This window comes from Saccopteryx bilineata, chromosome 1 (assembly GCF_036850765.1).
Source record: "Saccopteryx bilineata isolate mSacBil1 chromosome 1, mSacBil1_pri_phased_curated, whole genome shotgun sequence".
Lineage (NCBI taxonomy): Eukaryota > Metazoa > Chordata > Mammalia > Chiroptera > Emballonuridae > Saccopteryx > Saccopteryx bilineata.
Window position 1 is genome coordinate 358,524,383 of NC_089490.1, and position 243,793 is coordinate 358,768,175.

The following is a 243,793-nucleotide window of genomic DNA, read 5'->3' on the forward strand; positions in this document are numbered from 1 at the left end:
AACATCTCCCAGCTGCCAGCAATAAAGACCTGTCCTCAGCTTACAGGAGGCAGGCTTGGCTCACGTGGCCATCAGGGCTGCAATGCTTCCACTGCACAGGCCTGTCTCTGGAGATCCCCTGAGTGATGGGGCCTCCCTAAGTGAGCACAGAATCAGAAGCCAGCTCTAATTCCCACAAAAGTCATTCCCTCTGCCTGACAGGCTTCTGATCAGGTCCCTGGTTCCCCCTTCAGTTCCCCACCTGAAATGGAGCCCAAATAATGAGGGCTCTTCCGGTCTTCTTGCTCCTCTCTGCCCTTGCTCACAGCCCTGCATCCTCTAGCTCCGCCCTGCCTTACCCCCAGCATCTCCATCACCGATAGTCATTGTGAGAGTCTTGAGATGCCACTGCCTTCTCACTTCTTTTTTTATTGTCTGGACTGGATCAGAATTCACTGCATCCTCTAGAATCAGGGATGTGGACAATTGACCACTCTGACTGCTATCATAGTTGCCATACCTCCTTCTACCAGTCAGCCTGTGTTCCCCTTTCTCCTCCAGTGTCTTGGCCTCCCCTCACATTTCATTCATTTAACAAATATGTATTATATGTTATGCACATTTTCTATCAAATTGAAAAATTCCTGAAATAAATTACATGTGCATCAAGCTCTGTATTTCTATTGTAATATGGATGGCAAGTTACTGAAATTTTATGACTATATTACCGTAGACTAGCTAGTTCAGTCTTTTTGCTGGAAGAGGTGCACTCCTAGATAATTACCATCACAGTACTCTATCCCGTCCCATTGATATTGTATAAGAACAGCCAACATGTGTTAGGTACTCAGCAAGTATTGATTTAATGTGTGCATGTGTTAATAATGCTCACCAAAACAATCCTACAAGGTAAGTACTATTGTCATCCCTAGTTTATCAGTGAGGATTTGAGGCTAAATAATTTACCTAAGTTCACCTAAGCTGTAATTAACAGAGCCACTATCCAAATCTAGGTATCTGCTACCAGAGCCTCCACTCATAACCACTATGGCATTCTGCCCCTCCATTGCAGTTTTCTGCATCAGATCCTTGGGCAGAAGCCAAAAAAATTCATCAATGGCAGGTTCAGGAAAGCCTGAAAGATGAAGGGTCCAGGACCTAACATGAGAGTAACAGCTCTGGGTTCTGGCCAATGGAGCCTTTAGTAGGCTCAATGATCTACAGCTGTGGGCAGCCTTTGTCTAGAATGTTCCAGTGATATGATGAGAGAGATAGTAAGAGGTCAGTGCAAAGGACACAGAGCTCTCAGTTCTGTCCTGCTGCCACGAGTCCTACTGATGAGAGGTGGCCATTTAGATTTATTCTTCTTCCAACCCCAGTCATCTCCAAGCTTATCTTCATAGTGGTTAAGAGCTCACTGTGAGAATTGCAGGCAAGGACTCTGCATCAGAATCTATGTCCATCCAATCCTTGGTTCCACTGCATCATAGATGGGTGACTGTGGGAATAAGTTACTAAATGTATCTGTGTCTCAATTTCCTAGTGCATAATATGGCAGAAATAGTAGTATCTTTCCCAGAGAGTTGTGTGAATTTATGTAAGGGAGTTCATATAAAGTATTTTTAAAGTACCAATAAATGTGAACTATTTTAATATCATCTGAAAGGCTGGCTGACCATTTGGGAGCAGCTGAAGCAGTGAACATAAACCACAACCAAAAGATTTGTTCTTGTACAGGTGCGGTACAAGCTGCACTCAGAGTGGGGAGAGATAGGAGTATCTATCAGGACTTCCCTAGTCTCTGAGCCCACCTCGGGAGCTCCTCTGCATGAAAGGGGATTAGTTTTGTTCACATACAAATCCATGGGGACTCCAGAAAACCATAGCCTAGGGGAGCAGGAAGAAACCTCAGCTGTCTGCAGTCAGCCAGTCCATCCCCTGCTGCACAGATGAAGAATGAGTTACTGGCCCTGGCCAGCTGGCTCAGCGGTAGAGCGTCGGCCTGGCGTGCGGGGGACCCGGGTTCGATTCCCAGCCAGGGCACACAGGAGAGGCGCCCATTTACTTCTCCACCCCACCCCTCTCCTTCCTCTCTGTCTCTCTCTTCCCCTCCCGGAGCCAAGGTTTCATTGGAGCAAATATGGCCCTGGTGCTGGGGATGGCTCCTTGGCCTCTGCCCCAGGCGCTAGAGTGGCTCTGGTTGTGGCAGAGCGACACCCCGGAGGGGCAGAGCATCGCCCCCTGGTGGGCAGAGCGTCGCCCCTGGTGGGCGTGCCGGGTGGATCCCGGTCAGGCGCATGCGGGAGTCTGTCTGACTGTCTCTCCCCGTTTCCAGCTTCAGAAAAGAAAAAAAAAAAAAAAGAATGAGTTACTTGCACAGGGTCACACACAAAGAGTAGTCTTAAAACTGCTCTGTACCCAACACTGCCTCTGCTGGAAGAAATTAAGAATTCTGCTGCTTGATCTAACTTATTTAGCAAATTGTTTAACAGATTTAAACCATTTATACAAAATCATGAGATAAATCTCTTTTCAGCAAACACAATCTGACACAGTATGAAATAGCCACGGGTAGGTCTGTCTTGCAAACATCTTGCAACCTTAATTACCAAATAGCTCAAATGATGGCTAGCCCCTCACATTTATCACAAAAAGAAACTTCTCAGATAACTTATCTGTGAACAATAAGAAATAAGGGAAAGGTAAATCTGCTCTTGTCACAGGAATTGCTGTATTAAAAAAAAAAGAAAGAAAAAGACATCAAATTTCCCCACCAATTCTGCAGACTGTGAACCTAGTGTCCCTCCATAGTTGCACCGACCTCTTCAGCACCAGCTCTGGGGCACAACCAGTTGGCCAGTATCTGGGGCAAATGTCCTCTACAAAGATGGCTTTCTCTGTCCCAGAATACGGTCCAAGTTTCTCAAGAACATTAATCAGACAAAATGTTCACAGAATTGAGACAGCAACATGACGGCAAGGCTGTTGATGACGGGTGTGATTCCACGAAAAGAGTCAAAGGTCTAGTAGTTAATTCCAGACCCAGCGGTACTTCTTAGAAACAGTACAACCTCAGAAAAATTCCTATAGCTTTCTAAAACTCAATCTCCTCCTCTTTAAAATGGGAGAGATAGCTGCCTACATCACAGGGTGAGGATTAAACAAGAAGTATTGAGGAAATTCACAGCACAATGGCCGGCACATAGTAAAACCTTAAATACTCTTTTTTTTTTTTTTGTATTTTTCTGAAGCTGGAAACGGGGAGAGACAGTCAGACAGACTCCCGCATGTGCCCCACCGGGATCCACCCGGCACGCCCACCAGGGGGCGACGCTCTGCCCACCAGGGGGCAATGCTCTGCCCCTCCGGGGCGTCGCTCTGTTGCCACCAGAGCCACTCTAGCGCCTGGGGCAGAGGCCAAGGAGCCATCCCCAGCACCCGAGCCATCTTTGCTCCAATGGAGCCTGGGCTGCGGCTGCGGAAGGGGAAGAGAGAGACAGAGAGGAAGGAGAGGGGGAGGGGTGGAGAAGCAGATGGGCGCTTCTCCTGTGTGCCCTGGCCAGGAATCGAACCCAGCACTCCTGCACGCCAGGCCGACGCTCTACCACTGAGCCAACCAGCCAGGGCCAAAACCTTAAATACTTTTTAAGTTGAAAGTGTATGGCAAATAATTTCCTTCCTTCTGAAACTGATCTGGAGTAATCTGCTCCTTTTCTCATTCATACACAAATAAGGAAGAAATTCAGCTTCTCCTAGGCTCAACAGGGCCAATCTTTGTTCTAATGCTGCCACCTGCTGCTGGACAGCCAACATCCCAGGCTGCTATTTCAAGGGGATACACTGAAGGAAATGGGGGCGACTACCTGGGGTCTATCAAAACAAATCCCTCCCCAGTACACTTCCCTTTGACTCCATCCTTCAGGTCTGTACCAAGCACACACCTGACTGATCTGATCTTGGGATACAGACAAATTTCCTTGGCAAGAGGACAAGACAGAAGACAACATTTTCCTTCTAGGTCACATTTTCCAGCATTGGGAACATAAGGACAGCCAGGGGTTGAACTGCACGAGGTCAAAAAGTAGTATGCATCCTGCAGACATGTTTTGCTGAAACTACATGATATTGGCCCATACCATGTTTCATTAAAATTCAATTACCTACCAATGCTTAAATATCAGATTTCACCTTGACAAATGCAGGTTTTAAAATTGTTGAAAAGTAGAACGTCGGCCTAGCGTGCGGAGTACCCGGGTTCGATTCCCGGCCAGGGCACACAGGAGAAGCGCCATTTGCTTCTCCACCCCTCCGCCGCGCTTTCCTCTCTGTCTCTCTCTTCCCCTCCCGCAGCCGAGGCTCCATTGGAGCAAAGATGGCCCGGGTGCTGGGCATGGCTCTGTGGCCTCTGCCCCAGGCGCTAGAGTGGCTCTGGTCGCAACATGGCGACGCCCAGGATGGGCAGAACATCGCCCCCTGGTGGGCAGAGCGTCGCCCCCTGGTGGGCGTGCCGGGTGGATCCCGGTCGGGCGCATGCGGGAGTCTGTCTGACTGTCTCTCCCTGTTTCCAGCTTCAGAAAAATGAAAAAAAAAAAAAAGAAAAAGAAAAGAAAATTGTTGAAAAAACTAAAGATACGGCAACATACGACCCACATTCCTTTGTGACAGCAATTAGCTAGAGCTGAGTAGAAGTCCCGTTAGCCTGGGCAGACCCGCTCCAGTCTGACACCACTAATCCCTACTGGATATTCCACTTGGCCTGCCTCCCTTAGTAAGGTTACCTTGCTAACCCCTGACTCCGGCTCTATACAAACTGTTGTCTCACTAAATCCCAACCACAGAGTCTTACACAGGGTAGGATGGCCAAATAGAGTATTAACACCTTCCAGCAATAATATTAATTAGTAATTACCTCTCACTCAGTCGGTGCCAAGCCTACATAAGAACATTTTGTCCCTAACTTCTGACCTCAAGGGTATTTTCATCTTATTGTGCATTTAGATCTTACATCATAGCTTTATGCATTTGTTGTCCTCTGGGCCAAAAACCATAAAATCAGTAAAATATCTAATTCATAACAAATATTACTTGTAGAAATAATCTGTACAAAGTAAAATTTGCAATGGCAAAAGCTTCAAATAGTAAAATTTATTTTAAAATAACATAAAAACACATCTTCTAGGTAATATTGAATATAGCAAAATTTGAACTCAAAATTTTATATAAAACAATAGAATCTACACAAAATTTTGATCTGATAGCTTGACCCAAAAGAATTGTACTTGCTAAAAATAATTGCCAAAGGGAAAACTCACAAAAGCAAAAGTTGTGGTCAGTAAAACTTGACAGGAGAAAATTTTTAATTAGTTGAGTCTGTCAAAAATTGCATATGGAAAAACTGACCTTAATAAAAAAAAATTAGTGAAATAAAAATTTTGGGGGGAAAAAGAGGGAAATGTTATTAAAGTTATTAAAGAAACTATATTGAGTTTTACTAACTGCACTTCTCTCAATACCACAAAAAAACCATATTGATAACCCAGCATGTATGCTTCCATATATTTGTCTGTATTTACATAAGCACACATACCTACACTCACATGGGCAGAGGCTTCTCCTTGTCTTATAAAAATTGAGCCATATTACATACAGTTCCAGGCATCTTGTTTTTCTCACCTAAGGATATCTTACAGAAATCCTTTCAAATCAGAATGGGTTCATTTGTCTAAAAGAAAGTCTATGCGAAGGATTGCTAGTTTGAAGGAAAAATGTTTTTTATTTTTAAAAGAAGTTGTCAGGTCCCCATCTAGAGAACTGAAATAATTCACATTTCCTTTGGCAAAAGATGCAAATAACCTGTTTCTTTGTATCCCCCCAGCAGCTGGCTTTACTCCTTCTCTCACCAAACTGGTAGAGGTCATGATTAAGTATTACTTTAATTCACATTTATCTAACTCACGATAAATTTGAGTACCTTTTGCTGGCAATTAAATTTGCTTTTCCACAAAATGCCTGTTTATACAACTTGGCCATTTTTGATTGGGTAGTTTGCCTTTATTTGTCATGTGTAAAGAATTCTTGGTATATTTTCTTCACAAATCTTGTCACCTGAATTACCATTATTTTTTCCAAATCAGTCCCTTATTTACTGACTTTGCCTATGATATCCCTGCCATACAATAATGTAAATTTTTATATAGTTAAATATGAATATGCTAAACGGGTCTCTCCCCATCATTTCCAATTCTTAGAAAATCTAGGAATATAGTCTTTCAATGTATCTTACAGTTTTTAAACCTATCTTTAATTTATTTTAAATACACATAAGACAAAGACCCTTGTTTTTCTTCCAAATGAATATCCAGTTTTGCCAGAACCATTCATTATAAATACATCCTTTTCCCTCTAAACTACCAACTTTAATATAGAAGGTACTTCTATATTGCAGGATCTATTTCCAGAGTCTTTATTCTATTCTACTAATCCAGTTACCTAAGCAATATAATATTTAATTTACAGTATGTTCTGACATGTTGTAAACCTTCTCTCACTAGTCTTTCTATCATATTTTTCTAGGTCATTTTAGGCATTTATTTTTCTATATAAACTTTGACATCATGTTATAAACCCCCCCAAAAAAAACCCACTGGTATCCTAATAAAAATTAAATTAAATTTATATACTAATTTAGAGAGTTAGAAATTTTAATATTAAGTCTTCCCATCCAAACATATGGTATTTCTATTTGTTTGTATCTTGTTTTATGTTCTTCTATATGACACATGACTTCTAATGAATTATTTGCTTCACATAAATATTCTCTGCCTTTCTTGTTAAATTTCTTCTTGTTTTATAACTTTGTTATTCTTTTGGGGTGTTTTGGGTTTTTGTTTTTTTTTGACAGAGACAGAGAGAGTCAGGGAGAGGGACAGATAAGGACAGAAGACAGACAGGAAGGAAGAGAGATGAGAAACATCAACCCCCCATTGCGGCACCTTAGTTGTTCATTAATTGTGTTCTCATATGTGCCTTGATCTGGGGGCTACAGCAGAGCGAGTGACCCCTTGCTGAAGCCAGGAATTTTGGGCTCACGCCAGAGATCTTGGGCTCAAGCCAGGGACCTTGGGCTTCAAGCCAACGACCTTTGGGCCCAAGCCAGACACCATGGGGTCATGTCTCTGATCCCATGCTCAAGCCAATAAGCCTGCTCTCAGGCCGGCTACCTCAGGGTTTCGAACCAGGTCCTCCACGTCCCAGTTCAATGCTCTATACACTACACCACTGCCTGGTCAGGCTAACTTTGTTATTAATTACATCTTGTTAATATTTCCATCTGTCCCTATTTATTTTTATAATAGATTAAAACTGCTAACTTTTATATATTTATGTTACAACTAAATATCTAGCCAAATTATTTTATTAACTCTAAGAAGGTTTTTACTATAGCTTCTTGGATTTATGTACATAATCATATGATCAGAAAAAGAGATTATTTTTCTTCTTTTTCAAAGTATTTTTTACTAATTATTTAACTTATTCATTATATTTACACAATGCTCCAAGAAAATGTTAAATATTAACAGTGAGTAGGCATTTTTGATGAAATTAAGCATTCTTATCCAGTTCTGGGTTTGATTTAAATAGTTTTACTATTTTATCATTTAGGATAATATTTGCGGTTTATTTTTGAAAATAATATTTATTTTATTGAGAGGTTTTATTAGGAATAGTTGCTAAATTTAATCAAATGTTTTTAAATTGATACATCAATTTCTTTTCCTTTAATTTATTAATGAATTATGTTGATCAATTTCCACTTACTGTACTTTTTGTTCTTGGAATAAACTGTATTTGTTTTACTACTCTTAGATATATTACTAGAATCTATGTGCTGATATTATAGAAATTTTGCATCTATATTAATTACTATGTGTTGATTGTCCATGATCTAGACTAGTTTATAAAATATTTGAACTATCTATTCAATTTTTTTTAATTTTTTAGGTGAGAGGAGGGGAGAAAGTGAGGCAGACTCACGCATGTGCCCAACCGGGATCTACTCCACAACCCTGTCTGGGGCCAGTGCTCCAGTACTGAGGTATTTATTTTTAGCGCCGGAGGCTGATGCGTTCAGCACCGAGGCCCATGGTGGAACCAAACTGAGCCACTGGCTTTTGGAGGGAAGGAATGGGGAGAGGAAAGGGGACAGAAGCAGATAGTCGCTTCTTCTGTGTGCCCTGACCAGAATCGAAACTGGGACATCCATACACCAGGTCAGTGCTCTGTCCACTGAGCCACCGGCCAGAGCTCTATTCTTTAAAAATGAGATGAAAACTCAGTTATTAATCTGTCTAATCATGTTGTCTTCTTCAATCATAGCTTTCTTTTATTTTATTTTATTTAGAAAATTAACAGGGTGACATTAATCAATAAGTGTACATAGGTTTCAGGTGAACATTTCTATAGCATTTGAAATGTTGATTATGTTGTATACCCATCATCCAAAGTCAAATCATTTTCCATCACCTTATACGTATTTGTCCCTCTTCACACCCTTCCCCCCACTATCTGCCTCCTCTCCATTTACTTAAGTCCCCTTCCCACTCCCCCACATGCCCTTAAGCCTCCCCCACATTCCCTTACCCTGGTAACCACTTCACTTTTATCTATGTCCATAAGTCCCAGTTTAATCATCTTTTCAACATCTTGAATGGAAACTGGTACATTCATATTTTCCACTTCAGCCTATTTCTTTTGGGGATTTATATTTTTCTGGGAAATTAACTATTACTTCTGTTGTCAAATGTATTGCCATAGAGGTGCATGTAGTACTCCTTACAATTATTTTAATCCACACTGGCCAGTTGGCTCAGCAGTAGAGCATTGGCTTGGCATGTTTAAATCCCAGATTCAATTCCTGGTCAGGGCACACATGACAAGTGACCATCTACTTCTCCACCACCCCCTCCTCCCCTCCTACAGCCATGCCTGGAATGAGCAAGTTGACCCCAGGTGCTGAGGATGGCTCCATGGCGTCGCCTCAGGCACTAAGAATGGCTCAGTTGCCGAGAAACAAAGCATAGCCCTATAAAGGACTTGCCAAGTGGATCCCGGTCAGAGCACATGCAGGAGTCTGTCTCTGCTTCCCCACCTCTCAATTAAAAAAAAAAAATTAATCCCTACCATTTCCATTTTTATATACTTTTTGCTCTACCTCTTGAACCAGGAACTTGAAACCTAGTCTTTCTATCTCCAGCCCCAGTCCTCATGTCATTGTCCCATAATACACTTCAAGGTTAATTAAAGCTAAATCTGTAAATGCAAATCATTGCAGCTGATTAGATTGAAAAGATTAGTCAATTACAGAAATTAGGTTTTTACAAAGTTTTAATCATTCTCATTTTTGCTTCAAATAACTATCATGGCATAAGCAGAATTAGCAATAATGTATTCATGCTTAGTAAAATCTTGGGGAATTTGAATTGTCTTCATTTGACAAGCAGATTCATTGTTTCCTTCATCCTAAAACTGGTTTTGACCAGTACCAATAATTTCCATGAAAGAAAAAAAACCTCTTTATCTGAGACTATGAATACTATTCAATTCTTGAAAATGGTATTCAAACTAACATGAGATTCCATTCAGTTTAATAAAATACTACCTAATTAGGAATAAGCTTCATATCTCTAGAGACATACTAATATCATTAAAAAGAACATATGGCTGAGAAAGTTGTATGTACATTTATAATTATGCTCCCTTCTGAATATGAAAGACTAATTAAAATTATTACTATCTTTAAAGCTTTTTCTCAAAGGAAATGTTCTTCATTCTAAGCTACGTATACTCTTTAGAAAAAAATATATTTTAAAAGAAATCCTGAAATTCTACAAATTGTATCCAAAGGAGGACTCCTGTCTTCCTTATTATATTTCTGTAACATAACATCAATCAGTGTGGCTTGCATGTGCTTGCTTACTTTTTCTCTGTGATAATTTTTTAACAAATTTTTTTTATGATCCAATTGAAGAGATAAACCAATTCTTTATATACATCAGGCAAAAAAAAGGGAGGGGGAGGACAATCTTGGGCCTGGCGGGAAGGTGCAGAAAACTCCATCCTCTGGGCTTAGCTTAGACACAAATTATCACTCATCTATCCATTTCTCTTTGTCATCAATATCAGCATCTTTTCTGCCCTCATGGTCAATATACTGTACTTCAATTTGTCCCATGCTCTTTTGTTTCCCTTCCAACTCAGAGTTCCACTATCTTACTTCTCTTGCTCTGAGCATAATCTGATCTCTGCTGAAACTGTTCCTTCAAAAGCCACCTTTCTTGTTATAAGTTGAACTGTGTCCCTATCACATTCCTGTCTTGGTCCTAAACCCCCATACCTCAGCAGATGATCTGATTTAGAAATAAAGTTGTTGCCTGATCTATGGTGGCGCAGTGGATAAAGTGTTGACCTGGCAATGCTGAGGTCGCCGGTTCGAAACCCTGGGCTTGCCTGGTCAAGGCACATATGGGAGTTGATGCTTCCAGCTCCTCCCCCCCTTCTCTCTGTCTGTCTTTCCTCTCTCTCACTCTGTCTCTCCCTCTCCTCTCTAAAAAATGAATAAATTAAAAAAAATAGAAATAAAGTTGTTGCGAATATAATTAGTTAAAATGAAGTCATACTGGGGTAGGATGGGCCCCTAATCCAATATGATTTGTGACCTCATAAAAAGAGAAAACTTGGACATGCACACAGGAAGAACACCATGTGATGACAAAGACAGAGATTGGGCTGCTGTGGCTACAAGCCAAAGACTGCCAAGACTGCCAGAAAACCACCAGAAGCCAGGAAGGAGGCACAAAACAGATTCTTCCTCGTATCTTCAGAAGGAATCAACCCTGCCACCTCAGTAGTCTAGGCCCCAGAATTGTGAAATTACACATTTCTATTGCTTAAGCCACCTACTTTGTAGTACTCTGCTATGGAAGCCCTAACAAACTAATATATTCCCCTTCCAAATTTAATGGTATTTTCCTTATACTCATCTCCACTAACTTCTTACTTTGACTGGTAACAGTAGCCACCAGCCCTTGCTGGATATCACCCCCTCCTCTGAACTCCTTTTACATTTAATTTATATTAGTCTTGAATCATCACTTTCCACTCTATTTCAGTCCCTTCCAGGACCATGAGTTCCCAGAGGGCAGGAACCATGATTCATCTTAGAACTTGTCGCATCACTTAATGCAGTATCTAGCATATGGTAGGTATTCAGGGGGTTGGCTTAATTTTTCAAGTCTCTAAGCAAATTACTGTGTTAGCCAAACTGCTTGTTAGACTATTTGAAATTCACAGAGCTCAGAGCAGCTAAACTTTGAAAGTAGATTCAAATCACCAAAACCACCAGGAGACCTGGTTCACTTGGGTCTCATTCTCATCCAGTAAAGGTGGTCATTATGCATAGCAACCCTGCCTTTTGTTCCTGTGGAGCGCTCCAGGCTAGACTACTTCACTTACGCCAAAAGCTCTTTCTCAACATTCCCACCCCACCCTGAAAGGTCAGAACATGTCATCACCCTTCTTTGTGTCTCAGTTTATTAGATGCTAGGTAGATGACTAAACCCTTTGCAGTGATAACAAAATAACTGGGGCCAAAGTACTTTGAACTTGACGAGATTCTTTCACCCCAGTGTTATAACTATTCCCATGTCCAAAAGCCACCACTAGGAGGCTCCGGTATGTCTCTGAAACCAGGCTCTTTAGATTGGAGAAAAAATTCCAAAGGGAAAGATTGGAGAAAAACTTCAAATTCTTGATTTCTAATCCCAAAGCAGAAAAATGCAGAGCAATAGCTGACTATTCACCTGTGTGTACAGCCAGGGGGGCATCCTAAAGCCTGATGAAAAATAAATCTTTATCTTGTCCCTGCATATTTGAGATTCCTGGTGTGGCAGTTATGTGGATACTGAGGTTTCCAAGCAAGACAGAGAATGAGCTAAATGAAAGGATCAGAGAATTGAAGCTGATAGTTTGAATTTTGAACCAGATCTGGTTACTCTCCCCCAAAGCAAGCAGGTCTAGAAACTACCAGAAGTTCTATACTAGCTCCATGATAGTATTATTTATCGTTGCTGTTAATACTAACATTGCCAATAAAAATAGGTACGATTTGTTGAACACATGCTATATATACCGGGCATTGTACTAGATTTTCTGTATATGATATCATTTAACCCTCATGCTGCTTCTATGAAGAATTATGACTATTAGGAAACTAAGGTTCAGAAGAATAAATAATGTCCCAAGGTCATACAGCTTCTAAGTGCTAGGCATTCCAAAGCATAGTAGAAAAAAGAGCAAATACATGAAGATGAGGAAAGGCAGGGTACTCACAGGGACCCACAAGCAGTTGGGTATGAACAGAGCATGGAGAACGAGCACAGAAGGGAGAGTTGCCCTTAGATGCCAAGTTAGGCAAATGATTTTACTTTCCAGATTATTTGGAAGCATAATGACCACCTTTACTGGTTGAGAATGAGACTCAAGTGAACCAGGTCTCCTAGTGGTTTTGGTGATTTGAATCTACTTTCAAAGTTTAGCTGCTCTGAGCTCTGTGAATTTCAAATAGTCTAACAAGCAGTTTGCTTAGAGACTTGAAAAATTAAGCCAACCCACTGAATACCTACTATATGCTAGATACTTTTTTTAAGCAAGAAACTAAGGTGGAGAATGGAATGGGAGGGAAAGGATAAAAGGCAGACAGACCAGCTGTAACACTAGTAATAATACTGGAAAAACATGATGACACCTTTGCCTGCTCCATCTCTTTGATGATGGAGGAAAAGTGTTGGGCTAGAGAAATATACTTAGAAGATAAAATCAACAGATCTAGGGGAAATATTGCATAAGGTTTTAGCTGACGTCTCCAACCTCTTCTACTGTGCCTCAGGCTCACATATCTAATAGCCCATGAGTATTATGTCAAATGATGCAGGGGAAACAGGAGAATAAACAAAACAATATTGTTTAGTTTCCGTAGTGTAGTGGTTATCACGTTCGCCTAACAAAACAATATTTCTGATCACCTTCTAGTTGGGATAGACCAGTGGTTGGCAAACTCATTAGCCAAATATCAACAGTACAACGATTGAAATTTCTTTTGAGAGCCAAATTTTTTAAACTTAAACTATATAGGTAAGTACATTGTTATTAACTTAATTAGGGTACTCCTAAGCTGGCCAAAGAGCTGCACTCAAGGGCTCAAAGGGCCAAAGAGCCGCATGTGGCTTGAGAGCCGTGGTTTGCTGACCACTGGGATAGACCATAGCCAATAAACAAGAAAAATGCCCAGTACATATATGTTATGCAGACAGATTAAGGTGATATGATAGAGTTTGGCCTCCATTAGAATGAGTGGTCAAGAAAACCTCTTGGAGGGCATGCCATTTAGGCTCCCAAGTCCATGTGAAAATCAAGAGAAAGAACTGTCTTATTGGGTTTGGAGACTCCAAAGCAGGCCAGTGCAGATGGAACAGAATGGGCAGAGGAGGAAAGGGAACAAAGTAAGATCAGAGAGTTAGACAGTGACCAGATTGCACAGGTCTTTGTAAGGTTAAAGAAACTTAAATTTTATTTGAAGTATAATGGGAAGATGATGGAAGGTTGTACTCAAGGGAGTATGAATTTAAGTAGCTAAATGATCACTCTGGCTTCTATACAGAAAATGTAGGCAGGACAAAGGTGAAAGTAGGGAAACTTTTGTCAAGAAAGGGGAATGGATTGAGGATTTGTTGTGTTAGATTAAATGTGGAAGGTGAGAAAGAAAGACTCAGGGATGACTATTTTTTGGCTTCGAAAAAAATGATGGGAAGGACTGTGGAGGCAGTTTGGCAGGGAAAAATCAAGAGCTTAGTTTTGGACATGTTGAGTTTGAGATGCTTATTAGAGACCCAAGAGAGTGACGTCACGGAAATGGCGCCGTGAGCAGTGCGTCCGACAGATCTCCCCAAAATCTCAACAAATTTATCAACTAGAAACAGAAAAATTTATCCTTGGAGCATTCCGGAGTTCCACACACACACTGAAAGCAAAAGGACTGTTGCTGAGGAGAGAGTACACCTGTGGTGAGTCAAACCACACGTGCAGCTGCCCGCCCACACTCGGGGACGGCAGCCTGGGCACTGGCGGCCGCCCCAGCATACCCTGAGAAACCGCGCGCGCGCCCGTGCCACGGTCCCCGTCCACTGGCGTGCTGAGAAACCGCGCTTGCGCCCCGTGCCGCGGTCCCGGACACCGGAGTGCGGAGAAACCCCGCGCGCGCCCCGTGCCATGGTCCCCGGCCACTGGCGTGCGGAGAAACCCCGCGCGCCCCGTGCCGCGGTCCCCGTCCACTGGCGTGCTGAGAAACCGCGCGCGCGCCCCGTGCCGCGGTCCCCGGCCACTGGCGTGCGGAGAAAACGGGCACACGCATGCACGCGCCCCCAGCCGCGGTCCAGGAGGGGCGCCAAGGCTGTCTTTCCTAGTTAGGAGATTCTCTCCGTGGGCGGGGCACCTCACCCAGCCATTCAAGCTAACAATCGAGCGCTGGGGGGAGGGGCGCACAGGCAGCCTGAAATACTTTCTGGAGCACAGCTGCGGATCCAATCACTGAAATTAGCTTAACCCACGAAATCTACGCACCCACGGGGCTCTAATTGATAAGATCTCTCCCAGTTCAGCGATCCAAGACAAGAGGTGTGATATCTTTCAGTGCCTTTCGCTAAAGGGGCGGGGGCAACTTCTGATTGACAGAGCCTCCATATTCAGGGATATACCTAACAAGAGGGACTTGGCAGATATTAAGATCTATAAAGCAAACAGCGACTAGTGCTTCTTCTTCCCAGCCAAAACAGGCTACCAAGTGTGGAAAGCCTGGGTTGAGTGGTCCAACTGAATTATAGGCGCTGAACAGTCACCTTGACAACAATTGACTCCCAGCCCCACCTGATTACGCTGGAGGCTCTGACTGCCAGAGCCTTACCCAGAGCCTTGCGCTGAGTGAGGATAGAGTGGGGATTTCCCAGCTCTTTGAGCCTCTTACTCCCCAGACAGAAGCAGTGGCAGCCTCATAGCTGGATCACCAGGCTGCTAATTCAGGAAGGGGAGACTAGGAAAGAGACTCCAGGAAAGCAAACTCTCTCATTGTTGGACTTTGCAAATGCCAACAAGCCTTGACTACCAGTAAGACTAAAGCCAATTATATGACATTGCCATAGAATCCCATCAACTGCAAATTCCTACCTAAGAGTGACACAGGGGCAGAACCTGGGGTACAGAGTCACCGACCAGGAAGAGGGGGAGAAAAGAAAAAAGGAAGAAGTTAACCTCTCAAAATCAAGAAAAATCCAGACTTTATAACTTGTTCCACTAATTCTTTGTTGTTGTTGTTTCTTTCTTCTATCTTATTGCCTTTATTACTATTTCTATTTCTTCCACCTCGGTCCTTTTACTCTCTGCCCATCTTATGCTACCCTTTTCTTGAACTACACTACCCATGAGTGTTACATTTTATTTCTTTTCTTCATCCTAACTCTCCTTTAGGGTTACACTCCAAAACCTTTAACTCTCACTCTCTCCCCTTTTTTTTTTTCCTTTCCTTTTTTTCTTCCTTCGTTTCTCTCTTACTCTTATTTTTTCCTTTCTATTCATTTCTTCTTTTCTCCTTTTATTTTTCCTCCCATTGGGACTCAAGTTTTTGTGGGTTTTTTGTTGTTGTTCCTTTTTTTTCTTCTTCTGCTTTTGTTCTTGGTTTTCCTCTATTTGTTTGTTTTTGTGGCATTTTGGGCACTTTTTACATTGCTTTTTAACTCACTAGCATTCCTCCCAACCCAAAGTCTCGTTTGTATTTAGTCTTCGCTCCACTTAATACAACAGATTTTTACTTATTATTTTTATTTTTATTTTTTAATTATTGTTTTTTCTCTCCTTTTTTCTGTTTCCCTCTCATCCCTCTCATTAAATCTCTTAGTCGACCATCACTTACAAGCAAATCATTTTATGCTTGTCTAAGATTTTCTCCCCCCCCCCTTTTTTTTTTTTTGTATTTAGTAGGTCCCTACTCCCTTTTTTGCCCCTTGAACTCTTCACCCCAAATCAGGCCCTCCATTATAGGCAGTTTTTGTTCCATTTAGCATAATATAATTCACAGGTCATCACGATATTTCCCTAAGGAGGTGAGAGGAGGGGAAGAGAAGAAAGAAAAAAGGGGAAAATAATAAATTATTACTTTTTTTGTGGAGTGTTTTCCCTTTTTCTTTTTTTTTCTTTTTCTTTTTTATTAATTCCAATTAACACTATCATCAAGACCACCTTCAGATGCCAATAAGAAAAAGGAAATGGAACACTATGGATACAAAAGACAGAGAGGTAACACAAATAGATGTGGAAAAATCTATGGAGAAAAGATTTAACATATTGGAAGCCTTGGAGCCAAATGACAGAGAATTTAAAATAGAAATCTTAAAAATACTCAGAGATATACAAGAAAACACAGAAAGGCAATTTAGGGAAATCAGAAAACAACTCAACGATCACAAAGAATATATTACCAAAGAAATTGAAACTATAAAAACAAATCAAACAGAAATGAAAAACTCAATTCAAGAGCTGAAAAACGAGGTAACAAGCTTAGCTAATAGAACAGGCCAGATAGAAGACAGGATCAGTGAAATAGAAGACAAGCAACTTGAGGCACAACAGAGAGAAGAAGAAAGAGACTCAAAAATAATAAAAAACGAGAAAGCCCTACAGGAATTGTCTGACTCCATCAGAAAGAATAACATAAGAATAATAGGTATATCAGAGGGAGAAGAGAAAGAAAATGGAATGGAGAATATACTCAAACAAATAATAGATGAGAACTTCCCAAGCCTGTGGAAAGAAAGCCTCAAATTCAAGAAGCAAACAGAACACCAAGTTTTCTTAACCACAACAAACCCACTCCAAGGCACATCATAATGAAGATGACACAAACCAATGACAAAGAAAAAATTCTCAAGGCAGCCAGGGAAAAGAAGAATACAACATATGAAGGAAGGCCTATTAGATTATCATCAGATTTCTCAGCAGAAACTCTACAAGCTAGAAGAGAGTGGACCCCAATATTTAAAGCCCTGAAAGAGAGGAACTTTCAGCCAAGAATACTATACCCATCAAAGCTATCCTTCAAGTACGAAGGAGATATAAAAATATTCACAAATACAGAGAAGATGAGAGAATTTATCATCAGAAAGCCCCCACTCCAGGAAATACTAAAGGGAGTTTTCCAACCAGATTCAAAGAACAAAAGAAAACATAACCACAAGTAACAGCTCCACCAAGAAAACAATAAAACCAAACTTAAACTGTGACAACAAAAGAAAAAAAAAAGGGGAGAAAGGATGAAGATTAACAGTAGCAAAGGACGATAAAGCGCAGAAATACTCACAAGAAAGGGTACTACAATGAATATGGTAGGTACCCTTTTCATTACTTAATGGTAACCACCCTTGAAAAAACCACCACAAAAACACTTGACTTAAAAAAGGTAGCAACAGAGGAAAGAAGTATGGAATACAAACAAACAAAAACAAATGATAGAAAAACAAAAGAGAAGAATCAAACAAGATACAAAACTAACAAAAAGCAATTTATAAAATGGCAATAGGGAACCCACAAGTGTCAATAATTACACTAAATGTAAATGGATTAAACTTACCAATAAAAAGACACAGAGTAGCAGAATGGATTAAAAAAGAAAATCCAACTATATGCTGCCTACCAGAAACTCATCTAAGCAACAAGGATAAAAACAAATTCAAAGTGAAAGGCTGGAAAACAATACTCCAAGCAAACAACACCCAAAAAAAAGCAGGTGTAGCAATACTCATATCTAATAATGCTGACTACAAGACAGAAAAAGTACTCAGAGACAAAAATGGTCATTTCATAATGATTAAGGGGACACTGAATCAAGAAGACATAACAATCCTTAATATATATGCACCAAACCAAGGAGCACCAAAATATATAAGACAGCTACTTATTGACCTTAAAACAAAAACTGACAAAAATACAATCATACTTGGAGACCTCAATACACCGCTGACGGCTCTAGATCGGTCATCCAAACAGAGAATCAATAAAGATATAGTGGCCTTAAATGAAATACTAGAACAACTGGATATGATAGACATCTACAGGACACTTCATCCCAAAGCGACAGAGTATACATTTTTCTCTAGTGTACATGGAACATTCTCAAGAATTGACCATATGTTGGGCCACAAAGACAATATCAGCAAATTTAAAAAAATTGAAATTGTGCCAAGCATATTCTCTGATCATAAAGCCTTGAAACTAGAATTCAACTGTAAAAAAAAGGGGAAAACCCCACAAAATTGTGGAAACTAAACAACATACTTCTAAAAAATGAATGGGTCAAAGAAGAAATAAGCGCAGAGATCAAAAGATATATACAGACAAATGAAAATGAAAATACGACATATCAGAATCTCTGGGATGCAGCAAAAGCAGTAATAAGAGGAAAGTTCATATCACTTCAGGCCTATATGAACAAGCAAGAGAGAGCCGAAGTAAACCACTTAACTTCACACCTTAAGGAACTAGAAAAAGAAGAACAAAGACAACCCAAAACCAGCCGAAGAAAGGAGATAATAAAAATCAGAGCAGAAATAAACGAAATAGAGAACAGAAAAACTATAGAAAAAATCAATAAAACAAGGAGCTGGTTCTTTGAAAAGATCAACAAAATCGACAAACCCTTGGCAAGACTCACCAAGGAAAAAAGACACAGGACTCAAATAAAAAAAATCCATAATGAAAGAGGAGAGATCACCACAGACATCATAGATATACAAAGAATTATTGTAGAATACTATGAAAAACTATATGCCACCAAATACAACAATCTAGAAGAAATGGATAAATTCCTAGAACAATACAACCTTCCTAGACTGAGTCATGAAGAAGCAGAAAGCCTAAACAGACCAATCAGCAGGGAGGAAATAGAAAAAACTATTAAAAACCTCCCCAAAAATAAAAGTCCAGGCCCAGACGGTTATACTAGTGAATTCTATCAAACATTCAAAGAAGACTTGGTTCCTGTTCTACTCAAAGTCTTCCAAAAAATTGAAGAAGAAGCAATACTTCCAAACACATTTTATGAGGCCAACATAACCCTCATACCAAAACCTGGCAAGGATGGCACAAAGAAAGAAAACTACAGACCAATATCTCTAATGAATACAGATGCTAAAATACTAAACAAAATACTGGCAAATCAAATACAACAACATATTAAAAAAATAATACATCATGATCAAGTGGGATTCATCCCAGAATCTCAAGGATGGTTCAACATACGTAAAACAGTTAACGTAATACACCATATCAACAAAACAAAGAACAAAAACCACATGATCTTATCAATAGATGCAGAAAAGGCTTTCGATAAAATACAACACAATTTTATGTTTAAGACTCTCAACAAAATGGGTATAGAAGGAAAATATCTCAACATAATAAAGGCCATATATGATAAACCATCAGCCAACATCATATTAAATGGCGTAAAACTGAGGACTTTCCACCTTAAATCAGGAACACGACAGGGGTGTCCACTCTCTCCACTCTTATTTAACGTGGTGCTAGAAGTTCTGGCCAGAGCAATCAGACAAGACAAAGAAATAAAAGGCATCCATATCGGAAAAGAAGAAGTAAAGGTATCACTTTTTGCTGATGATATGATCCTATACATCGAAAACCCAAAGGACTCCACAAAAAGATTACTAGAAACAATAAACCAATACAGTAAGGTCGCAGGATACAAAATTAACATACAGAAGTCCATAGCCTTTCTATATGCCAACAATGAAATATTAGAAAATGAACTCAAAAAAATAATCCCCTTCACGATTGCAACAAAAAATATAAAATACCTAGGAATAAACATAACAAAGAATGTAAAGGACCTATATAAAGAAAACTACAAGGCATTGCTAAGAGAAATAGAAAAAGACACAATGAGATGGAAAAATATTCCTTGTTCTTGGATAGGAAGAATAAATATAATTAAAATGGCCATATTACCCAAAGTAATATATAAATTTAATGCAATTCCCATCAAAATTCCTATGACATTTTTTAAAGAAATGGAACAAAAAATCATCAGATTTATATGGAACTATAAAAAACCCCGAATAGCCAAAGCAATCCTAAGGAAAAAGAATGAAGCTGGGGGCATTACAATACCTGACTTTAAACTATATTATAGGGCCACAATAATCAAAACTGCATGGTATTGGCAGAAAAATAGACACTCAGACCAATGGAACAGAATAGAAAGCCCAGAAATAAAACCACATATATATGGTCAAATAATCTTTGATAAAGGGGCCAACAACACAAAATGGAGAAAAGAAAGCCTCTTCAACAAATGGTGTTGGGAAAACTGGAAAGCCACATGCAAAAGAATGAAACTCGACTACAGCCTGTCCCCGTGTACTAAAATTAATTCAAAATGGATCAAAGACCTAAATATAAGATCTGAAACAATAAAGTACATAGAAGAAGACGTAGGTACTAAACTCATGGATCTGGGTTTTAAAGAACATTTTATGAACTTGACTCCAATGGCAAGAGAAGTGAAGGCAAAGATAAATGAATGGGACTACATCAGAATTAAAAGTTTTTGCTCAGCAAGAGAAACTGATATCAAAATAAACAGACAGTCAACTAAATGGGAACTGATATTTTCAAACGACAGCTCAGATAAGGGCCTAATATCCAAAATTTACAAAGAACTCATAAAACTCAACAACAAACAAACAAACAATCCAATAAAAAAATGGGAAGAGGACATGAACAGACACTTCTCCCAGGAAGAAATACAAATGGCCAACAGATATATGAAAAGATGCTCAGCTTCATTAGCTATTAGAGAAATGCAGATCAAGACTACAATGAGATACCACCTCACCCCTGTTAGATTAGCTATTATCAACAAGACGGGTAATAACAAATGTTGGAGAGGCTGTGGAGAAAAAGGAACCCTCATACACTGTTGGTGGGAATGTAAAGTAGTACAACCACTATGGAGGAAAGTATGGTGGTTCCTCAAAAAACTGCAAATAGAACTACCTTATGACCCAGCAATCCCTCTACTGGGTATATACCCCAAAACCTCAGAATCATTGATACGTAAAGACACATGTAGCCCCATGTTCATAGCAGCACTGTTCACAGTGGCCAAGACATGGAAACAACCAAAAAGCCCTTCAATAGAAGACTGGATAAAGAAGATGTGGCACATATACACTATGGAATACTACTCAGCCATAAGAAATGATGACATTAGATCATTTATAGCAAAATGGTGGGATCTTGATAACATTATACGGAGTGAAATAAGTAAATCAGAAAAAAACAAGAACTACATGATTCCATACATTGGTGGAACATAAAAACGAGACTAAGAGACATGGACAAGAGTGTGGTGGTTACCAGGGGTGGGGGGAGGGAGGACGCAGGAGGGAGGGAGGGAGAGATTTAGGGGGAGGGGGAAGGGCACAGAGAAAACTAGATAGAGGGTGACAGAGGACAATCTGACTCTGGGCGAGGGGTATGCAACATAATTTGGTGAGAAGATGACCTAGACATGTTTTCTTTGAATATATGTACCCTGAATTATTAATGTCATCCCATTAACATTAATAAAAATTTATTTAAAAAAAAAAAAAGAACAATAAATGTTTAAGAAATGACAAAGGAAAAAAAAAAAAGAAAAAAAAAAAGAGACCCAAGGGAATGTGCCAGCTTGACAGTTGGAAAATACAAGTCTGAAATTCAGGAGAGAGTCTGAAGACAGAATGCACACTTCAGAATGATCAGCCTATAGATGGTATTCAAAGCTATAGAACTGTCTTAGTGAAAAAGAAAGAGCAGAGAAGAGGCCAAGGTCTAAGCTCAGAGACACTCAAATACTTAGAAGTCAGAAGAAAGCAGAAGTGTTGGGGAAGGAGATTGAGATGGAGCAGCCAAAAGTGAGAAAAAGCCAAAAAGAGTATGGCATCCCCAAAACTAATAGAAGCAAGTAGTCAAGAAAGGATAAGGAAAAAAATAAATAAATAAAAATAAAAAAGAAAGGATAAGGGACCAATTGTGTCAGTGCTGCTAACAGTTCAAGTTATAAGAGTACAGAGACCTACTCTTTGGATTTTACAAGATGTATGCTACTGATGCATTTGACAAGAGATCTAAGGGTCTCAGGAGAACAGGAAGCACAAATATCAATTGGGTCAAATGAAAGGAAGAAATGGAGTAAGCAAATGGCCTCAATATCCTCAGGAAAAAAATCACATGGTTGCTATTTTCACCAAGGCTCTTTAGGAATATTAGTATCATGCTCACTTTTTTTCTTTTTTTTTCTTTTTTTCTTTTTTTTTACAGAGACAGAGAGAGAGTCAGACAGAGGGATAGATAGGGACAGACAGACAGGAATGGAGAGATATGAGAAGCATCAATCATTAGTTTTTTTGTTGCGACACCTTAGTTGTTTATTGATTGCTTTCTCATATGTGCCTTGACTGGGGGGCTACAGCAGACCAAGTAACCCCTTGCTTGAGCCAGCAACCTTGGGTCCAAGCTGGTGAGTTTTGCTCAAACCAGATGAGCCTGCACTCAAGCTGACGACCTTGGGGTCTTGAACCTGGGTCCTCCACATCCCAGTCCGATGCTCTATCTTCTGCGCCACCACCTGGTCAGGCTCATGCTCACTTTTTAAGGTGAATATTTTTATCTGAATGTATTTTATCTCATCTTTTTTTTTCAACTTGATGCAAACACATTTTCCCTCCAGCTATAATTGCTAAGTACTATAGTTATAATACCTGAGACCTCATTTTTTTTTCCTGAGACTTCATTATTGTCTTCCATAAGACTCACAGTCTCCAGACATTTTTTAGCATCAAATGAACTCCATCACTAGCATCCAGCATGTTACAAAATATACTCCCAGACCCTTTTACATTTTTTTAATTTTCTTTTCTTTTTTTGTGTGACAGAAACAGACAGAGACAGAGAGAGGGACGAACAGGAAGGAAGGAGGAGAGATGAGAAGCTTAATTTTTTGTTGCAGCTCTTTAGTTGTTTATTGATTGCTTTCTCTTGCATGACTTGACCAGGGGACTACAGCAGACTGAGTGACTCCTTGCTCAAGCCAGCAACCTTGGGCTTCAAGCCAGAGGCCATGAGGTCATGCCTATGATCCCATGCTCAAGCCAGCAACCCTGCCCTCAAGCTGGTGAGCCTGCGCTCAAGCTGGATGAGCCTGCGCTGAAGCCAGCGACCTCGAGGTTTCAAACATGGGTCCTCCACATCCCAGTCCAATGCTCTATCCACTGCACCACTGCCTGGTCAGGCCTTCCAGATCCTTTTAGCCATAACATGCTTCTTCTCATCAAATTCAAATCAGAGGCTATTCATCCAAATGTACTATTTCTCTTTCTGAAGAGCAAGTAGGTAGCCATGGCTGAAGAACAAAAAAAATCTGAGTAGCCTTCTCTTATGTCCACATGGCTCCCAATTCTCTTAGAAATTTTATTTTATTTTATCTTATTTTCTCTCTCTTAGAGGATTTTAAGTTGCTCTGACTGAAGCAGCTGTACTTGTGAACTGTTTCTCCACTTAAAGATCTCTGCCCGGTTTCTGCAGAATTATAAAATGGCGATGCCTTTCCCCACTCCCATCCCTGACATGCTCAGGAGTTGCTGAAGAAAAATATCTACAGTGACTGCTGTGTCTCCTGGGAACAAGTCCCAATTTTTTTTTTTATGTCATTTGAGTTGGAAAACTCTTAACTGTGATCAAAACTGCTGCCTATTTTTTGAGGGTTTGAGAAGCCCTCTTATCTTTCAGGACCTCCGCCCAAAATTCATCCTCTGAGTTCCATGTTTCCAATTCCAGCACAGATGGGCTGGCTGACAAAGGAAGCTCTATGCTATGAGGACAGCTGTTTATTTCAGAGACGGCAACTCCTAATACAAGGCCAACAATGATTTTCTTGTGGGCCTTTTTCTGCTTTCAGAACCTGCTAGAAGCCTATCATGAAAACAGTCCGAGGCAGTTTTAAGATCTTCACTGCAATGATCTCCAGAAGTACTAGCTACCTGATGTTCACTGTCTTCGTCTTTGATAGACAAACATATATAAACATTTGCACAGCTTTTTGGCCTTGTCTTTGTTTCAATCTTCTGGGGGAGAGATGAGGTTTCTGTAAAACCTATTAGAACTTATATCTGACAATGAGACCTGGCTAAGACCTTCTTTTTTTTTTTTTTTTTTTTTTGTATTTTTCTTAAGTGAGAAGCAGGGAGGCGAGAGACAGACTTCTGCATGCACCCAACTAGGATCCACCTGGTAAGCCCACTAGGAGGCAATAATCTGCCCATCTGGGGCTTTGCTCCGTTGCAACTGGAGCCATTCTAGCATCTAAAGCGGAGGCCATGGAGCCATCCTCAGTGCCAGGGCCAACTTTGCTCCAGTGGAGCCTTGGCTGTGGGAGAGGAAGAGAGAAATAGAGAAAAACGAGAGGGGTAAGGGTGGAGAAGCAAAAAGGCACTTCTCCTGTGTGCCCTGGCCAGGAATCGAACCTGGGACTTCCACATGCTGGGCCGACATTCTAACACTGAGCCAACCAGCCAGGGCTTGACTAAGGCTTTTTAAATATATTTTCTCTTCTTTCCTTTTTCAATAATTGCTAAGAATTAAAATGAAAAATATTTGATACTGATAAATATCAACTTTGGTGGGTTGGATAAGTGCCTAGATCCTTTTTTGTCATGTTTAAAATGTTTGTTTTAAGCATCTTTTTTTTTCTTTTTATAAGACAAAGTATTGGAAATGTTTGAGATTTTTTAAATTCACATTTTCTGAATATAATATCATATCTTCATTTTCTGTTTTCTTTTTATTTTTTGAGAGAGACAGGAAGGGTGAGAAGCATCAACTCATATTTGCTTTCACTTTAGTTGTGCACTAATTGTTTCATATACATGCCTTGACCAAGCATGAGCCAATGTCCCCAGCTAGCAGCCTTGGGCTTTTCATGCCAGTGACCTTTGGGCTCAAGATTGAGAGCTTTGTGATCATGTGTATGATTCCCTACTCAAGCCAAAGACCTCGTGCTAATGAGCCCATGCTCAGAGCCAGCAACCTCGGAGTTTCAAACCGCGACCTCAGGATTCCAGGTCGACACTTTACCCAGTGTGCCACTATCATTTTCTTTGCAGCTGAAACATGTTAATAATCCATAGGAACCTTCTATTTCTTATTTGATTTTCTGGCTTATCTTTTTTTTTTTTATGATAACTTATTTGGAATTTTTTGTTATAGCCAACAGCATTTTCATACTGGTGCTCATCTGGTTACAACGGATGATAATTAAAATATGACAAACAAGAGTAAGCTCTATTCATCCATATAATAAACATTTATATGGTTTTCATATGCACACACCTCCACACTACCTGTTACCCAAGAGGTTTGTTGGAAAAAGGCAGATACAGGTCTTTGAAAAGAGATAAATCAAGCTAATATATGAGCAAGTACATCATAGGTAGTTGGCCTGAAGATGGTTATATCTAAAAGTAAATCTGTAATATTAACACATAGTACACATTGCAATAATTTGATTGCAAATAAGTATTATTTGATATGTCTAGCAGCACTGTAAGATGATTCAGCTGCAGCCAGTCATGACTTGATGTACTTTGGGTAGAAATGGTTATTTTCCTAAGCATTTGCTCCCCAAAGTGCAGATTGTGATTTTAATTTTTAAGCAGAAAATAAGTTTCTGTTGCCAAGTTGCCAACTTTATGAAGTATGAAGTTTAGAGAAGAAAGTGTTTCTACTATTTGATAAAGTGTATCAAAGTGGTACATGATGTTTTGAGTAAGAAAGTTAAGGATCCATGCCCTAGCTGGCTGACTCAGCAGTAAAGCATTGGCCCGGCGTGTATAAGTCCCAGGTTCGATTCCCAGCCCGGGCACACAGAAGAAGCGCCTATCTGCTTCTCCACCCTCCCCCCTCTCCTTTTTCTCTGTCTCTCTCTTCCTCTCCCACAGCAAGGTTTCATTGGACCAAAGTTGGCCCAGGCGCTGAGGATGGCTCCATGGCCTCTGCCTCAGGAGGTAGAATGGATCCAGTTGCAATGGAGCAATGAATGGCCCAGATGGGCAGAGCATCGCCCCCTAGTGGGCATGCAGGGTGGATCCCGGTCGGGCGCATGCAGGAGTCTGTCTCTCTGCCTCCCCACTTCTCACTTCAGAAAAAAAAAATTTTAATAGTTTAAAAAAATAAAAGAAAGTTAGGATCCATGATGAAACTTCATCTGAGACCATGCATCTAGGAGAAACGCTATTTTAAAATTACAGACACATCAAGTCACAAAATAGGTGCCGATTTACACTAACAGCTTTAGCCACCTAATAGCAGTATCATAAAACCAATAAGCCATGTTCGGCTGGTAAGGTACTAGTAAATATCTACAGAAACTTTCCCCTAAGAATTGCATATTATCCATAATAGTCGTTTACACTGTGTAGTATGTTTCTACTTTAAAAATGTTTTTACATCTCATACCAGTAAATGAAAAAGGAAGTTACAGGGCGTGCCAGATGCAGCTATAGTGTAAAATGAGAGGGGAAATGTGTGGACCATTAGGCTGCGGCTACACGCCGGGCAGCTTTGTCTTTGGGACACTGTATTATGTGAAGATAAACCCCAGATTATGAAGCTGGGCTGCAATAAAAACATTATCAAATAAGGCTGGCAAAACTCACTAAAAGTCAAGGCAAGAGAAGCAAGAGAAGTACATTGGATATATGAATCAAACCTCTATGCACTGACCTGCACAATAACAGGGAAGGATTAAAAATAGAACACAAATCTAGATGCCACTGGTTAATTAAAAATGCTTGTCATTTCATCTTTAAGTCTGCCACTCCAACTCCCCAGAGTTGACAACAGGCAAATAGAGAGTGGCTTCCAGAGAGGACATAGTAGGAAGGAGGGAGAAAAAGCAATGCCCAGCATGCGCACTAAGCCACACGGCATCCCTCCATACAAAGGTACACAGAACTGATCCCAGAAAGGAATAAACAAACAAAAACCTGGGCAGTGGGCTGAGGCAGCCTTCCTTTCAGAGTGTCCTCTTTCTTGGACTCTTTCTCACCTTGACTACTACCCTCCTCTTTACAGTTCTTTAGTCACCCCACCTGAACCCCAACCAAACTCCCTATCCCCAACCCCACTCCCAGAGTTTGGAAATAGGAAAAGATCTTCAGTGATTCAGTTGAGGTTAGATAGTCTTAACAGAATCAGTTGTCTAGAAGTAACCTTACAAGTCTTTTTTCCCTAATTCTCATCCTTTGCCTCAATTCTAAAATAATCCCACACACAGCATCCAGCCTCTGAGTCAGTACCTCCCCTGATTGTAAATCAAGGCCTCCTGGGGCAGCTCATTCTATTTCTGAACTGTTCTAATCATTAAAAGGTTTTCAGTCATATTAGCCAAAATTAGCCCCCTACAATTTCTCCGTACTTACAAAACATAAAGTAAGGCCTTTTCCTCTTGGCAGCCTTTTACATTGTTTGAAGGCAGCTGTCACCTTCCTACTGAGTACTATATCCCTGCAGTTCATATATGCTTAACTGCTCCTTATATGACATGATTTATAGGCTTCTAACAATCTTGCTCACCCACTCTTGAACATGTTGCAGCTCAATAAAATCCGTCTTCAAAAGCATCGCCCAGAATGGAACACAATATTGCAAGAATAGCCCAAATACAGAATGAAAGCCATTGTCTACCATTAAAAGAATTGCAAGCAACAAGGATCATATGAACAAGGGAAGGGTTTCTAGTGTTGTTATCAGAGGGTTTTTGTTTCTTTTCCTTGCGGGGGTGAGGGTGGGAGGGAGAGTCACGTCTTGACTCACTCATGCTTTTCATTCTGTGGTTCTAGAATTAAATTAAAAAACACAAATGAGAATCAGCTGTATGCAAGGCTCTCTGCTAGGGAAAAACATATGAGTAAGATACAGCCTTGAAGAGTCCACATACTCTTGTTCATCCCTTGCCCGGTCCCCTTCATGGGAATCATAATTACACAGGGTCTTTGATAAAGTAGGTTTGTATTAGTCATCTGTGTTAGAACACTTGGTAGGGCATTGGGGACCCTCAGGAAGATGTGCTTGACCCGGCCCCAGAACAGCTGGCTGTTCAAGTCTGTGTCCTCATGTGTTTACATCAGGGTCCACTGACAGCAGCACCACACCAGCCTGGCTCTTATACAGTCTGCATCCTCTTGCCAATCTGAGAGCCTCCTCCGCCTTCCTCCTCCCAGATCCCGGGATACTACATACACATTGAGTATTCATTCTCCCAAATGACAAAGACTCTGAAAGGAAAGGTGGGCTTCACAGTAACTGCTAACTGATGATAGCTTTTGAATACAGGGCTTCTCTATCTACCACGTGTCCAGAGCTCCTTGCATTCTCTTGGCAGTAATTGTTGGCTGCAGAAGGTATGGGAGGTTGCAGCTGCCACCTGTGACTACGGATACACAAGCTGAGGCTATTCGGTTACCCCCAACTGTCTTTTATAGAATATAGAACTGAGAAGTCATGGAGATCAGTCTACAGTGGACAAAATGAGGTAAACCCAGAAAGTTAACTGACTCATCTGAAGTAACAGAGGGACACTAGTGATAGAGCGTGGACTAGCCTTTTTTTTATTATTATTACAGTTTGCATGGACTATCTTGATTCCCAGCTGAGCGCCCCTTTTTCTAAAGCAGTGGTCCCCAACCCCAGGCCATGGACCGGTATCAGTCTGTGGACCATTTGGTAGTGGTCCGCAGAGAAAGAATAAATAACTTACGTTATTTACGTTTTATTTATATTTAAGTCTGAACGATGTTTTTTTTTTTTTTAAATGACCAGATTCCCTCTGTTACATCCGTCTAAGACTCACTCTGGACGCTTGTCTCGGTCACGTGATACATTTATCCGTCCCACCCTAAAGGCCAGTGGGTGAAAATATTTTCTGACATTAAACCGGTCCGTGGCCCAAAAAAGGTTGGGGACCACTGCTCTAAAGGACATCTTTAACAGCCAAATATTTTCTGTGTATTTGAAGAAGGGGCCTGGGAGTGAAAGTGACTCTATCTCTTCCTCTCAGTATTTCAATAAAGAAGTTTCCTGCAAACTAAACTCCTGCCACATTTAGTATACAAGCTATGCCCCTTCATTGCTAACTGAGCATCAAAGCTGTGCCGGTGCTGGGCTCCCACACCTTCCCCCAGCAGAGAGCGAGGAACCGCAGCGCAGAACCTGCCCGTCTGGGATTGCCGGCTCTCCCGGGCCGGGCTCGCCAGTCCCAGGACAGAGGGAAGGGCACAGCGGTAGGGCTGGGTCGGCCACCGGCGGCGGGGCCCTGTCCTGCTTATTCCGCTGCTTTCCGGGAAGAAAGGAGAGCACAACGTTCCGATGACCCCTCGGGACTCTGATTCCACTGCGGGCGCGACCGCAGGGAACTGGCCTCAGAGCCGGGCCTTCGCTCCGCGGAGGAAGGAGACCCAGGCAGCGGCCGCGCCGCTTGACTGCTGGGGCCAAAGGACCACGCGCCACGCCCTGTCTCCGCCCCGCTTAGCTCGGTTGCGTTGCGAGGCCTCGCATTCCCTTATTCACCCTGCCGTCTGCACTTCCACCGCCTGCTCCGCTTTCACCCCTTCCTCTTACTCCGCAGTCCGCAGCTCTCCGGTGCTGACCTGACCCCTCCCTCGCAGGCACACCGCAGGCACCTCCCTCGCCTCCCTCTTTCTGGCCCAGGGAAGACCCACTCAGAGAGCCCCCACCATTCGTGAGTAATGACTTACAGGAAGTCAAATTCTGCCCTGAAAGGTCTTGTTGTGAGCCCCTCAGGTTAAGATATGTGCTCCCCAGGAGTGAACTATTAAACATAATAACAGAGCTAACGGGAACCTAATAGCTGCCAGTCTTTGTTCTAAGTTACCAGTAGTATACTCATTTTACAAACTAGGAGACTGAGGCATCAGGTGGTTACAAAGACCTATGGGTAAAACAGCGATGGTATGTCCATACAATGGAATACTACTGAGCAGTATAAAGGAACAAACTACTGATACGCTCAGTAACATGGACGAATCTTGAAAACATCATGCTAAGGGAAAGAAGCCAGACACAAAAGAGTATGCTCAATGATTTCATTAATATGAAACTCTGAAAGAGGCAAACTAATAGCAACAAAAAGCAGATCAGTGGTTGCCTGTGGCCAGAAATGAGCAGGAAGGACAGTATAGGGGTGATGGAAATGTTCCAAAACTTTATTGTGACGGTGGTTGCACAACTCTGTACATCTACCCAAATTCATCAAGCTGTACAATTAAATGAGTGGTTTTTGTTGTATGTTAAGTGTACCTCAAAAACTGCCAAAAGGGAGGGGGAGAAAATTAAGCAGGCCAAGAGAACCTTGGATAATAGAAGGATGAGGATACAGGGAAGGTGGGGAGGAGTCGAGACGTGTGAGAACTAAGAAAGAAAGACGGGCGGCACAGAAGCCAGTGGAGAAACGAGTGCCTGGTGTGTTGTAGGTGCCAAATAAGTTCTTGTTGACTGAATGAACAGCAGTGTCCAGAGAGAGGAAGTGGACAACATTTCACAGAAAGGTTGTGGAGGACAAAAGCTCTGAAGAGGCTGCTGAGAGTTGAGATGAAATTAGGGGCCGCAGCCTCCATAGAAAAAGTCACTTTTTCTCAGCTTCAGTGTTCTGAGACCTTCCAAGGAGTGAGATGTTTGAGCTTGCTGTGCTCTCAACAGATAATCTGCTCTAGAGTTGTCAACCATAACACGTACAACTGTAAGTAAAAACAATGGGATATTAGGTTTGTTTGTGACTGTCCCGTTTACAAAAACCAGCCTAGTTTTTAAGTTATTAAAAAATGCTTATTTAATAATGTTCTATTATAGTATAATATTTTGAAATATTTTTTTTTCTTTATTTTTTATTTATTCATTTTAGACAGGAGAGGGAGAGACAGAGAGAGAGGAGAGACAGAGAGAGAGAAGGGGGGAGGAGCTGGAAGCATCAACTCCCATATGTGCCTTGACCAGGCAAGCCCAGGGTTTCGAACCAGCAACCTCAGCATTTCCAGGTCGATGCTTTACCCACTGTGCCACCACAGGTCAGGCTATTTTGAAATATTTTTAATAGTGCTTGACCAATAGCTTGAAAAGAAAACTAATGATTATCTGTTTCATATTCTAATCTTTCAAGATATAGCCTCAAGGTCTTAGAAGAGTGACAAGCATTGAAGATATGTCCTCTGCGGTGTGAAGTTTCTGACACTAGTTTACATGGATATGATTAGCAGTGTGCTGTGGTATTCAGCGAAGCCAGCCCACAGGGTAGGCTTTCCAAACCCCACGCTCTGGTTTGCAGGACCTGAGTCATGATGACTGATGGAAGAAGGTGTTGCCCATAAGCTAAGGGCTGGTGGGCTGATTAACGGTTTCAGCATGAAGCTCTGGGCCTCTAACCCTGACAGATCATTAGCTCCCAGAAAATGTACAGCCTTTGGAGGCCGTGATTATTATTACAAACTAATAAATACATGAAATCATAAAACAGAGCAAATGGTTTTTTTTATGTGCTGGGGATATTTAAAAACTAAGCTACATATTTCCTTGAATACAGAGTCCTGTTTGTAGCATAAATTCTGCCTTAGCTTCACAAAGCAGGAGCAGGGACCATTAGAAGAGTCATACTTCACTGTTAATGTTGCATTAAATTTTAACCACTGCAGTCATGGTTAAGGAGATATTTTTATTATAGTCTGGTATTGTCAGGACCTTGCAACTTAACTTGTTCAACACTCAAATTAATTATACTCATATTGATTTTTTTACTTGAAGGATATGAATGTCTTAAGGTTGATAAAACTTAATCCTAAAGGTTATTTAAATGTTAGAAAAAATAAAATCCTCAGACACAGAGTAATACATAGTATATGGGAAAAATAATAAGCCCTCATTGGAAGAAAGCATTATTCAGCCACTGTTTCTTTGTTGTTAAGTAGAATATGTTCCAGTGAAAAATATAGTACCACTACAAACTGATAGTATGTAAAAATGGAAACCAAAAACCTGTGCCTACTGAAATCATTGTCGATTTCTTTAATTTTTACTTTATATCATTTAATTCAGGGGTCTCAAACTCGCGGCCCGCCCACCAATTTTGTGCGGCCCACATGGATTAGTCTGCGGGCCAGTCTGTGGGCCGCACAAAATTGGTGGGCAGGCCGCGAGTTTGAGACCCCTGATTTAATTCATATAAAATATGAATTGGCTAATAAAAAGAGACAAATACAGTAATGGGGAAAAAACAAGGAAAAAAGGGCAAACTGCAACTATTCAAATAATAGGGGCCACTTTAATTACTGGGATGGGACCAGGGCTCTGGGCTCCTGGTAACAAGGCCCAAAGGGAAATTTGATAACCTGACATAATTGCCATCAGAAAGTACAAATGTACAAGAGGTCCTCCAAGAAAACTATTAAAATTTAGAAACCTGTTAAACTTGAATTATGTCCCACTCTCGTTGGCCATTAGACTGTGGCTCCTTAGTGACATTCTGCTATAAACTGAATTGTGTAACCCCTCCCCCCAAGTTAATATTTTGAAGCCCTAATTTCCAATGTGATTATATCTGGATATAGCCTGTAGTAAGTAATTAAGGTTAAATAAGATCATAAGACTAGGATCTAATTTCAAGGCACTGTGGTCTTATAAAAAGAGGAAAAGATTGATTTTTTTAAGTAAATTCAAAATTACCTTTGGATATCTTCTTTGGAGAACGGTCTCTTATTAGCAAATTTACTGTGCCTTTTATTAGTTTTTGAAGATTCCAATTGTGTTTAAAGTTTCATTTGATTGATGGTACTGTCATGCTTAAATATATAGAGTTAAACATGACTAAATCAAAACAGCCAAATATTAATATTTCTATTTTAATGAGACCTGAAAGCTCTAATTTAGCTTAATACCTTCAAAAGACAAAGTTAAGATGAAGGTTATGCTGATTGGAGATATTCATCTCCTATAAATATCAATACTGTCTAGTGTTTCAAGATGAAAATTAGATAGTATTCTTTAAAAAAAAAAAGGAGAGCAGCTTGACCTGCGGTGGTGCAATGGGTAAAGCATCCACCTGGAACACTGGGGTCACCAGTTCAAATCCCTGGGCTTGCCTGGTCAAAGCATACACAGGAAGCAACTACTATACTATGAGTAGATGCTTCCTGCTTCTCTCCCCTCTCTCTCTCTCTCTTGCTCTCTCACTCTCTCTCCCCCTCTCCAAAAATCAGTTATAAAAAAAGAAAAAAAATCAATAAATAAAAAAAGCATTCCACCTCCCACTGAACTGAATCTTGATCACTAAGAATGAGTGAATAACAAAGGCCTCTTACCATTTATTCATTCATTTAGTCAGTTGACATTTACTATAACTTACAAGGAAGTGATTTAAGATGGTCTTCAAAGTCATATCTGCTTGGATTTAAATCTTCACTACATCACTGACTAGACTTCTAATCCTGTGTATTAGTCAACATGAACCATAATCGAGTCCATTTGGGCTTTTATAATAAAATACCATAGACTGAGTGACTTATAAAAAACAAACATTTATTTCTTACAGTTCTGGAGACTGAGAAGTCTAACATCAAGGCACCAGCAGATTGAGTGTCTGGGAGAGCCTGATTCATAGACAACTGGCTGTCTTATTGCATTATGTTCACATGGCAGAAGGGGTCTCTTTCATAAGGGCACCAATGCCATTCATGTGTGCTCCACTCTCATGACCTGATCACCTTCCAAGAGCCCCACTTCCAAATGCATCACATTGGGGATTAGGTTTCAACAAATGAATTTTGAGGGAGATATAGATATTCATTCTATAGTATATAGTAACAAATCAAAAGTAAAATCTTGAAGCATCAGGTTTATTTCTCACTCATGCTACATTTCTGTCCTCAGGGAGAAAAAGTTGTTCTCATATAAACACTTAGAAGTCCAGGGTGACGGAGATTGCAGCATCTTGTAGCTGTGCATGCATTTCAGCTTTCTGAGCACTGGAGGGTCTCATATCAGCAATTAAATGCTTGAGTGAGAAGCAACCTATAGCCCAGAAGTGACATACATCAATTCTACTTCTAGCTTATTGACCATTACCAGTCACAAGGCTATGTATCTACAAGACGGTGAGGAAAATGATCCTTTCACATATTTAGAAAGAGGGAGATCTAGGAGGGGTGAGCACTAAAAGCCTCTATGACATCTTGGGCAAATTACTTAACCTTTTTGTGTCTCCATTTCTTCATTTGGTAGAATAAAGATAATAAAAGTGTTCTTATAAAGTTATGGTGAGGATTAAGCTAATATACATAATGTACTTTGAACTGTGCTTAACACTGAATATTCAATGGATGCTATTATTATTTTGTACCAGTTATTATTCTAAGCAGTTGGGACAAAATGAGGAATTAAATAGCTCTCTTCACCCTAGGAGTTCACACATTAGTAGCAAATAGAAATATATAAGTAAATATTCTGCAGGAAATCTGATTAATATCACTCAAAAATTAAGTAATGACTCAGGAAGCAGAAAGGCAGAGCAATATGAGAAGATGGAACACAGGCTATGAAATCAGGCCCTTGGCTCTGCAGTTTACTGGCTGTGACTTAGACAAGTGATTTAATCTCTCTAAGCCTCAGTATCCTTCTCTGTAAAATAAGAATTTAAAAACATTCACAGTGGTTATGAGGTTTAAATATGAAGCAGCATAATGTGCAACATGTAGTTCGATGAATAGAAGTTATTATTTTGAAGACATTCTTAAACATTGTACACAAAAACTGTTTCTGCTGTTCTAGTCATCTCAAACAATAAACAAGAACGAGCGCCTATGTACTACCCATATTCACTGGGGAATATAAATTTAGCTAGCTTATCTTTTTCAGGTCACATCACTTTAAAGTAATAAAAAAAAAAGTAAAAGTAAACAAAACAAACAAAAACCTACATGGTCCCAAGCAATATATTTCTTGATCTAGCCTGCCAGCTCTTCTGCCCCTACTCTAGCCAAAATCCCGCCCCACCCAGATTCTTCCCAGTCATTTCATAAGTCCCCAAAGGGCAACCTTGTGGTTTATCTAAGAACTAGTCCTCTTTTTTTCCTCTCCATTCATCTTCCTGCATTGAGCAACCAGAGAGGGCTCTCCACCATCCACCAGCTCCACTGCCCACTCACAGAAATGCGTAAGGTGCGTGGGGTGCGGGAAGTGTCACGGTAGATAGCAGTCTAAGAAGTTGAAACAACATGGGCAAAAATCCTAGGGAAGAAAAAAGCTGACTCCTCTCAGAAACTGAAAGAATATGTCTGAAATGCAAAGATCTAGGACAGTGCCCAAGAGGAAGCTGGTGAGTAGGCAGGGGTCAGATCAGCAGGGGCCTTGTTGGCTTTGTTGAAGACTCTGGTCTTTAGCTCATGAGCTATGGGAAATATGAAAAGATTGTAACCCAAAAAGTTACATGATTCTTTGTTTAAAGATTATTCTGACTGTTGTGTGTGAAAAGGATTGAAGGGAGGAAGTAGAATTAAGAACATATTTTATTAGTCTTAATTGAGAGACAATAGTTGTTGGCCTAGCTTGTGACAGTAAAGATGGAGAAAACTGGGCAGTTTTGAAATACTTTCAGGAGGTAGAATTGACAAACAACTAAGGCCTGAAAATTCAAACAACTATTACATATGAATTTAAGTTTAAATAGGGGAAAACAACATAGTAAGGTTCAGAAAGTTCTTATTTAGAAAGGGTTATAGAGGTTACTTTGAGATAGTAAATTTATGCAGAGACAAAAGGGTATGACAAGGTCAGATTTTATGCCTAAAACTTAAAATTCTGGGTTGTTGGATATATAATGTATATGTATATAATTTTGTTTTATATGAAATGTAATAGTTTACATCTGACATATTAGTTACACATATATTTATAAATATATGTGTATTATGAATATATGTGTATTCAAAATGTAACCTTAAGAACAATGATGAACACTGAGATGTTCAGGTCATATTCCTGTGGAACATTGAGCTACACATATTAGGCTACTGGCCTGGTTAATTTGCTTGGGGAATAATGGAAATAGAGAATGTATTTATGTTACATAATTGAAATTGTACCTACATATTTAATGCTACTCTGTTTCTTCTTCCTCATTCCTGAGAGAAAAAGGACATTTAACAACCATTGGAAACCACTGGTTTCCAGAAAAGCCAGACACAAACAGAGCAGCTGGAGAGAAAAGTTTCTAGCTGTCCTCATTTCTGTCAACCTTCTGGAATCAGATTCTTTCCTGGCTCTTGAGAAGGTCTGAATAGTGAAAGATGAGTTGTGGCCATCTGGTACTTCTGGGGAGGTGCCACTGGATCATGAAGAAAACACTGGGCTAGGAGTTACGAAGTAGGGGTTCTAACTTCAGTTATAGACCTGGCGTCTTGGACTGCCTTGAGGAGATTACTCAAACAATCTGGACCTTGGTTTTTCAGCAGTGGAATTTGGACTAAATTTGGTCTGCTATCACCATAATATACTATGATTCAAAGAGAGACTATGAAGCTTCCAACTAACATTTCACAGACAGTTTCTCTAAAAATTTAATTCATCTGACAAATGAGAACCCACTGTGTGTCAAATATTATCATAGGCATAGGCACACAACAGTGAAAAAAATAAAAAACAGACCAACATCCTCATGGTGATTATATTGTAATGGCTGTAGTGGCTCTATACAAGTTGTGGGTCATTAGGAATAGTATCTTTGTTTGTTAGGGTTTTTGTAGCATTAATGATGGAAAGTTTGTTCTTTCAATATTTATCACAGGCACTAGCTCCAAGAAGCCGTTCCTCTGAAAACTCAAATAGGGCTAAGTTTTTCTTTAAATGTAAATTATACAAATGGCCAACAGATATATGAAAAGATGCTCATCTTCTTTAGCTATTAGAGAAATGCAAATCAAAACGGCAATGAGATACCACCTCACACCTGTTCGATTAGCTATTATTAGCAAGACAGGTAATAGCAAATGTTGGAGAGGCTGTGGAGAAAAAGGAAACCTCATCCACTGTTGGTGGGAATGTAAAGTAGTACAACCATTATGGAAGAAAGTATGGTGGTTCCTCAAAAAACTGAAAATAGAACTACCTTATGACCCAGCAATCCCTCTACTGGGTATATACCCCCAAAACTCAGAAACATTGATACGTAAAGACACATGCAGCCCCATGTTCATTGCAGCATTGTTCACAGTGGCCAGGACATGGAAACAACCAAAAAGCCCGTCAATAGATGACTGGATAAAGAAGATGTGGCACATATACACTATGGAATACTACTCAGCCATAAGAAATGATGACATCGGAACATTTACAGCAAAATGGTGGGATCTTGATAACATGATACGAAGTGAAATAAGTAAATCAGAAAAAACCAGGAACTGCATTATTCCATACGTAGGTGGGACATAAAAGTGAAACTGAGAGACATTGATAAGAGTGTGGTGGTTACGGGGGGGAGGGGGAAATGGGAGAGGGAAAGGGGGAGGGGGAGGGGCACAGAGAGAACAAGATAGAGGGTGATGGAGGACAATCTGACTTTGGGTGATGGGTATGCAACATGATTGAACGACAAGATACCCTGGACTTGTTATCTTTGAATATATGTATCCTGATTTATTGATGTCACCCCATTAAAAAAATAAAATTATTTTAAAAATAAATAAATAAAATAAATGTAAATTATAGCACTTTGTGCCATGTGGTTTATTCATGAAGTGTATGTATATGTAAATTAATATTAAGTGAATTTAAGTAGTTGATTCATATTGAAATTCTATGTTGTTGTTAGACATCGCAATCAGACCATAAACTCCTGTGGAAGTGACCACTTCCCTGCAGGCCCCCAGCACAGTTCTGGGCCCCAGGAGGTGCTCAGTGCATCCCAGCTCACAGCTGGGCTGCGGGAAAAGCTGGATCTGAAACCCCACCACCCAGGAAGAGCTTTCGGAGCAGGATTGCCTACAGCTAAAATTCCATTCCTGGGCTCTTGCCAGTTTTCCTTTTCTCTGCCTGTCCTTTCCTGCCCCTGCATTTGTTTCCCAGCCCAAGGCTTCACCTTGCTCACATCCTTCTTCCACAGCTGTCAGCTCCCCAAGGCCAGGGATCCAGTCTCAGCCATGCGCAGGCGCCTCTGGAGTGGGTGGGCACCTCCCAGGAAATACCCTAGAAATCCACTGAGGTGTGAGAAGAACTACTAGAATACACACACACACACACACACACACACACATTTGCTTTTTATTTTAAAAAAAGATATTAAGATTAGTAACATTTTATATGTGGATTAACATCAGCATCAGCATTCCCATTCATGGTGCGTGTCTGATGGTTTCTTGGCCAGTACTTTACCCAAATTACTAGAAGGGAAGGGAGGAAGGGGAACTCCCACAGTAAAGAGAGGGTCACTGAGGGTTAAGCGAGGTAGATTTACAGATTATGTTATCTGGTTTTAACTAACTTACCCTCACAAAATAGAAAAGTGGCTTTAAAAGATTCCTACAATAAAACTACAGTCGTAATGCCGACAATATTAAACACTTACATAGCATGTACTGTATACCAGGCACTGTCCTAAGTGCTTCGTGTCCAGGAATTTATTTAAGCTTCACAAAAACCTTGTGAGGATGGTGCTGTCTTTATTCTCATTTTAAACATGAGGAAACTGGAGCATGGAGAGTTTAAGTAGTAAGTTGCTAGTCAATGACAGAGCCTCAGTTCACCTCAGACAGTGCTCTTAAATTAACCACAATAAACCATTATAAGAACTAAGAAACAAGAAAATGGCAGGACCCCACCCGGGTAGCTCAGTGGGTTGGATCATTGTTCTCATACACGAAGGTTGTGGGTTTGGTCCCTGGTCAGGACACATCCAAGAATCAACCATTGAATACATAAGTAAGTGGAACAACAAATTGATCTTTCTCCCTTCCTCTCTCCCTAAAACCTATAATTTTTCTTTTAAAGAACAGAAAATGCACGGAGACAAGATGGTGCTGGAGTAGGTAGACGTACCAACATCTACCTCCCAGAACCAAAGTGGAATACAAACTAATTTTTAGAACTATCATCTGGAAAAACCAACTTTGGACTAAACTAAGAGGACTCTTCAACCAAGGAACACTGAAGTAGCCACACCGAGACTGGTAGGAAAGCGGAAATGCGGAGAGGACTGCCCAGCTCCCCAGAGTGAACGGCAGCAGGGAGAGACTTGCGTGGCGGGAAGTGAGTTTAGCAGAGGGGGAAGGGTCCTGAGCCCCAGGAACAAAGCCCCAGCCTGCAGCCCCAGAGCCCAGAAGAGGTGTAAGGACAGTATTTAGCTGGAAATAAGTCAGGATACTGTTTGTGAGAAAGAGTCTGATTTCTCAAACCCAGGATCCTTCTTAAAGGAACTGCACAGAACATCTCTCTCACAAACCCTCAACCACGGCTCCTGGGGACGGAGGGAGAGAGGAGAGGACCAGAGTAACAGGAAGAGAGTGTAATCTAGGAGGCACAGGGAGAAACATTTTGGGAGATAGCCACCCTAACCACTGGGATGAGTCACTCCCCAAAGCTGAAGTGAATATTTCCCCTGGAAACAGCAATACCAGCAAAGGGAAGCAGGAGAGCAGCCAAACAAGCTCCCCCACAGCACTCAGAGCAGAGTTGCATAGAAGGAGGGAGCTTTTGGGTCTACAGCAGTGAGTCTTAGGGTCCGAGCTGCAATGCCCCCACCCACGTGGCTGAGGGCTCACCGGAGGGCCGGTGGCAGCGGGAGACAAAAGCGCGGTTCTGCTGGCAGGGGCGGAAGCCAGCTGGCCACCACTGGGCTCAGGTGTGAGCTCAATCTTGCCTGGCTGGGGGAAGGGGGCGTGCAAAAGTGGTCAAACTCAGCTGCTGGCAGCCTGTAATCCAGCCTGTGGGAGAAGGGCAGGAAGCCCAGAAAGGGTGGAGAAAAGCCCCGGGGCAAGGGCAGAGGAGCACAGCCTTGCCCCGCCCATGCAACCCAGGCTTGTGCTCTGACTTGGTAGCCGGCTCCTCCTGCAGGGGTGGAGCCAAAAGCCCAGAAGAGGCGGAGTTCCGCTACTGAGCTGAACTTGGGCACGCATTCCTGCGCGGTGGTAGAGCGCGTGATCACAGCCACTCCCGTGAAGAGAAAATGAGGAGGCAGAGAAATACAACACAAATAAACCAAGAGAAATCCCCAGAAAAGGACCTAAGTGAATCAGATATAACCAAATTACTAGATGCAGAGTTTAAAATAACGATTGTTAGGATGCTCAAAGATATTAGAACAACCATAGATGGCCATTATTAAAACCTAAATAAAGAGATAACAAATATAAAAAAGGACATTGAAATAATAAAAAAAAAATCAGTCAGAAATGACAAATACAATATCTGAAATAAAGAATACAATGGAAGGAATTAAAAGCAGGATGGATGAAGCAGAGAATCGAATCAGCGAGTTAGAGAACACGATAAATAAAGGCATGGAAGCAGAGCAGAAAAAAGAAAAGAGACTCAAAAAGTCTGAGGAAACTCTAAGAGAGCTCTGTGACAACATGAAGAGAAACAACATCCACATCATAGGGGTTCCTGAAGAAGAAGAGAAAGAACAAGGAATAGAGAATTTGTTCAAACAAATCATAGCAGAAAACTTCCCCCAATTAAGGCAGGAAAACATTTCACATGTTCAGGGAGCACAGAGAACTCCATTAAGGAGAAACCCAAAGAAACCAACACCAAGACACATCATAATTAAAATACCAAAGCTAAGTGATAAAGAGAAAATATTAAAAGCTGCTAGAGAAAAAAAGACTATCACCTACAACGGAGCCCCCATAAGGATAACTTCTGACTTCTCAACAGAAACACTTGAGGCCAGAAGGGAATGGCAAGAAATATTCAAAGTAATGCAGAACAAGAACCTACAACCAAGACTACTTTATCCAGCAAGGCTATCATTTAAAATTGAAGGAGAAATAAAAAGCTTTACAGACAAAAAAAACCTCAAGGAATTCACTGCAACCAAACCAAGGCTGCAAGAAATGCTAAGGGACCTGTTGTAAACAGATCAAAGGAAAAAAAGAATACAACAAAAGAGGAATACAGTTTTAAAGAAAAAAAAATGGCAATAAACAATTACATATCAGTAATAATCTTAAATGTTAATGGATTAAATGATCCTATCAAGAGACATAGGGTACCTGCGTGGATAAGAAAACAGGACCCATACATATGCTGTCTACAAGAGACACACCTTAAATCAAAAGATGCACACAGACTGAAGATAAAAGGATGGAAAAAAATATTTCATGCAAATGGAAATGAAAAAAAAGCTGGGGTAGCAATACTTATATCAGACAAAATGGACTTTAAAACAAAGACCATAGTTAGAGATAAAGAAGGTCACTACATAATGATAAAGGGAGCAATCCAAAAGAAAGATATAACCATTATAAATATCTACGCATGTAATATAGGAGAACCTAAATATATAAAGCAGACTTTGATGGACTTAAAGGGCGAGATCAACAGCAATACTATAATAGTAGGGGATTTCAATACCCCATTAACATCATTAGATAGATCCTCAAGAAAGAAAATTAACAAAGAAAGAGCAGATTTCAAGGACATCTTAGATCAACTCGATTTAATAGATATCTTCAGAACCTTTCACCCTAAAACAGCAGAATGTACATTCTTTTCAAGCGCTCATGGTACATTCTCTAGAATAGACCACATGTTAGGGCTCAAAAGCGGTCTCAACAAATTTAAGAAGATTGAAATCATATCGAGCACTTTCTCTGATCACAATGGCATTATAGAAATCAACCACAATAGAAAAACTGAAAAACATTCAAACACTTGGAAACTAAATAGCATGTTATTAAATAACGAATGGGTTAACATTGAGATCAAAGAAGAAATTTAAAAATTCCTAGAAACAAACAATAATGAGCATACATCAACTCAAAATTTATGGGACACAGCTAAAGCAGTCCTGAGAGGGAAGTTTATAGCATTACAGACATACCTCAAGAAGCTAGAAAAAGCTCAAATAAACAACTTAACCCTGCATCTAAAAGAACTAGAAAAAGAACAGCAAGTAAAGCCCAGAGCTAGTAGAAGGAAGGAAATAATAAAGATCAGAGCAGAAATAAATGACATAGAGGCTAAAGAAACAATACAGAGGATCAATGAAACCAGGAGCTGGTTCTTTGAAAAAGTAAACAAGATCGATGAACCTTTAATGAGACTCATCAAGAAAAAAAGAGAGAGGACTCAAATAAATAAAATTAGAAACAAGAGTGGAGAAATAACAAGTGACACAACAGAAATACAAAATATTGTAAGAAAATACTATGAAGAACTGTACGCCAAAAAACTAGACAACCTAGATGAAATGGACAAATTCCTTGAATCATATAATCTTCCAAAAATCAATCTGGAAGAATCAGAAAACCTAAACAGACCAATTACAACAAATGAGATTGAAACAGCTATCAAAAAACTCCCAAAAAAAGAAAAGTCCTGGGCCTGATGGCTTCACAAGTGAATTCTACCAAATATTCAAAAAAAAACTAACTCCTATCCTTCTCAAGCTATTTCAAAAAATTCAAGAGGAAGGAAGACTTCCCAAACTCCTTTTATGAGGCGAGCATAATTCTGATTCCAAAACCAGGCAAAGACAACACAAAAAAAGAAAATTATAGGCCAATATCCCTGATGAACTTAGATGCAAAAATCCTCAACAAAATATTAGCAAACCAGATCCAGCAATATATGAAAAAAATCATACACCATGATCAAGTGGGATTTATTCTGGGGAGGCAAGGCTGGTAAGGTATTCGCAAATCAATCAATGTGATTCATCACATAAACAAAAGAAAGGAGAAAAACCACATGATAATTTCAATAGATGCAGAAAAAGCATTTGATAAAATCCAGCACCCATTCATGATCAAAACTCTCAGCAAAGTGGGAATACAGGGATCATACCTCAACATGATAAAAGGCCATCTATGAGAAACCCACAGCCAACATCATACTCAATGGGCAAAAATTAAAAGCAATCCCCTTAAGATTAGGAACAAGGCAGGGGTGCCCCCTTTCACCACTCTTATTCAACATAGTTCTGGAAGTCCTAGCCATAGCAATCAGACAAGAAAAAGAAATAAAAGGCATCCAAATTGGAAAAGAAGAAGTAAAACTATCATTACTTGCAGATGATATGATATTGTACATAGAAAACCCTAAAGTCTCAGTCAAAAACTACTAGACTTGATAAATTAATTCAGCAATGTGGCAGGATATAAAATCAATACTCAGAAATCAGAGGCATTTTTATACACTAATAATGAACTGTCAGAAAGAGAAATCAAGGAATCAATCCCCTTTACCATTGCAACCAAAAAAATAAAGTACCTAGGAATAAATTTAACCAAGGAGATTAAAGACTTGTACTCAGAAAATTATAAAACATTGATAAAAGAAATCAGGGAAGATACGAATAAGTGGAGGCATATACCGTGCTCATGGTTAGGAAGAATAAACATCATCAAAATGTCTATATTACACAAAGCAATTTATAAATTCAATGCAATACCAATTAAAATACCAATGACTTACTTCAAAGATATAGAACACATATTCCAAAAATTTATATGGAACCAAAAGAGAATACGAATAGCCTCAGCAATCTTGAAAAGGAAGAATAAAGCAGGAGGGATCACACTTCCAGATATCAAGTTATATTATAAGGCCATTGTACTCAAAACAGCATGGTACTGGCATAAGAACAGGCACATAGATCAATGGAACAGAACAGAGAACCCAGAAATAAACCCACAGCTCTATGGACAACTGATATTTGACAAAGGAGGTAAGGAAATACAATGGAGTAAAGATAGCCTCTTCAACAAATGGTGTTGGGAAAATTGGACAACTACCTGCAAAAAACTGAAACTAGACCACCAACTTATACCACTCACAAAAATAAACTCAAAATGGATAAAAGACTTAAATGTAAGCCATGAAACCATAAGCATCTTAGAAGAAAACATAGGCAGTAATCTCTCTGACATCTCTCGCAGCAATATATTTGCTGATTTGTCTCCACAGGCAAGTGAAATAAAAGACAGGATAAACAAATGGGACTTTATCAAACTAAAAAGCTTCTGCACAGCTAAAGACAATAAGAACAGAATAAAAAGACAAACTACACAATGGGAGAATATATTTGACATTGCATCTGATAAAGGGTTAATAACCAAAATTTATAAAGAACTTGTAAAACTTAATACCAGAAAGACAAACAATCCAATCCAAAAATGGGCAAAAGAAATGAATAAACACTTCTCCAAAGAGGACACACAGATGGCCAAAAGGCATATGAAAAAATGTTCATCACTAATGGTTAGAGAAATGCAAATTAAAACCACAATGAGATATCATCTTACACCAGTCAGAATGGCACTCATCAATAAAATAACACAGAATAAGTGCTGGCGAGGATGTGGAGAAAAGGGAACCCTCCTACACTGCTGGTGGGAATGCAGACTGGTGCAGCCACTGTGGAAAACAGTATGGAGATTCCTCAAGAAATTAAAAATTGAACTGCCTTTTGACCCAGCTATACCGCTGTTAGGAATATACCCCAAGAACACCATAGCACTGTTTGAAAAGAAGAAATGCACCCCCATGTTGATGGTAGCATTGTTCACAATAGCAAAGATCTGGAAACAGCCCAAGTGTCCATCAGAGGACGAATGGATTAAAAAGCTTTGGTATATATATACTATGGAATACTACTCAGCCATAAGAAATGATGACATAGGATCTTTTACAACAACATGGATGGGCCTTGATAACATACTGAGCAAAAGAAGTAAATCAGAAAAAACTAAGAACTATATGATTCCATACATAGGTGGGACATAAAGATGAGACTCAAAGACATGGACAACAGGGTTGGGGTTACAGGGTGGGGGGAGGAGAGGGAGGGGGTTGGGGGAGGGGAGGGGGACAAAGATCATGGCTTTTCGGCATTGGCCATATTCCCCCTTTAATCTATAGGCAGACAGCAAATATTTACTTATGGTGTTTCCACTATAAAGACTGCTGTCCTAGGGAAAAATGCTGATGAACTATTTCAGCAGTTCCTGCTTCTTCAAAGACTTATATGTCAACATAAAGCTCCATGTTTCATAGGACATACTCAAGCTCACTCCATGCTCCCTGGAGCTTTAACACAAAGGAATATCCTTTTTTTTTTTACTCTTGTCTTTTCTTTTTTTTTGTTTGTTTTTTTGTAGTATTTTTTCTTTTATTTATTTATTTTTTGTATTTTTCTGAAGATGGAAATGGGGAGGCAGTCAGACAGACTCCCACATGCGCCTGACCGGGATCCACCTGGCATGCTTACCAGGGGGGAATGCTCTGCCCATCTGGGGTGTTGCTCTGTTGCAACCAGAGCCATTCTAACAACTGAGGCAGAGGCCATGGGGCCATCCTTAGTGCCCGGGGTGGCTTTGCTCTGGTGGAGCCTTGGCTGTGGGAGGGGAGGAGAGAGACGGAGAGGAGAGAGAGGGGGAGGGGTGGAGAAGTAGATGGGCGCTTCTCCTGTGTGCTCTGGCCCAGGAATCCTGCACACCAGGCCAATGCTCTACCACTGAGCCAACCGGCCAGGGCTTAGGAATGCCCTTGTTGATCAAGCTACCCAAAAGAAAATTATATGGAGCAACCATGACAGACTGAGCAAGTCAGTCTCATACTATTCGTCACCAGAACACTGCAGCCCGGTGTAAACAGTCTCAACTTTCTCAGGAAGCAGCACGGCAGATTGGGAAATCCTGTCCAAGGGGTCCTATACTGCCCCCTCATTTGGAGTTAACCCTCAAGGACCCCTACCAGGACAACTTTGGCAGATGGATGTTACTCATATACCTTCATTTGGCAAACAGTCGTATGTCCACATTACAGTGGCTTCATATTCCGAATCTATAGTAACCTCTGTCAGAACAGGAGAGGCTGCTAAGCATGCTATAGCTCATGGTCTGTATGCATTGTTCTATTATTGAATTTCCTAAACTGGCTTAACTGAAAATGCTCCTGCATATGGAGCAAAAGCATTTACTGTATTTTGTCATGCTTACAATCTTTAAAGTTAAGGTATTATTAAAGTGTACTCAGCAAACATTTTAAGGTCAATTTAAAAAAAAAAACAATTTAAAAGGGGCTAGTCATATCCTGGAACTCCTACGGGTCTACCATATCATGCTCCAGATATATGGAAAAGATTTATATAGGCGGATGGGGATCCTCAAACCCCTCAGCGAGATCTTCTGAGCATGGCTTTTAAGATACCTAGAGGCAGAAAAAGCCCAGTGGAGATCAGGGGAACTACCAGCTTTTAGGATATGCCCTTAAAGGCTCCAACGCCCCAAAGGGGTCTCCTAGGATGCCATCTGGGTCCTGCTTCAATAGTGGAAAGGAAGGTCATTGAGCTAAAGCCTGCCAGGCTTACATGCCTCTACTGTGAGGAAACAGGGACACTGGAAGGTAGGCTTCCCCCTCACTCCTCTAAGGGAGGGTTCAGTCTCTTCCAGTTCTGCTCCAGCCACCTATGACCTAACCCTGCCCAGAAAGCTGGGGTTTGCCACTGAAGGCTGAAGGTGCCCAGGGCCATCGGCCCCATCTACAACACTGTGGACGAGCCCAGGGTATTTCTTCCAAGAAACAGGTAAACTGATCTCATTTGCACAAGGGCCACTTAACTATGTTTTGCCTGAATAGTCAGGTTTTTTATTCTTCCCTCAAAGATCTCTGTTGTGGGTGTTGATAGGCCTATGTTCTGCTGCTTTGCTTAATATATAGTGTTTCCTTTATCCCTCCTATCTCAATGCCCCACTCATATTTCAGGCTGGGACCTACTCCTAATTTAGAGCTCTCTTTCCCCCTTTTGCCAACTTCTATTATGAATCTACCTTTGTCACCCAGCTTAGTGTATCCCAAGGTTCTCTTTACCATGCCACAGTCACAGAGCTCCAGGGAAAAGCTACCTGGTCTCATCTCTCCAGGCAGAGGAGAACAGAAGCTCCATATTCACGCATGCTGCAAATGGCTTTTCCAGTCTACCTGAATCATTACCAGCTAGAAGCAGCGGTCACTAGGACTTGGACATGAGCTGCAAAGTATAGAATGGTGACAACAATTCCAGTGCCATGCGGACTTTTCCTGGATGTGGACTTTTCCTGGACTCCTGCTCCCTGTGACAGATCCTAACAGACTGAACTGTGGTTGAGTTGCATTTTTCAGGGATTTGACATGGTGATGGGGCCAACTTGGACTTGGTGAACATGTTAAGGACACTACTCTTTTATGGATTCTTGCTGTATGGGCCAAGAGTTTGCTTAAAGGCTTTTAATCACTGTAAAAAAAAATAGAAGGCTGGATAAAGAAGATGGGGCACATATACACCATGGTATACTAGTCAGCTAGAAGAAAGGATGACATCGGATCACTTACAGCAGATTGGTGGAATCTTGATACCATTATGCAGAGTGAAATAAGCGAATCAGAAAAAAACAAGAACTGCAGGATTCCATACATTGGGGGGACATAAAAGTGAGACTAAGAGACATGGATAGGAGTTACAGGGGGTGGGGGGAGGGACGGAAGGAGTGGGGAGGGGGAGGGGTACAAAGAGAACTGGATAGAGGGTGACAGAGGATGATCTCTCTTTGGGTGATGGGTATGCAACAGAACTAAATGACAAAATAACCTGGAAATGTTTTCTTTGAATATATGTACCCTGATTTATTGATGTCACCCCATTTAAATAAAAATTTATTTATAAAAAAAATAAAACAAAAAAGAACAGAAAATGGCAGAGTGAACACTTTTCCTCCTCTTAGTACAACACTTGAATCAGATATCTTAAGAGGCTAAAAATCTGATCAGTGTGACAGTAAAATAGAATTTTATGAAGCTATAACAAAGATATTTGAAATATGGCTTTCATTCACTATCTTTTTTTTTTTTTACAGAGATAGAGAGAGTCAGAGAGAGGAATAGACAGGGACAGACAGACAGGAATGGAGAGAGATGAGAAGCATCAATCATTAGTTTTTGTTGCAACACCTTAGTTGTTCATTGATCCCCCTCTCATATGTGCCTTGACCGTGGGACTACAGCAGACCGAGTAACCCCTTGCTCAATCCAGCGACCTTGGGTCCAACCTAGTGAACTTGGCTCAAACCAGATGAGCCTGTGCTCAAGCTGACGACCTTGGGGTCTCAAACCTGGGTCCTCCGCATCCCAGTCCGACACTCTATCCACTGCGCCACCGCCTGGTCAGGCTCATTCACTATCTTTAATGGTGAACTTTGCCTTAAATTGTTTAATTATGTCTTGGAATATTAGCCAAAATTAGTAGGACATATATTGAATTTATAAATAAATGAATCAGCATATGTATATTAGTGCTTTAGTAAATAAACATCAGGTTAAAAAAAAAAGACTGGAGACTACTACCTTAGAGATTAACAGACAGCTAAACAACTTTCTATGAGTGTTTACAGACTTACACTCCAAATTGTTTATAGTGGTTATTTCCTGGGAGATGAGATTGTGCACACAAAACAGTTTGCATAAAATATCCACTTATTACCTATAGATTTGAATAATGTTGGAATTTACCAAACTGCCATGAAACACTTTATAAGGAAAAAATTTTTTTTTCTTAAGTGAGAAGTTGGGAGGCAGAGAGACAGACTTCTGCATGCGCCCTAACTGGGATCTTCCTAACAAGCTCACTATGAGCCAATGCTCTATCTGGGGCCATTGCTCCATTGCTCAACAACCAAACTATAGTATTTAGTGCCTGAGGTGAGGTCATAGAGCCATCCTCAGCGCCTGGGGCCAACTTGCTCCAATGAGCCATGGCTGTGGGAGGAGAATAGAAAAATAGAGAAAGAGAGAGAGAGAGAGAGAGAGAAGGGAGAGGGGGAGGGGTGGAGAAGCAGATGGTCGCTTCTCCTCTGTGCCTTGACCCAGAATCAAACTGGGACATCCACACACTGGGCCAATGCTCTACCACTGAGCCAACTGGCCAAGGACATTATAAGGAAAATTTAAAGAACAAAATTTATTTCTATATCTCTACTAACACTCCCAAAGTGACTGACTTCTTAGCATGGCATTTAGGGTCTTCCATGATGTTTGTAATCCTCTTCTCCATCTCTCAAAACCATCTCTCAAAATGTACCCTATTGTTTTGCCTTTCAGAAATGTCTTCTCACTGGTGTTTCTATTGGACTGTCCCACTCAGTTCAGTCTTTGGCCATTACATCAGGCATGTGACTCAAACTGAGCCAATCATAAAGAGGTTTCTTTTTCTCACTGTAACACATCCTACCAATCATCTGAGGCTCAAATGTTTTGTCCTGACAGACCCCATTTCTCTACACACTCAGGACTTTAGATATATCTACTATATCTTTTTAACATATTTTAGTTATGGATAGGGCTGCCACATGTGATTGCCAAGTTGTGCAATGCACACAGATGCCTAGCTAAGAGTGAGTGGAGGCTCAAGTCCAGCCCAAACACTGCTCACTTAAGCTATAAACCCTGGAGTATTTTTCCCAATTCACACATTGGATAGCACAGTCTTAACTATATCGTAAGCTCCCTAAGAGTAGAGAACATACTTGTTCATCATCAGGCACAGTTCCTGGCAACATGCCTTGTTAGAAGACTCTCAATAAATTTCTGTTGAATTGAATTTCAGAGTACATTTTTCAGACAAAAAATTCTTACATGCTTCATCATTTAAATCTTATTTCAGTTACCAGGAAATCAATGATCACACTGACTTTATACTCTCTTAAACATCATTCACAATGTCAAACACCTTAGGGCAGTGGTTCTCAAAGTGTGTACCAGGGCACACTGGTGTGCCCTATAAGATTTCCAGGTGCACCCTATGGTATTCCAGAGAAATATGTGCTTGTTGGGGACCAAAAAACCAACAGGGTTTTTGGAGTTTAGATTTTGGGGGACAGAGGTGTGGGGAATTGGCTCTAAACTGACAGTCTGCCCAACCCCCCACTTCACTTGTCTGATTAGGTTGCAAAAGGCTGTTAAACTGTGGTGCTGGATTGTTTACACTACACTACCCCTCCCCCCCTCCGTGTTCCCTGGAAAGACTGGAGGCAAGTTTCTTCTATTGTTTGGAGTAAAGTTAAGATGATATGTATGGTGGGGGTTTTGGGTTGATAATTAAACATAAGGAATTGTCTCTTGAAGCCTTTTGGATTTCTATAAAAGAAGAATATGTGGCAATATCTAAAAAAGCTTTAAACATTTTACTACAATTTTCAACATCCTATTTATGTGAATTAGGATTTTCTACCCTCAACACAATTAAGAATAAAAAGAGAAGAATTCTTCAATGTATTGATGAGGATATGAGAGTTTGCCTTTCAAAGATATGCTCCAACATTGAAGAAATCGCTAGGCTCATGTTTCTCATAAACACAAGAATGAAAAAACTTAACACATTCATGCTGGGACCTGCCAAATTTACTAAATCTTACTAAGAATGTATCTATATATAAAAAGATAACTATGTTTTCATTTTTATTTACAAATTCCAAAAAGCATAACTCAAAAAATGTAACATAAAAATATTTTTTAATGTCAGAATAAACAATTTTGTCATATTTATTTCATTTAATTATCATAAAAGCATGCTTGGACTTTATATATCTTTTCTTTAATATTTGACTTAATTATTATAACATATTTCTCAGAAATTTGTATATAGTGTGCCTACAATTATTTGCAGGATTTTAAATGCACCTCGACTTCAAAAAGTTTGAAAACCTTAGGGGTATTTAGTGGAGATTAATTTATTATGATAAATGACCCTTGCTCATTTTCTATTCTTTCCACCATATCTATTTCTTATCTATCTTATGATCTACTTTCTAAGTTTTATTTGTTATATTTTAGCTTCCAAAGAACCTTGTAAAACTGTAGGACTCACACACCATACATTTTAAAATTTTTTGTAGTTAAATTAATAAGACATTAAATCTGGCTAGGAATTTATGATTCCTCATAAACAACTGTGCCAAATACACAGCAGGAATCCAATAAATGTTGATTACTGACAAAAATTGTGATGAGGATTGGGGTTCAACAGATATATTCTGACTACAATGAGTAAATGAGATAATAATGGAAGCTTCTGCATTTTTTGTAAAGCAAGAAAAAAGGATCTAATTATCTGTGCATGTAGAAAATTCTATCAACAACTAACATGTCAATTTGATTTATTTGATTTTTTTCTTCTAGAGGACTGATGTAAACTAATGAGAAAATAGCCTGACCAGGCAGTGGCGCAGTGGATAGAGCGTCAAACTGGGATGCAGAGGACCCAGGTTCGAGACCCCGAGGTGCCAGCTTGAACGTGGGCTCATCTGGTTTGAGCAAAAGCTCACCAACTTGGACCTAAGGTTGCTGGCTCGAGCAAGGGGTTACTCGGTCTGCTGAAGGCCCACGGTCAAGGCACATATGAGAAAGCAATCAATGAACAACTATGTGTCACAATGAGCAACGAAAAACTAATGATTGATGCTTCTCATCTCTCCATTCCTGTCTGTCTGTCTCTGTCTATCCCTCTCTTTGATTCTCTCTCTGTCTCTGTTAAAAAAAAAAAACTAATGAGAAAATATTCCTTTACTCACTTGTCCTAGTCTAGAAAAGGTTTTAATAAACAAATTTTGATGATAATATGCTAAAGAAACTTCTTGCTGTATACAGAGAAAAGACAATGAAGAGGAAGAGAGAAATAACAACTACTATTTATCTTTTCAAAGAAATGTTCACTTTTAGGATACAGATTGTTATTCTTCCAGAAAAGAACAACTATAAGGATTAAATAACTAAATATCTAAAAAGTGATAAAGAAGTGGGATGTTTAGTCTAGTGAAAATCATCAAATAATTTAAAGACTATTTGGAATGCTTAAAATGTAAGGAATCAAGCAGCAAGTCATGTGCGGAAATTTTAAAAGAAAGGCCCAGAGACTTTGAATCACCCAGCTTTGTTAAAAATTAAAAGTGATTAGTCACTGCTTTCTTCCACTGAAAAAAAATTATACTTATCACATAAGAATCAAGGAAACTAAAATATATTTTATGGAAATTTATTCTCTATATAAAATATATTCTACAGCATTTATATTATATATGATTTACCTATGATGAAAGACTTTGGAGTCATAGTGCTTGGGTTTGAATCCTAGCTCCACCATTTATTAGCTTTGTGATCCTGGTAAGTTACTTCTTTATTCCTGCTTCTTTTTCTATAAAATGTGGATAACGATTATATCCAAGTCAGAATGTTGTTGTGAGAAGTAATAAGATACTATACGTAAAGTATTTAACACAGGACCTGGACCTGGAATACTCAATAAAAATTTGTAATTGTTATTAGAGATATAATAGAGAACTTATGAATCAAAGCAGAAAATAAAAGACTATAAAGGTTTTCAAATATTGAACATCTACAATGTGTCAGTCATTGCGTTAATTGATGTTCATATCTTATTTTTTAAATTAGTTGATTTAAAATTAGTATATGAGACACACATGCCCTCTGGTAAAAGAATCAAAAGAATACAGCATAGTTTAAGGTCTAAGTGAAAAATAAAAGATAAAAAAAAGAAAAGATCAAAAGAAAAATAAAAGATCCCAGCTAACATTAACACTGACACTGACAACCTCTATGCTGGGGTCTCTAAGGAGATGACCACCATAAACTCTCTTTTTTGGTGGTATAAGATCATATGCTGCTGGAGATTTCTATGTCCATAATAGAATTTACACATAGAACTCTCATCCTTTAGTACACAAATGCTATTTACCCTGCACTGGCTTCTTTTCATTTATTATGTCTTGGTTTTCTTTCTATATCACTTTTTCATTTTGGAACATTTTGGACTTTCAGAAAGTTGTAATAAGAAGTTACCTGAAATGTGTAATATAAACATATTATATCACCAAAGTACATTTGTCAAAATAAGTAATTAATGTTGGCACAATAATATTAACTAAACTCTGAACTTTATTCATGTTTCACTAGTTTTTCAGCTAGTGTCTTTTTTCTGTTCCTTCCAGAATCCAAGCCAGCATTCCATACTGCATTTAGTCCATGTCAGTTTTTATGTTTCCACTTCACTCTACTTTAACAACTGCATAGTATTAGATAGTATGGGTATACGACAATTTACATAATTGTACTGATGTATTTTCATGTTGTTTCTGGTTTTTGGTTATTACAAACAATCCTGTAATGAACATTATTACATGTATTATCTTTATTTGTGCTTGTAGGATAACCTTAGAACTATTAGGTCAAAAGACGTGTACATTTTATATATACTATTGATATACATATTGCCATATTGTGAGTTTATACTAACTCACAAAATTTAAATGAGTTATTTCCCCATAAGCCTTACTAATCTGAGAGTGAAAATCGCATTTTGCTGTTTTGATTTGCCGTTCTGTGATGAAAAATAACATAGAGCATCTTTTCATGTATTTGTTGACAATTCATATTACATATTTTTATGAAGCACCAATTTATCTCCTTTAAGCTTTCTTCTATTGGTTGTTCATCTCTTTCTTATTGATTTATAAGAGCTCTTTTATATTCAGGAAATTAGCCATTTGTCATATTTGTTGCAAACATCCTGCTAACTGGTATTTTGTCTTTTGAGTCTGTTTATATTAATATTTTGCTACACACAAGTTAAAATTTTTGTTACAATCTTTTTCTCTGTACTCTGGTTTTGGTTCTTGTTCCATGACAATATTATTGCAAAATAGTCACCTTCGTATACATTATTTTTCATCCCCACAATTCTATAAAGTAATTAGTACAATGAACACTTGATATTCTCAAGAAATATTGAGATGTCCTCAAATGCCAAATTTATAAATACTACTCTATTGCAATGATCTTACGAAATCATTTAAAAACATTAACACTGTGACTCCAACTTTGTTTTATTGGATTGTTCCTTATTTTGGACCTTGAAATTTGAGTGTTTGCAGAACCCTAGAGAAAGCTAAGATAAATCATGGTCAATTTGTCTTTGGTTGTCCTACGGTCTGATATTTGTGTTTCCCCCTTCTATATGTTTGCCAAAGCAGTCTCTGTTGATGTGAGCTTCTTTTTATGCTATTGAACACAATCTATAAACCCTTTCTTTTATGAACTCCTTCAGCTCAGAAAGAGGCAAGCATACCTATAGTAATGAATTGTTTTTTCTTTTTTGTTTATGTCAATAGAAAAATGCTATGCCAGGTCCTTGAACCAATCTTTCTTTGTGGTCTTAACCCCTAAATTTGGATCCTACCTCTGTTATTATTAACTGTATGGCCTTCCTTGTATCAATCTCTTAAATTCATTAAGCTTCAGTTTTCTTATCTGTAAAATGAAGGTAATAGTGGGTTAAGAATTCCACTAATGTGCTCACTCTATTGCTTCATAAAAATATTTGTACATGTTCCTAAGTTTCTCCTGGATTACATTTTCTTGAGTATCATGTTTCCCATTTTTATATCTTTTAAATGTTTACTAGGTTTTCTCCTAAATTTATGACTTTTTTTGTAGTGGTGGAAGCCCTCGCTGAAATAGTTTCCCAAATTGATTTTTCTTCTTTTCTTATTGATGGTGTCATTACAAATATAAGCCATTGACTAATTTTACATTCTATTCTAACTTAAGAGCCTTGCTTGTGGCTAAGATCCATCACTTTATTAACTTCTTCAATCTCATTGCTAAGAGTTGAATTTCTTTTCAGCGTCATTTTCAAAAAAGAAAATATTTTTCAAGGAGATAATATGTAAGTGGAGAAGAGGAGGTACCAAAGAAACTCTATCAAAGTATAGCTGCTGGGTGATTAACAAGATTTATTCATTAGCTAAATGATTAGGGTTTTTTAAACAAATTTATTTAACAAATATTTTTTAAAACCTCCTATATGCCAGGAATTGTTAGGGCTGCATAGTGGAGCTCAGTCTAGTGCTAGGATAATTGTTGCCAGTATATATTGATTGTTTAGTGTATGCTAGGCAGTGTGCTACAGGCTTCAAAGGTTCTATATCAATTCCTCACGTGTAAGAAAGGGGTATTAATAGCAGCTAGGCATAGAGTTCTTGAAAGAATTGAATGAAATAACTGCAACTATTAAACTTCCAGGTTTTGTTTGGTGACATATGTGTGTGTGTATTTCTATTTATTTAACCATTCTTAACTGTTAAAGTTTGTGATTATTATTTTCTTTAATATTTAATATAAACTTATAAAGTGGATCTATTACCTTCATTTTACAGATAAGAAAACTGAAGCTTAATGAATTTAAGAGATTGATACAAGGAAGGCCATACAGTTAATAATAACAGAGGTAGGATCCAAATTTAGGTAACCAATTTTCAGCTTATTCTTTCAGCCACTCAGCTATACAGTCTCCTATATTCTGGCTAATGCATAAAATTTAAACTTACTCTTTAGCACAATTATAGAGGGCTACATACACATCATGGACTTTTCTGGTCAAAACTTCAAATGTTAAGTTGGTAAATGCCAAAGGTCTACTTTAAAACCCCCATTTTTTTTTTTTTTTTTTTTTGTATTTTTCTGAAGTTGGAAATGGGGAGGCAGTCAGACTTCCGCATGCGCCCAGCCAGGATCCAGCCGGCATGCCCACCAGGGGGCGATGCTCTGCCCATCCAGGGCATTGCTCTGTTGCAACCAGAGCCATTCTAGTGCCTGAGGCAGAGGCCATAGAGCCATCCCCAGCACCCAGGCCAGCTTTGCTCCAATGGAGCCTTGGCTGCAGGAGGGGAAGAGAGAGACAGAGAGGAAGGAGAGGGGGAGGGGTGGAGAAGCAGATGGGCACGCCTCCAGTGTGCCCCAGCCAGGAATCGAACCTGGGACTCCTGCACACCAGGCCGACACTCTACCACTGAGCCAACTGGCCAGGGCCATGACCCCCCATTTTTTAGTTGAGAAAAAAACAGGTTCAGTGAAGTTTTATATGGAAAAATGTCAGAGCTTGAATCTCAAAACAGGTTAGTCAGAGTCCAAAGCCACATCACACCTTATTAAAATATAGTCATGGTCAAAATTTCTATTCATATTAATGAAATACACTCAACATTATTACTAATAGTTACAGTTTTGGTGGTGAACACTATCCCTAGCTCTTTAAACTGTACACTATGACTTCGACTACATGGCTTTTTAAAAATAGTTGAAAATGTAGAAATATTTCAAAAGGGTCTTGATATATAAAATAAAAGAAAGTGCTTTTATTACCATGAATATTTTTAAATATACATTTTATTTTAGGTACTTTTTAGATTTGCAGAAAAGTTGCTAAGATAGAACAGAGTCTGCATTTACCCCTCCCAGGTTTCCCTATGTCGGCATCTTTGATGACCATTATTCAGTTGACAAAACTAAGAAGCTGACATTGAAATATTATTGGTAAGCAAATTATAGATTTTATTTGGATTTTTAGCAGTTTTTCCATTAATGTTCAATTTTTATTCCAGGATCCAATTTAGGGCACAACATAGCATTTAATCATCATGTTTCTCTAGTCTCCTCTGGTCTGTGACACTGTGACAATTTCTCTCTTTCATTGTTTTTCTTGAGCTTAACTATCTTGAGGGATAGTAGCCAGAATCCTATAGAACAGTGTTTCCCAACCTTTTTTGTGCCATGCCCCACCTTAACCTCTCTAAAATTTTTATGTCCCCCCCCTATGTAACATACATAATTTTTAACATTAAAAAATTGATTTGTTCACTTAATTAACATAAATGATAGGTTCTAGGAAGAAATCACTATGAAATTGTTAACAAAACACAGTAAGTAAAATTTCAAAACATATAATGAAAAACAGAAATTTAAATTCCAAATAATTTTAATACAGAATTTTCTATATTAATTTATTATTTTAATTTAGTGTGATCCTTGCGCTTGATGCTTGCTGCACAGAGATTTTATATTAGGTTCCAATTTGGTTAGCTTTAGTCTCAAGTCTCCATGTTGTGTTATATCCAGCCGATTTCTTTTTTTTTACCAGTAAATCATTTACAGCACTAAATCCACATTCAGCTAAAAATGAAGATGGAAACGGTAGCAATAGTTTTCTTGCACATTTGGTTGAATTTGGGTATTTGATTTCTGTTTCCTCACAAAGCCATGCCATCGCTCCTTTGATATTAAATAAAGCTTTAACTGACTCATCATTTTGCAATTCTGCGAGTTCTTCTTAATACTGCATATTTGATATATCAGACAAATCCACTAACATTGGCTGCATCATCCATGTTGGGAAATCAATTTGTTTTAAATCAGAAAATCTTTCTTTTAAATCAGCCAATAGAATATTCAAATGATTGACAATAACAAGTAAAGCGGTATCAGTTACTTCACATTTTTGGAGCCAATGAAACTGTTTAAAGTTTTTGTTGTTAATATGTTTCTGTCATAACTCAATATTGGTAATGAAACCAAATATCTTTGCTTTTGCATCGACAAGAGTTTTATTTGTTCCTTGAAGTTGCTTATTTAATATATTTAGTTTTTCAAAGATATCGGCTAAATAACTCACAAATGCTTTATCATTTATTGTTAACAGATACTTCATTTCAGGTTTGTCGCTTAAAAAATCACTAAGAGTATCGAACAGTTCCATAAATCTTTTCAAACAGTTTCCTTTAGATAGCCATCTTACTTCAGTATGAAGTAAAAGTCTCACATGGTCTTCATTTTGTTCTTCACAAAATAGCTTGAAAAGACACTCACATTTGGCACTAGCTTTAATAGCATTAACACACTTTATTACTGTATGTAATACTTCATTCAGAACAGACGAGATGTTTTTAGCTACCAAGTTTTCCCTATGAATAACACAATGCACAAGAATCATTTCTGGATTTGCATCTTTCATCAATTTTAAGCAGCCATTTTTCTTGCCCATCATATTGGGAGCACCATCTGCAGCACAAGATGTTATATTTTTCATTGGTATATCATTGACATCTAAGTAGTTTTTTAGCTTATTATATATATCTTTGGAGGTAGTGGTGCTTTCTAATCTTTTACAGAACAACATTTCTTCAGCAAAATGTCCTTTATCAATATATCTTATGTAAGTTATCAATACTGCCTCACTGTCTCTCAAAATTGATTCATCCATTTGCAAGGAGAATTTTCTTGTTTTCAGCTTTTCAATAAGTTGTTTTTCAATATCCTCACTCATTTCGTCTATTCTTCTGCTAACAGAATTGTTACTGAGTGGCATAGCTTTTACATCTTTGTCATCTTTTTCAAGAACCGTTTTAAGAAATGCTGATATTGACGGTTTTATTAAATTCTCTCCTATAGTGTGATTTTCTCCAGTTTTAGCAATGAATAAAGAAATTTGATAACTAGCCTCAAGAACATGATTATTAGTTGAAGTGTGAGCAGTAAATAGAGACTTTAATGTTGTTCTTTTTTCAAAATTTTTCTTTAAAGTTTTAAAGTAACTCAAATCTGAATTAATATGAGCACTATGTTTCACCTTCAAATGCGCCTCAAGATGACCTCGTTTCATTGATTCGTTGGTCAAGCATCGCTGGCATAAAAGACAAAAAGGAATCCGCTCATCATGAACAGCAGGTATGAACCCAAATTTTAAATATTCCTCCGAATATTGACGAGTTTTTTTCTTGCTTTCACCACTCATTTTACTATGGGCTATAATAAAAATAAGATCAATTAAAAACTAATATTAAAATATGTGTTAAAATATATTCAATGTGATATAGAGTAAACGTATACTAAAAATTCTGCTCCGTGGTGAACCCAGGACGAAGTTTACTTGACGATGCCAATCACCCTGTTGATATTTTGGTCTTGTCAAACAAAATTATACTTAATAATTATTACCCGCAAATATTTAAGAATTGCATTTTTTGTTAAATTTGGCACCGATATCTAGCATTGCATTTAAATGGCCCGGGGCGAAAGAGTTAAAGTTGTATCAAGTCCATTTTCAAATTGCCCCCCTTAACTATCGAATTGCCCCCCTGTGGGGCATGGGCCCCATGTTGGGAAACACTACTATAGAATGTCCCCCAATCTGGTTTTGTGTGATATCTCTTTCATGTTGTGACTGGAATTATGTTATGAACATTTTAAAGTGAAGAGAAAAAGAAAAATGATCCAAAAAAGTTATAAGGAAAAGCAACAAGCCTCTGACTTAGACCTGTGCTGGCATATTAAAAATGTGAATCTCATCTTATGTTCAACAAAAATTTATTAAGCACCTACTATAATATGTGCCAGGCACTGTTCTAGGCACTGAGGGTGCACATTAAGAACAACCAGTCTAGATTGAATGGTCATGAAAGTCCTTTTTGAAGCAATAACATTTGAGAGGCACAAATGACAAGATATAAATAGATAAGAGCAAAGATTTGGGGGAAGAACATTCAGGGAAAGGGAATTTTGCAAAGGCTTTGTAGCAGATATAAACTTGATGTATTTAAAAATCGTCAATTAAGACAGAGTGGCTGGGTCATTGTTGTAAGAGTGGTGGATGATGGCCCTGGCTGGTTGGCTCAGTGGTAGAGCATTGGCCTGGCGTGCAGGAGTCCTGGGTTTGATTCCCGGCCAGGGAGAAGCACCCATCTGCTTCTCCACCCCTCTCCCTCTCCTTCCTCTGTCTCTCTCATCCCCTCCCGCAACCAAGGCTCCATTGGAGCAAAGTTGGCCCGGGCACTGAGGATGGCTCTGTGGCCTCTGCCTCAGGTGCTAGAATGGCTCTGGTTGCAACAGAGCAACGCCCCAAATGGGCAGAGCATCGCCCCCTGGTGGGCATGCCGGGTGGATCCCGGTCGGGCGCATGCGGGAGTCTGTCTGACTGCCTCCCCGTTTCCAGCTTCAGAAAGATAGAAAAAAAAAAAAGAGTGGTGGATGAGATCAGCAAGGCAGAGGGGCTAGATTACATTGGATTTTACAGGCCATAGCTAGAAACATGGGCTTTAAGCTGAGTGGGATGGGAACTCTCCAAAAAGGGTCTTGATATATAAAATGAAAAAGTGTTTTTATCACCATGAATATTTTTAAATATACATTTTATTTTAGGTACATTTTATATTTTCAGAAAAGTTGCTAAGATAGAACAGAGTCCACATTTACCCCTCCCAGGTTTCCCTATGGTCGGCATCTTTTATGACCATTTACAGTTGACAAAACTAAGAAGCGAACATTGAAACATTATTAGTAAGCAAATTACAGATTTTATTTGGATTTTACCAGTTTTTCCATTAGGTTTGAACCAGAGAAGCATATAATCTGATATATACTGCTCACAAAAATTAGGGGGGTATATTTTATCGCTTCATATTCATTTGGAAATATCTCCTAATTTTTGTGAGCAGTATATTTTTAAAAGATGCCGTGTGGAGTATGTGTTGTTGGCAGATACTAGTGGAAGCCAGGAATCCAGTTAACAGACAATTACAATAGTCCAGGCAAGAACTGATGGTGATTGGAATGGGATGGGCAGCAATGGACATAAAGAGAAGTGGTTGGACTGGGATATATTTCAGAGGAGGAAGTAACAGCACTTACTGACAAACTGAATATAAGATGAAGATTCTCAACTTTTTGGCTTGATAAACTGAATTGACAGTGCAATCTATTGAGGTGGGGAGAACTGACAGCATATGTTGCAGGAGGAGGGTGGGGGAGGCTTAGAAATCAGATGTTTTGCACAGGTCAGTTTAAAATTGAGACATTTAAAGTCATCAAAAAGGTAGATGAATGTATGAGTTTGGAGCTCATGGAGGAGATCAAGGCTGGAGTCAAAATCCATCTATAAAATAAACACACATATATGTAATTTCAGTAACTTCATTTACTAGGAAGAGTAGCCGTACACCTCTATTTGTTCATTTATTTATTAGTCAATTAATGCATTTATATTCTTATTCCAGAAATATTTATTGTATACCCATCAACCCATCAGGCCCTTGTATAGTCATGCCAATGGCCTCTAAAGAGAAGAGTGTGTAACCAAAGAAGGCAAGTCATGGGAAGAAAATATTAGACAAAAAAAATTAAGTCTTACAAATATTTAATATATAGATTTACACTGGCATCTCACTTTTAATAAATTAAAAGTGTGAGTTATGCAATTTGGAGAATAATTCAAGGATTTATTTTTTTTTTCAATATTTTGTGATTTATTCTAGTTTATGTGTTCTGTGCTAAGTAGATTTACCAGGTACATTATTATTTCATTGAATTAACACCCACTAAAAATGAAAATGGCTAGAAAAGATTTCTGGAAAGAAAACGTAAGTTGAAATCAATAATACTAACATATGCACAAAGACAAAAGTAGAGATGACATGTTTACTTTTAGCATGAGCTCAGTAGAAGTCATCTTATTAAATAGTAGGGAAAACATTTTGAAATCAGAGATTTGGAAAGATTTCCATTACATTTTCATGCAAAAAATAAATGTATGTATGTTACCTAAGGGTAGTATTACTGTGAGGGAAGTGAGGCATTCACTTTGGTTGCACAATATAAGGAAGTCCTTAAAACAGTAATTAAGATATTTATCTTAATGGAACATTTTAAAAAGCCAAAATTAATGCAAAAAATCTGTGATGAACAAAATATCAAAATTTTAAATAAAGACAAGGTTAGTACCTTTAAAAAAACTTACATATGTACATTAACACCTGAAGACAAAATTTTCTAACCTACTTAAAAATCCTCCAAGAAATGATTCCAGAGAATTTTGAACCTTTTTGTTAAAAATACCAAAAATGCAACATCTTCTGGCTGACTACAGGGAAAATAGAAAGTTACTAGTTGAACTTTGTAAAGCCAGGAGCCAAGGCCACCATCAGAGCTGCCTGGCCCATGAAGGTTCACATTAGATTCGGACAGACAGTAATAAAACAACGGAGCCAAGAACTGGTGGGCCATCATCTTTAATTCAGGCTTGCACCCGCTGGGCAAGAAATAATGTTGGTCAAATAAGTTTTTAATATGATGTATATGTTTGCTCGCTTATACTTTGCATTGGGTGTGGGAGACAGGCTGTAAGCAGGCAGGGTGGTTATAGCCTAAGGCTTAGTTTTAAGACTAAGCTTTCCCCCACACCCTTGACTGTTGCATGATGTGGGGTGGTGCACTCTCATGAGGAATCCCATTACGCCTCAGATAAGTGACTTTGTATCAGAGACCTCCTTGTTTGTATATTGGATTAAAGGTTTTGGTTTCTACACTGTAAAGTGGGGCAGACCGGGAGCTTGCTCTCTCTGTTCCTGAGATTAGCATTAGAGAGGATAGCAGAAAAATGCCACATGGAGGAGACCAGGAGAAGCAGCCAAGATGGTGGAGTGCTGAAGGAGAAGCCAGTCTGTGCAGAGTTTGTGCAGGGAGAAGGATATGGGGAACAGAGGTGAATAAGTCTGGTGAGCTAGAAACATTTGATTCTAGGAAACTCGGATAACTCAGTAGCTTTGTGAGAAAGAGTGGGTTTTGGAGCTCAGTGTGTGTTTTTACTTGCCCGCCGGGTGCAAGCTAGGATTAAAGATAATGGCCCACCAGTTCTTGGCTCCGTTGTTTCATTACCGTCTGTCCGAATCAGATACGAACCTGCCCGTGCCATGCGGCTGTGATGGTGGCTGTGGCTACTGGCTTTACAAATACATACAATGGGAAAACATTTCCTTTTCCATTCAGGGCTCCCAAAACCACTGACTTATCTGAGTTTCCTAAGATCAAAGGATTCTAGCTCACCAGACTTATTCACCTCTGTTCCCCATCTCCTTCCTTCTCCCTGCACAAACTCTGCACAAACTGGCTTCTTCCTCAGCACTCCACCATCTTGGCTGCTTCTCCTGGCCTCCTCCATGTGGCCTTTCTCTACTCTCCTCTCTAATGCTAATCTCAGGAACTGAGAGAGAGCAAGCTCCCAGTCTGCCCCACTTTATAGTGTAGAAACCAAAACCTTTAATCCAATATACAAACAAGAAAGTCTCTGATACAAAGTCACTTATCTGAGGCATAATGGGATTCCTCATGAGAATGCACCACCCACATCAAAAAGGGTGGGAAAGGCTTAGTCCCAATATAATCACGCCCGTCCCAAGCAAGAAGGGCAACCAATACCATTACCTGGGTGATGGGCTTCCACGTGGGCAGCGCCATCTTTAACAAAGTGAGCATAATATGTTTTACCTGCCCAACAAATTTCAACAAAGATTTTTCAAGGTTGGTGGATGGAAGTGATAAATATACAAACATATTAGTAAAAGCAGCCAAAGATATACTTCTTCCATAGGATCTGCATATCTTTGCGAGTTATCTTTTTTAGCCTATGACGGCCATTAAAACAAAGTACAGAAATAACCTGAAGGTTGCCCTGGCCGGTTGGCTCAGCGGTAAAGCGTCGGCCTGGTGTGTGGGGGACCCGGGTTGATTCCCGGACAGGGCACATAGGAGAGGCGCCCATTTGCTTCTCCACCCCCCACCCCCTCCTTCCTCTCTGTCTCTCTCTTCCCCTCCCGCAGCCAAGGCTCCATTGGAGCAAAGATGGCCCGGGCGCTGGGGATGGCTCCTTGGCCTCTGCCCCAGGCGCTAGAGTGGCTCTGGTCGCGGCAGAGCGACGCCCCGGAGGGGCAGAGCATCGCCCCCTGGTAGGCAGAGCGTTGCCCCTGGTGGGCGTGCCGGGTGGATCCCGGTCGGGCGCATGCGGGAGTCTGTCTGACTGTCTCCCCGTTTCCAGCTTCAGAAAGAAAAAAAAAAAAGAAATAACCTGAAGGTTGAATCAGAAATTTTAATAACCGTAAGGTATTCTTCCCCGCCGAGAAAGAAGGAAGGGGCTGGAGCCACGATGTGTGGAATAATAAAAGGCTTTATTGAGTACAGCGTGCATCCCGCCCGGCGAGGTTCCCTGGCCCCGAGAAAAGATGGAGGCCAGGGAAGTTGCAAGGTGTGACCCGTGTGATAGATATTTAAAGGGTCCCTGGGATGGTTGAGCTAATATGACGTGGCGAAATTTCACTGGCTGATGGAGGTGTTGCTCTTTTTCAAAGGGCTCTTGGGAAGTTTCTTTTGGCGCACTTGGTTGTGGGCAGTCCTAGCCAAAGTTTCCAGGAGGGCCTGAGTTTCCCATTATCCGCCAACCTTACATTCTGACCTTTCGTGTTAAATAGAATAGGGCGCCGTTTATTCGTCTGGTTACTTCCTGCTGATTAGGGGTTTCATGGGGAGGGGGAGATTGGCCGGTGGTGGCTTTGAGGGGTGTCAGGAGGAACATATGTTTGGCCATGACTGGAGAAACTTCGCGGATGCGGTCCTGTAAGGATTAAAAAAAAAAAAAAAGAGTAATAGGAGGATTTGCAGGGCTTAGCCTTTTGGTGAGCCAGAGATGGGTAGAGTCCAGTGGTTTCGACTGTCAGTGGTCCTGTATGGAGGCAAGCTTGAGGCAAAACTGCATGTTAGGAGTGGCGTAAAAGGGGAATGGAAGGGGTTACATCCATTCCCATAACTGAGACCTTCCTGTGAGGGAATTAGAGGTCCAGAGTGTGATGGCAAAACAGAGAAGGTAGCCCCCATGTCCACAAGAAATAAAATGGACTTACTCACTAGTTGCAGCATACCCTGGGTTCTCCGAGTCCAGGCCATGTCCTAGGAGTTTCAGTGATGCACCCACCTGGCTGGATTGGCCTTCCCATTCGGGCGGCTTGTCCTCCACGTAGAGGCTCTGAGGGAAAGCCTGTTGCCCAAAGGGGCAATTGCTCCACCAGTGACCAGGCTGCTTGCAGTCAGGCAATGCTCAGTGGGCAGCTGCGGGCAGGGGCCCTGCCGGGACCAGTGATCCTGCTGCCACACTTAAAGCAAGCTGCTGGTGGGGTTTCTCTTTGTGGCTTGGATTTGGGTCGGGCACCTCCTGTGCCTCGCCTCTGTTGCTGTGCCGGCCTCAGAGCTGCCACAAGAGCCTGGGTTTGGAGTGTTACCTTCTGCTGCATACGGGCCTAGCGAACAGTCTTGGCCTGTTTCTACTAGTTGGGACCATTAAAAACTTTAAATGCCATGTTCACAGGTCCCGGATAGGGGATTGGGGGTTGAGAATAAGAGGACGGGGGCTCGTGGGGAGCTCGGCACCCAGATCCAACTGGAAACGCTGGAGCCAAAGGCAGGACAGGGCCAGAACTTCCTGCAAGAAAATTAAGGTTGGGCATTGGGATCCTGCAAACTGGTGAAAGAGCCAATAGTAGGTGGAGAATGGCCTGATGGAGGAGGGGTTTAAGAACACAGTGGAGAAGGGAGGGGACCCTGGCCAGCAGGGGAGTAGAAAGAGATACTGGTAGTGCTGAATAAGAAACAGGATTTTGCAAAGGGAGGGGAGGGGGTTCTCGGAGGGAAGAGATCCCAGCGAAAGAGGTCTGCAGAGGGACCAGAAATAAGTCCCGAGAGAGGGAAAGAGAGTTGGGAGTCCATGGAGAAGGAAAGATCAGGAGTGGAGGTTTTAGGTGAGGTTTCTCTGGCCAGAAAAAAAGCAGTGGAACAGGCGGCACAGAGATTAAGGACGGGTGCGTGAACAATTAGAAGCCATGAACGTAAGGGATCTCCAACCAGCTCCCAGCTTTTTTGGTGATAGTTAAATTGGTGAGGGAGTTAAAACAGAAAGTCCCTTCAGGAGGCTAATTCAGTGGGTTGTGTGGCCTGGCCACAGAGGAGAAGAATAGTTTCTTCTTCTTTAGGGAGGGAGATTCCTGTGCCCCTACGGCCGCCCTCAGTCCTTGGAGTAGTCAGAGTTGAGAACTGGCGCCCCAAAACTCAAGCTCTGGCCAGGAATGGATAAGGTAAAGTGGATGGGCTTGGAACGTCTCCACAGGCACATGCACTCCAAACGGAAAGAGGTCCCTGATGTAGCTATGGTTTCTGACAGGGAGTCTTGGTGGAAAGAATTCAAGGGTGGCTGGAGACAGGGGACTTACCACAGTGTGCGCTGAAGTGAGTGGATGGTCGGAGATCCTGGTTCTTTCTAGGAGGGGACAGGAAGAGGAACGGTCCCTGCGGACTTCAAATTCCTCTCGGGTTTCGGCACCAAAATGTAAGGTATTTTTCCCTGCCGAGAAAGAAGGAAGGGGCTGGAGCCACGAAGTGTGGAATAGTAAAAGGCTTTATTGTGTACAGCGTGCATCCCGCCCGATGAGGTTCCCTGGCCCCGAGAAAAGATGGAGGCCAGGGAAGTCGCAAGGTGTGAACCGTGTGAGAGATATTTAAAGGGTCCCTAGGGTGGTCAAGCTAATATGACGTGGCAAAATTTCACTGGCTGACGGAGGTGTTGCTCTTTTTCAAAGGGCTCTTGGGAAGTTTCTTTTGGCGCACTTGGTTGTGGGCGGTCCTAGCCAAAGTTTCCGGGAGGGCCTGAGTTCCCCATTATCTGCCGACCTTACAATAACTTTCACAAGATACTAAGGAATTTTAAAAACACTGAAACCTAGTCAATCATACTGCTTTCACTAAATATTTTTACTAAGAGTAACAAGGGTTTTTATACCATTTGTAAGGCCAGTGGCTACCACCATGGCCATGCAGATGCAGGTTCCCACTGGATTTGGGCAGACGTCTGGTAAAGGAACTGTGCAGCCAGAAAATGGTGGGCCATTCTGTTTATTCAAGTCTCATAACAGCTGACCAGCCAACAGGCAGGGCTCTCAAGCCCTGCACCACTTCTTTCTCCACTCTATGCAGGGGAAAACCCCCCTCCTCCAGCAAACAATCGCCCCTCCCAAGCAGGAAGGTAATCTGCAATTTTGCAATCTGCCGCCTGAGGGCAAGCACCCGCAGCCTTCCATAGACTATACACATATGACACTGCCCCAATACAATGCAAAATACAGTAAAGCAAGCAAATCTAACTCACTTCTTTCATACTTCAAACACATTGGTTTGCCCAATACCAATAATATAAAAATTATACAAAATCACTTTTATTGTTACTTTAAATGTTTATTTCATCTTTATCTTATCCTTTTTACATTAAAAATGTTATATATCATGTTCAACAGGACGTGTATAATTTACATAAGTATACAGACTTATTTCTTTTTTGGTAATAGAGTGCAATCAAAAAAGTTTGGAGAGCACAGGCACAGGTAGTTAATGCTGTGGGTGTTAGGTACATGGCAGGATTATATAATATTATCTCAGCGTGCTGTTTAAATCATTGTATCCGTGGAAGTCTTTATGAAGGACACCCACTGAGTCTTCAAAAAGGTTTTTAAAATTGAATTTATTGGGGTGACACCGATAAGTGAAAGGAAAGTTTTGAGGAATGAGTAGGATTTGGAAAAAAAATAACTTGCAGAATTTAGGTGTAAAATAGAGCACAATGCTTAATGCTAGAGGAGATTAAAGTCCTCTAACAACATTTTAAAAGAATCATAGGTTCAAACTGCAGCCGTACTTCTTGAAGCCATCTCAGTCCCAGACTTGAACCTGTTGGAGAAGGAAGTACCTTTAAAGGCGGCAGGGGAATGCAGTTCTAATGTTGGTGTACGTGGGGGGAGATGTAACACCATTCCTCTGAGGCAAAGGCTGCTGCCTCCCCGGAGCAGATGGGCCCTGATACCCCTCCAGCCGCGGCCGTCCGGAGAATGGGAAGAGGGGCATAGAAAACGCAGCTCTTTCGGGCTGGGGCCGTGTTTGAGGGTGGAGCCCGTATTGCAGTCTCCACCAGGAAGAGGCCGGGGGTACGTGAGGAGTTGATGGAGTTGCGACGCCTTTCTAACCGGAAGGGAGAGCGGTATTGGTGGTAGGGTCGGGACAGGAGCTGGAAGCTCCCTGGCGGGCAGGGAGTACGAAGAGCCCGAGATCGCGTGGAGGACCCTGAGGCCTGGTCTTGTCCCTGCCGGCAGAGGGAGTCCCGAGATGGACAGTGTAGAATCCCTCTAACGAAAAGCTTTCCATAGCCCTCAAACAACTTGGAACCCCCCCTCCCCCGGGCCAATATTATCTGAAGTAATTAACTGCGAGCGACAGCTGTCCCAGCGTCCTGGGCACCGGGCTCGGAGCCCGACGGCCCGAATTCTCGCGAGAGCGGACGCCGCCATTTTTCCATTGATTGCAGCGGGCTGGGGGAGGGGCCGACAACCGAGGCGACGGCGGTGGCGGAGCGGTGGGTCGGTGTTTGCGCGCTGGTGTCTGAGGCCCAAGCTCAGGCCTCCGCGATTGCTGGAGCGCAGGCGGTGGAGAGAATGACTGCTGCTGCTCTTCTCTCCTGAGAGGGAGCCACCGCCACCTCCCCCCTCCCCCGGCAGGGCGGAGAGGAGCGGCCGCAGTCTGAGCGATGGTGCCCGGCGAAGAGAACCAACTGGTCCCGAAAGAGGTGAGGGGCCAGCGGAGGAGGCTAGGCCCGAGGCCTGCGGCCACTGGAGGCAGCGCAGGCCTGGGCGAGGGGCAGGCTGCGGGCCCAGCTCTTGTGTGGGCCGGGGTGTCGTGCGAGGAGGAGGTGTGCGGCGGGGGTGTGGGGGGGCGCGGTGGGTGCGGCGAGCAGTGGAGAACCCACCTGGATCTAGAGGGTCGGGGAAGCAGAGATCATCCCCTTCGCGTTTGTGGGGCTGGACAAAATAAAGGAGCGGAGTGGGAGGAATTAGGTCCCGCTTTGGGGGCGGAAGGTGGCCTTTGAATTACTTATTTTAACATGTCGAGCCAAGGTAATTTCAAAGAAAAGATTGTGGGAACAGCTCTTGGTGGGCTTGACAGGGTGACGGCGCTTCTGGGTTTGACAGGGGCGGTGTGTAACTTTCAGGGCTGGTGAAATCTACACCCAACTTGAGATCGGTGGGAGGGCAGAGTCAACTGGGAAGACTCGTGAGCTGCTGGTGCTCGGTAGTGCGGCTGGCCCGCCTCGGTCGGGCCTACCGACAGTCGTTGAAAGTAGTAAATGTAACTTTCACGGAAAGGTGAGAGTGAGCTCAGCATTACCATATGGAGAGCTGAACTACTTTTTGTTAAGTTGGGTGGCGTGTGCCAGTTGGGGTGACTTCTTAAATTCTTAAAAGCAAGTGATATGAGAAGGCTCGACTTCTTGGCTTCTCTTGAATAGTAGAAGATTAATGGTAGAACCCAGCACTGGCCAGTGAATTTCAATATATTAATAGTATCTCGGTTGGATTTGTAAATATTTTCAGCATATACAAATGTGTATTTTTAACTGGTTGATCTTCAGGCTAATGCTTTGGGATTTTTATTTCTCATGTACCTTGAATGGAGGCAGGTGTCTGTTGAAATTAGCTATGTAGTAGGATCTTGATATTTATGAGTGAAGTTCATTAAAAATTATTAATTTTTTTTGCCTTTTTTAGTTGCTTTGTCACTATTTAAAGTAAGCTCTAGTGTATTGGAGTTATGTGTCTATGGATATATTTTTCCAGTGCTGATAGTTGTTTTGCAACAATTTAAAAAATTCAGTCACATGTCAGTCTTCATAAACCATCAACTGTGCAAATATATAAACAGATGAATTTATCAGAAGTCTTGTAAAGATGCTAAGAAAGAGAATACTGGAAGTGATGGGTGCTATAAGAAGGATATAAACATGCATTTACTTTTAGAGCTACAACATCTTGCTGGTTTTCATTCTCACAAAAAGCAAAAGTTATTAATTTTTTGACTGTTAGAATATAAAATATAGGTGAAATTCTGCTTTAAGAAAAGCCAACATTAGATATATTTCTTAAATCATTTGCTTCATAGAAAATATGAAAACTGACACTGTAATGCTTTCTTTTTTTTTTTTTTTTACCTTTTGGATTTTGAAGATAAAATGCCTCTCCTTTAAAAATAACTCCCTAACCTGAGGCTTCTAGTTCACCAACTTTATTTTTCCTACTTTTTCTGGACTATATGCCTTTATTTTCTGTTTTATGGGCTCATCTTCAGTCTTTTCCTCTGGTTCATCTCATGATTTCTGGAAGCTTGCACAGTAGTCTCAAATCTTAAGACTGTTCTTTAAGTTCTTGCCTTTCTTTTTAGCTTTCTTTCTTCCCTTCCCTTCCCTTCCCTTCCCTTCCCTTCCCTTCCCTTCCCTTCCCTTCCCTTCCCTTTCTCTCTTTCTCTCTCTTTCTCTTTTTTTGATAGCCATACTCCTTGATTCTTATTGTTTGCTTGTTTTTCTTTAATTTTCTTTTGCATTTGATAGTTAAACAGACTATTCTTTGATTTTCATAATACTGTACTTTTCTGTTCCTTTTTTTCTTACCTGTTTGTCCTATCTGCCCACTCATTTAGTCAGTGCCTTTCTCTTCTGTGTTCTCAACTATCACTTTTGTCTGGTGTTTGTCATCTCCTCTCTGGTCTTTTTAGGTAGGAGTAGGATCATACAGTGCCAAAGCTGAGAGAGAGCACAGTGATCATCTAGTAACTTATACCCCTTCACTTTACAGATGAGAAAATTACAGCCAGAGGATTATCTGACTTGTTCAGGGTCAGATAATGAGTAAATGACAGAGGTAGGACTAGAACCAACAATCTCCTTGATTATACTCTGTTTTACAGGTTCCTCCAAGTAACAAAGAGGCTCTTTAAGAACAGTTGTAACTCTCTAGGTACATTTACTCTGTGAAAAGAAGTTACAAAATTTAATTTTTTTCTTTCATTTTAGTGGCTTCTCATGAACAATTTTTGTTTGTTTGTTTGTTCTTTTTGTTGTTTTGAGGACCTTTGTATAGGGAACCTCTGACCCCTGATAGATTTAGATTTTGGTTAGGTATGTGCATTCATGCATGTTGAATGAGTAATATTTTATTCTGGTCCCTGAAGCTCAAGGACAAATATATATATATATATATCTGGCTCCCAGTCTTTGTATGGCCCATGAGTTAAGAATGATTTTTATATTTTCAAGTTGAAAAAATCAAAATAAAGCTCTGCGATACACAGATACAAAATTCAAATTTCAGTATTAATAAGTAAAGTTTTATTGGCATGCAGCCATGCCCACCATTTATTTACCATTGTCTGTGTATTTATCATTGGCTACAGCAGAGTTCAGTAGTTGCGACAGTTGCTATATTCATGATAAATTTGAAACTACTTAGCTTGCCATTCAAGGCCTAGTACAGTTTGACTCTGGCCACAGCCTACCCTTTCAGCTCAGCTCTTCCCCTGTGAAATAAGTTTGTCAAACAGGTTTCCAGCTTGCTTTTCATTTCTATTTCTGCTATCCTCTCTTTCCTACTTCTCTCCACCTGTTCAGAATTTTCATGCACGTTTTTTCCCACAAGTCTCATATCTTATTCTAAAAAGCCCTTTCTGAGCATTTTAATCTTTGAGATTTCTCTTTCTTAGAAAACCTTAAATATGAATATAATTCATTTGGCAATGAACAAATAGTGCTTTGTGACATTTGTTATGATATCAAACTGTAATATACATTTTATATATTATCAATTTCTTGGCAGCGGAGATCTTTATGTGTTTCTCTTTCTCTGTTGTTTGTGCATATTATAGATCTAGGAGAGTGTCCTTCCTGGAGCAGAGATTCAGTAATATTTATTGATTGGTTATAGAATGGTGTGGAAAATAGAATTCTAATTGTTGGCCCCCTGCTTGGATGTTTTTCACAGAATCCTTGACAAGCTGTTTTCCAGCCTTTACTTGAATACCTTTAAGACAAATCTCTCATAATATTTTTGGCTCGGAATAGATCTGTTAAGTTTTTGAGTTGGGAGAAGTTTATATCTCTATTGCAGCCATCTTTTGATAGTTGCCTCTGGATAACATTCAGAGAAATCTTCAAATCATTTTCCATAGGATGCCTTTTTCTCATTGATGAAGGTGGAGGAAGAGAGCAGAAGGTCAAACCCTCTGTTGTGTACACCAGTGGTCCCCAGCCTTTTTTGGGCCATGGACTGGTTTAATGTCAGAAAATATTTTCATGGACCGGCCTTTAGGGTGGGACAGATAAATGCATAAAATAAAATTATGCGACCGGTGTAAAAACTGTGGTATTTTTAAATATAATTGTCGAACTTCCGAGACAAGTGTCAAGAATGAGTCTTAGAGGGATGTAACAGAGGGAATCTGGTCATTTTTAAAAAATAAAACATCATTCAGACTTAAATATAAATAAAACAGAAATAATGTAAGTTATTTATTCTTTCTCTGCAGACTGCTACCAAATGGCCCACAGACCAGCACCGGTCCGTGGCCCAGGGGTTGGGGACCACTTGTGTACACAGTCTGAGCATCTCAGTTCTTTCACTGTTTCTCAGTTGCTCTCTTTTAGACATTTTTCAGTGTTTTTAGCATTCCTCCTAAATTGTTGTGCCCAGAGAAGAGCATAGAAAGTATAGTCTCTTCATTTTGGTTAATAATAAAGCTTTTCACCTCACTTTCATTTCACCATGTACTGGTAGGTATGTCTTTGAATTGCTGTATAAAGATATTGGCTTTGAGATATCTTGCTTTTAATATCTTCACAGTTTGTAGTTATTGCTTTGTTGTTTTTATTACTTATTATTCTGTTTCACTTAGGGATTTATAACATTAATAGTTATTAAGTGTTACTGTGCATATTATTGTACTCTGCCATATAGGGACAATTTAGAAGAAACAGAAAATATTCATTCTTTCCTCAAATATCTTATAATATAATTAAGAATAGAGTGCACATTGATTCATGCTTTTAAAATAATACTTTCACTGCAACACTAAAATGGTGTCCAACGAATATATAAATGTAGAGAAGATGAGAAAATGAAAGAAAAAGAATGCAGTTTCATATCTGTTGGTTTTCTTCTGCCTCTCTTTCCCATTCAGTAAACACTACTTCTGAGTGGAACTAATGATAATGGTAGTAATAATCAATATTTATTAAGCATGTATTGTGTCAGATACTGATATGTGCTTTTCTTTTTAAAGATTTTATTGATTCCTTTTAGAGAAGAGAGAGAGAAAGAGAGAAAGAAGGGTAGGGGGAGGAGCAGGAAGCATCAATTCCCGTATGCGCTTTGACCAGGCAAGCCGAGGGTTTTGAACCAGCAACCTCAGGGTTCCTCCAGGTTGATACTTTATCCACTGTGCCACCACAGGTCAGGCCACTGTTATATGCTTTATGTGTACTGTATTAACTCAATTGAGCTTCATAATGTCTTCAGAACTATGTAAGGGCGATTGATGTTGAGAATCCCCAAGACATTAAAACAACTGGTTTTTCATCTCTGTTGTCTGTTTCTGTTTTTTAATTCCGTCAATGTCAGTTATGGAGCATGTTAAGTGAATATTTTAATTTTCCTAATTATATTACCTGAGAAAATGTCCCGTGGTGATTATCAATGTTTTTGATGGTTCTTTTAAAATTAACTTTTTTTTTCTTAAAATTGGGGTGTTGATTCTCCTTTATGAGTAAGAGTTATTAAGTATGTTAGGTAACTCAATTCGGTGGTTTACATAAATTGGAATGTTTGATAAAAATTATTAGTATTTCAGATATCATTGGAAATACTCATTTAATAAAGTAAAACCAACTGAATGCAGCATTGTATATGATTTCAATTTTGTCAAGGAAAATAAATAATTTAGGGTTATATGCATTGAAAGCTTTAAAAAGAATACTCTAAAATGTCAACAATTGCTGTTTCTGGATTATTGGTCTATGTTTAGATTTTTCTTCTTTATGTATTTCAACAATTAGCCATGTATATCTATTACTAAAAAAATTTGAATTACCTATAAACTGCAGTTTTTGAGTATTTATATACAGTTGTATTATTCTTTATGCTTATGGTTTTTATTTTCCCCATGTCTTCATGGTCTGTGTATTTGCCAAGGAGTAATCTGATCCACTTTTATTGGCTTTGACTTTTGATTGTAGTTTACACATTTATAGCTCCATGTCTGACCTCTCTTCTAGATTCAGATTTCTACCTGCATACTGGATATTTTTACTTGGTTGTACTGTACTAGCTATAAATTAAATGTGAGTAGTATCTGTCTTCTCTTTCCTCACATCCTCCTCCCAAAATAATTCTTTCTCTGTATTCTCTTGTTAGTGTCATCACCATCTATTTATATCCTTAAGTTAACATTTTTTTGGCCTCCTCCTTTTTCCTTTTTCTCCTATATACTGTAGTTGGTTCATCACTTGGAAAATATCTCTTGTACCCTTCCTTGTATTTCTATTAATGGCTGTGCTTCTGTTTTCTCATTCAGATGTAGTTCTAATGGTCCTGCTTCTAAGTTGTTCCCTTTCCTAGCCCTCCTCCTCACAACTTCCAGAATTACTTTCTAAAACATGAGATTAGAATTTACCTGCTTTAAAGTTTATAATTATTACTTTATTTTGCAAATCAAATAATAGGTGCTATTTATAAACACTACTCATGTGCCAGAAACTGTGCTAAATAATTTACATACATCATTTAATTTCTTTAACAGCCCTTTGAGACAGCTTTTTTTTGTTATTCATCTTGTATATGAAGAAAGTAAAACAGAGAGGTTAAGCATCTTGCTTAAAGTTGTATAGCTGTTTGATTTTAAGTTCATATGGCCTTACCCAGTTAGGAAAGTGCTTCATAATCTAGCCCTAATTGATTATTAAAAATTAAATTATCAGTTTTACATGTACACATTTAAAAGTTGAATAGCTCTGTAAAACTGTGTAACAAAAATGGTAGTCCCCTGCACATTCTTTCTCCCCTTGATTTCAGGATCTCCAGAGGCAACTATTTTCAACTCATTCTTTTGGTACTTATCTCCGTATCTGAAAGTATGCTTACAGGTTTCCTTCTTGATTTTTCAGTTTAAGAGATTATCTACTGACTTCCCACAATGGAAGAAATGGTTTACCATTATCCCCAATTATGCAGAGATGCACTTCTCAATCCTGCCCAGTCCTCTCAATATATCATATTGCAAGTTGTTTAGATACATCAGTCTTCAATGTTTATATCAATGGGACTGTAAACTAATCATAGTTGAGCCATGTAGTTTACAGTGATTATTTTCCTGTCTTATAACCTGGGTTAATATACTTAAAACAATTTTTTTTGCCTAGTTTGCTATGTACTTATTTATGCAGCCAAGTGATTTTCCACTGGGGACAACTTAGAGGACGCTTGGCAACCTTAGGTAGGTGGAGAGAGGGTAGGGAGCATGCTATTGATATCTAGTGAGTAGAAGTTAGTCATGCTGCTAAATATCACCCCACTTTGCACAGGACAGCCACCACAACAAAGAACTGTGTGCCTCAAAATGTCAATAGTGTGACTGTTGAGAAACCCCGATTTAATTCTAAGTCTCAAGAGTATAAAATCTCTTACTGTGTCCAAACCTACCAGTTTTTTTTTTGTTGTTGTTGTCTTAGATTTGCCCTTACAAATCTAAGATGACACATCTTAGTTCCTTTCAGGTGTTGGAGCTCCTGGTTCTGTATCTGATGCCTTCATCTTTTTTTGCTTGCTTTTACATTTTTTGGAGGACCACTTTTAAGAGCTTTCTGGATAGGATGTGATTTTTTTCAAGACCTCACTGAAAATGTCGTTTCTATCTCCTTGCTTTATAAGATAGTTTCTCAGGGCAGAGAATTCTCCATCAGAAAGAATTTTCTCTCAATTTTGAAAGCATTTGTTCATTATCTTGTTTTTCATTTTCATTTCTTTTTATTTTCTCTGTGGAAGCTTAGGTAATCTTTCTCTAGAGTTAGGAAATGTCTGTAGTTTATGCTTTGGAATGGGTCTGGTTTGGGTTTTTTTTTAATCCATTTCTGCTGGGTTCAGGGTAGTTTTATCTAATCTGGAATGTATCTCATCAGTTCTGAGAAATTTCCTTAAATATTTGTTTTCTTTTCTCTCGAATTCCTGTTGTTTAGGTAGTGGGCCTACGAGTAGTTTCTCTAATTTGTCTGTTTTCATCTATTTTCCATTTCTTTTTTTGCTTTCTGGGCAATTTTTCTCAACTTTATCTTCCAGTTCTACTATGGTTTTATTTCTCCAATCGTGTTTATAATTTTCAAGCACTGTATTTTTTTTCTGGAAGAAGTTTTTAATTATATCTTATTTTTGTTTTATGGATGCAATGTTTTATCTTTATTAGGAAATTATTGGTAGTTTTCTTCTCTGTAGTTTTCTTCTGTTTCTTTTTTGTCCAAATTTCCTTTGTTTGTTTACTTTGAACTTTGTCTTTCCTATTAGGGTCTTCTTTAGATGTTTGGTGCTCCTTAGAAGTCAACACTTATTTAAAAGAGGTACCTTAAAAAGCTGAATGGACCCAGGTTCAATTCCCGGCCAGGGCACATAGGAGAAGCGCCCATCTGCTTCTCCACCCCTCCCCCTCTCCTTCCTCTCTGTCTCTCTCTTTCCCTCCCGCAGAGAGGCTCCATTGGAGCAAAGATGGCCCCCGGCACTGGGGATGGCTCCTTGGCCTCTGCCCCAGGCGCTAGAGTGGCTCTGGTTGCGACAGAGCAACGCCCCCGGAGGGGCAAAGCATCGCCCCCTGGTGGGCATGCCAGGTGGATCCCGGTCGGGCGCATGCGGGAGTCTGACTGTCCCCGTTTCCAGCTTCAGAAAAAAAAAAAAACAAAAAAAACTGAATGGACACAGACAACAGTATGGTGGTTACCAGAGGAAAGGGGGATGGAAAAGTAGTAAAGGGTAAAGGGAGTCAAATGTATGGTTGGTGACAGAAAATTTGACTTTGGCTGGTGAGCACACAATGCAATATACAGATTCTATATCATAGAATTAAATGCTTGAAACCTATATATCTTATTAACCAATGTCACCCTAATAAATTTAATTTAAAAAATAAGCTGAATGGAAACTCTTTCGGTAGGTGATTATGGAGGTTTCCCTGGAGGTTGATATTTCTGGATAATTTCCTTGCAGACTTCTGGTGACACATTTTTTCTCTTGTGCTGCATTGCTTTCCCAGAATAAGGTGTTCGATCTTTTACCTGAAGAGAACAAGGTTGGGAGCTGAGTAGGAAAAGAGGATGTGTGTTTCATCATTAAGTATGCAAGTTCACTTTCATTTAATTTCTCCAGTTTTCAATATAGCCCCCCTCACATTCATTTAAGCCTGGTGTCTTCTATCTAGTCCAGAGATGTCCTGTTTTATGTTCTCCAGATTGTTTGGTCTTTTTCCAGGGAGGGTCAAAGAGTAGAAGAGAGGTTCTGGGGTTATTTTAAGCAGATTTCAGTCTAGTCTAGTGTGAACTCCACCCTTACTCCAGAGTATCTGAAACTGCTGATTCCTGAGTGTTTTAGGTTCAATTTTTTTATAGAAGAGTACAAAAAGAATACAGAAGCTAGCCAAGGGGGCACTGTTTCTGGTTGGCTTCTGTGGTTATTCTTTCTTTTAGAGTACTTTGTACTTTGTGGCACCAAATAATACTTGATCTCATCTTTTATCTTCCCTGCCCCAACCCTGGAATCAGCCACTTTTCCAAGGAGTTTAGGGGTCTTTTGGTATAAATGTAAATGTGATATAAACCAGGTGTCTTTGGTTTTCCTCTAGGCTTATTGTAGGATTCACCTTTCTCAGGTATAATAGTCATTACCTCTTGTTCTGCTTTTCCACTTTGAAAATGGATTTTTGGTTTCTTATGGATTAGTAATGCTTTATAAATTTTCTTTACTCTTGTTTCAGATATATTTGGGCATCAGAGCTAAATGCTTGTATTCATCCTATTGTCTTTAACCAGAAATTTCTAACTTAATATTTTTGTGTCCTGCTCCAAGCCAGTTTTGTTTTAGCCACATTTGACTACATTAATTGCTGTTCACAAATACGCTGTATACCTTCTGTTGGGCAGATAAAATATATTATGCTCACTTTGTTAAAGATAGCACTGCCCATGTGGAAGCCCATCACCCAGGTGATAATATTAATTGCCCTTCTTGCTTGGGATGGGAGTGATTATGTTAATATGTGTTGGGGGAGGGCTTTCACGCCAAAAGGTTTTAAAAGGAAGAGAGATCATGTTGTTGTTCAGGGAGAAGAGTGATTACATTCTAGGAGGAGCCCATACTAGAGGAAAGCTGAGAAAAGCCACGTGGAGGAGAGGAGAGGCAGCCAAGATGGCAGAATGCTGAAGGAGAAGCCAGTTTGTGTAGAGAGAAGGAGATGGGGAACAGAGGTGAATGAGGCTAGTGAGCTAGAAACCTTTGATTCTAGGAAACTCAGATAAGTCAGTAGCTTTGTGAGCACTGAATGAGTGGATTTTGGAGCCCAGTGTGTGTTTTTACTTACCCGCTGAGTGCAAGCTAGGATTAAAGGTAGTGGCCCACCAGTTCTTGGCTCCCTTGTTTCATTACCATCTGTCCGAATCTAATGCGAACCTGCATGATGGGCCAGGCGGCTTTGTTGGATGGCTGCGGCTACTGGCCTTACATCTTTCTTTGTCACTTATTCCTTTGCCCTGAGTGAATAATGGGAATTTGTTTTTATCATTTGATTTTTAAGGATTTTAAAATGGATGAACTTTGATTATACGTGAATACTTCTATTTAAGTACTTAAATGTGTAGGATTATTGCCTCTCTTTTTATTTTCCGTTTTTTGGATAGTCACATAAACTTTTTGTATCTTAGTGCCCAGGTGCTGTAACTTTTTGCCAAAATGGAGGATAGAGTATTAGTACATTGCCAGAGTACTCATGTCCATCATAGCCCAAATTGGAAAGAAAAGGTTGTATCAAATATAGGAGGTTGTGAAAACACCTCATTAAACATAGATTTAAATTCCTATTGTAAATTGAGGTTCTAGAAGACATCTACTTTTAAACCTGGTTCATCGGTATTAAGGATCTTCTTCAATTCAGGCACCATATTTAGGTGTCATGATACGTAAAGGAATGTTCTGTGAAATTGATTACACAGCAGAGTATAAAGTGTTTTGCCCAGGTATTGCTGGCTTAAAATTTAATTTTGCATAAAAATTCTCTATTGTAAAAAAAAGTCTATGACAAAATAATGTGATCTTTTACATCAAGGTTTTTAAATGTCACATGTATTTTTGACCCTGGTATTTTATTGTTGTAATATAAGTAAACAGATGTCTCTTCTCTGCCCTACTGAATACTTTCTTCTATTCGTAGGCGTGGGAACAATAAGAATTGCCCTATTTTTATTTTTTGTTAATGGAGCCAAACTGAACCATATATATTGAATGTAGCCATGGATATGAACATTTTGATTTACATAAAACTGACGCTACAACCCACTTTTGAGAGATTTTTTACTATTTTTATGAAAATTACTGAGATATATGTCTTGAAGTTAGATGATTTTTTTAAAAAATTACTCTTAAAATCCTATCTAACCAGCAATATTCAGGCCTTTACAAGAAACCTTTCCTCATTCTCCTCTTTCAACCTGATTGCATTTTCCTTGCCCTGAAATCCCATGGCACTATAGTTTTTGGCATTTGAAAAATTATACCCCTTTATTATAAGTTACTTTTTACTTATATTAATGCTTTTATTAAATAAGTTCTTTAAAGTTAAGATAGCCAGATTGCCTGTGTTCAGATACCAGCTTTGTGACCTTGGTCAAGTTACTTCTCAGTACTTTAGTTAAATGAGATATTAACTACCTCCTAGGGTTGTTGGGGAACATTAAAGTAATTAATACATATAAAGTGTCTCCCACATAATAAGCTCTGTAAATGTTAACTTATTATTACTGTGACTACCTTTATTCTGTTATTATCTTTGTCAGGGTTCAGAACAGGTCACCCCAAGATGTGCCTCTGTGCTATGAGGATTGTTTTGAGCTAATGGCAACTTTAGCTGCAGGCTCAAGAGAAATTTCTGTCCTTCCCTTAACTGCTATTGAATTAGGGCCCTTGACAATAATAAGGGATCAGCAGAAATAACCTCTTTTTGACTTATCTGGTAGGGCAGGGCAAACCACTAATTACCAAACATGTGCTCTCCCTGCAATGACCTTTTGAAGCCCCGAGGTGCCTTACCTCATCCCTAGCTCAAAATGTCATATATATGAACCTCTTATGCATGTGGTCTCTCTCTCATGTACGTGGGGTTTCCATATATATATGTGTGTGTTAAATTTGTTTATTTTCTCTTGCTAATCTCTTACATATATTTGATTATTAGACTGGCCTAAAGAACCTGAGGGTAGAGGAAAATTCTTTTCTTCCCTCACACCTTTATTCCAGATTCTTCCTAGGGGCCAGTACAACATGGTTTTCATTGTTGTCCAAAAAATATTTATTGATTAAATGAAATCAAGTTATATTTCAATTATTAAATATGTTACTTGTTTGAAGTTATAGTTCTGATTATGACCTGTGAGCTAATCCTATGTGTATAGCACAAATCCTAAACGATTGGCTTTAGGGGATTCTGTGAGAATGTAATATTTGAACTAGGTCACAAAGGGACGACTTGATTGCTAGGTTAAGAAGGAGGGCAGAGCTATTAGTTACAAGGAATAATATTTAAAACACAAACTTTGTAATGTATTTTAGAAAGAGGCAAAAGTTTAATGTAGATGGATGGGGGACCTGGAGTTGAGTGAGAGAAGTTAATTCTGGCATGTTGTATCTTAAAATTCTGGAGAATTTCTATACCTATCAGGGGTTTGGATTTTTATTATGTAGACATTAGGGGGCAAGGAAATGTTTTTTTCCCCAGAAGTAAACAGATTTTTTCATAATGTTATAAAGTTTAATTGCTGAAATTTGTTTATTGAAGCATTTTATTTACATGAATGTTTTATGTCCTGGATTAATATTGAAAATTTATATACAAATGAAAATGGAGAAAGGGGGAATTTGCTAATAATACTTTATTCTCTCACCTATTTTCTTATTCATTTGCAATCATATAATTAGGTCGTTTTTTGTTTTTAAGTATAAACTTTTTCCCATCACAGTGCACCTTAAACACATCTCTACCTATTGTTGTGCTGGCAGGATGTCATTTGGCGTAATTGTTACATATTTGAAATGAATAATATAGGCTTATTAGATAGGATACATACACTGTGGGAGGTGATCTCTGTTTGGAAGTCCTAAGCGTTTTCTCACACTTGATGCTGGAAGGGAAGTTTGCAAGTGTACTTAATGATTTTCATGGACAGCCACAGTACTAGCCTTGTGATGATGTGATTCCTTTGCCTTTTCAGAGTGACGTTTGTAGCTGGTTGCTTCCCAAGTGATTTATCACCAGTCTATTTGCAGGCATTCATGTTGGTAGGAGCTATAATATAGAAAGTGATTTTCTCATGGAATATATAAACTAAATTACTAAAATTCTGTAGCACAAAAATATATTTGACAAAAAATAGGTATAATTTTGATTCATTCACATGGATGGCTGTTGTTGTGTTGGCTGTTGTCGTTTTAACATTTGACAATCTAAGGGAAAATAGGTCAATGTCCCTGACTAAATAGTCAGGCATTGCATGTTTTAAAAATTCTTGTGGTACACCAGCGTGTTGCAACACACTGGTTGAAAAATCACTGGTATAGAGAATTCCCTGTTTATCTCCCTTTTTTTGACAGAAGCTTGCAGGCTATATAGGTAGACCTGTGTGTGCTAGATAGAGAGTGATGACTCTGGTGATGGGAGCAGCAGCTTCTGAGAACACCACAAAGAACATTTTTTCTGTTTGTTTTTGTTTTTGCATTTTTCTGAAGTGAGAAGCGGGGAGGCAGAGAGACAGACTCCTGCATGTGCCCAACTGGGATCCAACTGGCAAGCCCAATAGGGGGTGATGCTTTGCCCATCTGATGCGATGCTCCATTGGAACCAGAGCCATTCTAGTGTCTATGAGGTGGAAGCCATGGAGCCATCCTCAGCGCCAGAGCCAACTTTGCTCCAGTGGAGCCTTTGGCTGCTGGAGAGGAAGAGAGAGATAGAGAGATAGGAGAGGGGGAAGGGTGGAGAAGCAGATGGGCGCTTCTCCTGTGTGCCCTGGCTGGGAATTGAACCCAGGACATCCATATGCCGGGCGAACACGCTACCATTCCATGGCCAGGGCCTGGAATGTTTTTAATTAAGGGATTTACAAAATCTTCCCAAGGATATCCCCAATGCTCCAAGTAAAATTAACTTTAATAAGTATCTAAGAGGAGCTCTTGATTTCAACCCCAGTTCCAGATTGGATTATAAAGTAGAATTTTTGTATGAATCATGAAAGATAGGTATTGCTTTAGTAAATATAAATAAACTATGAATTTATATACATTTATTTTATAAATATAAAATGTCTACCCTCTTATGAGTCTGGGTGTTTTAATTTGATAGCCTTTAATTTTAGGTTTACATCAAGTTATATATTATTTTGTTTATTTTTAGTACTTTGAGGTAATGAAAGGAATTGGTAAAAAAATTTTAGATACCTAACAATGAAGTTTCTAATTAAGACATCTGCAAAATATTATTGCTTTAATTTTGACATTTTGAATTCATGTGTCTTGAAATATTTGCTATTACATTATTTACCATAAACATAATACAAATATAATTTTAAGAATTCTAAGAAAAATAGACATGACACAGACTGTTTCTATAGTTCATTAATATGATTTAACACTTATTATATAGTTCCTTCATTTTTAGGTGAGAAAACTATAAAGGCTGTAAAAGCTCAGTAACTTATTGAAGGTCTCAGGGAGTAGAAGAGCTATAATGAGATCTTTTTATAAAAGTCAAGTTTATTGAGATATAATTTATAGACAATAAAATTTGCCCTTTTAAAGTAGTATACAGTTTTATGAATTTTGACATATACATTGTATAACCACCGCCACAATAAAGATACAGAATTATCTCCATCACCTTAAAAACATTTTCTCATGTTCTTTGTAGTCAGCTCCTTCCTTCACATCCAGGCCCTGCAACCACTCTCATCTATTTTCTGCCCTTATATTTTTACCTTTTCCAGAATATCATGTAACTGGAATTCAAAGTATGTAGAATTTTGAGTCTGACTTCTTTAATTTGGCATAAAACTGAGATTCATCTATTTTGTTGCATTTATAAGCAGTGTTTTTATTGCTGAATGCCACAATTTGTTTATCCTTTCACCAGTTGGATGGGCATTTGAGTTTCCAGTTTTTGGTGATTCTGAATAAAGCTGCTACAAATACTTCTGTACAGTTTTTTTGGGGTGGGCATGTCTTCATCATATGGTAAATGAGTGTTTAACTTTGTAAGAAACTGCCAAACCCTTTTCTTAAATGGCTGTACCCTTTTGCATTCCAATTATCAATGTTTGAGCATTGTGGTTGCTGTATATCCTTGGTACTTGGCAATATTAGGGTTTTTTTGGGGGGGTTTTGTTTGATGATATAGAGCATCTTTTCATGTGCTTGAGCTTTTTTATTAAGCCTAATCTCGAAAACATGCCTTAGGAAAGTATTATGGTTAAAGTTTTGCTAGGCACTGATGGGAGAGAGAGAAGAATATCTATTCTCAAGGATTTTATGATTTACATAGGAAAAATTGGTAATTGTGTAAAAGGTAGTGTGGCTCTAATTTTTGTAGGCTCTTTGAGAAAGAAGTTCACAGACTAACTGGTTTGGTTGAAAGAACAATGGTTTGGGAATTAGAAAACTCACTGGTTTGACTTTGCCTTAGTTGCTTAATCTTTATGGGCTCTCTTCTCTGAAATGAGGGAGCTGAACCAGATAAGGTTTAGGATTTGTCCTTAAATTATAAATCTATATGAACTTTGTTAAAAAAAAAAGGTGTTTTTTTTTTTTTTTAATTTATTGGTTTTCAGAGGGGGGGAAGGGAGAGAAAGAGAGATAAACATTGACTTGTTCCAGTTATTTATGCATTCATTGGTTGATTCTTGTATGTGCCCTGACCTGGGATCAAACCCACAACTTTGGTGTATCAGGACAATGTTTCAACCAACTTAGCTACCTGGCCAGGACTACATAAACTTTTTAGTGGTAGGTTTTTCTCTATTGTTTTTGGTAGTAGGTTTTTAAACTTTTTGAGAAGGTGTGCAATCAGAAAACAAAGGATATTGCAGAATTTCGTATATTTGCAGAATATCCTATCTGTTGAAATTCTTATTACCCCAAAAAAGATTATCTTTTGAAATTTTAAATAATATAAATTATGTACAGTATAAACATTATAGTCAAGGATTATAGATTTCTTAAATCTATTATAAGGATAGTAACTGATAGTTCTATAATAATACCTTTTATATGATATATGATTTATAGAACATCTATATAGAACAGGGGTCCCCAAACTTTTTACACAGGGGGCCAGTTCACTGTCCCTCGTTGGAGGGCCACCACATACACTGCTCCTCTCACTGACCACCAATGAAAGCAGTGCCCCTTCCGGAAGTGCGGTGGGGGCGGATAAATGGCCTCAGGGGGCTGCAGTTTGGGGACCCCAATATAGAGTGTTCTATATAGGATTATATAGAACATATAGAATCATATAGAACATCTATATGATTTATAGAACATTTTCAAGTTATTCCATTTTGATTTTCAGAAAAACTTTTTGTGGTTCCCTGAGAATGTAGGTATAGGACATAGCTGAAAGAGAAAAGTAACCAGCCTCTCTTGACCTGAGATGAGAATCCTAGTCTAGATCTTTGCCTCTACACTACAGTATATTGCTCTTTGTACTGTAGTTTACTCCAATAGGAAATAAAGCCTTTAAATAGTTAATAGCAGTGCAAGGTATTCCATACTCTCATTGTACTTTCTCAGCCCTCTCACTGACATCAGTCATTTCTATAAATACCTCTGGATCCTTTTTGTGGAGAATGGTATTCAGAAACCAAGATCTGGATGCTAGATGTGTTTATTGCTACAGGGATGTCATTACTTCTAGGTTCTCTTAATGGAAGGAGCTAGAAAATATGCATATACACATACATAAATGTGAAATCTGTTTTTATTTCTATATTTCTACATGTATTCATATATATATACTCAAATCATACAAAACCCCTTAAAAATAGGAAAATTTTTTGTCTTTTGGATTATAAGATAAAATAGGAAATGTTCATGCTTATGTTTTTACATTTACCCATAATATATTTTATACATATTATGTCTATAACAGACGAGTAGAAACCCGTTTTGCAGACAATTTTGCTACTTTTACAAATTTATGGTCATGAGTATTCTATTTAATTTTGATGTTTTTAAAAATTGTGGTAAAATAAATTTAATGTAAAATTTACCATCTTAATTTTTAAGTGTACAGTTCAGTGATATTAAGTACATTTACATTGTTTTACTACTCACCATCATCCATTCACTGAAATCTTTTCATCTTGCAGAATAGTATCCTTAGCAATAACTTCCCATTTCCTTACCCACCCACTCCCAATCCCTGGCATTCACCATTCTACTTTCTGTCTCTTTGAATTTGACTATTCATAATGCTTCTTTAGGTGGAAGCATACAGTATATGATCTTTTGTGCCAGGCTGATTTCACCTAGCATAATTTCCTCAAGGTTTATTAAGTTTGTAGCATGTACTATAAAATTGCCTTTTTAAGGCTTAATTTTTATATATGTGTGTACAAGATATATATAGGGTAACATTTTTGGAAAACTTGTAAGCTGAAATGATGTAAGTTGAATTTGACTTTGCAGCACAGATAGTGATGTAACAGGAGGTTATAGCCTTGACTAAGAGCTCATGATGTCTGCCTTTTTGTGGAAATAGCCCAAACATCATATTGAGTCAACTCTTAAGTTATTTTATACTGTAGGGTTTTGCAGTGTATGTACATCAGGACAATACTTTTAATTACTTAGCATTTATACATTTTCATAAAATATAGTCATATTTCACTTTTAATACAAACTGGTTTCATAGCATTTTTACCACTTCTATGTAGAGAACTTCCTTTAGCCATTCCTTTAGGGTAGGTCTCTTAACAACAAATCTCTTCCTTCATTGAAAGTCTATTTCTTCTTTATTCCTGAAGAATATTTTTACTGGTTATAGAATTCGAAGATGACGATTCTTTTCTTTCAACACTTGTAAAATGTGTCATATCTGTCTCTGTGATTTCTGAGGAGAAATCTGCTACATTTTAATTGTTTTGGCCTTACAGATAAGACTTTTCTTTCTCACTACTTTCAAAGTCTTTCCCTTTGACTGTAGTTTTCAAGGAGTTTGATTATGTGTCTTGGCAGGGATTTCTTTGGGTTTATCCTCTTGGGGTTCACTGATCTTTTTAATATATAGTTTTATGTCTTGTCAAATTTGAGAAGTTTTTATCCATTATTTTCTATTTTTTTATTTTATTCATTTTAGAGAGGAGAGAGAGAGGGAGAGAGAGAGAGAGACAGACAGACAGACAGACAGGGGGGAGGAGCTGGAAGCATCAACTCCCATATGTGCCTTGACCAGGCAAGCCCAGGGTTTCGAACCAGCGACCTCAGCATTCCAGGTGGACACTTTATCCACTGCGCCACCACAGGTCAGGCTATCCATCATTTTCTTGAGTGCTTTTCAGACCTGCCCTCTTTCTCCTTTCCTTCCAGGACTTGGATGACACAAATATTCCATCTTTTTTTTATAACACAGCTGCTTAAGACTGATCTTTTTATAGTTTTATAGGTGCTTGAGATAGGTTTTTATTTTTTTAAGGTTTTTTTTCTTGATTGTTTAGTTGAAAATTTTTGTTATCTTTAGGGTCACTGATTCTTTCCCCTGCCATCTTCTTTCTGCCATTGAGCCCATCTAGTGAGTTTTAATTTTGGTTATTGTATTTTAGCTGGTGTTTTTGCTGAGACTTTTGTTGTTTTCACTTATTTCATGTGTGTTCATAATTGCTTGTTGGGTGTTTTTATGATGACCACTTTAAAATCTTTGTCAGATAATTTTAATATTTGTGTCATCTTAGTGTTGGCATCTGTTGATTGTCTTTTCTTATCCAAGTTGAGATTTTCTTGGTTCTTGGTCTGACAAGTGATTTTTTATTATATCCTGGACATTTTGGGTATTATATACATTATGAGACTCTGGGTCTTATTTAAATCTCCTGTTTTAACAGACCCCCCCCCCCATACCATGCTAACAAGGAAAAGATGGCACTCCCTTGTTACTTGGAGATCGGGTGGGAGTCCAGGTTCCTCATCCTACCTTTATTTACAGTCTGGGTTGAGAGGAGTGCCTTATTACTGCTGGTTGAGGTTGAAGTTCATGCTCCCATTAAGCTTCTGTGGACACCTGCTTGGTTGGGAGGGTGTGGGACACTTTGTTATCCCCATATGGCCTCCAGTGATAGAAGTAAGGAGGCTCTCCTTACCACTCAGTTGTGGGGAAGGTCATCACTGCCCACTAGGTGTTCTCTGACATCACCCTGGAGAGAGTGGGGGGGAAGGGATTGCCTTGTTACATACAGACAGCCAAATTTGGAAATCTAGGCTTCTCTCAGACTTTAATGATAGTCATGTGGGCAGGGAGACAGTTTTTTTCCGTGATGTTTGGCTGTGGTATAGTGTGGTTAGTATCTGAAAGTTTTCTGTATTATAAAGCTATCTTTTTTCTGATTCTTTTGCTAGAGAAGGGCAATCCTTTCTTAATTTTTAATTTTTTTTTTTAATTTTTAGAGTGAGAGAGACAGGACGGAAGAGAGATGAGAGACATCAACTTGTAGTTACAGAACTTAAGTTGTTCATTGATTGCTTCTTATATGTTCTTTGATGGGGGAAGAGAGGGCCCCAGCCAAGCCAGTGACCCTTTTCTCAAGCAGCTTCCTTAGACTTGAAGCTAGCGGCCTCATGCTCAAGTTGGTGACCTCAGGCTTTCAAACTTGGGTCCTCAGCATCCCAGGTCAATACTCTGTTCACTGTGCCACCACCTGGTCAGGCAAGTGCTAGATAGTTTAAAGAATAGAATATTGTGTGTGACTCTAAGACTATTAGTGACAATAATTCTTTTTTAACCGCTATCTAAATGAATGGTGTTTTCTTTTAAATTTCATTTTAAGAGACTTTTGGCCTTTTTTATGCCCTATATTTTTCCAAGTATATATTAATAGAAGTAGAGGAATCCTAGAAGTTGAAATTTGTCTTTTCTATTTTAGATATCTTTAGTGTTTTTAATTATATTTTAATGTAGTAACCTCAACTTATCTAAAATCTGTATGTTACTATCAGTTAACATATAAACCTGATCTTGATTATGTTACTTTTTATTGTTTGTTTTCTGTAGATACACCATTCTGCATGCTGTACACACTAAGAATGTAGTCCTTGACTTCTCCCCAGATTTTTTCCTGTGTACTGCTGCCTAGGAAAGTTGCTTTAATTTTCTTACTGTGCACTTAGTTGTTTTTTCTTTTTTGACCTAGTAAGAGTGGGCTTACATTTACAATTTTTTTTTCTTTTTTTTTTTTTTCTTAAGCTGGAAACAGGGAGAGATAGACTCCCGCATGTGCCCGACCGGGATCCACCCGGCACGCCCGCCAGGGGGCGACGCTCTGCCCACCAGGGGGCGATGCTCTGCCCCTCCGGGGCATCGCTCTGTTGCGACCAGAGCCACTCTAGCGCCTGGGGCAGAGGCCAAGGAGCCATCCCCAGCGCCCGGGCCATCTTTGCTCCAATGGAGCCTCGCTGCGGGAGGGGAAGAGAGAGACAGAGAGGGGGAGGAGTGGATAAGCAGATGGACGCTTCTCCTGTGTGCCCTGGCCGGGAATCAAACCCAGGACTTCTGCACGCCAGGCTGACGCTCTACCACTGAGCCAACCGGCCAGGGCCCATTTACAATTTTTTATTTTATATATGTTAACTAAATTTGCATCTTTCTTTTTTTTGGGACTTACATCTAAATTGTAAAAACAAATACATGTGCAATATCAAACATTTGGAAGTTCCAGAAAATCATAAAGAGAAAAAAAATCACCTCTAATTCTATCCTTGAAAGACCATACTGTTAACATTTTGATATAGTTTTTATATTCTGTACATGTTTCCTTCTCCTCAATATAGACTTTTTTTTAAAAGGCCACTATGTTTTTAGTCTTGTAATGCTAGTCTTATTTCTTAGCAACATACAGTAAATATTTTCTCTTGTCAATTAATGTTACATAGCATTTTTAAGGGCTGCATGGTACTCCACTGCATATATTTGCTTATTGCATTGTCCCTCTACAGTGTTGACGAGAATTAGTGACTAGTGTGTAGCCTTGTATTGTTTCTATTCTTTTTTTTTTTTTTGTATTTTTCTAAAGCTGGAAACGGGGAGAGACAGTCAGACAGACTCCCGCATGCACCCGACCGGGATCCACGCGGCACGCCCACCAGGGGGCGATGCTCTGCTCCTCCGGGGCGTCACTCTGCCGCGACCAGAGCCACTCTAGCGCCTGGGGCAGAGGCCAAGGAGCCATCCCCAGCGCTGGGGCCATCTTTGCTCCAATGGAGCCTCGCTGCGGGAGGGGAAGAGAGAGACAGAGAGGAAGGAGGGGGGGCGGAGAAGCAAATGGGCGCTTCTCCTATGTGCCCTGGCCGGGAATCGAACCTGGGTCCCCCGCATGCCAGGCAGACGCTCTACCGCTGAGCCAACCGGCCAGGGCCTTGTTTCTATTCTTAAAGTGTATATTTATTCTAAAAGTGAGAGGTTTCAGCATTTTATTATGTTTGTAAAAGTTGTAAAATTGAGCCCTGGCCAGTTAGCTCAGTCAGTTAATTAAGATTGTTGTCATGAAACAAAAGGGTTGTGGGTTCTGTCTCTGGTCAAGGCACAAATTGAAGCAACCATTGAGTGTACAACTGAGTAGAACAACAAATGAATGCTTTTCTTCCTCCTTCACTCTCTCTCCCTTCCTTTCTCTGTCTCTGAAAAAAAGAAAACAAAAATTAAGCCCTGGCTAGATAGCACAATTGGTTGGAGTGTTGTCTAGGAGCATGGAAGTTGCCAGTTGGATTCCCCGGTCAGGGCACATACAGAAGCAGCTCCGTGTTCTTGTCTCTCTCTCCCAGCCCCTCTCTCAAAAAAAGAAGGGGAAAAAATGTAAAATTTTGTAGATTCACTTTATCAAGTTAAAGAAATACCTTTTTTATTTTGTTACGTGTTATCATGAAAAGGTGTTCATGAAGTTACCATGAAAACTAGTCATGAAAAAATGTTTAATTTTTTTCAAATGCTGTTTTTGTATTTTATGTAGTGATATGATTTTCTCTCTTACTCGGTAAATGTGTTGCATTATACGAATTAATTTTTCCAAAGTTAAATGAGCCTGGTTATAATCATTTATGCTTTAATACATTGATGGATTCAGTTTCCAAATTCTTTGTTTCAGATATTTTGCAGTTGTTTTCCTGTGTAGTATTGGTTTATAACTTTCTTTCCTTTTTTTTTTCTTTCAGTTTTTTGTTTCTTTGTTTTTAGTTTTTTGTGGTTTAATATCATATACCAGCCTTATAATGTGATTTGGGAACATTCCTTGTGTTCTGTAACTGTCAACAATTTTTGTAAAACTTGAATGGTTTATCATTGGTATTGGTAAAATCTTTAGAAAAATCATCTAGGCCTGGATTTTTTTGTTGTTGAAAGATTTTTAACTACTAATTGTTTAATGACTTTAGGACAATTGAGGTTTTCTTTTCCTTTGTTTGATAAATCATATTTTTTCTAGGAGTTTATCCATTTCATTATGTTTTCAAATATATTGTCATAAATTTGCTTGTGACATTCTTTTATATGTTTTTGTTGTTATAGATATAATTATATTCCCTTATTCATAATATTGTTGTTCCTTTTTGGGGGATTGGTCTTACCAGTGGTTTGTTGTTTAGGTTTTTGTTAATAGAATCAGCTTTTTGCTTTGATAATTTTCTTCATAGTATTTTTGCTTTCTATGTCATTAATTTCTACTTTTACTTTTTTATTTCTTCTATTGCTTTATCAATGTGGTACAAAGTTTGTTGTTTTGTTTTCTGCCTCTGGGGACCAGCTACAGCTCCAAAAACCATTAACAGCAGAGAACTATTTTTTTAGTTTTAGGTTTTTAGAGATCTTTCAGAGTTTGACAGATCACTGTTCATCTTACCTTGCCCTATTCTGATGCAGGTTCACTTATTCTGCTGGGAAACTCCTTGCTTTTCTCCCAGTATGAGTTTTGAGATAAAATACTTTTATTTGGCTCTAAATATTTTCTAATATCCATTATTATTTCTTCTTTGACCCATAATTTAGTGTTTCCTAATTTTGTAGTTATATATGAAGTTTCTAGTCATCTTTTTGTCATTTATAGTTAATTTACTTGTATTATAATGAGAGAGTGTGTTGTGTTCACCAGTTTTTTAAATTTGTTGAGACTTGCTTTATAGTAAAGACCAATATCAGGTTAGTTTTTATAAATGTTCTTTGTGTGCTTTAAAAAGGATATATACACATAATTGCAGTTGTTAAGTAGTCTTTTCATGTACCCATTAGATGTCTTGTTAATTTTGATGTCTCTTTCTTCTGTATCTTTGTTGAATTTGGTGTTACTCTTAATTTTGACCATTTTGACAGATGTGTGGTAATATCTCATTGTGGTTTTAATTTGCATTTCCCTATTGGCTAGTGAGACTAAACATCTTTTCATGTGCTTATTGAACACATGAATCTGTTATGTTCTTCATTGAAATATCTTTCATGATTTTTGCCTATGTCCTAATTGCATTGTTTACTTTTTTAAAATATTTTATTTATTGATTTTTAGAGAGAGGGGAGAAAGAGAGAGAGAGATTGAAAGGGGAGGAGCAGGAAGCATCAACTCCCATATGTGCCTTGACCAGGCAAGCCCAGGGTTTTGAACCGGCAACCTCAGTGTTCCAGGTTGACGCTTTATCCCACTGCACCACCACAGGTCATGCGCATTGTTTACTTTTTTATTGCTAGGTTTTAAAGAGTTCTTTTGGTATTCTAGGTACTAGTCCTTTTGTTCACTATGTGGTTTGAAATATTTTGTCTCAGTCTGTAGCTTGTCTTTTCATCCTTAACAGGGTCTTCGCAAAGTATTCATTTTTACTTTTTTTTTTTTAATAATTTTATTTTTAATGGGGCGACATCAATAAATCAGGATACATATATTCAAAGATAACAACTCCAGGTTATCTTGTTGTTCACTTATGTTGCATACCCATCACCCAAAGTCAGATTGTCCTCTGTCACCTTCTATCTAGTTTTCTTTGTGCCCCTTCCCCTCCCCCTTTCCCTCTCCCTCTCCCCCTCCCCCGTAACCACCACACTCTTATCAATGTCTCTTAGTTTCACTTTTATGTCCCACCTACGTAAGGAATAATGCAGTTCCTGTTTTTTTTCTGATTTACTTATTTCACTTCAAATAATGTTATCAAGATCCCACCATTTTGCTGTAAATGATCCGATGTCATCATTTCTAATGGCTGAGTAGTATTCCATAGTGTATATGTGCCACATCTTCTTTATCCAGTCATCTATTGATGGGCTTTTTGGTTGTTTCCATGTCCTGGCCACTGTGAACAATGCTGCAATGAACATGGGGCTGCATGTGTCTTTATGTATCAGTGTTTCTGAGTTTTTGGGATATATACCCAGTAGAGGGATTGCTTAGTCATAAGGTAATTCTATTTTCAGTTTTTTGAGGAACCACCATACTTTCTTCCATAATGGTTGTACTACTTTACATTCCCACCAACAATGAATGAGGGTTCCTTTTTCTCCACAGCCTCTCCAACATTTGTTATTACCTGGCTTGTTAATAATAGCTAATCTAACAGGTGTGAGGTGGTATCTCATTGCAGTTTTGATTTACATTTCTCTAATAACTAAGGAAGGTGAGCATCTTTTCATATATCTGTTGGCCATTTGTATTTCTTCCTGAGAGAAATGTCTGTTCATGTCCTCTTCCCATTTTTTTATTGGATTGTTTGTTTGTTGTTGAGTTTTATGAGTTCTTTGTATATTTTGGATATTAGGCCCTTATCTGAGCTGTTGTTTGAAAATATCATTTCCCATTTAGTTGGCTGTCTGTTTATTTTGTTATCAGTTTCTCTTGCTGAGCAAAAACTTCTTAGTCTGATGTAGTCCCACTCATTAATTTTTGCCCTCACTTATCCTGCCATTGGAGTCAAATTCATAAAATGCTCTTTAAAACCCAGGTCCACGAGTTTAGTACCTATGTCTTCTTCTATGTACTTTATTGTTTCAGGTCTTATGTTTAGATCTTTGATCCATTTTGAGTTAATTTTAGTACAGGGGGACAGACTGTAGTCCAGTTTCATTCTTTTGCATGTGACTTTCCAGTTTTCCAGCACCATTTATTGAAGAGGCTTTCTTTTCTCCATTGTGTGTTGTTGGCCCCTTTATCAAAAATTATTTGACTATATATATGTGGTTTTATTCCTGGGTTTTCTATTCTGTTCCATTGGTCTGAGTGTCTATTTCTCTGCCAATACCATGCTGTTTTGATTGTCGTGGCCCTATAATAGAGTTTGAAGTCAGGTATTGTAATGCCCCCAGCTTCATTTTTTTCTTTAGGATTGCTTTGGCTATTCGGGGTTTTTTATAGTTCCATATAAATCTGATGATTTTTTGTTCCATTTCTTTAAAAAATGTCATTGGAATTTTGATGGGAATTGCTCATTTTTACTTTTGATGAAGTCTAGTTTATTAATTTTTCATTTTAAAGATCATGCTGTTGATGTTAAGTTTGAGAACTCTGCCTAGCCTTAGCTCTGGAGGATTTTCCCCTTTTTTCCTAATAACTTTATATATAGTTTTATATTTTTCATGTTCATGATCCATATTCAGTTAATTATTATTTAAGGTGAGAGACTTATAGGATAGTTTTTGTTTTTTTTCGCCTGTGGATGTTCAATCACCATTTTTTAAAAAGTCTATCTTTCGTCCATCGAGTTCCTTTTGTATTTAGTCAGAAATCAGTTGGGCATATTTGTGTGGAGATCTGTTGTTTTTCATTGATTTGTATATCTTTCCCTCTTACCAATGCCATATGATCTTGATTGTTGAAGGTATATATAAGTCTTGAAATTGGGGTCTTCTTACTTTATCCTTTTAGCTATTTTAGTTCCTTTGCCTTTTCATTTAAGTTTTAGAATAATCTTGCCTGTATCTTCAAAAATTTTTGCTGCAATTGTGATAGGCCTTGTATATCTTTTTGGGAAGAATTGACATCTATACTAGGTTGAGTCTTCCAGTGTAAAAACATATTATGTTTCTCTATGTATTTAGATTTTTTGTTATCCCATTGTGATCAGAGAACATAGTCTTTATGATCATTTCAGTCCTTTTAAATTTGTTGAAGTTTGTTTTATGGTCAGGATGTGGTCTGTCTTGATTATTTGTTCCATGAGCATTTGAAGAGAATGTATGTTTGGTCCTTGTTTGTTGGAATGTTTTAAATTTTGATTAGATCCTGTTGGTTGATGGTATTGTTGGGTTTTTCTGTGCCCTTACTGATTTTCCTCACATAGTTTCTTCACATTCATATGCTGATAAATACTCAGCTGAGCTCTCAAAAGATCACTCTACAGATCTCTGGAGCTTGCTATTTGTGCAGCTTTCTTCTCTCCAGTACTCTGCCCTCTAAATTCTAGCTGAGTTGGCCCCCTTGAACTCATCTCTTGAACTTAGGGAAATTGCTGGACTCTACCAGGCTTCTCCCTCCCAGCTTGGAAGGTGGCTTATCTTGTTTGTTTCTACTTTCTCAGGGATAACTGTCCTGTGTTGCTTGCTGTTCAATATTTGAAAACTATTGCTTTATGTATTTTATCTAAATTTTTAGTTATTTAAGGTTGGAGGGAGAATCCAGTCTGTTATTTCATCTTGATTCATAGTGGACTTTTTTTCTAGATCGACAATTGTTGGGACAATAAGTTTGTGATCTGTATTTTCTGGTTTTGCTCACTTTGTTAAAGATGGCTGCTGCTCATGTGATGATGCTCTCACGTGTACAGCTAATTACCTTCTTGCTTGGGAAGGGCCTTGGTTATGCTAATGTGTGCTGGGGAGGGCTTTTGCACCAAAAGGTTTTAAAAGGAGGATCTAGGAGGCCATTTTGGAAGAGAGACCACGTTGTTGGAGAGGGGAGAGTGACATGGTGGTAGAGGAGGCAGGCAGCCAAGATGGAGGCCTGCAGAGAGGAGGAGATGGGGAACAGAGGTGAATAAGGCTGGTGGGGCCTTTGATTTTAGAAAAAACCAGAAAGATTCTCCTGGTTGTGGAACAGGAGAACATGTGAGTGGGTTTTGGTGTCCCATGTGTTTGTTTTTACTCATTGGCGGTACTAGTCTAGAATAAAGGAAAATGGCCCACCAGTTCTTGGCTCTGCAGTTTCATTACAGTCTGTCCGGATCAAATGCGAACCTGCAGGGGCCAGGTGGCTGTGATGGTGGCTGCGGCTACTGGCCTTACAACAATAAATAAGTAAAATATAAACAAATGTATTAGGTAGTTATAAGTACTATGTGGAAACCTGAAGCAAGGAGGAGAAATGAATACCAAGAGGATTGTACTTTTATTTAAGATGGTGAGAGAAGGACTAGATGGAGAAATTGAGTATTCTGATTATCTTGTATTATATAACAGTATGCTCCCGAATTCAGTGAATTTTGCTCACAGATGTTAATTTAAACAAAGTTGGACGAGGGCAGTTTGCTTCTTCTCTGCTAGGCGTCAGCTGGATCAGCCGAAAGGCTGGGGCTGGAATCATCTGATACTTGCTCTCACACATGTATGGTGGCTGATGCTGGTTGCCAGCTATGATCTCACTTAGGCTGTAGCTGAAACATCTACAAATGACCTGTCCATGTGGCTACTTGGCTCCCTCCCACACAGCATAGTGGCCAGGTTTTCATCACTATGTGAGATGATGATGTTAACTAAATTTATTGTGGTAAAAATACAATATTGTATATCAATTATATCAATAAAACTGGGGAAAATATGTGACTTAGAACATTTGATTTATATACAATTCTTAAGTTACTACTTTTTGTTAAAATGTGGTTGTTTTTTATGTCAGTATTATTCTTTATAACTATAGCACAGATTTTCAGTAACCTAATGAGAATAATTGAGGCCTAAGATAAAAATTATAAATGTAAGTTATGAATACAATTCTAGATGATATAATAATACTTTAATACATATTTTTGCAAGAAAAAAATGTCCAAGTTAATTGTTCTCATTTTACTGTCTTATCTCTGTGTTTTAAAACAATGATTTGTAATTCGTTTTGTTCTCTGTATACTATAGGATGTGTTTTGGAGATGCAGACAAAATATCTTTGATGAAATGAAGAAGAAATTTTTACAGGTAGACTGCTGATGTAATTAATTGCTTTAGTTTGATAATCAGCAGAGCAAGTAACAGCATGTTAGTATTTTTATTTAATAACACGGCATGTATTAAGTTTTATGCTTGTTTGACAATTTCATTTCTACCCAATTTTAATAAGAAAGTTACCTTAAATGAATATCTGTCTGATAGTCTCTTGTTTTTTTACAAGTGAATGAGGGGGAAAACTGATATAAAAACCACAAGAACCCTTTGTTTTGACTTTCAGGTATATTAGTTGTCTGTTTCTTTTATAGACATTTTTATTTTCTGGAATATTAATAGTTCTGGGAAATTAATCATTTAATAATGTACCGAGTCAAAATCCAGAGATCTTATTTGAAGAATTAAGTAAAACAAAACTTCTGGCAGTGTATTATACACTACCACCCTAAGCTTTCCTGTGCTGTATCATCTCATTCTAACCTTTACTTAATACCTCATTTTCTCAGGTCCCTTTAGCTCCAAGTTTTTTTCCCAGTGTTCTTCCTTTAGTCTCTCCTGCCCTCTCCACGTTACCTATGGCAAACGACCGCTTAGAAACAGATCACATTACATTCGAGTTTGCTGAGAGGGTTGGAGTGGAGTGGAAAGAGGAACTTAAAAATAAAATAATCTTTTTTCCCCATATAAGCTAGGATCCCCATCATTGCCCCAGGAATTGTTACTTGTTGAAGTAAAAATAAAGTCTGAATGAGGCCTATAAATTTAATAAATTTCAATCAGCAAAAAGTATTCACACCAGCAATTCATTTTTTAACGCATTACAGTGTATTAAAACGTGAACTGTAGCTATCTGGAAGGGTATTGTGTTAAGGCCTAATTTATTAGCTCGTAGCAGCTCCTATATCAAGATATAGATCGCTTGGACTTACATGTGTATGTGTTTGTGTATTTTTAAGTTTGCAACCATAATACTATTCTTTGTAATAACATTAAAAGGAAGAAAGTTTTATGAGAAAATGGACTGTCTATTAAATTTGTGGGTAAAAAGTTTCCTTCTTAATGTTTTAAAATTCTTGGCCTGGCGCAGTGGATAAAGCGTCGACCTGGAAATGCTGAGGTCGCCGGTTCGAAACCCTGGGCTTGCCTGGTCAAGACACATATGGGAGTTGATGCTTCCAGCTCCTCCCCCCTTCTCTTTCTCTGTTTCTCTCTCTCCTTCTCTCTCTCCTCTCTAAAAAAAAAAAAAAAAAATGTTTTAAAATTCTTAATTCTCTTAGAAAAATCTGAACCTTGATAACTGAATTTTATATGATATTGTTTTCTACATGTTAATGCCTTTCTGAATATGTACCATGAATTATACGCCTTGTTTTGTGTTTTTTTAATAAACACTGAGGAAGTATTTTTTTTTTTTTTTTCATTTTTCTGAAGCTGGAAACAGGGAGAGACAGCCAGACAGACTCCCGCATGCGCCCGACCGGGATCCACCCGGCACGCCCACCAGGGGCGGTGCTCTGCCCCCCAGGGGGCGATGCTCTGCCCATCCTGGGCGTCGCCATATTGCGACCAGAGCCACTCTAGCGCCTGAGGCAGAGGCCACAGAGCCATCCCCAGCTCCCGGGCCATCTTTGCTCCAATGGAGCCTCGGCTGCGGAAGGGGAAGAGAGAGACAGAGAGGAAAGCGCGGCGGAGGGGTGGAGAAGCAAATGGGCGCTTCTCCTATGTGCCCTGGCCGGGAATCGAACCCGGGTCCTCCGCACGCTAGGCCGACGCTCTACCGCTGAGCCAACCGGCCAGGGCCGGAAGTATTTTTTATGAAACAAAAATTATAATGTTGCCCTGGCCGGTTGGCTCAGTGGTAGAGCGTCGGCCTGGCATGCATGAGTCCTGGGTTCGATTCCTGGCCAGGGCACATAGGAGAAGCGCCCATCTGCTTCTCCACCCTTCTCCCTCTCCTTCCTCTCTGTCTCTCTCTTCCCCTCCCGCAGCCAAGGCTCCATTGGAGCAAAAGATGGCCCTGGCGCTGGGGATGGCTCCTTGGCCTCTGCCCCAGACGCTAGAGTGGCTCTGGTTGCAACAGAGCAAAGCCCCGGAGGGGCAGAGCATCGCCCCCTGGTGGGCGTGCCAGGTGGATCCCGGTCGGGCGCATGCTGGAGTCTGTCTGACTGCCTTCCCGTTTCCAGCTTCAGAAAAATACACACAAAAAAAATTATAATGTTAACTTCAGAGAACTCAGATTTGAAATTAGAACTATTAGGAATGCCAAGAAAAAGTGCCAAAAATAACTCAAAAGCCAAACAAACATGCCTTTAGCAGTCATATTTTCAATTAAAAATCCCAATATTTTTTTGCCTTTTGTAAATAAGACTGTGGTTTTATTATTTTTTATTTGATTTTTCAAGGACTCTTTCTTCAGACTTTGCTAGGATATCTAGCTTTGTTTCTGCACTTGCTTAGCATATGAACTGTTAATATCTATTGACTTTCCCCTTATTCTCACAAGTGTAATATTGCTATGAGTTGTCCATAAAATAAGTAGTTTTATGCTTTACACCTTTTTTTTTTTGTACTTGGCTAGATTTTCTGTGCAGAAAACTTTATGCCTCTCAAATAGCTCAGCTAAGATATATAAAATATTTTCCCTAGTAGAGCATGCTTTAGACTTGTTTAAAACTGCATTTTCTTTCTTACCTGTCATCTCTTATTCATCATAGGACTCTTTTAACTCAAAAATAGTGCTCCCTTTCATAAATTACATTTTGTCCTCAAATATCTTACCTTAATGTTGAGTGCAATACTTACATGGGGACATCCTCCTCCCTAACCCTCTTTACACCTTCCCAACTAGAGCTCGTTTGTGCTTAAATTTAGGTGTGTTTTTCTTACTATTGCTATGGAACAGCATACCCCAAAATTTAGTACTTGAAAACAGCTAGTTTATTTGCTTACAATTCTGTGAGATTGGCATTGGGCAAAGGCTCAGCTGGTCCGTTGTTTGGCTCCACATGGCATCATGTGGGATCATTACTTGGCTCCATTTGATTGGTGGCTAGCTTTAGATGGAATATGCAAGAAGGCATTTTTCTCATATCAGGCATCACAGTGCTCCACTAGAATGGCCACTTTCTGCATGGATTGTTAGGGCTTCCTCACAGCATGGTTGTCCCAGGGTAACTGCATTATAAGAGGGAATGTTCCAAGATGTGCAAAAGCAGAACTTGCTGATTTCTTAAGGTCCCACACAGTATCACTTCGGTCACATTCTGTTGGTCCGAGCTGGTTATAAGGCCAACCCATGTTTATGGGAAGAGGAATAAAGATAAAAGAGTGGCAAAGAATTTTTAGCTATCTTTTAATTTACCTCGATGATAATTGCTTTTTTTTCATTGAGCTTAAGTAGGATCAATTAGGGGTAGAACTCCAGAGAAATTAAGAAAGATAGCTACTTTGTTTTCCCAATTCTACCAAGTACCTTTTAACATTTATTATTTTTTTTATACATTTAAATGTTTTGGAAATCTGCATGTTTAATATAACATTGTAGAGTTGGCTTTTTCTTTGAAATGCTGTTACAAAATTATTGGTACACCTTACTGACTGTATCTTTTAATTGAAAAACATTTTAATTCATTTTCAAATTGGGAGGTTGGAGTTAGGGAGGACAGAATTCACCTCAGTGTGATTAGTGCTGGCAATAGTGGTATCAGAAATTTGGATGCAGTCCATAGATGATAACCACATATTAAATTAGATTAGAAATAAAGAATGAACCAGAAGATTGGGCTTTAAAGAGGAGCAGAGATTTTTGTTTGTTTAAATTATTCTAGAATTTAACCCTTTGAGTAGTGATTTTTTTCATGTTCGCTAACACCTGGGAGTGAGTTTTTTTTTCAAAAAATGAAATTAGTTCAAGTTACAGTTTTATAAACTTAATTAAAATCATGTTTTATAACCAATTTATGGAAACAAGAAGAACATACATTTGCCCTTTTTTAATGTTGCCTTACACATGTACGATCGAACTCTGCATGGCCAGGAGGCACGAGGATGTATATGAATGTTCATACTACTCAAAGGGTTTTAAGAGTAAAATGTGATTGACTCAAGAATTCTGCTTATAGAAATTTTAAGAAAACAGAAAAGTGCACAAAGTGTTAGGGAAGATATTCATCACAAAATTATCTCTAAAGTGTAATAAATCCTAGGCTAAGAGCCAGAATAGCATTAATGAATCAAATTATACCTCACAGAAATTAGAGTATATTTCAAAATGAGTATGAAGCTATAAAATATCCCCTAATTTTTATGAGAAGTGTATTATTCCATGTAATAATATATTGTTCAACTATTATAATGAGTTTAAAAGGTTTGATAGGGTAAGATTACATGGTATGTTTATAAGTAAAGAAAAATGTTTAAAACAGCATATCAGGTCTACAGGAAAGTTCTGTCTGTTTCTATCACAACAAGTTTCGACACGTAAGCACATGTTTATTTGGCGCATGTGTGCCTCTATTTTTATCATCACTTAATGTATACATACTGACGTAGCAAATTAAAACAAAGTTGATTCACGTTAGTCTTATGTGTGAAGCGATAGTGTACCCATGGCTACTGATAAAGTTCATTTACGCCACTTTATTGTATACGAATTTCAACAAGGAAGAAATGCTACAGAAGCATGTAGAAATTTATTGAAAGTGTTTGGTGAAGGTACAGTTTCTGATAGGACATGCAGAAGATGGTTCGAAAAATTCGAAACAGGTGATTTTGACCTTTCTGATAAGCCACGTTCTGGGCGGCCATCTTTGATCAATGACAATGTTGTTAAGACCATGTTGGAGCAAGATCCTTTTCTGACAACATCGGAGATCGCAGAAAGGCTTAATTCAGCTCAGCAAACCATTTCGGACCATATTCGGAAGATAGGATTGGTGTGGAAATATTCAAGATGGGTGCCACATGAATTAAGTCAGAAGAATTTGGATGATCGAGTCGTCATATGCACATCTCTGCTTGCTCGGAACAAAATCGAGCCCTTCTTGAACCAGATGATAACTGGGGATGAAAAGTGAATTACCTACGAAAACATCGTAAGGAAAAGGGCATATTGTGAACCTGGAAAACCTAGCCCTTCCACCTCTAAACCAAATTTGACTCTGAATAAGAGAATGTTGTGTATATGGTGGGACATTCGAGGACCAATACATTATGAGCTTTTAAAACCGAACGAAAAGCTCAATTCAGAGAAGTATTGTCAGCAACTGGATAATTTAAAGACAGCAGTCCAAGAAAAGAGGCCAGCGATGTTCAATAGGAAGAACATCATACTGATCATGATAATGCCAGGCCACATGCTTTGGGGACTCGTCAAAAAATTTCAGAACTAGGCTGGGAAATTCTGTCGCATCCACCATATTCCCTGGACTTAGCACCCTCCGACTATCACTTGTTTTTGTCCTTACAAAATTTTTTGAAGGGCAAAAAATTCAAAAATGAAGAAGATATCAAACAAGCACTGGTTCAATTTTTCGCATCAAAGGATAAAAGATTTTTCAAAAATGGGATATACAAATTGCCCTCACGCTGGCAAGAAATCATTAATAATAATGGCAATTATATTATTTAATAAAGTTTATTGACAATAAGAAAAATTTGTATTTTGTTTTAATCAAAAAATGGACAGAACTTTCCGGTAGACCGTATATATATATTGCCTAGCCCAGTGTTTAGAATGTTTATGTGTGTGCGTGCGTGCGTGCGTATAGGAAAACTATTTGGAAGGATATACACCAAAATGTTAATATATGGTTATCTCTGTGTTATGGGATTACAGGTGATTTTCACTTTTTTCTTTATATTTTGCAATTTTTTAAAAAGAAATGCACAGAGAAGAAAGCTTTTGCCATTTTAAAAATAATAAAAGGCACACATGGAATTAAATTTGTGTTTACTGTTGTACATTTAAATCTTCAAATGAGGTTTAGTTGGTGATAATTTCCCCACTTTTTTTTTTTTTTTAAGTGAGAGGCGGGGAAGCAGAGACAGACTCCTGCATGCACCACAACCGGGATCCACCCAGCAAGCCCCCTACCAGGCGATGCTCTGTCCATCTGGGCTGCTGTTCCATTGCTCAGCAACTGAGCTATTTTAGTGCCTGAGGCAAGGCTATGGAGCCATCCTCAGCGTCTGGGGCTTACTTTGCTTGAACCACTGGAGCCATGGCTGCAGGAGGAAGGGAGGGAGGGAGGGAGGGAGAGAGAGACAGAGAGAGAGAGAGAGAGAGAGAGAGAGAGAGAGAGAGAGAGATGGGGGGGGGCGGTGGAGAAGCAGATGGTCGCTTCTCCTGTGTGCCCTGACTGGGAATTGAGTCTGGGACTTCCACATGCTGGGCCAATGTTCTACCATTGAGCCAACTGGCCAGGGCCCCCACATTTTTGGATGAAAGATGAGGAGGCTATAGTACCTGGACCTTATTTCATGTATTTAGGGGAAGAAGGAGGAACTGTTGCTGTTTGACCATTAGATGTTGCCACATCACCATTATTATATATAATGCTATGTCAACCCTTTTCCTGAATTCCTAGTTAGTGTCATCTTCTTTAGAGGATCAACTCCAACCTATCTGAAGCTTTTAAAAGCTGGCCACCTGGTGTTTTATATATGGAAAACTTGAACCTACTTCTGAAGTATACCTTTGAAACTGTAAAAATGTATCTTTTATAGTTGAAATTTAGTTCTTCACTCTTTTGTTGTAAACCAATTTTTAAAAAGGTCCACTTTGCGTTTCTCAGTTTGGGATTAAAATGTATAAAACAATTCATTATGTTCAATATGACACCTTAAGTTTATAGGCAAGGCTTTTTTGTTTTTTATTTCTGAGAAGTATATCAGTAATACTCTTTTTGTCACCTTAATATTTTTATAGAAATGCATTCTCCTTTTGTTTTTAAATGGGTTATTGATGATAATTAAGTATTTTGATTTGTCTAAAATATAGTACCTAGCCAATGTCTTAAACATTATATATACATTTATAACAATTTATTTCTGTTCTAAATTAATTGGATTAGATTTAACTTCAGTCATCTCTTGCAAGCCCAAAATTGTATATGGCAGAAACAAATTATATTTGTATCACCACATCAAACAAGCAGGCAAATCTTATGTCTATTCTATCTTCAGTACTAATTAATGATAATTATTCTAACTTAAAAATGGATAATATAGAAGTAACAAAAGGTTATATTAAAAGAAAAGAAATGTTATTGCTTACTGAACTAGTCTGTACAGTTTATATTTCTGAAAAGGCTATCATGGGGATGCTGAGAGGTTCTCCAGTTAAATGACTGCTGCACTTGACTTTGACGGAAAGCAAAAGATTTAGATGATCACAGTTGCATAATACTATTCTGGATTGAAGGAAGATAACATTAGAAGAAGTTAACTTTCTCAGGAAGCAGTTGCCATCATCTTGGTGTAAGATTCTGATTGCTGCAGGCAGAAATAAAGAGATAAGAATTTGGTGATTGTGTGAGGTGAATAGGAGGAAGGAGACAGGGAAGATGTTCAGCCCTCTGACTTTACCAGCTGGTGATGAAGGTGCCATTCATTGAGTTGGCCAGTATAGCAGGAGGGAAAGAACTTCCACAAGTATCTGATCTAACCTATTACTCCTGTGGAAAGTGAGAAAGAAAAATGGTGTCCTTCAGTAGCTTGAGAGGGGATATAGCTTCTTTGAGAACATGTCCTTTAAATTTTTTTTTGTCTTGATAATTACTGAGAAAAAAGAAAGGAGAATTTGTGACCCTAACTTTTTTCTGCATTGGTAATTGAAAAGTTTTTATTTTTCTTGCTTTTCAAAATATTCTTTCTGCTGGCTGATTTCTTTGGATTAGCTTGTTAGCTCCCAGAACTTTGATAATGGGCTTTTTGGATTTCTGGTCCTGAGGCATGGTTTGTCTATGTCCCTTAGTTATGGATTTTGAAATATTAGACAATCCTCACTGCATTTCTACACAGTTCTGTTTCTGTTTCTTCAGGAGACCCAGACATGCTTAGTTTGACTGTGCTAGCAAGGTGATGGCACATTTTTAAGGGTCAGATTTTGTTATTTTCAACTGAAAATTGCTAAGGTATACTGTCTTTGTGGCTTGTTGACCACTGATTTACAAGCCTTGAAAGGTGAAAGCAAATATCCATAAGAATTGACTGTTGATTATTAAATATGCCCCCAGTTTTTCCAAAACAAACAAATGTGGTGCTTTATATGTTTGACATATGTTTGACATATCTATTAAAATGTTCCAGCATAACAAAACAGCAATACTAGCACAAATAACATTTTGTAGGATTTTTAAAACATTTAATTATAAAAAATGTAACTAATCATAATTGCTTTTCTTTACAGATAAATTATATATATATATTTTTAAATTTCAGATAGAAAATGCTGCTGAAGAACCTAGAGTCTTATGTATAATACAAGATACTACTAACTCAAAGACAGTGAATGAACGGATCACTTTAAATTTACCAGCATCTACTCCACTGAGAAAGCTCTTTGAAGATGTGGCCAACAAAGTAGGCTACATAAATGGAACCTTTGATTTGGTGTGGGGAAATGGAGTCAATACTGCTGATATGGTAAAACCCTAGACTTAAAGTATCTTCTCTTAAGTGGCTAATATTATAGTCATTATTATTGTTGTTATAAGTGAATATATTAAATATTGGAACCCTTTTTAATATAAGCAAAACTGTAATATTAAGAGTCTCAAGAATTATGTCCCTCGTCATCCCTTTGCCCTCATTCACTAGTTGCTTATCCTAAAGTTTGCACCACCAGTTATTTTTAATTCATGTAAGATGACTTGTCATATTGTGTCAACTACCAAAAATTTTCAATATTTACTAAATGGAATGATGTTCTTCTTGTATTTTTAAATAAAAAAATGTATGATATAAAATTATATGTATTTTATAATTAATTTTTGGAAAAGAAGAAAAAAGTGTATACAGAAAGAGAAATGAATGGAAAGATATACACATCAATTTTTTTTTTTTTGACACTTTCTTTTTTTTTTTTTAAGATTTTATTTATTTATTATAGAGAAGGGGAGGAGCAGGAAGCATCAACTCCCATATGTGCCTTGACCAGGCAAGCCCAGGGTTTTGAACCGGCAACCTCAGTATTTCCAGGTTGACGCTTTATCCACTGCGCCACCACAGGTCAGGCTATACACATCAATTTTAACAGAGATTCTGTGCCAGGTAGAGCAGTAGGTCCCTGATCAGGAAGATTGGTGGTACCATGACTTCCACTTTGAGGATTTTATAGTCTACTTGTAGAGACAGATGTATCAAAAAACAATTACACTTACATGTTTTAAGTACTATATTATAAATTTGCCTTGAGTGCAAAGAAGGGGCATTGATCAATTTTGCATGGGAGAGTGGTGGAGGAGACTGTTGAGTTAGTTGTAACTGCAGTATTAGACTGTTTATACAGTCTTTTTCTGTCAGTACAGATTCACTCTGCATACTACTGTTAAAATTATCTTCAGTCATCTTAAATCACAGTATTTGTGCCACCTTTCAGTTCAGAAATCTTTGGTGACTGCTCACTACCTACCATTAAAAATCAGATTTCCTAGGTTAGCATTCAAGACAAGCTACAATTGATCCTTTATCTTTGTAATCTTAACTCCCAGATACTGGACTACTTTATTTTCTTAACTTGAATTTCCATACTTTTCTATATCCATGCTTTTGTTTATAATGCCTCTTTCTGTCCTATGTTATTGCTGTTATTAAGTTTTCCAGGAAGATCTCTCTAATGGCAAATGAAAAAAATGTGTATTTGGATGGCATAGTTTTGATTGGCCCTATGAAAGAACCCAAGGTGTTTGATGTTGCCTGATATCCCTTTAAAATTCATGTTATATTTTAAAATATAGAACTAGTAATAAAATTAGTCAACTTTTTCCTCTGAAATCAGTACAAATTGGTAGACCAACAAAGTATACAAAGAGAAACAATATTTTATCTGAAACTTGGAATACTCCCTGTTATATCACCATGTAATTTCTAGTATTGCCTCTTTTTTAGTTTATATAGTTTCTATACTCTCATAGATGTCTACCCAAGTCCTATTTATATTCCACTTTTATTTATTTTATTTTTTTGAGAGAAAGACAGAGACAGACAGGAAGGGAGAAAGAAGAGAAGCATCAACTTGTAGTTGTGCCTCTTTTAGTTATTCATTGATTGCTTCTCATATGTGCCTTGACCTGGGCACTCAAACCACACCAGTGACCACTTGGTCAAGCCAGCAACCTTGGGCTTTAAGCTAGCTACCTTTGGGCTCAAGCCAGCCACCTTTGGGCTCAAGCCAGTGACCATGAGGTCATGTCTATAATCCCATGCTCAAGCCAGTGACTCCACACTCAAGCTAGTGAGCCCCAGTGATCTCGGTGATTTGAACTTGGGTCTTTAGCATCCCAGCTCGACATTTTATCCACTGTGCCACCACTGGTCAGGTTATATTTCACTTTTAAGAAGCCTTACCTGATGTTTCCTCATGCAACTTGAAAAGTAATCTCTTTCTCTTTGTTCTCTTATTTCAATTTTTATTCTTCTGTGCCAATTATCATAGTCTCCTTTTATTATAGTTGTTATTTATGTCATTCCATTTGGTAGAGTGTATTTTGATGGCTATGACCTCATAATATTAATTTTGTATTCTCTGTAGATATTTTCCTTAGATACTCAAAAAGTGTTTATTAAATTAACATCTACATACCTTCAAATAGCTCTGTGTCAGGATTACTGTTTCTCTTCAGCTCTGGCTATTCTTCAGTACTCATTTCTATATTTTTATTTGCCTACAGTCTATTTCTATAATTAAACTTTAACCTGCTTGTTGTAGAATGCTGAATGTGTGCTTCTCTGAAAACCTATCCCTCTTAGCTATTCACCACTTTGTACACATAACACATTTATTGAGGTGAAACCCCTGTGTATTCGAGTTATATCATCTGATCTTTTATTTCCTGCCAGAGAATGTAAAGGATCCAGTGATACTTTTCCTCGTCCTGTGTGGTTTCTCTTAGCTTCATGTTTTCTATCTCCATTTTTTTTCTCATGGATTTCTAGAGCCAAAGATAAGAAATAGATTATATATTTTATTTGCTTAACAATTACTTTGCTCTTACTAGGCTCTATACAAATATAACCTCAATCTTCATAACCACTTTATAAGGTAGGTGCTGTTACAGCCTTGTATTACAGCTGAGGCAACTGAGTGATTGGAAAGTTGAGTAACTAACTTGCCAAAAGTCACATAAATATCAAGTTGAAAAATTACTTCTTAATTATTTTGTCCTTAATACCTTTACTTTTACACTTGGTCTTAGCCAAAAGGCTGGGAAGCGATACACTTTCATAAAATGTTACTTTCCCAAGAAATAGAGGCTTTTTTTTATTAAATAAGCCCTTCTAAGGAGACATCTTCATATCTTTAAAACATTTCTTAATGTAACAAAAATGTTTTAAAACAAAAGAATGTGGTATTCATTCCATTCTGCACTTTTCTCAACAGTGAACCTAGGGTGTGGGTGAGGAGGGCCTGAAGCATACAGAGCTTCACCTCTTGTTCACCAATTAGAATACATCAGAATGCTAGCTAAGGTTGAAATCACCCTAACAAAAAAAGAGTTAAGGAAAGACTAAATATTTTAGGTATTTAATTTTCAAAGGAGTGATTACTTTTATCCCCCTGAGATTGTCTGGATCCTGGCAGTGGACTTAAAATAGGTATAATGATACCTATTTTACTAGGACAGGCTTTTACTTAAGGGGTCTTTCTTAAGATTCAAATTTTGTTATATTACATAATTATTTTGGGTTGTTTAATTTGTTGCTTATCTGAGAATTCTCAGTATATTCATATGTAAAACATGTCTTCAGTTTTTAGTTACATAAAATTATCTTTAATTTTCATGAAAATCTATTAGATACTATATTGCATATTTAGAGAACATAAAACACAGATGTTTATAATTATTTTTTTGTGTAGTACTTTACATTAGTTCTTAACCTTTACTTTTTCTCTTTTCAGTGTTTTAGACGTTGGGGAAGGGGAATGTCTGGGACACCTGTCAGTGTGTGCACTGTGTCTGGGCTTCACCGTCCCAATGCACAAGTAGATGAGTTCATTCCAAGTGTAGATCAATAGAATTCACCAGAATCTTTGTTTAAAAAGATTACTTTAGCCGAATAATTGTTGATATATGTCTATTTGCATATTGCTTGTTTTATTTTATTATCACAGTTAATGTTTTTCATTATCTGAGATATTTTACTTTATGCCCATAGCCTCCACTAGATCACACCAGTGACAAGTCTCTTCTTGATGCTAATTTTGAGCCAGGAAAGAAGAACTTTCTGCATTTGACAGATAAAGATGGTGAACAGCCTCAAATATTGATGGTAAACTATTTAGAAACCCTGAAATTCTTAATTTTTATGCAGTGTCACCTACTACTTGGGAAGCAGTTTTCCAAAGGAAGGAGGAGAGATGTGTTTTGTAATTTATGTATAATAAATTATATTTCTGTTTTATATTGGTTGGTTATAAGTATATGCTCACATGGTAACACTGGGCATCCATAGCACTGTTGTTTGTGTAAATAATCTGTTGCCATGCTGAGAATAACCATCTTCAAGACCACTACCACAATAGGGATGAGGGTGGTCTAGGATAAGTAAAAATGCCACAGAGATCTCGTACTGTATAATGATGTGGCTTTTCCTTTGGTTAAGTATTCATGTGTTTACTATAAAATATATATTTTTTTTGTATTTTTCTGAAGCTGGAAACGGGGAGAGACAGTCAGACAGACTCCCGCATGTGCCCGACTGGGATCCACCCGGCACGCCCACCAGGGGGCGACGCTCTGCCCCTCCGAGGCGTCGCTCTGCCGCGACCAGAGCCACTCCAGCTCCTGGGGCAGAGGCCAAGGAGCCATCCCCAGCGCCCGGGCCATCCTTGCTCCAATGGAGCCTTGGCTGGGGGAGGGGAAGAGAGAGACAGAGAGGAAGAGGGGGTGGAGAAGCAAATGGGCGCTTCTGTGTGCCCTGGCCGGGAATCAAACCCAGGTCCCCCGCACGCCAGGCCGACGCTCTACCACTGAGCCAACCGGCCAGGGCCTACTATAAATTTTTGACAATTTTTTCCAAGGTTTTTTAGTATTTTGGAGAAGGGACAGACCCCACCCCAGAATTCTCTACTCTGCCATTTTTTTGCTCTCACTGCCCCCCCCCTTGGGGGAATGACTGGTTTGTAAATTATATGATATGTTTCTCTTTTTTTTAGATTTTATTTATTCATTTTAGAGAGGAGAGAGAGAGAGAGAGAGAGCTAGAGAGGAAAAGAGAGAGAGAGGGAAAGAGAGAGAGAGAGAAGAGGGGAGGAGCAGAAGCTCCTTGACCAGGCAAGCCCAGGGTTTCAAACAGGTGACCACAGAGTTCCAGGTCAGTTCTTTATCTACTGCGCCATCGCAGGTCAGGCGGTTTCTATTTTTTTAGTGTTTACTCCAATTTTTATTTTGATATGATTCCCTGTCTGGTCTAGTGACTTTAGAGATAAATTAACCCAGTAACTTCCAATTTGAGGGACATTCATTAGATAGATAGATAGATAGATAGATAGATAGATAGATAGACAGACTGAGAAAACCTGTTCTGATTTAACTTTGCTATTTTATGTACTGATGAATGGAAGGCTCAGACAGTTTTTAGACTTTCAGAACCATTTTCTGCAATGAAACTTGACTTAGGAAAAGTTCTATTTGATGCTTTTCATTTAGAAGTCTATTGTAAATTAGAATGCCTCTCTGGACAGTAGGTAATAATTAAAAACAGTTGCATCTGTACGGAAGCATTATCAGAATACGGTCTCTGAACTGCTTTAATCTCATTATTTTTATGATATAAGATGATTTTGTTTAGTCTGACATTGAAATCAGCTAAAAATGTAGGAATATCTGGATTCACAATTTGGGGGTTTATGTTTTAAAATGCTTAATAACTACTCTTCAGCTCTGTCTTTATTGTTTGCACTGATTTTATATCCCTTAGTTCTTTTTGACATTTTTCTCATTAATGGGGGAATTTCTTATGGATGCCGTAGGAAACGATCCATTTCATTCAATCCTTATTCCCAGCTTGTCAGACCTACTTGGCAGGGATGATGTAAAAATGAGTGATAAACTGTCATCAAGGAGTTCATAATGGTATTTTTGATTTATTAGTACTAAAAAAGGACTCCTTTTTCTTGTGTAAGTGAAATTTGAAAGAAATTTAGAGAAAACTGAGAAAGTAAGAACTTTGGAAGGACATGAACAACTCTCTGAAGTGTTTTTATCAGGCATCTTTTAAACCTCCCTACAGGAAATGCCAAAGGTATACACTCCTTTAAATGTCTTGATGGTAACAGTTATAGTAGTAATGCCTCATCTTTTTTCCTTTGCCTCAACAATTAGTATGTCTTCTTTTCATTCTTTCAGCAACAGTTGCCATTTAGTAACTGTTGGTTATGCTGCATTTTAGGAGGATTCCAGTGCTGGGGATGACAGTGTCCATGACAGATTTATAGGTCCACTTCCAAGAGAAGGTTCTGTGGGCTCTACCAGTGATTATGTCAGCCAGAGCTACTCCTACTCATCTATTTTGAATAAATCAGAAACTGGTAAGATTTGTCACTCTTGTATTTTCATAAGCTGTAGGGCATTAGCCCAGAGTAATATTAACAATCTTTAGCCTAATTCCCTCATTTTGTGGATGAGAAAACTAAGACCCAGAGCAGGATCAGTAGCTAACAGAAGCAAAGTTAAAACAAAAATGTGGTTTTCCTTTCAGCACATGGTTGCTTTTACTATATTATTACTGCCACTATTTAGTAATAAAGTAAAAAAAATACTGCATTTGTATTTTGAAGGAAGACATAATTTTTTTTAAGTTTATATTTTGAATTTTAATCTTAAATTTTTGATATTGACTTCCTCTGGAAAGGAATGTCTCTTATCTCCCTTTGGATTAGAATAGGTTATGAGTGACACTTCCAATTTGAAGCAGATAGGCCAGGCTTAATTTATTAGACCTACTGTGTTACCTTTTAGTTTAATCAAATCATATATTTGACATTGATCATGTAATTTAAAAATTCTGTTAACTGTTTTCTAAACATGATTGAACCTAGATTTTTTAATTTTTTCTATTTGTTGAGCTAGTGAATTGCCTTTTTTGTATACAAAGAATATTCTACATTATGTGATGGGTTACTTGCCTAAAAACATAATTTAGATACTTTTACATATTTTATGTTAAAACTAAATCTTTGTAGCCAATAGTATTATTCATATTAAAAGAAATAGATCCTGCGGTACAGAGAAGCCTTTGATTTCGCAGCTAGTTAATGCTAGGTATGTATGGCTTTCGAATCTTTAGTCTTAGAACTTCAAAACAGAGATGATTTGAAGAATTATATGCAAATACCTGGTATAAAAATAAAACTTGAGTTACATTGCACATTTTGTTTGATTGTGATCTATAATTTTCCATTTACTGTATTTTGTAAGTAAAATGTAAACTGATTTTCTTATAGCTAATCATTTGTGCAGGTTTAAAGGTGTATTTGTTTTGGAAATTGCAGTTAAAGCTGGTCATGTTTGGTATTCAGGATCATTTATATCAGTAGAACTTTTGCAGCAAACTACCAAAAATAAAAGGGAATGAAAAATTATCTTCTGTTTTGGATAATAGGTAACAATAAGTCATTTTTCTCATTACAGTGTCTAATGAGAAAAATTTGAGAATCAAATATTTCTTTTTTTACTTTTTTTATTTTTTTATTTTTCTGAAGTGAGAAGCAGGGAGGCAGAGACAGACTCCCACATGTGCCCAACTGGCATCCACCTGACAAGCCTAGTAGGGGGTGATGCTGTATCCATCTGGAATGTTGCTGTGTTGCAACTGGAGCCACTTTAGCGCCTGAGGCAGAGGCCGGGGAGCCATCCTCAGTGCCCGGGCCAACTTTGCTCCAATGGAGCCTTGGCTGCGGGAGGAGTAGATAGAGGGGGAAGGACGGAGAAGCAGATGGGCTCTTCTCCTGTGTGCCCTGGCTGAGAATCGAACCTGGGACATCCACACCCTGGGCTGACATTCTTACCACTGAGCCAACCAGCTGGGCCCTCAATACTTCTTAAAAATTCATTTTGGCCCTGACTGATTTGCTTCGTGGTAGAACATCAGCCTGATATGTGGATGTCCTGGGTTTAATTCCCAGTCAGGGCACACAGGAGAAGAGCCATATGCTTCTATCCCCTTCCTTCCCCTCTTTTCTCTATTTCTCCTCCCCCTCTCTTCTCCTCCTGATTGGTTTGAGCAAGTTGGCCCTGGTGCTGAGGATGGCTCTGTGGAACCTCACCTCTGGAGCTAAAATATAAAATAGCTCAGTTCCTGATCACTGCCCTAGATGGCCAGAGCATCGCCAGTAGGGGTTTGCTAGGGTTGGTCCCGTTGGGGGTGCTTGTGGGAATTTGTCTCTCTGTCTCCCTTCCTCTCACTTAAAAAAAAATTCATTTGGGGATATGTGTTAACAATGTAGGTTCCAAAGCTGTACTGGTTTAGCTGCTCTGGAGCAGGCTGGATAAATTTCAGTTTATCTTAAATAAGCGTCCCAAATTATTTTGAGATAGTTGGAACATTGAGAAAGATCTAGATTTAACAAGTCAGGAGCAGAATTTTAATCTATATTTTCTACTTAATACTATATGGGGAGTATTTTTTAATACTATTAAGTGGTATTTTAATACAGAGTTGAAAGTCAGAATGGCTGAAAATTAGTGTTTTTGTATATGGCTTATATATTTAAATTGTTACTGGTTTTGTAGTAAACATTCTTGCACATAAGTCTTTACTTTCATCTATGATTATTTTCTTAATGTAAATTTTCAGAAATAGAATTACTAATTTGTCATTTATTTTTTAAAAGTTTAGAGGCCTTTGATATACATTGCCATGTAATCATAATCTTGATTTCCAATTATTGTTCCTCACATACCTCTGCTCCACTCCTTTTTCCTACCTGTATATTTTTTTCCAGTATTCTGGGGTACTGCCTTTGTTAATTGAAATAGTATATAAGTATCCTAAGGAGTTGTGCTTCAAAACTTACTTTGATCACTAGGTGGGTATATAAAAAAGCTGTGGTACATAGAGGCAGGGGAACATTACTTGACCGTATAAAAGAAATGGATGGACCTAGAGCATATTGTGCTAAGACTAATAAGTCAGTCAGAAAAAGACAAATATTAATTATTTCACTTATATGTGCAATCTAAAGAGCAAAATAAATAAACAAAATAGAAATATACTCTTAGATACAGAGAACAGACTAATGGTTGCCAGAAGGTAGGGAGATTGGGGGACTGAGTGGAAAAGGTGAAGGGATTAAGAAGTACAAATTGGTAGTTACAAAGTAGTCATGGGGATGTAAAGTACAGCATAGAAAATACAGTGTGTCCGTAATGTCGTGGTGCACTTTTGACCGATCACAGGAAAGCAACAAAAGACGATATAAATATGAAATCTGCACCAAATAAAAGGAAAACCCTCCCAGTTTCTGTAGGATGATGTGGCAGCATGTGCGCATGCGCAGATGATGACGTAACACTGTGTATACAGTGGAGCAGCCCACAGCCATGCCAGTTGAGATGTGCACGGTACAGAGGAAAGTTCAGTGTGTTCTGTGGCTCGCTAAATTTGAATCCTGACCAAAGTGCAGCATGAATATTGGCTCATTTATAATGAAGCGCCACCACATAGGAATAACGTTACTCGGTGGGATAAGCAGTTGAAGGAAACTGGCAGTTTGGTGGAGAAGCCCTGTTCTGATAGGCCATCAGTCAGTGACAAGTCTGTAGAGGCTATACGGGATAGCTACTTAAGGAGCCCTAAAAAATCTGTGCATGAGCCCACATCGAACTGCACTGAATAGATATGAAACTGGGAGACTTTTCCTTTTATTTGGTGCAGATTTCACATTTCTGTCGTCTTTTGTTGCTTTCCTGTAACCGGTCAAAAGTGCACCATGACTTTACGGACACACTGTATAGTCAATAATACTGTAATAACTATAAGTGGTGACAGATGGGCACTGGAAATATTGGGAAGAACACTTTGTAAAGTATATGGTTGTCTAACCACTATGCTATATACACTGAAATTAATACAAAACAATATTGCATGCAAACTGTACTTGAAAAATAAATTTTAAATTTAAAACTAATTTTGTTAGTGACTGTTTAATTTGTATTTTCCTTAAGTTATTATACATCTTGGCACTGTGTACAAAATGTTTTAATTGAAAAATGCTCTTATGATTTTACCTTAAGGTTCTAGGAATACATTTCTCTATAATGCAATGGGCTTGAGGACTTAACATATTCTTTCCTGTCTCCTTTGCCTGCCAGCTCTCTCTGTTAGTTAGCTGTTGTTGATAGATAATGATTGGGAGGTGGGGAGATATGAATTTTGAGGTGTAAGGAGTGGATTGAAGGTTGATGTGGACCCGGAGGTGATTAGAAATTCTGTGACTAGGGTGTTACATTATTTAAATGCCTATTTGTTCTTGGCCAGTTTCTTTAACAATTCTTTTATCTACTCAAAGAGTTTGCCTCATTGATGCTCTATCCACAGAACCACCCAGCCAGAGAGCTTGCCTCTTTGATTGCTCTTTTATTGCCTGTTGGTTATGTTCATGATTTCTTTCTGCATGTATTCTCTACAGCCATGTTTTTCAACTGCTGGTGTACTAACTGCTGCTGGTCTGCCAGAAATTTCATGTTAGTCTGCGAAATAATTAACCGCCCTGATGTTGTATGAAAATTACAACATGTATTCTTATATTCTTCTCCCTTACTGGCTTATAATGCTTAACAATATTTATTCACGCCTATTTCAGATACAGGACCCACAATGATAATAGTTGTCATTGTTGATTTAGATAATACACAATGACAAAAGATTTCTATTAATTCAGTAGCACTTTAAACTTATTAGTCTCACTAAAACTTATATTTTTTTAAGAAAACAGTAATACATTTATGTGAGACACTCTTCATTCTGGCAAAATGAGTGACAGCAAAAGTGAATTGCTATTACCCCTCCTTCCCCTAAACCTCTCCCTTATCACTTTTTTCTTTTTTTTTTTTAAGCCCAAAGAAGGGAAACAGGGTCACAAATACATAATACATGATTGATGTATGGGTACACAAAGGAAAATAGTAGTATTTTTACTTATTTATTTTTATTTTATTTTATTTATTTTATTTTTTTATTCTTTTCCAAGTGAGAGGAGGGGAGATACAGAGACAGACTCCTGCATGCGCCCAGGCTGGGATCCACCCAGCAACCCTTATATTCTGCCCATCTGTGGCCATGCTCGCAACTGAGCTATTTTCAGCACTTGAGGTGGAGGAGGCTCCCTGGAGTCATCCTCAGTGGCTGGGGCCGATATGCTTGAACCAATTAAATCCTTGCTGTTGGAGGAGAAGAGAGAGAGAGAGAAGGAGAGAAAGAGAAATGGGGGGAAAGTGGAGAAGCAGATGGTCATTTCTTCTGTGCCCTGACTGGGAATTGAACCTGGTACATCCACACGCTGAGCTGACACTCAATAGTAGTATTTTTAAAACTGTAGGTAGCGTGATTGTTCTTGAATGTTTAGGAATTGGGGAAGGAGATGGAGAAGAGAAATCCCAGGCAGCGTTAGCTGGGAAGAAGATGCACAATAATGTGGTCTCCTGGCTAGAGCACTGTTGTTTGTGGGGAAGAATCTGTATATATGAATAAAAATGAAATTATGCTTTTCATTATTAATAATCAGGCACATCCCCCTCATGTGCACCTGCTGCTTATAGACTCAACCCCTGGTCTGATAAGGAAGAAATATCAGTAAATGTATAATTACAGATTAGCGAGATAAAGTCTCTAATATATATAAAGGACAGAATGTTATGAAAACAACTCAGTTGGGGGGTGGTTAGAAATTCAAGCAAATTATAATTATAAAAAATATGAAGTAAAATATATAAACACAGTGTTCTTAAAATAAAGATGAAAGCCTTTAGAAATCAAAGCTTGAACCTTAGTCCAAAATGAAAGGTGGGTAGCTACTTGGTCTCTCAGAATTATACAGGTTCAGATAGTGTGGAATCTATTCCTCTTTTACACAACTGACCAAAATTTATCATTCACATTTTTTAGTCCTTTCTTCACCTTCTTTGGTGATATAGTTGTACACAGGGCCTTCCTTTTCTTTTTTCTTTTTTTTTTTAAGCGAGAGACAGACAGAGATAGGGACAGACAGGAAGGGAGAGAGATGAGAAGCATCAATTCTTTGTTGTGTCACTGTAGTTGTTTATTGATTTCTCATATATGCCTTGGCCAAGGGGCTACAGCTGAGCCAGCGACCTTGAGCTTAAGCTGGTGAGCCCATGCTAAGGCTGGCAACCTTGGGGTTTCGAACCCAGGCTGACGCTCTATCTACTGTGCCACTGCCTGGACAGACGGGCCTGCATTTCTTATGACATTTTTTTATAATTGTTGGAAAATTGAAAAGGTATTTTGAAAGCTTTAGTGAACACCTTTAGCATCTTTTGAGAAAGGATTTAAAAGAATTTTTGAGACTGAGTCATTCAGTATAATTATAAGTAAATAAGTTATTAAGCAAGGTGTTTACCACATTTTGTTCAAATAATGAGGGATAACTAAAATGATGAGACGTTTTTTGTTGTTTATTTCATAAACTGGGCCGTAGTCTACTTCAGAGAGGAGTTTCAAAAATGTGTTCTCCACAGTGGTAGCCATATCCAGTTAGATATATAAAGCTAAGTACTTTTATTATTTTTTTTGAAAAGCGCTTGTGAACTTCTGAGGACACAGGCCTCCCCAACACTCTTAAATTCTCCTCGCTTAAATTTTAAGTTCATATACATTTCTCCTTTTTTTCCTTCTTCTCCTTCTCTCCCTCTAATCTTTCCTGCTTCCATCTCTGACTTCTCATTTTATAGTCACTCTTTGCATAGTATGCTGATCTATAAAGTCTCGTATTGGATGGGCCAGTTAAAATAAAGGAAGTCGTTCTGAGTTTATATAAAGAATTTATCTCATATATTATTAATTCTTGGTAGAAATTGTGTTATTGGGCCTGATGACAGGGCTAACTGGTTTAGTTCAGTCATCCTACATTGGGTGTGTGGGATCAAGTGAATATGTTTATGCTTTTCAATTTTAAACTGCAACTTTTAGATTTGGTGAATAATCTATTTTTATTTTTATGTCAGTTAAACAATGTATTATATCTCTTACACTTTTATTAAATGCTACATAATACCCATATGTATCTCTGGGCATATAACAAGATATCCTGACTTTCTGAGAAGAAGGTTTATATAGTATATATACTACTTAGGTGCTGTTGAAAAAATAGGAGTAATTTCCAACTAAGAAACCTGAACCTCTCAATTTATACTGTATATTAAGTTTTTAAGTTATTTTTTCTTATTTTTAAAATATAAATGCTGATTCATGTAAATTTGTTCTTTTTTTAAAGGATATGTGGGATTAGTAAACCAAGCAATGACTTGCTATTTGAATAGCCTTTTGCAAACACTTTTTATGACTCCTGAATTTAGGAATGCATTATATAAGTAAGTATTTTAAAATTTATATGAATAAAAATGATCAAAAATTAAAATACAGTTTTTAATGAATAAAATCTAATTCATCTTCTTACAGTTATTTGTCAAGTATGGAGTATTGCTCACTTCATAAGTCGCACCAGAATAGTATATGAGAAAACCATTTTATGAGAGATTGGTATATGAAAATTTTGTGGGGAAAGAGAATTAGAAGTGCATAGACAGCAAAAGATAAAATTGATAAGATTTACCTTAGGAATAAATTATTGTTTATATACTTCCCTTATAGCTTTAACACCTTTATGAAGAAATACGTTACTTGCTTTTTGAGGTCATCTGTATAGCTAAACCACTTCTCCTTTCTCTTTGTTTCTAATTAATACATAATGCACCTGTTCTGTGTTTTGTGTTTGTTTCTAAAAGACTGTACATACATCGCATAAATATATTTTAAAATGCTTTATGAAGAAAGTCCATATGTAAATAAAACCTAATGTCAGGCACTTATTTTATGAGTGCCTTTGGTAATATACAATACACTCTTGCCTTGTATTTTTCCTTCAAGGTTTACATAACTTTTATTTTTTGAAAACATTTTAAAGTAGATATAAATGATTTCTTTTCTTTTTGATGTTACTTTTGACTAACATCTTTGAAATTACTATAAATATGTATTTAAAATATTTTGGGAACTTCTAATATTGGTTGTATTGTTTAAACATTATATTACCCTTACATTCATATGTAAGCTCAATTTACTTATAAAAATTGTCATCTTTTTTATTCAGCAAGTGTTTGTTACCCAGTAGTGTTTATATACTAGGCACTTGATGGATAGAGATGGAGTTAGAAATAAGATATTTGGTTTTGACTAAGTTACAGATCTCTCCACAATAGCAACATATGTGTATATGAAATAGTTTAAATAACATTTAAGGACAGCCAAATACCCTGAGAGTTTAGAGAGAAGGGAGAGTAATAAAACTTGGAAAAGTAGCTTAGTTAGAAAGTAGAATTTGAGGTCATGAGCTAGGTAAGGTTTGGCCCAGTTGGGAAGATAGAGACATTACATATGGGGGGACTTTCAAGAGCAAAAATGAGTAGTAGTAAGTAGTACCTGAATGTTGTTATTAATTTATATATCAGACACTGTAATGAACACTTTCCATGTAGACTCATATAATTCTTAATGGTAACTGTATGAATTATACAGTGTTATTCACATTTTACAAAGGAGGTAACTGAAGGCACAGAGAAATTAAGTACTTTGCCAGAGGCTACTATGCTAGATAAGTGATGCAGCTCAGTAGATTTCAGTATTCATTTCCCGATTCTGCCTGTATTACAGCTAATGCCAATAAGTATAATTTGTTATAGGGGCCCCAAGAGGTAGCGTAATTGGAGTTTTGTCAGAGTACTAGATGTTGAGGTTAATAGATGGAGTCTAGACCCTGCTTTGAAAACTAGAACAAATTGAACAGTCTAGGGTGATGTGCCTGCTTTGCCAAGTAATGCATAGGAATGGGGATCCCAGGAACTGATTAACCATGAGTCCTAATCCTTGAAAGCGGTATGTAAATATATAGCTCTGTGGAAGAGACTAAGAGCACAGCCAGGTCTATTCATTCAGCAAATATATATTGAGTACTTACTGTGTGTTAAGCACTCTTTTAGGCAGAGATTACAGTGGTGAATAAAACAATCACCCTCTTCAAGCTTCCATAAGTCAGCTTATAGAAATGAGTCCATTTTACATAGTCATATATGCTATGAAGAAAATAAAGCAGGGCATTGTGGAAAGAGTAACTGTCAGGAGATTTGGTAGTCACGGGGTACCTAAGGAACTGCCATTATCAATAAACTGCCAATCTTGTGAAGATCTGGAGAAGATCTTGTGAAGTCAAGACACACAGAACGGCAAGTGCAAAGACCTTAATTTAAGGAACAAAAATCCATTGTGACTGGAGCTCAATGATCGAGAAGAGGAAGTTAAACAAAGTTAGAAAGGAAGGCTGAATGCCATGAGGATTGTGAAAATAGAGTGATGCTTAAGGATAGTTGGGAAACAAAGCCTGAGAGCCTGATGATGTTTCATAATGTAGAGCCAAGGAAAGGATGGCTTGTTAAAAAAGCTCAATTTCACTGCACACAGACAGGGTAGCACTAGCGTGAAAGGATGGGGTTCTTTTTCTTGTTATCTGATAGCCAGCAGACACTATACCACTTTAGATGTGGAGGCATGTAAGTGATGTGTTAAATACATCGTTTTAGGAAAGTTATATTGCAGCATACAGAATTGATTTGGAAGATAGGGAACCCTGGAGGAATCTGTTATTAAGCCAGGTACAGATATATGAGGCTCAGAACAAAGTTGGTAGCAGTGATTATATTTCAGATTGAAAAGTGATATATAACTTAGTGACAAATTTTATTTAGGAGTAAAGGAAAAGGAAGAATCAAACATGGCACCAAAGTTTCTAATTTAGGTGACTGGTATAACAGCAAGTACCAACAAGATTTAAAACCTTTTTATGGTTCTTTGTACCAGGACTAAAGGACAGGTGAGAATTCAGTTTTATATTATAGTGATTTATCCCCAGTAGTGAATTTTACTGGCAAGAAATTTAAGCATTCTGTATTTTGACTTCACTGTTTCTTTACAGCTACAGGGAGAATTTTAGATCCCATAATGTCAAGTATAGGTTCTTTCTATTGAGAAAAGCAAGAATAAAAAAGAGCTAGGAATTGAATATACAAGAGTGAATAATGAGTAGAAGTGTTTGCATGGAAGCTCTGAGAATAAAAATGTGAAATGTATTTCACTGACATCTGCAAGACAGAAGGGAGCTTTGGTGTGTGAAAAAAGAACAGGATCAGACAGCTGTAACTTCTAAGCCCTAAAATAAGAAAAGTATTGAATACTTTAACAGAGGGCCATACCAAAAGCAGAAAATATTTTTATTATATTTATAAATTGCATTACAGGAAAGTTAACGTTCTAGCCTTCTTTGAAACTAAAAAGATTCTACTGAGGAAGACAGCTTAAGATAAAGAGAATCAATAAATATTATCCTTATTTAATTTTGTCTTTGCCATTTATTTTATTGTATATAAATTATTTTAAGGACTTTAGTGGGTACATTACAAACTTTAATCCCACCCATCTTATTTTTTCAATGAGATCCTTAAGTTCTTTGGTTAGGATTTGCTTGTTATTGAGACAGTCCTGTAGTTAGGGCTAGACTAATGTTTATCAAAAGTATATGAGAGTAATTATCATATCCAGCTTATTTTATTAACATATTCTCTTTTTAAAACATTTATTATGGAAAATTTTATACATTAAAAAATAGTGAAATATTATAATGAATTTGTCTGAACCTGTCACCCATCTTGAAATATTGTCAACTCATAATCAGTCTTTTTTATCTATAATCCTTCATTTTGACTTTTTTGAAATATGCCCCTGAGGTATATTTTTTGAAATATGGCGCCTGAGGCAGAGGCCACAGAGCCATCCTCAGCGCCCGAGCCAACTTTGCTCCAATGGAGCCTTGGCTGTGGGAGGGGAAGAGAGAGACAGAGAGGAAGGAGAGGGGGAGGGGTGGAAAAACAGATGGGCGCTTCTCCTGTGTGCCCTGGCCGGGAATTGAACCCAGGACTCCTGCACTCCAGGTTGACACTCTACCACTGAGCCAACCAGCCAGGGCCAACAATTACTTTTAAATGTGCTTTTTCATTCATTCATATTGCTCTCTTATGCCTTTTCTTATTAAAATCTAAATTTCTTCTGAATTTATGAATTGGAGAATGAATAATCTTTCATTAGATATTAATAACTAGTTAATATTCAAACTATGTATAGGATTTTACATTGTTTTTATTTTAATGTTATGCTTTAAAGAATAAAAATATTTGATAAATAACTTTCAATTATTTTATTTCAATAGGTGGGAATTTGAAGAATCTGAAGAAGATCCAGTGACAAGTATCCCATACCAATTACAAAGGCTTTTTGTTTTGTTACAAACCAGCAAAAAGAGAGCAATTGAAACCACTGACGTTACAAGGAGCTTTGGATGGGATAGTAGTGAGGGTACTAATTCTCTTGTAATGATAAGTATTTCTAATATTCAAAGGAATTCTGGCAGACAGCATTATAAACAAATAAATCAAGAACTTAATTAACTTTAAACATTTTCATTGCTTTTTGTCGGGATTTAAAAATAACTTAATTTTAAAATGTAAGCTCTGGGGAGTAAATTTTTGATCAATCATAAATTTCCTATGAAATACATTTTTGTTTTACTCTATATGTACTTAAACTAAAAATTTTTTAGGTTTATCATCTTAGATTTTTTTTTTGAAACTCTGTAGAGAAAAATAACAAAAATAGCAAATATTGTATATAGCAGTAGTCCCCAACCCCCGGGCCGTGGACCAGTACCAGTCCGCAAAGAAAGAATAAATAATTTACATTATTTCCACTTTATTTATATTTAAGTCTGAATGATGTTTTATTTTTAAAAAATGACCAGATTCCCTCTGTTACATCCGTCTAAGACTCACTCTTGACGTTTTTCTTGGTCACGTGATACATGTATCCGTCCCACCCTAAAGGCCAGTCCGTGAAAATATTTTCTGACATTAAACTAGTCCGTGGCCCAAAAAAGGTTGGGGACCACTGGTATATAACACCAGCATACCTGTATGTTGTTCGTAAATGCTGAGATCTCTCTCTTTTCCTATGCTTGCCTCTTCATGACTAATATGTATTTTGTGTTCCTTTTAAATTTAGCATTATTTTGTATAGATTTTTTCATGTTTCTGACATTTGTTTTTAAACAACAAATTAACATTTTATTACACTAAATTTATTGCTATTTTTAATTAAATTTTCTCTTAAAATAGCTTGGCAGCAGCATGATGTACAAGAACTGTGCAGAGTCATGTTTGATGCTTTGGAACAGAAATGGAAACAAACAGAACAGGTAATTCATCCTTCTCAAAAGTTTATGGGAGTGTTTTCTAATAAATCAATCATTACCTTAATGTGACTTGTATTCTATTAGAATGTTTTAGCTTGATTATAGTTTACTCGTGAAAGGACTAAATGGGGAATTGAAAATACTAGATTCTCAGTTGACCATTAACTGAGTCATAAAAATCCTCATTAAACCAACATAGACCTCAGTTTCCTCATCCTTGAAATAAGGAAATTGGGCTCTGTTACTAGATGTTTCTTTTTAGCTAAAAAAATATGTGGTGTGTTTGTGTGTGTGTGTCTGTTTTGTATGATTTGGGGGATGATTCTTGAATAGTATTTCAAGATATTTACTAAGTAAATTATGTGCCTTATAATTTGTAGAACATTACAAAGTATATTCATCAAGCATTACCTCTATTTTGACCAGTGAAGTATAGTCATATGCTTTTGATGGTTAGGGTCCTTGTTTTTCTGACCCTATTTTTATTATCCAGTGGGAGGAGAAACAGATTAAAGATGGAAAAACATTAGCCAAGTCATTGGGATGAGGAATAAGGCTGAATTGGATGAGACTCGTGATTCAAGATTCAGAACAGGCCCTGGCCGGTTGGCTCAGCGGTAGAGCGTCGGCCTGGTGTGTGGGGGACCCAGGTTCGATTCCCGGCCAGGGCACATAGGAGAAGCGCCCATTTGCTTCTCCACCCCCCCCCCCTCCTCTCTGTCTCTCTCTTCCCCTCCCCCAGCCAAGGCTCCATTGGAGCAAAGATAGCCCGGGCGCTGGGGATGGCTCCTTGGCCTCTGCCCCAGGCATTAGAGTGGCTCTGGTTGCAACGGAGCGACGCCCTGGAGGGGCAGAGCATCGCCCCCTGGTGGGCAGAGCTTCGCCCCTGGTGGGCGTGCCGGGTGGATCCCGGTCGGGTGCATGCGGAAGTCTGTCTGACTGTCTCTTCCTGTTTCCAGCTTCAGGAAAAAAAAAAAAAAAAAAGATTCAGAACAGAGGGTTTATACTGGGTGTAGTGATAGAGGATCATAGGGATTAAAAAAGGGAAGAATGGTGGGCAGGGCATCTGGACAGTAGCCTAGAGGGTCTGTTGTTTGATTGGAATTATTTTGATGGCTTGGACCGGAGTTTTTTAAAATGTAGATTGTGTTCCATTTTTGGGTTATGAAATCAGTTTAGTGAATCTACACCAGCATTTAAAAAAGAAAAAAATGAAATAGAACAGAAAAGTATAAGAGAGTACCACATAAGTAAGGGGAAGTGTTGTTATTATGTAACTTTTGTTACACTTATAAGTACCAGGTTGCAATGCAAATTATTTTCTTTCTGTGGTATGTTATCAAAACAATATGAAAAAACACTGGATTGAACCAATTAGAATTCATACAGAAGGCTAAATCAAATATGACTGGGGCAGGTGAATGAAGAAGGCTTCATTAAATATTGCAATCGATAATGATGGTAGATCCTAGTTTGAAGGCTTATAAGTCCTAGACATTTGAAGAGATGTAAATTTATGAATGAGGTAAACTGTAATGTGCATTTTTCTTGTTTATTCTTAAAAAATTTGGAAAAAAATAAGTTCATCTGGTGATATACTTTCTCTACATAGTCCTGTGGGATTGTATTTTAGTAATTTATATATATGGTATAATGGCCTGTTTCTTCTTTATAAGTCTGAGTTACCCTTATTGTTACATCACTCTATGGGTTAACACTTCATTAAGATCATCTGGGACAAGTGTGCTGCGTTCCAAAGTTTGGGTACAAGAATATTGAGGCATAACATTCACATGGAGGGTCCTTACTTCAGGAGTTATTTGCTTTCTTTGGGGCAGAACAGCTCCAGTTGCTAAGTTTGGGGATGAAGTGAGAGATCCATTCTTTTAGGTGAAGATATTTTAAGGGAGATGGAGTTTAAGATTTTTTATTTTTATTTTCTATACATTTTTAAAACGTTAAAATCTTTCTTCTTAAAATTGTTTTATATATGTTACTAAATGCTAAAAGGTTTTGAGCTAACATATGATTTGAGAAATCAGAATATATTATTGTGAGAGTGGTGATATGCATATGTAAAGCTATAAAAACAGCCAGTTATTTAACTGTGTAATAATTAACATGCTTAAAGTTATAGATTAAGATGTACTTTCAACCTAATGAAAAGATATGAGGTTTAATAGTATCATAAATTGGTGACTGATTTCAACAGAACATTTTTTAATAGTGGGTTTTTTTTAATATATGAGAATTGAAGTAGATAATTTTTGTACATTGATTTTTCAATTAGTGCTAATCTAATTTAATTGATTTTTAGTTTTTATCAAACTTTGATTTTTTAATAGAATTTTAGACAAATGTTAAAGTTTTTTAAGATTTTAGTAAGAATTCATATCCTTTTGAAATTCATTTTTAAAAGCATGAATTGTTTTCACATTTTAAAAATTATTGTTAAGGAGCATTTTAAAGTGTAAATGTTCTTATTTTTAGGCTGATCTTATAAATGAACTGTATCAAGGCAAACTGAAGGACTACGTGAGATGTCTGGAATGTGGTTATGAGGGCTGGAGAATCGACACATATCTTGATATTCCATTGGTCATCCGCCCTTATGGGTCCAGCCAAGCATTTGCTAGTGTGGTGTGTACCTTTCCGCTGACTGCTTGTGTATCCATACACAGAATACATAATAGCACAGTGGTATAATCTATCATAAGGTAAGTATCATCCTAGATACACCTTCTTGGGTTGTTAGTCATTCCTGCATTTAAACTAGCAAAATCTAGAAGATTTTTGACCCTTCAGTGAGTCCTAATAGTGCATGTATAAGAGGGAAGGTGAATGCATATGTACTGCCTCATGGCTCAGTATTTTATTCTTTCTAATAGGTGAATAGACTATTTCACTTTGTTTTTGTTTTGTTTTGTTTTTTACTTCTAAATAGTCTGTTCTAGAAATACTGTTTTGTGGCCTTTTTTGCATTAGGGAGTACATTTTGTTTTGGGGACATTTTCCATACTTTTTTTTTTTTTTGTATTTTTCTGAAGTTGGAAACAGGGAGAGACAGACAGACTCCCGCATGCGCCCGACCGGGATCCACTCTGCACACCCACCAGGGGGTGATGCTCTGCCTCTCTGGGGCGTTGCCCCGCCGACCAGAGCCACTCTAGCGCCTGGGGCAGAGGCCAAGGAGCCATCCCCAGCGCCTGGGCCATCCTTGCTCCAGTGGAGCCTCGCTGCGGGAGGGGAGAGAGAGACAGAGAGGAAGGAGAGGGGGAGGGGTGGAGAAGCAGATGGGCGCTTCTCCTATGTGCCCTGGCCGGGAATCGAACCTGGGACTCCCACATGCCAGGCCAACGCTCTACCACTGAGCCAACCGGCCAGGGCCCATACATTTTTAAAACTGGAAAAATAACCTTTGATTTTATGATAAACAGAGGCCACATTTTAAAAGGAGCATCTCTATTCTAAAATTTAATTTAAATGTATGCATTGTAAAAGCACAGATAATTTGGAGAATTAGAGCAATATATGATTAATTTATATATTGAGTATCTAAGTGGGAGATTGTTTTCCTAGTGATCCTGTTACTCATTTCTTAATTGCTTTTTGGTAATTTTATTATTGCCTTTATCCTTATGTGTGTTTAGTTATATGGGAAGAGCTAAGTTGATATTTAAAACCGAGAGTATTCAGAAACATTTATTTAGAACCTACTATGAGCCAGGGGAAGATTTCAGACCTGAGACATCTTAAAAAGTAGAATTTCATCATGGTGTTATTTGGCTCTTAACTTTTGCTGACAGCTGATGGTAGCTCATAGCTAAAATCATTTTTCTAAAGCTGCTCCATACTTTATCTTCCAAAATAGTGTTTCTGTGTGATTTAGTCCTCTGGTCTCTAGGACAATTGATTCCCTCTGCTTTTTTCTCCTACTTTTATATGGCTCTTAGAAAATAATCAGAAAGAAGTTATGGAATCCATTAAGTGAAATCCAAAGTAAAAGAGAAGATCAGGCCTCCTCTCTTTCCTCCACTGTTTTTCAGTCTGCTTCCTAAATTTGAAATATTTTGTGAAGTGCTTAATAGTATCTGTTGTAAACTGCCATTCTAGGTATATGAGATTGGCTGTGGTTTGAGAAACTTTTGTTTCTCACTTTTGTTTTGCTTTATTTTGGCAGTTTAAGTTATAAGTGGCATACTGAAAAACCATTGGTTTTTCAGACAGTTAACACTTGTCTTTCAATGTTTTATTTTCTAACTCATTTTTAAATATTGACGTTTCTTTAGCAAAATATACTAGGGAAATATTTGATAGGTCCAAGTGATAATAGAATATTTTTTCTACTTTGTTTACGAAAGTATTTTTTATAAAGGATTTTTCATGTATAAGTTTAGTTTTTTTATATATTAATTGAATGTTGAGGAAGATAGTTTTTGTGTTTCAATGCAATGTTATATGTGAGTGTTCAGTCAATATAATTGCTTAGCTTATTTTTTTGTCCTGACTTACTCACCTACTGAATTACCACCACTCTCTTAAGTGCATTATAGACACAGCAGCAGAGCAATTTGGAGAATATTTTTAGAGAAGTGAAAAATGTCACATTTCTAAGTGAAATTCTCCAAAGGTATTATCCTCCATTGATACATTGATAGTGGTGGTGGTGGTGGTGGTGAAGATGGTGGTGAGTCAGTGGAAATTGGAAGTTACAGCTATGAGGCAGTATGTGAGCAGGTTTATAACACACATGCGCTAATAGGGCTTGCAGAAGGCAACTTAAAACTTCCTAGACTTTGCTGGAATCTCTTGAGGGAAATAATAGCAGGTGAAACTACCCAAGATAGGAGTTCTAAGGAGGATACTACCTTCAGAGAACTTTATTTAGAGGTAAGTGATTTCCCACTATTTTCTGAATTTGAAACCTATAACCTACACTTCTTAATCCACAGAAATCATCACACAGCATCTAAAATTAGTTTTATATCACTGCTTGCCATTGTGTATTTTGTTAATTTTGTGTGTTTTTAAAAAGTTGATATAAATGTAGATTGTAAAAATTAAGTTAAAAGGAACATTATGAAATCTCATTTAGTCTATATATAATATTTGGACTTGGTTTGAATTGAACTCTTTTTAATTTTATTTTCCTACTTTTAATTTTGGATTCTAGTATTTTTGTCTTGTATATATATATATGTACACACACAATATTAATGGCTATATATTCTGTTTATTGTATGTTCTGTTCAGTGAGCCACCATTTTATAAATATGTATATACAGTGAGGTTGAATAACACCTGATGTTTAATTTCAGACAGTTAAGGTTGAGGTTCTGTTAAAGTGTTTTTTTTTCTTTATTTAACTTTCATCTAAAACATCCAATTTCTGGAGTTGTTTTATTTCCATGTTCAAAGATTAAAATATGAATAAATGAACACTTAGCTAATTTAGCCTTAAAACATCTATAATAATTAGCCCTGGCCTGTTTGCTCAATGGATAGAGTATCGGTGTGGTATATGGATGTCCTGGGTTTGATTCTCAGTCAGGGCACACAAGAGAAGCAACCATCTGCTTTTTCCCCCCTTCCCTTACCCCTCTTCTTTTTCTCCTCTTGCAGCCAATGGGAGCATCAGCCCTGGGCACTGAGGATAGCTCAGTTGATCCAAGTGTGGCAGGCTCAGGCACTAAGAATAGATTGGTTGATTCGAGCATCAGCCCCAGATGAGGGTTGTCGGGTGGATTCCAGATGGGGAGCATGCAGGAGTCTGTCTCACCATCTCCCCTCCTTTTACTTAAAAAAAAAAAATCTATAATCAATTATATGATAGTTTTCATCATGATTAATAGGAGACTTTTTTAGTATATGTGCTGCCAAAGTGAGCACTAGAAGACTTTTTTAAAATGAGTATTAGAAATTACCTATAGTTTTAAAACTTTCTATCATAATATTTTCTTATTGAATTATTTTTTAATTATTATAGCTATATTTACTTAGTTTCTGGTCTTCATTTAACCTGGTCAAATAAGACATCAGTATTTAAGGGCTCCTTTGCCAATCTCTACCTCTCACATTGAATTCTGTTCAACCTAGTCTCTAACAGGATTTAACAGATGTTTGAGAGAGGGCTTCTTTGATTAAATTTGGGAAACTGTAACTATAATCTTCTTTGTGAAGTTCATAGTATGTATTTTAATTAAAATGCCCTAAGGATTCATGTAGTAGAGAAATTTGTTTAATTGTATTTAACCTAGCATTGTCTTTCTCTGTGGGACATCTTTAATATTTTAAAGGACATTTGGATTCTGAGGAACAGATTTTGGGAAGCACTGCATTAGATTTAGGTGATTTAAGGACTATTTCTACTTTGTTACATTAACATTTATGTCCTTGGGAGGTTGAAGGAGAGTGAGAATATTGAAATATATGTTTCAGTTTACTGTTGTTTTACATATTTTTTTATTACACCTAAAAAATTAGTATCAGCTGAAACATTGCTTGTATTAGTCTTTTTTAAAAAATTTGTTCTTAATGATTTATTAGGTAATTGGAACCTTTTATTTTCACTGATTTGAGCTGTCTATGTAAAACCAGTCTTTCTGAATTTTGTAACCAAAGAAATGTTGAATCTGCATATTGCCAGGCATATTTGAAAGCATATTATAAGGAGATAGTCCTAAATAATATATTCTAATGACACATAAAAAGTAGAAACATAATTTATATTGATTAATTATGAAAGCCTTTTTCACAAACTAAATGAAAAAGAAACTGGAAAAAAAAGCCTCATGTTTGATGTTAACAGAGGGGATGCTTTTCTACTTAACAGTAAAATTTTAAACACTATGTTTTATGGGTATCTTTTGTCATGTAACATATTTATTGAGTTGCCTACTCTGGCAGGCACTGTTCTAGGCCATTATCTAGTAGGATACTTTTATGCTGTTATTAGGTAAGTGCATTTCAATATCTGTTTATTATGACAAAAATGTGTTAAACAATCTGAAATGAGTTTGCTGTATAGTTCTATATAGTGTCTTTGAAAAGATTAGATTATATAAAAGTCTTTCTTTCATAAGTAAACATAGTTTAATGGCTAGTTTAAAGTTTTGAATAGTAAATTGTTAAATTTATAAGTATTTATGAAATCATAAGCTTTTCAAGTGTTTACTGTAAGCAAGTTTATACCATAAGACATACACCCAGATTTAACAGGTGATTTGGACATTTTTATATGGCTGGCTCAGAGTGGTCCAAATCTATAAGCATTACATAAAGATAAATTGCTTCAGACTCGACCCTTGGTTTTCCAGGAATTTTGTTTTTTTGGACATAGTGGGAACCAGTTTAAAAAGTGGCAACTTCTGCTTTCAGGAAAATGGGGTAGATGTACAATTTCACTATTTCCTCCGCTGAAACAACTGAAAAATCTTGAACATTGTATGTAAAACAGACATATGAAGATTCTGAATGGTGGTGAAAAGCCATAAAGATCAGGCACCTCAGGGTTCAAGGAATGACATGGTGGTGGATTCCTTGAATTTTCTTTTCCCATAATATATCCCATACTTGGGGCTGAGGAAATTGACAACCTGGAAACAACAACAGACACAGATGAAAAAGCCTGCTTTTTCTAATCAAAAGACCAGGAATAGGACATTCTAGTAAGGCCCAAAGCTTTTTATACAATAACTGCCCTGCTTAAGCCAAACTCGACAGAAAGACCTTGCTTGGCCCCTGCCCCCAATCATGCAAGCCAGGTCCTAAATTTCCACCTTCATCAATTTGAACAGTTCTCCAACCCCACACTAGGGTGATTTCAGAGAAGGCTGAGTAGCCAACCAGGAGTTTATTCTGTGCGAGGCAGTAACAAACCTCAATGCCATTCTCCTGTTTTCTTGGTTCACTGTCACTAGAGACCAAAGGGGAGCTTGGCCTTCAACTTCCATCTGACAGTATGGAAGTGCTCCTTCTACTCCCCACTGGAGTGATGCCCGGTGGAAGAGAATCAGGATTTTTACCACCTCTCCTCACAGCCAAGGTGATATTAGCAGAGGCTGACTAAGCAGCCAGAATCTATACCCTTGCCCAATAGTAATGAGGAGCTCTTCCCCACCTCAGATGTCAACTGATGCCCAGTGTGAAACCTAGACTTCTGCTTCCACCTGACAGCAATGAGACAGGGATCTTTTCCCCAGCTAAAGCAGTGTCAAAGGAACTAGCTAAACCAGGAGATTTAAATAGGATCCAGAATGCCCCAAATGTTCAGGTTTCAATAAAAAAATAAACCACTCTACATACTAAGAACCAAGAAATCTTCATTTTGAATGAAAGAAGAGACAATCAGTAGACATAAGCACTGATATTAGACTTATCTGACAAATATTTTAAAGTAACCACCATAGAACTACTTCAACAAGAGATCCCAGACCCACTTGCAACAAATGAGAATACAGAAAGTCTCCAGGAAGAAGTAGCAGATATAAAGAAAAATGAAATAACAGAAAACTCAATGGGTAGACTCAGCAGCAGAATGGAGGAGAGTGGAAAGCATCAGTGAAACTCACTTGAAGATAGAACAATGGAAACTTTCTCACCCAATCTAAACAGCAGAGAGAAATAGACCAGAAAAATAAAAAAGTTCCTCAGAGACTGATGGGATTGTGTAGCAAAATATCTAACGTTTTGTGCCACTGCAGTTCTAAAATGAGAGAAAAAAGGCAGGGCTGAAAATACTCAAAGATAGAATGGCTGAACTACCCAAAATTGGCAAAAAGCATAAACCTTCAGATCCAAGAAGCTGAGCAAACCTCAGATAGGATAATACAAAAGAATCTACACCAAGTCCAAGTATAGTCAAACTTCTGAAAACTAAAGATAAAGAAAATACCTAGAAAGCATCCAGTGAGAAGGCACCCTTTCTTATAGGGGAAAACCATTCTGATTTTTCATAAGTAGATTTGTCACCAAAAACTATGGAGGCCAGAGGGAAGTGGCACAATTTTCAGGTGGGTGTTGAAAGAAAGAACTATCAAGTAGAGCCTTAGATCCAGTGAAAATATTCTTCAGGAATGAAGGGGAAATCAAACATTCTTGGAAGAGAGAGAGCACTAAGAGAATTTGTCACCAGCAAACCTAACTTTAAAGAATGGCTACTAAAGAAATTACTCTAAACAGAAAGAGCATGATAAAAGGTATCTTGGAACATTAGAAATGAAAAAAACATGTTAAGCAAAAATTTGGGTAAATAGAATTGGCTTTTCTTCTCCTTCTTTCATAAATTATGTGTAAGAGTTGAACCAAAATTATCACACTGATGTGATTCTAAATATGTACAGGAAATGTTTGAGACTGTTACATGAGGGAGAGGGTGAGAAGACATAAAGGTAGGTAAGGTTTTTTCTCTTCTTCACTTGAACTAGTAAAAGGATGGCACCATTATATATATATATATAATGCCTAGAAAACTACTTTATAGAGAGGTACATTCAAAACAGTATAGATAAATCAAAATAGAATTCAAAAAATACTTAAATAATCCACAGGAAGTCAGGAGAAACAATCTAAAATAGAGAACTTAGTTATGTATGAATGGTCTAATTATACCAACTAAAAGGTAGAGATTAGTATATTATATAAATATTTTAAAAAATGACCCAGTAGAATGCAGTAGAATCTCTGTTCAAATATATTGGTATTGGCAAGAGGGGGGCATTATGTAATTGTAAAAGGATCAGTCTATCAAGAAGACAGCAATCCTAAATTTGTATGTACCAAATAATAGAGCTGCAAAATATATGAAGCAAAAACTGCTCAAACGAAAAAAATTGACAAATCTACAACTATAGTTGGGGACTTTAATGCCCCTTTCTCAATAATTGATAGTTAGAACCTCTAGACAGCAAAAATACAGTACTCAATAATATTATAAACCAACAGAGTCTAATCAACACTTACAAAATGCTGCACTCTGTGATGAGTCTTACCTTAATACTAAGCCAGACAAAGACAGTTAAAGCAAAACAAACAAAAGTTATGTCTAAGCCAGTGTGCTTAACGAATATAGATAGGAAAATCCTTACCAAAATGTTAGCAGATAGAGTAAGTAATATAAGAATTGTATACCATGGCCGGCCCTGCCCAATTCACTCAGTGGTAGAGCGTCGGCCTGGTGTGTGGAAGTTCCGGGTTCGATTCCCGGCCAGAGCACACAGGAGAAGCGCCCATCTGCTTCTCCACCCCTCCCCCTCTTCTTCCTTTCTGTCTCTCTCTTCCCCTCCCGCAGCAAGGCTCCATTGGAGCAAAGTTGGCTCAGACACTGAGGATGGCTCCATGGCCTCTGCCTCAGGTGCTAGAATGACTCAGATTGCAGCAAAGCAGCGCCCCAGATGGGCAGAGCATCGCCCCCTAGTGGGTATGCCTGTGGATCCAGGTCGTGTGCATACCTACCCCCCCCCCTCACTTTGGAAAAATACAAACAAAAAAAATTTGTATACCATGGCCAAGTAGACTTCATTCCAGGGATTCAAGGCTGATCACTATTTTTAAAAATCAATGAGTTAATCTTACCAAAAGAGGAAAAGTTGCATGATCCTATTAATTGACTCAGAAAAAGCAGTAAATTCAATAAACACTCATGGTAAAAACTCAGAAAACTAGGATAGGGTAATTTTCACAACTTGATAAACATTTTAGAAACCTACAGCTCACCCCTTTAAATGTAATTTTTAAAAAAACCAAAACCCTGCAGCTAACACAGCACTTCACAGTAGAGACTGAATGTTTCCACTTCAAATGTCAAGAATGTCTGCTCTCAACATTCTTAATTCAATATAGTACTGGAAGTCCTAGCCAACACAGTAAGGCAAGAAGAGGAAATGAAAAGCATACCAATTAGAGGAAGAAATTAAATTGTTCCCAGCCCTGTTTTTAGATAATTTTTTATGTAAAAAATTCCTAGATAAAATAAGTGAGTTTAGCAAGGTAGCAGCTTATAAAATAAACTTAGAAAAATCAATTGTATTTCAAAATATTAGCAAAGAACATGTGGAAAGTGAAATTAAAAGTATAGTACCAATTTATAGTTGTGGAAAACAATCTTAGGTGTAAATCCAACAAAGATACACTATTAGACCTGTGTTAGAAACTACAGACTCTGAACAGAATACTTACAAAAACGGAGAGACATGCTGTGCTCATTGATCAGAAGATTCAGCATAGTAAAGATGTACATTCTTCCCCAAATTAGTTTGAATGCGCTTTCTTTCAAAATGTGGCAAGATTTTTGATGATATAGTCAAGTTCATTCTAAAATTTATGTAGAAGGCAAAGGAACTAAAATAGCTAGAATTTTGGAAAAGAAGAGTGAAGTTGAAGAAATCTATCCACCTGATTTCAAGACTTGTATAGCTATAGTGGTACTGGTGGAGGGATAGACAAAATAGATTAGTGGAACACAATGGAAAACACAATTAGATTCAACATACTTGATTTTTGAGAAAGACACAAAAGTGGTTAAATGGAGGAAGGATGTTCTTTTCAAATATGGTGTTGGAACAGTTGGGCATCCATATGTACAAAGAACATCTACTTAACCCTTTGAGTAGTACGAACGTTCATGTATGTCCTTGTGCCTCCTGACTGTCCAGAGTACAATAGTACAAAAATTTTTATTTTAAAAATGTGTAAGGCGGCCCTGGCCGGTTGGCTCAGCAGTAGAGCGTCGGCCTAGCGTGCGGAGGACCCGGGTTCGATTCCCGGCCAGGGCACATAGGAGAAGCGCCCATTTGCTTCTCCACCCCTCCGCCGCGCTTTCCTCTCTGTCTCTCTCTTCCCCTCCTGCAGCCAAGGCTCCATTGGAGCAAAGATGGCCCCGGGCGCTGGGCATGGCTCTGTGGCCTCTGCCTCAGGCGCTAGAGTGGCTCTGGTTGCAATATGGCGACGCCCAGGATGGGCAGAGCATCGCCCCCTGGGGGGCAGAGCACCGCCCCTGGTGGGCGTGCCGGGTGGATCCCGGTCGGGCGCATGCGGGAGTCTGTCTGACTGTCTCTCCCTGTTTCCAGCTTCAGAAAAATGAAGAAAAAAAAAAAAATGTGTAAGGCGCCTGCCCCGGCGGTGATGCAGTGGATGGAGCGTCGGACTGGGACATGGAAGATCCCGGTTCGAGACCCTGAGGTCGCCAGCTTGAGCACAGGCTCATCTGGTTTGAGCGGGGCTCGCTGGCTTGAGCCCAAGGTCGCTGGCTGGAGCAAGGGGTCACTCGGTCTGCTGTGGCCCTGCGGTCAAGGCACATGTGAGAGATCAATCAGTGAACAACTAAGGAGCAGCAATGAAGAATTGATATTTCTCATCTCTCTCCTTTCCTATCTGTCTGTCCCTCTCTCTGGCTCTCTCTCTGTCTCTGCCGCAAAAATAAAATAAAATAAAAATAAATTTTAAAAAATGTGTAAGGCAACATTAAAAAATGGCAAATGTATGTTCTTCTTGTTTCCATAAATTAGTTATCAAACAAACCTGATTTTAAGTTAATAAAACTGGAACTGGAACTAATTTTATTTTTTGAAAAACAACTCACTCCCGGGGCTCAGCGAGCATTAAAAAAAACAAAACAAAAAACCTACTCAGCCTGACCTGTGGTGGCGCAGTGGATAAAACTTCGACCTGGAACGCTGAGGTCGTTGGTTCAAAACCCTGGGCTTGCCTGGTCAAGGCACATATGGGAGTTGATGCTTTCTGCTCCTCCCTTCTCTCTCTCTCTCTCTCTCTCTCTCTCTCTCTCTCTCTCTCCTCTCTAAAATGAATAAATAAATAAAGTTTAAAAAAAAACTACTCAAAGGGTTAATCCTCACATCATGTACTGGAATTGACTCAAAATAGATCATAGATTTAAAGTATGAAGTTACAAACTTTAGAAATATAAACAATAAAGAAGTCTTCCAGACCTAGGGTGAAGCATATGAGTTCTTAGATTTGATACCAAAGTGCAGTCTAACCTGACTGGTGGTGGCTCAGTGGATAGAGAGTCTGCCTGGGTTGCTGAGGTTCCAGGTTCAAAATCCCAAGGTTGCTGTTTGAGCATGGGCTCGTCTGGCTTGAATGCAGGCTCACCAGCTTTAGTGTGGGGTCACCAGCTTGAGTGTGGGATCAGTGACATGATCCTAAGGTCACTGGCTCGATCAAGGGGTCACTGGCTTGGCTGGAGCCCCTTGGTCAAGGCATGAATGAGAAGCAACCAGTGAACAACTAAGGTGCCGTGACTGTGAGTTGATGCTTCTCATCTCTCTCCCTTCCTGTCTTAAAAAAAAAATGCAATTCATAAAGGAAAAATTGAGAAGTCAGAACTCAAAATTAAAACTTTGGTCTTTGAAAGGTCATAGAAAGAGGATAAAAATAGAAGCTGAATATACTTGCAAACCACATTTCTAACAACCAATTTATAAGATATATAAAGAAGTCTCAAACACAGTAGCAATAAAAACCTCTAGTAATCCATTTTGACAATTGGCAAAATACATAAACATTTCAGTAATGAGGATATACAAATGTTAAATAAAGACAGGAAAAGATGTTCAATGTCACTAGGGAAATACAAATTTAAACCACAATGAGGATATCATTCTCAACCAACAGAATGACTAAAATGAAAAATAATGACAGCATTAAAACCTTGTGACAGTGTGGACAAACTCAATATTTGGTGGGAATGAGAAATGTCACAGATAGTTTCTTATAAAACTAAACACATAATTACCATAAACTTCAGCAATTGTACTCTTGGTTATTTATCCCAGGGAAGTGAAAACTTGTGTTCACACAAATCCTGTACACAAATTATCATAGCATCTTTATCTTAATATTCCAAAGCTGGAATCAGCCCAGTTGTCCTTCAACAAGTGAGTGATTAACAAACTTGTACATACAAATCATAGAATACTACTCAGTAATAAAAAGGAACAAATTATCAAGAAACCTAAAAGAAGAAAGTACAGGCCAAGGATTTAATATCCAGCTAAGTGTTTCTTCAGTTAGCATTGTGATACAAAACCAATTTTGAACATTGAAGAACTCATTGAATGTTATAATCATGAGCCCTTCCTGTGGAGTTTATTAGAGAATGACCTCCATCCAACAGGATCATTGGGGAAACTCCAGCAAAGGACTGTGTGTATTTGATTTATTGAATTGTAGAAGTAAGGACTAAATTTTCAGAGTGTGGGGACATGGGTAGAAGAATAATATGAAATATTAGACAAAGGACAAAAAAATACTAAGAAAACAAAGGGAAAGGAGAATAAGATCATAGACTGTTGAATAGGTGGCAAGTACCATTTAGAATTGGCAGACTGAAAACTACAAGCATGAGTAAGAAAAAAGGGAAAAAATAAAAGGATGAAGGGCAATAACAAAAGTATAAATGCACTACACAAAAATTACAGATCTTTCTAAATAACCAAAAGATAAAGAAGCAAACATATTACATATAGAAAAGAACATAGTAAATGTTACTTAATACAATTATAATAGACAACAGTGACCAAGATGAAACAGCAGTGATATCAAATATGAATGGGCTTAAATTTTCTGATAAAAGAAAAAGATTTTCGGCCCTGGCCGGTTGGCTCAGCGGTAGAGCGTCGGCCTAGCGTGCGGAGGACCCGGGTTCGATTCCTGGCCAGGGCACATAGGAGAAGCGCCCATTTGCTTCTCTAACTCTCCGCTGCGCCTTTCTCTGTCTCTCTCTTCCCCTCCCGCAGCCAAGGCTCCATTGGAGCAAAGATGGCCCGGGCGCTGGGGATGGCTCTGTGGCCTCTGCCCCAGGCGCTAGAGTGGCTCTGGTCGCAACATGGCGATGCCCAGGATGGGCAGAGCATCGCCCCCTGGTGGGCAGAGCGTCGCCCCATGGTGGGCGTGCCGGGTGGATCCCGGTCGGGCGCATGCGGGAGTCTGTCTGACTGTCTCTCCCTGTTTCCAGCTTCAGAAAAAAAAAAAAGAAAAAGATTTTCAAGTTGTCTCATAAAAGCAAACATTATGTTAGAATTTGGTTTAAGCAAGGCCTGACCTGTGGTGGCGCAATGGATAAAATATTGACCTTGAATGTTGAGGTCACCATTTTGAAACCCTTGACTTGTTGGTCAAGGCATATATAAGAGAAGTAGATACTACAAGTTGATGCTTCCTGCTTCTCCCCCAAGTTTCTTTTCTCTATATCCCCTCTCTCTAGAATAAAGTAGAATCGTTCTTTAAAATCTTTTTTATTTTTATTTTTCTGAAGTGAGAAGTGGGGAGGCAGAGAGAAAGACTCCCATATGCACCCAACCAAGATCCACCCGGCAAGCCCACTAGGGGGCGACGCTCTGCCCATCTGGGCCATTACTCTTTTGCAACCAGAGCAATTCTAGCACCTGAGGCGGAGGCCACAGAGCTATCCTCAGTGCCCGGGCCAACTTTGCTCCCATGGAGCCTTGGCTGCAGGAGGGGAAGACGGAGATAGACAGAAAGGAAAAGGGAAGGGATGGAGAAGCAGAAGGGCTATTCTCCTGTGTGCCCTGGCCGGGAATTGAACCTGGGACTTACACACAACGGGCCAACGGTCTACCACTGAGCCAACCAGCCAGGGCCCTTTTACAGATTTCTTATTAGCTTGAAAAGGGAAGAATAACTGTATAGTAGAAAACTGAAGAATATCCTGACTGTGATTAAAGTGAATGCCACTAATAAGGAGTACAGGAGCATGATGGCCTGCAACTGTGATACACTTAAAAGGAAATACCATTGTAGTCTCGAAAGGAATGCATAATCATGATCTAATCATGAGGAAAATCAGAGAAGCCCAAATTATGGAACATTGTATAAAATAAATGGCCTCTACAAAAATGTATTAATGCCATGAAAGAAAGGCTTTGGGCTGTTAAAGAAAAAAAGGAATCTGAAGAGATAGCCAGCTGGTGCAATCTGAGCCTGAATTTCCTTCTATATTGGAAGGGCAGAAATGCTGTTACAGACATTTTTAGAATTAGAATGTGGATGGACAGAAGCACTTTCTCAATATTAAATTTTTCTGAGTTTGATAACTAATGTTTAAGAATATTCTTGTTCTTAAAAGGTCACATTGAAGTAAGTATTAAGAGGAAAAGCATAAAATATACATGTATATGGGTGGGATAATGATAAAGCAAAGGTAGCAAAATGTTAACGTTGGTGAGTCTAATTAAATAGCTAATGGGAATTTTCTGTTCTTTAAACTTTTCTCAGGGTTAAAAAAATACATATATAAGCTCTGGGCATAAACTGTAAGCCAGAGACCAATATACATACACCTTAGCCTAGCATGGTAGAATTTGAGTAAGATAATTTTTCACTCTTCCTCCTCCCCTAACCCACCCTCCGATTCTTTATTTGTTTCAGATATTGAATATTTTACCAATTCAAATTACCTCCATTTGGAAAACAACGAATTTGATGTTGTTCTGTGTTTAGCTATATATGTGATTTTTCTGAAAGTTTATTTTACTCTTTTTAAAGAATCTATTTTTTATGCTTAAAATATACTTTAGAGAAAAAAATCTTTTTCTAAATGTGTCCTTTTCTGTGACTTCCAGTAAAATGCTTGGTCATGTGGAAAACCCCTGGGTCTCCCCATCTTTGGTCTTCTTGTAATTTTGAGAACAAATAGAGGATGGATGAAGTTAGGAATATTTTGAATATATTTTCATATCTTTAATCTCTTTTCAATGAACTATGTCATACTTTGTGCATGGTAGTTTTTTAAGCTTTGGCAGCTATTTTACGACTAAGTCCATTTTGTCAGATCAATCTCATCTGTCTTTTGAGGAACAACAGAAATATTTGAAAATACTTCTTAATGATTCCACTTCTTTTTTATTATATCAAATAAATGTGTGTTGTCAATAGTTCTACTTAGACTGTATGGAGAAGAGATGACATCAAATGAAATTTGAGATTATGAAACTTATATGTTGTATTAACTAAAATTTGTTTTTTCAATTGTAAAAAATTATTAATTAAAAATTAATTTAATGCCCATTAATTCTTCAACAGTATTCATACTAAATGTTTTGCTTCTGTCCTAAGGCTGTATGGAGAAAAGAGAACCACATGGTACACTAGGTGAACAAGCCAGGAGCTCTCATTATACATTTCAAATGGAGCAGTATCTGACATGCAGTGAGAAGAATGCACATTGATTTTCAACCTTTATACTAGTGCAGTGGTGGATAACTGGTTGAATCTAAATATAGTCATTAAGTATAATTATTAGATTTTTAAGTGTATGGATACTGTGAATTCTTCATAGTTCTGTGTTATTTACTGTACAGTTTTAAAACATCTTTTACAAGAAGATTGAAATGATGCATGCAACTGCTTTTCTAAGAAGTATGGAATTACTTTTTAATCTAAAGACCGAGGATTTTTATTAGATATTTAGGCAAACACCACTATGCAAAGTCAGTAAAATCTAGGTAAAATAACTGATGTGCAATACTAGGAAAGGCGGATCTCATACAGTATGAAATAAGTAATTACCTTTTTGCTCAGTTTTTATAATGATAACATTTTGTTGATTTTGTGTATTTTCCTTTTTGCATTTTGAGTTCCTAATTTTCTAGGCATTCTATTATAAGTATTTTGGTAATTGCAATGTTTTTTGTATTCAGAACTTTGTCATTAATATTATAATACTAAGTAATTATGAAACAAATTTTTTCTCTCTAGGAAGAAGCACTGCATGCATTTATTCAGCCAGAGATCCTGGATGGCCCAAATCAATATTTTTGTGAACGTTGTAAAAAGAAATGTGATGCACGAAAGGTAGATGCCAGATAGAAATTAATACTTAAATATCTGAGATAATAGTCAGTGTTTAATAGGTCCCTCTTTTTTTTAGGGTCTTCGGTTTTTGCATTTTCCTTATCTGCTGACCTTACAATTGAAAAGGTTTGATTTTGATTATACAACCATGCACAGGATTAAATTGAATGATCGGATGGCATTTCCCGAAGAGCTAGATATGAGTACGTTTATTGATGTTGAAGACGAGGTAAATGTTTTTGTATTTTCTTCTTGTAAGATGTTTATCATTAATCCATTTGGTTAGTTGTGTTTAAAAGAACTATTTTGGGTAACTTAACACTGATGTTTAGACTATGTTCTTCATGGAAGCCTTTACTTATTTTCTGATCCCAAGTTCTATAAAAAGAGCTAACTTTGCATAAGCTTTTCCAGTCTGCCAAATTATATTTTGAATATCCTTGCTTGATCAGAGTAACTTATATTATTTGAAAAGACAAAAAAAGACCTAAAACTCTGGAATTATTTCTTTAATTTGAGAAATAATCTTACGTTTCATAACTTTCTCAGTTATTGAAACAGACCAGTCTAGAAGTGGGCTTCACTTGTACATAAAAAGCATAGAACAAATATATATGAGTGAATGAATGAGCAAACTGGATTGGATCGCCTTGATTTCTTATATTTCTCTTAGTGTCTTTTTCAAGGATTAAAGTGTGTGGGTTATTCTCATTTAAAGTTTGCCTGCTCTTCAGTTGACTAGATTAGAAAGCTTAGAAAAGAAATGTATTTTGTCAGTTTCTATTTTCTTTTTTTCTTTTTCTTTTTTCTATTTAGACAATTAAATTTAACAGGGTGACATTGGTCAACTAGAGCACATATACAGTTTGTCCATAAAGTCATGGTGCACTTTTTACCAGTCACAGGAAAGCAACGAAAGATGATAGAAATGTGAAATCTGCACCAAATAAAAGGAAAACTCTCCCAGTTTCATACCTATTCAGTGCAGTTCGATGTGGGCTCACGCACAGATTTTTTTAGGGCTCCTTAGGTAGCTATCCCGTATAGCCTCTACAGACTCGTCACTGACTGATGGCCTACCAGAACGGGGTTTCTCCACCAAACTGCCAGTTTCCTTCAACTGCTTATCCCACCGAGTAATGTTATTCCTATGTGGTGGCACTTTGTTATAAACGCACCGAAATTCACGTTGCACTTTGGTCAGGATTCAAATTTAGCGAGACACAGAACACACTGAACTTTCCTCTGTACCGTGCACATATCGACTGGCATGGCCGTGGGCTGCTCCGCTGTATACACTGTGTTACGTTACGCCATCATTTGCACATGCGCACATGCTGCCACATCATCCTACAGAAACTGGGAGAGTTTTCCTTTTATTTGGTGCAGATTTCAAATTTCTATCGTCTTTTGTTGCTTTCTTGTGATCAGTCAAAAGTGCACCATGACTTTATAAACACACTGTATTTAGAGAAAACATCTCCACATCATTTGGACAGTTGATCATGCCTTATACCCATCATCCAAAGTCAAATCATTCTTCTTCATCCTATATTTTGTTTCTTTAAGCCCCTCCCCCTCCTCCAACCCCCTCCCTCTCTTCCCTTCCCCTCCCCCCGGCAACCACTGTACTTTTATCTATGTCCATGAGTCTCAATTTTGTGTCCCACCTATGTATGGAATCATATAGTTCTTAGCTTTTTCTGATTTGTTTCACTCAGTATAATGTTATCAAGGTCCATCCATGTTGTTGTAAATGGCACTATGTCATTTCTTATGGCTGAGTAGTATTCCACTGTATATGTGTACCAAATCTTCTTGATCCAATTCTCTATTGAAGGGCATTTTGGCTGTTTCCATGTCTTGGCCACTGTGAACAATGCTGCGATGAACATGGGTCTGCATGTGTCTTTACGTACCCATGTTTTCGAGTTTTGCGGGTATACACACAGTAGAGGGATTGCTGAATCATATGGTAGTTCTACAGTGGTACCTTGAGATATGAGCAGTCCAACATACAATTTTTTAAGATATGAGCTGCGACTCGGTCCATCCATATTTTTGTTCGAGATCTGAGCAAAATTCTGAGATATGAGTCGTGATTCTGGAAGCTGCCGCTAGTTGGCGCATTGGCGCACGGGTCCAGTATTGGCAGCACAACACCCAACATATCATTCTTTCTCACATGTTACCCTCAGAATCAAGTCTAATCTCGTGCTCTGTACTCGTTCTTGAATCATTCTTGTATTTTTTTACTAACTTTTTGTGTGCTATCATGGGGCCTAAGAGAGTGAGTGTAAAGGACAGTGGTGAGAAGAAGAAGAGAATGATGTCGATAGAAGTAAAGCAAGAAAGAATAGAAAAACAGCATGGTGTACATGTGATTGAACTGGCAAGGCTGTATGACCGCAATACATCTACAATTTGTACCATCCTTAACAAAAGGATGCCATCAAAAGTGCAAATTCAGCAAAAGGAACTACAATTCTGTCCCAATCAAGGACAAATATCCATGAAGAAATGGAGAAGCTTCTGCTGGTGTGGGTGAAAAAGAACCCACAGGAGATACAGTGACAGAGACTATAATATGTGAAAAGGCACATATTATTTACTATGACTTGAAGAAGAAAGAACCATCAACCTCAAAAGAGGCAGCAGAAGATATGTTTTAGGCAAGTCATGGCTAATTTGAAAATTTCAAGAAGAGATCTGGCATCCACTTGGTGGTGAGGCATGGTGAAGCTGCGAGTGCTGATGTTAAGAGCTGAGGAGTACATTGCATGTTTTGCTGCGCTTATCGCAAAGGAGGGCTACATCCCCCAACAAGTATTCAACTGTGACAAAACCGGATTGTTTTGGAAAAAAAATGCCCCAGAGGACTTTCATCACCACAGAGGAGAAGAAGCTGCCAGGCCATAAACCCATGAAGGACCATCTGACCCTTGCATTGTGTGCAAATTCTAGCAGTGACTGTAAAGTAAAGCCACTGCTAGTGTATCATTCCTAAAATCCTCAAGCCTTGAAGACTCATAAGATTCTTAAAGAAAAACTGCAGGTTATGTGGCGTGCCAATGCTAGGGCATGGGTTACGCAGTAGTTTGTTGTTTTTTTTCCTGAAGTTGGAAACGGGGAGGCAGTCAGACAGACTCCCGCATGCGCCTGACTGGGATCCACCCGGCATACCCACCAGGGGGCGATGATCTGCCCATCTGGGGCGTTGCTCTGTTGCAACCAGAGCCATTCTAGCGCCTGCGGCAGAGGCCATGGAGCCATCCTCAGTGCCCGGGCCAACTTTTTGCTCCAGTGGAGCCTTGGCTGTGGGAAGGGAAGAGAGAGACAGAGAGGAAGGAGAGGGGGAGGGGTGGAGAAGCAGATGGGCGCTTCTCCTGTGTGCCCCGGCTGGGAATCGAACCTGGGACTCCTGTACGCCAGGCCGATGCTCTGCCACTGACTGAGCCAGCCAGCCAGGGCCACACAGTATTTTTTTATTGAATGGGTAAATCTCATCTTTGGTCCTGCAGTGAAGAAATATCTTCAAGAAAATAAACTCCCGATGAAAGCATTACTAATCCTTGATAATGCTCTAGTCCACCCACCTGGTCTTGAAGATGACATTCTCTATGAGATCAAATTTGTGAAAGTCCTCTACCTCCCACCCAACACGACTTCAATCTTGCAACCTATGGATCAGCCGGTCATTTCCAACTTTAAAACGCTTTACACAAAGCACTTGTTCTGTTGCTGCTTTGAGGTGACTGAGAATACAATTCTAACCCTTCGAGAGTTTTGGAAAGATCATTACGACATCGTGATATGTTTACGCATTATTGACTTGGCATGGCAAGAGGTTACAAGAAGAACCTTGAACTCAGCATGGAAAGTGTTATGGCCTGATGTTGTTGCAGACAGGGACTTCGAAGGATTCGAACCAGAGACCGAGACCGAGGTAGAAGCGTTGGAGAAGATTGTGTCCCTCAGGAAGTCAATGGGTCTGGAGGTAGATGACGGTGACATAAACGAGCTCATCGAGGAACATGAGGAGGAACTCTCAACTGAGGAGTTAAGGGAGCTACAGATGATGCAACATATGGAGCTTCTGCAAGAGATTAGTAGTGAGGAGGAGGTAGAGTCGGAGGAAGTGATTTCTACAAGTGAAATTAAAGACATGCTGGCAATGTGGGAGAAGCTTTCAAGTTTCATTGAAAAGAAACACCCAGAAAAAGTTTCAACTGGTCATGCTTCAGCACTTTTTAATGACCCTTGTTTGTCACATTTCCATAACATTTTAAAAGGCAGGCAAAAGGAAACCTCTTTGGATAGATTTTTATTCAAAAGTCCTGCAAGTGAAAGTGCTGAAAATGTAGCCAAAAAGGCAAAAACAGGTGATGATTAAATGAAAAATATATAATGTTAAACTTAGGTTAAGTTTAAAGTTAAGAAAGTGAATTTTTTTACAATTAAGTTTTTGTGGTTTTATTTTAAGTAAAGAAAGTGCAGTTTTAGTTTTGTTTAAAGGAAATGCAGTTTTAGTTTAGTGTTAAGAAAGTGCAGTTTTAGTTTACGTGTCTACAGTGCCTGCATCCCTTCCACCCTTCCTCCTCCTCCACCATTCACCTCTGTTAGCTGCACTTGTCTGTCTCCAAGGTAAAAATACAGTACTAAATAACAGGTTTTTCTTTTATTTTATATATTTTGTTATGCATTGGTAAAGTATACATGTGTGTTTCTTAATTAAAAACATCTTTTTTCATAATTTAGGATGGTTTGGGGATGTTTTACAGGGCTGGAACGGATTAAATTTATTTCAGTTATTTTAAATGGGAGAAGTTTGTTTGAGTTCACTGACTTAAGAGCTCGGTTACAGAACAAATTAAACTCATATCTTAAGGTACCACTGTATTCTTAATTTTTTGAGGAACCACCATACTTTCTTCCATAATGGTTGTACTAATTTACATTCCCACCAACAGTGAATAAGGGTTCCTTCTTCTCCGCAACCTCTCCAACTCTTCTTATTACCTGTCTTGTTGGTAATAGCTAATCTAACAGTTATGAAGTGGTATCTCATTGTAGTTGTGATGTACATTTCTCTAATAGCTAGTGAAGATGAGCATTTTTTCATATATCTATTGGCCATTAGCCGATGGTTTGTTGTAAATGGCCTTTTTATGTTCAGTTATTTTCTTTCTATACCCATTTTGTTGAGTGTTTTAAACATAAAAGGATGTTATATTTTATCAACTGCCTTTTCTGCATCTATTGATAGGCTCATAGGGTTTTTGTTCTTTGTTTTGTTTATAAGGTGTATTACATTAATCCTTTTACGTATGTTGAACCATCCTTATGGTTCTGGAATGAATCTCACTTGATCATGATGAATTACTTTTTTAATGTGTTGTTGTATTTGATTTGCTAGTATTTTGTTTAGGATTTTTGCATCTGTATTTATTAGAGATACTGGTCTGTAATTTTCTTTTTTTGTGTTGTCCTTGCCAGGTTTTGGTATGAGGGTTATGTTGGCCTCATATAATATGTTTGGATGTTTTGTTTCTTCTTCAGTTTTTTGGAAGACTTTGAAAAGGATATAAACCAGATCTTTTTTGAATGTTTGGTAGAATTCGCTAGTATACACATCTGGCCCCGGACTTTTATTTTGGGAGAGGTTTTTGATAGTTGTTTCTATTTCCTGCCTGCTTATCGTTCTATTTAGGCTTTCTACTTCTTTGTGATTCAGTCTAGGAAAATTGTTGTGTTCTAGGAGTTTATCCATTTACTCTAGATTATTGAATTTGGTGCTGTATAGTTTTTCATAGTATTGTACAATAATCCTTTGTATATCTATGGTATCTGTGGTAATTTCTCTTTCATTTTGGATTTTATTTATATGAGTTCTTTCTCTTTTTTTCCTTAGTGAGTCTTGCCTGGGGTTTGTCAGTTTTGTTGATCTTTTCAAAGAACCAACTCTTTCTTGTATTAATCTTTTCTATAGTTTTTCTGTTCTCTATTTCATTTATTTCTACTATACTTTTAATTTTTTCCTTTCTTCTGCTGGTTTTGGGTTGCCTTTGTTCCTTTCTAGTTCCTTAAGATGTGATGTTAGGTTATTTACTTGGATTCTCTCATGTTTTTTCATATAAGCGTGTAATGATATGAACTTCCCTCTTATTACTGCCTTCGCTGTATCCCAGAGATTCTGTTTTGTCGTGTTGTCATTTTTGTTTGTATATATCTTTTGAACTCCTTTTATTTCTTCTTTGACCCAGTCATTTTTTAGAAGCATGTTGTTTAATTTTACATTTTTGTGGGTTTGTTTACTTTTTTTAATTGGTTTTAATTTATTGTGTTTACAAAGATTCTAGTGTTGCCCTGAATGCATCCCTCCTCCCCCAAATTGCCCTCAACCTCACCCTTGCCCCCTTTCCCATAGCACCCTCCCCCCCTCCCCTTCAGGATTATTTCATCCTATCATCCCCTTTCCCTCTGTCCTCTTTTCCTCTGGTCCCTTTGATCCCACCTCTATCTTTATTTCGTTCCTCAGTTCACATTGTTCATTGGATTCCTCAAATGAGTGAGGTCATATGGTATTTTTCTTTCTCTGCTTGGCTTATTTCACTTAACATAATAGTTTCCAAGTCCATCCATGTTGTCGCAAAAGGTAAGATTTCCTTCTTTTTCATAGCCCCATAGTATTCCATTGTATATATGTACCACTGCTTTTTAATCCACTCGTCCACTGGGCTGTTTCCAGATCTTGGCTATTGAAAACAATGCTGCCATAAATATGGGAATTCACATTTCTTCTTTTGAATTAGTGATATGGTGTTCTTGGAATATATTCCTAAAAGTGGGATGGCTGGGTCAAAAGGCAGTTCTATTTTCAGTTTTTTGAGGAATCTTCATACTGTTTTCCACAGTGGCTGCACCAGTCTGCATTCCCACCAGCGGTGCAGGAGGGTTCCCTTTTCTCCGCATCCTCGCCAGCACTTATTCTGTGCTTTTTGTTAATGAGCGCTATTCTGACTGGTGTGAAGTGATAATCTCATTGTGGATTTAATTTGCATTCCTCTAATGATTAGTGATGTTGAACATTTTTTCATCTGCCTACTGGCCATCTGTATGTCCTCTTTGGAGAAGTGTCTGTTCATTTCTTTTGCCCATTTTTTATTTTGGATTGTTTATCTTCCTGGTGTTAAGTTTTACAAGTTCTTTATAAATTTTGGTTATTAACCACTTATCAGACGTATTGTCGAATATGTTCTCTCATTGTGTGGTTTGTCTTTTTATTCTGTTAATGTCTTTAGCTGTGCAAAAGCTTTCTAGTGTGATATAGTCCCATTTGTTTATCCTGTCTTTTATTTCACTTACCCCTGGAAATAAATCGGCAAATATATTGCTGCGAGAGATGTCGGAGAGCTTACTGCCTATGTTTTCTTTTAAGATGCTTATGGTTTCACGACTTACATTTAAGTCTTTTATCCATTTTGAGTTTATTTTTGTGAATGGTGTAAGTTGGTGGTCTAGTTTCATTTTTTTGCAGGTAGCTGTCCAATTTTCCCAACAGCATTTGTTGAAGAGGCTGTCTTTACTCCATGTATGCTCTTACCTCCTTTGTCAAATATCAGTTGTCCATAAAGGTGTGGGTTTATTTCTGAGTTCTCTGTTCTGTTCCATTGATCTGTATTCCTGTTCTTATGCCAGTACCAAGCTGTTTTGAGTACAGTGGCCTTGTAGTATAACTTGATATCAGAAAGTGTGATACCACCCACTTTATTCTTCTTTTTCAAGATTGCTGAGGCTATTCGTGTTCTTTTTTGGTTCCATATAAATTTTTGGAATATGTGTTCTATATCTTTGAAGTATGTCATTGGTATTTTAATTGGTATTGCACTGAATTTATAAATTGCTTTGGGTAATATAGACTTTTTTTTTTTTAATAAATTTTTATTAATGGTAATGGGATGACATTAATAAATCAGGGTACATATATTCAAAGAAAACATGTCTAGGTTATTTTGTCATCAAATTAATATAGACATTTTAATGATGGTATTCTTCCTATCTATGAACACGGTATATGCTTCCACTTGTTTGTATCTTCCTTGATTTTTTTTATCAATGTTTTATAATTTTCCGAGTTCAAGTCTTTAGTCTCCTTGGTTAAATTTACTCCTAGGTACTTTATTCTTTTTATTGTAATAGTGAAGGGGATTGCTTCCTTAATTTCTCTTTCAGACAGTTCTTTGTTCGTGTATAAAAATGCCTCTGATTTCTGAGTATTAATTTTATATCCTGCCACCTTGCTGAATTAATTATCAGGTCCAGTAGTTTTTGACGGAGACTTTAGGGCAGGGGTCCCCAAACTACGGCCTGCGGGCCGCATGCGGCCCCCTGAGGCCATTTATCCGGTCCCCGCCGCACTTCTGGAAGAAGCACCTCTTTCATTGGTGGTCATTGAGAGGAGCACATTGACCATCTCATTAGCCAAAAGCAAACCCATAGTTCCCATTGAAATACTGGTCAGTTTGTTGATTTAAATTTACTTGTTCTTTATTTTAAATATTGTATTTGTTCCTGTTTTGTTTTTTTACTTTAAAATAAGATATGTGCAGTGTGCATAGGGATTTGTTCATAGTTTTTTTATAGTCTGGCCCTCCAACAGTCTGAGGGACAGTGAACTGGCCCCCTGTGTAAAAAGTTTGGGGACCCTGCTTTAGGGTTTTCTATATACAGTATCATATCATCAGCAAATAATGGTAGTTTTACTTCTTTTCCAATTTGGAGGGATGCCTTTTATTTCTTCTTCTTTTATTGCTGTGGCTAGGACTTTCAGAACTATATTGAATAAGAGTGGTGAAAGGGGGTACCCCTCCCTTGTTCCTGATCTTAAGAGGATTGCTTTTAATTTTTGCCCATTGAGTATAATATTGGCTGTGGGTTTGTCATAGATGGCCTTTATGATCTTGAGGTATGTTTCCTGTATTCCCACTTTGCTGAGAGTTTTGATCATAAATGGGTGCTGGATTTTTTTCAAATGCTTTTTCTGCATCTATTGATTTTATCATATGGTTTTTCTCCTTTTGTTTATATGATGAATCACATTGATTGATTTGCAAATATTGTACCAGCCTTGCCTCCCCAGAATAAATCCTATTTGGTCATGATGTATGATTTTTTTCATGTATTGCTAGATCCGGTTTGCTAATATTTTGTTGAGAATTTTAACATCTAAATACATCGGAGATATTGGCCTATAATTTTCTTTTTTTGTGTTGTCTTTGCCTGGTTTTGGAATCACAATTATGCTCGCCTGATAAAAGGAGCTTGGATGTCTTCCCTCCTTTTGAAGTTTTTGAAATAGCTTGAAAGGGATAGGAGTTAGTTCCTCTTTGACTATTTGGTAGAATTCACCTGTGAAGCCATCTGGCCCAGAGCTTTTGTTTGTTGGGAGTTTTTTTATAACTGTTTCTATCTCATTTGTTGTAATCGGTCTGTTTAGGTTTTCTGATTTTGCCTAATTTATTTTTGAAAGATTATATGTTTCAAGGAATTTGTCCATTTCACCTAGGTTGTCTAATTTTTTGGCATATAGTTCTTCATAGTATTTTCTTACAATATTTTGTGTTTGTTGTGTCAGTTGTTATTTCTGCACTCTCATTTCTAATTTTATTTATTTGAGTCCTCTCTCTTTTTTTCTTGATGAATCTATTTAAAGGTTCATTGGTCTTGTTTATCTTTTCAGAGAACCAGCTCTTGGTTTCATTGATCCTCTTTATTGTTTTTTTAGCCTCTATGTCATTTATTCCCACTCTGATCTTTATTATTTCCTTCCATCTACTTCCTCTGGGCTTTACTTGCTGTTCTATTTCTAGTTCTTTTAGATGCAGGGGTAAGTTGTTTATTTGAACTTTTTCTAGCTTCTTGAGGTATGCCTGTAATCCTATGAACTTCCCTCTCAGGACTGCTTTAGCTGTGTCCCATAAATTTTGAGTTGTTGTATGCTCATTTTCTTTCGTTTCTAAGAATTTTTTTTATTTCTTCTTTGATCTCATTGTTAACCCATTCTTTATTTAATAACATGCTATTTAGTTTCCAAGTGTTTGAGTATTTTTCAGTTTTTCTGTTGTACTTGATTTCTAGTTTCATGCCATTGTAATCAGAGAAGATGCTTGATATGATTTCAATCTTCTTAAATTTGTTGAGACCTGTTTTGTGCCCTAATATGTGGTCTATCCCAGAGAATTTACCATGAGCACTTGAAAAAAATGTATATTCTGCTGCTTTAGGGTGAAAGGTTCTGAAGGTATCTATTAAATCCAATTGATCTAGTATGTCCTTTAAGTCTGCTGTTGTCTTTTTTAATTTTCTTTCTTGAGGCTCTATCTAGTGATGTTATTGAGGTATTGAAATCCCCTACTATTATCATATTGCTGTTGATCTTGCCCTTAATGTCCACCAAAGTCTGCTTTATATATTTAGGTGCTCCTATATTAGGTGCATAGATATCTATAATGGCTATATCTTCCTGTTGGATTACTCCCTTTATCAGTGACCTTCTTTATCTCTTACTATGGCCTTTGTTTTAAAGTCCGTTTTGTCTGATATAAGTATTGCTACTCAGCTTTTTTTCATTTCCATTTGCATGAAACACTTTTTTCCAACATTTTACTTTCCATCTGTATGTATCTTTGGTTTTGAGGTGTATATCTTGTAAACAGCATATGTATGGGTCCTGTTTTCTTATCCATGCAGCTACCCTATGTCTTTTGATTGGATCATTTAATCTATTTACGTTTAAGGTTATTGATTTGTAGTTGTTAATTTGCCATTTTATTCTTTAAATCTACATTCCTCTTTTACTATATTTTTCCCCTTTTGTTCTGTTTACAACAGGCCTCTTAACATTTCTTGCAGCATTGGTTTGGTTGTAATGAATTCCTTGAGTTTTTTTTTTTTGTCTGGGAAGCTTTTTATTTCTCCTTCGATTTTAAATGATAGCCTTGCTAGATATTGAAGTCTTAGTTGTAGGCTCTTGTTCTGCATTACTTTGAATATTTCTTGCCATTCCTTTCTGGCCTCAAGTGTTTCTGTTGAGAAGTCGGATGTCATCCTTATGGGGGCTCCTTTGTGGGTGATTGACTTTTTTTTTCTTGCAGCTCTTAGTATTTTTTGTTTTTATCTCTTAGCTTTGGTATTTTAATTATGATGTGTCTTGGTGTAAGTTTCTTTGGGTTTCTCTATAATGGAAATGTCTTGCTTCTTGAACTTGTATGACTTTTTCCTGCATCAATTTAGGGAAGTTTTCAGGTATGATATCTTCAAACAGGCTCTCTATCCCTTATTCTTTCTCTTCTTCTTCAGGAACCCCTATGATGTAGATGTTGTTTCTCTTCATGTTGTCACAGAGCTCTCTTAGAGTTTCCTCAGACATTTTTAGCCTCTCTTTTTTTTTGCTGCTCTTCTTCCATGCTTTCGTTTATCGTCTTCTAAATCACTGATTCAGTCCTCTGCTTCATCCAGCCTGGTTTTAATTCCTTCTAATGTAGTGTTTATTTCTGATATTGTAGTTGTCATTTCTGACTGGTTTTTCTTTATTATTTCAATGTCCTTTTTGATGCTTGTTATCTCTTTATTTAGGTGCTCATTGTGTTCATCCATTGTTGTTCTACGATCTTTGAGCATTTTAATAATCATTATTTTAAACTCTGCATCCAGTATTTTTGTTATTTCTATCTCACTCAGTTCTTTCTCTGGGGATTTCTCTTGTTGAGTCATTTGGATTGCATTTCTCTGTCTTCCCATTTTGTCTGTGTATACACTCCTTGTTGGGGTGTGTTGTTTGTAAAGCTAGCTAAATCTAGAGTAGGTATTGTCTGCCTCCAATTTTCAGTTGTGTTATTTCTAGGTCTTCTTTGGTCGGCCTTGGCTGTTGTTTGTAATCCGCTGTTGGCTACTTATCTACTATCACTGTTCTTTTTTGCTGTTTGTGTTGGCGTTTTCTATGTCTTAGCTGGGTCAGGTGTGAAGAATCCTTCCTTAGGCTTCCATGTTAACAAGGGTTGTTAGGTCTTAAACTGGTGCTTTCTGTATCTGGCCGCTGAATGTGCCTGCCCTGTACCTCCCTGTCTGGGGCCTGGTGCAGATCAGTGAAGGTCACTGCCTGTGACTGGCTCTTACCAACCTTTTTGGATCTACAGGTGATCCAGATCTTGGGGCTGCCTCTGCTGGGCCCAGGTGCCATTGTAAATATCAGCTGTACTCCTAGACTTTCTTTTATCTACTCTTGGCCGGGGGCAAGTTTCTTTAAAAGTTCAAGTTCCCCTGAGATCCGCTTTCTGTTGCCTCTTATTGCTGGCTACTTGTTGGGCTCAGTACTATAATTCAGTGATTAGGTATGGTATTGGATGTGGCCTGCTCCTTAGCCTCAGTTGTCATTCGATCCAGACTTTTTATTTATTTTATTTTGTTTTTTTCTTCTTTTTCAGCACTCAGTAGGGTTATTCACAGGGGTCCAGTGGGTGTGGCCCCTGTGCTCCTGTTGTGTGGCCTGTCCACCAACCCGCTGCCTCTGTTGCTCCCTGGGTCATTTGGGGTCAGGTGCTGCCGGTGTCAGCCCGCCTCCGCGGCCTCTGTTGCCCCAGGCGGACTCATGCATGCCTATGCACACCAGCTTGGACTGCTTCCAAGGCTGCCCCAGCCTCCGCTGCTGCTGAGGGCAGGCCTGTGCCGTGGGCAAGTTTGTGCATGGGCTTGGGCCTCCGCAGTGTCCACTGTAGCTTCCGCCTCTGCCCACTCGGACCGCTTCTGGGGCTGCCTCAGCCTCTGCTGCTGCTGAGGGCTGGTCTGCGGTGCGCGCACGCGGGAGGGGGGGGCGTTGTGCATCCCGCTCAGACCTCCTTAGCAGCTGCTGCATCTCCCACCTCTGCAGCCGGACCTGCTCACACCCACTCAGACTACCCCCAAGGTCACCCAGCTTCCACTGCTTCTGTCGGTGCACCTGTGCCACAGGCAGGGTTGCGTGCCGGCTCGGACCTCCACAGGGGCCGCCAAGACTTCTGTCCCCTCCTACTTCTTTTTTGCAGTTGAATTTTAGTTTCAAAGCTTTGTGGTCAGAGAATATGCTTGGTATAATTCCAATCTTTCTGAAGTTGTTGAAGTTAGTTTTGTGGCAGAGCATATATGGTCTATTCTTGATATATGCCATGTACACTGGAAAAAATAATGTATACTCTGACATTTTGGGATGAAATGTCCTGTAGATGTCTATTATGTCCATTTGTTCTCGTGTTTCATTTAAAACCATTATTTCTTTATTGATTTTCTTTTTGGATGAATGATCTGAAGCCATTAATGGTGTATTGCGGTCTCCAAGTATGATTATATATTTTCGGTTTGTTCTTTTAAATCGGTTAGTAGATGTCTTATATATTTTGGTGCCCCCTGGTTTGGTGCATATCTAATATATTAAGAAGTGTTATGTCTTCTACATACAATGTCCCCTTTATCATTATGAAATGTCCATCTTTGTCTCTGGTTACCTTTGTTGTCTTGTAGTCAGCGTTGTCAGATATGAGTATGGCTATACCTGCTTTTCTTTGGATATTATTTGCTTGGAGAATCATTTTCTAACCTTTCACTTTGAATCTATTTTTATCATTGTAGCTTAGATGTGTTTCTTCAAGGCAGCATATTGTTGACTTTTGCTTCTTGATCCAATCTGCTACTCTGTGCCTCTTTATTGGTGAGTTCAATCCATTTACATTTAGTGTAATTATTGATACTTGAGGATTTCTTATTGCCATTTTATATACTGCTTTCTGATAGCTTTGTGTCTTGTTTGGTTCTTTTTTGTTTTTCTGTTATTTGTTTTTGTTTGGTGGTATTCCATACTACTATCTTCTGTTTCTTCTTTTTATAAGCTATATGTTTCAGTAGTGGTATTATCAGGGGTGTTTACCATTAGGTTATTAAAAGAAAAATTATCGTATTTATTAGAGTCCATTATCTCATGTTGCTTCTGCACTCCATCCTCCTTTGCTACTGCTGCTGCTGTTCTTTATCAAACTCTCCCCTTTTATATTATTGTCACAGATTATCCTTGTTTTTATTGTGGGTTTGTTAAAATTTTTACTTGTAGTTTTGTTTTGTTTTGTTCTTTGTATCTGGTCAGATCACCCCTTTAGTATTTCGTGTAGTGGGGGTTTTCTGGTGATAAATTCCCTCAGCTTCTATATGTCTGTTAATGTTTTCATTTCCCCTTCATATTTGAAAGATAGCTTTGAAGGATATAGTTTTCTTGGCTGGTAGTTCTCTCTTTCAGTACTTTAAATGTTGAAATCCACTCTCTTCTGGCTTGTATAGTTTCTGCTGAGAAATCTGATGATAGCCTAATGGGCCTTCCTTTATATGTTATGTTCTTCTTCTCCCTAGCTGCCTTGAGGATTCTTTGTCATTGATTGGTGATCATTTCATTACGATGTGCCTTGTAGTAGGTATGTTTGGGTTGATGTAACTCGGCATTCTGTTTGTTTCTTGGATTTAAGGCTCTAACTTTCCACAGGCTTGGGAAGTTCTCGTTGATTATTTGTTTCAATATGTTCTCCATTCCCTTTTCCCTCTCTTTTTCTTCTAATATAACCATTATTCTTATATTGCTCTTTCTGATGAAATCAGACTATTCTTGTAGGGATTTCTCATTGTTTTAAATTTGTGAGTCTCTTCTCTCTGTGGTATTTCTAGTTACCTGTCTTCAATGTCACCGATTCTCTCCTCTATCTGGCCTGTTCTAATAGCTAAGCTTGTTACCTCATTTTTCAGTTTGTGTAGTGAGTTTTTCATCCTTGTTTTGTTCTTTTTTATCATTCCAGTTTTCTTAGTGAAGTATTTTTTTTGTTAAGTTGTTTTTTGAGCTCACTAAATTGCCTTTCATTGTTTTCTTGTATCTTATTGAGTATTTTTAGAACTTCAATTTTGAATTTTCTGTCATTAAGCTCCAAGGCTTCCATGTAATTGAGATTTTTTTCCTGGAGATTTTTCATCATCTATCTGAGCTACATCTCTGTCTTATATATTCATATTTGATTTCTTTTTCCTTGATGCCATTTGTGGGTGGTATTGTTAATAACCCTAACGAGGTAACTGAAAAATAAAAAATAAAGTAGAAAAAAATACAGTGAAAAAATGAAATATCTATAAATAATAACTATGACAAAAACTACAGATAATAAAAAGCAGAAACTGAAAAAAAAATTTTTAAATGCAGTAAAAAGCAAAACGCCACAAAAAGAAGTATGAGTCTAAAATATAATAATTTGATGAAAAATGACATTCAGATGAGAAGGGAAAAAAAGGAAAAGAAATAAAGTGATAGAAGAAGGGAAGAGATTAAAAAAAGAAGAGAAAGTGTCAGAAATGAAACCCTTGCAAAAATCAAGAATAAAAAGTATAACATCTAAGGATAATGAAGTTCACGTGGGGAAAGGAGAAGGAAGAAAAAGAAAAGCAGAAAAAGAAAAAAGAGGAAAAAAAATATTTTCTTCCAGTTTTGAGTGGTAACTTACTCCTTTTTCCAGTAGGCGGTGCTGTACTACAAGGTTTGCCTCTGCAAGATTCTTGGGTGGAAATCTGCTGAGGCGTAGCTGTCCTAATGATGCAGGCAGGGCCGTCACGTTGGTTGGAGAGGCTTGTCAAGGCTTTGCAATTTTATGGCTCTAGCAGTGGCCAACCGGGAGTCCTCCAGAGCCCTCCCCTATGCCCCAGCAGAGCAGGGGATCAAGCACCCAGGCACCCACATCTCTCGCAGGAGAGAGTAGCCTGGAAACCCCGCTGATGTTGGTCCGCTACTGCCACTGTTCACACAGCAAGGGGAGCAATACTGGTCGGGGAGTCTGGGGTGACACAATCCAGTCCCTCCTCCGATACCACTCTAAGCACACAAAGCATAGCCCTTGGCAGGGCAGGGACTGCTTGCCACAAGCCATCTGAATTTTGGGAACAGTTGGGCAGAGATCGCAGATCAGGGAATTCCCGCCTACACACGCTATCTGCCCGGCAAGCCAGTGCAGAGCTTCAGAGCGGGTGGCAGCACAGATCACAGATCAAGGACGTCTGGCGCCACAAGGCTAAATAAACTCTACTGGTCGGGTGGGCAGACCAAACGTGCCCCTGTGCCCCATGGGCTGATCTCTACAAACTATTCACACACAGTTCTGGGAGCACGCCATGGGCTTTGTGTGCGCCCAATGCCTGCAGTCATGATTGCTGCAGACACCGGGAAATTGCTTTGCTCCCATTCTTGGTTGTTGCACCTATCTCTCAGCTTCTTCCCCCCAGACTCTCCTCTTCTCCCAGCTCCAGCTGTGAGACAACGTGTGCCAGCAGTGCCTCCCTCCCTTAGGTCCATGAGGACAGAGAAAGACTCAGTCCACTGGCATTCTTTTTCTTCTGTGAGCAGATTCTATCTTAGACCCACCTTCCTGCGCAGTCATACCTTTGTCTATCTGATGTGTGTATATTTCAGGTTCATTTGAGGTTTTTTTTCTCTGTGTATAGTTGTAGAATTTGTTGAAATTTCAAGGGGAAAGATCGGGAGTATGTCCCACGCCGCCATTTCTCTGACTTCACTCTCCAGTTTCTATTTTCTAATTAGTTTGTTTTAATTAAAACATTATTTAAATAGTTTGAGAATAGGACTTGGAACAGGTAAAACTCATCAATTTCTTCCACTCATTGACCTCTTTGAATTCTCTGGTTTCATTCTCCTTATCCAGTAAAAGATTCATAATGTCCCACAATATTTTTTTTGAAAACTCTTTAATGTTTTATTTTATTATGGGGAATATTTATAACTACTTAACATAGTTAGAATGATAAATTTTTATTATTCTCAAAACTGTTCTGAAGCATTCTTTCTGATTGAAACTGATTAGTATAGTTATAAAAATGCCTTTTCAGAGAAGCTCAAATATGATTTTAAATATTCATCAAATTTTATTTATTGCTGTTAAGTACTAAGAGCAGTCTTTCTGAGCCTCATCTTCCTTGTCTGCAGAGTAAGGATAATAATTGGTTGTCTTACAGCTTTTATAAGAAGGGAGCGCCTTAGATAAAGTAGATGTTCATGGAATGATACCTAAGACCAGGTAACATTTTGAAAGGTTTAATTTAAAATAATATCTCAAACACTTGTGCTTAACAAAAGTACCCAAAGTATTGCTCAACTTTCAAAGGAGACATAATCACTGTAGGATTCCGATTGAGTGATCATTATTACTTCAGTCTTCTGTATGTTTCTAATACATTTCTTGTAAAGGGAATCTTTTCTAAGGGAAGAAAACCTAAATATAGGTTTGACAGGAACAGTTAGGAAGTTCTAAGTCCATTTGTGTGGGAGAAGAAAAGAGATGTTCTGACAAAGGAGTTTCAGGAATGATCTCTTTGGACTTTGTATAGAGATCTGAAGTTGGTTTTTGCCTCCATTTTTCCTTAACAACGAAAGGGATGAAGATTATACGTTAGATGCAGCCCCTACAGCAAAGTTCTTGGCAAAAAAAATTGGTGCTTATTTTATATTGCTTGGTTAATTCAAGAATGTCTATGCAATACCTTAGAGAATAATTCTTAAATTACTTAAATAAAAACATTTTTAGATATGTGTGTAAAATATTAAAGGAAAAGGGGGAAAGAGTTGTTTTAGGATTTCTAAGTAGTACATTAATATGAATGCTTTTAAAATGTAGTTTGTTGGTTTCATATTTTTAAAGTCACTTTTTAAGAAAAACTAAAATAAAATATTTTCATTAATAATAAGGTATGTGAAGAAGAAGCACGTGGAGTTTTACCTGAGTATATATTTTTCCTTTAATTAGTGTGTAATTGTAAGATGCTTATGTTTTATTAAGAAATCTCCTCAGACAGAAAGTTGCACTGACAGTGGAGCGGAGAATGAAGGCAGTTGTCACAGTGATCAAATGAGCAATGACTTCTCCAATGATGACGGTGTTGATGAGGGGATCTGCCTTGAAAGCAATAGTGGAACTGAAAAGATTTCAAAACCTGGTCTTGAAAAGGTACCTTCTATAGTTTGTGGGTTTTAGTTGAAAGAGAGAACAATGTAATCTCTGAGCTGATATATATATATATATATATATATATATATATATATATATATGGCTGTGTGACCAATAAAGTTCTCTTTTAATTTTTGAAAATTAAAACTTTTTAAGGTATTGTTTTCTTATGCATTTATGTAACTATAATTAAACTTATGAAAAACTACTTAAAGATGGCATTAATTTCTAGAAGACTGAACTGTGATTATGTAGGCAAGGTGGGTGATGGTGTGGAAGGGGTCCTAGTAATCAGGACTTCTGCCTTTTAAGTTGCAGCAAGACTACATATTATATCTTAGAGTTCTTTCATATAGCCAAATGAAAACATTAGATTTTTTGGTTTTTATAATTCTGTCTATAGAACACTATAGGAAACAGTTAGTAATAGGACTGATCTTGTTACGCTGAGGGAAAGATAAAGCCCTCAGTCTGCTTCCTCTTCCCATCCCCACCTCTCACTCCCACCCGCAACCCCATGACAGCCCTTAGGACACTTCAGAAAATGTTCGAGTTCCATGGATTATAATTTTAAAACTACAAAACTGGATGATCTCTAGGAGAAAATCTTTTTTCTCACTGTGTCAGTGATTTTTAACATTTTATCAAACTGTTTCTTTCTCATTTATATAATCTGCTTTATTGAGGGGAGAATTACAGGTCGAATATCTTGAGCATGGTGTGAAATGAATCACTAGCATGAAGACTGATTGCTAGCTCAGTCTTAGAGTCATATTGCATATACATGCTTTTTTAGGCCATATTTGAGAATGGAATTTCACTTGCATAGATCTATTTTAGACCAATACCAATATTATCACCATCATCATCCTTTACCTTTTAAAATGATCTATTTATTTCAGGGAAAATAGATGAGTGTAAATTACTATGAAATGAATAATGTAGAGGATACATTATAACTTAGTATAAAGAATATTACATTCAAGCAAGGGTTGGTACACTGCCTTAAGAGCAAAATCCAACCCTCTGCCTGTTTTTCTGCATAGACCAGAGGTTCTCAACCTGTGGGTTGCGACCCCGGCAGGGATCCAACGACCAAAACACAGGATCGCGACCCATAGGTTGAGAACCGCTGGCATAGACAATTATGTCCTTTTTACCCTGGTCTTACTAGGTAGGGCTTTCCTTACAATGTTGAATAGGTGTGGTGGGAGAGAATATGCTAGCCTTGTTTCTAGTCTCACGAAGGACATGTTCAGTCTCTCATCTTTCAGTATGATGTTGACTATAGGTGTTTTGTGGATGTTCTTTATCAGATTGAGAAGGTTCTCCTCTTCGCAGTTTGTTGAGTTTTAAACTTGAATGGGTATTGGGTTTTGTCAGATGCTGTTTCTGGGTCAATTGATATGATCATATAATTTTTCTTCTTTAACCTGGATTACATAGATCAGCCAGTTTCAAATGGTGTACTGGTACGAATTTTTTAAACGTCCAGTACCTTGACTATTTAGGCAGGGACCCTGACCTCTCTTTCCTTAGATTGTCAGATAAAAATCTGACTATAACTAACACAACAATAGCTGTCCATTGTGAATGAATCAAAATTATGCCTTTTTTTTTTGGTCAGACTGGCAAAATATATTTTTTAGTGTGCTATAGGATTTTGTTAATTAATTTATGTGTGCCAAGAGATGAAAAAGGTTGAAAATTGCTGACATAGATTGATTTTCTAAAGTTGAACCAGCTCTGCATACCTAAAAGATGAAATCAGTAGGTCACTGTATTACAGATATTACATAAATACAATAATTGTTCCATATTGTTATCTGCTTTAGTTCCTTTGTAAAGGAAATAGAATATACATATATTTTTTTATAGAAAAAAAGAGAGAGGAAGGGAGAGAGAGAGAGATGAGAAGCATCAACTCACTTGTGTCACTTTTAGTTCTTTGATTGCTCATAGGTGCCTTGATGGGGGGGGAGCACTCCAGCCCAACCAGTGACCCTTTGTTCAAGCCAGTGACCTTGGGACCTTGGGATCATGTTGATGATCCTGTGCTCTAGCCAACGACCTGCACTCAAGCTGGTGACCTCAGGCGTTTCAAACCTGGGACCTCAGTGTCCCAGGTGGGTGCTCTTATCTACTGTGCCAGCACCAATCAGGCAGAAATAGAATCTTATTTGAATAAAAAAGTTATTTGATATTTTTTTATCTTAACTGCACATCTTAGAATAGTCTTATAATTGGCATTTCTAAAATTTTAGACTATTTTCTTTTTTACACAAATCAATAAATTACATTTTAGATATGCATAGCTTTAGAGATTATATCATAATTAAAATGCGAAGGGGAATACACTTACTAAAAAACTTGTGATATATAAAATTATATGGTTACTTGCCATTTTAATTATCTTAGAGGAAAGTTAACCTACCATAAATGTATAAGACAACTAACATGATATACTTCACTATATATTAATAGCAAATAGGAAATATATAAATAAGGGTTTTGTGTTTTTCCTCTTCTTGAGTTACCTTTATTTTTTTTCCCTTAGAATTCCTTGATCTATGAGCTCTTCTCCGTTATGGTTCATTCAGGGAGTGCTGCTGGTGGTCATTATTATGCTTGTATAAAGTCATTCAGTGATGATCAGTGGTACAGCTTCAATGATCAACATGTCAGCAGGGTAAGGAGTGTTTATTGTTTTTTTTAAGATTATAATTATAAAAAAAAGAGAAGGGATGTTTCGATAACAGGGTTTATTGAAATGGGAGAGTGTGTCCAGTGAAGCATTTTAAGACACATACCAAATTAGTGTTTTATTATTGCTTTCAGTAAATTTCTTGCTTTGTTATTATTACTGTTATTTCTTGGTTTGGTTTTGTTTGGGGTTTACTGAGTGTTTCCAGAGAGACTCCCAATTTTCCCCTTGTCCTGAGCCTTCATGTAGGATGATTAGGAGCACTAATTCTGATTGGTCACTAGTAGCCACTAATTATGATTGTTATCTGGGTGATCCATTTAACTCTGAGTTTAGAAGTTGGGTTACATATTGATGTAAAGGTAATGGTGTTGCAGATTTTTATCAAAATTAAATAATTTTTTAGATAACACAAGAGGACATTAAGAAAACACATGGTGGATCTTCAGGAAGCAGAGGGTATTACTCCAGTGCTTTTGCAAGGTAAATAACTGTGATTTTTAGTGTCTGCAAATTAATTATAGCTTCTCAACATTTTTCACCATTTAAAGGTTTAACCCAGAGGTTGGCAAACTACAACCCATAGGCCAAATCCACTATTTAGAAATAGAGTTTTATTGAAACACCACCATATTCATTTGTTTAAATATTGTATGTTGATCTATTCCACCACAGCAGCAGAGTTAGGTAATTGCAACACAGATCATACTTTTACTATCTGACCCTTTCCAGAATAATTATTGCTGACTCCTGACTTAACTATAGTAATCATTCTAGGACATAGATTTTTTTAAGATTCCTATGTTACTAAGAGGAGGTACAGAATATTCTCATAAATGTATCAGTAAAAGCAAAGTAGATTTTTTTTCTAGAATGTTTTAAATTTTAACCTGTTTGAAAACAGTTTCATGATTTTTTAATTGTTTGAAACAACAAAAAACATTTTAAATAAATATTTGATGCTAGAAAATAGAATCTTTACAGTCTACTTTTGTCTCCATTAATCTTTTTGTATGTCTACTAGCTCCACAAATGCGTATATGCTGATATATAGACTGAAGGACCCAGCAAGAAATGCAAGTATGTTAACATGTAATTATTTGATTCTAATCTGCAGTATAAACTAATTTCTTTTGCAAGTTTTGCAAACCCAGATAACCACTCTGTGTGTGTGTGTGTGTGTGTGTGTGTGTGTGTCTGTGTGTGTGTGTGACAGAGACACAGAGAGGGACTAAGAGGGACAGACAGGCAAGAAGAGAGACAGATGAGAAGCATCAGTTCTTCATTGCAGCTCCTTAGTTGTTCATTGATTGCTTTCTCATATGTGCCTTGACCGGGGGCGAGTGACGCCTTGCTCAAGCCAGCAACCTTGGGCTTCAAGCCAGCAACGTTTGGGCTTCAGGCCACCGACCATGGGTTCATGTCTATGATCCCACACTCAAGCTGGTGACCTCCAGGTTTTAAACCTGGGTCCTCCGCTTCCCAGTCTGACGCTCTATCCCCTGTCCTACTGTCTGGTCAGGCTCAGATAACCACTTTTAACTGATAGAACAATTAGGGTTTTTTTTATGCATTGAATAATTAATTATAAAGACTAATGAGATAATACCAACTGGTAAAAACACTTGAGAAAAAAAATGAAGTTTTTAAATATATTATGGAACAAAACTTACTCTGGATTAAGTAAACCAGTTATTATTTGCAGTAAGACTGTATTATGTGCAGTTTGGTTTAGTGATGACGATAACCTCTAGACCTGTGCAACAGTCATAACTCACCAGCTGCATGTTCCAGACCAAGTTATTTAATTTTTCTTACATTCCACATGTGTAAAGTAGGAAAAAATTATAGTATTTTTCAGGGTTGTTATAAAAATTAAATGAGATAATATAGTAAAAACTCAAATTTAGCTATTGGGTATTTTTCCTATTATAATTGTTTTGGGTATTTAGTATCTAAATATGTTGGGGACCCTAGATGAAGTTAACTTCCCACTTACCACTCTGGAAATTTCTTCAGAACTAGAATTAAATATCTGCTGTTTGCCTAAAAAGCAAGTAAAGTTTTATGAGTCTAGTATGCCTTTTTTATTATATTTTAATTTTACTAACAACTCCCTAAAATAATTCTGTATACAAAGCATGTGCGGTTGTCTTTTTGTTGTTGTTAATTATTACTTTCCAAAAATTGCAGCTCCTTCCTGTTTTTACTTGCTATCTCTGAATTTGTATCACAAATAGGTAGAGGTGTGTGCTTGTGCCTGAACATAGTTATATATGCACAGATGCTGTGTTTGCTTGTATTCTTTTCATATTTAAAATAATATATTCACTATTACTGATTTTAACATATGTTCTTTATTTGGAAACTACCATACTAGGAATAAATCGATTTTAAGCTGTACATTTTATTACATTTTTGTAAGCTTTCATTAGATTGTGAAGTCACTTGACACAGGACTTAGGACTTATTTATCTTTTCTGCAGCAGCACAGTCCAGGGTCTTTTATAGTGGCTTTTCAATAATTTACTTATAGAATTAATGAAAAGAAAGGTAATTATAACAAGAAGTCATTTTAAAACAAAGATTTCGGAGTAGATGTAATCATTTGATATAACCTAAAAAGGAACTTGTGTAGTGTCAGAGGTACTGAAGGCAGACCCAGGATTTAGTTCATAGGCCTCTTTGGCACCCAGCATTCCAGATATTTCCACTAGAGCAGAATACTCAGCTTTCCTTATTTACTCCCTAGCTCTAGATTTGTGATGAAGCACCAGGGGGCGCTCTGTGTACATCATGGAATATTTTAGAATTAGTATTTCTGAGATCAGTAGATTTTGTAACTATAAATTGTTCTCATTTAATGCTTGATAATCACTGGCTTTATTAAGCAGTGTCATCTTATAATGTCACTTTTAATACTTTGAGTTATATATGAAATTCTTTGATAAAAAGACAGCTTTGAGAACAAAAACAGTAGCAACAGCAACAGCATTTATTATATTTTAGTATATCCCGGGTAATAACTATGGGGTAGGTGTTGGTAAAAGCTAAAGAAACCAAACTCTAGAGAAGGAAACTTGCCCAGACTCACTTAATTTTATGGTGATAATGTGATTTGAAATTAGAAATAGTTTTATTTCTGGGTTGCAAAGAAGCTTTTTTATTCTAAAAACCCTAATCTACATAGAGGTGTCCTGGAACAAACAGCTATTATGGATAAAGACGACTTGTTAAAATAGGAGACATACTATGTGTTATTATTAACTACCTCTTTCCCCTTGTCTGGAAGGAGCTCATGTTTCAAGTTGAGAGATTTATGTAATTACAATATATTTTGATGAGAGCTTTAGTAGAGTTATATGTACAGTGTGAATGTTGTAGAACAGATTAAATAAAGGAAGCTCAATTTCAGTGACACTGTCTTACCCTGTTTTTATTATTAATAGAATTTCTAGAAGTAGATGAATATCCAGAACATATTAAAAATTTGGTGCAGAGAGAAAGAGAATTGGAAGAACAAGAAAAGAGGCAACGAGAAATTGAGCGCAACACATGCAAGGTTAGGTTTCATAATTTTACTTTTAATTGTAAAGTGCTACTGATGTTTGCTTAACTGCAGTTCTCATAGCTAACTAATTGGGCTGATTCTGTAGATACTTATACTATCATGTTCATTAAGCAGTATAACCAACTATATTATTGAGGTAAGATATGATTTTATAGTATGCATTAGAGAGCACTAAGATGTAGTGATAATACTTCGTGCTGGTGAGGTTACAATAAGATGAACATTGTCACACTCTGCTACAAAAAGAATAAATGTATAAAAAAATTTTTGCCTAGATATTGAGTGGAATTTATCAAGAACTTGATGCAAATTTATATTATTTTATATATATAATTAAGGAAATATTTACTAATGAGAAAATTTTTACCACAGGGACATTTATCACACTGTTTTCCAAACTAGGGGTAAATTGGAAAAAACCTGAATGTATATTACTAGAGGAATGATTATATAAATTACGATATATGCTTAAAAAGAAATATACTTGTTAAAATTGATGGTATAGTTTTTTAACAATTAGGAAAAAGGTGCTGTCTATAGAAGTATTAAGCTTTGACTTAAGATCTGCTAAATTGATGATATTTTACAATTTCTAGATAAAATTATTCTGTTTGCATCCTGTTAAACAAGTAATGATGGAAAATAAACTGGAAGTTCATAAGGATAAAACATTAAAGGAAGCAGTAGAAATGGCTTACAAGGTATGTTTAATTGTTAGCATTTAATTACTGATATCATAGATGTAACACTATTAAGATATTTTCAAGTTTTTATTAGTAGTAATATAAGTACTTGTAATAACAGTGATAGCCCATTTAAATCATTTATCTTTTAAAAGGATGGTTTATATACCTCTTCTTTGAAACATAGTTGGTTTTGTGAAATTCCTCAAAAAATATTTTATCTGTTTACATGCATTTAACATATTTTTGAGTGTCTATTATATGAGACATTAGAGGCACTAGAGTGAATAAGACAACATGAGATGTTAGAGATACCAGAGTGAACAAGACATGCTCCCTGACCTCACTGTGTTTATAATCCATTGGGGATAAAAACAAACAAAAAACATTTAAACAGTAAAATTTGCAAATGTTTTACTGTTTAGATGCTGTAAAGCAAACCAGTAGTTGATTGGGATTATTTATTTTGAGACTTTCACCCTGAGAAGGAGACAGCTATGTGAAAAGTTGGGGAAGAATATTTTAAGTAGAGGTGACTGCATGTGTAAAGACTGAATTGAGGAAGTACTAGCATGACCAGGAAACTGAAAGAAGGGACATTATGTTGGATTGTCTTGAATCAGAATAGAGAAGCATAAAATGAAATTAGAGACTTGCAAGAATACAAGTTGGCATTTTCTAAGAATAGTGGTAAGGTGTTAGTGGGTTTTGAAAGGCAAATAGAATATGAAGCATTCTTTAACCAGATTATTCTGTCATTTGTGAGACTTGACAAATATTTTTGCTGTTTTCTATAAACAATATCATTGACTAAAATTAAACAGTCATTACCTAGAGAAAAAAACTGCATACTACATTACTTTATAATTATATTATAATTATAATAGAACCAACGAGGGAACTGGAAATAATACACAGAAACCTGACATTGTTTCTCAAAGTGTGATTCAGCACAACCTGCACCAGGATTGCATTCCTATTAAAAAACTAATTCCTGCCTAACCTGTGGTGGTGCAGTAGATAAAGCGTCAACCTGGAAACGCTGAGGTTGCCGGTTCAAAACCCTGGGCTTGCCTGGTCAAGGCACATACGGGAGTGGATGCTTTCTGCTCCTCCCCCCTTCTCTCTCTCTCTCTCTCTCTCTCTCTCCCCTCTTTATAATGAATAAATAAAATCTTTATAAAAAACTAATTCCTGCCAAATGAATCTGAGTTTCTGTGTTGGTGCCCAGGATTATGCATTTTAAGCAAGTACCTTTGGTGATTTTTAAGCATACTGAAGTTTGAGACCTACTTTGTATTAGGTACCTGGTTCTTTGTAGACATCAGTATTAAAAATTGATATGTGACTATTTTAATTAACATCACTGTTCCTCACTAAACTGTTAGCACTTACAATGGCAAGAGTGTTCTGGTTTTGTTCACAATTGCATTTTCATTACTTTAGACTGGTATATAGGAGAGTCAAAAATTACATGGTTATGTAAATGAGTAAGTAAATGAACAAACAATAAAATTGATGAATGGATGGCTTTGAATTCACCTTATTGAAGTAAAAATCCTTTAAATATGCAGGTACCATTTTTGCAAAACCATAGTGCAATCAGATTAGACTAAAATAGAGAAAATGTCTTAAAACAGTTTTACACAGTAAGGTCAATCAGTGATAGCAAGCAGTAAGGGAGCTTATATTCCATCAGTTTTTAATTCAGGAAGAAAAAAATATTGTCTTAAAAATAGGAAGTAACAGTTTACAAACATAAAGAATTAAGCAAACAGAACAGAGAAATAAATCAGTCTTATGTCCCAAAAATAGAGTTCATCTTTGAAGATGAGAGTGAGGGTGAGTAGAGGTCAGCGAAGTTGAGTAGAGGACATGTTTTTCTTTCTTTTTTTTTTTTATTTTAATTTTATTCATTTTAGAGAGGAGAGAGAAAGGGAGAGAGAGAGACAGAGAGGGAGAGAGAGAGGAGAGAGAGACAGAGAGAGAAGATGGGGAGGAGCTGGAAGCATCAACTCCCATATGTACCTTGACCAGGCAAGCCCAGGGTTTCGAACCGGCGACCTCAGCATTTCCAGGTCGATGCTTTATCTACTGCGCCACCACAGGTCAGGCCATGTTTTTCTTTCAAGTCACAATTGCAAAACTTAAAACAGGTTTCTTTTTTTTTTCCCCTTGTCAAATGAGAGGCAAGGAGGCAGGGAGACAGATTCCTGCTTGCGCTCTGACTGCTATCCACCTGGCAAGCCCTGTCTGGGGCTGATGCTCTGCCCATCTGGGGCCACTTCTCCATTGTTCAGCAACTGAGCTATTTTAGTGCCTGAGGCAAGGCCTTGGAGCCATCCTCAGCGCCTCGGGGTCAACTAGAGAAAAAAAGAGAGAGAGAAAGAAGGGGAAGGAGTGAAGAAGTAGATGGTCACTTCTCCTGTGTGCCTTGACCAGGAATTAAACCCAGGAGTTCTATATACCGGGCTGATGCTCTACTGCTGAGCTAACCGGCCACAGCCAAATGAGGTTTCTATGTTGCATCCAGGGCATACTATATACTAGTGACTTGGGAGAGGGAGCAATTTTATGATAGGAATGTCTATTCCCTGAACTGTAGGTATCCTGGAGGCTAGTATTGAAGGGAGGTGGTCCAAAGAGGAATGAGCAGCACTTGGGAGACACAGATGCTACTGCTTGTATGGTAGCTCTATGAGGCATGCTGTCCTCCTGTACTTAGGGAGTTACCAGTTCTCCAAAGTGGATTAAAAAAAAAACAAAAGATGCATGTTCTAGTTCAGGCGTGGCCAACAGTTTTTGCCCCCAGGCCAGATTAGAAAGAAAACTTTTTTCACAGGCCGGACGAAATATTCAAATTAAAAAATGTTAAATACAAAAACAATTAGTTTAAGTAAACAAAATTTTATTATGTAATTTGTTTATGAATAAACATGAGTGAAAAAATTTTAATATACAATATTATTTTAATAAAAATTTATTTTAATAAAAATATAATTACATACCATTTAAATATCCAAACTGTATCGCAATCAATCGAAACAATATTTAATTAATAGAATGAGCTTGAAGAGGTTATATCACAAATAAAACAATTATTTCGTTTTACAAACAGCCTGGACACGTTTTCAGTTATCAACTGCAGCTATTGTCTATGCTACAGTGCCACTTGATTCAGCAAACTTGACCACAAAAATAACGAATTGTTTGACCTTGGGTGTGCACTGGCAAACTCCACCTAAAAGAATGTGGGTTTCACATTGCCGCCACTAAACGTCAAACAGTTCATATCGAGTACAGACGAGTACAAAAGTTTTAAATCTTTATAATGGAATTAAAAAAAAAAAGTATCACAAATCCATTCAATCAATTATTGGAAGTTAATCCTAGATTAGTCACATGCGGAATTCTTTTCCGCGTATCACTATCTTCTTAAATATCTCGGTTTCCAGTAATCAAGGATGCTTCCACTTCTGAGTAGCTGAGATTTTAAAGTAGCAGAGAATATTAAAAATTTAATCACAGGCTGCATAAACTCATTAACCAGCCCACAGGCCATATGTTGGCCATGCCTGTTCTAGTTGGTAGTTTTCCCCTTATGTTTCTAGCTTAGTGGTCCATCTAAAGTTTAGAATGTTAACTTTTTTTTAAACAAAAAATGTCCTTAAAACATGTTAGTGCATAGGCTGTGTGATTTGAGGGATAATGAAATATGGTTATTTAAAAATAGCATTTAAGTTGTGCTTTTAACTTGGATTTCTTTGAGCTTTTATGCAAATCATAAACATGGAGATTTTATTGTTTGTTAGGACCTGTTAAGAGATGTTCTAAATGAGAACTCTAAATGTGAGTGCAGTTACCCAACAGACTAAAAAAATTATGTTTTTTCTTTTTTCTTGGTGGTGGTTTTATTTTAGATGATGGATTTAGAAGAGGTGATACCCATGGATTGTTGTCGCCTTGTTAAATACGATGAGTTCCATGATTATCTTGAACGATCGTACGAAGGGGAAGAAGATACACCAATGGGACTTCTACTAGGTGGAGTCAAGTCAACATATATGTTTGATCTGCTTTTGGAGACAAGAAAACCTGATCAGGTTTTTCAGTCTTACAAACCTGGGGGTAAGGAATTTTACGGTATTTTGAGTAGTACTGGACTTAAAATTTTCATTGTATTTTGTTGATGGAAATGAATTTAATTATAATTATTCATGTTCTTAAAATACTGTAAATGTTCTTCGGATAGTTTCTGTAGGTTGGTAAGTAGTCAGTATCAGGCTTGTAATTAAATTCTTGACTACTTTCAAAGACCTATACACAAAATTTAATAACAACAAAACGTCTAGTTTATAGTGTTGAGTGGGATTTCTCTTCTTCGGTATTGGATAATCTTCCCTTTCCTTCCCCATTTATAAAGAAGACCCTGGAACAAAAAAATGTATATTCTCCTAAAGACTTAGAGTCTGTTTTTCAGAGTCTCCTTGAAAAAGATGGTTTAGCCTGACTGGTGGTGGCACAGTGGATAAAGCGTCACCCTGAAATGCTAAGGTTGCTGGTTTGAAACCCTGGGCTTGCCTGTTCAAGGCACATATGGGAGTTGATGTTTCCTGCTCCTCTCCCGCTTCTTTCTCTCTCTTTCTCCTCTCTAAAAAGATTTTTTTTTTAAACTATCACTAGAAAAAGGTGGTTTCATGCCTGACCAAGCAGTGATGCAGTGGGTTGAGCATCGGCCTAGGGCACAGAGGACGCAGGTTTGAAACTTCGAGGTCACCAGCTTGAGCATGGGGTCACTGACTTGTGAGTGTGGGATCGTAGATGTGACCTCATGCTTGCTGGCTTGAGCAAGGAGTCACTGGCTCAAGCTGGAGCCCCCCTCCTTCGCCCCATCAAGGCACATATGAGAAAGCAATCAGTGAACAGCTAAGGTGCTGCAACTATGAGTTGATGCTTCTCGTCTCTCTTCTCTTCCTTCCTGTCTGTCCCTGTCTGTCTCCCTCTCAAAACAAAGGAAAAAATGGTTTTATAACCCATTATTGCCAGCATATTTAATTTTTCCCCATTCTCCATTTCTATAGGTCTCAGGGACTTCAGCTTTTTTTGTTTTTATTGAATCTGTCACATTTCTCAGTATGGAAGCATTTTTGGGTTTTTTTTTTTCAATTTGAAACTGATCTGGAAAGCAAAATACCATGCCCCTAGCTTTACCCAGTCATTCCTAAAGACAGTTGTTACATGTCCAAAATTTTTTAGACATGTAACAAAATTTTTACTATATTTATATTATAACAAATAGGGCAAAATCAAAATGTTTTAATTTCCCCCCCCAATTTCTTACTGTTGTTTTCTTGACCCTAATTCCCTTGTGTTGATTGTTAATCAGAAATCACGTTTATGTTCTTTTATTCCAAAAAGCTGAATTAACAAAAATTTCTTCTCTTTCGAATTCTGTTCCTCCATGGACTCTGTACACCTCCTTTTTAATGAAGACTCCTCTTTCCAAAGTAGATGAAGTGTGATGTTCTTTCAAGGGCTCCCTCAGTCAGACTGCCCTATTTGTAAAGCATTTCTTTGGAGCATTTTTTTGCAGATTATTTTTGAGCTAGGTAGTAGCAACTACAGTCACAGAATAACATGAGCCGGCAATAAAACCATTTCTTTTTAAAATAAGAGTTTATTTGAACCAACCTTGATGTCAGGGAGCAAGATCTCAAATGCTCTTGATAAAACATTTTTTGTTGTTGTTGTTATTGTTTTTAAAGATAGGGACAGACAGGAAGGGAGGGAGATGAGAAGCATCAATTCTTCGTTATGGCACCGTAGTTGTTCATTGATTGCTTTCATATATGTGCTTGACTGGGAGCTCCAGCCGAGCCAGTGACCTCTTGCTTAAACCAGCAACCCTGTGCTCAAGCCAGATGAGCCCATACTCAAGCCAGCAACCTTGGGGTTTCAAACCTGGGTCCTTTGCATCCCAAGCTGACACTCAGTCCATTGTGTTACCACCTGGTCAGGCTAAAAACTACTTTTTGTATTTTTCTGAAGTGAGAAGCAGGGAGGCAGAGACAGACTTCCGCATGCGCCTGACTGGGATCCACCCGGCATGCCCATTTAGGGGGCGATGCTCTGTTGCAACCAGAGCCATTCTGGTGCCTGAGGCGGAGGCCATGCAGCCATCCTCAGTGCCTGGGCCAACTCTGTTCCAATGGAGCCTTGGCTGCGGGAGGGGAAGAGAGAGACAGAAAGAGAGAGAGGGAAGGGTGGAGAAGCAGATGGGGGCTTCTCCTGTGTTCCCTGGTCGGGAATCGAACCCAGAACTTCCACACGCTGGGCCAACTCTCTACCACTGAGCCAACCGGCCAGGGCTAAAACTACTTTTTAGAAAGAGAACTCTGTGCATGTGAATTGTAAAACTTATAAATAATTGCATTTATTCATTAATAATCAAGACTTTAGGAGAATATTTTGTCAGATTTAGATTAGCAACACAGAGAAAAAAACTGAGGATTGACATATACAGTACTACATATAAGAGATTAAACTACTTAAGCTAGATAATAACTTAAATGTAGTGATTGAAGAACATTTATTTTTCTGATAACTGAAAGTTTAGTTATATATGATCTCTTGAAAACAAGTGGAGTTGGTGTTAAATTGTAATATGAAGATTTTAAGTGAAAAAACAAAACTTTTAAAACAAAACAGTTTTTCTGTTGAAATTTTTAGTAGGATACAGAAAATACTCTTTTGAGGAAAGTCTTTGATTATAAACAAGGTCTTGAATGGTTTAATAAGGGTTCAAAAGCAAGTAGGGCTGCTATGTCCCCCTTTACTGTTTGTTTTGCACTCTGTAGTTATTTATATGTATTTAGTGTTGTAGTTTGGGTATGTATTTTGGAACTCTGGATATATATTTTTAATATGCTTAATAAATTTGACAGGGGTGTTATGTTTTATAGGGAAACAAAGATGTATTTTTTTAAAGTCCCATTTCTACTTTTGTCATTTTTAAAAAAGAGATCTAGAACTTTTTTGATTAGGCCCATTTCTATATCTTTGTTTGTAATGTGACACATTGTGAAAGAAGTTTTAACATGTGTTATACATGTATAACATACCTCATTTTGATAATTAGAAAAAATGTTATCTTTCCCATCTATTAGAAAAAATATTAAGAGTATATAACTCATGTGAAAAAGTTTTAAAAATAACCTGCAGTTATGTTTCTTTTTTTTCAAATGTGACAGAAGTGATGGTGAAAGTACATGTTGTTGATCTAAAGGCAGAATCTGTAGCTGCTCCTATTACTGTTCGTGCTTATTTAAATCAAACAGTTACAGAGTTCAAACAACTTATTTCAAAGGTAAGTTTTAAAATTGGTTAGTGAATATTTTTGAGTGCTTGCTCTGCACACAGCATTGTGTGATATAGCAATGAGTAAGATATAGGTATCAATATTTACTCTGAGTCAGTATTTACAGCTAGGAGACAACTATAACTAGAAGAGAGGAACACTTCAAATAGAAGAAACAGATTGACTAAAGCAGGGATCCCCAAACTACGGCCCACGGGCCGCATGTGGCCCCTTGAGGTCATTTATCTGGCCCCCGCTACACTTCTGGAAGGGGCACCTCTTTCATTGGTGGTCAGTGAGAGGAGCACAGGATGCATCCTGTGGTCCTGGAGTATTGTATGTGGCAGCGCAGCAAAGCGCGGCATCGCTCACGTACAGTACTACTTCTGGTGACGCGGGACACATGCATCACGGCTCCGGAAGCGCATCATATCACTTGTTACGGCTACCAGTGACAAATATGGAACTGGACATGGACCATCTCAGTAGCCAAAAGCAAGCCCATAGTTCCCATTGAAATACCGGTCAGTTTGTTGATTTAAATTTACTTGTTCTTTATTTTAAATATTATATTTGTTCCCGTTTTGTTTTTTTTTTTACTTTAAAATAAGATATGTGCAGTGTGCATAGGGATTTGTTCATAGTTTTTTTTTATAGTCCGGCCCTCCAACGGTCTGAGGGACAGTGAACTGGCCCCCTGAGTAAAAAGTTTGGGGACCCATGAACTAAAGTATCAAGAAAGTGTAAGGCAAGTTTATAACACAATGATGTGTGTGTTTGGCTGGATCATTGTAAAATACGTGCCTGGAAATTTAAGTTCAGTTATTTCGTGGCAGGTTTTTAAATAGTAAACAAAAATTTGGGCTCTATTTGTCGTAGACAGTAGGACGTATATTTTGTTTGTTTTTCTAAGTATATTGGTTTGATACGCTGTACTATACAGTGGTATACACTACTAGACTAGTGTTCCAGATAGAGAGAGGTGTCAGGAATGTAGGTGAGGAGGTTGTTGAAATAATTCAGATGAAGGCATATGCCTAGAAATACGAAGAGGTGTGGATTATAAAACTGATTATAAAAGGATATCTGTAGGATTTGTGATTGGAAATGTTGGTGTAAGGCAGGAGCACAGATGACCTGAGGAGTTTCAAACTTGAGTAACCACAAACGTGGTGATATAATAGAAGTAAAAGAATAAGGTTAGGAAGCAGATTTGACAGGAAAGGCGATAGATTAAATATTGGCCATATTATATGTGAGCTAATGATATATGCTCATTCAGACTTTCTGAGCTAGAAAACATAATGATGAAAACATTCACATTTTCTTGAAGAAAAAAAAAGAAAACTAGTCCATTGAGGAGAAATAATTAATCTTTCTATACTCAAGTGAACATTGAGTATACAAATAGGCAAAATTTTGCAGTGTCCCTAAACCCCAGGTTAAGATCTCTTGGTGTAGTGGAAATTGTACAGCAATCACAATAAGTTCAGTCCAGTTTTCAGTTATTCATCTTATGGTAATTTTGTCTTTTCTGTCCCCTGAGGTTTTAGTGCATCTTTTAACAGGTAGTATTAATAAAACAAAAAATTGCTCTGTGAAAAAAATTGTGTAAAGTATTATATAGAAGCTGGGTTTTAATTATTATGCTAAAAAATGACTTCTAACATTTTTGCCAAAGTAACAATTAGAGGAAACAAATCATATTATGAAGCCATATTTTATGATTAAATTGCTCATTAAAAAAAAAACTACATTACTGTAATTGCTCAGTGTAGAATACTCAAGAAACACGTGACATTCCCTTCCCTGAAGAAGCTAATAATTTTCTTGTCAAAAAATATGTCTGTAGAGAATAAAGCAGTTATAAAACATTGTGCCTGGAAGTAACAGTGTTTAAGCTAGGCTTCCTAGGAATTATTTATCATTAGTTGTATTGAAAACCAGTTATATGTTTTTAAATGTAATTATTTAAATCTGTTATTTTATGTGAAATTTATAAAATAACACCAAAAATTAAGGACATGGAATTCTAGAATAACTTAAAAATTTTTTTGTGTGTGTGTGTAGAATAACTTTAAATTTTGCCTACTAATTTAATCTCATTTTACACAGAAGAAAATTGATGTAGTAAAATTATTAATTATTCACAGAATTCAAAAGAACCCATGAAAAGTCAAGAAGTTATACAAAAAAAGGTTGATGTTTGACATCAGCTCCCAAAAAGTCAATTATTTTATCTCTTTGAATCAAATTTGTTCATTTACTTTGCAAGTTTGAGAGAAATAGAAATTTTGGTGAAAAATCATTACCTTTTTTTTTTTCTTTTGTATTTTTCTGAAGCTGGAAACGGGGAGGCAGTCTCCCGCATGCGCCCGACCGGGATCCACCTGGCATGCCCACCAGGGGGCTATGCTCTGCCCATCCCAGGTGTCACTCTGTTGTGACCAGAGCCACTGTAGCGCCTGAGGCAGAGGCCATGGAGCCATCCCCAGCGCCTGGGCCATCTTTGCTCCAATGGAGCCTCGGCTGTGGGAGGGGAAGAGAGATACAGAGAGGAAGGAGAGAGGGAGGGGTGGAGAAGCAGATGCGCACTTCTCCTGTGTGCCCTGGCTGGGAATCGAATCCGGGACTTTCGCACGCCAGGCCGACGTTCTACCACTGAGCCAACCAGCCAGGGCCAAAAGTCATTACCTTTAAAATAGTTTCAGAGCATATGTATATACTTTGTTCTCCTAATTTATAGCATTATTAATGAATGAGACTAATAATTTTTCTAGAGATTTTTAAAAATTTTTTAAACCTCTACTAAGATTATTTTCCTCTTAATTTTCTTTCTGTGGTTTTTAAGAACTCAGCATTGTCTTATTTTCTTATATTCCCAAGTCAAGCAGAAATATTCCTTAAAGTGCTTCTTTATTAAATTACTTTTATTATAGGCTATCCATTTACCTGCTGAAACAATGAGAATAGTGCTGGAACGCTGCTACAATGATTTGCGTCTTCTCACTGTGCCCAGTAAAACCCTGAAAGCTGAAGGCTTTTTAAGAAGTAACAAGGTATTTCTTATTTTTTCATTACTATTTTCTGTGCTGGTAAATAGCAAATGAAATTAAATTTAACATTGTAAGCTCAGCTATCCACCCTTTAGATTCTCACATCCTCCCAATAATTAACCTTGGTGTAGTCAGGTCAGATCTGGCTTTTCTCTGGCCTATGACTTAGTCTTGCTGGTCCTCCTCATTGTTTTATTCAAGCCCCAGATTAGCCCTGCCTTTTCAGTGAAGCCTTTATAACTATTTCTATCCACAATGATTATGTCCTCTAAATTTTATTCATTCTTGAGCTTCTCCCATAAAGTAGTACTTCATGGTGAAAGTTGGAGGCATGCCTAGTTTAGAGAAAATTATCATATTGGCTTCACCCAACCTTATTCTTTTTGTCTATTCATTTATCTCTTAGAAAAGAGAAAGTTCATGTTGATGTTTTTGTTTTATCTCTTGATATCATCATGTGTTTCATTATTTATCATTTTTCCTGTGTGTTCCTGACACCATTAATTTACTCTGGATAAATTACACTTAAAAAATGTTCTTGTTTGTTATCTTTTATATATTGCTTTTTACAGTCTCATTCATCTTCATTGTCTTTTATCTTATTTAACCATTTTTAGTATTGTTTATTAATCCAATGTGTAATTTTTATTTTATTTTTTCATTCAGTGAGAGGGGAGGCAGAGACAGACACCCCTTCATGCGCCCTGACTGGGATCCACCCAGCAAGCCCACTAGGGGGCAATGCTCTGTCCATCTGGGGTGTTGGCTCTGTTGCTCAGCAACCAAGCTCTTATTAGTGCCTGAGGCGGAGGCCGTGGAGCCATCCTCAGCACCCAGAGCCGACTCATTCCAGTAGAGCCATGGCTACAGAAGGGGAAGACAGAGAGAGAGAAGCAAGAGGTGGAGGGGTGGAGAAGGAGACGGGTGCGTCAGTGTGCCCTGACCGGGAATTGAACCTGAAACACCCACACACCAGGCCAATGCTCTACCACTGAGCCAACCAGCCAGGGCCATCTCTGTTTTCTTTTTAATACGTTTCTGTGGTATATTTGTTTATAATATTAAAATCTCTAATCTACCTTAATACTGGTTTAGGTTACGGAGTGAAAGAGATATATTTTTTCTTTAAATGGGTAACTGTTAGTCCTGATGTGTAACATTTATTGAATAATAGTTTTGTTTTTATTCAAAACTCAAAGCACTATTCATAATTGCCAAATCTGTGTATATGCATTTCAATTTTTAAACTTTATTATGGAAAGTTTAAAGTATAAATAGAAGTGAAGAGAATATTGTAATGACCCCCCCCATGTATTCATCACCTAGCTTCTATCATATCAACTTGTGTTTCATTTGTATTCAAGCACCTACTTCCCCCAGATTATTTGAAAAACATCCCCAGCATAAAATAATTTCATCTATAATCTGAATATATATCTGTAAAAGATGAGAAATCTTTTTAAAAACATTAATAATTATTACAACTAGGAAAATGAACAGAAATGCCTTAATATCAACCAATATCTCGTCAGTGTTCAAATTTCCCTAATGTTCTTAAAATTTTTTTCTAATAGGATTTGTTTGTTCAAATCAGTATCCAAATAAAGCCCATACTGTATCACTCAAGTCTTTTTTTTTTTTTTTAATTTAAGTAAGAGGAGAGGAGATAGACTCCTGCATGTGCCTTGGTGAGGATCCACCTGACAACCCCTACTGGGGTAATGCTCTGCCTACCTAGAGCCATGCTCATAACCATGCTATTTTTAGCTCCTGAGGTGGAGGCTCTATGGAGCCATCCTCAGTGCCCAGGCCTTTGTGCTCGAATCAGTCAAGCCATGGCTGCAGGAGTGGAAGAGAGAGAAGGTAGAGGGCAAGAAGCAAATGGACACTGCTCTTGTATATTCTGACCAGGAATCGAACCTGAGACATTCACATGCTAAGTCAATGCTTTATCACTGAGCCAACCAGCCAGGGCCTCTCAAGTCTATTTTTTTTTTTTTTTTGTATTTTTCTGAAGCTGGAAATGGGGAGAAACAGTCAGACAGACTCCCGCATGCGCCCAACTGGGATCCACCCGGCACACCCACCAGGGGGGGGCGCTCTGCCCACCGGGGGGTGATGCTCTGCCCCTCCGGGGCATTGCTCTGCCGAGACCAGAGCCACTCTAGTGCCTGGGGCAGAGGCTAAGGAGCCATCCCCAGCGCCCGGGCCATCTCTGCTCCAATGGAGCCTCCGCTGCGGGAGGGGAAGAGAGAGACAGAGAGGAAGGAGGGGGGGAGGGTGGAGAAGCAAATGGGCGCCTCTCCTATGTGCCCTGGCCGGAAATCGAACCCGGGTTCCCCGCACGCCAGGCCGATGCTCTACCACTGAGCCAACCAGCCAGGGCCTCTCAAGTCTATTTTAATATAAAGAATCCCCTGCATGTTTTTTGTTTGTTTCCTGATAGTTAATTTGCTATAGAATCAACTCATTTGTCCATTAGATTTTTTTTCTATAATCTGGATGTTGGTCTTGCGTTCCCACAATGTCTTTATATGTGTTTCTCAATCTATATTTGTACTAAGCTTTGATTTCCTAAAGAGGAGGATGTGGATACAGAAATTTTCTGAAAATGGACAACCCATAAGATATCTGCATGTGTGTGTGTTCTATTTTAGCATTGTTTTATGGCTAATTATAAACATATGAACATAATATTTCTTTTATATAGTCTCCAGAAACAATGAATGTGCCCTTTAGAAACATTACAGCCTGAAATTTATAACTTAATATGTACTGTCTGGTATTGACATGATATTATCCTTAGAATGAATGAGAATGTCATTGAAATTAGTGATGCAGTATAACTCTTTGATTTATATTTAGGTGTTTGTTGAAAGTTCTGAGACTTTGGATTACCAGATGGCCTTTACAGACTCTCATTTATGGAAACTCCTGGATCGGCATGCAAATACAATCAGATTATTTGTTTTGTTACCTGAACAATCCCCAGGATCTTATTCCAAAAGGACAGCATACCAAAAAGCTGGGGGTGATTCTGGCAATGTGGATGATGATTGTGAAAGAGTCAAAGGACCTGTGGGGAGCCTAAAGTCTGTGGAAGCTATTCTAGAAGAAAGCACGGAGAAACTCAAAAGCCTGTCACTACAGCAGCAGCAAGATGGAGATAATGGGGACAGCAGCAAAAGTACTGAGACAAGTGACTTTGAAAACATTGAATCACCTCTTAATGAGAGAGACTCTTCAGCATTAGTGGATAATAGAGAACTTGAACACCACATTCAGACTTCTGATCCTGAAAATTTTCAGTCTGAAGAACGATCAGACTCAGATGTGAATAATGACAGGAGTACAAGTTCAGTGGACAGTGATATTCTTAGCTCCAGTCATAGCAGTGACACTTTGTGCAATGCAGATAATGCTCAAATGCCTTTGGCTAATGGACTTGACTCTCATAGCATCACGAGTAGTAGAAGAACTAAAGCAAATGAAGGAAAAAAAGAGACATGGGATACAACCGAAGAAGACTCTGGAACTGATAGTGAATATGATGAGAGTGGCAAGAGTAGAGGAGAAATACAGTACATGTATTTCAAAGCAGAATCGTATGCTGCAGATGAAGGTTCTGGGGAAGGACATAAATGTATGTACTTGAAAACAGCTTGAAACAGCATCACTTATTGTCATTTTATTTAAATTTTTAGTTAAAAAAGAATCAGCTAAGAGTTAAGTACTTTGTTCTAAGACCACCCGTAACTTCCTGGAATATAAGACTATTCTCTATCGCCTTAGCTTTTATTTTCAATGCAGTTACTATGAACAGTGTTCATAGACCTGTGCAACACATTAGACTTATGATAGTAACGATCTCAAAACTTTGGTGAGATACATTATTTTAAAAAAAGAATATTTTAAAAATGAAATAATTATGATAAAAGTACTAAGTAAAAAAAAAATTAAGAAATATCGTATTTCCCCATGTAGAAGACGCACCCTTTTCCAAAAAATTTGGGATCTAAAAACTGGGTGCATCTTATACAGTGATTGTAGGTTATTTTACTTGCATTTCCCGCTTTCTTGCATGGATGAGGAGTTATATGCATTTTATGATGAATAAAATGAGTTTAATAACTTTATGAAATACATTTTTTTTCAATTTCTGGGCCCCAAAATTTTTATGTGTCTTATACATGGGGAAATATGGTAGTTTTAAAAGTAAGTAATATTAAAAAACAAACAAACACATACTTTAGAAAATGCTACATTCAGTGCCCAGAAAAACATTTTTGTTCATGTATCCTGATCTCGCTTTTCTTCATCCCCCAATGCAGTGCAAACAACTCCCTCCCACACCCCTGAAAAGTGCATACCTGGGAAAGGCAGAAGAAGGAAAGGTGCTTTTGCATTTTAAACTAATTAGGTCCAAATAACAGTGGAAATGTAACATTTATACATACATCTTGAAGAAACTCAAATGAGAAAATGTGAATTGGTGGGCCAAAATGGAGAAAGAGAAACTCTATAATAATGTTTCAGATTTCTATGGAGGTTATTTTTTTTATCCACTTCATAAGCTCATTAACTCACATTATGTTATTTAGGTCTCAGTAGCTGTGTGAATTTGATGTTGGTGGATGCTTTTCACTGATGAAGAAACTGGCTCAAATAGGTTAAATAATTTGCCTGAGGTCACATAGCTAGTGGGTCACACTTCTGGGATCAAACTCAGGTTTTCTGATTGCTGCTTCCACCACATAACTGCTACCACTCTTTATTCCTTTCCTCATAGCATCAGACAAGAAAATTAGCCAGTAGCTACTGTGCTTTCTTACCATTCTCAACCCGTAGGGAGCATTATAGAAATTAAAAGTCGCTCCTTTTTGCCTGACCTGCAGTGGCACTGTGGATAAAGCATCGACCTGGAATGCTGAGGTTGCCTACCAATCCGAGACACTGGGCTTGCCCGGTCAAGGGACGCAGAGAAGCAAGTTGATGCTTCCCATGCCCCCACCCACCCACCACTACCTTGTTTCTCTCTCTTTCTCTCTCTAAAATCAATCAATAAATAAATGAAAGTAGCTCCTTTTTAGAAAAAGGTTAGACATTTTTTAAGTGGTTTGTTTTAAAATAGTGTCCTGAAAATTTGCATGTAGCCTCAACTTTAAGAAGGATTTAGTGGGAATACTTAGAATTATAGTCTGAAGAATATCATTTCCATTTTAGAATGGTTAGTGAAATCTTTTAAAAGGAGAGTGTTGGCCTTTTTAACCTTTTTGGAAAATTCATAGTGGGCTACTTTACTAGCATTCATTGAAATAATAAACATGATGACGAAGAGAAGCTATTTACTACAATTTATGTAGGCTTCTAGAAGCCATAAAGAAGGCTAGTTTGAAAAAGTGAGAACTGCAAAATGCCTTTTCATGTTTAGAGAACTGGCTTGGAGAGAGGGAAGTAGGGTTTATAGCAGCAGTTTTAGGAGTCTGTAGTAAGTCTGATTTATCTCAGTTTCTCAGTGACCTGAGAGTAGGTACCTGGGGAACGTGGATGGTGAATAATAAATAATACAGGTACTTCAGAGTGATGAAATGGCAAGGTAAAATAGCTACAAAGAATTTGAAACCGTCCTGACCAAGCGGTGGTGCAGTGGATAGAGCATCAGACTGAGATGTGAGGACCCAGGTTCGAGACCCCGAGGTCGCCAGCTTGAGCGTGGGCTCATCTGGTTTGAGCAAAAAGCTCACCAGCTTGGACCCAAGGTCGCTGGCTCGAGCAAGGGGTTACTCGGTCTGCTGTAGCCCCACAGTCAAGGCACATATGAGAGAGCAATCAGTGAACAACTAAGGTGTCGCAATGAAAAACTGATGATTGATGCTTCTCATCTCTCTCTGGTCCTGTCTGTCTGTTCCTATCTATCCCTCTCTCTGACTCTGTCTTTTAAAAAAAAAAGAATTTGAAACTGAATAGTGACACTCTGTGTATAGTATAGGCAATTCATTTAGGTAATAACCGAACTGCCCTTAAAATAGTGGTCTTTAAGTTATCTGCTATAATTTAGGAATTGTTACAGGGAGTAATTATATAGCTTTTTCTGAAAATGCTGTTCCAGTTGGACCTACTGTAGCTTGCAGGCACTTGGGTATAAACAGGAGGTAAAAGTAATGAAAATGTAGTGCATTTGCACAGAAATTCCTTTGTATAATTTTGGTTACCACTTTACTCAAGAAATACATAAAAGAAAGGAAAAAAAGAGGGAAACCCTAAAGATAGTTACACTGCGAAGAGACTGAATTCTTCATTTTGAAGAGGTAGATAAGAAGAATGGTGGGATACTGAGTAAGATTGGTATAATGAACCCACAGGAAAACTGAGGCTCTGAGAGATTGGATGGCCTCCCTATATCTATAGCCATTTATCAGACTAAAGTGGCAAAACTGAAATTCAGCCATTAGGCTTCTGCTTTCTAATCAAGTAATTGTTTTCATTGCACACTTCTCTCAAGAAATTTAGTATCTTCCTGAATAGTGTAAATAGAGGCTTGTTTTCTAAAAGTTGGGTTATTAATATTTAGGGCACTCCTTAAAGCTTAGAAATGGATTTTTTTTAATCCTGTTTGTATTTCATCTAATTGATACTTGTGACATTTTCTACAGTGATTTTTACTTAATAACCAGGAAAACAGTAAATGAACATTCATTTTCAGAAAAATCCACCCCCCAAATTAGGATGACCTGGGGACATAAACCAGCTGTGTTATTAGGGTCTCATCCTTGACTTTTGATGTACCGTATTTTTTGCTCCATATGACGCATGGGCATTTTCCCCTCCACTTTTTTGGGGAAAAAGTGTGTCTTATGGAGCGAAAAATACGGTATTTTATTAAATATCTTAACACATCATTTGGTTCAGATTTTTTTTTCTTATTTTCCTTCTTAAAACCCTGGATGTGTCTTATGGTCAGATGTGTCTTATGGAGCAAAAAATATGGTAAATGTCTCAGAAGACCAAGGCCTAGCCTAGAGAGAGCCTTAGGGCTGCAGGGGACTGTGGGCCTCGTGGCGGAGCAGTTGTAATGTGCACTGCCTGTAACAAGAGAAAGAGACAGATGTGGGAAGACTATAAACACCAGAATAAATATTGAACTATCCCAGAAGTTTGTTCATGAGTGGCTCAAAATAAAGGACAAAAGATTAAAACAATAGGTATTAGAAAAAAATGAAAGTCCCTAAAGATAATTCATTACAGTGCCAAGAACGTGTAAATTGAAGCTCAGAGGAGGTGGGAGTTTCTGATCCACTTAGATACTGTTTCTGTTACAGTCCAACCATGTCTTGATACGTTTGTTTGTTTTTCTAGTGGAAATCCCAGAACTAGATTTACTAATAAAATTTGAGGCAATTACTATATACTTGGCACTGTACTAAAAGCATAGTAACTATATTACCTCACAGAATTCAATGCGATATTCTGAGGTGTAGGTACTTTTACTGTCTCCATTTTTCAATTGAAGAAAGGGAGGTGTGGAGGCTGGCAGCTTGCTCCATGTCTAGGAAGCACAAGAGATAGGGTTGGAACCTAGCCAGAGCCTGTGCTTTACTGGCAGAACTAGGAATGTATGTATTTGAAAAGAGTTCCTAGAAGTTTTGTTTTGTTTTGTTTGTGAGGACAGAGAGGGACAGACAGTGGAAGGGAGAGAATTGAGAAGCATCAATTCTTCATTGTGGCACCTTAGTTCAATTGTTCATTGATTGCTCTCATATGTGCCTTGACTAGGGGGCTACAGCAGAGCAAGTGACCCTTTGCTTAAGCCGGTGACCTTGGGCTCAAGCCAATGACCTTTGGGCCCAAATTACTGACCATGGGATCATGTCTGATCCCATGCTCAAGCCAGCGACCCTGTACTCAAGCTGGCGACCTTGGGGTTTCAAACCTGGGTCCTCCGCATCCCAGTCTGAAGTTCTATCAGGCAGGCCCTGGAAGTTTTTTTTTAAGTCAGCATCCAAAATAAATAAGCACTTAAATATCTCAGAACATTTATTTTTTTAGATTTTATTTACTGATTTTTAGAGAGAGGAGAGAGAGAGAAGGTGGGAGAGAACTGGGAAGCATCAACTCGAAGTTACTTCCTGTATGTGCCTTGACCGGGCAAGCCCAGGATTTTGAACTAGCGACTTCCACATTCCAGGTCAATGCTTTATCTATTACACCACCACAGATCAGGCTCTCAAAGTCAAGTAACTGAAAAGAGGAACTTATTTCCTGCTCACAGTAAAATAATAAGTATATGATGTTTTATTTATACTCTTAAGAAGTTTCCTCTACAGTTTTGTTTCTGTTTTGTTTCTTGTGTGTGCTTAGGGTTGATGGTGCATGTTGATAAAAGAATTACTCTGGCTGCCTTCAAACAACAGTTAGAGCCCTTTGTTGGAGTGCTGTCCTCTCACTTCAAGGTCTTTCGAGTATATGCCAGCAATCAAGAGTTTGAGAGCGTCCGACTGAATGAGACACTTTCGTCATTTTCAGATGACAATAAGGTTGATTAAAATAATTTTGAACAATTAGTCTTTTAAGTGATAAATATGAGAACTTCGTGCACTACATCCAAGTAAGGTGACATAGATAACCTAAAAGGGTAATTTTTCTTTGATGTTTAGTGGTTATTTGTTGCTGTTCTTTCACTCATCTAACAGACACTTCTTAAATGTTAACTGTGTCAGTTACTGTTCTAGGTGCTGGGGAATCAGAGGTAAAAGATATACCTGTTCTTAATGAGCCAGTTATCTAGAGGATTTTGGAAAACCACCTAAACAATGGGTGAGAATGGGTTGTTCTGCTGAGAATGTCATCTAAAAATTTTTTTTAATTTATAGATTACAATTAGACTGGGGAGAGCACTTAAAAAAGGAGAATACAGAGTTAAAGTGTACCAGCTTCTAGTCAATGAACAAGAGGTAAGTAATGTACTTAAGAGCAAATTAAGGTAGTCTTTGCATACAATGCAGAAATTTTATTACTAGTCTTTTTTTTTAACCTCTCTAAAGCAGAGGTCAGCACACTTTTTCTAGGATATCCTTTAGCTGTGCAGGCCATACTGCCTCTGTTGTAACTACTCAGTGCTACTGTTATAGCACGAAAGCAGACAGAGACAGTACATAAAACCAGTGTGAGTGGCTATGTCCCACTGAAGTCTTGTTTATAAAAACAAGCAGGGAATGAGTGTGGCTCTCAGGTCATTTCTTGTCATTCCCCTGCTCTAAAGCATTACTACAAATGCCAGGGTGAGGCAAAAACTTCCTGCTTTTAAAAGGGGATTTTCTGCTGCTTGTTTTCTGGGAAGATTATATAATATATTACAGGTGGATAGCAGTTGACCTACAGACTATATGGGTTCCTTTTATGCTCCGAGTATCATTTCACTACTTCACAAGCATTTATCTAGTGTTTGTCATGTGTGCTAAGTGCTTGGAAGTATTAACTCCTTTAATCCTCATCAATTAACTGTGTAATTACTTTTTATTATTCCCATTTTATAGATGAAACTGAGGCACAGAGAAGTAACTTGCACAGAGTCATACGTCTTGTAAATGGTGGATTAAGTATCTAACCAGCCTGTTTTTTAGGGAGTAATCAATAAAATACTTAAGTTGTGGTGAATATCCAGAAGTATAGAGCAAAGATCCTATTTTCAGGATGTTTATAATATTTTGGAGGGGACATAGACAAATGTGAAAAACGAATAGCCAATAAGGGGATAAATTTTTCATGAAATTCCTTCATTCTTTCAGCGATTTATTGGGCACCAATCATATCTCTTGTACGTATGTGATCTATTACAGTCATTTTGACTTAGCTGTTTCTTCCAGGTATGGGGTTTGTGGATATTATGTCTGTTTTGAGACAGTGAGTATGCTTAGAGAATTAGTATGCATTTCCCTTATTTTAATTCATAAAAGTGATTCTTTTTAATTTTCAAAATTGTGATCACTTTATTTAAAAAAGGAAAATAGAATCTTTATAAGGACTCTGTAAGGAAGACTCTCCAATTTATAGATGGGAAAACTGTGGAACCTTGGGAGATATCTTAGACATCTAAACTCAGGCCCATAATTGTCATAGTATAAAGTACAAATTAAATATCTTGTTAATCCTTATTTTAATATATAACTAAAGCTCTAATTATTTATGTTTCCAGCCATGCAAGTTTCTGCTAGATGCTGTGTTTGCTAAAGGAATGACTGTACGGCAATCAAAAGAGGAATTAATTCCTCAACTCAGGGAGCAGTGTGGTTTAGAGCTCAGTATTGACAGGTAAAGTAAAATTAGTGTCATCAGTGATTCGAAGAAAGACTGTGTGGTCAAATGATATAGATTGGATGATTTTCTAAACTGAAAGAATTAAAAATTCCTGTAGTATTCAGAATTCAAGTACTGCAAATTAGTTTAATGGAACCAAGCAAAAAACTAATATTGTATTTGAATTTCCTCTGTAGAATATTGCTAAATTTGAAGTATTGGAAGCATTTTATTTTTCCCTAGATTTTAATGAATAACCACTTAAGCATAATTCTTTTTTTTCTTGATATCAGATTTATATCATTTTTTTAAGTCAAGAATTTCAAATTATAGTACTTTAAAAATGTCTTATCACATTTGTAGGTTTCGTCTAAGGAAAAAAACATGGAAGAATCCTGGCACTGTCTTTTTGGATTATCATATTTATGAAGAAGATATTAATATTTCCAGCAACTGGGAGGTTTTTCTTGAAGTTCTTGATGGTATTACCAGTATTTGGGGGGATATCAGTTAGAAATACCCTAGAATTAATATAAGTCTATAGGTTTTTAATCTAATAATGAGTTTCTTCCATCTTTTCTGTGAATCCCATTTGCCTTCTTACAGGGAAGTGGCCATTTCAAGGGTGTATTTTTAGTACTTTTTACAGAAAACTTCTAATATTTTCTTACACACAATAGCATACAGTATCATGTTTCCTTGTCTCCCCATAACTTGTCAATTCAGGATTTTAACCTTTTAAACTAAATTAGAAATTTAAAACAAATTAGACCTGAAATAGCCTGAAAAAGATAAAGAGTATTACTGAGCCCTCTGAAAACTATCACAATCATATGTAGAAACATTCTTCTCTCAGAGCCTGGGGACTTAGGGAATAATCACTGTGTCTGGGTAGGCCAGGAAGAGATCATGAATAACATAGAAGTCATCCTTCTTAGGAAAGATTGAGTATGGATTAGCAGAAAATATACTGAAAGGTGGGTACCTGAATCAGTATCATTCCAGTATATATTTTAGCATCAAATAGTTGAGTAAGAAGTAATTCATGAAATTAAATCTAAGAAGCATTTATTGATCTGTAATTTGCAAGACACTGTTAATATCTGGTGCTATAAAAGTGAATAAGAACTAGTGATTGTCCTCCAGATGTATATAGCCAATGGGTGAACCAGAATTCAAAACTTATAATTCCAAAATGATAGGTACTAATGACCAAATCAGTATAATTTGTTCTGGTATATACCAGAGGATGATGACAATTGAGTTGAGCTGGATTTTTTTTTTTAGTGAGAGACAGACAGGAAGGAAGAGGGATAAGATGCATCAGCTCGTAGTTACAGCACTTCAGTTGTTCATTGATTGCTTTCTCATATGTTAACATGCCTTGACTGAGGGGCTGTAGCCAAGCCAGTGACTCCTTGCTCAAGCCAGTGACCCCATGCTCAAGCCAGCAACTTTGAGGTTTCAAACTTAGGACCTCAGCGTCCCAGGTCAATGTTATGTCTACTGTGCCACCACATAAACCCAGGCAAACCTGGGTTTTGAAGAATCAATAACTTTGGGTGCAAATGTAAAGAGAAGGATTTGTGATAGCTTGAGTGAGAAAAGGGGGTAAAGTGAAGACAATTTGATTGTGATTTTAGACTGTGGACAATAGCCAATAGAGCAGGAAAGATTGGAAAATCCAGAAAAGAGAGTAATTGTTAGAACAGTGCACAGCGGAAGTCAGGAGAGTAAAATTAGGAATACTGGTAGAAAGAGAGCTTGCAGAAGAGTTAGGAATTATCTTTGAGACTAGAGGGAAGAGTAAATATTTAATTCTCAAAAACTCCTGGGTATAATTAGTTTTTTTATGCCCATTTTATTTTATTTTTTAATTTTTTTAATTTTTCTGAAGTGAGTAGCGGAGAAGCAGAGAAATAGACTCCCACATGTGCCCAACCAGGATCCACCCAGCACGCCCACTAGGGGGTGATGCTCTGCCCATCTGGGGCATTGCTCCATTGCAGCTGGAGCCATTCTAGCGCCTGAGGTGGAGGCCATGGAGCCATCCTGAGTGCCTGGGCCAACTTTGCTCCAGTGGAGCCTTGGCTGCAGGAGGGGAAAAGACAGGGAGGAAAGAGAGGGGGAAGGATGGAGAAGCAGATGGTCACTTCTCCTGTGTTCCCTGGCCGGGAATCAAACCCGGGACTTCCACATGCCAGGCTGATGCTAAACCACTGAGCCAACTGTCCAGGGCCCTTTTATGTCCACTTTTTAAAAGTAACACTTAAAGTTTAAGTCTTTCTGTTTAGCCCAGGCAAAATACAAAATGTTGAATTATGAACTTCAAGAGATAATACAGTGATAGCCTAATCTTGCATGTTCATAGGGGTGGAGAAAATGAAATCCATGTCACAGCTGGCAGTTTTGTCACGACGGTGGAGGCCTTCAGAGATGAAGTTGGATCCCTTCCAGGAGGTGGTGTTGGAAAGCAGCAGCGTTGATGAGTTGCGAGAAAAGGTAAGTTCAGTTGGCCAAGTAAGCTAGTATACGTTTCAGATTTTGCTCTGTGCTCACTAAGAAAAGCCTAAAAAGTGAATTCCAAATACTGATGCAGCAACCTTGCCTTCTTTGTCTCTGTCACATTTTGTGACACCTTGACTCCATTTTAATTGTTGTTTAGGGGTCCTGAGGCCTTGAAAAATAACATTGGCTTCTCTAGTCATCACAGTGAAACCTTACTTTCTGTTACTTGGATCAGCTTTGTCCTAAGTAGTTAGGATTAGTTAGAAGTTACCAAAGTATGTATTTTAAAAAACAAAACAAAACAAGTGAGGAAGGTAGAATTAAATAGAGAATCCAGATAAAGCTCTCTTTTGAATGTTTTATTTTAAAGGTGGGGATTGTAAATATCTGAAGCAAGAATGAATTACTTATAAATGGTACTAGGACAACTGGCATGTTAGAAAAAATTTTATTTTGATACTTCACACCAAACACAAAAATAAATTCTAAATGTATTAAATTCATATTAAAAATGTAATACAGTGATAAATATTCTAGATGAAAATATTTTTATAATCCTGGACAGCAAAAGATAGTTTGTAAGCATACCAGAAGCTAAAAAAGAAAGACAAACTACATAAAAGTTTAAGCTTCTGTACAGCCAAAAACAATTATTTTTTAAAATAACCAATAAAGTTAAAAATAAAGGACAAAATATTTGAAACATATGTGAAACATGATGTCTATAATTTATAAGGAGCCACTATGTTAATAAGGAAAAGATGAGTAATATAATTTTAAAATAGGTAAAGAACATGAATAGGCAATTAGTTGAAGAAATACAAATTAAACAACAGCATTTTCACTTCTTAAATTGATGAAGATTTAGAAAATCAATACCTAAAGTCGTCAAAGTAACAGGCAATATCATACACCTTTGATCAATGGTTGAATTGATAGAAGTTTTCAGGGTTCAGTTTGCCATTTTCAACATTCCACATGTGCAATTCTATATCTAAGAACTCAATCCAGACAAGCAGTTGCAGAAGCATAGAAGGATATTCACGGAGGTGTCTAGTATAGCACTGTGACTGGGAAAAATTAAAAACAGGCTCAATGTCCATCAGTTGGAAATAAAGTAGTTCAGCTATTGAAGAGAGTACGGTTGCTCCACACTCTGTTCTTATAACAGGATGATTATTTTTACAGAATAAAGGTATTATATAGAGATACTTTATAAATAAATTTTGCGCATTTGGAAATGTCTGCATATAGTTCATAGGGGCATAGGAAGAGGTCCTGAAGGGATGTACTAAATTGATATTTCTGGGACATGGCATTTGTGGAGTAGAGAATTTCACCTTCTGCTTTTTTCCTGAATCGTTATATCAAACATATATTACTTTTTAAAAAATGCTATTTCTATGCTGGGTAAAAAGAAAGTAACTTTTTAAAGCAAATCTATATTTTAAATGAACCTCTATAATGTTTCCTTTTACAGCTTTGTGAAATCAGTGGAATTCCTTTGGAAAATATTGAATTTGCCAAGGTAAAGCTCTGAGAATGTTTGCATCGGGTTACTAGTGCTCATTAAACGTGGTTAATGGCGTGGTTTATTCCTTCATTCTTTTTTCCTTAGGGTAGAGGAACCTTTCCCTGCGATATTTCTGTCCTTGACATTCATCAGGATTTGGACTGGAATCCTAAAGTTTCTACCCTGAATGTCTGGCCTCTTTATATCTGTGATGATGGTGCAGTCTTATTTTATAGGTAAACATGCATAATGTTTTATTTTATTTCTGAGGATAGAACATTTTTGTTTTGCATAAATGTCTTGTTTTCTATAAATACCTTTACTACTGTTATGATATAGAGTCTATATTATAGACCATCCCTGACCAATAGAAATACAATGAGAGCCACACATTTCATTTTGAAATTTTCTAGTAGTCACATTTTACAAAGTAAAAAGAAACGGAATATTAATTTTAATAGACTATTTCTAATCCACTATGTCCAAAACATTGTGATTATAACATGTAATCAATATTTAAAAATCATTTATGAAGTATTTTACTTTTTTTTTTAGTAGTACTTAGAAATATTATGTGTTTGTTACACTTTTAGCACATTTCAGTTCAGATCAGGCACCACCGATCAACAAGCGATCAGTAGGCACGTGTGGCTCCAGGCTAACATGTTGGACAACACAGAGAGGAAAGAGAAGTCATTTTAGAGCCTGGAAGATACAGTTTTGAATTTAGCTTTGTTATTTACCTAACTCCTCCTCTGTAAAGTGGTGACAGTGATGTCATCTTGCAAGATTTTATGAGAATTCGCTATTGCATTTTAAAAAACTGGTATAGTGCTAGTTTTTATGTTTAGGTTCAATAAATGATAGCTATTATACTAATAACATTGAAATTATACCATTTTAGAAGCAATTGCTATGCTAATAAACACATTAGAAATCTACATCTTAGTATATGAGATTAATTTCAACGGTGACATCACATTTCATTTTCTCGTTGAGGAGCTTTATAGCATTCAAGCATAAATTAATAGAGGCAGATGGCCTAATATTATGTTATTAATGTTTTAAATGTAGGGATAAAACAGAAGAATTAATGGAGTTGACGGATGAACAAAGAAATGAACTGATGAAAAAAGAAAGCAGTCGACTCCAGAAAACAGGACATCGTGTAACATACTCACCTCGGAAAGAGAAAGCACTAAAAATATATCTGGATGGAGCACCAAATAAAGATCTGACTCAAGACTGACTCTGCTAGTGTAGCATTTTCCCTGGGGGATTTTGGTTTTAATTAGATGGTTCACTGCTACTGTGTAGTGCCATTATGGCCGGACATGGTTAGGGGTAACCCCGCGACACCAGCACTGATTGGACTGCCCTTCACCAATCAGAAGCTCAGTGCCCAGTGGGCCACTATTTTGACTTGGAATCATGTTGTGCACTATAGTCAAATGTACTGTAAAGTGAAAGGGATGTGCAAAAAAATAAAAACAAAAAGCAAAACCTGCTACTAGAAAAGGGGGAAGGGGAATGAGTAAACGTCTTTTTTGCGGACACATGTGCACATAGCCGCTAGTAAAACTAGCCTCGAACAGGATGCTGATAGCTTAATAATAAAAGCTGTGCAAAGGCCATGAATGAATGAATTTTCTGTTTATTTCACTGATGCACACATTACCTCATTGACAATTCCTAAGTAAATGCAACGTGTGTTGACTCTTGGAAAGCAGCAAAAATAGGAGCTGAATTAAGAAATTCTTAGAACCAGCCATAACCCAGTAAAGAATTGTGAAATTGTGTTTTTTTGTTTCATTATTTGCAAAGTATATATAAAGAACATTATTCTGGAACATCAAAACGTTTCCCTTAGACCACTCACAGCAGATGGCAACTCAAATTGCTGAACACTGTAATTATAACTGTACTTAAGTTATGGATGTAGAGAGTACGTTTCACTCGTCCAGTCAGCATGTAAATAAAAATGATCCTATTGAGTTATAATTGCAGTTCTATTTCCCATGGTGGTTCTTCCCACATATCATTCATGATGTACATTTGTGTACATTGAGAAGTATTGCAGCCTCTGTAAATGTGCTCCTCAGTGAAGTTCCTCAGTGCTGAGTCCCATACGATTGTATTTGCCCTTGTTAATGAGGTTTTTCTGTTCAGCTTCAATTTCATTTCTTTTTGTACATTATTTTTGAAAATATACTTCAAGTTTGAATCTTATAGAGCCCTTGTAAGTCCCACTTTAATTTTTGGAGTTGATTTGTAGTTACATGTAGTTTAACTTTGGGGAAATGTCTTAACATCGTGTTGAATAAACTTGCTAATAAGTCAGGTCATAGCACAGGCTGATGCAATCAACATGATTTCATTGCAAAGTCTATTAGAGTCAGCAAGTTTTTGCTTTGCTAAAAACAACTATTCAATGAACACAGTTATACGTAAATTTTGAAAATGCTGTTTAATTTATAAAAATCAATAAAAAGGGTTTTGGTAAAACTTTTTCATGCCAGATACTGTTTACAACAATGAACATGCCAATAAAACATTTGTTCATTCTGTTGTGTTATTTTAGTCATTAAACCTTTGTGGATGAAGAATGTGGGTTAAGAATAGATTTGTTTTCTTTATAACATTTTGTACTGTGTACTGAATTATTTCTATGATAAGGTATGTTTACAGTAGAGTCTCATAAGAGATAAAAAGATGTTAATATTTAACTTTGGAGGATCCTGTCAATATAACAAAATCATTTTTTTTCTTTTAAGATATAATTAGAAAATAATATTAGCTGATGTTGGCTCTGCAGTTTGAATATGATTGAGAATTCCTTAATATAGCTTAAAAGTCTCTTGGCATCCACAAGAAAAAAATGTTTTCTAAGGTATTTTTCTGGCTAATATTTATTCCATGTAAGTTGTATAGCATTCTGCTCAGTTTGAAGTACTGTTCTGAGTTTGCGTTCCTGGAATTGGTGGTGTTCTCAGGAAAACTGGAAGCATTGTGGTGAGTTGTCTTCTGAGGCCACAGATTTTCTGATGTAACATGACAGCTCTGGTTCTGACACAGGTGTACTGTGACTTTAGACATGGTGGTTAATACATTGGGTTTCCACCTTTAAGGACTGACTGCCTAGTGCAGAGGCGGCTGATTTGTAAACAAAATTGGCTGTGGGCTTGTTTGGTTTGGTTTGGTTTCATTCAGTGTTCCTATGAAAGTAAATGGTAAAATTCTCATTCTGTGCCTTCTGCCCTCATCTTTGTTTTGTGTTTGCTACTTGTAATTGCAGGCATATTACAAATACCAAGAGTAAAGGAAATATATTTCGAAAGTTAAACCTGTTGCTTTTCAGTGCCTGATAGTGAAAACAAGGTTGCACTTTAGTTATTTCAGCAAAGAGGGTGGTGAACTTTTCAAAATGGACTTGTGATAGGAACAGGAATATATATGTAAGGGAGGTAAACGTGCAACAGCCCCCCTCAGATGCAGAGAGGCTCAAGTGAGCGCCTCGGAGGCCAAGCAGCACAGCACTAACTGGATCAAGTGCCCAAGCCGGCGGGGCATGGAGCCTAGGAGTCACTCAGCTGCTGAATCTCCTGAGGCCAAGGCCGGCCACATGCGGTAAACTGACCATGCTCCCCACAGGTCACACCAAGGTTATGGAGCACTTTTACTGTGGGCAGGTGGGCTTGTGTCAACCAGCATGCCCTGTGAGAACAAAGACATTTCTGAAGCATGTGCAATGAGTACCTTCTGGTCAAAGAAGGAAAAGTTTTGGTTTCAGGATCATACCAGTCTATACAGAAGTTTGCTAGTTGAAGGTCCACTTCACAAACTTAAGTGAAAAGGATAGGGGTCATGATGAGAAAAAAGTCAGTGGAGCCCTACAATAGAATGGTGATTTCTTATGTAATGGGAAGTACTTGAAAATTCTGAGAAAGCAGGGGTGAATGTCTGTCCCAGCTAGAAAATAGCCAAGTAGCGACTGGTTACCAGGCTGCACTGTTAGGAACAGCATTGTGACACATGTCTGGGACAACAGAGGAGAGCTACAAACTTACCATATGGTCTAAGCTAAACAAGCGCACTAAATCTGGGAGTGACCTGTGAATGTATGGAATATAATAAAATTTTTATTCCACTTCATTTGCTAGCATTTCCTTTTCAATAGGCTGCTGAAGTTCTCTCTTTGACGGTTGTCCTTTTGTTCAGCACTAAGACCCTAACCAGCTCTTTTGTGCTTGTGACTTGCAAACTGTAGTCTAGTCTAGAATAGAATCTGAATGAGCAATTTTTTTTTCTAAATAAAACTATTCCATCTAAATTCTGTGTGATTTTTGAAAAATCAGTACTTTGGTCATTAGCAATCAAAAGGCTATACATTCTTAAATGCAAAATTGTGTATGTATAGTTTTCTAGAGGGTCCATAAAATGTGTTTTTTTTTTTAATTTGGTTTATAAAGGAGTTTGTTGCCCAAATAAAGCTTGTAACCACCTTTGGGTATATGAAATCATGTTCCTTCAGTGTCAATCACATGGGGAAAAGGGTTGCTCTGATCATGTGGTTAGAAACTTAATTTCCAAAACTTGGCTTTCAGAAACGAGAACACTTGACAAAATGAAGAGCACATTAAAGCAAGTGTAACCATTTAGAAAAGAAGGCAGCAACCAGGAGCGGCCAGGTTAGGGAATAGGGAAAACACCACCACCCGGGTCAGAATGCTCTGCTCCTTTAGTCCTCCAGCTAATTAAGAAGAGGCTGGCCTGAGAATTCTGCCCCCAGGAATTATTGGACCCTATGGCCTAGCCTGAAAGGTGGGGACCATGCTCACACTGCTGTTTTTGCTCCAACCTGCCTCCTCCCCCAGTACAGAGGGCACACTTAGTTCTCAGCCTGTTTTATAATGCTTAAGTAACCCATTTGTTTAAGAAGTATCAACTGGAGATACAAACATCCACTAGTTCTATTTTTCCAGTGACTGTGCCAACCGTACTTGCTCTATTGAATGTAACTTCCCACTGGAAGGCGGCTGTCATCAAGCTCTCAGTGCAATCTGTAACTTTGAAGTAAAGGCTTTGTTAAAACCTGATGTTATTAAAGTTTTAATCATTTGATTTAAAGCTCCACCACCACCACACACAGCTCTGGAGAGGGAAGGAGAATGTGGTTGGTGCTCACTCCTCACCTGCTCTTCCTGCACCAGCTCTGGACTGCAGGAAGAGAAAGGAAGAGGGGTAAAAACATCCCCTTACATGCACAGCCTGTCTGTCATGGTGAGGTTACTGTCTGCTTTCATCTGGTCTATAAAAATCACTGTGAAGACTCCGTCCCAGAAACTCGGGCAGCCTTCCTTTCACAAATTTATTGGGCTCAAACTAGGTCAAGTCCATCCCTTGCTGTATGGGGGACTGGCTTTGCCAGCCCTGTGGTGGTGGGAGAAGGGCCAGAAAGAGGGCTGGGTACAGCTGTGGGTACCTGAAATAACAGCATCTGCCCTGTCCTCCTCAGCAGGATCTCTGGACCGCAGAGGAAGGCGGTAAGAGTCAAGTACCAAACCCCACCTAACCCTTACCACATTTCACTTAGAGTTGTGAGTAAAGGAAATACATCATCTACTCTGGATTCCAGCTGAGTATTTTGCAAAGCCTCTCCTGTGCTTATATTTTTCTGGCTATAATGACAGAGTAAAGCAAAATAATATACCTGCACATAAGCTCCATGAGGGAGGAACCTAGTGTTACCTCATGGACACGATCTCCTTGGTACTTAATGTAGTGTCTGACATACAATCAGTGCTCAAATTTTTTGATTGAAATAATTTTTAGTCTCCTTTCCGAACACTTGCTCAAATTTACCTTGTCTTCCAGCCACTATGAGTTACTTGCAGTTTCCCCTACACACTTCCCTCCTCCTTGCTTCCTTCCCTCTGCCTGTGGCCCAAAATGCCTTTTCCTATTCCTTCTGGCCTCCTCCTGATCAACTCCTATCATCTTTGAGAACCAGTTCCCATTCTAGGTCTGCCAAGCCAAGTGCCCCTTTGAAGCATCATAATGTTCTGTTACACTATCGGGTTGACTGCTTACAATATGGCTGGGTTTAGTATCATATATTTCCATTAGGTTGTGATACCTTCATGGAGGGGACCCTACCTGGATCAATGTGGAGCCCCCAGAACATATCATAGCACTTGGTTCTGAGCAGGCTCTCTATAAATATCTGTTGAATAATAAGAATGTCGAGTGTTTCTGATGACTTTTTTTTTTTTTTTTTTTGTATTTTTCCGAAGCTGGAAATGGGGAGACAGTCAGACTCCCGCATGCGCCCGACCGGGATCCACCCGGCACGCCCACCAGGGGGCGACGCTCTGCCCACCACGGGGCGATGCTCTGCCCCTCTGGGGTGTCGCTCTGTAGCGACAAGAGCCACTCTAGTGCCTGGGGCAGAGGCCAAGGAGCCATCCCCAGCGCCTGGGCCATCTTTGCTCCAATGGAGCCTCGGCTGCGGGAGGGGAAGAGAGAGACAGAGAGGAAGGAGAGGGGGAGGGGTGGAGAAGCAGATGGGCACTTCTCCTGTGTGCCCTGGCTGGGAATCGAACCCAGGACCCCTGCACACCAGGCCGATGTTCTACCACTGAGCCAACCGGCCAGGGCTCTGATGACTTAACTGAATAGAGACAACAATATATTTGATCTTAAAGTTATCACTTGATCCTGGCATACTATATATACTTCATACTGTTTTGACTTCCAGCTCTATCAATTAATCTTTTAGAGCCTCCATTTCTTCACCTGTTAAATGAAGAAAACACTCATGAATTCAATGAAGTGTAAATTGAGTTAGTATAGATGGCCTGCCACCCAGGCGACCTTAATATAGAGTAGCTTTACTAAAAACTGTGATTCCACATGTAGGTGGGATACAAAATCGGGACTCATGGGCATAGACAAGAGTGCAATGGTTACCGGGGGGATTGGGATATGAAGGAGGGAGTTGGGGAAAAGGTATAAAGAGGGACCAATATTAGGGGGACGGAGGATGATTTGACTTTGGGTGATGGGTATACAACATAATCAATTGTCTAAATGATGTGGAGATGTTTACTCAAAATCTACGTATTCTTGTTGATCAATGTCACCCTGTTAAACTTAATTTTCTAAAAAAAATTATATATATATATATATGCGCTTTATTATTACATTCCCTTAAGATCTTACTGAGTTATAAGTCAGAACTGCGTTTGATTAAAGAAGGCTCCCAAGAAAAGTCATAAAAATTCCAGTTATTCTTTCAGAAGAGTGAAATATTGACACTCTTAAGATTAATTCCCATCCAAAAATGGTTATTTCTAAAATATATTGTTCTAAAAGGAGTGTGTTTTCATTGTCTGGAATATTTGCTTACATGGAAAGGGCTTTTTTTTTTTTTTTTTTTTTTACAATGCAGGTCATTTCTATTTTATTTTTTCTGGATGAAAGGGATTTGGTATTTACTCAAAGTCAAAAGAAAATAACAAAGTCTAAGAACTACATAAGAGGAGTTTTAAGTGATTTATGCTTGATTTCTAAACGCAACATCTGTGTTTATACATAACTAAACCTCAAAGAAAGCATGCTTATACAGTCGTTTGCAACTTTAAAATTTAATGACTCTGGATGAATACACAGTGGAAACAGTCCATGACACCTGAAAATATAGTCTGTGGAAAGCATACAGTCCATGCTCTCAGTCTGGCTATTACAACCATATTTCATAGAGCCTTGCTTGGTCTGATTTTCTCCATGTGGCTGATAATGGTCTACAGTTGCTGATAAGTGATTTTGCAAATTTCATTTACACTCCTGGTCCTACCATTACCTAAGTACTGTTTCTGGCAAGTTAACTTAAATATTATGCTCCAGTCATGTACCTTCAAAGTTACTAATGTAGCTAACTGCCATAGGGGACAGTGTCAATACCACTTGTCCACCACTAGAATAATGGCCACCCCACACGGGGAGAACGCTGTTATTTCTAAGAGCAGACGTTTACTCTTACAGAGACGGGTACATTAGATTGACCTTAATTCCAGCTCTGCCTCAGAAAAAGAAAAATCTCATTCTTCCTCTTTTTAGGGGATACTTTTGGTGGCACCAAGACTGGTGGGAAAAAGTGGGGAGAGCACTGGGTTTGGAGTCCTGCTCTAGTCTTCAGTCGCTGTGTGACTGGGGCAAGCGGCTTGGCGTCTCGGAGCCTCTGAGATGCGGACAGCTGGGGAGAACAGCACCCCCTTCACCAGGCGCTGGTGACAGCAGGACTTGATTGTGGATGTGAAACGGCTTACCTGGCACAGAGGTAGGAGCTGAGTGACTGCTGAAAAGCTGAATGCATGTAACCCGGAGAGAGCAGAACATTTCACCTGCAGCAGCTGAAGGCAGGCACGGCTTACCTATGCCCATGCGAGGAACTGCATGAAAAATTCATCTGTTGCATTTTTGCTGGGTATACATTGGCAAAACAGGGCACTCCTCTCCACATGTGTAAGCATCAACATTTCCCCAAAACCCATCATGAGGAAATTCTGCATCCTTTTCCATCCCCTCCTGGGGGACACAGGACAAAATGAAATGTGCCCTCTGCCAACCAGCAGAGGCAAAGTGGCCAGTAACTTGGCCCAGGTTTAGCAGCCTTGTTCTGCCTTCACCCCCACACGCCATCCTTCCCCCGTCCCCAGAACCGGGATGCGTGGTGTGCTGTCCGGGGGAGCGGGGCAAGTGCACAGAACCTTGTTTTGTTTCAAGCCAGAGGGAGAATGTTCTGGGAAGAGGCCATGGAAAAAAGCCTGGCGAGCCAACACCTAGAGGACACAGCTGGGGAAATAAATTAGCTACTTCTATTGCACGTCTACCCGCACACAAGCCTGGGTCTAAATCTCGTCTCCTTCCAGCAGCTCAGAGGCGGCAGGCTCCCCGAAGGCCATTTCCACGGAGAGGCTCCTCTCCAGGTTCTCCAGCTCCTGGCGCACCTCCTCAATGAAGCTGCTGTCTCCATAATCACTGGGGGCCTCTCTGGGTACCAGGCTCCCTCCGTCTTCGTCGCGGCTGCCCAGGAAGGTCGGCTTGCACACATACACCAGGCTGTGGCTGGGGAGAGACGAGGGCTGTGATTCGGCCGAGGGCCAGGTCTCCCTATGGGGCAAAGCTGGGCCCTCCACACGGGGAGCCTGGGCATGAGACAAAGGCTCCATCTCATGCTGCCCCCGGTGCTCTCCCAGTCTCACCTACAAAACGCCTCCTCTAACATCTCTTCAACAGTCTCAACTCTCTGTCAACATCTTGCCTTAGAAAAGTACAGAAGGAGGCTCACTTTTGGAGAATGTACTTGAGCGGCAGCTCCCCCCATCTCTAGGGGATGTCTGTCTTCCTGTGACTGACTGACTCTCTTGCGCTGGGCTTCCCAGGTCACAGGGTCTGAGAATTTAGAGCCGCCCGCCCATCTCCTCCAGACAGAGCAGCTCCCGACAGAGGGACGTAACGTCCCATGTGCCTGTGGGGAACCCTGGGCCTGTTTCCCTCCTACCTCTCCACTGCTCCTTCTTAGCTTGTCCTTTGTCATAACGGGCCTGGGCTCCCTTTAGTCCAGGGGTAGTCAACCTTTTTATACCTACCGCCCACTTTTGTATCTCTGTTAGTAGTAAAATTTTCTAACCGCCCACCAGTTCTACAGTAATGGTGATTTATAAAGTAGGAAAGTAACTTTACTTTATAAAATTTATAAAGAAGAGTTACAGCAAGTTAAAGCATATAATAATAATTACTTACCAAGTACTTTATATCGGATTTTCGCTAAGTTTGGCAGAATAAATCTTTATAAAACAACTTACTATAGTTAAATCTATCTTTTTATTTATACTTTGGTTGCTCCGCTACTGCCCACCATGAAAGCTAGAACGCCCACTAGTGGGCGGTAGGGACCAGGTTGACTACCCCTGTTCTAGTCCTTAGTGCTTCTCCCTCCACACCCTCACCCTCTCCCCAGAGCACCCACTCACAAGGATCCAACCACTCTCTAGATGAGCCCTAACTTGTACCCCTGGCCATACCTTCTCCCTAGCCCTAGTCCCATAGGTCTGATGGCAATTGAACCCCTCCATCTGCAAGACCCAAGGACACTTCAAATCAAACCTTTCCTAAACTGAAGCCACATTTTCCCCCTGCTCCTGCTCCTGAGTCCCCATGGGTAGCATTTCATCTCCTCTTGGCCCCTGACAAGGAAGACAGGTGGAGCCTCACCTGTGAGGCTGGCAGAGGAGGCCATTGGCACATGGGCATCGGTCCAAAGCTCCATCAGGCTCCAGCTCCCAGGTGATAAGGTCCAGAAGCCGGCTGGCAGGGTCATGGCAGAGCTCACCCTCCACAGGCAGGGGTGTGCAAACAGGGAACAGCAGACCTAGAACCGACCACACATCACCCCGGTGGCCCAGCCCCAAGGTGGGAACCAAGGGAGGGAGCAGAGAAATGGGATGCAGCCTCCCACTTTCCACCCTCATCCCCAATGTGGAGGTTAGGAGTAAAGAAGCAGAATGAGAGGAAACAAGAATGACAGTATGGGCTCAAGAGAGAATGAGCTAGAGCAGTTATGGAGGACTGCCTGGAAGAGGTGGTCCTGTGCTGGGGTTTAATGTCAAAGGTCTGGAGAAATTAAGAGTGGAAGAAAGGTGTTCAAGGCTGGGGCACAGTGTCAACAAAAGCCTGGGGTTGGGCTCAGGTTGGGCCAGTGAGGTTCCCAAAGGGGCCAAGGAGTAGTAGAGAGAAATAGAGAACAGGCCAGCTGGAGCTGGCCAAGGCTTGGCAGGTAGACCAGGGAGTCTAAGGGACAGAATAAAAGTGGCTGCAGCGTCCAGGGGAGTGACAGCCAGAAAGCTTGTCCTTAAGAAAACCTGCAGGAACAGCAGGTACCAGGTGGGTCGGGGTGGGCAAGGTGGCTGAGGGTGAGGTTTTCAGAAACATTTGTGGGAGGGGAGAGCACCTGAGCTGACCTCACCTGGGAGGGGCATGAGCTTGGAGGATGGGGGCAGAAGGGGGCAGTTCGGTTCACAGGAAACAGGACAGGAGCCAGGTGTTAACTCAGCCCTGGGGAGCGAGGTAGAGTAAGATAGCAGAGCTTGGGACAGGGCTTACCCTGCACCCAGAAGGGAGCCACCCACCTCTCTGGAAGGCACAGCAGAGCCCGGGCTGGCAGTCCCTCTGGTTGTCACAGATGGTCCCATTGCTACCTTTGGTGGCTGTCTTGGTGCAGTGACCCCAGGCACATAGCTGGTCTCCACAGCATTCACTGTCCCGGGTGCAGAGCTGCAGAGAGGTGGGAAACACAGCAGCCCACCCGCTCGCACACTGGGGAGAGCCCATCCCGCCACCAACCCCAGCTGGGAAAGCCTGGAGATGCCACAGCTAAGCTAACCCATGTTGTCCCACTGTACAGATGAAGACACTGAGGTCCTAGGTCAGTGTGGGGATTGCTATTCATGGAAGTCAGGGGAGCAGGGCTAGTGAGACAGACGTGAGGGGTCAGAACACTAGGGAAAATAGTTCTGGGGGGAATGCATGAGTCTAGGTCTTCCTACACAGCTTGAAATTTTGCCTTTAAAGGATGTGGTTGTCTCTGCAGTTCACCCACAGACTTATGTTTGCCTCCTTATTAGGTCCCTGGGTCAGGAAGGAAGGTGGCTTTGGGCCCACAGATGCAGGCAGCAATGTGAGTCTTCTAAGCTGATTACATGAAGGCCCAAGCCTGGGAAGGTCACGTGAATAGTCAGGCACGTGGGTGCAGTGGGCCTAGAGTCACACATGGGGAATGGCAGAGACTGAAGTGGGTCCCTGACCATGCTTAATGATGGCACCCAGCAGGACAGGCTGGGAGGCACACTTTTAGCTTCTAACCAGAGATGGAGTGGGATGGGGAGTCATAAGAAGCCCTCTATTTTTTACAAGCTTGTTATTGTGCTGAACTATTGTCTTAAGGATGAAAAGGATCAAGAAAAGTCTGTGAGGCCGTATGGCTTTTTCCAAACACCTGCTGGGAGGTGGCAGAATCTCCAGTCCTGTTTCATGCTTTCCTGAAAAATCTTCATCAGGGAAGAGTCTGGCTTGTTCCTGGCCCTCTTTCTGCCCTATCTGATGGGGCAGACTGGGAGAAAGATCAGGGGGGTGGGCTGAAGGCCAGGAAGGTGAGACGCTGCCCTTTCCCTGCCTGGGGGGTGCAGGGTCTGGCTGGCTAAGTCCACTGGGACCGGTGTTCCCAGGGGAAGGGACAGGGGTGGTGCCTCTCCCCCGTCATCCATGAGGCAGCAGCTCTGAAGATGGCTTCCTGGTCACTCCAGAAGTCAGCCCCACTGGCTGTCATGGAGAGGCTCTTCCAAGCCGGGACGTGTGGCTGGGCTCCACAGGAGCTTCCAGGAAGCCCAGCTGAGAACGTGGGGCTGCCAGCCTTCTCCCCCAGGGCTCTCTCTAGGCCCCCACGGCCCTGCGGCTGCAGCCTGGAGGCCTCTGGGCACACTCACCGTCTGCTGGTCTTTGCACAGCTGGCAGGTGTACTGGAAGCTGGCAAACTGGCAGTACCTGCGGGGCCCGCAGTCCTCGTCAATGATGCATTCCTGGGGGAGGGGAAGGCAGCTCTGTCAGGTGAAGCAGGTCAGCAAGCCCGCCGTGCCCAGGGAGGGCGAAGCCCTGTTGTACCCGTCTCAGCCCTGCAGGCTCAGGGTGCAGAAACAGCTTCCAGATGCCCTTCACTGCCCCTCCCCCAGCCCTGCCTGGCTCTCTCATCAGCCCCCTGCCACCACCCCACTGCCCCGGCTGGCAGGGCCCTCCCTGGCACAGCGCAGCTAAGCTTCTGCCCTCTAGGATGCCACACCCAGTTCACACAGTTGCCTCTGTGTGCAGCCTTCCCTCACACCCAGGGTGGGGAGCACGGAGACCTCGGCCACTCTTCAGCACAGAGCAGATGGATTTAATAAAAGGCTGAATGAGTTCCAGGCCGGCTGCACAGGACGGGCTGGAGTTCAGCAGAACCCTGCTGACGGCGAAGGAAAAGGGTGGCCTCGGGGAGCGCACCTCGGGGTCCTGGGTCGGAGGCTGACAGAGGCCGCTGCCTGCTTCCCAAAGGGGCGTGGGGTGGGTGGGGCGGGGCATTCTGCCAACCCCCAACCCCAGCCCAGGTGCTTTCTCAGCTGCCCGCCCCACTCGGCTGGAGAAATGGGGGAGAGAAGGAAGGAAAGGAATTTGTCCACCATCGAGCCCCAGAGAGAGGAGGTCACGGGAAGGTCACTGCAGGCCTGCTACAGTCACCGGGTCACTGGCAGGAGCAGGACTATGTCAGCTCAGACCTCTGGCAGCTGCAGAGGAAAAAGAAGGGCAGATGAAGTGGGGACATTGTCACAAGAACCACCACTGAGGACCCTGTCAGGGGGCCAGCACAGGCTGGGCTCTATCTACATCCTGGGCCACCTGTAAGCACTCCAGCAGGCAGCAGGACGGATTACTATTCCCACACTGCTTGCTAAAGATGGAGGTTCCGAGAGGCCGCCACCCTCCCGACAGTGCAGTTAGTTCATGGTAGGTGGACTTCCCACCACTAGCCCTTGGGAGAAGGGGCTCAGATGCAGCTGGCAGAGACTGTGGAAGAGAAAGACTCCCGGGACAGGGATTCTGGGGCCCTAGCAAACCTTCCAAGGTTCTAGGGAGGCAGGTCCCTCCCTCCCCACTATGATCAGGCATGCTCCATCCTAAGAGCGGGTGTGGAACCGGACCTGGGAAGGCCTGGAGGGCAGGCCCTGGCCCACTTGCTCCAGACTAGCCCCCACTCTGCTCCGTGAACTGAGGCAGCATCGCTCACAGGTATGGACAAGGAGACTGCCACCAAGGCCTTCTGGGCACCCTGGGGGCCAGAACATGCGGTTAGGCCACCTGGCCAGGCGAACTCATTAGCTCTGTCATTGGGAAGGGGCTAGCATTTCAGGCTCAGGTCTGGGTGTACCCTGGCCAGACAGCAGGCCTGAGAGGGTGGCCATTTGGCCCAGGGAGGCTGCAGGCTTGGCTTCTGCACCGACAGCCCCGGTACCAACCCCCAATAGGCACAGCTCAGAGAGTGGGTCCTGTACTGCTCACCAAACAAGGCCTGCCCCGCCGGGAAGACTGCCAGTGCCACTGGACAGCACCTTCCCAGGCCTCCTCTGAAGGGTGACAGGAAAGAGGCCAACTTGGAGGTTATGGGACAAGTCACACCCTGCATCAGCCCCTGTGGTCACCAGGGGCCCAAGAGGAAACAAGGGCCAACACCCAGCATAACTAAAAAGCAATTTAAATCTTTACTGTAAATTCTTTTAAAATGTCTAAGAGAGCACATTGCCTGGCACCCTGCAAAGTGACCAGAAATTGCTCTTCTCTGGGTCTCCCCAGAGTTTGACTCATGTCAGCCCACTGATCACTGTGGCCAGCGGGTCCTCCTCGAAAGGAGTCAGTGCTTATCCCTGTTCCCATGCCAGCAATCCAAAAACGTCAGCATGCTACTGTCACTGTTCTTACGCATGAGAAAACTGAGGCTTGGAGAGGGGGAGGGGTGAAAGGGCTGCCCAAGTCAAAAGCTGAATTGGGGGCTGGGCACTCGGTCTGTTTGACCCCAGAGCCACAGACGAGCCTTGTCTCAGCCACCACACCCTCCCGAACACAGCTCAGCTCTGCCAGCTCAGCCGGAAGCGTCCTGATAGTTCTCCCCAAGTAGAACAGTGCCAGAATAGGAGGGGAGGGAGGGCCCAAAGACATCGAGTCTCTTCTCTGAACCCAGCCAAATTTTGAAGAACTGGGACAAATATGAGAAGGTCCTTGCCCTCAACGAATTTATAATTCAATTAAAAACAAAAAAAACACAGAAAACAGAAAGGCAATCCAGTAGAAAAGGAGAGACAGGGTATGACCAGGCAACGCCCAGTAACAGAAGCTGCTTTGTTTCTCCACAGGGAAGATGTTTGACCTCACCAATAATCAAGAAAATGCAACTTAAAAGAGCAGGATACCATGTTTTTGTTTGCAATGAAAAAAGTTATAAACGTTGATAATATCTGTGGTTGGCAGAATACTGTTTCCCCACCCCCACCCAACATCCACATCCTACTGGAACCTGTGGATGGATATGTCACGTTACGTGACAAAGGAGTATTAAAGTCACAGGTAAAATTAAGGTTGCTAATCAGCTGACGTGATGATAAGGAGAGCATCCTGGGCCATCCAGGTGTGCCCAATGTAATCATAAGGAGCTATGAAGATGAAATGGGGGCAGAAAGAGAGTCGATGCCACGGGGAAAGACTCCACCAGTCCACCCAGACGTCGCCGGCTCTAAAGATGGACGAGAGCCAGGGGCCAGGGAACAGAGTCTCACTGAGAGCCTTAGGAAGGAGCTCAGCCCTGCGGACACTTCTGTTTTGGTCCAGTGAGGCTCCTGCCGTACTTCTGACTTACAGAACTGTAAAATAATAAATCTGTGTCCTTTTAAAACTACCAAATGTATGATAAGCTGGTACAGTAGCAATGGGAAACTAACATAATTTCCAATGTTGGTAGGGGTTTGAGGAAATGGGCAGTGCCAGGCACTTTGGGGGGGGGTAATTAAAATTAAACTAGATGTTTTTTGCAGGCAATTCATCAGCACCTATCGAACATTTAAATGCAAGTATATTTTGACTCAGTAATTTCCCTTCCAGGTGACTATCCTCAGAAACTTTTTTCTACATGTATATATATTTGAGTACCGGGGTGTTTAAGGCTACATTGTGATATCTCTAGTCCAGAAACAATGGAAATGCCCAACAAGAGGAAACTGATTAAACAGCTATAGAGTCATTTTGTGGGGAAATGCCACCAGGTGGACAAGAAAAAGAAGGTAGTTCTTTGCACTGTGATGTTTACATCAGTAGGTGAAAGCACAAAATCCCGTTTTTGTAAAGCAGAATAACAACATGTACAATAAACTAATAAATCACAGGGCCTGGCTGTGAGAGCCCAGCTATGAGCTGGAGCCCAGAGCGCCTGCGCAGTAGCTATGCCAAAAAGGACATGACCCGGAAGTGGGAGTGCATGCGCGGTTGCTCCCACAGTTATATAACCTGCTGCCTTATCTATAAGGCAGAAGGGGGGTCGCGCATGCATGAATTCTTCTGCACCATATAAAACTGGCTTTGGGAAATAAAGTGTGTAGCAACTTCTGTAACTTGCTCTCCCCTGTGTTGACCCCTTGTGCATTCTTTCCCCTCTGCACTACCGCACCTCCCAAGGAACCTCTTGACCCTGACACTTGGCACACAGGGGCACACAACAGATACGTGTTGAATGGATGCACCCTCTTGAACATTACTATGGCAGACAGGCTAATAAAATGCAGATATTAGCAAGGATTTGGGAACCAAAGCAAAAAACATACATTCCATTAATTTGATTTCTCATTTCCCAAGAATCCTGTCAACGTAGAACTTTCACTCTATGCTCTCTTTTCCAGATCTCTTATTTTAAAAAGTACAAGCTAAGACTTCTCTAGCACCAACCCCTGTAAGACCTTGTTGTTTACAATTCTCCATCAAGAAAAATACACATTCATCCTTAGGAATATTTTTCTTTCCCTAAACCCGCTCCTACACATGACAAAGCATTCCCTGCACTGCCACAGTGAAGCAATTAATTTTTTTTTCTAGGTATGGAAAATTTTTTTGTGGCATGGAACCTTGCCAAAGACTTTTCAAAAACTGAAATACAATAAAGCTACTGGTTTCCTTTGCTGACTGATTTGCAAGAGGTCTGGTAGGTGAGGTCAGTGTGACCCCTCCTTGAGAAAGGTCACTGCTTTTGTTCTGACAGTCTGCAGGCTTGTTTACTGTGGATGTGCATTCCCAGTAGCTTCTACAAAAGCTCCTTAAGAACTGTGATCAGCCTGACCAGGCAGTGGCGCAATGGATAGAGCACTGGCCTGGGACGCAGAGGACTCAGGTTTGAAACCCCAAGGTCACCGGCTTGAGTTGGGGTCACTGGCTTGAGCCCAAAGCTCATTGGCTTGAGTCCAAGGTCACTGACACTTTGAGCAAGGGGTCACTCACTAGGCTGGAGTCTACCCCCCCCCCATCAAGGCATATATGAGAAAGCAATCAATGAACAACTAAGCTGCTGCAATGAAGAATTGATGCTTCTCATCTCCGCTCTTCTCTCTCTCTCTCTCTCTCTCACTAAAAAGAAAAAAAAAATTGTGATCATACTGGAAACCTTAGACCTCCAAAGCATGAAGAAACCCCAGAGGCCAAAAGAGCACTTTTGAATCCTGGTTTTATCCTTTAATAGCCGTGTGACCTATTTCACTGGGCTGCTGTATGGCATTAATGCTGTCTGAATGGTGGCCATAGCAACAGCAGCTGTGTATCTTTTATACCATCCAATGTGTGATTCCCCTGAGGAGCACCCCTGGCAGGAGATCAGTTTGTCAGCAGAAAAGCAGGTTCAAACAATAGAGGTTAATGTTTCCACCAGCAACTCTCCACCTCTGTCCCTGTCAACACTTGGAGATTTCACCAGTCCTGACTTATCTGTATCCAGACAGTATCCCAGAGGAGTCAAGTTCCTGGGGGCAGAGTAGCTTCTCGTTGTACGAAGACCAGGCTTTCCATACAGTAAGGCTTTGCCAGTAGGAGAAGGGTCTCATCTTTTCTGGTGGTAGAGACCTGGGAAACAGGTCCTCTCACCTTAAACAGAACTGAATGAGTGGGAGGGGAGGACATGGGTGGGTGAGCTCCAAGCAGAGCCAGGCCGGAACTGAGAAACCCAGGATTTTATTCTTTTCAACAATTCTAGTTTCTCTAACCTGTGCTTACAGGTTATAGTCACACGTAGGCCAATGTTTTAAAGGAGCCTCAGCATCCCGCTGGGCATACGGTGTCTGAAAAGGTGAGCTCTAAAGGAGGAGGCTGGGGAGGTCCTGGGTTTGCGGTACCTCTTAGACCATTAGGACTGGGAGGCAGGCTCCAGCAGGCTGCACTGAGATGGAATTAAGGACACTCACCAGGGCAGAGGGTAAGGTCACTTGAGTGCCCCAGAGCAGGAAGGAGGGGACGCCATGCTGAGCACCTACCCTTCAGAGCCTAGAACAGCAACCCATGACATTCTGACACAGAGACCCAGCAAGAGGGACCACCAGTGCCTGCCACTTGTCACAAGTTCTCCTCAATCCCCTCAACATGGGATTTATTATCTATACTTCACAGCTGTGGAAGTTGAGATTCAAGGTGAAAGATCTGCCCAGAGTCACCCAGCTTAGAGGTGGAGCTGGGAGTCCAAGCCAGTCAGTCTGACTGTAAAGACAAGTTCTTTCCATCTCCTCCTGGGAAGATCATTCTCCTCTCCCTTCAGCACTAATCAGTTCCCTCAGGGGGCAGGACTTGCCTGAGATAATGCCCTGGGCCCCACACATTTCAGGAGACAAAAGACCAGAACTCAGAGCCAAGACCAAGAGTGCTGGACATCTGGATCTCAAAGTCATTTAAGAACTGGCTTCAGCAACCCCTTTCTAGTCTCTGTTAGTCCAGTCACTTCCTGTCTGTCCCTGTTCCTCCCTCCCATCCTGATGGGGAAATCTGACAAACAGTCTGAGGCTGGCCATTAAGACCAAGCCATTCAGGGAATCAGGTCTTTGTTGTCCCCAGGAGAGAGCTATATTTAGAAAGCTCTGGGCAGAGCCCCAGGCACTCTGTCCCGAAGCTGGCGGCACCGAGGGGCTAGCCAGGAACGCACCATAGCTCTGGCAGAATGCTGGGCCTGGATGCGGCCCTGGTGCTTTGCCGCTACTATGTCATAGTGGGAAATGTCAAAAGAGCTGTTCTGCATCTTTGATTTTCCTGTTCAGAATTTATCAGAGGAGAGCAGCTCTGAGGAGGCAGGAAGAAGACCGTACAAGACCCCTGGGAGGCTGTCTGCAGGTCGATCTGTGGGCAAGTCGGGCCAGGCTCCTCGGTGGCCCCCAGGCTGCCACGCTCCCCTTCTCGCACTGGCTCGGCACTCTGCCCACACTGCTCAGGAATCCCAGACGGTCTTGTTCTCCTGAGGTCCAGAGGAGGAAGCCACGTGGGCACACCTGTCCAGGGCCAGGCTGTCCCCAGCCTCCTCTCGAGCCCAAGGCTCTGGAAAGAACATCCTCAGGGGAGGAGTGAGAGCACCGACTGAAACTCGCTGGCCCTCAGAGCTTTGCACACTGCGGCTGGGGCGGGGAGAGTGGCACTGAGGGCCCAGGGGCACCTACTGTGTGTCTGCGCCTGCTCAGGCTGTCGGCTCTCTGGTCCTCACAGCCACCCACTGCATATCCCCCAGCATGGGCTCTGCACACAGTTGCCATTCACTAAAAGAACAAAAAAAGGAAATGAAGAGATGAAAAGATGAAGTACTGACCAATCTCCATTTTGCAGATAAGGAAATTGAGGGTCAGAACCCAAGATGGAGTTTAAAAAACTAAGATTTAAACCCAAGTCCATCAGACCCCCAAGCCAAGTCTTGTTCCTTCCACTGCACCCTGTTGTCTCCAAATGCACAGTTAGGCGTTGAATTGTGTTCCCCCTTAAAGTCGTATGTTGAAATCCTAACCTTTGGTACCTCAGAGAGTGATCTTATTGGGAGATAGGGTCAATGCAAATGTAACTGCTTAAGACGAGGTCCTCAGGATGGGTTCTAACCCAATATGCCTGGTATCCTTCTAGAACAGGGAGATTTGGACACAGAGACAGATTCATGTGGGAGGAAGACAATGGGACAATACGAAGAGAAGAGGGCCATCTGCAAGCCCAGGAAGGGGTCTGGCACACATCCTTGCCACACAGCCCTTAAAGGACCCGATGCTGCTAACACTTTGACTTTGAACTTCTAGCCTCCAGGTCTGAGAGACATCCATTTCTGTTGAGTACCCAGTTTGTGGCACTTTGTGACAGCAGCCCTCGTAATCTAGTCCCGCCCCTGCCCCCACCCCAGCAGCACACAGCCCCAGTCCCCTCTGTTTTGATTCTCCACCCGCTTTCAGCCTCTGCTTCTTGGCCTTGGTACCTCCCTGGGGGAGGTGACAGAAGGGAAGCCGGTGGGGAGCCACTGGAACATTCTGAAGGGTGTTGAACCCAGAAACCAGAACAAGGTGGGGGGAGGCGGGGGGGGGGAGGAAGGAGGTCACACAGAACTATCAATACAAGGGGCCCAGACTGGCCATCTGACCAAGGAGGACAAGTGGGCATATAAGGGGCAAGGAAAACTCAACACAATTCAATTGTCTCTGGGTTCTTGGCACATTGGCATTCATCACCTCATCCTGTCTTCCAAGGTGAGCAAGAGAAGCCCCATTTTATAGACAAGGGAGTGAGAGGCAGTGAGATGAAGTCGCTCACCAAGGTCATGGGCAAGGAGTGCCAGGGCTGGCACTTGCCAAACTCATCCAGTGCTCCAGGAGATACAGGTGACCCCGGGTGCTGGCGGCTGGGGTACCAGGAAGGGGACAGGAGGGGGCAGTGTGAGAGAGGCAGGAGAGGGGGCCTGCCAGCTCTGCCTCTGTGGAGGGTCCTGGAGGCGGACCCTGGTGCCCAGAGGGTTAAGAGGTGCTGAGCACAGCAGGAAGTTGCCTTTTCATTCACAATTCAAGTCGGGGCCTCAGGTTCCTCAGAGTCCTTTTTGACCTTTAAAGCAGGCCAATCACAAGAATCTATAAAAGACACACAGGTCTGCACACAGCAGGGTGCCCGCAGCCCCTCCTGGACTCCACACTGGAAACTTGCAGCCAGCTCAGGGCAGGCAGGGGCCCCAAACCTCACCACGGGTCTGGGCTGACCCACGATGTGGAGCTTGCCCTGTGGAAAAACCCAGGCAGAGGCCAGGAGCTGACGCCAGCTATTATTATCCTGAAGTCCCGATGTCTGCAAAAGCCTGTGTCTCCTGGGGCTGCTCCAGCCAATTCTTTCCCCCCCAGTCACAGGGCCCTGGAAGAGGGGAATGCATCCTAGGGCTGGGCATTCCAGGTGAACAGACACTCACCCCCAACCGGTTTGTGCCAGGAGCATTGGGGAAATAGTCCGGGAGTTCTCCCCCTCCTGCTGCTCCCTCCCCAACATACGCAGCCCCCAGGCCCCACCCTGCAGGGGCCCCCCTCTCCACCAGCCTCCTGGGGAGACCGTCAGGGGTGCAACGGGGGTGTTTCAGAAAAGGGCCTGTTCCCTCCTCCGGGGATCCTGTCTGGCTGCCAGGCCACACTCACAGAACTTCCCAACGCTTTCCTTTCGTCTGAGTGACGTTGCCTTTGGCAAACTTACACCATATTTAACTCCAAAAGAAACTTCTTCGTGTGCCCAAGTCCTCTCCAACCAAATGAGTGTGCTGTTGCCCCTTGCAGTTCGAAGCAGTGGAGGGAGCCCGTTTACCCTCTCCCCAACCAATGCTTCTGCAGGGCTTCCACCCCTATTCCACAGGCAGACAGTGGGGGGACCACTGGGCATGGGTCAGATGTTCACCAAACATACTGGGGACCCAGTTAATGCTCCGTATGCAGAGAACTGCTGTTCAAGTCATCAAGAGCCAGAGAGTAACTTCGGGTTCAAAAGCACCAACATTAGGGCACCGGGCCTGCAGCACCTCACAGTTGTGGAAGCAAAGGGGCTGGGCTCCAGGCTCCAGTCTCCCTCCTTCTCTGCCAGGCCCCCTGCTGCAACCCAAGTTATCTTCCTACAACACAAAACTGATGACACAGGGCCCTAATCTTCATGTTCTGAAAGCCGCACCACAGCCGAGGGGCCCTGGAAGACACTGAGGTTAGACTAATTCCATCAGCATCTAAAGGAAGGAGACAGGCTACCCTGCAGGCCCGGAGAATGGCCAGACTGCACCTGTGACACTGGCATAATAATGTGACAAGGGTGGACTGAGTAAAAAACCGGGTGTGCCACGGAGCTCTCTGCTCAGGCTGTGCCTGGTCGCCATGGCAGCCCTCAACACATCAGCCTCCCAAAGCGTAACAGTCACTCACTCAGCAACCTTTAGACAACCAACCTGGCTCCATGCTTTGCATGGCATACAGTCCTTCATGCTCAATCTCCGACCTTCTTTCGAGTCCGATTTCCTGACCCACCCCAAGACCCAATCCCGGTCCCTGCTTCTAGAATGCCCTCACTGATTCATCTTTAAGGAGCAGCAAAAATGTCTGCTCAGTGAAGCCCTCCCTGACTCTCCCACTGGGCAACTAGCCCCTGTCCCCTTGGTGCCCCCCACCCCCAGCCCTCAGTATCCTACCCAGTAAACAGAGGATGAAAATGGAATGCGGGCCCTGGCCGGTTGGCTCAGCGGTAGAGCGTCGGCCTGGCGTGCGGGGGACCCGGGTTCGATTCCTGGCCAGGGCACATAGGAGAAGCGCCCATTTGCTTCTCCACCCCCCCCCCCTCTCTGTCTCTCTCTTCCCCTCCCGCAGTCAAGGCTCCATTGGAGCAAAGATGGCCCGGGCGCTGGGGATGGCTCCTTGGCCTCTGCCCCAGGCGCTAGAGTGGCTCTGGTCGCTGCAGAGCGACGCCCTGGAGGGGCAGAGCATCGCCCCCTGGTGGGCAGAGCGCCGCCCCTGGTGGGCGTGCCAGGTGGATCCCGGTCAGGCGCATGTGGGAGTCTGTCTGACTGTCTCTCCCCGTTTCCAGCTTCAGAAAAATACAAAAAAAAAAAAAAAGAAAAGAAAATGGAATGCGGTTGGCCTCAAAGGACCAACAGGCTCTTAAAAGACTTGTCGAGACTTATACTGGAAAAGCCAAGATTCAGCGAGGGGGACATTTTTCTCCCAGCAATCTCAGGCAGTCATCTAGAGCAAGGAGGCCAACCCCACATCCCTCTGCTTGGTGACCTTATGGCTCAGTGGCCGATTTCATGTGCTTCTTCATCTCCACTCTGGTCTCTCTGGTCCCGCCCACTCTCTTTGGCCTTCCTGGCTGCTCTTCGGGCCAAGCAGGTTTCATGCCCTTTTCCTCAGCTGCACAACGCCCCCTTCGCTGTTAGGGGTCTGGCAGGGCTAGCACTCCTGGGATCCTGGTGATCTTCCATGAAGTATCAGTCCCTGTTGATGCCAAGTCTCTGGGGTCACCTGCGGGAGGTGCCCCGGTGGTTCCCACTGATCTCTGACCCCAGTCTTGGCCCCCTGGTGCTGAAAGGGAGCCCCATGGGGAGGGTCTTCATGCTTTCTCTCTTTTAAAATAAAGGTTCTGGGCAATGAATGGCAGGCATCAGAAGCAACAGCTTGGGGGGAGGGTTACAGTGGGCCCTCGTGGACCCTGCTGTCTGAGGGGCCAAGAGCACTGCTTTACAATGATGTGCCCGGGCCTGAAGGAGATTCTTTTGGGAACTGTGACCAGCCCTCCCAGGGGGAGAGGACAGACTCTCCCAGGGAGAGAGGGATCTGGGGTGTCACCGCCATAGGTCTCCTAGGAGACCACTCTGGGAAGTCATGATAGGAATGTCTATGGGAAGGCAGGTCTTGGCTCTTGTTTCTCACAAACATTTTGTCACTTGTCCAAAGGACTTTATCTGCTTTATCCTTCTGACTTCTCACCCACAAACCAGCCACCTCAGGCAAATCTCCACCATCCTCCTCCTCCTCCTCCTCTTCTTCTAGCTGGGGGATGAACTAGCAGTCTGGCTAACAGCTTCCCCTGCGTTCTGCCTCCCCTCGCCTCCAGTCCTGCCAGGCCTTGGCCACTCTGCAACACATGCAACCAGAATGGACACCCGCCTCGGTGCTGGCATCTGCCCCAGACAAATAGCATTCAGCCTTAGAGGACAGCAGAGCCGTTGCCATAACAGCAGTGTTCTGAGTCTTGATGCTTCTGGACCAGGGAAGACCATGGCCTGTGCCTCGGGTTACCAACCAGGATGATGCTCCCACGTGACTATGGTGAATGGGGTCCAATCAGGGCCTTATGGGGTAGCCACGGCTTTGTGTCTCCACCCTCAGAAATCTCCTTATGCAGGCCCTCTCAAAATCACCTTGCTTCAAGCAACTAGCATTAAACCTAGTCACATTCACGTCATTTACCTGCACCCAATAAGCCTGGTATTGTTCACACCATTGGCTGTGTGATTCCTTCATTCATCCAAGGGAAAGAATAATGCAGAAGATGAAAGGTAGAAAGAGGGTAAGTTTCAGGGCTAGAGTATAAGTGTCTGTTTATTCTTTCCAGTAATTACAAAAAGCTGCTGAGAATGTTCTGCTCAGCCAGGCATATTCAGGACCCTCTCTCTGTCGTTGGGATGGAATGTCTCCATATTTACTCGGTTGGTTCCTTGTTTACTCTTTCCTTAGGATTCAGTGAGCTTATCTAGCCTAACCCAACCCCTTCAAACTGTTTTTCCTTTGCCTTGCAAAGAGAAGATAAATGTATCACGTCCCTACTTACTCTTAGCACTTAGAGATGGTACAAGACCTAGTTTCCCAAAGTCTGGTATTCTGAGACACAGTTCCTATGCACGCACACTGTACAGCCCTGCGGTGTGATGAAGCCTAGCTCTTCCTTCTCTTCTCTGTCTGTCCCCTAGGCTTCGGGCTGGGCTCTTCAGTGGAGCAGGTGAAGTCTCTGAGGAAGAACAGGCTCTGGGAGGTGTGGCACGTGCTTCCTCCTGACACACCAGAAACCTCCAACTGGATGTCTCGTCTGTGTCCTCAAGCCAGGCCATTGGTGAAACAGGCCTCAGAGTGAGGAGGCCAGGAGACACCTCAGAAGGCAACCTCACACTTTCAGGTGAGGCCTCCGGCCTTCCTGTCCCTAACCTCTGCTGGAGTCCTAAGGAAGGGGAATCTACAGGCTTCCGACCTGGCCACAAAGGTGTCAGAAATAGATCTGAGACCACCTGCACACGCCTACCTCTGAGATGGACCCTGATCCCAGTTTTGCTGGTGACCAGAATTTGTTTAAACTTTAGTTTCCTGTCATTAGGTCTTCATAGTCCTTAGGATTCAAACCACCTGAATGGTGGCCGGCAGTACTTGGGAAAGCCTGGGTTCAGATCCCACCTACAATGGTGGGGGTTCCACTCCAGCAAATGCAACAGACAGGTTCTTTCAACAACCTCCCCTTTGTCTGAGAAGCCGTGTCTAAACCTGAATGACCAAGAGGCCCCAGTGTAGGCACTGGCCACTTCCCTTTCTGTGCCATGGACTCCTATGGAAGCTACCTGAGGGCCCTAGGCCCCTGCTCAGAATAATGCATTTAGATAAAAGATGATTACACTGAAATACACTTATCAAAACATTTTTGAGATACAGTGTTTTATGCACTTTACTCACATGCTGAATAATAAGGTCTGACAGCGATCTTAATTTTTAAGAAGTGATGAGCGTCAGTACTATTTAAAGACGTTGGCAACTACAGCAAGAGAATATGAAGATATCTGTGACTGCTCTTGGGAACAGAGGCACTGCTGGTAATGCTGTGGTCTGTTGCCCATTTTGATGATTAGAAGAAGTGCTGCTTTAGTTTAAAAGATAGTGAGAACAAGGGTGCGGCTCTTTCCCCGTGATTCTATCCAGGTGGAGAAGGTGGCTTTAAGGCACATCCAAGGTTAAGAGCCACTGCGTTAGTGCCCGCAACCTATCACCCTCTTCCAAAAATACGGCTCAAAGAATTCCTTCAATTTCCTTAAAAAAAAATAGGAAAAGAAGAAAGTTTAAATCAACACAAAACAAACACAATATTGTTTTCCCCTTTGCAGGAAAAAAAGTCACTTTCCCAGCGCACTGCCAGGCCGCTGGGTGGGGGAAGCAGCTGGCATGGGCCCTGGGCCTCGAATGAGCTTCCAAGCCCCATGGCCCCAGGCCTCCTTCCTGCCCTTATCAATGAGTCTCTTTCTCCCCCTAGCACCACCCACAAAATTCTACCACAGTGAGGACTAAAAAAGGTGCTTGAGGAATTGTTCAACCTTTCAAGTTGAACCATTTATGTTAATGAGCCTGAAAAAAGCCTTAATATGTTTCAGGCATGGAAAAATAGGTTTTGACCTCATTTTGTTCACAAGCAGCCACGGCTTAGTCGCTTCACTTTGATGGGATGGCCAGACACACGGACAATGTCAGCAATGTGCAGTGGGGTAGGGGAGGCGGTCCAGGCACAGCCGAGACACCTCGGAGCCACCCATCATCACAATGGCTCCAGTGCTGCCCAGGGAGGTGCCAGCACCAAGAACCCACCCATCACACCCTGTCTGCTCCAGCTCTCCAAGCCCAGACCTGGGCCACAGGTTACAGAAAGGACCCACACGCGCCTTGGTGATCTACCTAAGTTTGCTTCCTTCCTTGGTTCTTGTCACTGGCTGTGGGAAAACAGCTGTGTTGGGCTTGCTGGCTGGTTTACCAGCTGCAAGCACTTTGCCTGATTAGTGCATGAGCACGTGGCAGCGCCGCATGTGGGCGGCCTATGTAAGGTTAAGGGTGCTTCTCCCCAGCGGCCGTTCTCCCAGCTCACTCTCCCACCACTGCGAGGCGCGGATTTCCTGCTCCCTTGCCCTTATCTGCGAAAAGCAGGCTTTCCTTTGTTTATTCGCCCTTTTCCTTTTTTGTTCATTCTCTCGCCTATCTTTGCGAGCCTCTTCGGCAGCACATATACTAAAATTGGAGCGAGCCTCTAATAAATGGGTATGGCCCGATGCTTTCCAGCTCCACAGTTCCTCTACCGCCTTGTGGGAATTCAATGAGAACCTGCCTGGCCTCAACCACCGGCATTACACTGGCCAAGCGTAGATGAGTCTTTTAATAACATTGGGCTGCAGATATCTCATCTGTAAAATGGGGATGATAAACCCAAGCATATACCACAACATTTGCCAGACAGTCAATGATTACTGGTGACTTTCCCATGTGACCCTTTTGTAAGGTCATGATACACAGGAGGAGTGTAGGCTTTGGATGTCAGGCAGACTTATTTCCAGATCCCAACTCTGCCACTTACTAGCTGTGTGAACTTGGCAATCACTCTGGGCTTCCTTTTATTTAGAGTGGGGCTAGTACCCCGTTTGAGGTAGGTTTGGTAAGGGTTAAGGAAAGGAGCTTATATGACATGGTCACACGGTACCTGGCACGTAGTAGGTGCTCAATGAATATTAGTTCTCTTTCCTTCCTCTCACCTCCAAATCCTAGCAAAACTGTCGGGGGGAGGGAGCTGCTCCACTGAGGCAGGCACACATGTGACTGACTACTGGCCTTTGATTTGGCCTTTCTGCTACACGGTACGTGTTCTCTGGGGAAGGAGGTCCCCATAGACACTGTCAGGAAAAACGGGACCCTGGAAGCAGAGAAGAAGCAAAAAACAAAACAAATAAAAAAAAAACTTGGCCCTGGCCGGTTGGCTCAGTGGTAGAGCGTCGGCCTGGCGTGCAGAAGTCCCGGGTTTGATTCCCAGCCAGGGCACACAGGAGAAGCGCCCATCTGCTTCTCCACCCCTCCCCCTCTCCTTCCTCTCTGTCTCTCTCTTCCCCTCCCGCAGCCGAGGCTCCATTGGAGCAAAATTTGCCCGGGCGCTGGGGGCCTCTGCCCCAGGCGCTAGAGTGGCTCTGGTCACGACAGAGCGACGCCCCGGAGGGGCAGAGCATCGCCCCCTGGTGGGCAGAGCATCGCCCCCTGGTGGGCGTGCCAGGTGGATCCTGGTCGGGCGCATGCGGGAGTCTGTCTGACTGCCTCTCCGTTTCCAGCTTCAGAGGAATACAAAAAATAAAAAATAAACAAACAAAAAAAAAACAACTTGCGCATATGGGGCTGAGCCTAAGTCCTGCTGCTTCAGGGCTGGAGGAAGATGGAGCCTGCTGGCCTCTGCCCACCTCGAGCCACGGGGGACCCGCCAGCCTGGGGCGCAGGCCCTCCTCATCTTCCAGCCACCGTATGTTCCACCCTGACCACAACTCACGAGGTAGTGGGCTCTCTCTGCCTTTTGTCTCTGCTTCTTCTTCGGGGAGGCCCTGGATTATGAGATTGGAAAATTCAGGCTGTTTCCCTGTGGCTATATTTGCTACATCGTATCACTGAAATGTGCCAGTGGCCAACTTCTTCAGATACGAGCACATGCCACCCACTTAAAATACCCCTCTTCGATGGTTAGAACATCCGTCCCTCTTGATGGCAGCAGGTCCCATACCCCATCACCGGTGAGAGCAAAAGTGGGTGAGAGATTCCACAGTCTCCTAACCATCCTGCTCTGATACCCTCTCCTGGTGACCCCAAGGGGCTCTGTCATCCCTGGGAGGGAGCAATTACTGTGTTCCTTGGTTTTTCATTTGGGGCATACTTGGGGGAGGTGGGTGTTTAATGAGTAGATATAAATGACATGAACATAACCAGGTGGTGGAAGGTTGTGAAAGCCTCTTCAAAACCACCCAGATTGTGGCTATAAACTTTCATGACTTTTTCCATCCAAAATATATCTTTATATTGAAAAAGCCAAAATTTATACCTGAGTTTGTATTCCAGTTCTTCTATTCAACATCTATCATGACTTTAACTTCTCTAAACTCCTGTCCTCATCTGTAAACTATTAACTACACAGTATTATTAGGACTAGAAAATAAAACATGTAAAAACACCTGGTTTACAGCCCAACAAGTGACAGGTGTTCAGTAATGCAGATCAGCAAGTTTCAACCAGTGTGCCGCAAGAATTTTTAAAACATGCAATACCTGACTATTTAGTCAGAGGCACTGACCTCTTTTCCCTTAAATGGTGAAATGAAAAATTGACAACAGGCAACACAACAATAGCCATTTGGTGTGAATAAATGAAAAATATACCTATTTTTTGTCAGATCAGCAAAAAATAATTTTTTGGTGTGCCACAGAATTTTAGTAATTAGTTTATGTAACCATGTCATAAAAAAGGTTGAAAATCGCTAATGTAGATAAATAAATAAATGAGAGAGAAACATGAGAAAACCATTTTTCAAGCAAATAAAACTCATACTTGTAGCTCTTTGCTGACTCTTCATAGATTTCCGATTCTGTTTATATTCCCCTATTCACTCCCTGGTCATACAGTTCTCTAGTTTTCTTTTTCTTTTTTAATTTTTTATTTATTCATTTTAGATAGGAGATACAGAGGAAGGAGGGGAGAAGCAGGAAGCATCAACTCCCATATGTTCCTTGACCAGGCAAGCCCAGGGTTTTGAACTGGTGACCTCAGCGTTCCAGGTTGACGTTTTATCCACTGCGCCACCACAGGCCAGGCACAATTTTCATTCATAAATTTGTTCATTCAACTACTGAGTGCCTACCTCATGTCAATACAGAGGTGAATACAACAAAGTCCCTGCCTTCCCAGGACTCACACTCTTCTAGACAACTTCTCCTGGCCACCACTTTATGAACTTCTGGTTTTGCTCCCCGGGCCTCAGAAGACCCTTCTCCACTGGTCTTGACCATTTTTCTCAGCATCAGGAAGAACATCTTCCCTTTTACTAGTCTTATGAGATATCACAAAAATGGTGGCACCTTGACCCCGCTTCCTGAACAGGAAACTTCAGGTGCACAGTGTATTAAAAACTGAAATGAACTAGACATGAGGTCTCAACTCCAATAGCTGCATGATTTGGAGAAAATTGGGTTTGGGGTGAAACAGGAACAAGAAATAGATCTCAAATATAGAGCTCTTAAGTTGATTATCTGCTTGAAGTGCTGTGTTGTCTCAAGTTCTGAGGCTCTATCTGGGCTCATTGGGAAAGAACTGCATTGATTAGTGATGTCTGCCACAGACATGGCAATGGGTGGATGGTAGTGTATGTGCTATATGTTTTTATCCCTGGTCTACAGGACCTCAAAAAATTCTGTGGATTCTGCCATTTGTATTTGTGTCTCAGTGGCATATCGCTTTACCCTATCTTTGGCAGAAAGCCTGTCTTAACACATATCTTCTTCATGTGTGGTCTAACACCTTAGCCACTATTACCTGAGAAACTTTCTCATTTACTATGTTTTGAGCAGCAGCAACCTTACAACAAAATTAACATATTTACCAATTGATCACATTCATATTCAATATATTAGTGCTTCCTGTTTTGGAATCAATAAGACCTAAGGGATTTGTTTTGTTGTTTTCTCTTAGTTCTGGTTCTGCTACCTAGCTCTGTTGTATAACTTCTCTGAACCTAAGTTACTGGTACTTTATGTATAAAATGGGGTCAGTAGTATATTTGCTGCACATGGTTGTCCTGTGGATCATGTGAGGGGAAGCTGGTCAGATTCCAAGCACAGTGCCTGGCACACAGCAAGGGCCCCATAAATGGCAGCTCTTATCTTCATCATCATCTATTATTATTATTGTCATTATGACCACAAATTATTATTGAGCACTTAATCACTTTGCTGATGGGTTGGTCTGAGTTGTTACCAGGATTTACCCTGAAAATGAGAAACAGGCAGCTTTGTGGGGGGGTGGTTAATTTGGTCACTTTTGGAGTCATAGTGGCCAAATGAGGGAATATTGTGGTCCTTGATATTATTTTAAAAACAAAACAAAATGGACTCACAAGCTTTGTGAGTTTTTCAGAATGATAGCAAAGTCAAGGACGGGCAGGGCCACGCATCTTACAACCAGATGCAAAGGCCCCGTGGCGAGGCTGTCCCGGCTGGTCTGGAAGGGTCCCCAGGTTCTAATAGCAGTGGACAGCCACTGGCCCGCACAGGGCAGCTCTTCAGCCGCAGGCTACTCAGACTCCACAGAAGCTAGCTTGTTCTGCAGCCACCAGCCTAATGAGATTTCAAGTTCAATCACTGTCACTTATCTGGCCTGCCTACTGGCACCGCACAAAAGCAGAGTGTTCCGTTTCTAAGTAAAAGGGTCCAGATTCCAAGCCCTGAAGCCAGGCTTTTTGAAGGGCACAAAGGACTCAGGCCTTGGGCTTCACCAGGATTAAGCAAAACTCTCTCTCCACCAACGTATCTGCCAACCAAACCACGGCTTCCTGGCTCTCTGCTCTGCGGACCGCGTGTGTTACAGAGCACGTTTCGCATTTCAGACGCAGGATGTGTTCCTAACTCGCATGTATTTCTAACTCCTTGGCTAGGCTCTCGAAGCCCTTCCTGATCTCATTTCTGCCTCTCCCCAGCCTCATTTGCTGCTCCCTCAAGCACACCCCAGCTCTGGAATTCTAAACTACACAGCGTTCCCCACGCATGGTTTTATTTCCACATGCTTCCTTGACTGTGAACAGAACAGTCTTCTGCAAGGAATACCCCTCGTACCCACAACTAAGAATTCCTAGACATTATTTAAAATACACCTTAACTGCCACCTCTTCCAGGAAGCCTGCCAAAAAGTGTGAAGGATCCGAGGGTTCACTTACAAAGTGACAAGTGAGCCTCCCACAGTCTCACGGATGCCAGCAGAAGACATGAGACTCGTGGGTCTGGGACAAAGGAGTTATTGCCGACAGCAAAGAAACAGCAGGAGCTTCGTGTTTGCGGCAGTTGCCTCGCCGGCAACACGGAGCGGCCCAGGTGCGTGCTGTGCCTGCAGCAGGGTGCACCCCAGCTGAGGAGTGTCAAGTTCAGAGAATCTGAACTGTTTCTAACGGATGGCCAGCAAACCGGCCCTCTGCCAAGACGCTGTGTAGTTTGTCTTCCAAGGCTGCTTGCTGGACAAACATCCTTGAAAAGATAGTCTGGAACAAAAGGGCAATTATAGTAATGCCTCTGCTTATAAAATGAGCAGAAATGCCAGAGACCATGAAGGATCATCAGCCAACAAGTCTTCCTGGCTCCCTGATCCGGTGCCTGCACAGTGCTCCCACCACGCCCTGGACAACCTCTGCCTTAGGAAACAGGAGTTGACATTCTAATGGTCTGTTTCTTGGTGCACTACCGCCTGGGTGCTCTTTGATGTTGGGACTATCTTTTACATTTATCTGCCATACATATAGTAAATGCTCAATGAATGTGCACATGAAAGAATGGCTTGAGTAATTAATTCAGGGGATTTTGACAGCCATGGTTTGGGGTAATCAAATAATAGCAACAAGCGGCTGACGCTGGCTGCTTACTCTTGCAGTCTAGGTGCTGTGTGGTGTTTTACCTGGATTATTTTACTTTATCCTGATGAAGTAAAATGACAACACTGTATGAAAGGTACTTTTATGAACCCCACTGTGCCTAAGAAGAAACAAAGGCCTTAGAGCAGTTAACAAACTTAAAGTCACATGGTTCACAAAGAACACTAGAGCTGCACTTTGAACTCATCTGCCTGTGAACTCAGCCGCCGCACCCGAGCGCTTCTCTGAACCAGGAGGCATCTGAGCCTGTGTGTGTGTGTGTGTGTGTGTGTGTATGGGGGTGTTCGTGGAGGTCAGGGAAGAAGGAAGAAGGAAGTGCCTGTCTTTGTATGTTTACAGGGGTGGAGGCAGAAGCCTGCATGTCACCAGCACCTACTCCCTGGTGTGAGTCAGGCCGTAGGCCACCTCACATGGACACTGAACACCCACAGTTCCCACTGGGACTTCACACTTTCCTAATCTGCCCCGCACTGGGGCAGATGGTGTTTGGCTTGGGAACAGCCTGGAATGCAGAACTGACCTTTTACTCTGAAAAAGGAAGGAGAGGGGATAAGATGAATCTGTGAAACATTGTTTGCTACAATGATTCACAAACAGCAACTGCCCTTGACCTTATTAATAATCAAAGAAATAGAAACCAAAAGAAGATCAAAATCTATCACCCACTGTAACATACCCACTGTAGGTGAGGGTTGGTGAAACCCAGTCTCAGAAAATTGCACTAAGAATAAAAGTAATATAACCTTTTTAGAGGAAAAATTGGCAATCTCTCTCAAAATTTTATGTTTATTTATTTATTTATTTTTTGTATTTTTCTGAAGCTGGAAATGGGGAGAGAGACAGTCAGACAGACTCCCGCATGCGCCCGACCGGGATCCACCCGGCACGCCCACCAGGGGCGACGCTCTGCCCCTCCGGGGCGTCGCTCTGCTGAGACCAGAGCCACTCTAGCGCCTGGGGCAGAGGCCAAGGAGCCATCCCCAGTGCCCGGGCCATCTTTGCTCCAATGGAGCCTTGGCTGCGGGAGGGGAAGAGAGAGACAGAGAGGAAGGAGGGAGGGGTGGAGAAGCAAATGGGCACTTCTCCTATGTGCCCTGGCCGGGAATCGAACCCGGGTCCCCCGCACGCCAGGCCGACGCTCTACCACTGAGCCAACTGGCCAGGGCCTCTCTCTCAAAATTTTAGATATGCACCTTTTGACTCAGCAATTTGATTTCCAGAATCAGCACAAATCAGTACTTGCAAAATTGTTCAAAAATATAGATAGGTAGAGATGTATGTAGCAAAACTGAATAATTCACAAGCTCTTTTTAAAAATTCCAAAAAGGCCTGACCTGTGGTGGTGCAGTGGATAAAGCATCAACCTGGAACGCTGAGGTCGCCAGTTCAAAACCCTGGGCTTGCCTGGTCAAGAAACATATGGGAGTTGATGCTTCCTGCTCCTCCCCCACTTCTCTCTCTCTCTCTCTCTCTCTTTCTGTCTCCTCTCTAAAATGAATAAAGTCTTAAACAAATTTTCAAAAAAAAAACCACTTAGAAGTCTATAAAGGAAAAGTCTCTGCAAATTTCAATTCCTTCAGAGATATCTACTATTAACGATTTAGTATATATTTTGCTAAGCTTTTTTATGTATACTTTTTTCTAAAAATGACTTTAATATACTATATATATACAGTATATTTTATATACTTACTAGAGTATAGATATTGCTCTGCAATTGGTTTTTTTCACTTAACATTTTATTGAAGAAATAGCCTTTTATACCAACTTATATGAAAACTACATGAAACTAATTTATTAACCCCACAATACTTTGATTTTGGATGTGGAATCATGTATATTTAATGACTTCCTTCTTGAATGACATTAAGGTTGAGGAGGGCATAATTTAATACAGCCAGGTTATGGCTCAAAAAGAAATGCATGAACTTTATTTCCTTGGAGATTGTTTATCCATTTCTCAGAAGGATCCAGAGCTCTTTAATTTTCCCTGTAATTTTTTCCTGCTTGATTCAGGCACAAGGGCCTTATACTTGGCCAGAATTCACAGAGTCTACCAAAATAAAAATCTAGAAACACAATGTACCCAAATGTCTGTGCATGTGGAAATGCACATTCACACAAGACTATGTCATCGCTCTTAGAACCACAGTCTGCTGTTCTCTAGGGAAACCAGTATACATCCTGCCAACCTGAGGCCTGTCCTGGAACTTGTCAGCACGTGACCATCAGCTTTTCTTGCCGTTCATCACTGCCCATCCTTTCTTCCGTTTGTTGCCCTAACACCCAAACCAGACACATCCGACTTGCAAGGACAGCAGGTGAGTCAACCTGTGGTTAGGAACACAGAGCTGGTGAAGTGCATTACTCAGAGGGTGAGGCAGGGCTCTGGAGAACTTAGCCCAGGGCTGCAAACATGAGTGGGAAGAGGCCTAGGAGTCCTTATACACATCCTTAGCTTCCAGACGCCTGCATTCTCTTAGCCACAGGTTGCTGGGAACCATGGAAGAAACCAATTGGAACCCACTTTTAATCACTTTTCAATAATAATGAGCCTTATACAAAGAGCGGCTATAAACCTTGCCTTACTAGCTACTCACTCAATTTTGTGAACCAGCAGGGATTATGAACCCCTTTGGTAAATGAAGAGACTGACTCAAAAAGGACAGAGCTGGATAAAGCGTCGACCTGGAAATGCTGAGGTTGCCGGTTCGAAACCCTGGGCTTGCCTGGTCAAGGCACATAAGGGAGTTGATGCTTCCAGCTCCTCCCCCCTTCTCTCTCTCTGTCTCTCCTCTCTGTCTCTCCCTCTCCTCTCTAAAAAAAATAATAATAAAAAAAAATAAAATAAAATAAAAAAAGGACAGAGCTGTAAGGTCAGGGAAGGGTTGGACCGCCCTGCTCAGCAGGGCACCCCAGGAGGCAGGGACGTCTGGGAGCTGAGTTTCTCTAACAGGCCCAGGCCCATGCCCTCTCCTAGTGCATTTCTGTTAAAATAAACCCTAATGACTTGTTATCATGGGTCCTCCCCTCTGCCGTTCCATTAAGTTGATAACAGCAACTCCAGCATCAGGAACCAGGGAGTAGGGAACAAACAAAACCCGCACCCACCTGTGCTTATTCTATGATGGATGGCCAAACTGAAGGCATGGGAGAACCTGAGACCTCATGGGGAAGGCTGTCATTCAACACCCTTGCTCCTCCCACACTCCTGTTTGGTCTGCCTGGGCTTAGAGGTGACAAGATGCTTACTCTTCAATGGGAAACCAATAAACAGTTCAGCCACAGTTTACCTCCCCATTTCTCCAAATCTTCAACCAAAATAAGAGACAAGCATCCTCACAGCAAAGAAGACATTTGTTTCACACTTGTAGAGAATTCTATTGTCACTGTTCTCCATCCACGGTGTCAGATCAAAAAGGTACTGTCACCCCAATCATTCTCTGGGACAGAAAAGTCACCAGGTCACTCAAATTGCTACTATCTGCATGATTTTGGTAGTGAAATTTGTCTCCCTGGGGCCTTGAAAGTCTTGACTAAGATCTAGGAGTTGGTCGTAATGTAATTGAAGCTATAGGTTGAAATGAAGTATGTTCAGTAGGAAAAACAAACAGACCTATTCTTTTATGTCATATTCTAATGTAAAAAATAGAAAAGACGCCCTGGCCACATAGCTCAGTTGGTTAGAGCATCGTCCTGATACTCCAGGGTTGCAGGTTTGATCGTGGGTTGGGGCACATACAAATATCAACCAATAAATGCATAAATAAGTGGAACAACAAATCAATATTTCTCTCCCTCTCAAATCAATCAATATCAAAAAAATAAACAAGAGACAACATATGCATGACACACTAAGCTCCGTAGCTGTGAGCTGTATTGTAATTAGAGGATGTGTCCCTTCAAAATGGTGCCTTGGCTAACTGAGCCAGATTCTTTATATTTGGGGACATGGTACTAGAAATAAAAAGGTCCCCATTGATGCATAATGATTTGTCTGTTCTCTAGCTTCCAATACACTGCTCTCCTCCTAACCTCACCCTGCACAAAAGCAGCACCACATCCGTCAGCCACCCACTGGCTGTGAAGGGAGACAGGCCGAGGGCTCCACACAAAAGCCTCACAGAAAGACGTCAGGCCACATCACCATCGCCAAAGCACTCAGGTGAAATAACAAGCCTCAATGTCCTTTTCCCCTTTCTCATTTGAATGTAAAAACAGACCAATACCTTGCACATACTGTGCTAAGTTTTCTAGACAGGCATATAGTATTACTGTCAGTAACTTTCCATGGGCCTCCTCAGGTTACCATACATATTAATACCCATACCAGCATTTGAAGAAAGGAAAACAGGGGGTGCTTGGTGATTATGTTTAATTGAATTCATCTGGGAATTTTAAATCCTGGAAATTTAGCCCCTGTTTACAGTAACCCAAGATTGGAACAGCATAAGATTTCTGTCATTTCGAATGGCAAATCTCCCTTTTCCGTTTAAAAGGTTTCTTCAGCATGTAATGCATTTAGAACCAACTGTAAAAATCATTACATTAAAACTATGGAATGGGGCAGTGGTGACAATATGTGACCCTTCACATTCCTTTAAAGGCGATTGAGTCTTTAAGCTTCCTACACAGACAAAGGGACTCCGTGTCTCTGTAAAGATGATGCTTGAACCCTTGCTCAGTTGAGTTAGGACCATGGTAACTCACAAACCAAAGAGCAACAGGATGGAAGAATTCTGAAGGCATCTGAAACTAGATTTTTGCTTCTCCGACTTTTAGCAAGCCAACCTGGCAACAAGGGTCTGTGGTAAGATACATGTCTCCATTCCTGACCATGACATCCCAGTCACAGGTGGCTTGAAAAGTCTCCAGTCTGTTCCCTAAAGACCCCTGGTGCTCTCCCTATACTAGCCAGTCAAGCATCAGATGCCCCAGTCTCCCTTCTAGCCAGCCAAACTGGAATTTACTCTCATAGAGAAACTTAAGGAGTTAATATCTTAAAGACCTAAGCAGAAATCAAGAAAAACTTAGGGTGTCTCTACCTTCTGGGTTTCTGGGATCCATCTCTCTCAGTGAACCTCCTGCATTCTCAGGACCGTTTATACAGGGCTCTGATCATGCACTGCACAAGGTGCTGCCTGTACAATCCCCTTCACACAATGGACAGAGGGCGTGGGGATCCTGGGCCTCCCAGCTGAGCCTGCAGTATGAATACACAGACACACAGGCCACGCACACTCGAGAAAGCTGGCACAGACTCACTGGCTGCAGCACACAGGCGCTGGCTCTGACCCAAGCATGCTCTTTGAATCTTTGACATCTTGTTTCTCACCTGCACATCATGATCAGAGCCTTGGTTCCCCCATCACAAGGCTCAAAACCTGACAGTCATCTCACTTGGTTGGGCACGGGGGAGAACGGGGGGGGGGGGGGGGGGGGGGGGGGAGGATTTGAAAGGTGCAGGTCATGTGTGCACTTGAACCTCCAGCAGGTGTGAGTATGCTTACAGCCGGCCAGTTGGGCTCTGGAAAGCTCCCTGGAGCAAACTTCTATCATTGTGCAATCATATACTTCTTTTACCCTGAGGACAATGGTTTTTTTCTTTCTAATTCATAGCCCTGAGAGTTCTTTCCCCTGCCCTTTCCATTCCACGGCTTCTGCTCAGGCCTTCCTTCCCTCCTGGGGCCTCAGAGACTTAAATCTGGCCTATCCTGAGCTTTTCCCTCAGGGTACCAGGACTGTATCTAACCGCTGGTTTGTTTTGTTTTGTTTTTTTGCTTCCCTCTCTCTCCCACCTTTGAAAGCTGGCTTCTCTTCCCTCCTGATCTTACTCAATCTTGTCTTTGTTCTAAAGGCTTCTGTCCTCTCACAGTTGGGAGAGATGGTGACAATCATTGTCTTGCTTAAAGAATGGGAAAACCAAGGTTACCCAGCTCATAGGTGACAAATTCATGCTTCTAGCTTCCACCACTTGAGCTGTTCTCTTTTTACCACACAGCTTGCCCCACCCCACCTCCAAGTCCTTTCAATGGTGGGTCACTAGCATCACAACAGCCAACTGGACCCCCCGCCCCCTTTCTGGACTGCAGAAAGTGTCTTTGACTATTGTGCCAAAAACAAGCCAAGAAGAACCCATCGACTACCAGCCATGTCAACACCACCTCCCTAATGTGAATACACTGGTTCTCTCTGGAGATGAGGACAATAGCGGCAAGCAAATATCCTCGATCCCCTTGGAAGGCCAGAAATACGTTCTGCACCTCAGGGGAAAAGCTCATAGTCCAGAAGTTTGCATAAGGTGCCTGGGTACAAGGAAGCTGGTCCTTGTGGTCTCCACAAAAGATACGTATTGTTACTGTGGCCAGTGTCACCAGGCGGTCACTTGGTCCATGCCTTGTCAGGCATCTACATCTTAAGCCAGCTACTTCTTTAAGAAGATACGCTACAGGTGAGTCACCGTTAGCCTGGGAGTCTGGAGACCAGTGACTCCGACTGGGTCACTGTACCCAGGTCTTCTTCCTGTGAAATGATGCCCCTTCCAACTTTAGGACTCTATAATTTTATGTTCAAAATCTGCCTTTGGATGAAACAACAGGCACCTAAGTAGCAGGCAGAATCACAAGGGGGCCAGAGCATAAAGATGAAGATGGGGTAGGAGGACACCCTTTTCCCTTTAAGCCATGGCTTCTACTTAAGGTTTTCTTGCTCTCAGAATGCCTCATCTGGGCTGAAATTATATAAGGCATAGGCCAGACCAGAGGCTTTAGGACGTTTCAAGATTAGATGCACCAGGTCTTGTGACCAGAGTCCCTAACCATTTCAAGGCTGAGATGGAGCCATGCAAATGACAATTGGATTTAATTTCTCTGTTATTTCTGATGCAAAGCGCACAAAGGTAGAGCCTGTTCCCAGGCTGCACTGGTCTAGCAGGAATTAGACAATCTTGGCAGAAATGAGGCAGGAGAGGTGCCTGAGAGTCAGCTCCTTCCTGCCCGTGGTTTGAATCCTGGGTTACCCTTGGCCGGGTGCACAAAGGTGTTTGTGCTTGGGGCTGTGAGCACGGGGCAGATGACAACTCACGTGGCTCCTTCTGCTTTCTTCATCTCCCACGGACGTAATCACTGTCTCTGAGAAGACCATTTGTCCAGTCTGGTTGTTGGTGATCTACAAGAGAGTGGGCACGGTGAATGTGAAATAGAAGGGATTCTGGGAAGCTCCCACAACTCTTTTTTCCCATTTTCTGATCCAGGGGCATCCATTAAGGTGGACAGACTGCCCACGGCCCCTTTCTGCCTGAGTTCCACTAGCAGCCCTCAGAGGAGGAGCTTCCCCTCCAAGCAGTGATGATAGATACAACAGAGCCAACCTCACAGGGTTGCTATGTGAAGGGATGAGGTGGTCTGCGTAAACCACTCAACACAGAACCTGCCACCTAGCAAATATTCCATGTTAGCTATCTTTATCATTCTTGGGGCTCATCACTTGAAACTCAAGGTAAACTTTCTTTTCAGCAGTTACAAGTCTGAGTGTCTAACTGAACATCTCTCATGAGAAGCAAGCAGGTTTTAGCTACAGCTGTTCCACTCCTGATTTTGGTGAACCGTTTTGTTTCATCAAGAAAGTCCTTTTTAAAAAAATTGTATTGATTAATTTTTAGAGAGAGGAGAGAGAGAGAAAGAGAGAGAGAGAGAGAAGGGGGGGGGAGACAGGAAGCATCAACTCATAATATATAGTTGCTTCCTGTATGTGCCTTGACCAGGCAAGCCTCAGGTTTCAAATCAGCAACCTCCGTGTTTCAGGTTGACGCTTTATCCACTGTGCCACCACAGGTCAGGCAAGAAAGTACTGAAACTTAGCTCAATGAAGGACATACACAGATCAAAGGAAGATATCCTGAGATTCACAAAGGTATCCCTCCCAACCGATGGAAGTGTCTCTCAGATCAACAAAGGTGGCAGTTTGATCAATAAAGGACACTTTCAGATCAATGAAGTACACAGATCAACGAAGGCAGAGCTCAGATCAATGAAATCAGAGTCTCCGGAGATGGACGCATGCAGTTCTAGTTTGTGAAGCTGCCCAGTGGAGTACAGTGTACAGCAGGGGTCCCCAAACTACGGCCCGCGGGCCGCATGCGGCCCCCCGAGGCCATTTATCCGGCCCCCGCTGCACTTCTGGAAGGGGCACCTCTTTCATTGGTGGTCAGTGAGAGGAGCATAGTTCCCATTGAAATACTGGTCAGTTTGTTGATTTAAATTTACTTGTTCTTTATTTTAAATATTGTATTTGTTCCCGTTTTGTTTTTTTTACTTTAAAATAAGATATGTACAGTGTGCGTAGGGATTTGTTCATAGTTTTTTTTATAGTCCGGCCCTCCAATGGTCTGAGGGACAGTGAACTGGCGCCCTGTGTAAAAAGTTTGGGGACCCCTGGTGTACAGCCATGTGTGAGAACCAGAGCAAAACTCTGAAAACTACCCAATTATACAAAGCCTCTGAGGATTGGGCTCAGGTTGGTAAATTTTACAGGCTCCCCAGGTAATTCTGATGCACGCTGAGAATGTAACACCAGTGGTATACACCTCGCCCCCCCATCCCAGAGATTATAGTCAAATGAGGGGAAAAGATGACTTATGTGTGAAACTGCTGAGCAGAATAAGGAAGTCCATGTCTGAAAGTTAAAAAGTGAATAAAGGACAAAGAGTCATAAGAAAATATAAATACTAAATGTTCAATGACAAAAATAATTTGTGTTTAAAAAAAAGAAAGGAAATACTTAATAAAAGGAGAATCTTGGCCCAGTATTCCTCTATCTGTTGTCTGCCTCTGGTTCTGTGACCAGGGACAGGCATGTCAGAGCTGAGCCTCAGAATTCTGATGTGGAGCCCAGGTCATTCCTGCCCCATTAAAGGCCATGTCTAGTGTTTTGGTTGATGGTAAAGAACAGAAGAGCTTCTGACCCAAAGCTAGATCTGTGACCACTGAGCCTTGCCACAGCTGCCAACTGTCTAGTATGTAACCTGAAACTAGTCATTCTCTTCTTTGATTCCCAACTTTCTCATTTCTAGTTGATCTTTCAAGTTCCTGCCAGCTCTACTATCACAGGAACCTGCAGCTAGAACAAAGTGGAAACTTTTAGCCTAATTAATGGTGGTGAATCAAATTCCATTTCTAAGGAGATAAGAATCATGTCTTCATCAACATACTTTAAAATTTTTACCTAAATGATTCCTCTCCTGCCTGACCAGGCAGTGGTGCAATGGATAGAGCATCGAACTGGGACTCAGAGGACTCGGGTTTGAGACCCCAAGGTTGCCAGCTTGAGTGCAGGCTCATCTGGTTTGAGCAAGGCCCGCCAGCCTGAGCCCAAGGTCGCTGGCTCAACCAAGGGGTCACTCAGTCTGCTGTAGCCCCCTAGTCAAGGCACATATGAGAAAGCAATCAATGAACAACTAAGGTGCCACAGTGAAGAACTGATTCTTCTCATCTGTCTCCCTTCCTGTCTGTCTGTCCCTATCTGTCCCTCTCTCTGATCTCACTGTCTCTGTCACAAAAATTAAAAAATTAATTAAATAAATAAACAATTCCACTCCCTAGCAAAGAGGTGATGTCTTCTCCTTGTATGCTAATTTTTTTATAAGATTAATCATTGTTGTATTCTTCAAAAACTCTACAGTCTTATAGGTTGCAGGACTTCTCAGAGCCTTTATTATACTAATGTGCAGTTGTGTATCTATAGGAGGAGAATATATACAATGTTTCCAAATATGTTTCAGCACCACTGAGCCCCTCTTTCATGAAGCATTGTACAGGACAGGGACTACTACGATATGCTGTTAACATCACTTTACCATAATAACAACAGTAATGATAAAAACAACTAGCTGCTGCATAGCACCTTTATAGTTTACAATGAACTTTCACATACTTTAGGGTATTTGACCATCACAATACTGTAATGTAGGTCCTGATGTTCCCATTTTATAAATGTGGTCATTGAGGGTCAGAGCATTTAAATTTTTTCAAAATCACACTAGTTACTGGGAGGACTCACACTTAAAATATCTGACATCTTCAAGAAGCAACTTGAAGAAGCAGCTGAACCTGTTAGCTAATTATTGTCAGAAAGGATGAGTTAATATTGGTTTTGACAGGAATAAAAAAATCACTTTTGAAAACACTCTCCAGTCTTCAGATGAGAAACGCTAAAGGAGTCTGTCTGCTCAGCAGGTGACTCATTCATTTATCTGGGGGAGGGGCACCATCTGGAGCTGGGCCGATCAGTATGCAGCGGGAGGGGAGCCACACACAAAGGCTACTTTATAGTCGAGGCAATGGCCCATGAAAATTGGCCCCTTTGTGCTGTATGACACACAAATGCTATTGTGTCTACCAAGTCATTACCTGAGCACTTCAACAAAAGTAAGGCTCTTTTGTGACAGCTGTTGTGGCCTTGCTTATAGGAGTTGAGGTGAGATCAGAGGTCAAGCTTCTTTTTTTTTTTTTTTTTTTTTTTTTTTCATTTTTCTGAAGCTGGAAACAGGGAGAGACAGTCAGACAGACTCCCGCATGCGCCCGACCGGGATCCACCCGGCACGCCCACCAGGGGCGGTGCTCTGCCCCCCAGGGGGCGATGCTCTGCCCATCCTGGGCGTCGCCATATTGCGACCAGAGCCACTCTAGCGCCTGAGGCAGAGGCCACAGAGCCATGCCCAGCGCCCGGGCCATCTTTGCTCCAATGGAGCCTTGGCTGCGGGAGGGGGAAGAGAGAGACAGAGAGGAAAGCGCGGCGGAGGGGTGGAGAAGCAAATGGGCGCTTCTCCTGTGTGCCCTGGCCGGGAATCGAACCCGGGTCCTCCACACGCTAGGCCGACGCTCTACCGCTGAGCCAACCGGCCAGGGCCCAGAGGTCAAGCTTCTTAACGGTCACAACAGCATGTCAACTCTACAGCCTCTGACCACGTCCTGAATATTTGCGCAGCAGACTCTCCTCCAGATAACACAGGCTTACAGAGCTTGCTCTCAAGTCCTGTCAAACTCACACCGGAGATCTCACCCCCCAGGAGGAGGCTTATGCTCTGTTCCTTCATATATGCAGTGTTTTTCCTTCCTTCCTTCCTTCCTTCCTTCCTTCCTTCCTTCCTTCCTTCCTTCCTTCCTTCCTTCCTTCCTCCCTCCCTCCCTCCCTCCCTCCCTCCCTTCCCTTCCTTCCTCCTTTCCTCCCCCCTCCCCCCTTCCCCCCTCCCTCCCTTCCCCCCTCCCTCCCTTCCTCCCTTCCTTCCCTCCCTCCCTCCCCTCCCTCCCTCCCTTCCTTCCTTCCTTCTCAAACTCGCGGCCCACAGGCCGTATGCGGCCTGCCAAACAATTTTGTGCGGCCCACAGACTAATCCACGAAGTTCAAAATATTTTGGATAAAATTAAGTAAGCCTAGGGGCCTACTTGTATTTTTCATTTCTCTAGCATCCTAGCTAGATATTAGCTTAGTTAACAGCAGTTGTGATGCGAACTACAGTTTCTGGTCGTTTTGTGACACTGAGTAAACTGCATGTACGACTGTGCTTGTTGTACCGATTTTTTTGTTTTCAACTGCAGTGAGAAAAGTGTTGCGTAACAGTTGCCTTTTGTAGACCTAGTGCGGCCTGCCGAACGGCTGTGATCTTGCTCTGCAGCCCATATGCTGAGTTGAGTTTGAAACCCTCCCTTCCTTCCTTCTTTCCTTCCTTCCTTCCTTCCTTCCTTCCTTCCTTCCTTCCTTCCTTCCTTCCTTCCTTCCTTCCTCCCTCCCTCCCTCCCTCCCTCCCTCCCTCCCTCCCTCCCTCCCTCCTTCCTTTGCAGTGTTTTCTTACTCAGCTCAGATCTGGAATGAACCTGCTCGCTTTTTGTGCAAGATATTTGACCAAGAGACATGTGATATGTGGGAAAAGCTCTGCTGTAGAATTTTGAATGGAAAATCAGCAAACAAGATGTTTAATGTGTGGCAGTAGAGGCTTTCCCTTCTGAAGACAGAGCATGTCACATTTGACTTCCTCCTAAGGAAACAGTGTGCTTGCCGTAACATGGACTCCAGAACTCTAGTTCAACTCTACTGAAGCATACACAAAAAACCTGCGAGATAAAGTCCTCAAATTCAATACTAGCAAAGTATTCCTCTGTAGACCCTTGTTTGCTTGCTTTTTTCAAGTAACAAAAGCCCCTGAACATTCCTTTACAATTGGACTGGCAGGAAGCCTCGAGTTAAATTTATTGCTTAAATGCAAAAGCAACTTAGGTTTTTGATACAGATCTCTCCCTTTTAAACAGCTCTCACTCCCTCTGGTTGTTAATCTGTATTGTACCATCCTCATTTGTATTTTTGGCTTGTATATCATTTGATATATACAAAACCTTTGTTCTCAGATGGGACTGGGAGCTACAGAGAGGAGGAAGCGCTGGCCACGATGGCCCTTACCTTGTGAATTTCTCGGTGCACATGGATGGTGCTGTTTCCAACCTTGGTTTCTGTGTTGGTCTCATTGTGATAACTGGGAGGTAAGTTTGCCACGTTCACTTCTGATGATGTTTTAGCCGCAGCTTCTTCTGCTTCCATCTATTAAATCAATGAATGAACAACTGTTTTCTCTTGATACAAGTCAGAGTCCATTAAAAAAAAAAAAAAGAACCATGGAGATGTAAATACAGCATAGGGAATATAGTCAATAATATTGTAATAACTACATATGGTGCCAGATGGGTACTGGAAATACAGGGGAACACTCTGCAATGTATATGATCGTCTAACCACTGTGCTGTACACTTAAAACTAATACAAAATAATATTGAATGTAAACTGTAATTGAAAATAATTTTTAAAAAAAGAACCAGGGCTCTTTTTTTTCTTTGCAATTACAAATATTGGCAATAATGATAGGTAGCTTTAATTGCTCTCCCACTAGGACAAGACACTGTACTAAATGTTTTGCATATATTATATCCATAAATCTCACAACTTCCCTATGAGGTACGTGTTCATGTCCCTGTTTTATAAATGGGGCAGTTGAGGCTCAGGGAGACTAGATAATTTCCGAGACTCGATGAAGGGCAGAGTGGGGATTGGAGCATGTTCCCATTGGACAGTCTTGGCCCCTGTACAGATGTTGCTGGTGTCCTGCCCATCTCCCATCTTCCCTAACCTGGAAGTCACCTGAATTTCATTTCTTTAAGTGTTAATAACCAACGCTGTCTCTCTTTGAGGGTATCTCTGGTCGCCAAAGTGTGTTCAGTCTGCGCAGGCCCCAAGTGCTAGGGAGCTTACACCCCAGGAGCAATCCTCAACCAGTCAGGGACAGATTAGGGGGGGAAGTACTCCAGCTCCCTCCCCCACCATGGGACAGCCTCTTTCTGAGGACCCCTCGTGGCACTGAGCCTTAGTTGTTTCCCCGGAGCAGTAACTTGTTCATTAGTGCAGTCTTGATTGTTTTTCTTCTCTTCCATGTCGGTTTCTCACTTCCTCCTAGTGTTTCTGGGATCACTTCCAAAGTAAGTTATTTGCTCCCAAACCCCTGTTGCAAGGTGTGGTGGTGGTGGTGGTGGTGGTGGTAGAGGACCCAAACTAAGGCAGCTACTGGCCTTGGGCTACAGTTCTGTTTCCTTCCCCACTCCACCCCTTGGATATAAGAGGGCCCTTCATAGGGGGTCAGCTGATGCACATCTGCACCCAATTTCCCCCCCACCCCAGATTTATCACCCCACCCCAGCCCTGATGAGTGGGCAGCTGACAACATGACCCATTCAGAGCTGACTGGGCTCGGAGGGAGGCCACATCATGGAATAATTGAGCCAATCAGATACTCTCTAGGAATTAAAAGTGAGAGACACAAAGAGAAGTTCTGGCTGGTGGTTGGCAATTTTCCAACACTGCTGTCTTCGACTTTGGGCTATTTTCATTCCTATAAATGAATCCTCAAAAATCTTTCCCTTTAAAGAAAAACCACTGTCCTCTATCTCCTTAGGAACTAGATGAGACCTCTCTTCCGACCTCTCTTCCAACCAGACTTACTGGACTGGGATGGATATGGGAAAAGGATTTCTATGTCTCTAAAACACTGAACTAGAAGTGTAAAGAAATTCTATAGGCACAAAGGCTCGAACAATCAAATGAGGACTTGGTGGGTGACTGCTGTGTTTGCCTGAGACAACTGCTGAGTTGTTTAAAGTTGATCACTGGCTCCATCATCATCATCCACATTGACATCACAATAGCCTCCACGCTTGGGCATCAGCTGTGTGTGAGCCATTGCACCAGATATCTGCCACGCCTCCTTGAATATTCACAGTGATCCTGTGAAAAAGGGGTTTTTACCCTCATTTTTCAGATGAAGAAAACAAGGTTGAGAGAAGTTAATGTGTAGTAAGTGGCAAAGCTTGAATTGGAACTCAGGTCAGCCTGACTGCAAACTACGTACTTCCCCAGCACATGATTCTACCGGAGTGGCTTATGCTTTTACTGAGGAGATAGGAGAGCCCCACACAAACCAGTCTGAGCATAGATAACATGATGGTCTCTAGAAGCAAGTCAGGGGTTCAAAGAAGAGAGAAAAGAGGCTTTCTTTCAAAAACAGGAGGTGGTGGCCCTGGCCGGTTGGCTCAGCGGTAGAGCATCGGCCTGGCGTGCGGGGGACCCAGGTTCGATTCCCGGCCAGGGCACACAGGAGAAGCGCCCATTTGCTTCTCCACCCCCCCCCTCTCTGTCTCTCCCTTCCCCTCCCGCAGCCAAGGCTCCATTGGAGCAAAGATGGCCCGGGCGCTGGGGATGGCTCCTTGGCCTCTGCCCCAGGCCCTAGAGTGGCTCTGGTCGCGGCAGAGCGACGCCCCGGAGGGACAGAGCATTGCCCCCTGGTGGGCAGAGCCTCCGCCCCTGGTGGGCATGCCGGGTGGATCCCGGCCGGGTAGATCCCGGTCGGGTGCATACGGGAGTCTGTCTGACTGTCTCTCCCCATTTCCAGCTTCAGGGAAAACAAAAAAACAAAAAACAAACAAACAAACAAACAAAAAAACCAGAAGGTGGCATGACTGGGTTGGTCTCAAAAATAGGTGAGATTTAAACAGAGGGAACCTAAAGACGGCAAAGCTGTGGCAATCTGAGCAAGAACGGCGTGTGTTGAGGGCTAGACGGCAAAGCTGTGGCAATCTGAGCAAGAACGGCGTGTGTTGAGGGCTAGAGCAGAGGGTCCATGCTGGGCACAGGGTAAAACAGTAATGATGGAGTGGAGAAAGTTCAGCAGGTAGATCCAGGGAGCAGTTCTAAAGCAGAGAGCGTTATCCTGGTTTTTAACCAGGAGGGTACAGCAGTCATGCACCAAACTTTAAATGTATGGCTCCCTTATTAAACCTGCCACATTAGAACTTCTGAAGGTGGGACCGCAGATGTCTGAGGATGATTCTGAGGTACTTCCTTCCTCCCACTTGCTGCCAGGTAAGAACCTCTACTCCAGGCAATAATGGGGAGTTGTACCAAGTTCTAAAGACTAGTCGGGAAATCACATACAGCCCAGAAAAGGAAGAGAAGAACCAGGCAGAGGACTGGCTAGAACCAGGTCTGGGGTAGAAAGTTATATCCGAAGAGGGGAATTTTAGGTGGTGAAAGTTTGAAATGTGTCTAGAAGGACTAAGTCACTGAGAGCTGGCCCAGCCTCTTCAGAGGGGAGTACAGTAGAAAGCGCCAGGCTTCTGGAGTCAGGCAAGGTGGAGCCAAGTCCCAGTTTGGCCCCAGAGCAGCTGAGTGACTTTGTACAAGATAACAAAAGCCTCCTAAACCTCAGCTTTCTTTCTCGTAAAATGGGGAGATGATCCAGCTTGGCTGCGCAGATGTGAGAACTAGGATCACAAAATCCAAGTGCTCGGTACAGCATTGTACCATCAAGCAAAGGTGTAACAGATAGCTACTTTCACAGCATTGTCCTTCAAAGAAGCAGTTTTGGCAGCTTGTTTGCCAGAGAATGTTTAGGTAGACGTGGAAAGAGCAGGTATCTGTCACACATTTGAAGAGTTTGCTCGCAGATGGAGAAAAAAAATGGAATGGAGTTAAGTTAGGAAACAGGACGGGCAAGAAAAGAACTTCATATATATACATATATATGCTTGTAAGTGAGAGAGCCTGGGATGATTAGTGGTGGGAAAGACAGAGCTGGAAAAGGCTAGGAGACTGCAGCTGTGGCAGAGGCGACTGTCCAGAAGGAGACGAGAGTGTTCTAATGCTTTTAAAATTCCCATGGGAATCTGAATCCTCCAGTTTGGCTTTCAAATAATTGACAAGTTCCCAAACCTAGAGTTTGCTTTGGGCTGAGCAGATAGTCTTTTCATAAAACCTCCCTCTCAACCAGTGGTTATTCAACAGAATGAGCTAACAGTTCTTTTATGGTGGCCATGAACTAGAAGTACAGTTTACAATGGAAATTTCAACCACAACTATTACTGCCACTAGCAAGAAAAACTTCAGCCTGAAGCCATAGGACTTGTTTCATAGAGGAGGAATGTGAATGTTATTTAATATGGCATGTATGGTTGGTTGAATCTGTGTGTCTGTTACAGGGGTACAGTAAGAAAAACTGGAGAGATGAATCCAGGCTTGGTATTGGGGTTTTTCCTAGGAACATTCTAAAACATGCCAGTTGCAGATGAGGCAATGAGTGTATGGGTGGTGGTGGTGGGAGGGACTGAAGTGGTTTTATCCCCAAAGTACATTTTACAAAGAATAATAAGACAGGAAAACAGGAACAGCCTGGATTGAACTATCGGAAGATTTGACTCCCCCAATAATGAATCTATGAATAGAGTTAACTTCATCTTTCCCCTTTGGAGAAATCAACAGCTGGACTCAGCTGGAATATTTAAAATGTCAGAAAGTTACTTGGTAAGTTCATGATTCAACTATATAAACAATTAATCCATCTGGCCCAGTCCTTTTTGGTTCTTACCCAGGACAACAAGTAAACAGCAACTGTTCTGTGTTTATGAGCTTCTGACAGTCTCTTAAAAAAACAACATCAATAGTCACAGTCTATCAAGAATCTATTATATGTTGGACACGGGTGATTCTTTGTTATTATTCATACTAGTACCATTAATATGATGATAATAGCCATTATTTATTGATAACAAACAATCTCTGTTAAATCTTACAACAACCTCATCAAGAGCTCTTATATTATCCCAATTATACTTAACCCCATCTTAGATGGTCAGATAACTTGCTTTACTTGCACATTCTCATTTAATTCTCTCCTTTACCCTAAGGGGTGGGCACTTTCTCCATCCCAGAGCCTGGATGCCGGCCTCTAGTAAGTGACAGAGCTGGGATCTAAGAAAGGTTGGTCCCCACGGCCTGTTCTCCTGCCACCCAGGTATTCAGCTTCTCTCTCAACCTGCCCCACTGCTAGTGAGGACACTCTGGAAAACAACCATTGAGTAGGCTATCAGTGGCAGTCAGTGTCTTTCCTTGGTGGCACACTTCAGTTTGCCCATCAGCACAAGTCAAGCAGAGCCATATCTAGAGGGAGGAAGACTGGGGCCCAGGCAGAGCTAAAGTAGACAATGCATTACAGTGGCCCCTAAACTGCCCTGATCAATGAAGAGTGATGGTAACCAGGAGTTACCATGAGAGGACCATGCTGGCTGGATAAGTCCACATGGAAAAAATATGGTGGTGACCTAGTCAGTTTCACTGAGAATCTACATGCAGGGGGAAAGTCCTGGAATACAAAAGGATCACAAGCCCAATTTAATTTGAAGGTGCAAAATTAAAAAACAGGGGGGCCTATCTGACCCCCCCCCCTACTCTTTTTCATTGTTCCATGCCATGATACTCATGCTTTCCCACAGGAAACAAAGTCCACAAGTTTTGGAATGTGGCCCATGCAGTGAATGTTCAGGTACAGCTAGCTGCTCGTGCAACTGCCTCCATATCCAGTGTCCCCTTCACTGAAAACTCTAGGTTGACTATTATGGAAGGAAGGGGATATATCCCCAAACTACAACAGGGGTGAGGGGAGAAAACAACTTCTCCTGGTAGACCAGAGTTAACACTGGATTTGCCCAAATAGATGTGAAGACACCTGACACATCACCCTAGATGTCTGGTCTCTTGCTAACTCCTTCTCTTCAAAGACAGGCTGCAGCCAGAGCTGGGCCCAACAGTGACTATGCCCTAGAGCTGGGCCGGCTGCAAGTGCCTCTGGCCTGCCAGCCCAGGCAGTGCTGTGCACCTGCCAAAAAGGATGCCTCCATAGTGTTTGGACCTGGGAGGTAATGGAAGGAAGAAGCCAAACAAAGTTTTGCCTAGGTACCTGATATTTGATATCAACAGCTGGTATACTGGCCCTGGCCAGTGGCTCAGTGGCTAGAGCATCAACCTGGCGACATCCTGGGTTCGATTCCTGGCCAGGGCACACAAGAGAAGGGACCATCTGCTTCTCTCCCTCTCCCCCTTTTCTCTCTCTTCCTATCCTACAGCCAGTGGCTTGATTGGTTTGAGTGTCAGCCCTGGGTACTGAGGATAGCTCAGTTGATCCCAGGATATCAGCCTCAGAAGTTGATTCGAGCAATATCCCAGACAGGGATTGCTGGGTGGATCCCAGGAGGGGCACATGTGGGAATCTGTCTCACTATTTCCCCTCCTCTCGCTTAAAAAAAAAAACAACCACCAGAAACAGGTGCTATATATTATATGCCAAGTGCCCCCACATATGGCATTTAATTCCCACAGGAAACTGAGGAGTGAGATGTTAAGGGATTTTGTCCATTGTCACGGTGCTAGTGGTAACAGAGGGCCTTGAGCCCAGGACTGATTTCAAAGCAATCATGGAGTGAAGGTGGGGTTTCTTTGCCACATTACCCCTCATCCTCCCACCCACCACCCTTTGATGATTTACACTGCAGGGCTCAGGATTCTAATGTTCCTTCTCTAACCCACATGGCATTGGGGAAAGCCCAGAGAAATGACTAGCAAAGCTCAGAGTTCTTGGTCCCTAGGTGATATCCTGTGTCTTGGGAAGATGGCACATGCTCAAAGCCCAATGGACAAGCTAGAACTTGACACACCTGGGGCTTCCTCAGACTTTCTGCAAAACGCAATGTTGTAATACCAGGAGCCTTGCAAACATCCGCTTACAGCAGTGGGAACCCAACTGTACACCTGAAGAAAATTGGGTAATGGCGGGCAGGCTGCAGACAGGTGGTGACCAGGGCTGGCTGCCCGTGAGTGGGTCCAGCTGGAGGCTTTCGGTGGACAGCCTCAGATCCAGATCTGCTGGCAGGAAGTCAGGCAAGGTGGGAGTTGGGATCACCCCGAGCTGTCCCTAGATCACTTGAAATTTGCTGCTGGCCCTACCAAGCCCCTTGGCGGCACCGAGGACCCTGGCTATCACTAGGAGCACTGTTTCCTCCGGCCACCCAGTCTCCCCCAGCCCGAGCCTTGCGCTTCCTAGAGCCTTCAGGGCGCACCCACCTCCTCTACGGCGCTGCGCAGTTTGTGCTGCGTGTCCTCCATCAGTTCCTCCACCTCACGGAACATCTCGTTTAGGGTGGCCTCCTCCTGCGGGTAGCTGAGAGCCGGGCCGGGCTCGATGGGAGCCGAAGTCGCTGTCGGAGCCGGGACGGGAGTCGTGGGGACCGCCGCCGCCAGCAGCAGGCACAGCAGGGTGCCCTGGAGCCGCCGCATCTCCGCTCTGCGCCCAACGCCGCTGCCTCCGCCTGTGTCCCGGAAAGCAGTCAGAGTGGGCCGACCACCCCCTCGCCAACCTCGCCGCGCCGCCCCGCCCCGCCGCCTGGGATACTCCGAGTCCCGGCCCGCCCCCGGCGCTCCTCTTCCCCGCACCCACCTCCGGACGGAACGATACCGAGTCCCCTCAGGACGTAGCTCCTTCGGACCAAGAAGCAAGCCCTGGATCCAGCCCCGCACCGCCACGCTCTGATCCCCGTGGTACCCCTGCCCTCATCCTCATGCACAGGCTGAGTTCTGTCCCCGCCCCTAGAGATGGGCCCGTCCCCGGAGCAACGGAGCCCGGGTCCCCTGTGCTAATAGCCCCCAGCTCGCCCCACCTCCTGGGTTCAACGGTTTCGAGCCCTGCCCCTCTCCTCGACCAGGGCAGAGCGCAGCTCTAGTGCCACGATCCCACTCCCACCGCAACCTTACCCCAGCCCCATCTGGGTGGTCAAAACGCAGGTCAGCACACTCCCCTCCGGGGGGAACCTGAGCCGAGCTCCGGGCCCTTGACCCACCCAGGCGAGACCAAGCAGAGCCATCCCCCGTCCCTGCCACCGCCCCTCACCCACCGGAATGGACAGAGCTGTGCTCGGGGTTGGACCTGCCGGGCTTCGCGGGGAGGCCTCCGCGGTTCTGCTGGAGCTGGAGCGGCGCGGCGGGCGGGCCGCGGTGCAGGAGCGCGGTGGGGATGCCGCAGCGCTGGTACCCGAGCGAGCACGGTGCGCGCCCCGCCCGCGGGCGGGCCAGGCCCCAGCCCCGCCGAAGGGGCCGCGCCTAGCACGCAGCCATTGGCCAGCCCCGGCGCCCGCACCTCACGCCCCAGGCCTGCCTCCTCTGCCTTCGTGATACACTCTAAGGAAGATGCCTCCTATCCTGAATCCCCGTGGCTCCACGGGGTCCACTGTCATCTATGGCTTGGATTCTTGCAACAGCGTACGGAAGGGGAACAGGGAGGGGGTGTTCCTGCGTCCCGCCTGGCCCTCTCCAAGCCACCCTCCACTCAGCGTGTAGCCCTACAG

The 243,793-nt window shown here is 40.2% G+C and overlaps 2 protein-coding genes across 5 annotated transcripts; one reads left to right on the forward strand and one right to left on the reverse strand.

The window, feature by feature from the left end:
* The first annotated feature begins 68,523 nt into the window (after positions 1-68,523).
* USP47 (ubiquitin specific peptidase 47) lies at positions 68,524-193,362 on the forward strand. 3 transcript variants are annotated; one of them, XM_066250968.1, is made up of 29 exons: positions 68,524-68,764; positions 96,598-96,657; positions 105,067-105,270; positions 109,003-109,116; positions 111,238-111,376; positions 118,301-118,397; positions 122,339-122,484; positions 123,300-123,379; positions 125,867-126,016; positions 141,113-141,208; positions 141,285-141,437; positions 159,106-159,273; positions 161,831-161,962; positions 162,384-162,460; positions 163,002-163,057; positions 165,427-165,539; positions 166,145-166,249; positions 170,152-170,359; positions 173,482-173,597; positions 176,528-176,647; positions 179,510-180,287; positions 185,003-185,178; positions 185,515-185,595; positions 186,837-186,952; positions 187,301-187,419; positions 189,309-189,439; positions 190,926-190,973; positions 191,064-191,194; positions 192,033-193,362. In XM_066250968.1, exons 1-29 carry the CDS (start codon positions 68,726-68,728, stop codon positions 192,205-192,207), a joined length of 4,128 nt encoding a protein of 1,375 aa, XP_066107065.1. In that variant the 5' UTR covers positions 68,524-68,725; the 3' UTR covers positions 192,208-193,362. The 3 variants fall into 3 exon arrangements, with proteins under 3 accessions (XP_066107065.1, XP_066107066.1, XP_066107067.1); XM_066250969.1 differs by having other exon boundaries at positions 159,118-159,273; XM_066250970.1 differs by lacking the exon at positions 96,598-96,657 and having other exon boundaries at positions 68,525-68,764.
* A 5,222-nt stretch (positions 193,363-198,584) lies between these two features.
* On the reverse strand, positions 198,585-243,500 carry DKK3 (dickkopf WNT signaling pathway inhibitor 3). Of its 2 annotated transcripts, none has more exons than XM_066250972.1 (8): positions 243,344-243,500; positions 242,517-242,761; positions 235,485-235,622; positions 230,118-230,201; positions 203,501-203,593; positions 202,148-202,292; positions 201,234-201,390; positions 198,585-200,084 (listed from the first exon to the last, which is right to left on the reverse strand). In XM_066250972.1, exons 2-8 carry the CDS (start codon positions 242,727-242,729, stop codon positions 199,868-199,870), a joined length of 1,047 nt encoding a protein of 348 aa, XP_066107069.1. In that variant the 5' UTR covers positions 242,730-242,761; positions 243,344-243,500; the 3' UTR covers positions 198,585-199,867. The 2 variants fall into 2 exon arrangements, with proteins under 2 accessions (XP_066107069.1, XP_066107068.1); XM_066250971.1 differs by lacking the exon at positions 243,344-243,500 and adding an exon at positions 242,890-243,021.
* Positions 243,501-243,793: the final 293 nt, after the last annotated feature.

What these genes read in the sequence shown, in the direction of transcription:
- USP47 (XM_066250968.1), top strand. Translation starts at nt 68,726, where the DNA reads ATGGTGCCCGGCGAAGAGAACCAACTGGTCCCGAAAGAG. An exon ending in ACCAACTGGTCCCGAAAGAG is followed by an intron (nt 68,765 to 96,597) that starts GTGAGGGGCCAG and finishes TGTATACTATAG; the next exon opens with GATGTGTTTTGGAGATGCAG. An exon ending in TTGAGCGCAACACATGCAAG is followed by an intron (nt 165,540 to 166,144) that starts GTTAGGTTTCAT and finishes TACAATTTCTAG; the next exon opens with ATAAAATTATTCTGTTTGCA.
- DKK3 (XM_066250972.1), bottom strand. Translation starts at nt 242,729, where the DNA reads ATGCGGCGGCTCCAGGGCACCCTGCTGTGCCTGCTGCTGGCGGCGGCG. An exon ending in TGTGCAAAGACCAGCAGACG is followed by an intron (nt 202,293 to 203,500) that starts GTGAGTGTGCCC and finishes ACCTCTCTGCAG; the next exon opens with CTCTGCACCCGGGACAGTGA. An exon ending in CTGCTGTGCCTTCCAGAGAG is followed by an intron (nt 201,391 to 202,147) that starts GTGGGTGGCTCC and finishes GGTCGGTTCTAG; the next exon opens with GTCTGCTGTTCCCTGTTTGC.